Source organism: Hibiscus syriacus, unplaced genomic scaffold, assembly GCF_006381635.1.
Source record: "Hibiscus syriacus cultivar Baekdansim isolate YM2019G1 unplaced genomic scaffold, ASM638163v2 tig00110415_pilon, whole genome shotgun sequence".
Classification (NCBI taxonomy): domain Eukaryota; kingdom Viridiplantae; phylum Streptophyta; class Magnoliopsida; order Malvales; family Malvaceae; genus Hibiscus; species Hibiscus syriacus.
In genome coordinates, this window is record NW_024062729.1 from 611,140 (window position 1) to 836,624 (window position 225,485).

At 34.4% G+C, this 225,485-nt stretch overlaps 21 protein-coding genes, 3 long non-coding RNA genes and 5 pseudogenes across 27 annotated transcripts; 13 read left to right on the forward strand and 16 right to left on the reverse strand.

The window, feature by feature from the left end:
• The first annotated feature begins 4,104 nt into the window (after positions 1 to 4,104).
• LOC120124137 (protein arginine N-methyltransferase 1.1-like) lies at positions 4,105 to 6,980 on the forward strand. The gene is made up of 9 exons (XM_039142872.1): positions 4,105 to 4,475; positions 4,832 to 4,842; positions 5,075 to 5,230; positions 5,366 to 5,429; positions 5,519 to 5,661; positions 5,905 to 5,992; positions 6,150 to 6,265; positions 6,377 to 6,527; positions 6,665 to 6,980. Exons 1-9 carry the CDS (start codon positions 4,223 to 4,225, stop codon positions 6,868 to 6,870), a joined length of 1,188 nt encoding a protein of 395 aa, XP_038998803.1. The 5' UTR covers positions 4,105 to 4,222; the 3' UTR covers positions 6,871 to 6,980.
• Positions 6,981 to 10,160: 3,180 nt separating this feature from the next.
• On the reverse strand, positions 10,161 to 11,434 carry LOC120124170 (venom phosphodiesterase 2-like). The gene is made up of 2 exons (XM_039142896.1): positions 11,003 to 11,434; positions 10,161 to 10,242 (listed from the first exon to the last, which is right to left on the reverse strand). Exon 1 carries the CDS (start codon positions 11,399 to 11,401, stop codon positions 11,051 to 11,053), a length of 351 nt encoding a protein of 116 aa, XP_038998827.1. The 5' UTR covers positions 11,402 to 11,434; the 3' UTR covers positions 10,161 to 10,242; positions 11,003 to 11,050.
• LOC120124232 (ectonucleotide pyrophosphatase/phosphodiesterase family member 3-like) lies at positions 11,397 to 12,328 on the reverse strand. The gene has a single exon (XM_039142940.1). The coding sequence runs from the start codon at positions 12,326 to 12,328 to the stop codon at positions 11,495 to 11,497; it is 834 nt and encodes a 277-aa protein (XP_038998871.1). The 3' UTR covers positions 11,397 to 11,494.
• A 645-nt stretch (positions 12,329 to 12,973) lies between these two features.
• On the forward strand, positions 12,974 to 16,598 carry LOC120124169 (enhanced ethylene response protein 5-like). Its single transcript, XM_039142895.1, has 13 exons — positions 12,974 to 13,240; positions 13,326 to 13,462; positions 13,564 to 13,657; positions 13,749 to 13,838; positions 13,946 to 14,011; positions 14,311 to 14,400; positions 14,471 to 14,527; positions 14,779 to 14,840; positions 15,444 to 15,531; positions 15,751 to 15,827; positions 15,908 to 15,982; positions 16,075 to 16,180; positions 16,267 to 16,598. The coding sequence occupies exons 1-13, from the start codon at positions 13,073 to 13,075 to the stop codon at positions 16,396 to 16,398; spliced, it is 1,242 nt and encodes a 413-aa protein (XP_038998826.1). The 5' UTR covers positions 12,974 to 13,072; the 3' UTR covers positions 16,399 to 16,598.
• A 3,923-nt stretch (positions 16,599 to 20,521) lies between these two features.
• Positions 20,522 to 21,796, reverse strand: LOC120124155 (putative GATA transcription factor 22). Its single transcript, XM_039142887.1, has 3 exons — positions 21,439 to 21,796; positions 20,960 to 21,334; positions 20,522 to 20,882 (listed from the first exon to the last, which is right to left on the reverse strand). The coding sequence occupies exons 1-3, from the start codon at positions 21,655 to 21,657 to the stop codon at positions 20,541 to 20,543; spliced, it is 936 nt and encodes a 311-aa protein (XP_038998818.1). The 5' UTR covers positions 21,658 to 21,796; the 3' UTR covers positions 20,522 to 20,540.
• An 8,195-nt stretch (positions 21,797 to 29,991) lies between these two features.
• On the reverse strand, positions 29,992 to 30,670 carry LOC120124194. Its single transcript, XM_039142917.1, has one exon. It carries the CDS (start codon positions 30,544 to 30,546, stop codon positions 30,073 to 30,075), a length of 474 nt encoding a protein of 157 aa, XP_038998848.1. The 5' UTR covers positions 30,547 to 30,670; the 3' UTR covers positions 29,992 to 30,072.
• Positions 30,671 to 31,612: 942 nt separating this feature from the next.
• LOC120124127 (WD-40 repeat-containing protein MSI4-like) lies at positions 31,613 to 36,699 on the reverse strand. The gene is made up of 15 exons (XM_039142864.1): positions 36,374 to 36,699; positions 36,142 to 36,205; positions 35,792 to 35,878; positions 35,638 to 35,700; positions 35,263 to 35,328; positions 35,074 to 35,148; positions 34,869 to 34,944; positions 34,280 to 34,460; positions 33,998 to 34,079; positions 33,571 to 33,644; positions 33,320 to 33,431; positions 33,131 to 33,205; positions 32,601 to 32,677; positions 32,254 to 32,353; positions 31,613 to 31,863 (listed from the first exon to the last, which is right to left on the reverse strand). Exons 1-15 carry the CDS (start codon positions 36,601 to 36,603, stop codon positions 31,762 to 31,764), a joined length of 1,464 nt encoding a protein of 487 aa, XP_038998795.1. The 5' UTR covers positions 36,604 to 36,699; the 3' UTR covers positions 31,613 to 31,761.
• Positions 36,700 to 38,457: 1,758 nt separating this feature from the next.
• Positions 38,458 to 40,328, reverse strand: LOC120124167 (transmembrane protein 258-like). Its single transcript, XM_039142892.1, has 4 exons — positions 40,219 to 40,328; positions 40,020 to 40,123; positions 38,739 to 38,817; positions 38,458 to 38,643 (listed from the first exon to the last, which is right to left on the reverse strand). Exons 1-4 carry the CDS (start codon positions 40,219 to 40,221, stop codon positions 38,596 to 38,598), a joined length of 234 nt encoding a protein of 77 aa, XP_038998823.1. The 5' UTR covers positions 40,222 to 40,328; the 3' UTR covers positions 38,458 to 38,595.
• A 1,225-nt stretch (positions 40,329 to 41,553) lies between these two features.
• On the reverse strand, positions 41,554 to 43,897 carry LOC120124284. Its single transcript, XM_039142984.1, has 7 exons — positions 43,720 to 43,897; positions 43,496 to 43,614; positions 43,270 to 43,352; positions 42,817 to 42,938; positions 42,211 to 42,375; positions 41,918 to 42,011; positions 41,554 to 41,789 (listed from the first exon to the last, which is right to left on the reverse strand). Exons 1-7 carry the CDS (start codon positions 43,748 to 43,750, stop codon positions 41,609 to 41,611), a joined length of 795 nt encoding a protein of 264 aa, XP_038998915.1. The 5' UTR covers positions 43,751 to 43,897; the 3' UTR covers positions 41,554 to 41,608.
• Positions 43,898 to 62,112: 18,215 nt separating this feature from the next.
• LOC120124283 (zinc finger CCCH domain-containing protein 64-like) lies at positions 62,113 to 66,917 on the reverse strand. The gene is given in 12 exon segments (XM_039142983.1): positions 62,113 to 62,417; positions 62,761 to 62,906; positions 63,113 to 63,206; positions 63,532 to 63,652; positions 63,654 to 63,815; positions 63,976 to 64,182; positions 64,184 to 64,425; positions 64,862 to 64,979; positions 65,920 to 66,039; positions 66,134 to 66,263; positions 66,384 to 66,657; positions 66,763 to 66,917. Coding segments are annotated over 12 exon segments (1,818 nt in total). The 5' UTR covers positions 66,838 to 66,917; the 3' UTR covers positions 62,113 to 62,288.
• Positions 66,918 to 67,886: 969 nt separating this feature from the next.
• On the forward strand, positions 67,887 to 71,886 carry LOC120124282 (annotated as a pseudogene).
• Positions 71,887 to 78,824: 6,938 nt separating this feature from the next.
• On the forward strand, positions 78,825 to 79,526 carry LOC120124188 (triphosphate tunnel metalloenzyme 3-like). Its single transcript, XM_039142914.1, has one exon. The coding sequence runs from the start codon at positions 78,883 to 78,885 to the stop codon at positions 79,489 to 79,491; it is 609 nt and encodes a 202-aa protein (XP_038998845.1). The 5' UTR covers positions 78,825 to 78,882; the 3' UTR covers positions 79,492 to 79,526.
• A 1,669-nt stretch (positions 79,527 to 81,195) lies between these two features.
• LOC120124164 lies at positions 81,196 to 90,999 on the forward strand. The gene is made up of 3 exons (XR_005516258.1): positions 81,196 to 81,206; positions 85,990 to 85,992; positions 90,929 to 90,999. It is a non-coding gene; the product is annotated as an uncharacterized LOC120124164 (long non-coding RNA).
• On the forward strand, positions 83,673 to 90,991 carry LOC120124163 (triphosphate tunnel metalloenzyme 3-like). Its single transcript, XM_039142891.1, has 2 exons — positions 83,673 to 84,351; positions 90,849 to 90,991. The coding sequence occupies exon 1, from the start codon at positions 83,724 to 83,726 to the stop codon at positions 84,330 to 84,332; it is 609 nt and encodes a 202-aa protein (XP_038998822.1). The 5' UTR covers positions 83,673 to 83,723; the 3' UTR covers positions 84,333 to 84,351; positions 90,849 to 90,991.
• On the reverse strand, positions 87,274 to 88,632 carry LOC120124162 (coumaroyl-CoA:anthocyanidin 3-O-glucoside-6''-O-coumaroyltransferase 1-like). The gene has a single exon (XM_039142890.1). The coding sequence runs from the start codon at positions 88,630 to 88,632 to the stop codon at positions 87,274 to 87,276; it is 1,359 nt and encodes a 452-aa protein (XP_038998821.1).
• A 2,097-nt stretch (positions 91,000 to 93,096) lies between the features above and the next one.
• LOC120124178 (coumaroyl-CoA:anthocyanidin 3-O-glucoside-6''-O-coumaroyltransferase 1-like) lies at positions 93,097 to 94,498 on the reverse strand. Its single transcript, XM_039142904.1, has one exon. The coding sequence runs from the start codon at positions 94,469 to 94,471 to the stop codon at positions 93,176 to 93,178; it is 1,296 nt and encodes a 431-aa protein (XP_038998835.1). The 5' UTR covers positions 94,472 to 94,498; the 3' UTR covers positions 93,097 to 93,175.
• Positions 94,499 to 103,233: 8,735 nt separating this feature from the next.
• On the forward strand, positions 103,234 to 104,555 carry LOC120124132. 2 transcript variants are annotated; one of them, XR_005516253.1, is made up of 3 exons: positions 103,234 to 103,353; positions 103,718 to 103,786; positions 104,453 to 104,555. It is a non-coding gene; the product is annotated as an uncharacterized LOC120124132 (long non-coding RNA). The 2 variants fall into 2 exon arrangements; XR_005516252.1 differs by having other exon boundaries at positions 103,718 to 103,881; positions 104,453 to 104,510.
• A 19,565-nt stretch (positions 104,556 to 124,120) lies between these two features.
• Positions 124,121 to 125,565, forward strand: LOC120124131 (annotated as a pseudogene).
• Positions 125,566 to 136,564: 10,999 nt separating this feature from the next.
• On the reverse strand, positions 136,565 to 138,853 carry LOC120124234 (annotated as a pseudogene).
• A 2,293-nt stretch (positions 138,854 to 141,146) lies between these two features.
• Positions 141,147 to 142,217, forward strand: LOC120124176. Its single transcript, XM_039142902.1, has one exon. It carries the CDS (start codon positions 141,392 to 141,394, stop codon positions 142,088 to 142,090), a length of 699 nt encoding a protein of 232 aa, XP_038998833.1. The 5' UTR covers positions 141,147 to 141,391; the 3' UTR covers positions 142,091 to 142,217.
• A 6,648-nt stretch (positions 142,218 to 148,865) lies between these two features.
• On the reverse strand, positions 148,866 to 149,712 carry LOC120124189 (annotated as a pseudogene).
• Positions 149,713 to 161,223: 11,511 nt separating this feature from the next.
• Positions 161,224 to 162,130, reverse strand: LOC120124235. The gene is made up of 5 exons (XM_039142941.1): positions 162,031 to 162,130; positions 161,907 to 161,943; positions 161,754 to 161,825; positions 161,354 to 161,678; positions 161,224 to 161,274 (listed from the first exon to the last, which is right to left on the reverse strand). The coding sequence occupies exons 1-5, from the start codon at positions 162,056 to 162,058 to the stop codon at positions 161,224 to 161,226; spliced, it is 513 nt and encodes a 170-aa protein (XP_038998872.1). The 5' UTR covers positions 162,059 to 162,130.
• A 9,159-nt stretch (positions 162,131 to 171,289) lies between these two features.
• Positions 171,290 to 173,318, forward strand: LOC120124287 (putative glycerol-3-phosphate transporter 5). The gene is made up of 2 exons (XM_039142986.1): positions 171,290 to 172,369; positions 172,682 to 173,318. Exons 1-2 carry the CDS (start codon positions 171,409 to 171,411, stop codon positions 173,212 to 173,214), a joined length of 1,494 nt encoding a protein of 497 aa, XP_038998917.1. The 5' UTR covers positions 171,290 to 171,408; the 3' UTR covers positions 173,215 to 173,318.
• Positions 173,319 to 173,470: 152 nt separating this feature from the next.
• LOC120124288 (probable protein phosphatase 2C 27) lies at positions 173,471 to 176,590 on the reverse strand. Of its 2 annotated transcripts, none has more exons than XM_039142988.1 (5): positions 176,249 to 176,590; positions 175,326 to 175,526; positions 174,381 to 174,592; positions 173,693 to 174,258; positions 173,471 to 173,645 (listed from the first exon to the last, which is right to left on the reverse strand). In XM_039142988.1, the coding sequence occupies exons 1-4, from the start codon at positions 176,417 to 176,419 to the stop codon at positions 173,697 to 173,699; spliced, it is 1,146 nt and encodes a 381-aa protein (XP_038998919.1). In that variant the 5' UTR covers positions 176,420 to 176,590; the 3' UTR covers positions 173,471 to 173,645; positions 173,693 to 173,696. The 2 variants fall into 2 exon arrangements, with proteins under 2 accessions (XP_038998919.1, XP_038998918.1); XM_039142987.1 differs by having other exon boundaries at positions 173,564 to 173,649; positions 173,697 to 174,258; positions 176,249 to 176,589.
• Positions 176,591 to 179,542: 2,952 nt separating this feature from the next.
• LOC120124285 lies at positions 179,543 to 183,653 on the forward strand (annotated as a pseudogene).
• A 73-nt stretch (positions 183,654 to 183,726) lies between these two features.
• LOC120124286 lies at positions 183,727 to 185,925 on the reverse strand. The gene is made up of 4 exons (XM_039142985.1): positions 185,450 to 185,925; positions 184,478 to 185,358; positions 184,304 to 184,375; positions 183,727 to 184,205 (listed from the first exon to the last, which is right to left on the reverse strand). Exons 1-4 carry the CDS (start codon positions 185,771 to 185,773, stop codon positions 183,917 to 183,919), a joined length of 1,566 nt encoding a protein of 521 aa, XP_038998916.1. The 5' UTR covers positions 185,774 to 185,925; the 3' UTR covers positions 183,727 to 183,916.
• Positions 185,926 to 187,792: 1,867 nt separating this feature from the next.
• LOC120124289 lies at positions 187,793 to 189,173 on the reverse strand. Its single transcript, XM_039142990.1, has 3 exons — positions 188,929 to 189,173; positions 188,636 to 188,754; positions 187,793 to 187,896 (listed from the first exon to the last, which is right to left on the reverse strand). Exons 1-3 carry the CDS (start codon positions 189,085 to 189,087, stop codon positions 187,809 to 187,811), a joined length of 366 nt encoding a protein of 121 aa, XP_038998921.1. The 5' UTR covers positions 189,088 to 189,173; the 3' UTR covers positions 187,793 to 187,808.
• A 6,883-nt stretch (positions 189,174 to 196,056) lies between these two features.
• LOC120124290 lies at positions 196,057 to 201,189 on the forward strand. Of its 2 annotated transcripts, none has more exons than XM_039142992.1 (10): positions 196,057 to 197,195; positions 197,358 to 199,061; positions 199,157 to 199,347; positions 199,466 to 199,537; positions 199,630 to 199,782; positions 199,893 to 200,056; positions 200,165 to 200,312; positions 200,551 to 200,673; positions 200,784 to 200,893; positions 200,974 to 201,094. In XM_039142992.1, the coding sequence occupies exons 1-9, from the start codon at positions 196,223 to 196,225 to the stop codon at positions 200,889 to 200,891; spliced, it is 3,636 nt and encodes a 1,211-aa protein (XP_038998923.1). In that variant the 5' UTR covers positions 196,057 to 196,222; the 3' UTR covers positions 200,892 to 200,893; positions 200,974 to 201,094. The 2 variants fall into 2 exon arrangements, with proteins under 2 accessions (XP_038998923.1, XP_038998922.1); XM_039142991.1 differs by having other exon boundaries at positions 196,062 to 197,195; positions 200,784 to 200,871; positions 200,974 to 201,189.
• A 1,460-nt stretch (positions 201,190 to 202,649) lies between these two features.
• On the forward strand, positions 202,650 to 213,980 carry LOC120124203. The gene is made up of 3 exons (XR_005516262.1): positions 202,650 to 202,759; positions 206,859 to 206,865; positions 213,968 to 213,980. It is a non-coding gene; the product is annotated as an uncharacterized LOC120124203 (long non-coding RNA).
• The last annotated feature ends 11,505 nt before the right edge of the window (positions 213,981 to 225,485 follow it).

The window sequence follows — 225,485 nt, forward strand, 5'->3', positions numbered from 1 at the left end:
TGATTGGGATTTTAAAGATGATTGCGATTTTGATTGCCTTTTGCTTGACACCATATGAGCTTTTGATTTTGATGAGGATCCATATTTTGGTAGAGGAAAAGATGATTGTGATGGCACTGGTGATCCACATGTCAACCTTGTATGACCACTTTCCTTGCACCGACTACATGTCGATCTCTTCTTCTCTTCACCCTTAGACGGTATACGATCGTGACTTTTTGGTCGGCCAAAGTAGCCTTCTGTCCATGGCTGGTGGCAAAACTGTTTGTAAGTCATCTGGTATGTCCCACTCAGAAGGATGTAGAATAGGGTAGACAATCTCGCCATAAGTCTGTCGATATACTTCTGTAGTGTAGCAATCCATAGCGTATGCGCTTGAATCATCTTGGTTTAGATGAAGAGAAACTTTTATAACATGGCCACACAGATAACCAGATGTTTGCCATTTCATACAACTACGCGTCTTTGCATTTAGATCGACAAGCCCATTTAAGTTATTATCCAGTACTTCAAACAAAGTGTTTGAACATGGTTCAACTCTCCATGACGTTGACTTCACAACACGTTTTGTTATATTTTTTTCTGGCCATGGTGTAACACGATGTTCCAATGTTCCTGTAAATTTAAATAAATAATACTTAGTAAAATATATGATAAGTTACGAATTTAAAGAAATAATACCTGCATGGTTTCTTTTCTTGTAGTACCACTGTTGAATAGAGGCTCGAAAAAACTCCATTAACATAGTAATGGGTAATTTCCGGGAATGACGACTTAGAGCGTTGATTGATTCTGCACTATTAGACGTCATGAAACCATATCTTGCTCCAAGTTGATGTACTCTTGACCATATTTCAAACCCGACATCTTCTAGTGTTTGAGCACACTGAGGCAAAACACGTCTTAAACAGTTTATATGCTTATTAAAATTCACTTCCCGATAAGCTTTTACAGCCTTCCAGTATGTCCATTTGTGATTTTTTATACCAACAGACCTTGATTTTAGATTTCTATACAAATGAACACCACAAAGTCCATGAAAAACATCTGGGAAACACCTGCTAACAGCGTTGTCAATTGAGTTTGCCCTATCAGATATGATTGTCAGATTGTTAATAGGACCTATGCAATCCCTAAGATGCCCCACAAACCATGTCCATGAATCAGAGGTTTCAGATTTTCCAACCCCGTAAGCTATTGGCAGTATCCCATTGTTAGCATCCATGGCTACTGCTAATAAGTTTACTCCAAGGTATCGACCTTTTAAATGTGCTCCGTCAACTATAATAATTGGGCGCATGCAATTAATAAACGAATGAATCTACAAAATCATATACACAAGAAATATAATAATTTAAATGTGAAATGCATGTAACTAACAAAAATGAGTCAACAAAATTATATTGATTTACTAACCGCAACACCAATGGTGATAAACAGCAACTCAAAGCGTCCATCTCTATCTGTTTTGATATGAGTTACCGGCCCATGATTTTTCAGCTTTAAATTGTGACAATAAGCCGGCAGTTGGGCAGACGATGCTTCTGGCGACCCCCTCAACAATTCCAAGGCATAACATTTGGCTCTCCAAGCTTGAGAATATGAGATACTAATCTTGAACCGAGCATTCATGTCAGTCATAATTTCATGTCCCCGATATACCCTACCATTCAAAAACATTAACTCAGCCAGAAAACCACCCAACACCTTTTTGTTTGCCTATCTATGGTGAGGAAAAACTTGGGTTCTTGAACATGTATGTTTATTAATAAAAGTCCTAACTTGAAACATTTCGCAATCTTTTATCATCTTTGCAATCATACGCCACATACAGTTTTTGTCAATCATACACCTTGTTTCGAAACGATCTTTGTTTGATTTGTTAACTTTTAGTTGATAGCCATCTTCCACACATTTCGTATACAAAGCTATCTTCAAGTCTTCCTTTGTATCAAAACAATCATCTTTCTTGATACGAATAACTTTTGTGTGACAATCAACTGCTATCTTTACCAACTCTTCTTCCGGTATCTGAAGTAATTCTGGCATATTCTAGTTATACTCACGTGGCATTTTCTTCGGGGACTTTTCTTTGGGGATTTCTTCTTCTTCTTCTTCTTCTATGAATTACAGAATGGATGTTCAACATGTTCATTTACAGTCGTAACTTCCTCCTCATTATCATCAACAACATCTTCCTCGGCAACGGCTGTTTCATCATCAAAATTCGGGTATTGACCAATATCAAAATCATTACACGCAGGGTCTGTTTCTTCTTCTGAAAAATCATCAAAATCCGAGTATTGACCAAGATCAAAGTCCGGGTATTGACCAAGATCAAATTTCGAATACTGACTAGTACTCACAATTTTTTTTTGGCTCATCATCGTCTAACTGGTCAATACGAAAACCGGAATTTGGTGCTGAAAGTTGATTGGGATTTGGATTAGGGAAAGGTTGTGGGTTTTGAGATTGTGTTTGATATTGGAAATGTGGTGAAACAATATTTGCTTGGTGATGAAATTGTGGTGGAACCATTAAATTTTGAGCACCATAAACTGGGGTTGAAAAACTTAGTTGATTACTACCCGCTACTGACCCAACTTTACTACTTTTAGGTTCAACAACATACAATGTAACATCATCACTTGAAACACTAATGTAATCAATGAATCGTTCAACATCTTCATTGTCGATTAACAAATAAACTTTATCATTTCTCTGATAAGATAGCCTAAATCCACTTAGGGGCTCTAATTTCAATTTATTTGCAACACGTAACATTAGAGTTTCATAACAATTTTAATTGAAGATTCATGGGTAAAGGCATATATTGTAAAACACCATGAACATTCTCCCATGACCATCCAAAACACAAATCTATCCAAACATGATCAACATTAGATGATTTCATTATTGTAAATTAATTTACTAAACAAACGAGCTGCGAAACTAAAATCTGTTGCCGGATGGAGATGGAATGAGTTGCGATTTAGGGATTTAGGTTATGAGTTGCTGCTGCTGCGTAGTTATATACCCAAAATATTTGTGTTGCAAAATTAAAACCTGTTGCGAATTTGAAATTCAGTATTGCGATAGTCAGAATCTCGTTGCGATTTACTAAATCGCAATGCGAATTAGGTAAATCACAATGCAAATTAGGTAAATCGCAATGCGATTACGTAAATCGCAATGCGAATTAGGTAAATCGCAACGCGAATTAGGTAAATCGCAACGCGAATTTGAGAAATCGCAATGCGATAGTCAGAAGAATCGCGTTGCGATAGTCAGAATCGCGTTGCGAATCTGGAAACTGATTTGCGATACCGGAGATCGCGTTGCGAATTATCGATCGCATTGCGATTTAGTTGGTCATTTTGGCAAATCCAAAAAAAATTGGTTAAAATCGTATATTATAAGGCATTTTTGATCATTGAGGTTATTTTCTCTTTTAATTATCTTGTATTTGAACTTGTTTATTTTTGTTAGATTTGTGTTTTTAATTTTTTCTAATAAAAAATAATTTAAAAAAATCGGGTCGGGTTTCTCGTCTATGAACAGGGTCGGATTCATGTTTGATGAATTTTTTTCCTTTTGGGTCGGGTCGGGTGGGTCGAAAATCTGACCTAACCCGGCCATGCCCATCCCTAAACTAACATCCTTGAATTTTACTGATATTGATGTTTTTCTTTCGTGTATCAGGTCTGATTTGTTTGTATTAAACACACGTGGTTTTAAATTAATTGATAAATAAATGGAAGAATGTGGTTCATAGAATACTAATATTTTAAACAACTGATGCACAAAAATTTTAAAACTTAATTGATGAACACATGTATGATTTGAGTTGCATTGCCATTTAATGCTAGAACGAGTGCATAAGCAAATGGCATAACATAATTAATACAATAATATAATTATGAAAACTTGAAAGTAACAATATAAAACTTGAAGACCAATTTAAAATTTACATAATAGTTTGGAAATATTTGGTAAATTAATGCCCTTTTCTTTTGGAAAATCAACTACTTCCGTCCCTATGAAAAATCTACCGACCAGACGCCAACCAATAATAATATAATATTTTAAACTCAAAGCAAAGTTCGATGGGCTTGAGTGGACCCCACCTTTCTCGCCGATACAAAGCAGAAAAGCCCTCACAAAAACCCTAACCTTCGCCCACTGTCCTCCGCTAAACCCTAAATCACCGTCCCTAAGAAGGATGGGTCGCCGCAAAGGAAGCAACACGGCTCAGACCTCCACAAACTCTTCGAACCAATTCGAAGGAACCAAGATTCGATTCCAAGACGCCGAAGACGATGCAGTCGCTACCGACAGCTCCAATCTCGACGAATCAGTTCTCGCGGTTGATAAAGCTACTGAAGATGTCTCCATGGGAGAGCCCGAAGTCTCCTTGGTAGATAGTGATGATAAAACCAGTGCTGATTATTACTTCGACTCGTACTCTCATTTCGGTATGTTATTCCTCTTATTTTGTTTAAGATTCATTAATGCTTGGATGTTTGTCTTACGATTAGAAAACTAGGGGAAAGTGAGGATTTTTTTAGTGTTGGCATTAACTTTGCCTGTGAGGAAGCTTCGCATGAGGGAAGAAAGTTTCAATCTTCGCAAAAATTAGAGCTTGATCGGCTCCATAGTTTGGTTATATCTAAGCTATTGAAGCTCTAGTTATTCTTATTACATCTTATACGTTTAATAAATTAAGCGATTTAGCACGTGTATATTGACGCTTCATACTATTTTATGTTCAGCTAATACGTTCTTTGAAGCTTATTTTGATTTGTTTTCTTCATTTTTTTTTCATATGCAGGAATTCATGAAGTAAGTGTGCTGGACTTGGACAATTCAACGCCACGCATTGTCTTGCTTGGTTATTTTCAGTTATTGATAAAATAGTTTTGCTGTGGTACAATTGCCTTCTGATATATTGGATGTTGAACGTCTGTAAATGAAGACTCGGCTGTGTAATTGTTCAGTTTATTTGAACTGACCACGAAATAATATGTCATGCTGACTTTCTGGAAACAATGATCATTTTGTCCCTGTATTTCAGGAAATGCTGAAGGATGGAGTGCGAACTAAGACATATCAAAACGTTATTTATCAGAATAAATTTCTGTTCAAGAACAAAGTAGTTCTTGATGTGGGAGCTGGAACTGGAATTTTGTCCTTGTTTTGTGCGAAGGCAGGGGCTGCACATGTTTATGCAGTATGTGTTTCTGTGTTTTATATGTTTATGTATTTTCGTTTTATCTGTTGTTAATCTCTCTCTGGCGTGCATTTATTTCATTCTTAGTGTTCATCCCAAGTTTGCTTACTGTGGTTAATATTTTTCCATTCCTAGGTTGAGTGCTCTCAGATGGCTGACATGGCTAAACAAATTGTTGAAACAAATGGCTTGTCTGATGGTGGGGGTTTACTAAAATTCGTTGTGTCTTATCGTATTGATTCCTCTATTTCAGACTACTGTTTACACGATAATTATTTTATGTTACAGTTGTTACAGTTTTGAAGGGAAAGATTGAAGAGATTGAGCTTCCTGTTGCCAAAGTAGATATAATTATATCAGAGTGGATGGGTTACTTTTTGGTGTTTGAGAATATGTTGAATACAGTGTTATATGCTCGTGATAAATGGCTCGTAAGTTGCTGCTTCTATTGGTACTTCTAAAGTCTCCTATTTGATATGTTTTCATGGCTGCTGATATAGAGATGTACTTATGTGATTATTTTTTGTACTCAAAAGTCCCTTAATGATTCATTTATGAGGTGGCCGAGTGGACCTTAAGTTTATTGTTTTGCTCTTGAAAGCAAGATTTTGTTGATTCCCTATATGCTGCATTTGTTTTCTCATTCAGTTTTCTTATTCTGTTGCCTGTGCCAGGTCAACGATGGTGTTGTGCTACCTGATAAGGCTTCTCTATACCTGACAGCAATTGAGGATGCAGATTACAAAGATGACAAGATCGAATGTGAGCATTATAGACTAATCCTTTGATATTATTCTTTGTATTCGAGTTCATAAGTAGTTATGTGCTTTCAATCAGTTTTTCTATTGTGGTTCTTTGCAATTTAGTTATCATATTCTTATATTGCACATCTTCTCTCCATGACCTATCCTCGTTACAGTTTGGAATAATGTTTATGGGTTTGACATGAGTTGCATCAAAAAACAAGCTATGATGGAACCTCTTGTGGACACAGTTGACCAGAATCAAATTGTGACAAATAGCCACCTTCTCAAGGTGAGAATAAATAGCAGAAGTTTTTACCCATGTATAACCATATGTCATTGTATATATGCCTGCCTGAAATTCCCTGGCTTATTGTCTTTGGAACTCATCTGCTATGTTCAGACGATGGATATCTCCAAGATGGCTCCTGGTGATGCTTCTTTCACTGCATCTTTTAAGCTCGTTGCACAACGTGACGATTACATCCATGCTTTCGTTGCTTACTTCGATGTATCATTTACCAAGTGCCACAAGTTGATGGGCTTCTCCACAGGTTTATAACTCTTCTTTCTTCTGCATTTCCATTTCATTCTATGCATCACTTTTACCCCCAACATTACAACAACGCATCTGCTCAAATCTCATGTCCGTGTTTTCCATGTATGACTTGGAATAAAAAACAAAATACAGGGCCGAAATCGCGAGCTACACACTGGAAGCAAACAGTCCTTTACCTAGAGGATGTGCTAACCATTTGCGAAGGGGAGGCAATAGTTGGGAGCATGACTGTTGCACCAAACAAGAAGAACCCGAGAGACGTCGATATAATGGTGAAATATTCATTGAACGGTCGACGTTGTGTGGTTTCGAGAGTTCAGTCCTACAAGATGCGCTGATATTGTCGACAATAAGTAATCTCACGAGGAGCTGTATGGCATAGGCTGCTGGTGCTATTCTTAGTGCATTTGTATTCCAGATTTCCTCGACTGCTCAAGAACGAGACAATCATTTATTAGTTCTTTCACCTGGAATGTATTATTAGTTCATATCAACTTATTTTAAATTATTTATATGATTTTGGTTAATTTTTGTTATAATAAAATTTGTCAAGATTATCAAAAACTATATATTTATCGTCGATTTCATATTTGTTTAAGTTTGTTACCTTTCAATTATTGCTTAAAAATATTAAAAAATATTTATTTTGCGTAATCGATGGAATGCATCTCACAATTTACCTATACGTGAAGAAATAAAGATTTTATTTTTGAGTAATCGATGTTTGATTCAATACTATAATCGTACATGTAATTAATTGTTTTGCAGAATCTCTAGAAGTTATAACATGGTCACATGATTATTTATTATATTATAAATTTATTTTTTTTGTTAAAAAAATTACGGCAGTTTGAACTATACATCAATATGCTAATTAAGATATGATAAAATATGAACTCATAATTTCAAATGACTGTCATATCTTAGTCATCATGTTAACGTTCAGTTCAGCCGATTGTTAATTTTTTAATAGAATTAAGATTTTGAAACATAATAAATAGTCAGATGACTATTTTGTAACTTTTAATAGTCGAGAGACTCAACAAAACAACTCTCTATAATCGGAGAATCATTTTGTAACTTTTAATAGAGACTTAATTGAAAGGAAAAACATACATAGAGATGATATTATAACAACTATTCATAAATATAGAACCATAACATGTTAATATTAGTCGCATTATGAAATTACAGGCAAAGTGATCATAATGCATTGAATATTGTTACTCATTTATATTTATGTGTTGCATTGCCTTGAATGTTTCTATGATTGCATCATTTAGTGTATACTTAGCGGGTGATGATTTTTCACGCGTAAGTAAAAGAAAGCGAGAGGAGTAAGTAGCTAAGCTTTGCATCAATCAGCAAGGGATAATTTCAGGTAAAAGTGATGACATTCTATAGTGTTCTAAAGTTTCTAGCTGACATGCATACGAATAAGGAACGCTTGCAGACTATTAATATAATCAGTATCAAATATAATTTAGTATGTATAAATATTACGATAATAAACTATACTTTAATTATTACTTAAAATGAGATTTTAAACGAGACAATTTTATTTATTATATGAAATAGAGTAAAAACCTCGTTTACTGCCTGAAACTAGAATTGAAACAGAAGCTAAAATGTTATATTTTGATTTTCCCTGTTTACTTATTTTATAATAAATGCACAAATATGAAATTTGTGAAAGAAATCAAATTTTACCTATTTTGGGTTAAGAAATATTTTGATTATTTGATGTGACATCTATAACTCGTGTACATAGACGTATACATGAAATGAGTGTTACATTTTACCTATAATTATTGGTAGATTTAGGTTCGATCTAGTTGCAATATTAGTCATTCATGCATAATTTCATAGTTTCCTTCATCGTTAAGTTTGATATTACATTGTAGTTGATTTTGTGGAAAAGTTATTGCTTGTGTGTGTTAATTTGTACATGATAATGTTGACTGGATAAATTCACCTAATCTAAGTCAAACTCCACAAAACAAGAGATAAAGTCTAAAAGTTTGGATTTCCGCACAGAATTTAAAGATGAGAAGAAGTCTTGTTTAAGATAAACGAAAATTAATAGCTATTTTATTCCAATTAAAACTCTCATTCAACAAGAATTCAAGGGACCAAATCATCTCCTATAAGGAGAAATAAAGACGTAATGCAAGAAGGGGAGAGAGAGATTCTTTTCTTAGTCTAGACACGTTTTCTTTCTAATTTATGTTTAGATTTTTCTTCGTTATGTTTTTCTTAAACCTAGTCATGAACTAAATCTATTTGGTTAGGGTTGTTGAGATTTTGTGGTTATGGAAACTTTTTGGATTAATTTGAATTATTGATTGTTTTATTTAATTCAAAGTTTGTTCATTTTTGGTGCTTTAATTGATTTTGAGTGGATTGGGAGAGGATCTCGAGAGTTTATTTATTTATCTAATATCGGGAGAGTTAGATTAAAAAACGAATGAGCATGATCTTCATTTGGACGAACATTGATGAAGGTTAATCAATCTTAGGGATAAGATTCAGATTTCAACGACGAAAAGGAGCGCAAGATCGGTTGTTGTTCACCTTTCGTTAACACAACGATGTATCACCAAGACATACACAATTAACTAGTTATTCGGGTTAGGGATAACAAGAAAGCATTAAAGAAAGCTCTGTCGAGCTTTGAAGGGAGGAAACCAATTGCTACTGTAATTGAATTAATTTCAGATTCCACGGCAATCGGTTGCCTCGACAATCAATTACTTAGACTTTCCAGACGGTTGTCATACCACTCATCACAATAACCCGACCTGCTCTCTTATTCAATCTCAGTCTATACCTTTATTTACTTGTTCATTTATTTTAATTGCTAATTCACACTCCTACAATCACAAATTTAATTCTTTGTTTTACAGTGCAAGAAGTTAGAATTCAAAGTTTCACCAATCCCCGGGGAGATGATATCTTTTATATACTATAACTTGCGACGTGTACACTTGAACCAATTACGAATCACTTTAATCACACAACAATAACCAATTATATTTGACAATTAATCTATACTAATTAATCATATTTTACAATCCATAAAAGACATCCACTTATTTTATAATTTGTACCAATTAATCTATACTAATATGTATCGATCCAGTTCGCACACCTAGTTTTGATAGGTAAGTCTCACAGCGAGGATTTCCTGCATACACAAGGACTCGAACTTGAGACTTTACTTAAACGATATCAAACTACTTACGAGCTGAACCAACTGCGATTGGTACTAATTAATCATATTTGCAGTCCATAAAAACATCCACCTACCCTTGTCATAAACTGCCACGAACTGTGAAATGGGAGTTTATTAATGAATTTATTTATGGGATTTTAATTAAATTAGCTAATATTATTATCACATACATAAAAAGCAAGCAACTCTGGCATTTAACCAGAATAATTGATCATTATGAAGCCTGCAATAGTGCTAACTCATCATTCTACTCATGAATTGTGGTAAAAGTGATCAAGCAACTTGAGAAAAAAAACTGAAACTTTTAATGAGTTTTGTTTTCTTCATCTTAGAACACAACAATAAATCAATGGATCATTAAGAATGACCATGACAGATTATGCTAAGAGCTTCATGAACAAACATCAACTGGTCCAGATTTCACTAATATCCTTCTTCTGTGCGGTCTCGACATAGACGTATTCCCAGTTGTCGTCTGATCCACTTCTACTCTGTGTTGGTAATGCTCAATCTCACATAGTATTGGAAATATTATTGGGAATGGTATTTAAGGCTTGTCTTTCCCACTTCCTTGTTGAGTGATAGAGAACAAGGGGGACTCTCGCGCACCGTCGTCGCCGTCCGTCCGTCTGTCTATGCTCGGGTATGGTCGGGTCGTGGTCGTGGTTCATCTAGACGTTAATATCAGGAGTTACAGGAGTTATTTGATTTAATTCCATGGGTTACATGATATAATTTCGGGAGTTATAACAGCTGAACAATGATGCAATGAACATGTACTATTTTTGAGTCAGGTTCATCTAGACGTTTCAGCTGTTACAAAAGAAGAGATTTAATCCTGAAATTTTATAGACAATTTTAACCCTATTTCTAGCCTATAAATAGAGGGTTATATTCAGCTTCTCAACTCACTCTCAACATTCACAATTCACTTTCAAAGTGTTTTATGCAATTATTCTTTCTGTGCTTTCCGATAAGAAGAGTAATACCACCGGCAATCGACTCCGATTTCGGATGTACGGAATTCGGTGCAACCGTGTTAACCTCGGGAGACGGTCCGCCTACTGTAGCGATTACACACATCGGGGCGAATTCGTTTCTAAGGCAGTGGTTATACCACGACACGATTTACAAATCTGTTCCTTTTAATTACTGTTTATATTTTCAGTCAGTGCTAACGGTGTAGTTTTGCAGTTCATATATCCAACACTCTGCACTTCAGCAGCTAAGAACACTCTGAACATGCTTAGGAGATAAAATTGCTGACTAGGCAATAGAACAGACTAGGGAAATGCCGAAGAACCGTTCGGAGCACCCTTTAGTTTGAGAATTGAAGTTACCAAGTTATATATCTGAACATTCTCGAAAGATGGTACCTTCTTGCCCCTTGCAAATTGAGGACCATGACCGATAAAAATGGTCCTCATTGAGAACAATGCATTGTCGTACCCATGTGCTCCTCCGCACTCTTGTTGCTTTTTCTTCTCTACCATAAAACTCTCCTCAATCAGCCCTATTATGGGAGGAATACGGTCACTTGCCACATAATACAGTCGACTAGGTAGCTCCTCCTCAAGATAAAACTTCAGATACTTCCCATTCTCAACTCTCCCAGATTCCAATCCTTCATTCATCTTTGCAACAAAATCCGACGGTGAATAACTGGGAGGTGGACGAATCGCAAGTATCGGAACATGACGCTGAACCGAACCAGCAGGAATTTTAATTCAAGGAGCTAAATCATCAAGGAAAATCAGTTTTTTATCACATGTACCAACCATCCCATGGTCTCCAACCATAATTATGGTAACATCCTCAAAAACCCCTCTTTTTTCTAAACCATCAATCAACCTCCCAATCGAACTATCGATCCTAGCAACGGCCTCGGTGATCCGAGGATCATCGGGTCCAACCTGGTGACCCTGGTGATCAGGATCCTCAAAATACAATGTCATAAACACAGGAGCCTCACTGCTAGGCAAATCAATGTAGCTTAAAACAGTATCAACTCTATCCTCAAAAGGAACAGATTCATTATACAACATACAAAACTTTCTAGGACAATCCCAAGAGCCCTTTTTCACCTCACTTCCAGGCCAAAAATAGGTAGCAGCCTTTAACCCATTATTGACCACAGTCTCCCAAAGTGGTTCACCGAGCCACCACTTTGGCTCATGACTTGACGTAGTGAACGCATCACCAGTTTTAGGATACACAAACTGGTTGTTTACAATTCCATAATAAGCAGGATAAAGTCCAGTGACAATAGAGTAGTGATTAGGGAAAGTAAGTGTAGGGAAAACAGGAATCAAACCCAACTCAGCTTCAGTCCCATCAGCAATCAAACGGTGGATGTTTGGTGATGAGGTCTTGAATTGGTACCCAAACCGAAACCCATCACAGGAAATCAAAATGACCACAGGCTTTTCCAGTTTCTTCAAAGGTCGAGAAACGCTTTGATCTGTTGCTGAAAAGGCAGCCGAAAGAGCAATGCAGGTGAGGAATATGCAAGAAAGAAGAGCCCTTGAAGGGCTTGTAGGGTCTTCTTCTTGAGTACCCATAATTTCCTCCTTCTCCCTTCTACACAGTTTCTATGAAATCAAATTGGTGACAAGAGAAAAGCGAGATCAACAACACTTGATAGAATGCTAATAATCAGTAGACTGTAAAGAGTAGAATTAGAATACAAATTTAGCAAGTTGTACAGGGAAGTCTTTGCTTAAAAAGGTACAGTGGACCAATGGAGTCCAAATGAGGACTTAGCTTTTCTGCTTTATAGAAACCCTTCTTTATCGAAAATATTCCGGCCATTTTTTTAACTATCGGTATTTAATTTATTGATCGATTAATCCGGATCGAATATTATAGGACTATCCTCTCAATCCAATTTATTTCATTTATAATCGTCAATATTCGAATCTTTAACCTTACGTAAAAGATCTAGTGTCTTATCCCAATAAACACATTTTATGAGTATAATTAAGTTCACCATTTATCTTTAACAGCTCAAAATCATCTTAAAAAATTTATTTTTTAAATAGAATCTAATTTTACTTTAAATATAATTTTGAATATGGGTTCACGGGCGGGTTTCGGAGCTTTGAAAAGTTTGACAGATCAACATTGAAAACGTAGTCGTTTTTAATGCTGAAATTCCAAATCCTAGTCCGCCAAGGAGGGGAGGAAAATCTTTACTTTCTGTAAAAGAAAAAAAAATACAGCTGAAGTTGCAGAGAGCAGCGATTCAGAAAGAGGAAACTTTTTATACATATATTGGTTAATAAGCTTCGAAAGTTAGTGGAGAAATGGCGTACCCAAGCATGGGAGAAGCACATAGGAGAATCACAGATTACCTAAACAAGTTCTCCGAAGCCGTTTCATACCAAGATGTAGCTTCCCTTGCTCAGTTCTTTTCCTTCTCCTCCAACTCTCCTTCGCTCCTTTCCGTTGCTGATGCCCTCAACATTGTCCAGGTTTTTGTTATTGTATATCTATTGTTTTAAGGAATTAAAAGAAATTTGTCAAATTTTTATTTTTGTCCCTTTTTCTTTGTGATAGGATGCGAATAGATTCATAAAACAATCGGAGAAGTTTTCCCATTACGGTGAGATTTTGGCCCCGCTTTTTCGTTCTCTGCAAAGCTATAGAGTTGGGAACATGGTTGATGCCTACCATGCCTTCGAAAAATTTGCAAAGTAATGTACTTGTTTCCTTTTTAGGTTTTTCAAGATTTTGCTTTTTTCCTTCATTCCTTTTAATATGCAATGTGAGAATTGTGGGAATCTCGCTTTGTCAGTGCTTTCATTCAGGAGTTTCGGAATTGGGAACCAGCATGGGCATTGGAGGCGTTGTATGTTATTGCTTATGAAATTAGGATTCTTGCAGAGAGGGTATTGATGTGCAAAACCTTGTAGTTTTTAATTCTCCTAAAATAATTTTATTTTCGATGTCTGATTTGATTTGGGAATATTGTGATTGTAGGCTGATAGAGAGTTGGCTTCCAATGGGAAATCCCCGGAGAAATTGAAGGGAGCTGGATCATTCCTTATGAAAGTATTTGGTGTTCTCGCTGTAGGTTTTTTATCATCTAGAAATACTAGTTAACATTCTGTATAGACTTCGGTTGCAGAAATAATCACCATTGTTGCTAACCATTTGATGTGGCACATGGATACCAGGGAAAAGGCCCGAAACGTGTTGGAGCATTATATGTGACCTGCCAACTGTTTAAAATCTACTTCAAGGTGATATTTATGTTTCTTTTATCTTTGCTTTCTACTTTGTTGGAATCTTTTCGTGTGCTGTTCTATATTTATCATGGATTTGGCAAATGTATTGTACACTTAGATCCAAACATTTTGGAGGTTAAGATGCATTTAAAAGTTTTTTTTCAGCCCTCAGCCTTTGACATTGTGTTCTCTTCCTCCACCATGTTTACCAAAAGAAATTCAAATGATTTTTGGTTCCAACATATGTTAGGAGTATTTTTGATTTGGAGTTGAGAAGCGCACAAGATTGAAACTGCTCATATTTTATTTTGCAGCTTGGTACAGTACACCTCTGCCGAAGTGTAATAAGAAGTATTGAAACTGCTCGCATTTTCGATTTTGAGGAATTTCCTAGAAGAGACAAGGTATTTTTTTCCTTCCCCTGGAGGTTTCTGTGTATATGAACCGTTTGATGAGTGTTACCTCCTTTCTCAGGTCACTTATATGTATTATACTGGGCGTTTGGAAGTTTTCAATGAAAATTTTCCTGCTGTAAGTAATCTAAACCGTATAGAGAAAGCTATACTTCTTTCCTTTCGAGCTATAAATTTCATTTGTGATTGTGTTTCTTGTGTTTGCCTATCATGATTAATCATCATTTTGACTTTGGGACCTAGTTTGTAACTAGCATCCTAGCTTCTCACTGCTACTTTTATCTGGCTTCACATTGTCAAAGCGTTAGATTTAAAAATTCAATGTAACGGTGATTTGCTGCTCCTACTAAAACTGTTTTGATTTGGCAGGCTGACCAAAAATTATCATATGCCCTGACACATTGCAGCCCTCTCAGAGAATCAAATATAAGGTTTGTTTATATGTGCTTTTTGTAGATATATCTCACTTGCACGGTACAGAAGCCATATTAACTGATATAATCAAAATTGTCGCTGCATTGCTCATGTTGACATCTAATATGGCATTTGATAACTAGGTTAAAATTTTCCTTAAATATGTGCTCCCAAATTTTTTTAATTTAAACTGGTATTTCTAGTCTATTTTTGATGAGTTTTCATTTTGTCGTTAATGTCCTTATTTTATCTCTTATTTTATTATATTCGTGGAAGTATCAAAACTAGTCCAATCTAGTTTTTGATAAAGTTGAATTTTCTTTCATTATTAAAAAGTAATCCTTTCATAACTGTACAGGTTGACTTCTATCTTCAATGTGTTCCAAAATCGCCGTTTTGGAGTGGTAACACTTTGATGTTAGGGGTTGGAAAATGACACAAGATATACTATTCCGACATACCCATTATTCAAATTGACTGATTAAATATAAGTAAATACTAAACCGTCAAGCGAGTTGTTTCACATAATCTGACTTCTGCATTAAATTTTGACACGAGATAGTTGGGTCCAGTTTTTAGCATTTCTTGCTGATAATTCTTACTCGGTTTGATTATTGTAGGATGATATTAAAATACTTGATACCAGTGAAGCTTTCATTAGGCATCTTACCTGAAACTTCCCTCCTAGAGAAGTATAACCTCCTTGAGGTACAGGTTCTAGTTATTATATTTATTTCCTTTCTATGTGATTGTTATGTTGAAGTCGATGCTTTGTGCTCATGATTTTTAAGAAGTTACGTATTTATCATGTGATTTCCATATTAAAAGGAACAAAGGAATGAAAGGGAAAGTTGTGAATATTTTCTTTAATCTTTTGCTGTTGGTTCAACATATCGAATTAGTAATTATTAATGATTGTATTTGTAGTACAATAATGTTGTACAAGCTCTGAAAAGGGGTGATCTCCGACTTCTTCGGTATGCTCTCCAAGAGCATGAAGACCAGTAAGTTTATCTTCATGATTTTTGTTTATATTGAAATTAACTTGTCAAAAAACGATCCAACTGCTTCTCTCATCTATAAGGTTTTTAAGATCTGGCGTGTATCTTGTCCTGGAGAAGCTCGAGCTCCAAGTTTACCAAAGATTGGTTAAGAAAATGTAAGAGCTTTACACCAAATTACCCTTCATGATGTATTTTTATTCATTTCTTTTTGGTTCATAATATTGACCATAACATGCTCATCTTGTAGTTACTTCATCCAAAAACAAAAGGACCCAAGCAAAGCTCACCAGTTGAAGTTGGAAGTAATCGTCAAAGCTTTGAAATGGCTCGAGATGGACATGGATCTGGATGAGGTATGAATTTTCCGATTACTGTCTTCCCTGCAATTTGCGTTTTGCAATGAAAATTTACCGTTCTTTTTTCTTGTTCCATTTTGCAGGTCGAGTGTATAATGACCATTCTTATATACAAAAATCTTGTGAAAGGGTACTTTGCACACAAGAGCAAAGTAGTTGTTTTGAGCAAGCAAGACCCTTTCCCCAAATTAAATGGAAAGCCTCTAAACTCATGAACTCTATGAAATGGTAATGTAAAAGTCATTAAAAACTTTTGAGCCTTGATGAATGATGTGCAGGTTTGATTGTAAAATGATGAGTTCTATAGAGAAATGACTGGTCAAGCTGGATTTCTATGGACCTTTGCAGTGTATTAACCATTCTTTTTAGGCCTAGCTAATCTATCAATAAAGAGCATATTTGACCTTTTTGGTAATGCAACCCCTCCGTCCTTATTCGTGTTTCTGTTTAAATTTACATTGTTAATGCTTTGGCTTTTGGTTTAGGGTAAAGCTTTCTTCTCATAAAAAGAGATTCGGACGAAAAGTCTCCATTGGTGAAGTTCTTTCTAAAAATATTTAAATTCTCAAATATTTTTATATATTTTTTTATTTATAATATATTTTTGTTCTCTAAAGTTTTTATAAGTTCATCCCTTAATATAAATAGATACTTAAAACTTGGATGGTTCCATTTGAGAGAAAGCTTTTCTGTGAGGCTAGAAAACTAGAGAAGATTATATATAAGAGGCTAACCTGTGATTGAAATTAAAGCGTTTTAATTTTTTTTATTTATTCTTTTAATTATTTATTCGTTTAAATTTTACTATTTCATCAAACTTGAATTACATATTAGTCAATCATATGAATACATATGTACCTTTAATTTTTTTGGACAAAAGTTTTTTTTTTCAATTTAGTCCTTGAAATTTACATTTTTATTTAATTTAATTAAAATTGTAACCTTTTACAAAAAAAAAAATTGAGTTCTGATGTAACGGCGCAGTGTTGGTGTCAGCCTCCTAGTGGTTGGGTGAAAATTAATTCAGATGGTGCTCTCCATAGGGCGTTGGGTATGGTTTCATGAAGGGGTCTTATTCGGGATAGCGATGGCCGGTGGATTCTCTGTTTTGCCAAGTTCATCGGCATTTGTTGAGTGAGGCGGAACTTTAGGGTATGTTTAAGGGTCTTTGTTGTGCCAAGGATGGTGGATTCACCCAAGTCATTACGGAGGTTGACAGCTTAGAGGCGTCGAAGGAGGTGTTGGATTCAAAGGTGAATTTGAGTAGGTTATCGGTGGCTCACCATATCGCGAAGCTCTTGGAAGGAGAGTGGACTGTGCGGTTTAAACAGGTTCCTCGGCCTGGAAATAGAGTTGTTGATTGCTTGGCTAAGATGGTGGATTGGCGGCATTATGACTGCGTTGTTTTGTCGGAACCTCCCCTGGAAGTTCGACCTTTGTCGGATGATGATTTAGCTGCTCCTGTTTCGGCCTAACTTGTAGGTCTGCTTTGTCTTGTGTTACCGGAAAAAAAAAATCCTCATCAATCTCTTGACTTATATCCTCTTGTCAATATTTTATCTTCAAAATTTATTTTTTAATAAGTGGGGTAAATATATTATATAATTTTTAATAATTTTTAATTTATTAAATATTATTATAAAACTTATTTATAAACATAAAAAACAATATAGCTACATGTAAAAATGGGGGCATCATAGTTTTTAGGGTAAAGTATAGTAATGGTCACTAAACATTTCTGAAGTTTGCATTTAGGTCCCTCAACTTTTAAAACTTGCAATACAGTCCCCCAACATTTATTCCGTTTGTAATATGGTCCCCAACTTAAATCACTGTTAGAAAATTAGGGTAAATTATATAAACGGTCATTAAACTTTTCAGGCACTTGAATTTAGGTTCCCAACTTTTAAAACTTGCAAAACAGTCCCCCAATAATTTTATTTTCTTATTAAATATAGATGTATAGAAAATATAAATGATTCAATTTATATTTAAATGTATGAATCATTTATATTTTTGATATATTTTATTTTTCTTGTATAAACTAGTATTTAAAATATGTTTATATTTTAATCAAAATATTTCAATATACGAATAAAAATATATTTATATAAATGTATATTTATATTTAGATGTATAAATAAAAAAATATATTCATATATTAATGTATGAATCATTTATTTTTTGAATATTTTATTTTAATAAGAAATTAAAATTATTAATTATATTAAAAATACTCAACTTAAGATTATATATAATAATGAATTATAAATATGAAAAATATAATTATTAAATTTAGTTTAAAAATATATAAATCTTAAATTTATTCTTTTAAAATATTGTATCAACTAATATTTAAAAAATATATTAAATCTATCAAACAATTTATCAAATATAATATTTTATTGTAAAAAAATATAATATTTTCCCATCATTTATTGCTTTCAAATTTTTTGCCGAAGTTCAAATCTCATTATTTCCATTTTCCATTATATTCTTTTTTTCTGGCATTGGTCATACTATTAGTATATGTATTATTGTATATCTCTTAACACAAACGATGGTGTTAGCTTAGTGGCTCCACCCTGTATCTTTCATTTGCGTGACTCAGGTTTGAGTTTGCCCAAGACCCAAATTTTACGTCTTTGTAACTTAATTTTCTTCTAATTTGGTGGTGACATGTGTCACCAATAACATATATCATGATCATGTGTTAACACATGTCAGATCCTGGTTAAATGATTAATTTATTAAATTTTATTTAATTTATGACCAAATTGATAGCATATATAAATAATTAGGTGGTGACATGTGTCACCAATGACACGTGTCATGATCATGTGCTAACACATGTCAGATCCTAATTAAATGATTAATTTATTAAATTCTATTTAATTTAGGACCAAATTGATTATATAAATAATAAAGACTGAATGTATAATAATGTCAATTTCTTTTAACTGCCACTTCATCATTTGTATCAATTGGTAACGACTAGTGGCTTAGTTGAAACAGTTAAATAATTATGTTGTATGATTGATAAATTTAAAAGATCGATGACAAAAGTAAAAAGGGCTAGATAGTTAAGTTGTCAACCTAGTAGTTTACACTTTTATTTATACGTCAAAATAACATTTTATAAATTTAAAATTTGAATTATTTTAAACCTCTTCTATATCCTAACTACTTTTTTTAATTAAAAAATTTCTTCAACAGATAAGAATTATACTATTATATTTATATAAAAAATACGTATCACATGAAATAAGATGAAATTAAATAATAATAAATCTGACATAATTGAATTCAATTGAATTATTTTGGAATTTAGGGTTTAGAATGAAATTGAATTACTTTGGAAATTGGGGTTTAGAATGAAATTGAGGACTGTTTTGCAAGTTTTAAAAGTTGGAGGACCTAAATTCAAGTGTCTGAAAAGTTCAATAACCTTTTATATAATTTACCCTAATTTCTAACGGTGGTTTAAGTTGGGGACCATATTGCAAACGGAATAAATGTTAGGGGACTGTATTGCAAGTTTTAAAAGTAGGAGGACCTAAATGCAAGCTTCTGAAATGTTCAGTGACCATTACTATACTTTACCCTAGTTTTTAAGCAGTGGACATCTTCACCAGCTGTAGGAAGATCTCAGTCTCCAATACAAATTCCAGTTGTGTTTTTGTTATCTAATTATTTAAAGCTCTAAACATGTCTGATATGAATGAAGACAATGTGCATGACAAAACAAGTACTGCCTTGCAGACGACTTTTTAGATCGGAAATCAGCAACAAAACCCAAAGCCTGCAACCCTAGCTGTGTCTAGCCTGTCTGATTCATCACACCATCAACCAATAAAGTTCCTCTGCAACAACACCATTATCAATGAATAAGTTGCCATTATCACACCTCTATCCAACCCTGGTATAAGAGGAAACTCGTTCACGTGACTTCAAAAGTCGACTCCTTTATGGCCAAAACCTTGCTGAAAATTGCCAAGTGAATCTATACACAAGTCAACTTTGAACCCTAATCGGGTAAGGAACTTAATGTAAGTAAATTTGTGTGTTCATGTCTCGTAGATGAACCCTAATCCAATAGAGAGAGGAGGAGAGAGATGGAATAATGGAAATAAGATCTTGAAAAATAATTTGTTAAAGTTCATAACATAATATATATAAATAATGCAAAGATTCAAGCTCCAAACATCACTATTTTATGTTTGCCTCACACCAATTATCTTAATTTCCCCGATAATTCAAGCATAAAACTCGGTATTTTCAGAGAGTAATTGATGAACTAAGTCATTATTCAAAGCTAATTTAAGAATAAAACAACAATGAAAAAAAGCTAGTTAATTCAATCATGAACAAGCCCATACGATAAGGCCATCAGCAGGATCGCAGCTTCCTTCTCATCCTGTGGGAAAACTCGATGAAAAGCCGAGTTCTTGCTCAATATTACCCTCAAATCCTCGAAACAAAGCTTCTTTCTTCTACCTTGGGACTGGGAACTAAGCTTGCACATTTTAGTATTCTTTAACTTTGCCATACGACCGATACTTGTTCTCTTTGCCTTTGTTTTAACTTTACTACTCTTCGCACTTGTCGTTGTCTCAGCTCCAACAATGGTCCCATTCGCCGCCGCGGCCATTGCTCGTCTTGCTTTTCGTTGTCGAATTCCACAGGCGTTGCAGAGAGACTGCAGTTTATATGTTTAACTTAGATTTTAGGATAAGGGTGTTCATTAGAAAAAGACTAAAGTATATATGTATGTACCTTGGGACCTCTAGGACCACTCCTCCAGAGAGGAGTCTTAATTGTGTTGCAATCAGCACAAACCCTAATAGGACTGTTGTTGTTATTATTATTGTAAGAAGAGTTGCTGCTGTTATCCGGAGATGACGAGGGCTGATTGATCTGAACCTTCAGGTCTTCGAATTTCATAGCCGTCGAGCTTTTCGATAAATCGGACTGCTCCGACGTCATCATCTTCCTCAAAATCCTCATCTTTGAAGGCATCCACTTATAAGAACTGTCCTCATGGTGATGATCGTCACTCTCAATCCTTTCTTCTTTTTTCCAAATCGATAACTTGACCCCACTGTCACCACCACTCCACAATTGTCCATCTTGTGGAACATATATCTTAGCCTGACAATCAAGGAACTTAGATACTTAGACACACACACACACATATTATATATAGGAAATGACCATAATTTCATAACCCTAAGTGATCGCATCAAAATATATACCTGATCTTGTTGATCTAGGAATTCCTGGGATTCTCTTTGACAAGAGCCTGCTTGGTTTTGAACAGTGGGGTTGAAGAAAGTGGGACAAGTAAGAGAGGAGGAAGATGAAGAAGAAGGTTGAGATTTTAAGGTAAAAAGGTGGTGCTGTTGGTGTTGATCATCTTCGTTAAGGTCCAAAGGAAAAGGATAAAGGGAAGAATAGCAATTACTAGAAGTCATGAGGAATATTCAAGTGATGAACAGGAACAGCAGAGATATTGTTGGTATTGTCCAGTAAAGGTGGAGGATCGATGTCTTGAAGAAGAGATCGAGGAGAAAGAGAGAGGGATAAGAGGTTCACGTGATTTCACATACATGACACCATTTTCAAACAAGACAAAAGGGTGAAGAAGATGAGCATGGAATGCTATGCTACTGCTGCTCCATCCTACTCAGAAATATTTAAAGGAGGAAAAAAAAAACCTATCTGCAGCAATTTTCACTCTCCTTTTTGATGCCATTTCAGAAACAAAAAGATAGACTTCTTCGTTTCATGGTAGCCACACAAAATAATCATATAATATTTCACTAATTTAAACATATAAAAACAAAAAATTGATCCCCGTATTGATATTCGTGATAGCTAGTACTATATACATAAATTAAAAGGTCTGATATTAAAAAAAATTGTATTTTTACAAGTGACGAATCTAGAAATATATATTAAAATAGATACGTGTATATATATTAATAATATAATATTTTTAAATGAGACGGATATATATAATTTTAATGTAGATATTTTTTTATAAAATATGTAATTAATTGAAAAAAATAGATTTCATGATTGATACGAAAAACTTCAAGGTGAACACCGTCGATATGATAAATAATTAATCGAAAAAAATCTAAATTTTAGGGTAGATACTTGCATACCCTACCAAGCTACGACTCCGCGACTTATTCTTATAATATACACGCCCATGATGAAATTAATAGTAATTTTACCCTTTTGCAGTTCTTTATTAGTAACTCCCTTATATTTTAGAATTAAGGAATGAAACCGGTAGCATCTATGTGGAGTTTGCTAGTAATTAAGTACGACAGACATGGAAAGAATATTCGAGATTTTAATATCGTCATGTGTATTTTAAAATTATAGAATTCAGGGTTTAGGGTTTAGATTTAATGTTTAAGATAATCTAAATATATCAAATGATATTCGAAGAAATATGTTTATGAAAGAAGTTTTTATTTTTTGTCAGGTTCTAATATTATTATGTGTATTACTTAGGGTTAGAGTTATAGATTTCGAAGTTTAAGATTTAAGATAATTTAAATATGTCAAATGAAATTTAAATAAATATGCTTAAGGAATCCGAACAGATTTAATAAATGTGTCAAATGAAGTTTAAGGTTCTTTAACATGGATGGGCATGTGACCTGACCCGTTCGGGTCGTATTTGATGTTTGGGTCGATCGGGTTTAGGGTGAAAAATACCCGACCTGAAAAAATATATAATTTTACCTAATAGATTTAGGAATAATTACAATAATACCCATCTATATATTATTTTTTTCAATTAAGTCACTATTTTTATTGAATAAAAATATTTTTTTATTATTTCGGGTCGGATCGAATTTTTAAGTTATATATCGAGTCGGGTTTAGGTCGGGTCGGGTGGAACAAAAACCCGACTCAATCCGACCCATGTTCATCCCTATTCTTTAATTTTATACCGGGTTTAAGTAAATCCTCGTCCATATATATATATATATATAAAATAAGCATACATGTGATATACCTATCCAATGTTCACCACCTTAGTGTTGCCAAAAATATTGAATGCAGTGTGCAGGCAAGAGACAAATGCAGCACCCCACCGCTTAGCCAATTGCCATGGATCTTGCATCTTAGAGTTCTTACATCTTCTTTCACTACTGACTCTGTCACGTTTCACGTATAGGCTGCTCCTTACTTGTGTCACTGCATTTTCACGTCCTTTTTAACCTACAAATCTTCTTCTTTTTCATATATATATATATATATATATATATATATATATATATATATATATATATATATATATATATATATATATATATATGTGAGCAGACAGCAGCTGAACAGAATCATTTGAAGCTATACAATCACCATGGGGAATCCGAACAGGTTATATGTATATAAAGAAGAGCAGAGGCAAGAAAGGCACAACACACATTTTATATTTGTATAATCCCACCTTAAAATATGTACCTCAAATTTTGTTCAAAACAATCCTTATTTATAAATGGTTGTTAATCTTGACTCGTTTTTTGTACTCACCTATATTATTTTTTATTATTTTTTCAAATATTTATGCTATTTTCAGTTCAATGTTTTGCTCATGTTTTTCTTTTATCCAATATATTTTATTTGTTAAAACATAAAAATATTTTTAATATTTACATTATATGGGTATGACTCGTTGGCATAGTTTAAAATTTTTAAAATTTACACATTTTTTTAATCGTTTGATGAGTAAAAATATATTACTGAGATTAATAAAATGGAATGAGGAGATCTTTATCAAAGAAAGATGGATTATACACTATCTAAAATTTTCAATCTCAACCGTTAAACTTAGATAGTGGATCATAACGCTACATTATATAGCGTGCCATATATATATATATATCATTACGCTTCTATTTTATGTGATATATAAGATAAAATTCAATTACACCATTTTACATGAAATTGTACCCATTAAATAAACTAAATAGATGGTTGAAATTAAAAAATAAAACTATCAATTAATATTATATATATATATATATTTCTTTTCTATTTTTTTATAAAAATAAATATTTTTTTATTTATTCTTAACCATCTATTTAGATTCATCCAATAACAATATTTACGTATAAAATTAACAAATTTTCCACGTATGAGTGAGATTTATATAAATTATACAATACTTTTACCTCATTTTCAATTTACTCTTGCATTGATATTTTCAATATAAATGTTAGAAAATGGAATTGGAGATCGTACTACGGTCTCAGTGGAACTGCGGCGCTTTGATTTCAACTATCGACACGAATGGATAGCAACACCAGAAATAAACCGTATATTTTTATTATTATTTTTTAACATTTTCGATAAAAAAAATTATCTAAAATATTATTATTTATATCTAAAACATTAATGTTTTTAACATTTCTGGTAAAATGCTCAATAATAACAAAATTAATGGAAAAAATAATGTTTTAGGTAGCGTTTTATCGGTTTTACCGGATATGTTAACAAAACCGATAAAACGTCCAATAATAACAAAACCGATATAAATAATAATGTTTTAGGTAATTTTTTATTGAAAATATTAAAAAATAATAACAAAACTAATAGTGTCTTTCCTTATCTGTATATTAAGACTATCACACATGATAATTTCGTAAATTTTAGGTATGTTTTAGTTTTGGATTGGGGAGCTACACCGACCAAAACTTTTTGTTATCAAAAAAATATATATGAAATATTAAAAAAAGGTACATGATTTTATACGATGAAGAAGGCAGCTACGTAGGCAGGTTGTTAATCACATCTATAACAACTGGTTTTAGAGGTTAAAAGAGGAGGGGATGGCGACGCTCGTGGATTTGTCAGTGATGGGAAGGAATGTCCAAGCACCGGTTGTTTTCAGTCGACCTGCGGTGGCCTCATCCATCCACCGGGACCTTATAACGATTGTTTCACTCGCCTTTCACCCACATATATTAGCTGATATAAAAATATATTTTAGGATAGACACACTTGGACTAGTAACATAAATTTTAAATGGGTAATCATAATTAAAATTTTAAGATGGACACAAATAAAATATCAGAACGAACGTCATCGATAAAACAAAAAATTAATCAATGAAAATTTAGATTTTAAGGTGAGAGCGTAATGGTCTCAAATATACGTGGCTCTGCCACAGTCCCTATAAGTCCCCCATCATTTTCTCTACTTTGACCTATATACGATGCTAGCAAATCTTTCATGGGGTAAACAAAACCCTAGTTTGCATCTCCTCGGGGTGATGAAATTATACCTTCTTCGTATACGGAGATCGAAAGTATAATTTTTATTTCATAATACAAAGTAAAAAAAATTTAGTATTTATAAAAATTTAGGAAATCACAAAAATATATTTTTAATAAAAATATATAAAGAAAATATTTAAAATCTATAATAATTTGATATTTTTAGAAGGAACCCGCCTCCCTCAATTCATGCAGGGATGCTGAGGTTACGTTCGCACCCCTAGAAATTTTAAATTCAATTATATTTTAGGTTTTTTTCTTTGTATTTTTTATTAATAATCTAATTTTGCACATACTAAAATTTTATAATTTCACACCCTTAATATTTTTTATATAACTTCTTAAGTTCTTACCCCTTAACATAAATTCTCGTGTCCATCCGTCCATCCCTGTTCATATACAAGGAAGGCAGGATCAAATTGTAATAAGATTATGGTTTTATTTCCTAAAATTTTTAGTTTTTTAGATAATTTAATAATTTTCTTTATTTTTTTTTATTGATTATTTAATTTAATATTTTTTGAAATTTTATAACTTCATACCTTCTAAATTTATAATATTATTTTTTATGTTTGTATTTTCTGACATAAAATTCTACTGCTATATATATACATGTGTGTGTATATATATATATTTGTATTTGTATTTGTATTTGTATTGATTTCAATATATTTATGTTATATAGATATTGAGATACATATATATTAATCAAAATTAATAAATTATAAAATTAGAAATAATTTGAAATTAAGTATAGGGGCTAAAATTAAAATGTAAACATTGGTAGAAGGAGCAAAACCTTATTCGACCTGTATACATACTTTGAGTTCTCCAATCTCCACACCTTCGTTGGACTAATATCCAATGGGCAAAAGAGTCCACGAACTAGAGAATTGGCCCATTGTAGAGCTACACACACTATATCGTATGAATTTATTGGGCCATATTCAAGGTCAGCTCGGTTTTTTTTGACCCATTAGGCTTTGCGGAAAAATTAATTCGAAATTTATTTTGCAATCTATGGAAAATGCTACAGTGTAAGGAAAAATTGTTATGTCGACGTGACGAGTTTACCTAAATAATATTTTTTAGTCGACGTAACGAATTTCAATAAAATTTATTTTTTTATTAGAATTTATCACATGGGGTGAAAAGTTTGAATTAAAAAATGGTTTAATATTAAAATAAGTGTCGAAACTATACCGTTTTTCTCAAATAGGTGCCTAAACTAATTTTCTTCTCATTCAGGTGCCTAATGTTACAAACATTACCCATTTAGGTGACTGGGATGGTAGCGGTGTTAATTTTCCCATTAAATGACACATGTCACAACCTGATAATTTTAAATTTTTTATTTAAAATTAAAAATATATTTTTAAAAACAGAAAACACAAATTTTGAAATAAACCCAAAACCTTGAAAACCTTCATTTCAATCCCCAAACCCTCGCCGACCGCCGCCTTTTGCTGTTGATGAAGCTCTACCCAACCTCTCCTACTCTCTCCAACCAAAAGCCCTATAAAATCGTGATCGATCGGCGACGAATCAACGTTTTAAACCGCCCGAACCCTAGGATTAAAATTACAATCCCATACGATTCCTAAGACCAATCAACAGAAATTAAGACGGTGTATGAGTAGGAGGATGGCAAAGACTACGTCGGTGACGGTGGTCATGACTGGAAAGGGCGACGACGATGAATTAAGGTTTGGGATTGGGATTTGTGGCTGTTTTATAATATTAGAAAAGTTAGTGTTTTTTTATAAATATCGTAATATTTTTAATATTTTATTTTAAAAAATAAATTTCAAAATATCAAATTGTGACACGTGTCACTTAACAACATAAATTAATGTCGTTAACAGCCCGGACACCTAAATGGGTGATGTTTGTAACGTTATGCACCTAGATGAAACAAAAATTAGTTTAGGCACATATTTAGGAAAAGCAATATAGTTTGGGCACTTATTTTGGTATTAAGCCTAAAAATATATATATTTTATTAAACTTAATTTTTATATTTTTAGAATTTTATAATTACTTAATAATAGAGAGATATTTTAACCAAATTGCAAGGGGTTAAAAATAATAAGATTAGAGAATTTGAATTAAATCTATAAGTTACACGTAATATATGAATTGATAGTGAGATTCGACTTAGACTTTATAATTATTATGATACAAACATGTCGCACATTCAATCTGTAAGAGATTATAATTCTTCTGTTGATGAACTGTTGATGCTCCGGCACAAAAGCCGGGCTTTGCCGAACGACCGGACGAAATGGAAAGGAGAAAGGTAATAGATGATGAAAAACAGATGGAGAGTACTAGAGTTTTTACTAACTGTAAAAAATGGCTTACAATAGATGCACTTTAACCCATTATAATAGGAGGCTTATATAGTCCATTAAGCCTTGATAACAAACTAACCAAAGTGTAACTACCTAATAAAAAAAATAACAAATATTAATTAATTCTATCAACATTTTAACATTCACCCTACTTCTTCAACATTCTTGATGTAAAGATTAGCACTTGAGTTGGTTCTTGATGTGCTTACTCTTTATTTATCATTTTGTCATCGAGAATCAAAAGTGCTATGCCTCCTTTCGTTATGCTTGAACTGAAAGTGTGATGTCTTATTCCGTTCTAAATAATGTGTATTTTAAGTAGAACAGAAGGAATCATCACACTTTCGATTCAAGTAAAATGGAAGGAAGTATCGCACTTTCTGTTTAAGTGGAACGAAAGGAAGCATCGCACTTTCGATTCAAGTATTCATATTTTTTATATCAAGAAGGTCAAAGAAGTCGGGTCAATGTTAGATAAAACAAATAGTTGTTAGGTTGTTAAGATTTAGTCAGCTAAGTGGTTATCTTGGTGGTGTTGTGTTTTGTCATGTTAGAAGAAGATTGGAAGAAACGTGGAGAATATTATGATTTAAGCACATGTGTGTATGAGCAGTTTTAGTTAACTGTTGTTCTTCAGTTAAGTACGCAGTTAGAAAGTTGTTAAGTTGTTAGCTCTTACTAATCGTTCTATTATAAGGTTATAAAAGTAGTTTTCTTGTATGAGTTCAATGTTGTATTTGTTCAATGAAAAATGATTCATATTCTTTGTTTTATTATAATTTAAAGTAGCTCTGATACCATGATGAACTATTAATGTTCTGACATAAAGACCGTACATTTTTAAACGATAGTACGAAATGGAAAGGAAAAAGACAATAGATAATGAAAAAACAAATGGAGAGTTTATTTTTGTACTAATTGTAGAAAATAGTTTACAATAGATGCACTTTAATCCATTCTAATAAAAGACTTATATAGTTCATCAAGTTTTGCTAATAAACTAACCTAAGTGTAACTACCTAATAATAAATATTAACTAATTCTATTAATATACTAACATCGGTTAACGTTGGATTGTGCGAAAAAGTTCATACTAAAGACTCCTTGTAACATTAAATTTTTCCTATATAATAAAGATTATGATTATTATAAGAAGAAACTTTAGAATTTATGTAAGGATTCTTAGTTGCAAACCCTTATAAATTTTGATTGCAAAACATCATCTTGATTAATTCAGATCACTCTAAGTCAGACACTTAATTTTAATGAGTAAATATTTAATCGGAGATGTTTTACGTAAACAAAAACTCAAATTTGATAATTGTTTAAATAATATTAAATTAATTATCACTTAATCTAATCAGTTGGTACTTTTAATTTTGTTTGCTTTACTCATCGTTATATATAGGATTATAGTAATGAGATAAACAGATATTTTGACATTTGTGCAGTAGAAAAATGTGGAAGCACTGAATATGCAGGAAAATCAGAAAGCACACAGTCTGTCTCTTCCAATGAAGGGCAAAAAGATAAACTTTGTACAATTACTTTCAAAGTCTCTGATGTATTACCAGCTTCATGATCTCCATGAATGGGTTACCCAAGCTAGGGTAAGCTAACTGGTATACTATCATCTACCGCCAGAAATGACCAGAGATTTGGCAGTGACAGCCGTTGATGAAGGCATCAATCATGCAAGCAGGAGAATGTTGACTGTTGACCATTTTCCTCCTTTATTGAAAATTTAACCATGGATAATAACATAAACACGTCAAGCTTTGTTCTTTTAACCTTGCTTTGGTTAGTGTAGAAATGTCCAGATTTACAATCCAGCGATAAAGACAAGGACCAATCTTGAATTAATCAATCACATTTTACTTAAAGATCACGTAACTCGTGCCTTTAGCAAATCAATAATGGCCTTTTTCGGACCGTATTAACTTGACTGAATCATCTCATTCTTATCTTATCCTATCATAGACTAATATATCTGGCACCAGACTTTGATATCCTTAATTCCTTAAACCCTGTTTTTTTTATATAAATAATTTAGAGTAATTAACACCGAAATTAAAAAAACATATTTTTTTTTTCTAATTTAATCTTTTTTTAAAGCTCGATATATCTTGATTCACGGATAGCAGACATATCTTAATAATATATTTATATTAAAAGGAGCTTTGCACTATTAACAAAGTTACTGTTCACGTATACTCAGATTTCAAGTACACTAGGCGGCTAGAAACTTCGCCAGCTGCTCTTCGTACCATTCCCATTCCGACCCACGCACCTGTCCCTCGCACGCGCCGCCGTCCTCCGCTTCCAGCCACTCTCGAATCCCGTCCAAGGCACACCCAGGTTTAGCATTAGCGTTCGAAATCCCACCCATGTCGACGCTCGCCATCACGCTGGACTCCGATTCCGAGAACGACGACCCGCAGCTCTCTTCGTTGCCGTTGATGGTTATGTACGAAGACGACGACTGAAAGATCAACGCCGACGAGTACGGGTTGTCGCTGAACTTAACCCTGGTCCCGTACGACGTGGGGGTAAAAGTGTATGAAGTAGCCGAGACGGTCGCTTCCGCTGAGTCGTCCAGGAGCTTCAACAACTCGCTCATCGACTCGGTCTCGCACTCGCTGCTTTCGTCGTTCAGCTCAGTAGTCTCCGCCTCTCTCCGCCGTTTCAGCGCCGGAGTCTCCATGGAAATATTAGTTCTGTTCAAAGAGAAGAGGAAAGATGAAAAGAGAGAAGACCTTACGGTATTTTAAGCAACGACGTACAGAGGAAGGCTATGGAAATTTGATTTTGATGTAATGACAGATGCATTTAATGCCAGACGTTGATTCGATGTTTAAGAAAAAAGTGTCTTACTTAAAAGACACGGCGGAGCATCTTTTGAACTCCATGTGCCAAAAAGGAAGCGCCACGTGGAAGTTTCCGCTTACGTGGCAACAGTGGCTTTGCAGAAAATGGCGGGAAATCAGCGAGGGGACGGATGAAACACTTGTCATTACTTTTGGTCGCTCAACAGCATGGATTTTTATGATTCGAAAAGGTTTAATTTTTCTTACAGTCCTCCTACTCTTTGGTTTTTTTTAATTTAATGCCTTCACCTTTAGTCCCGAGGTTTGGCGACTTTAGTCCCTTCAATTGTTTGATTTAAAATGTAGAATTCTATTGACACTTTTCTTTATAACTATCATTATTTGATCTATTCAAATAATATAGACCTTTATTTTAAAGACACCATGAAAAACCAATAAACAAAGCTTAATACCCGAACATGTTTTTTTTTATAAATAAAAGAACAAATTACTGTAAATTAAAGTAGAAAGATTAAATCGATAATCTCGATATAGAAGGGACCAAAACTAAAATAAGACCATTTTCTTTTAGATGTGTAAAACGTGGGAGCATGGGCCTTCGCAGAGCAACAAAAGAACAAACGCTGATGATAAACATGAGTTGAATTTTTTGGTTAACGCTTTCACTTTTTTTTTTTCATTTCTCCTTTTCATGATATAATAAGGCCAAAACACATAATCCATGTCCAATGCTTTAATTTCAAAACATTAAAAGGAAAAGGAGAGAAAAAGCAAAATACAAGAATTATTGGCATCATAATTCATGACAGTGACTTGCAATGCAGCCCATGGTGGAATGGGAACAATGAAAAATAGAGTTTTCATGGGATTCAATGGTTCTTTGAGTTCAACAGTGTTATGATCAGTGTCCAGCTGCACCAATAACAATGTTACAACCATTTGTCTAAATGCATCTATGCCTGAAAATCTACAAATCACCAACATGGCACCTACAAGAGCTAATCAACCCCATTTCTGCATCCTGCTACGGAGATTTGTTAGAGTTGATATGGAAAGATTCGGGCCTTCGTCCTTCTGGTCGACCCTGTCACTCATGGTTTGCCGGCGCATGAAATGACATGGGACTTGAATTTCTCTAGCTCTGCCAAAACCTCTTCCTCTGGTCTGTAGATCAGATCACTCATGCGCCATATCTGCATATTATCATGGAGATTATTGATAATTGTAATCTTATGCATTTGCTTCAGCTTTATTGAGACAAAACAAACAGTTTTAAGGAGAGAAGATAATCCATGGGGAAATCAGGGTGTGGAAGCCAATATGTGAATGAAAGCTGTTCTAAAAGATGAGTTGCAACAACCCGGAGTAACTTAATAACCAAAAGTGAAGGAATGTCATTACAAGCATGCACTTGCAATACCCTTTGATTATGTAAGTAAAATGTTTTGCAATCTATAATATGCAAAGTAAAGGCTCTTGCACATTGCTCTAGACTTGCAATACCTTCACTCTTACAGTGTTCATTTAAATCGTCTTTAGAAAAAACAGTTCACAAAACCTAGACTGGAAACTGGTAGTTATACCTGTAATGTCCCTCCTCCACCGGTGGTGTCACAGTCATCAGAAACACTAACAATGGTCCACGGATCAGATGCATTCCAATGGAAGTCAACAATTTTGTCCCTGTAAAGAAGTCGAGAGATTGAGAAGGTTTGCAAACAAATCAGGTACTATGGAACACAAGCATCATTGAGGAAACCAGTTTAATGGTGCGAGTTTTAAATGGATAGAGATAGCACAAGAAGAAGAAAACAAAGAGGAAAAGAAAACAGATGAAAGAATGTGAAATGCGTATATAGATGAAGCATAGATCGTGAACTTCACAAAAGAGTCCAAATTCATGATATGTATACTGGAAACAGTTGCAAACCTGTGGCCAGCATGCTGGAAAAAGAGTCCCCCAGGAGTAATAGGAGATTTTGAAGGCCGATCCACCTTTTTGCCAACCTGCAATAGAGATGAGCAAGTAAAATCGACCCCAATATCAAGTAGTGTCAAGTATATGGCTATTACAAATCCGATAAGCAATATATCCAAACCAGCTCTTGGAGGCAATGTCTTTATCCATGTTTTACATAAAATATAAAAAACAAAAGTAAAACATGAGGGAAAAAGAAGAAAAGGATGCTGAAGATGGAGAAATTGGCAATCTTAGAAAGATATAAACCACAATTATCAATTCATGCAAACCGCATGAGAGTTCAGTTTCCTAAATTGACTATGGAAATCTAAAAACATTTCCATGCAGAAATTATTCATGCGAATTGTAAAAATGGGCAGGCAGCACTAAATTACTACAGAGTTCAACATAACTGTATGGTCATGTGTGTTCAGTGTTAAGCATACAAACATATCACGTATAAAAAAGCAATTAACTGAAGAATGTTCAAGCAGTCACACCTTGTCAGTGTCCCAAATGTTTAAGAGACCATCCTCGGCAGAACTACCAAATACAGATGACTTGTCTGGAGACCACTGGACCATGAGAATTATAAATTTTGGTAAGAACGAATACGTGATTAAACACTAATAATCACATTTGTAGTAAAAAGGAAGTAAAGCATAAGAAATTACTGTGTTCTTTCAGACCTGAACACATAGAACAGCAGCTTTATGACCCTCAAACTTATAAATTGGTGATCCAACTCCATTAGAAGTGAGATTTCTTCGATCGAACAAACGAACAGTATTATCAGCAGACCTGAGAGATAAAAAAAGAAGAAGGCAAATGATGTTTCATCATTTACCATCAATAACATTGCAAAACATGCTCATCGTGTGTCAGACTTCAATGCCAAAAAGAAAGTGCAAAACTTAAGGAAACATGGATGGAGATATACCCAGTTAGGATAAGATTATCATCATGGCGGTTCCAATCAACACAATGAAGATCAGCATCATGTGCCTTTTCAACCTGCCAACAAGAAGCCAATAATCTACCTTATTATCCATATTCAAAATTACATTCATTGTTTGTGTAAAGGAGATATAACTAGAATAAGAACAGCAACCAAACTTTCAACTAGTTTGTGTAAAGGAGAAGCCGCATCGCTTTCCAGCTCCGACGACGTAAAAGAGAAAAAAAATGCAGGTACAATAACGATGCTACCTAGTTGACTGGTTCATATCACACCATCCTATGCACTATAAACTATAAACCATTTTACAAATGTTGATCAAAAGCCTAGATGGAGCTACATTACTCTGCCCCCCCGGGGGAGGATCTGCAGCAGTTACTATTATTAAATATAAACTAATAAGAATTACCTTGACAGAGGGGCTAGTGCCAACTCGTGCATCCCATAATATGAGGCAGGAATCATCACCTACACTACAAAACTCCTGTGCACTACAGCATAAATAAAAAATGTGAGAAATTAGATACCATAGGACATAGAAAGTAACAATTAGAAAGCAATTACTACTGTCGAAACGAAACCGATGATAAAGCCAATTGAGTGTTTGTGTGAAAATTTCAAGAATTGAACTCGAGACGAAATAAATAAAGAATTAAGTCCATATATATTTTATTAAAGAGAAAGCAGCTACCTGGATGGAGAGAACGCAACATCTTCAACTGTATCTTCATGCCCACAGAAGATACCACGAGGACCTACAGAAGGCCCATCAGCTGCTTTATCATTACCTTCCCCAGGCTTGTTCTGTTTGATGATTGATCCACCAGATATGTGGTCCTGGATGCTCCACAAAACCACTAATTTGTCCTTCCCTGTCATAAAAGTCCTCCGATTACGAAGAAAAAAACTCATCATATGCATGAATTCAGTTCTGTTGGCCTACTTTTAAAAATGAAAAAGTAATCCCCTTAGGACTTGGAACAAGTATCTGCAATGTCAAAGTAAAGTTAAGCACTAGAACAGAGTAAAACATAGAGTCCAATCTGCCACTTCTAAATGAGATGAAGCGATATCATACATACCATATATTATACATGGAAAAAAGACATTCAATTCCCAAGTTGAAAATTTTAACATGATTAACACTCTTTAATGGGAAGAAAATGAAGTCACAATGTCTCATTTGATCATACCAAAGAGAAGATCATCATTTCCAAGTGGGTTTCAGTACAAAATATCAATAAAACCATACGGTTAATGTAACTATGAAATTTCCCAACCTCCAGAGATAACATAGGGTTCACTGGGACACATTGCAAGGGCAAATTCAGCATTATCTTGATGTCCAGTCAAAATCTGTCAAAAAGGGAAAAAAGGTCATCAACAAAAAATGGTTCCTCCACCACCCCCCTCCTCAGAGAACACATACATACACATTAGAACAGAAATAGCTTTTACGATTACAATACATATAAATAAACATACCAAGTCCGGGCGAGAATGTGTAGCTCCAAGGACAGCATGACGGTTGGGTTGAGCTTCAACATCCCAAATAAGAACCTAGATTTAAGCAAGTCAAATACCAGGTGCACTTGTAACATCTTTACAGAAAGAAAATGTGATAGGAATATTGATTTCACATAATTAAAAAAACAGAAATAACAAGAGTCTTACATCTGGACTATCAGTGTGTGTAGCAATAATCTTAGAGTTCTGTGGAAGTTCTCTGATTCTGTTCACCTGCAAGATAGTATTTGGCAGTCACAATATATAAACTACCAAATGAAAAACAAAGAGGAAATGATAAATCGATAATAATTAAATTATATTGCTATATAAGCAAAATATCTATTTCCGAAGATGTCATTCGACAGAAGCAAAGACTATATTTCGATTTCCATCTCGAAACTATCAACTGTCAAATCAAAATATCATTTATTTTACATGATTGAGTTCCAAAAAAAACTGTTAATGGATAAGTCAACCAACAGGCAACAACTTTACCAAAAAGTCAAAACACATTTTTGTAAGAATGTGCAAGATTCATACCTCTCCGGGATGTATGAGGGTCTTGTACTTCTTCACAAATGGTGAGCGTGCTTCTTCATTAAACTGAAAAACATGAAGCAATAAGAAATCTGCATGCATCAGTATTGAATTGCACAAAGGAAAGAAGATCCAATGAAAATGTGTTACCACAAACCTGAGATATGTGCTCGGCAGCAGCAACCCTAGGTTTGACAACTTCACAATTCGCAATCACAAGAGTATTCGGAACACTACCATCTGTCTGGTGTCATATTATAAAACAATAACCCAGAGAAAAGATGTAAAACATATTTTTCCACAAAAGAATAATGTCAAGTAAAATGAAACATCGTGATTCATGCATGAATTTGGATTCCAGAAGAGAGATTTTGTTATGTAAAACTGAAACATCAAGCAACCAACACAAAAATGAAACAAGGAGGTTCTTCTACTCGGTTTGCAATTTATACCCAGGCCCTGTTAAAGCTCACAAAAAAAAAACTCCCTAAGAGGGAAATAACTTGCCTGCTCAGAGAGGTAGAGACGCTGTCTATTCTTGTAATTAGCTTGCTCAAGCTGTGGACCCCAGCTGCTCAAAACCAAATTAAACTACCATCAAGAATTTTACATAACACAATTAAACCCTAAAAGCTAAAGGAATGTATTTTCAGCAACAGAAACAAAAAAAACAAGCTTTTTTTGCAACAATAACAAAAAAAAAAACCCAGAAATCTGAAAAAGGGCAACCAAGATATACCGGCAAGAAAGAGAAGGCCAAACGAGATTGTGATTAGCGAGCCAGTCGTAGAGAACAGGGACCAAAGACTTCCATTGAGTGTACTTCTCATCAACGCTTGGTTGCTGGGATTTCTTTCCTTCTTTCGTTTTACCCGCACTTTGTTGCTGCTGTTCTTTCTCGTCCTTTGGCTTTGGCTTTCGGCCTCTCTTCTTGGGTCCTTGTTGCTGTTGGGGCTGGGGAGACTCCATTTTTGAGACGGTGAGTGTGTGCTGGTGCTTTCAAATCAAAATGAGAAGAGAAAAACAAACACTGGTATCCGGGCACCCGAAACCGGACGTCGGACCTTACTGAGACTGTATTAGAGTTTGGAAAACAGAATGGGGGAAATACGGTAAAACTGGTGGTTTGTTTTTTTCGCGGATGGGCTACGCTCTTTAAAAGTGGAGTGATGTACACGCGGCAAGTTCGAAGAGGCTCTGTCAATGACGTTGAGTTATTTATGTATTTGAGTAAAATCGAACGCATACGAATGAAGGTATGTTCATGTTCGTTCATTTAATAAATAAACGAACATAAACGAACGTGAACATAAATGAACAAAAAATTTTTTTGTTTATGTTTATTCATTAAGGAATATAGTTTGTTCATGTTGGTTCATTTAAATAATAAACGGGCACGAACGAGCGAACATAAACGAACAATACAAACACAAAAAAAACTTATTCGAACACAACAAACGAATGTAAAAAAAGTAAACAACAAAAATAACAACTTAAAATTCATTAATATAACATGCAACTTTAGAGTCAATTTGTTCGAATACGACAAAAACATACATAAATCATAAATAAACTATATGAACATAATAAAGTCTTAAAGTTAATTTTTTCAACAAAACAATCTTCTTGAAATCCATACACAAATCATAAATAAACTATATGAATATATAAAGTCTTAAAGTTAATTTGTTCAACAAAACAATCTTCTTAAAATCCAAACAACTTCAATAATCTTCGTAACATATTCAACTTGCCCCTGTTCGAACATAAATGAACGAACATCAACGAACATATAATCGAACGTTCACGAACGTAAATGAACAAACGAGCCCTTTGTTCATGTTCGTTCATTTAATTAAACGAACGCAAAATCTTATTCATGTTCGTTCCTTTAATAAATAAACGAACATAAACAAACTTCTCGCCGCACAGTTCATAAATGGTTCGTTTATAGTCTATATTTGAGTGATGATTTACGTAGGGACGTAAACTAGATCTTTATATTTGTATTTTGATTTAAATTTCTATAAAATAAATTAAATTTTGATAATTATCAAGTCCAGTTATTAAACTTGTATAATATTCGATTCAAATGATTTTTGAGTTTAATCGAACATTTTAAAAAATAATAATAATTAGATTCATATAAAATTTTGTACCAATATTCACCACTCTAAATAAATTTAATCAAGTTTAAGCACATATAAATCAATTACTCCTCAAATTTAAACGTAAAAGTTGGTGTTCGGTCAAGCTCATCTAATATAAGACTCAGACTCAAATTCGAACTTCTTATATAGACATCAAATATCATGGCTATGAATGTTCTATCTTGTTTGTTGAATTTGATAGAGAAGTATTTAGGGCTTGTTGGTCGTAGCAAAATTCAGTCATTTTTTTTCATTGATGAAAAGGGATACGCATTTAAGGCTTTGTTGGTCATAGCAAAGTTTGCAGTTTGAATCCGTTTTTAGCAGTTGAATGGGGGCTTTAGGCTCTTAGCTCAAGTCTGTTTTTGTTGGTTTTTATGGGTCTATTTGTAGGTGTAGGTTGTTTGTAAAGTTTATTTTGGTATGTGATCTGATTAAAATTATTTAAATGTGAAATCTATGCTTCTCTATATTCCCCCAAGAGGATATCGAACATCACGGTTCGATGTCTTAAATTTTCTATCGAGTCTTGGTTCGGTCGACACCGCTGTTCTTGAATTGCACTTATTGTTTCGAAACTGATATCATTCTTCCGGTCCACCGGAGAGATAAAGATGGATCTTTCACATTGAACTACATTGTGATAACATCATGTAATAAGAACACTCACGGGTGATATCAAAATGTTATCAAAGAAGCTGTCCTCATCTGATAAATAACGTCTAAAAATGACAATGTCAAATCCATGATCCATAACATGACATGATTCCGGCTCGGGAAATCGTTTTACAACGGTCAAGTAATACAATAATCAGACATAAACGCCAGCCGAGAGTAGCAGAAACAATGATCCAAAACCCTGTGAGGATATTAAGAAGCAAGCATCAATAATGCACAAATAACTAAGGTATATGGAAGAGAGAGATCCGGCCAAAAGGATACAGAAAGCTATACCAGGAAGACGGATGCCACTCCCCCAGTGGTGAGCTCCTTGGCAAGACTGCGGTTTCGCTTGGAAGAAGTTGCTTCATAACTGCATATTTTGGGTAATATCAAACAGTATAGCAAACACGAAAACTTAATTTGACAAACATCAGTAACAAATGCGTAATTAAAGAATCTCAGGAAAACATATCAAGCAGAAAGGACTTTGAAGAGGAACCATTGCAGTACTGTTAAGAGATTTCAAAGTTCTAATTACAATATCCAACCGACTCGGAACTCTTCAGCCAAAAGATGCATGTGTAATTTAACCGGTGAGCATCAGTACCAATGAAATGAGAAATGACCTACAAGTTATTACAAATGAGATCCCACACATGCAAAGAGATTAACTCTTCAGCCAAAAGATGCATGTGTAATTTAACCGGTGAGCATCAGCACCGATGAAATGAGGAATGACCTACAAGTTATTACAATGAGATCCCACGCATGCAAAGAGATTGATTACTTTCAAGGAAGCAAACACAGGTAGACTAAAAGGACAGTGGAACAAAAAAGAACTCTCAAGTTCTAACCGTAAGGTTGATCTGAAAACAATGCGCTAACTGCTAAAACAGCAAAATCAGCAAAACAAGATGCATGAAGAATGATGAGAAACTAGAGGGGATAAGATAGAACTTTACACAAGCTAAAAGTTCATCTATCTCTTTTGAAATTCAGCTTAATGCCTTATGCAATGTTATGGAATTAATAGATTAAATAAAAGTTCAAAGTCGAAAAAAACAGAAACTGTAAACCAGAAAAAGACTGAGATACTCTATGAAAGTAGAAATAAACCCAAAAGGAACCAAAGCAGACACCTCGGCTGCAACCGACGATTCAAATTAGCTACCCACCAAAACGCAAAGGGCAATGGAGATCATCCACTTCAAATCCACACTGTATTCTATTCTCACCAAATATAAAAGAATAAACTGTAGCCTACCAACTGCCTAGCAAATAAGATATATCTTCTAAACGTATCAACAAATCTACAGAAGGAACATTTTAAATTACACAAACTGAGTTTCAATTTTGGCTAATTTTTTCCCCTGTTGCATAGACAATTATCAAGTACAAACCACACAAGAATAACCATATCTATTTATACAAAATTTCAAGTATACAAGTGCAAAAAACAAAAGCCGCATCCTAAACCGAATCAATAAGAACAAAAAAAGAAAAAGGAGAAAGAAGATCATTATAGCAAAATAGGAAGAAACGTCGTGGAGGAGATAAGATCAAGGTGATTACATGAAGAATGAAGCGGTGAGGACAAGGCCAACGGCGAGCATCAAGACGGCTAGGGTTGGGTACCACGCATCTGGAACTGGACTCGTTATTGCTTTTGCAGAAGCCTGGAACAAAAAACCCATGAATCAGAACAAAATCACAAAGAAAATTAAGCAAAAAGAACACAAGGGAGATCCGATCTGAATGGAGACAGATTTACCATCGATCTTTGAGTGGATGAAACGCGCGACTGGATCAGCTAAAAGCCTAAAAGAGGTGTTCGAGTTTTATGAGACCGACCTCCCAAATCCCAAGCCTTGGTTTGTTTTGGAACCAAGGATTCACTACACCCAAGCGTATGAAAATATTTGTGTCTTCGCGTGTTTGGATGGTTGACATGACGATACGTACGTTTACGTAGTTGATTGATTATATTTGTAGGTTCTGTTTTAGTGATGCTGACGTGTTTTTATTAATTGTTTTTAATATTAACGTGACATTTTTGTTACTTTATATTTTAATTAATTTCATTAAAGTTGTAACGTAATGACGTAACAATACGGTAATATATGTCTTAACCTTATTGAAATTAAACATAAAAAAATTATAAAGCTCAAAACTATGTTTTTTTAGGACGGAGTTCAAATTAAATATTGACAGAAATCGAAATATTATATTATTTAAAAAAAGTATAAAGATTTATTAGGTATTTAAACTTGAAATTAAACATAAACTAAGCGACCTTAGTGATTAAGAGATTGTTGTTATCCTTGAGGTCCCGAGTTCAAGCACGTATGTAGGGGTATGAGCGTTCATTGTCAAATAGTTAAAATTTTTTGTACATATATTATCTTGTATTCACCCTAAATTAAAAAAAAACTCAAAATTCAAAAGACAACTTCTAATTTGTCTAATATTTAAACTTACAATGACTTAAATTGCAATTAGACCAAAAATTTGAAAATACAGACTTATCATTCTTTAGTTTGACCCTTACTTGATTAAATATTTAATAAATATTTATATTTATATTTTAAATTTTACTATTTATTTTTACATGAACCAAAATACTATTAAACTAAAATTATATCGAATGTATAAATTTTAACAGTAGTCGATCCCCCGTTGGACTCTAAAGGAGCTATGTTCCTGCATACAATGTTAGTTTACTAAATATTCTACTTGTAACAATAAAAAGGATAAATTTGGTCATATAATAGGTTGTGAAATTGATTTTCTTATATATATAGGGATTACTTTCTCATTTAAGGTGAATGATACAGTATTTCACATAAGACGTTCAGAAAAGGTGACAGAAAATGTGACAATTTACGAAAGATGTTCAGAAGACACGATGTCTTCAATGTCTTATGAGAAAAAACAATTTCACGAACATAAACGAAGCATAAAATAAAACATTGTATGTTCTAAGTGTCTTTCAAAAGTCGTTATGTGTTCCGGAATACAATACTTAAAAGCTCGAACTCATAAATTCTCTATTATTGTAATAGTAATAATGTAGACAGAAAATTATAAGTGTTCTATATCATAGTAGAATCGAATATCATCCATGGTTCACATAAAACAACTTATTTTAGGACAATCTTATCTTACTCTAAGGTCGGATTTATAAATTTAACAACAGCCGATGTCAACTCGATCTGATGCGAGGTGTAAAAATGATCGGCACCTTTTATAATGAATAATCGGTGATTAATTATGATTTTGGCAAACTTCAGTGCATCCTCGACCGGGTTTATGTCATCATCGGATCCATGAACGGTTAAAACCCTGCATACGGGATAGACGTAAAATTTTATGTTAAAGGATGCGAACGTATAAAAATTTAAGGGTGAGTAACTTATAAAATTTAAGAGACGAAATAATGATTTTAAACATATTATAGATTCGAGTCTTACCGACATTCTTTATCGATCTTAAGACAAGCTTTAGGAATGTCGGTTCTCAAGATATCCATCAAATCTTCCTCGGTCAAGCGGTATTCAACGCATCCTAAATGTGTAAATGTCATTAAACTTGAAATGCTCTCCAATCAAACATATAATTCTATCGATAATTTATTTTCGTCTTAAAAATTTTAAAAATTTATCTTTAGACATAAAATTCAGCGTTAGTCGTTCAACACGTAGATACATAAAGAAAATAAATTCGGGAAACCATACACATCTAGTAAATTAAATCAACAAATTACCTGTCTTGTTCTTGATATCGATGTATCCATCCTTCTTAATTCTTTGCATATAGTCCGCTCCCAAGGCTTCTGCAAGGCCTCTCTTCACGTCGTAGCAGCCGGAAACATTTACGACTATTCCGATATCTCGATACTTAGAAGCATAAAGGAGCACCACACTTCCTCCTGCATTACATTATCTCCGGTCACCGGATTACGTAAATCGAAATCACGGTAGAAACAAGCACATGGGTTTTTCTGACAACAGCATGTAAAGGTTACAGCATATTAAAGAAGCTTTATCACGGGCACTTGTGGGTCAATGGCGGCAACAACAAATTGGTGATTTGGCAGCAGCTTAGAATTGGTTTACCAATGTAGAGATGTCTTTAGGCGTTTTATTTTGCCTTTACTTATAATATGTGTAGTCGACATATATGCAATGCATGTGTGTGTAATACATGTATGTGTGTAAGGAAAAAAATAGAGAGCTTAGCATAGTGAAGTTTGTAAATTAATTGAAATTAGTGTCAGGTTAAGGTCGCTATATCGTGTTTTGTTCGTATTAAAACATCGTACGAGTTATAAAAATTATGAGTGCTCGCTAACACTTCTAACGGTACTCACCTTTACTATGCCCGAGAATTGCACTTACGACACGATTTTCCCCGGAGAAGTGCTGAACTACAGTGCGTATATCGTCAGCTTCTCGATAAAAGCCACCAAACTGTGGCGGACCTTCACTTTCGCTGAAAATGTATCGTGAAACAAGTTAAATTCCAACCAAGTACTGTGTTATGAATAGGGCTGTAGAGCTCGAGTATTGTTAAATTTGACTCGATTCGAAAATTTTAAAGTTAATTCAACTCGAAAACTTGTGTGATTAAAATTTTTTAAGTACGACTCGAATTCAAAATAAAAAATTTGAGTTTGACTCGAGTTCGAAAAAACTCAAACTTGAACTTGAAGTATTATCAAACTTAGCTCAACTGTGTTTTCTTCGAAGCAGTGATGCACATGATACTTTAGTATGGATATGCATTACTTGTATTCGAATAACATTATTTTAATCGTGCTCACCCGTTTCCTGAAAAATCGAAACGGAAGACACTGATTCCTTCTTTCTCTAAAGCAGCAGCAAGGTTCACCAGAATAATGTCATCCTGAAGTGGAACTAACCCAAGTGAGCTATTTCCATGAAATATTACAAATTTACAATTCACCCAATAAACAGATATGAGCTAGTAAAAAGAGCAGAAAATGATCCAAATTTGAGAAAAGGAAGAAGAAGAAAAAAAGTACCAACCTTGCTGCGGTTGAAACCATGACACAAGACTACGATCTCTTTAGACTGAGTTTCATGCAAGATTCCCACCAGTTTTTCTCCATGCTTGTTCGTAATAATCACTCTCCGCTGCTCGGTCACTACAATTTCAGATAGGGTCATTTTTCTTCTCTTTCAAAGTAGATTAAAAAAGAATCTGGAATCGTGATAACATTGTAGAAGAAGAAGAAGAAGGAGAAGAAAACCTGGGTTTTGTGCAGAATGAGAGTGAGCCATTGTCAAGGTTGTGGAGTTTGCTTTGGAGATATGAATCCGATCAGCTGATAGATTAATAATATGAGCTTAAGAAAAATATAAAATGAACTAAAATCTCAATAAGTCTTGTTTAGGATAAAAATGTTTTAGATATCTTGCATTCACTAATCAATGTATTGGTTTCAAACTTTATATCCTTCCAAAGTATCATTTTCTCTTAATAATATTTACAAATAGTATACTTTAAACATCGATTTTTCATTTACCGTTTAATCATTTTGAACATATAATACACTGTTTTAAAGGTCTAATTGAATAGAATATAAATTCATAATTTACTATTTAAACTTCTTCAAAATTTTAAAATGTCCATAATTTTTGAATAAATCAATCATTGATGCTAATTAGAAGAAAAAAAAATCAATCGTTACTCATCGAACAATGCAATCATTAGTGTGGCACGGTGGTCCAAATCAGAGAGTTGTTCGAATGCATGTGAAACAAGTACTTTCCGAATTTAGACGATGGTTGTCAAGATGAAAAAGAAAGCCTTTACCTCCTGGGATTCTGTCCAAATCCTGAAAGTTGATTCAATAATGCAAGTGCTGGTCTTGAAAACTGATCGACTGCAAGTCAATGATCGTGCTGACTATAACGTGATGCTGACGTGTTTTTATTAATTGTTTTTTAATATTAACGTGACATTTTTGTTACTTTATATTTTAATTAATTTCATTAAAGTTATAACGTAATGACGTAACAATACGGTAATATATGTCTTCACCTTATTGAAATTAAATATAAAAAAATTATAAAGCTCAAAACTATGGTTCTTTAGGTGGAATGAGACAACCTTTATTCATACCGTCAGTATAGAGCCAAAATTAAATATTGGTTGGGCCGAAATATTAGATTATTTAAGAAAAATATAAAGGCTTATTAGGTATTTAAACTCGAAATTCAACATGAAACAAGCGATCTTAGTGATTAAGAGATTATTGTTATCCTTGAGGTCTCGAGTTCAAGCACGTAGGGATATGAACGTTCATTGTCAAATAGTTAAAAGTCTTTATATAGATATTACCTTGTATTCACCTTAAATTAAAAAAAAAAACTCAAAAGACAACTTCTAATTTGTCTAATATTTAAACTTACAGTGACTTAAATTATAATTAGACCAAAAATTTGAGAACACAAACTTATCATTCTTTAGTTCGACCCTACTTGATTAAATATTTAATAAATTTTAATATTTTTTTAAATTTAAATATTTATTTTTACATGAACCGAAATTATATTGAATATATAAATTTTAACAATGATCGGGCCCCTTAGGCCCTAAGGGAGCTCCGTCCCTGCATACAGTGTTAATTTTACTAAATATTCTACTTGTAACAATAAAAAGGATAAATTTGGTCATATAATACTTTGCAAAATTGATTTTCTTATATATATGGGGATTATTTTCTCATTTAAGGTGAATGATACAGTATTTCATAGAAGACATTCAGAAGAGGTGAGACACGGTGTCTTCAATGTTTTATGAGAAAACACAATTTCACGAACATAAATGAAGCATAAAAAAACAGTGTATGTTCTAAATATCTTTCAAAAGTCGGTATGTGTTCCGGAATACAATACTTAAAAGCTCAAACCCATAAATTCTCTATTATTGTAATAGTAATAATGTAGACAGAAAATTATAAGTGTTCTATATCATAGTAGAATCGAATATCATCCATGGTTCACATAAAACAACTTATTTTAGGACAATCTTATCTTACTCTAAGGTCGGATTTATAAATTTAACAACAGCCGACCTCCACTCCATCTGATGCGAGGTGTAAAAATGATCGGCACCTTTTATAATGAATAATCGGTGATTAAATATGATTTTGACAAACTTCAGTGCATCCTCGGCCGGATTTATTTTAAAATCAGATCCATGAATAGTTAAGATCATGCATACAAGATAAACGTAAAATTTTATATTAAAAGATACAAACGTATGAAAATTTAAAGTTGACGAACTTATAAAATTTAAAAGATGAAATAATGATTTTAAACAGATTATAGATTCGAGTCTTACCGATATTCTTTATCGATCTTAAGACAAGCTTTAGGAATGTCGGTTCTCAAGATATCCATCAAATCTTCCTCGGTCTGGCGGTATTCAACGCATCCTAAATGTGTAAATGTCATTAAACCTGATATGCTCTCCAATCAATCATATAATTTGGTTATATATATATATTTATTAATAATTTATTTTCGTCTTAGAAATTTTAAAATTTTATCTTTTGACATAAAAATTAGTTGACTCTTTTTTCTCATTGATAAGGGGAGGTATGATAGTAGGCTGTCTCAACGTCAGGTTGAGAGTAGTTTTCTTGGAGACCTCCGAATTATGAAATGATTTCCGTGGGACTCGATCCCACGACCACAAGATTAAGAGCCTTGTGCTCTACCAACTGAGCTGGACGGACTATCTTTAGACATAAAATTATGCGTTATTCGTTCATCACACGCAGATGCTTAAAGAAAATAAATTCGTCTTGTTCTTGATATCGATGTATCCATCCTTCTTAATTCTTAGCATATAGTCCTCTCCCAAGGTTTCTGCAAGGCCTTTCTTCACGTCGTAGCAGTCGGAAACATTTACGACTACTCCGATATCTCGATACTTAGAAGCATAAAGGAGCACCACACTTGCTCCTGCAGTACATTATCTCCGGTCACCGGATTACGTAAATCGAAATCACGGTAGAAAAACGCCGATGGAGAGACTTGATAACGATATCTTGTTGCTTAACTAGTTCATAAAATTTCATGTCGGCAAACTTTGACGTCGGCAAAGATAGAACCAGTGATGGATTTAAAAATTAAAAAATAGGAGTTCCAAAAATTTTAATATTCTAATTTTTAAAAAATTTGGGTATGAAAATTTCTTTATTTTTTCTCTTTAATATATTAAATTAAATTTAGTAATTTTTCCAAAATAACGTGCATGCAGTTTCTCCTTATAAAAGCTACATACATCCGCCACCGAATAGAACCACGTAGAAACAAGCACATGGGAAATGGTTTTTCTGACAACGGCATGGAAAGGTGGCTGCATATTAAAGAAGCTTTATCACGGACACTTGTGGGTCAATGGCGGCAACAACAAATTGGTGATTTTGCAGCAGCTTAGAAAAGGTTTATCAATTAAGAAGATGAGGCTTGGAAAATAAACAAGAAAACGCAATAGAGATAAGAAGAAGAATGTAGACATATATGCAATGCATGTGTGTGTAATACATGTATGAGTGTATGAAAAAAAATAGATATCTTAGCATAGTGAAGTTTGTAAATTAATTGAAATTAGTGTCAGGTTAAGGTCGCTATATCGTATTTTGTTTGTATTAATAACATCGTACGAGTTATAAAAATTACGAGTGTTCCCTAACACTTCCAACGGTACCTCACCTTTACTATGCCCGAGAATTGCACTTACGACACGATTTTCCCCGGAGAAGTGCTGAACTACAGTGCGTATATCATCAGCTTCTCGATAAAAGGCACCAAACTGTAGCGGACCTTCACTTTCGCTGAAAATATATCGTGAAACAAGTTAAATTACAACCAAGTACTGTGTTATGAATAGGGCTGTAGAGCTCGAGTATTGTTAAATTTGACTCAATTCGAAAATTTTAAAGTTAATTCAACTCGAAAATTTGTGTGATTAAATTTTTTTAAGTACGATTCAAATTCAAAAGAAAAAATTGAAGTTTGACTCGAGTTCGAAAAAACTCAAACTTGAACTTGACGTATTATCAAACTTAGCTCAACTGTGTGTCACTACAATTTCAGATAGGGTCATTTTTCTTCTCTTTCAAAGTAGATTAAAAAAGAATCTGGAATCGGGATAACATTGTAGAAGAAGAAGAAGAAGGAGAAGAAGAAAACCTGGGTTTTGTGCAGAATGAGAGTGAGCCATTGTCAAGGTTGTGGAGTTTGCTTTGGAGATATGAATCCGATCAGCTGATAGATTAATAATATGAGCTTAAGAAAAATATAAAATGAACTAAAATCTCAATAAGTATTGTTTAGGATAAATCTATTTTAGATATCTTGCATTTTGGGGTGTGAAAAAAACCGATCTGATCGATCTGATCTGTTGATTCGATCCGAAAATTCAGATATTCGATCTGTTTTTCAATTTTCGGATAGTTCAGATCGGGTATCCGATATTTTTTTTCCAGATTTTCGGATCAAATACGGATCGATAAAAATCTAATTTCGGATTATCCAAAAATCTAAAAAAATTAAGCTATATTAGTAGGTTTCAAACCCAGAGCTATTTGGGCTATATGGATTCTTTCAAACCGGGTATTACTTATTACTTTAGTGCCAAAGTTAATTTCCCCTAGTGCGAAAGTTCATTTGTGCCAGAGAGCTGTTTAACTGGCAATCACCCAACTTAAACTCTTTGTCTGCTCCAGTTAGGGTTGAGCAACGAAATCGAGAAAATCGACACGAATCGAGTAAAATGGTTCGGTTTGATCTTATATGGTTCGGTTTTCAGGTTGGTTTAAAGTCTCAATTCTATTGATTCGGTTCGGTTTTTCCATATGGAATCCATTTGTTCCAAATTGATATGAATAGACAATTTTTTAAATTTTTTTATAGTTTCAAGTGAATTTTTCATTAAAAAACCGAACCGAATACACCTGTAGTAACTATTCGGTTTCGGTTTAAATTCTAAAAATCCATTTATTTTGATTTGGTTCAATTTTTAGTAGAAAATCGAACCGAATACACCCGTAGTAACTAGGGGTGATTATTTATGTACTTGTACCGTATTTTAATGTAATATTGCCCTCATGGATATCTTGGAAGATTCTTAGTCCAAGTGGGAAGTGCTGGTTTCAATTTTCTGTAATAAAATATATAAAACAATCTAGGAAAATATGTTTGTTTACTTTATAAATGTTTAAACTAATGTAGGTGCTAAGTAACTTTAACGAAAGAAAGTTTAATTATTATTAATTATTTGGTCAAATAATTTTAACTAAAACGACAAAAGAAAGGGAACTTTAATCATTTGTTCTTTTTTTCTTTTTTTTGGTTGTTGTTCTAACAAAAATCGGATTTAGATCCAGATATTTGGATATCCGATCTGAAATTTCGGATATCCAATTTTTTCGGATCGGATACGATTCATTACTTTATGTATCCGAAATTTTTGAATATCTAAAAATTCGAATCGAATAATATTCAATATCCGATAATACACACCCCTACTTGCATTCACAATGTATTGGTTTCAAACTTTATATCCTTCCAAAATATCATTTTCTCTTAATAATATTTACAAGAGAAAATAACCTCAGTGACAAAAAATGCCTTATAATATACGATTTTAACCAACTTTTTTTGGATTTGCCAAAATGACCAAAAAAATCGCAATGCGAAATAAAAATCGCAACGCGATCTCCAGAATCGCAAATCAGTTCCCATAATCGCAACGCGATTATGAAGAATCGCAATGCGATAGTACAAATTCGCATTGCGATTTTCCAGAATCGCAACGCGAATATGAAAATCGCAACGCGAACATATAAATCGCAACGCGATTTTGACTATCGCAACGAGTATCCGTAAAATCGCAACGCGTATCCGTAAATCGCAACGACAATACGTAAAATCGCAACGCGTATCCGTAAATCGCAACGAGAATACGTAAATCGCAACGAGAATACGTAAATCGCAATGCGTATCCGTAAATCGCAATGCGTATCCGTAAATCGCAATGCGAATACGTAAATCGTAATGCGAATACATAAATCGCAATGCGAATCTGTAAATCGCAACGAGATTCTGACTATCGCAATACTGAATTTCAAATTCGCAACTCGATTTCTGAATTCGCAACAAGTTTTAATTTCGCAACACAAATGTTTTGGGTATATAACTACGCAGCAGCAGCAAATCATAACCTAAATCCCTAAATTGCAACTCATTACATCTCCTTCTATTACTCTCTCCGGCGACATCCGTTCCTATATCCAACGACATCCTTCCCCATCCGGCAACATGTTTTAGTTTCGCAGCTCGTTTGTTTAGTAAATTAATTTACAATAATGAAATCATCTAATGTTGATCATGTTTGGATAGATTTGTGTTTTGGAGGGTCATGGGAGAATGCTCATGGTGTTTTACAATATATGCCTTTACCCATGAATCTTCAACTAAAACTGTCATTAAAAAAGTTAACTTATGAAACTCTAATGTTACGTGTTGCAAATAAATTGAATTTAGAGCCCTTAAGTGGATTTAGGCTATCTTATCAGAGAAATGGTAAAGTTTATTTGTTAACCGAAAATGAAGATGTTGAACGATTCATTGCTTACATTAGTGTTTCAAGTGATGATGTTACATTGTATGTTGTTGAACCTAGAAGTAGTGAAGTTGGGTCAGTAGCGGGTAGTAATAACTAAGTTTTTCAACCCCAGTTTATGATGCTCAAAATTTAATGGTTCCACCACAATTTCATCACCAAGCAAATATTGTTTCACCACATTTCCAATACCAAACACAATCTCAAAACCCACAACCTTTTCCTAATCCAAATCCCAATAAACTTTCAGCACCAAATTCCGGTTTTCGTATTGATCAGTTAGACGACGATGAGCCAACAGAAAAAATTGTGAGTACTAGTCAGTATTCAAAATTTGATCTTGGTCAATACCCGGACTTTGATCTTGGTCAATACTCGAATTTTGATGATTTTTCAGAAGAAGAAACAGACCTTGCGTGTAATGATTTTGATATTGGTCAATACCCGAATTTTGATGATGAAACAGCCGTTGCCGAGGAAGATGTTGTTGATGATAATGAGGAGGAAGTTACGACTGTAAATGAACATGTTGAACATCCATTCTGTAATTCATATAACACTGAAGAAGAAAAAGAAGAAGAAGAAATCCCCAAAGAAAAGTCCCTGAAGAAAATGCCACGGGAGTATAACTGGAATATGCCAGAATTACTTCAGATACCGGAAGAAGAGTTGGTAAAGATAGCAGTTGATTGTTACACAAAAATTATTCGTATCAAGAAAGATGATTGTTTTGATACAAAGGAAGACTTGAAGATAGCTTTGTATACGAAATGTGTGGAAGATGGCTATCAACTAAAAGTTAACAAATCAAGCAAAGATCGTTTCGAAACAAGGTGTATGATTGACAAAAACTGTATGTGTCGTATGATTGCAAAGAGGATAAAAATATTGCAAAATGTTTCAAGTTAGGACTTTTATTGATAAACATACATGTTCAAGAACCCAAGTTTTTCCTCACCATAGACAGGCAAACAAAAAGGTGTTGGGTGGTTTTCTGGCTGAGTTAATATTTTTGAATGATAGGGTATATCGGGGACATGAAATTATGACTGACATGAATGCTCGGTTCAAGATTAGTATCTCATATTCTCAAGCTTGGAGAGCCAAATATTATGCCTTGGAATTGTTGAGGGGGTCGCCAGAAGCATCGTTTGCCCAACTTCCGACTTATTGTCACAATTTAAAGCTGAAAAATCCTGGGTCGGTAACTCATATCAAAACAGATAGAGATGTACGCTTTGAGTTGCTGTTTATCGCCATTGGTGCTGCGGTTAGTAAATCATTATAATTTTGTTGACTCATTTTTGTTAGTTACATGTATTTCACATTTAAATGATTATATTTCTCGTGTATATGATTTTGTAGATTTGTTCGTTTATTAATTGCATGCACCCAGTTATTATAGTTGACGGAGCACATTTAAAAGGTCGATACCTTGGAGTAAACTTATTAGCAGTAGCCATGGATACTAACAATGGGATACTGCCAATAGCTTACGGGGTTGGCAAATCTGAAACCTCTGATTCATGGACATGGTTTATGGGGTATCTTAGGGATTGCATAGGTCCTATTAGCAATCTGACAATCATATCCGATAGGGCAAACTCAATTGACAACGCTGTTAGAAGGTATTTCCCAGATGCTTTTCATGGACTTTGTGGTGTTCATTTGTATAGAAATCTAAAATCAAGGTCTGCTGATATAAAAAATCACAAATGGACATACTGGAATGCTGTAAAAGCTTATCGGGAAGTGGATTTTAATAAGCATATAAACTGTTTAAGACGTGTTTTGCCTCAGTGTGCTCAAACACTAGAAGATGTCGGGTTTGAAAGATGGTCAAGAGTACATCAACTTAGAGCAAGGTATGGTTTCATGACGTCTAATAGTGTAGAATCAATCAACGCTCTAAGTCGTCATTCCTGGAAATTACCCATTACTATGTTAATGGTGTTTTTTCGAGCCTCTATTCAACAGTGGTACTACAAGAAAAGAAACCATGCATGTATTATTTCTTTAAATTCGTAACTTATCATATATTTTACTAAGTATTATTTATTTAAATTTACAGGAACATTGGAACATCGTGTTACACCATGGACAGAAAAAAAGATAACGAAACGTGTTGTGAAGTCAACGTCATGGAGAGTTGAACCATGTTCAAACACTTTGTTTGAAGTACTGGATAATAACTTAAATGGGCTTGTCGATCTAAATGCAAAGATGTGTAGTTGTATGAAATGGAAAACATCTGGTTATCCGTGTGGCCATGTTATAAAAGTTTCTCTTTATCTAAACCAAGATGATTCAAGCGCATACGCTATGGATTGCTACACTACAGAAGTATATCGACAGACTTATGGCGAGATTGTCTACCCTATTCCACATCCTTCCGAGTGGGACATACCAGATGACTTACAAACAATTTTGCCACCAACCATGGACAGAAGGCTACCTGGCCGACCAAAAAGTCACGATTGTATACCGTCTAAGGGTGAAGAGAAGAAGAGATCGACATGTAGTCGGTGCAAGGAAAGTGGTCATACAAGGTTGACATGTGGATCACCAGTGCCATCACAATCATATTTTCCTCTACCAAAATATGGATCCTCATCAAAATCCAAAGCTCGTATGGTGTCAAGCAAAAGGCAATCAAAATCGCAATCATATTTAAAATCCCAATCACAACCGGCTTCACCTTTTGGGACTGTTAACTTAGGTGATTTTTAAATGCAAACGTTGTATTATGTGGATTTTATGTGTGAACTTTTAACATTTTAAGTTAGGCATGTATTAGTAACTTGAGTTTGAAAATTGCTATGATATATTCAGTTGTTATCACTTATTAGGCATTCATTTGACAATCGCAACACGGAAATGACGTTCGCAATCATCTTAATGTCTATCGCAACGCGGAAATTACTATCGCAACGAGAGAATCGCAATGCGAAATGAAAATCGTAACGTGAAAATCGCAACGCGGAAATGACTATCGCAATGCGAAATGAAAATCGCAACGAGAGAATCGCAATGCGAAATGAAAATCGCAATGAGGGAATCGCAATACGAAATGAAAATCGCAACGCGAATTTAGTTTCCCGTTGCGATTTTAGTTTCGCGTTGCGATTTTGTCGTTGCGATTTTAATTTCGTATTGTGATTCACTCGTTGCAATTTTCATTTCGCATTGCGATAGTCATTTTTGCCTTCAACATAATGCAGATTGAAATCAACAAAATCAACCATTACATTTCAATCAATTAAACAAACACAAATAATAATTATGTTCACATCAATTAAACAAACAAACTTTTACAAATCATCTTTTACAAATCAATTAAACAATCAAAAAATAAGCAATAATTCTTATTTCCTCATATACTATTGAATCAACTTTTGCAGCCATACATCATTTTCACGCAGCTCACTTATGAGATTAACCTGCAGAAACCAAACATTTGCTCAAACAACACTTTCTACACATCTAAAACCTACAAACAACAAATTATTGAATTATAGGTACTTAACCAAACATTTTCAAACCAAAAGCCTATAAACTTACCAATTGTTTATGGACACTTTCATAACGCGGATGCAGGTAGGCAGCGTCTCGCATATATCGCTCTAGCCATAAAATGCCGAAACCACAAGCCTACTGCACCTCTATCTCTATCGGTGGGAGGTAGAAAATGTGTACTTCCTGTCGTCAAACGCTCCAAGCACATACATACGAGAGGACCACAATCCCCTCTGGCTTCCTTCGTTTGTTGTGGTGCGGTCTTGTCTCTGCTAACTGTAATATTGAGCTTCTTGTTTCCAGAACGAGTCCAATAATTTATCGCATCCAAGAATTTAGCCAAATGAGAGCTCCATCCCTTAATAATATCTCTTAAATCAGCCAATGATATGTAATTTATCATGTTGTCATATACTATTGCCTTAAGGGATTGGAGCTGAAGCTCGACGATAAGCCAATGTTTACTTTCCAAAACAGGGATAAACACCTGCAATCATAAGTAATAATTCATTCATTTGCGCACTTATTTATGAATACCTTTAAACTCAATCTAAAATAAATACTAACCTTATCGACCTCCCACCATGCATGATAAAGTTTAGCTTGTCCATTGCCCAACGCAAATGATTCATCTCGTTGATTCTTCAAGTGAACGGCGTTAAAAGACGTCGGCATAATTATATATCGTGTATTTCTTTTATTTTTCTTAAGTTTCCTAATTATTAGAAGACGTGACACCCACGCATCGATATGCTGTTTTACAAAAAAGACATATATTAGTGACTTACATAAATTTAAAAAAATAATCAAATTGAAATATAAGAAAAATATAAGACTTACCCCTCCATCGAAATAGCCATTGTCTTCGACCCCTAATAATACACCCCACCAAGACCGATCAAGCTTGCATATGTCGGTGAAATACCCCTGGCTCCGCTCATGTAGATAAAAATCAACTGCGGTCTTAGCCCAAAGGGTGTTATCCAGAATTGTGTCCGGTAGTTGTCTCCTCTCCACTTCAGATACCGGAATGGTACTGGCCGGTAACTCATACGAGAGCCAACTCTCATCCATCATGTCCGACATGTCAGAGGGTTTATGAAGAATCTTACATATGACGCCATGTGAATCGGGCTCTTGAATGGTGGGAGGGACCTCTTCAACGATGACAGTGGCCTCTTGAACGGTGGGAGAGGACTCTCGAGGAACGAAGGGGCTCTTCAACAATAGGAGTGGACTCTTGAGGGATGACAGGCGAGTCGGGCTTCTTCTTGCGGTGTCTTCGCACTATTGGGGTGTACAGAGACTTAATAGCACGTGCACGCCGTCTGATACGTGAACTCCGTCGTGCAAGAAAAACCCGACGTAAAGCATCCACCTTATCGGGCCGCTAAATAATTAAATACAAAAATCAGTAAATAAACAGACATGATATTTAAACAGTGAAAACAAAGACAAATACTAATTTCAGTGTTAAAGAATAAACAGTTTAGCAGTATTGGCAGCAACCGAATAAATTTACTAAGCAATCTAAGTGAAATGGTTAATCTAAGTGAAATTACGAGTAAATTTATCATCAAGTTAAATATGGAAAATCTTAAACTTACCTCGTTGCGTAGAGTATGAACCTCATTCTGCAACGATACTACCATATCACGTAGAGCGGCAACCTCACTACGTAAAGTAGACACCTCCACACGCCATGCACCATCGTTATCGCGTAGAGTACCGATCTCCTCACACAAGGCATTGACCTCATCACGTAACTCCTTTGACTCATCCCGTGGAGGTGGAGGTGGAGAACAGGGAGATAGAAGTCGTGGCATCTTTGCCGGTCGCCTATCATGAGTTGATGGTGGAGAAGAGGCTCGATGATGTGACGGGATAGATGATGGCTCTTATTGTAGAGGTGTATAATCGGGTCGATCAGGTGATGGCTCTGGGTGAGGTGATGGCTCTCGAAGTGGAGGCTGCTCATCATTCGTGCCATCAAAAAAACGCTGACTAGCTTGCCACCAATCAGTGGCAAGCTCAGCCTACGTGGGTGTCAGTCTCTGTAATGGAGTGTTGGCCTTCTAAAAATATAAAAACTCAAACAAAGTTAAACGTCTACTATTAATAACTTGTTTATAAATGATAGTATTTGTGTTAACTTACATTATTTATTGTCGCATATGGTATTAAGTCTTCCCAATCCAACAGACGTTTCATCTTCCAGGAAATAGCCCTAGAAATATCATTTGAAGTTTTTAATGCATATGTCCGCATGCTGGGGAAAGCCTCGAATATCCAAATATACAAACAATATAATAACAAACATTAGTAATTGTTAAATAATTAATTATAATTTTGAAAACATTATATAGAAATTCTTACCTTAAAGGCCTAAACAAAACCTGACAAAGTGTATTTCGACCCATCGCCACGCAAACTTTTGCGGTCATCAAAGGCAGACGACAACTTAGTCCAAGTAGCTTTCCATATATACGAACCCCACGAAAACAGATTCCATGCATTTAGGTCCTCTACCAATAATATTAGCTCCTGAGGAATAGGTTGTCTGGCCTCTCTGCCTAAAAAGCCAGCATACAAAAGTAATAGAAGGCATACTCGGACAACATCGACGTCATTCATCCGAGTAAAACCATCTTTCTTATTAAACAATTTCTTCAGGTCTTCGACGTGTAAGTTCGGCTTCTCTATTGACTCATCAGGAAAAACCCGGGATAACCATGATGGGCGGGTGATATGACGAGTGTACCGGCCTACATCATCGTGTCTGAATCGTAGACCAGTGATTAAGCAGAACTCCTTCCGCCCAAAACAAGTATACGCCGGTGGAAAATGAAACCATATCTCTTCCTCACCACGTTGTATTCTGTAGGGTAGATCGCTAGTCATGGTCTGAAGCCACAAATGGGTCAAATTAACATCTCCACCCGGATGCTGTACTCTCAGCCATGGCCCGAAGCAGGTTTCCTCAAACAATTTTCTTTGTGCAGGTGAAAGCTTCGAAGCAATTGTAGTGGCTAGGCTAACTTTATTCCTTAATGTCAATGAAGCCGAAAAAAAATTCTACAAAAACAATAAACATACCAAGTTATATATACAAAAAACTACACTGTGAAGATATACCAAAAACAATAAACATAAAGAGTAGTAGTTTATTCTTGAAACTAAAATTTGCAACACTGTTTTGTCTTTTGGTTGAAATGAAAATCGCAACGAGAGAATGAAAATCGCAACGCGGAAATGACTATCGCAACGAGAGAATCGCAACGCGAAATGAAAATCGCAACGAGAGAATCACAATGCGAAATGAAAATCGCAATGCGATTTTGGTTTCGCGTTGCGATTATCTCGTTGCGATTTTCATTTCGCGTTGCGATTCTCTCGTTGCGATAGTCATTTCCGCGTTGCGATTTTCATTCTCTCGTTGTGATTTTCATTTTCATGTTGCGATTTTAAGTTTAGAAACTATTCTTCTTCTGCAAATTGAAACTTTAATGGATTGCATTACTTCAACCAAAAAGACAAAACAAAGACAAATACTAACTTCACAGAGTTAAAGACTAAACAGTTTAGCAGTATTGGCAGCAATCGAATGAATTTAATAAGAAATCTAAGTGAAATGGTTAATCTATTATTGAAATTACCAGTAAACTTATCATCAATTTCAATATGAAAAACCTAAAATAATGCAAAATTTTCAAAATAAAAATAATTCAAAAAAACTAACCTTCGGAGGTTGATTTTCCATTTCTGAATGATTGTGAGGGATTTTTGACCGTGAATGGTTGTGAGGGATTTCGCCGGAGATGGGGACGGAAATTTTCGGAGATGAGGACGGATTTCGCCGTAGAGAGTGAGAGATGGAGATGGGACTGAGTTGTGATTTTTTTTAGGTTTTAGGTTATGAGTTGCGATTACGGGATATACTGTGGACGGTTCAGTGTTCCGATAATTAATATTCGTGTTTGGAATTTAAAAATAAAATACGCGTAGCGATTATAATGGCGCTTTAAAAATCGCGTTGCGATTTTACGTATTGTCGTTGCGATTTACGGATACGCTTTGAGATTTACGTATTCTCGTTGCGATTTACAGATACGCGTTGCGATTTACGTATTCTCGTTGCGATTTACGGATACTCGTTGCGATAGTCAGAATCGCGTTGCGATTTATATATTCGCGTTGCGATTTTCATATTCGCGTTGCGATTATGGAAAATCGCAATGCGAATTTGTACTATCGCATTGCGATTCTTCATAATCGCGTTGCGATTCTGGGAACTGATTTGCGATTCTGGAGATCGTGTTGCGATTTTTATTTCGCATTGCGATTTTGTTGGTCATTTTGGCAAATCCAAAAAAAGTTGATTAAAATCGTATATTATAAGACATTTTTTGTCACTGAGGTTATTTTCTCTATTTACAAATAGTTTATTTTGAACATCGATTTTTCATTGACCGCTTAATCATTCTGAACATATAATATACCGTTTTCAAGTTCTAATTGAATGGAATATAAATTCATAATTTAGTGCTTGAACTTTTTCAAAATTTTAAAATGTCCATAATTTTTCAATAAATCAATCATTGATGCTAATTAGAGAAAAAATTCAATCATTGACCATCGAACAATGAAATCCATTAGTGTTACACGGTGGTCCAAATCAGAGAGTTGTTTGAATGCATGTGGAACAAGTACTTTCCGAGTTTAGACGATGGTTGTCAAGCTGAAAAAAGAAAGCCTTTACCTCCGGGGATTCTGTCCAAATCCTGAAAGTTGATCCAATAATGCTGTCGGAACCGTCCTTCAGTTGGACCCGGAATTGGGCTACGACGTAAATGAATTGGGTTAGAGTCGCCACCGACCACTTTAAAACGATATTAGGTGGGTCGGACACCATCTTACCTGATCTGCATTGTACCAGAAACACGTTGGGTTTGAGAGTCAGTTACGGTCAAGGAAGGATTAGTACCCTTGAACCGCCCTTTCGGTACCAATTAATTTATAGGTTGTCTTTTATTGCAAAAATTTAAAAATTTAAATTAAAATTTAAAATATTCGATTCGAGTTACTTACCTTTGATCGGTTGGAGTTACTACTGGAAAATCAAAAATGTTAGATGGTAAATATAAAAAATATCGGGTAAAATTAATTAAAAAATAAAAAATGAAAAGAATATTAAATTTTAAAAGGGAAAATTGTTGAAAAAATGACAAAATAAAAGGAGAAAATACCATATATATATATATATATATAGTAATGGGAATGACAATACCAATAAAAAATATAAACAAGGTTGAGTTGTGAAAGGAAAAAAATGTTAGGAAAATAAAATAAGAAAAAAACAAAAAAAAGTAAATAAGTAAATAGATAAAGGGGTCAAAATGAATTGAATTGGACTTTGTGGACCGAAATTGATACTAAAGACCAAACTGGAAAAAAAAAATTTGAGGCTTAATTTGCAAAGAATAGATAGTGACTAAATTAAATGAATTGAGAATCCATAGGTGAAATTACGAACGATGATCAGATTGTAATGCGACTCAAAGCAACAAGGACTGCGAAGAGAATTTAAGAATCTCCTATTTACAAATTGGTCCTCGATATATAAATACCAAAAAAAAGCCCCATTTCACTAATTTGTAACATTTTCTCTCAAATTCCTTCTCTCAGCTGAGAGAATGCTCTCAATCCTCTCCCTTGGGCGATTTCCGACCACCCGCCGCCACCGTCCACTGTCGCCGAACGCCGTTACGGTCGCCGCTCGCGGCGGCCGAGAAAATCTAAACTCCCACAAAACACTCTCCTCTACCCCCCAAACACAGATTCGAAGCTCGTTTCCCCTAAAACTACGCTTAAAGCTTGGATCTTTTTACCTTTAAACCGACACCTTTCGTTTTCCGATGGCTTCTCCGAGGCCTTTGGCTTTATTTTGCTTGGCTCTTGGGTTGGCTTTTCGTGTATTGTGGTTTACTGTTGTGCTTGCTTGTGATTCGTTTTCTTTTTGTTTTGCTCCGATATTTGGCTATGGGTGTTGAGGTTCGATATAGATGGTTATGTTGGTTTGTGGTATGTTTCTCGTTCGATGATTTACTGTGTTGACCGATATTGTGGTCTCGATTTTTGACTCTCTGTTTCTGTCGTTGGTACTGTGGTTCTATGGTTTCGTTCGTTCTGTGTTGATGGCTTTCTGATCTTGGGTTCGTAGCTCTCTATGTTGGTTGGTCTGTATAGATGATAGTTGTGGGTTCTATGATGGTTCCCCCCCTCTGGCAGTGTTCTGGTTGGTATTTATAGGCCTTCATCGGCCGTTGTGGTCTCGAAATAGGGGCGCTCGTGACCGGTCACCCCGGGATGGGTCAGTCCCGGGGATCTCGGCCGTCGTTGGCACTGTTGCCCGTCTGTTTCGCGTAGCTCTTGGTTGCCCGGGTCGTGCGGCGCCTTGGTTGAAACTGGATATGAAACCTAACATGTTGCTGGGCTGGTTCAGGCCCAATCTTCGTTTTTGGACCCTGACAAAAATAATAATAATAAATTAAATTAAATTAATAAAATGAAATAAAATAAATATTAATATAGATTATATAATATATGTTTCAAAAAAATATTTTTTAAACTATATATTATATTTAAAAACGTTTTCAAAAATATATATTATATAGTTTTCAAAAATGATTTTAAAAATATTATATAAATTTTTCAAAATGTTTTGTTAAAACTATATAGGCCTGTAAACGAACCGAACGCACACGAACGGAGGTATGTTCATGTTCGTTCATTTAATAAATAGACGAACATAAACGAACACGAACATAAACGAACAAAAAATTTTTTGTTCATGTTCGTTTATTAAGGAATATAATATGTTCATGTTCGTTCATTTAATAAATAAACGAACATAAACGAACACGAACATAAACGAACACGAACATAAATGAACACGAACATAAACGAACATAAACGTTGGAGACCCTACCTTCCATTGTTCTTTCATGAAAAATAGTCGACAATGCAAATAACCAAATCTACAGTGATAAATAGCGTAAGAGTTTATTAGCGGTGATGAAATGTTTGAAGATATCAAATATTTTGATCGATCTTTTAAAGATATTAAATTATTCACACAACTTTAATTTAACACTATAACATTAATCTTAGTGGTCCATGATTACATATGAACAATCATTTTTCGCTATTACACTCTTTTCAGAAATTGCATAGAAACATTTGTTTTGTTTTCTGGCAAATTCTATATATTTTTCTCTTTATTGATGCTCATATACTTCCTATTGTTACCTTTATCTTCCCATCTATTTCTAGAAAGAAGTATGATGTTTTCTTGAGTTTTAGATGTGAAGATACCTACAATAACTTTACATATCAACTATTAAGCCAAATAAAACAGAGAAAGAGATGAAAACAGGCCTGTAAAACTTCATATTGCACTATAATATAACTTGTTTTGAAGCTTTCAGCGATCGTCTCCACTCTCTAGTGAACACTAGGGTTTGGGGAAAAAAGGGGAAATGAATATAGGTGCGATGTGCCTCACATGTTAACATATTGGATTTAATCTCCAAATAAAATTGGGTTAATTATGGAGTTGGTCATCAGAATATCAGATTAATTAATATTTTTAAGATACTTACAAATTGGTCACCAAAATTGATTTAAGAAGATTGAGTTAAACATAAATGAATGAACATAAACGAACATAATCGAACGAACATAAACAAACATAACCGAACGAACATAATCGAACGTTCACGAACGTAAATGAACGAACGAGACCTATGTTCATGTTCGTTCATTTAATTAAACGAACAAAAAATATTGTTCATGTTCGTTCATTTAATAAATAAACGCACATAAACGAACTTTCCGCCGCACGGTTCACGAACGGTTCGCTGAACGTTCAGTTCATTTACAGGCCTAAAACTATATATTATATAAATTTTCCAAAAATGTTTTTAAAAAATTATATATTATATTTTTAAAACTATATACTATATAATTTTCAAAATGTTTTAAAACTTATATATTGTACATAAGTTTTTAAAAACTATATAATATATATTTCAAAAATGTATTTTTTAAAAACATTTTCAAAAATTATACTATATTATTATAATAAAAATAAATAAATTAAAAGCTCAAATTCGGACGAAAATAAGTGTCTACAAATGCAAGTGCTGGTCTTGAAAACTGATCGACTGCAGGTCAATGATCGTGCTGATTATGAAATCCATATTTTTTTATGTTGATTGTATATGTCATTTTAAATTTTATTTGGGCTCATCCCATACGAAAAATTTATTATTAATATACATGTACCCGTCCTCAAATATTTATGGATCCACTGCTGCTAATAGAGGTTGAAGTTGGAATGTTAAATTCAGTGTATAGCAGAATGTCTACCTAGTTTAGGACGAGTTTTAGTGCTTCTTGAAATGAAAAGGGCAAATTATACAGATGAGGCAATTAGAAAGGCAGTTCTTCCATAGATAACGGGATCAAGTTTCTAAACACTGAATTAAGGACATCGCATCAAACTAAAAGAAAACCTGGGGAGGAGCCTCCGCAGTTTACAGTCCTACACATGAGCATAGCCGGAGATTCCGCACGGGTTCGACTTATCTTTTTGAAATTTCATTGGTTCGGATCAAATACCTGAAACCGTTTTTTGAAATTTTCTGTCAGCTTGGTCTCCTCTTCTTTGCTGATGGTACAATTCCTCCAATCAGCCCTATCAGCCATGTTCAATAGGCCAGCCACAACCTGAACAAAATTTAACACCCATCACTTCCTTTGCTAAAAGATCATCCCATAAGCATTAGCTATAGGTATTAAAGTATGTTACTGACATCATAATTACTACCCTAAAACACCTTTCTGGAAAACAATGTTAAGCCTATGGTGCGAGTTCGAAGATATAACACGCATCCCCACTTCCTAAATGAATGTCAATTGAAGCATGAATGCTAATAGCCAGTACATTGACAAGAACAGCTCCCTATATAACAAAAATGAATTTTCTTTTTTCCCAAATAACAATAGAAAACGTCTCATATCTACTTTTTTTATTCAATGTTACAATTGACATATTTCATAAGAATCTTACCTCACGTCCAAATTGGGCAGGAAACTTCTCATTTTCTTCAACCAAATGTAATAGGATTGAACCGTCGGGGAGCTCTACATAGAAGCAGCTAACATTCTTCTCAAATTGTGTCCTCAACCATTTTCTGCACTCAGAATTATTGTTGACTGCACGAGAAATACGAGCAAAAAGATTCAGAGGAACATAAAGGGAGTAGGGAGATAATTTTGAGGATTAGAACTGAAACTATATTCAGTATCCCTTAGGGACACTGGCACAGACACCATAAAGAAACCCATATAGATGATAATTTTGAAGGCAATGCTATCAACATATATGCACCGAACTCGCTGAAATGTAACATATAACTTACATTTTTTGCTAACAAAATCAAAACCCAATTTTTCAGCTGCCAACGTAAAAATGTCTTTAAGAACAGCTGCTTTGGATGATGGAACAGGAACAGCCTACACAAAAAGGACCGGAACATACAATTAGATGCCAAGATAACTAGTTAACTGTAAAAGAAGCTGCAATATTAAGGAAGCAATCATAGAGAGAAACTGCGTAACCTAATGCTTTATGTGTAATTATAATTTACTCTTGAATAACTGAAAAAAGGATGAAGGCAATTGCTTATTTATTTTGGGAGCCATAACAATTCTGCATCTGCAAGTGTACTTAAGATGAAAGACTCGATAAGCAGATAAAGCTGCACTGAACACTTTACCACTTGTTAGACATTGTAAAGTGTACCTCCATGACAATGTTCAGAAGAGAAATCTCTTTTACCTGAAGGTTGGCATGGGTGCCACGTTTGGATATCCACTCAAAGAACACTGCTTCTTTTCCCTGGTTTTTATAATACATCCTCAGACTGTTCTGGAGTTTGCCGAGTTCAATTTCACTATCTGCTGGTAAGAAATGTATTTGGCAAATGCTCAACTGGAATTATCAGAACATGATCTGGGACAAGTGGGCCTTTCGCCAGTGCACAGTAGAAATTCTCTCCTATACTTGTTACCAGATGTGACTCGACATTCGGGCTTGATAAACAAAACCAGCACTCTTTTGATCTGTATTCAAGTAAAAAAAAAATAAATACAGTGGTTTATATATCTTACAATCTGCAGTCTGAAGTATCAATGTGTTGGCTAATCAAATTTTCTGCTAAAATTTGACTAGATTAACAATAATCTGCACTAGCGACGAAAAATAAAGGCAGTAAAAACTAACCTGTTAGCGTTACTAATGCTAGATACAGGTTTCTTACGAGAATAACTCTCACCATCATCCTGTAAACTGTGCTTAAAATTGCAATCAGGACCTTTTTCACACTTTCCTTTGATAATAAAATCAAGACAAACGCCTCTCAAAAATTGTTCCCTTGCATCAACATCATGTGGAAAGTTGCACTGTTCTCCCCTTGGACAAGTTCCAGAAGATATAATTTAAAACAAACTTATTAGCATCGCCACTCCCACGCTTTTGTCGTTTGTTGGACACATCGTATCTCCAGTATTGTGAATCAAGTTCATTATCACTAGCTCTCTTTGTGGCTTCTTTAGGATGATCTACTTGGTCAACTACTGTATAAGGTGATAAGGTAGTATTTGGTGGATTTGCACTGATCTCAGCAGCTGACATGACTGACGATGGAGTTGGAGAAAGTGCATGAAGAAATTTCTGAGGAGCAGATGCAGGAATCATCAATCACGGAAAAGTTAACAGCTAGATCTAGCAACGCAAAATCATGATATAGTGCAAATAGTTTGATCATGCAAAAATTCTTCAAGAGGAAAATATAATGGTTTTGAATCTTCTTTCCCTGTTTCTCTCCTCTGGTATTTTCTTTGCAGGGACATATGAACTCTCTAAAAAGGAGGAAAATGCAAAGCAGAGCCAAGAAATACTCAAGTAGACAAGAACAACAGCCTTTTCAAGATGGTCCAGTGAAGGTGAACTATCAATTTACATGTTCCTCAACTTAGATATTGATATTATAAAATTGAATATTAATGCCTAATTAATAGAGGTTTAAAGGTAAAAGTCTTGCTGAATACAATAATATTCAGTCTATACTGAGTAGAAAAAAGAAAGAGTCGAAATAAGGAAGTCAAACCATTTTCTCTTTATTCCCAACAGAAGCAAGACCTAAGAACCGAGTTACATGTGCAGCATCAACGTTAGAATAAGGTTCACGAGCATAAAATACACCCTTAGTACCTGCAATGTGATAGCTAACAGGGAAAACAACCATTAGCAAAAGAAAAGAAATAACTTTTAAGTTACAGTAAATTAAACAAAGAAGCACAATTACAATAAACAATAGGGTTGTAATGTCAGTACTATTGCATCTAGGACATTATAGTCTTTCACCACAAAAACTTCTCTGAAAAAGGCCACATCTAAATGTCTCAGTTGACTGGCACACAACTGTTGATTTTCCAGTTAATAGAAAATGCTGGTAACTATCGATTTCTCCCTAAAATATTTCCTTCCAGCGATAACATTCTTTGCACTTGGAAAGGAACCATTAATGCATATGCCATAGTTTTAGATATTTCACGAAAAATGAAAGTCAATTCCTAAAAGTGGCTAAAACTACGAGGCGGTACCTGACATGGATATGCACACTACACACGCAAAAATGTATACGTATGTGTATACAACAAACTGTATATGAGAATGAAATTGTTGTTCTGAAAGGGTATGATAGGATTGGAGATATTTTAAAGAGGAGTTTGTGTCAAGCTTGTGTCTTTTACAAGATCAAGATGACTAGCAGTTTTCAGGTAATCTTTCATTTGATAGTAAAACACCGATTCCTTGCCAACAGAACAAGACAGAGATGTGAAAAAAGAAGAATATCAGTTCAAAGTATCAGATGTATCTTTCATTTCTAACATCTCACTTAGATTATGGCCTTATACCATGATAAATATAAGGATTAATGTACCTTACTCAATCATTTGCTTTTAACATTAAGTTGGGTTCAGTCAGAGTAACTTGAAATCTATGTGAGATAAGAATCATCAATAAATGCTAATTTGAACAAGAACCAGCAAATAAACACTCATGGTTATGAAAACAGCATCATAAATCTGATAAGAAGAACAAAACAGTGTATTTTGAGGATTGCATGCACCACGTATTGCAAAGCCTTCAAACATTACGAACCGTGGTTTGATCTCCGTGACTAATTGGGCGACAGTAGAGTCACTGCCAGAAGAATCAGAGATTCCTGCTGGAATATCTGATGCAGTAGCTCTATTTGTGACTCCACTTGGCCATTCATTAGTAAAAACTAATTAAGGAATTCAAGATGAACAACCTAAAAAGGAATACAAATTAGAAATTGAAAAAATTATGCGCCTAGCAAAGCAAAGGATATCTTAGAAAGAAATCAACTATTCCAGGTTCCTCGGCGAATGCTCGCAGTGTGTCAATGTCATCTTGACTATATGTTCCAAACTGTTGGCCATTAGACGACTGCCTACCAGATAAGGAAGCCACAGACAAACCTAAATATAAGCACAAGAAAATCAGATATGAAAGAAAATTTGCACATTCACTTTCTATCCTAATTTCGTCTACTTTCTCGGTATCCAAACAGAAACTGCTTCAAAGTAGTTAAAAAATACCATGGAGAGTGAACTTCCCGCCGCCTCTCAACCAATACAAATTGTCGCAAACCTTGAAACCGTCCATTTTGAAACCTTGATTAGCTGAGTTCCTCGATACAGCTGACAAAACCTTGGGCGCGCCAACTCCGTAATCGCCGATGAAGTAAGTTGGAAGAGGAATTTGGGACCGGCCTTCAACGTAGCTCATCAATTCATCGAGCCGATCTGGTTCGTCGGGGAAGAACTGTCCCACGCAAAAAAGAGCATCGAAGGGACCCGCTGATTTGTTCACCTGAAAAAAATATAATCATCTTTTCAGCTGCCAACAGCTCAAAAAGAAAAACAACAAGCTTAACAGAAATTCGGATTTAAAAAAAATGAAACCAGAGAAAATTACCGAGTTGACTCGCTTGAAGAGCTGATTGAGACGGCCTAAAACGTCTCCGCATAGTAGAATTCTCGGAGGAGCCATTGGAGAGGCAAAGTGCGACCGTGGAGAGTGAGAAGCTATATGCGCCGTGAGTGGTGATGCTCTGAAACGTAGTTGAAGCCAGGGGGAAATGGGCTTATGACAACGGCTCAAATTGCCCAAAGTAGCATGGGTCTGTTTCTTTAACTAAAAATATTTTTTTCTTCTCATTTTTCAAAATTAATTCATTAATGTAAAATATTTTTTTGGTCAATAATTTTTTTTATATTTTTTAAAAAGTGACTTACCTAATTTTTCGTAAGTTATTTTTTAAAATTTTCAATTCAAATAATAAATATTCAAAATAATTTTATTTTATGAATTTAAAATTAATAAAATATTTTAATGTCATTTTAATCAAAATATTAAGTATTAAAATATTAAACAATATATTAATTAATATTTATAATAATAAAATACTCAATTATATTATAATAATATAAGATATTATATTTTTATTATAATAATATATAATAAATTATTAATGATAAATAATAATATTTATGTATTTAATATTAATATAATAATCTATTAATATTTTAATAAAAATATTTAAAATATATTAAGTAATACTTTTTTAAATTTAATATAATATTACTACTTTAATAAATAATTAATATAATTTATAATATTTTTATTTCAATAAAATGTATTAATCATAATATTTTTATTAATAAAAATATAGAAATAACATTTTAATAATAAGTAAATAAATTATTTTAATATTTTAAAAATAATAATATTAAGTTTTCTTATTCATTGTATTTAACATATGAAATAAATAATTTTTTAAAAATTTCCAACTAATGAAAAATGATTTACACAATCTCTTTCAAATAGCATAAAATATTTAAAAAATATATTTTTTAAAATATATAATTTATTTTACGAAAAATATTTTTAAGCTAAAACGAACGGACCCTATATTCAATCTCTATTTTATCTCCAAAAAATAAACAAATTCTATTTGTTTGGGCCTAAGAGGGACATTCATTGCATCCTTGTTTGGGCTCAAAGTTCTTCACTCTCTGGGCTATGTTCTTTGTAGATCATTCACATATTTGAGATGACGATGATGCTTGATGGCTGGATTTCGTTCTTGTTCACTGCTATGACATGAAAAGAAAAGCTTTCATTGTTTTATCTTTAGCGAGGTTTAGCCATGGCGCTCTCGCCTTTCCCAGTAGCAACTCATCAAATTTTCTCAACATATTCACACTCTCTTTACTATTCCGTTTTTCAACAGAAGTGCAGTTCCAGAGCACTCAAGTTCAAACCTTGTTGTTTTTCTCATCAAACAATTAAGGTTGTTGTTGACACGAGGAAGAAGAGGAAGCCTAAGCCAAGTTTTTTGGATCAAGTTAATCAAAAATGGTCTCAAAAACCCATCATTTCGACTAGAGAAAAGTTCCCATGGCAAGAAGAAAAGGAACTTGAAGAGGAAGAAGAAGAAGTTGAAAAAGAGCAGTCTTTCGAGGCGACCACATCCGAGTCAGAAAGTGATAAGTACCCACGAGTTGAAGTGAGGGACCCAGTGAGTTTCCCTTTGCCGAGTCGGGTAATCGCTGCTCCTTGGTCTCATGGAAGTGAATTTAATAAACCCCGTTTTAATTTTGTTCCTGGAAGTCCACAATTTGAACCTCAAATAGATAGTAGTTTTAGTGAGAAACCAATTAATTTTCCAGTAGCTGAAATTAACTTCAATAAGCAAAAGACTGGATTATCAGTAGGCAAAGAAATTACAATTGTTGAGGGCTTAAATGAGGTGGATTCTTCCGGGGAGAATTTAGAGGTTTCTACTAGTGGTAACGATGGTGGTTCAATTGGAGGAGAAGACAAGAGAAATAAAAAGAACAACACAAAGATGGCAGAGAGAACGATACCTGAGCATGAATTGCGGAGGCTAAGGAATGTTGCACTGAGGATGGTGGAAAGGACGAATGTCGGAGCTGCCGGGATCACACAGGCGTTAGTCGAGCTCATTCAGGAGCGATGGAAGTCTGATGAGGTGGTCAAATTGAAGTTTGAAGAGCCTCTTTCTCTTAACATGAAAAGAACACATGAGGTTTTGGAGGTTAGTTAGTTTCTACATTATTTCGATTCGTTTTATTACTGTGGTTGATTGCATATGTTTTAATGATCCTATTGCTAGTGTCTTTGTTGGTATACTTCTCGTTGATGAACTTATCTGACAGTATTATTGAACTAAACCCGAATCTTAGAGTAAACTTTGTTTGGAATTGAGTAGCAATCTTATTTGAATAATGTCTTTTGTATGTCAGAAAAGGACTGGAGGATTGGTTATATGGAGATCGGGTGGTTCAGTGGTGTTGTACAGGGGCATGGCCTACAAGCTTCAATGTGTTCAATCGTATTCCAGGGAGGATCAGGCAAATAAAAATGCATCGGATGTTGTAGCTAGTAACACCGAGAATATTGTAGTTAAGGAATCTGTTAGGACCATGGAGTTCATCCCTTCTTCGGAATATGTAAAGGATCTATCTAAAGAAGAGCTCATGGACTTGTGTGAACTCAACCATTTGTTAGATGAGTTAGGTCCACGATATAAAGATTGGTCAGGTCGTGAACTGTTGCCTGTTGATGCAGACTTGCTTCCACCTATTGTTCCTGGATATCAGCCCCCATTGAGACGCCTTCCTTATGGGGTGAGACATTGTTTGAAGGACAGTGAAACGACTACATTCCGTAGACTTGCGAGGAGAACGCCTCCACATTTTGCCTTAGGTAAATGAATGTACGAGCTTTTCTTTGTATCACCGAATCTTTTTCTCTTGATGTATTCGGTTTCTTTATTGTTATAGGAAGAAATAGGGAAGTGCAAGGTCTGGCGCAAGCTATGGTTAAGTTATGGGAAAGAAGTGCTATTGCTAAGATAGCCATCAAACGAGGCGTACAAAATACGCGCAATGAAAGAATGGCTGAAGAGCTAAAGGTGAGAGGTTACGGATATTGTTGCATCGTGATATGTAAATCTAATTATCTATATGATGACTTAGTTAACTTTGGACTACCATCTTTCGTTACTATCTATTATATCAAACTTTTCAAGACTTATTTTTGTAGATGGTGCCTCGTTAGATACCTGTTGCTAATTGCATATGCATTATGTATGTGTAGCATTTAACAGGGGGACATTGCTTTCCAGAAACAAGGAATTTATTGTATTTTACAGGGGCAATGATTTCGTGCCACCTGTTGTTACGGAGACATTGAAAGAAATGCAGAAAACCAGAAATCTTCGACAAGAGGAGGAAGAGGAAGCACGAGGAAGGGCCCTGGCGTTGGTTGGATCTAATGTTAAAGCTTCTACACTTCCTTTGGTTGCTGGAACCCTTGCGGAAACCACTGCTGCAACCTCTCGCTGGGGGCACCAACCGAGCCCCGATGAAGTGGAGGAAATGAAGAGAAATTCAGCTTTGAGTCAACAGGCCTCACTTGTCAGACATCTCGAGAAGAAACTAGCTCAAGTAAGTTACGGATAAGTTACAGATGCTGAGATGCAAGAAGACACGATAAAAGAATTCCCGGACATTTTAAAACTATGACATATTTTCTGATTAGTTCTGTCTTTATAACTTTCTGTGGTCCTAGGCTAAAGGGAAGTTGAGAAAGGCCAATAAAGCTTAGCCAAAGTGCAGGAGCATTTGGACCCTGCAGATCTCCCAACGGACCTGGAAACTTTAAGTGAAGAGGAAAGAATGTTATTTCGAAAGATTGGTCTGAGTATGAAGCCCTACTTGCTCTTGGGGAAACGAGGAGTTTACGATGGTACAATAGAAAACATGCACCTCCATTGGAAATTCCGAGAGTTGGTAAAGATACTGGTGAAAAGAGAAAGCTTGGCCCAAGTGAAGCATATCGCGATATCACTGGAGGCCGAGAGTGGTGGGGTGCTAGTATCTCTTGATAAAACTACTACAGGCTATGTTATTATTATCTATCGAGGGAAAAACTACTCGCGTCCTCAAGAATTGAGACCGGAGAATTTATTGACAAAAAGACAGGCACTGGCTCGGTCAGTTGAACTTCAGAGATGTGAGGTAATATCATATTGAACTCTTGATGATTTATACGAGTCTTCTCCCACCAATTATTTGTTATTCCGACTTCCATCTTGATCTAATTCTCTTCCTGCATTTTCTAGGCACTGAAGTATCATATCTCAGACTTGCAGGAAAAATCGAGTCAATGAAATCGGAACTGGTATTCATTTTATATATATATTAAATCACATAATGATGATGAACAAGATGACTTTCTGAAGATTAATGTCATAATAATATGTTGTTTTGATCCAGGGTGAAATGAAAGCGGGGAAGGGGGTTGATCCAGTAAAAACTCCATACTTGTGTTTGAACGAAGCTCTGCTTTCAGACGAGGATATTGAAGAGGTAAATAACCCGACAAACTTCATGTTCATGTCCGAATATGTATTAAACATGGGTATTTTAGGATAAATGAAAAACTCAAGTCACATAGCTTGATTCCAGCTATTACAAGGTTAAATATCAGTTCAACTCACCTAGCTTGACATGGCATGCTTGCCTGAACCCTGCATTGATTCTTATAGCGAATATGTTTGCGTTTGAACCAGGAAGATTGGAAGGATGAATATTTAGTATCATACGGCAGTGACGACGATGAAGGTTATGAGCAAACGGAGCCAGATACACCGTTTTAGTAGCTGCTAGACCTTATCGGAGCATGGAATATCAGCTACTGCAGATTGTTTTAATAAAGGCAAATGCTTTAACATGCCAGCCAGGTAGCCCGGGAAAGATCATATGTATAGCCATAGCAATGGAGATATTGGAAGCCGAATTCACATTGTGGCTTTTCAGTGTATCAGAGAGCAATCACAATGGCAGGGGTTCTCATTGCTGGAATAATCCGGCAGTCAAAGGCAGAAAGAATATCAAACTGAAACCGAGTCTTATCCTATCATTCACGTAAAACTACCTATTTTGAAGCAACCTTGTTTGTACTGTAATACTGAAGTAGAATTACTCCCTAGTGAGCTTTTTCCATGAATTTTTACTATTAAACCATGAACAGACAACTCCGATCAACACATCCGCTACCGTAAACAAGGTAAACGCGTTGAAACTCCGATCAACACATCCGCTGCTCGATCACTAGAACTCCGAAAAAGGATCCTTTTTTCTCTAAAAAATTCTTTACATTACAAAAGAAAGTATAATCATAATAAAGTTAAAAAGGAAAATAAAACTCCTAATTTGGGCAGGATGAGAATGAGCCATCCAAGTTTTTTTCTTTTTTGAACAATTTCTACTCCTAATGGTATCGAACCTACAACATAAAGGAGAAAAGAGGTTTTTAATCGTTTGTTCTAAAGATTATCGACATCCTTAGAAATTAATATGCCGCTAAAATAAGAAGCCACGTGTAGCAGGTCTATTAGCCAAGTTAAGATTGTGTTAAAATCTAAGGAATAAACAACAACATTCATATCAAACGTAGCATGAGATTATGAGCAGGGTATCAAATAGCATTCCGAAAACGTGATAACAGTTGTGATATTGTGGTCACGTCACCGTCCGAAACCGGTTTTCATGATTTTTGTGGTGGGTCACGGATTCGCACCAATCTCGGTCGATTGCACCCGCAATTTAACAGGAAACAGACGATTGTGTCGATAACGGGACGCAACAACCGTTATCCAACCGTGATTCTAAAACAAAAACATTGGTGATAGTTTTTTACAATAATGGGGGCAGGAGGAAGGGGAAGGAGGAAGGCCAGAATCATTTTTGTTTCAGACAATTATGGGGGGAGGGGGAAGGAGCCAGAACCAGAAAGGTGGGGAAGGGGAGGCAGAAAGTCGGGGAGGGGAAGGGGAGGGGTGATTTATTATTATTATTTTTAATAATTTTTAAAATATAATTTTAAAGGATATATTAATTTGAGATCCCTTTCACTTTTAGAATTTATAATTTAATCCCTAGTTTAAAATGTAAACTTTAATTTTTATTTAGTTTAGTCTTAATTTCAGTAATCTAAATTTATGCAATTTAAATTGTAAAATTTATTTTAATTATATTTAATTTAGTCATTTTAGGGTAAGTTGTGCGAAATTTAAAAAATTCACGACTGCGATACTCGTAATGATATCCGTTATATCTGCAACCGTGATAAACGCGACGCGACCGAAAATGTGACCGCGAACGCTATGTAAAGCCCTGATTATGAGAACATTCATATCAGCCATGTATTTAATTCCCATAAAGTAAAATTACCTTTAACAACACTATATTATAATTTTTTTATGTAATATTTTTTTCTTATATTCATTTTCCAAGCCTTATAAGTGGTCGGAATCCACTCAAAAGGGTACTATTGACATGTCGACTTACTATTGAGGTGCCGAATTTTTTCGAGAGAAGAATTCCAAATATTCAACCTCAGGTTTGAGTTCCTAAACGAGCAATCTTGTCCTGTTCTAAGGCCGACTTCGTAAATTGAACGACAGTCGATGTCAACTCGGTTCGATGTGAAGTATATCGATGATCAGGTCCTCCTATAATATGTAATTGGTGGTTACATACAATCTTGTCAAATCCAATGCATCGTTAAGAGGATTTATCTTATCGGCTGATCCGTGGATCGTCAGAATCCTATATTTAATAATATGTTCGAGTAACTGTGTCTAAAAAGTACGTGTTTAATAAGTTAGGAAAAGTTCATACGACATAAAATAAATAATCAATAGTACAAGTTACATTTCTTATTCTTAACATCAATGTATCCATCCTCCTTAATCCTTCCCATATAGTCTTTTCCGAAGGTTTGGGCAATGCCTCTCTTCAAGTCGTATCGGCCGGAAACTTTACAACTATACGAACATCATGATACTTCAAAGCAGCAGCAAGGCTCACCAAAATAGTGTCATCCTGAAGTGGAATTAACCCAAGTGAGTTTTTGATGAATCTCACCCGTTTCCGGGAAAATCGAAACGGAAGACACTGATTCCTTCTTTCTCCAAAGCAGCAGCAAGGCTCACCAAAATAGTGTCATCCTGAAGTGGAATTAACCCAAGTGAGTTTTTGTCCATAAATCATTACAATTCGCTAGTAAAAGACGAAAATGATCCAATTTTGAGAAGAAGAAAAAAGCAAGTACCAACCTTGCTGGATCTGAAACCATGGCATAAGACTACAATCCCTTTAGACTGAGTTTTATGCAGTATTCCCACCAGTTTTTCTCCATGTTTGTTCCTGATTATTACCCTCCGCTGCCCAGTCACTAAAATTTCAAAAAAGGGTCACTTCCTTTCTGTCAAAGTTGGTTACCATAAAAAGAAATTGGAATCTTGATGAAGTTCTAAAAGAAGAAACAAAACCTGGGTTTTGTCACTAAAATAATAACAAAACCGGTAATGCATTTTTTAGCTGTATATTAAGGCTGTCGTACCATAGAACTTCTCCCTTGAATTTAGGAGAAGATGTCGTATTTTTCAGGAAGTCGTTGTATATTTTAGGCGTATTTAATAGAGTATTATAACATTCGTTTTAAATAAAAACATAATATTTTAACATTTTATATGACAAAATTATTTTTCTTGGAATGTTGTCGACTAATTTTGTTATAATAATATGATTCTTTTTGAATATTTTGAGATAATTATAAGGGAATCTTTATTCCAAATACTAATAGCCGAGCATACTAAAGTGAGGTCACCCTCTCACTAGGTGCTATCTCGTTCGTTCTTTATCTAGAACATTATACAAGGATTTATTAGTTGGTTAATGCTGTTAGTTTTTAAGCTGTATTATTTTGTTCGTTCGATACTTAAGGGCATTTTAGTCATTTTCTACCTCTAAGGAAGTATCTACGTGTTTTATGATTCTACGACGATCTATGTAATTGTTGTTCACTGGGTTGTACTATTCGCTAGCTCGATACTTAACTCGAGTTCAAATCTGAGTAACGATACTCTAATCGTTCTTACTACGTTTTCCTTCAATTCACCCTCGAATTAGAGGGACAACTATACGTCCACCATTCATTGACATTCCTACAGTTCACGACTCCATTATCTTGTAATCTAATAAATTTGTCATACTGTTTGTCGGTACATTCTCAGCAATGATCATTTATTCTTATATACTCGCTATGTACTCGACTGAAGAAACTTGAACGTGTTATGCCTATTATGGTTACTTCGGTTGTAACCCTCTCCTACAAGTGTATTTAGGCCCTTTTGGTCATTTACGTCCCTCACGGACTAAGGTCTACCATTACGGATCATCATTCGCTCTTACGGGCCTTAAAGAGGTCAAATCTAACCATCCAATGTGGGTAGTATCGATACTATACTTGCAGTATCGATACCTTAGGGTCAAGTATCGATACGCCTATGAGTATCGATACCAAAAATGCATTTTGTTGCTAAAATTTAGGCACAATATCAATACTGTATTATTGTTACCCTAAGTCAAAGAACAAAGGGGAAGAAGAAATTATTTAGACTGAATCAACGATTTAACAACAAAAATTCTAAAAAAAATGGAATTAACCATTTAGAAAAGAAATAAAAAAAAGAAAAAGAGAGAACTTTACCTTCGGGTTTTTAAAAAGGGCAGCTCCAATGGTGAGACGATAAATCCAAACGGGTGAGGAGTGGCACTGTGACGGGGGACCAACTTACGTCCATTTGAGCTATATCCAACGACGGTCGATGGAGATAAGAGAGTGGGAAACCAAATGGTTTTGGAATTGATTCGTTAACATCATAGTATTTTTCGACGAAACTAAGGGTGGATTCATGCTCAGGAGCTCAACAAAAGTTTGGACTAAGGGTGGATTCATGCTCAACGGTGACATATCATATAAAAATAATAAAATAATCTCTGTCATCGGTGAGTGATAAAAATCAATGTATAAATTCAGTGAGTAAATTAGAAAAAAAATTAAAAGTATAGTGAATAAAATATAAGAAAGAGTAAAGTTCAATTAACAATGATATAATTTACCCTTTTTAATTATACAAAATCAGTTTCGTAACAAGACTGAGAAGGAGAGTGATACTGAGATAATTAATTAATAATTAATGTAATCAGGATGAATCAAGAGGTGTTAGTAGGGGTGTTCAAAAGGGTAATTCGGTTAATCGATCGAACCAAATTTCCCAAATTTTATTAATTAATTTTTTTCCATTAACTGTTAATTGAATCAATTTTTTTTAAAATTTTTTAATTGAACTGAACTAAGTTCGGTTAATTGATCGGTTAACCAAATTAACCGAATTAAACAAAATTTATAAATAATATATATTATATATTAAATATTAAATAATTTTTGGTTTATTCAGTTAATTTGGTCAGTTAATTCGGTAAAAATCGAGTTCAAACACCCCTAAAACTAAATTATATATATAATATTAAATATTTAATAATTTTGATTAATTCGGTAAATTCGGTTAATTAACTGAAACCAAAATTTGAAAAAAACATTATCTGTTAACCAACCGAACGAAAATTAACCTATCGATCAACCGATTGAAATTTCAATTCGATCGATTAATTCGGTTTTAACCAAACAGTGAACACCGTAGGTGTTAGCATGCGATCACACCTTCAAGTTTTTGAAGTTTTATATAATGGGTAAGTTATACCATTTGTCACTAAATTTTACTCTCTCTCCTCTTTCACTTGTTATGTTTTCAATTTTTTTAATTTACTTATAACTTTTGAATTGCTCCTATTTTAGTCACTACACATTATTTTATTATTATTAGTCTATGACATGGCATTTCTATATATTACTAAATATAAAAATAATTTAAAAATAATAATAAAATAAATTTTATTATTATTATTATTAAATTATTTTTAAAATGATTTAAAATAATCACCATCCCTTCTCATCATCTTCGATCATGATCTATGTTTAATTTTATATTTTAAATTATTTTTATATTAAATAATAATAAAAAGTTTCTTGTCGTATCAAAATAATAATAAAATAATTCAGAATGGCCAAAACAATATCAATTCAAAAGTTCAATGAGTAAATTGAAAAAATGAAAGCACAATGATTGAAATATGAGAGAGTACAATTCAGTGATAAATGGTGTAGTTTACACTTATACAATTTAAGGGTTCATTTCATTTTCAGTTTCTTAGAAAATAAGAAAAATAATGAAAATAAAAAATATTTTTAGTATTTTCATTAAAATTATTTTTGTAAATTTAAAAAAAAGAAGAAAAAAAATACATGATATAGATTTTCAACTTAATTTGCATAAATTCAAATCATTTTTACAATAATATGTTGACTTAATAATATCTAAAACCGTCAAATTTTTACAACAAAAATCAATATGTTCCATAAACGTTTTACACTCAATTTGGTCCTAAAATTGTTTTTTAATTATTTAATTTTTAGTATTTTTACATTTAATATATTAAATATCTTAATAATTTCTTATATGTTATATGTTATATTTTAAATTTAAATAATTTAATTATATTTAAAAAAAAAATGAAGTCCTTAAACTTTCTAAAAGAATCAATTAGGCCACCAAACTTAGCCAAAAATTCAATTAAGGGTCCGTTTGTTTCACTGAAAATATTTTCCAGAAAACATTTTATGTAAAATGAATTACATCTTCTGGAAAATATTTTCTGAAAAATGTTTTATGGTGTTTGGAAGATGTTGTGTAAACCATTTTCACTAGTTGATAAATTTTTTAGAAATTATTTATTGCAAATATAAAATATAAAACATAATAAATAATATTATTTATTATTTAATATAAAAACTTAATATTATTATTTTAAAAATATTAGAATAATTTATTTAATACTATTTATGCCATATTATTATTAAAATATTATTTCTATAATTTTATAAATAAAATATTAACTCTAGTATATTCTATTAAAATAAAAATATGATAATTATATTGAATATCTATAAAATAAAAATATTATATTATATTTTAAATTATTAATAAATATATTTTAAGGATTTTTATAATATTATTAGACTATTATATTAATATTAAATACATAAATAAAAGTATTCACTATTAATAATTCAATAATATTTTTTTAAGAAATTAAGAAATATAAATTTTATTAATATTTATATAGTATTAAATAAGAATATAATAGTATCATATATTATTATAATATAATTGAGTATATTATTGTTATAATAATATTATTATATTATATTATTAAAAATATTAATAAATATATTTTAAACATGTTAATAATTAATATTTTTTATTAAAATGATACTAAAATATCATATTACTATTAAATTTATAAAATAATATTATTTTGAGTATTTATGATTTGAAGTGAAAATTTTGAAAAATGACTTACGGAAAATTAAACCGTAAGTCATTTTCCAGAAAATGCAAAGAAGATTCTGTTGACTAGGAAAATATTTTACATTGACCAATCTGTTTTCCTCCAACCAAACACTGAAAAGTGAGGAAAACATTTTCCTGAAAATATTTTACGTTAAACAAACGGACCCTAAGTTCATCTGCCACGTCATCATCCATCATGTACTATCACAATAATATCGTGAATTATCACATCAATATTATATATTATCATGTAAGTTTTATGAACTAACATGTAAGCAATATGCATTAACATTATATTATAGCAATAGTTTAATAAAACCAATATACATGTGATTATATATTATTGATGAGGCATGTCGAAGGAGACCCAAAAAAACGACGGATTTTGTACGATAGGACGAGGCATATCGAAGGAGACCCTAAAAAACGACGGATTTTGTACGATAGGACGAGGCATATCGAAGGAGACCCTAAAAAACGACGGATTTTGTACGATAGGATGAGGCATATCGAAGGACACCCAATAAACGAAGGATTTTGTTCGATAGGAATGGATTGAGAATGTGTGGATGAATGAAATGCTCTAGCCTTCTTTCTTATACTATTTCTCTCTGTTCTTCTTAGTTTGTTACTACATTTCCTTTAGCTTTTACGTTCAAATTTAAGCATCGGCCTTTCCCCCGATGGACGTCGAAGTCAAGTTCCGCCTCCAGGACGCCGCCGTCCACCGTCGATTAACCACCATCCTTTCTCCTTTCCGCGCCGGAACCCTCCATCAACAGAACTTCTTCTTCGACACCCCAACAAATACCCTTTCCTCCCGACTTTCCCTTCTTCGCATCAGCTTCCACGAGGAGGAAGCCCGCTGCATCATTTCCCTCAAATCCAAACCTACCCTGGTAGACGGTGTTTGCCGCGTGGAGAAAGATAAGGAGGAATTCGATCCGTGTATTGGACGCGCTTGCGTAGAGGACCCTGCGAGGTTGGCGAGGATCGAGTCCAGTATTATGAAGAGGATTAGGGATGAGTTCGGGGTCGGGGAAGGGGTGAGTTTCGTTTGTTTGGGTGGGTTTGAGAATAAAAAAACGGATTTTCATTGGAAAAATCTGAGGGTGGAAGTGGATGAGACTAGGTATGAATTCGGAACGTACTACGAGATCGAATGTGAAAGTGAGGATCCTGATGGCGTCAAGAAATTGCTCGAGGATTTCTTGAAGGAAAATGGGATTCCTTATTCGTACTCTAAGATGACAAAGTTCGATATTTACAAGTCTGGTGAGCTACCCAAGTGAAGTGATTTCCAGCGCTGAGGTTAGTTGAAAGATAGTTGCAGGCAAGGGTGGTTAACGAGTGTAGCAGCTTGTGAGCAGTTTAAATTCGATTCGATTAAAGTTTGGTAAATATTTTATTCTAGTTGACTAGATTTGAACTCGAGCTCGACTCGAGATTTCAACATTTTAGGTCGAATAAAGCCCAACTCGATTCGATAAATTCATGAGCATTTCGTTAATTTTTTCCATATAATCTTTTGGTAGTACCCTTAGAAAATCATTTCATTCAAAAAATTACTAATTTACTAATAAATAATAAAAATGATAATAAATTAATAATATATTAATTTTCTAATAAATAACAAAAAAATACTAAATTATTATTATTTTACTACACTAAAAAATAAATCATATTTACTATTTTAATGTATTTGCCTATAGTTAATTTAGAGTTTAGATTTTGAAATTACTTCATACACTATTTTGATAATTTTTAGTTAAATTTATTAATTTAGGTTTATATTAATCTCTTCATAGAATCAATAGATTTTATATATAGTTAAGAAAACACGGCAAAAATTTCGGTGAACTTAACAAGCAACGAGTTGAGCAACATGCTTTGTTAACATGCAATGAGTCGAGTCAAGCAACAAACTTTTTTAACGAGCACGAGTCGAGCATTTCCCAACTCGCGATCGACTCACTCGATAACCACCCTTATTTGCAAAGATATTTGATTATTTGTGGGAAAAATCCATAAGAGGTCTCTATACTTTCGGAGAAAAATGACCAACATTTTTCATCAATGACCGTTACGGTGTTGATGTGGCAGTTCGCTGTACTGACTTGACGGTCCATGGTACTGACATAGTAGTCAACGGTGGTTGATAACGTGACGGATGACATGACATATGGACTAAATTGGTAACTCAAGCATGACAGATAGACTGTCATGCCAACACCGTGGACCGTCATGTCAGCATTGTGAACAACCACGCCAGTACCGTAACGGTCATCTACGGAAAAACATTAGTTGAAGGACTACATTGAGTTTGTTTTCTAAGTTAGAGAGTCATAATTAAAAGAAAAAATAATATGAGGGTCATATTAATTTTTTTTTTTTTTTTTTGCTTTCAAAATTGCATGGACCTGACTTTTACATGTAAGTTTCTGAGTTAGAGTCATAATTAAGAGAAGCAAGGTTGATCATCTTCCATACAAAAATAAATTTTTGTTATCTAGTAATTCGATTCGAAGACCTTGTATAGTCGGCAATGGACTGAGAGTTAATTTGACAAGTATTGTCTCTGCTTTTGGTGGTGTTTTATATGAATTTCTTTTTATTATGTTCCGGAATTTTGTCTGTGCTATGTCTCAGTGACGGATCCAAAATTTAAGAATAGAGACTAAAATTTTAATTTTTTTAAAAAAATAATGGATATGTAAGTTTTTTTTATTTAATTTTTCCGTAACATATTCAACTAAATTTCATATTATTTCCGAATGCACTTATCCCATAGGGGCTTAGTGCATCCGCCCCAGCTGTGTCTTTTATCTCCTATTTTGCCAGTTTTTCTGGCTATTTATATGATATGTATAATGTAATAATTATATATATATATAAAGTAATTTTATACAACAAAATACATGTAGAATACAAATTATTAATTGTAAACTCCGAATTCAACATTGAATTTAAAGAGTGTTAATATTTGGCTGGGAAGTCAAAGTTTGAAGTCATAAATAAGTTACGTATTCAACTCTTCGTTGTTCATGCAAACAATTATATATAAAAAATATAGTATTGTCCATTTCCAGCTCATCTTATCTAAGCAAATGCTGCAAATCCACAAATCAATAATTATTCAAAGGGTTAAATACACAAAATATCACTAAAGTTTGAGTAAATTTTTCTTTTCCCTACTGAACTTTCAAAAGTTACAAAGTAGTCACTAATGTTATTGATTTCTGCCGTAGGAGCAGCAACCGTCACCATTAATTATATTTCCTCTGCAGCTGCTCTCTATCTATGAAGCTCAGACTTTGAAAATTTATATTGCTTCTATATAGCTTGCAGCTTGTCCAAGTCCAAATAATTTAGTAACTAAGCTGCAACTTCACCGACCGTATGGTATAAACAAAACCATGAACGATAAAAACAAATAGGACAAAACTAAATATAATTGCCAATAGGAGAGAGAGTTTACTCTTATACAATTTAAGGGTTCGTTTCATTTTCAGTTTCTTAGAAAATAAGAAAAATAATGAAAATAAAAAATATTTTTAGTATTTTCATTAAAATTATTTTCGTAAATTTAAAAAAAAAGAAGAAAAAAATACATGATATAGATTTTTAACTTAATTTGCATAAATTCAAATCATTTTTACAATAATATGTTGACTTAATAATATCTAAACCCTCAAATTTTACAACAAAATCAATATGTTCCATAAACGTTTTACACTCAATTTGGTCCTAAAATTGTTTTTTAATTATTTAATTTTTAGTATTTTTACATTTAATATATTAAATATCTTAATAATTACTTATATGTTATATTTTAAATTTAAATAATTTAATTATATTTTAAAAAAAATAATGAAGTTCTTAAACTTTCTAAAAGAATCAATTAGGCCACCAAACTTAGCCAAAAATTCAATTAAGGGTCCATTTGTTTCACTGAAAACATTTTCCAGAAAACATTTTATGTAAAATGAATTACATCTTCTAGAAAATATTTTCTGGAAAATGTTTTATGGTGTTTGGAAGATGTTGTGTAAACCATTTTCACTAGTTGATAAATTTTTTAGAAATTATTTATTGCAAATATAAAATATAAAACATAATAAATAATATTATTTATTATTTATTATAAAAACTTAATATTATTATTTTAAAAATATTAGAATAATTTATTTAATACTATTTATGCCAATATTATTATTAAAATATTTTTCTATAATTTTATAATAAAAATATTAACTCTAGTATATTCTATTAAAATAAAATATGATAAATTATATTGAATATCTATAAAAATAAAAATATTATATTATATTTTAAAATTATTAATAAATATATTTTAAGGATTTTTTATAATATTATTAGACTATTATATTAATATTAAATACATAAATAAAAGTATTCATTATTAATAATTCAATAATATTATTTTTAAGAAATTAAGAAATAATATAAATTTTATTAATAATTTATTATATAGTATTAAAATAAGAATATAATAGTATCATATATTATTATAATATAATTGAGTATATTATTGTTATAATATTATTATTATTATATTATTAAAAATATTAATAAATATATTTAAACATGTTAATAATTAATATTTTTTATTAAAATGATACTAAAATATCATATTACTATTAAATTTATAAAATTATATTATTTTGAGTATTTATGCTTTGAAGTGAAAAGTTTAGAAAATGACTTACGAAAAATTAAATCGTAAGTCATTTTCCAGAAAATGCAAAGGAAATTCTGTTGACTAGGAAAATGTTTTACATTGACCAATCTGTTTTCCTCCAATCAAACACTGAAAAGTGATGAAACGTTTTCATGAAAATATTTTACGTGAAACAAACGAACCCTAAGTTCGTTTATCACATCATCATCCATCATGTACTACCACAACAACATCGTGAACTATCACATCAATATTGTATATTGTCATGTAAGTTTTGTGAACTAACATGTAAGCATCGTGACGATCAACGTTTGATTCCGTTAGTCAAAGAGTTAGATTAATTTTTTTTCTCAATTTAATGGTCACATTAAGTGTAAAAAAATTTAAGGGCTACACTAGTTTTTTTCCAAAAGTTTGAGGGTTCTAAATACCAATAAAGATATTTTTATTTCAATGATAATTTTATGTGCTCCTGTTTATAAAAATATTTTTTAATTTAATTGATGTATAATACGCATTAACATTGTATTCTAGCAATAATTGATTAAAACCAACATACATGTGATTATATATTATTGATGAATAAGACCAACATACATGTGATTATATATTATTGATGAAGCATCTCGAAGGAGACCCAAAAATGAAAAAAACGACGAATTTTGTTCGATAGGATGAGGCATATCGAAGGACACCCAATAAACGAAGGATTTTGTTCGATAGGAATGGGTTGAGTTATCCTATTTCTCTTTCTTATTAGTTTGTTACTACATTTCCTTTAGCTTTTACGTTCATATTTCAACGCATCGGCCTTTCCCCCCTATGGACGTCGAAGTCAAGTTCCGCCTCAAGGACGCCGCCGTCCACCGTCGATTAACCTCCATCCTTTCTCCTTTCCGCGCCGGAACCCTCCATCAACGGAACTTCTTCTTCGACACCCCAACAAATACCCTTTCCTCCCGACTTTCCCTTCTTCGCATCAGCTTCCACGAGGAGGAAGCCCGCTGCATCATTTCCCTCAAAGCCAAACCTACCCTGGTTGACGGTGTTTGCCGCGTGGAGAAAGATAAGGAGGAATTCGATCCGTGTATTGGGCGCGCTTGCGTAGAGGACCCTGCGAGGTTGGCGAGGATCGAGTCCAGGATTATGAAGAGGATTAGGGATGAGTTCGGGGTCGGGGAAGGGGTGGGTTTCGTTTGTTTGGGTGGGTTTGAGAATAAAAAAACGGATTTTCATTGGAAAAATCTGAGGGTGGAAGTGGATGAGACTAGGTATGAATTCGGAACGTACTACGAGATCGAATGTGAAAGTGAGGATCCTGATGGCGTCAAGAAACTGCTCGAGGATTTCTTGAAGAAAAATGGGATTCCTTATTCGTACTCTAAGATGACAAAGTTCGATATTTACAAGTCTGCTGAGCTCCCCAAGTGAAGCGATTTCCAGCACTGAGGTTAGTTCAAAGATAGTTGCAGACAAGGGTGGTTAACGAGTGCAGCAGCTCGTGAGCTGTTCAATTCCATTAAAGTTTGGTAAATATTTTATTCTAGTTGAACTCAGATTTCAACGTATTGGATCGAACAAAGCCTAACTCGACTCGATAAATTTACGAGTAGTTCATTAATTTTTTTTCATATAATCTTTTGGTAGTAATCTTAAAAAATCATTTCATTAAAAAAATTATTAATTTACTAATAAATAATAAAAAATGAGATAAATTAATAATCTATTAATTTTCTAATAAATAACAACAAAATACTAAATTGTTATTATTTTACTACACTAAAAAATAAATCATATTTACTATTTTAATGTATTTGTCTATTGTTAATTTGGAGTTTATATTTTAAATTACTTCATACACTATTTTGATAATTTTTAGTTAGATTTATTAATTTAGGTTTATATTATTCTCTTCATAGAATCAGTAGATTTTATATATAGTTAAGAAAACAATGCAAAAATTTCGGTGAACTTAACGAGCAACGAGCTGAGCAACATGTTTTGTTAACGTGCAATGAGTCGAGTCGAGCAACAAACTTTTTTAACGAGCACGAGTCGAGCATTGCCCAACTCGCGATCGATTCACTCGATAACCACCCTTATTTACAAAGATATTTGATTATTTGTGGGGAAAATCCATAAGAGGTCCCTATACTTTTGGGGGGGGGGAAATGACCAACATTTTTCGTCAATGACCGTTACGGTGTTGATGTGGCAGCTCGCTGTACTGACTTGACGGTCCATGGTACTGACATAATAGTCCACGATAGTTGATAGCGTGACGAATAACATGACATATGGACTAAATTGGTAACTCAAACATGGCAGATGGACTGTCACGCCAACACCGTGGACCGTCATGATAGCATTGTGAACAACCACGCCAGTACCGTAACGGTTATCGACGGAAAAACATTAGTTGAAGGGCTACATTGAATTTGTTTTCTAAGTTAGAGAGTCACAATTAAGAGAAAAAAAATAATATGAGGGTCATATTAGTTTTTTTTTTTTTTTTTTTTGCTTTCAAAATTGCATGGACCTGACTTTTACATGTAAGTTTCTGAGTTAGAGAGTCATAATTAAGAGAAGCAAGGTTGATCATCTTCCATGCAAAAATAAATTTTTGTTATCTAGTAATTCGATTCGAAGACCTTGTATCGTCGGCAATGGACTGAGAGTTAATTTGACAATTATTGTCTCTGCTTTTGTGGGGTGTTTTCTATGAATTTCTTTTTATTATGTTCCGGAATTTTGCATGTGCTATGTTTCAGTGACAGATCCAAAATTTAAGAATAAAAACTAATTTTTTTTTAATAAAAATAATGGGTATGCAAGTTTTTTTTATTTAATTTTTCCTTAACATATTCATCTAAATTTCATATTATTTTCGAATGCACTTGACCCATAGGGGTTTAGTGCATCCACCCCAGCTGTGTGTTTTATCTCCCATTTTGCCAGTTTTTCTGGCTATTTATATGATATATATAATTTAATAATTATATATATATATATATATAAATGGTATAAACAAAACCATGAACGATAAAAACAAATGGTGTAGGACAAAACTAAATATAATTGTCAATAGTAGGTGTGCACAAATGTCCAAATACAATCTCTTATAGTTTGGAAAACTCTCAATGAAATTCTTTTAAGGGTAAACTGCATATTTGGTCAGTTACATATTATTTAATTTTAATTCTTTTGTCACTCAATTATTATTTTTTTAAAAATTAGAAATAACGTTCCGTTTTAGTGACGTGATGTTAAAAAAATTAACTTTGATTTTGATATGTCATCATAAGAGAATGTCATATCAATATTAAAAAATAAAAAGATAACACATTTGTATCACCGTTTATTTTTTAACGACAAGTAATTAAAGCAAAATCAAAATGTAACATTAAGTATAAAATTTAAAAAGTAATAATTGAGTGATGAAAACAAAAATTAAGCGATTACCCTATTTTTTTAATTAGTAAAACAAATTTCACCATTCTTTTTTTAATTGGCTTAAGTATACAAAATGTATCGATCCAATCTATGCTCTTTTTTTAGTTTAGTGTCTAACGTTTATTTCGTTCTATTTTGGTGCCTAACGTTTCATTCTATTACTCAAAATAAGGTTTAGTTTTTCATTTTAATTAATTTCTTATTTTTAGAAATCATTTTTTAATATTAAAAAACATTTCAAGGGGTATTTTTAATGGATTAACGACCAAACTTAATGGTCCGTCATGCTTGGCCCTTTTTAAATAACAAAATAAAATGTTAAATACCAAACTGAAACGAAATAAATGTTAGACACTAAATTAAAAAAGACATAGATTGACTTTTGCAGCCTTTTTAATTATACAGAATCAGTTTTGTAACAAGACTGAGAATGAGAGTAATATTGAGATAATTAAGTAATATATAATTGTTATATTTAGGAAGAACCGAGAGATGTTAGGTCCTTAGGATGCCATCACACCTTCAAATTTTCAAAATTTTGTAAAATTTAAGTATTTTATTTATATTAATTCTGAACCACCCTGCATAAAATTTAAGATAAATTACATGTTTAATATCTAAATTATCAGTTTTAGTCTGTTCTAATACTTTAACTTTTAATATTTTCAAAACCATACCTAACATTTAGTTTTTGCTTCATTTTACTACCCATTCAAAATTTAACGATAAGTTTTGAAAAAAATAAAGTTTAGGTACTAAAACGGACCAAAACTAATAGTTTAAAGCACATTAAGTTTTTAATGTTGGGGTACTAAAATGAAACAAAAACCAACTGTTAGGTATGAATTTTAAAAAAATGAAAATTTATGTGTTAAAACGAATCAAAACGGATAGTTTAAGTACTAAAAACGATTTGCAACTACTCTAGTAACCCGCTATCAAAAATAGCATTGAAGCTACCCAGTTCATGGGGAGCAAGAGCTAAGCCAAATTCAATACCATCTTCTTCTTCCCTGCCCTCTGCAATAGAAAACATAAAAAGAGCTCCCAATGACCCAAGGCTGGCCACCTCGGTCTTTCTAGGCCTTCCCCACCCAAAGTCAACCCCGTACAATCTGAATTTCGGCGATGCTGAAACCATAATAGGAGGATGTTCTGTTCTGAATATATCCGGTGACGTTTCCGCCCCTTTCAGTGGCCCTTTGTCAATTTCCATAACTTCTCTTCCAATGGCCTTTGCCGCCGCCAGAAACCCATCTTCTCCGATTAGCTCACTTCTCTTAGATGCTACAGTGCGTGCTATAGTACAGTTCCCGAAGTATGTTGAAGGTAATTTGAGGTGGCGTCTACAGTCTACTGCGAAAAGGAAATGAGAAAGCTCATCGGATAAGTCGTCGGCCGGTGAAGCTTGTAATTTGATTAAACTAACCCACATGTAGGCACATGTCACTACGAACGTTGATATCCTTATCGCCTCCATTTCCGTCTCTGATATACAACTTTTTTTGACCCGATCCTTCAAGAACTCAACCTGTGACCGTTTGATGTTGTAAGTGACCTGAAACTTTTCGATGGGGTTGTTTGATAAATCCTCGAAACTCCACTTCTGGTTCAAGAAAATCGATGCCAGTCCTAAAGGATCTTCGATCGAACCCCTGCTGTCGAAATCCGGTAACGGTTCGTCGAAATCCACTTGAGACCGATGGAGGGATGCCCATGATTTCATGAAATGAGCAAGCGTTCGTCCGTCACCCGCGACATGGATAAAGCTGACGCCTATGGAAACGCCCTGGTCGGGGAACAGGGTGACTTGAACCGCCATGAGCGGCTTCTTCTGCATGCCATCGAGCGGCGGAACCGCAGGCGGTAGTTTCGGGAGAAGAGGTTGGAATTCATGAAAATGTCGCGGGTGATGGCCTACGAGATGGCTGAAATCGGCGGTGGATTCATTGACGAAAAACGGAACGGAATCACCGTCGGTGTAGAGAATATAAGGGATTTGAGGAGGCGGAGGGAACACGAGGTTGCCGGCGTACGGAAAGAAACGTTGCAGGGCGAGGGAGAGAGATGATTTTAGAGAGGGAAGAGTGGTTTGCATGAAATAGGAAGAAGGGTGTGGGAATTCATAGAAGAAGAGGCGCTGGAAAGGAGAAGAACCGAGGAACTGTAAGTCGAAGAAGGCGAGAGAAAGAGAGGTAGTGGGAACGGAGCCTGGCGGAGGAGATACATGGCTTACATCTTCAACCACTTTCATACTACTCTCTGCTATAATTGCCATTAATTGGTGTTGCCGAAAAAAAAAAAGGTTTCCCCTTTCATTCAAATGAGATACTTCTCATATATATATATTTATACACTTATATACTAGTTAGGATCCATTTATCCGATCTTTTAGCCTAATAGGACACTTAGAAATAATTATTTGCCCTAATAAGACACTTCAAAAATTACTTTAGGATTTATAACATTCTTTGTAGTGTAGGAGAACTTGTCACCTCGAAGTGAAGAGATTCATGATATATTATTTTTTATTTCATGTCTCATATTTTAATATTTCTTGTGAAATTCGTTACTTCGAAGTGACGAGTTTCATTAAAAAATATTTTTAAAATTTTTAATATGAATTTAGTTTTTAATGAAAAAAATTGGAACTCCTAACCTTTGTAACAATACCTATGTAAAAATATAAAATTTTTGTATTGGGTAAACTACATATTTAATATATAAACTATTATTTTTGTTTTCTTTTGGTATCTAAATTTTTATTTATTTTAAAATTATATTTAAAGTTTACTTTTTATTTCATTTTGGTACATCGCTGTTAAAATTAAATTTAAAAGTTAAAGTGATTAAATTAAGAACAATTTGAAAGTTATTAAATTTTATTGTTTTATTTTAATTATATATTAATAAATTAATAATAAAAATATGATGTCACAAACTTAAAAAAATAAACTCCATTGACCAAAATATGAGTGAGAAAATAGTTGAGTGATAAATGATATAATTTATCTATAAAAATATCATGCTTGTTCTGCTAAACTTTTAACAGTGGAGAATAAAACTGAAATAAAAAATTAAACTTTAGTTATAATTTTAAAATAAATAAAAATTTAAGTATTAAAAGAGAATAAAAATGATATTTATATATTAAACATGTAGTTTACCAATACCAAGGACAGTTTATAATGTTATAAAAAAAACTAGTCACTTTAAAACGATATATATATATATATCACACGGCCAGCCTACATGTACGACTTTTTTGTTATTATTTGGAATGTTAAAAGTTGACAAGTTGTTATCACTTATTGGGATGGATAGCTACACTGACAGAAGGTTTCGTTATTTTTAATTTTTTATTAAAATATTATTTTTATTCTTTTATAAATTTTATAAATATGATATCTCTTGATTTTATAAATTTATATTCTTAATGTATAATCTTAGGTTTATTCCTACCGGTAACGGATCCATAAATATAAAAAATAGAGAAAATAACTTCAGTGACTAAAAATGTCTTATAATATACGATTTTAACCAATTTTTTTTTGGATTTGCCAAAATGACCAACTAAATCGTAATGCGATCGATAATTCGCAACGCGATCTTCGGTATCGCAAATCAGTTTCCAGATTCGCAACGCGATTCTGACTATCGCATTGCGATTTCCCAAATTCGCGTTGCGATTTTCCTAATTCGCTATGTGAATACGTAAATCGCAACGCGAATTTGGAAAATCGCAATACGATTACGTAAATCGCAATGCGAATACGTAAATCGCAATGCGAATCTGACTATCGCAATGCGATTTACATATCGCCATTCGTATTAACGCATATTTTTTTTCAAATTCCAAACACGAATATATTAATATATCGGAACACTGAACCGTCCACAGTATATCCCGTAATCGCAACTCATAACCTAAAACCCTAAATCACAACTCAGTCTCATCTCCATCTCTCACTCTCTAAGGCGACATCCGTCCCCATCTCCGACGAAATCAGTCCCCACGACGATAACAGTCTCCATCTCCGACGAAATCATTCACGGTCAGAAATGGAAAATCAACCAAATCAACCACCGAGGGTTAGTTTTTTTAATTATTTTTATTTTGAAATTTTTGCATTATTATTAGGTTTTTTATATTAAAATTGATGATAAGTTTACTGGTGTTTTCAATAATAGATTAACCATTTCACTTAGATTGCTTATTATATTAATTCGATTGCTGCCAATACTGCTAAACTGTTTAGTCTTTAACCCTGTGAAGTTAGTATTTGTCTTTGTTTTGTCTTTTGGTTGAAGCAATGCAATCAATTCAAGTTTCTTTCAATTTTAGTATTTGAAACCCAGAATGTCTATTGCAACGAAGTGAATCGCAACACGAAAATGACTATCGCAACGCGAATTTGACTGTTGCGATTTTCATTTTCGTGTTGCGATAGTCATTTTCGTGTTGCGATTTAATGTGGTATTCCATTTTTGTAGGATGTCATGCAGTCTACCATACAAGCAATGGTTATGTAATTCGATTCGAAGACCTTGTATCGTCGGCAATGGACTGGGAGTTAATTTGACAAGTATTGTCTCTGCCTTTGTGGGTGTTTTCTATGAATTTCTTTTTATTTTCTATGAATTTCTTTTTATTTTGTTCCGTAATTTTGTCTGTCTTATGTGACGGATCTAAAAATTTAAGAATAGAATCTAAATTTTAATATTTTTTCAAAAAATAATAGGCATGCAAGTTTTTTTTTTTCATTTTTCCGTAATATATTCAACTAAATTTCATATTTTTTCCCCTAAAAAGTAGGGATGCACTTGGCCCATAGGAGCTTAATGAATCCGCCCCAGCAATGTCTTTTTCTCTCCCAATTTGCCAATTTTTCTTGCTATTTATATGATACATATGATGTAATAATTATATATATAAAAAAGTAATTTTATACAACAAAATACATGTAGAATGCAAATTATTAATTGTAAACTCCGAATTCAACATTGAATTTAAAGTGTTAATATTTGGCTGGGAAGTCAGGGTTTGAAGTCATAAATAAGTAACGTATTCAATTCTTCGTTGTTCATGCAAACAATTATATAAAAAAAATGTACTATTGTCCATTTCCAGCTTGTCTTATCTAAGCAAACGCTGCAAATCCACAAACCAATAATTATTCAAAGGGTCAAATACACAAAATATCACTAAAGTTTGAGTAAACTTTTCTTTTCCCTATTGAACTTTCAAAAGTTACAGAGTAGTCACTAACGTTATTGATTTCTCCCGTAGGAGCAGCAGCCGCAGGCTGGTCCGAAAGGATTCTAATAAGAAAAAGAGATGATGGGTTTGTTGCAGGTTTTAGGGGGGGGGGGGGGGGAACGTGAGGATAAAGATAAGATATAATTGGTATAAACAAAGCTGCAACTTCACCGACCGTATGGTATAAACAAACCATGAACAATAAAAACAATGGTATAGGACAAAACTAAATATAATTGTCAATAGTAGGCGTGCACAAATGTCCAAATACAATCTCTTATAGTTTGGAAAACTCTCAATGAAATTCTTTTAAGAGTAAGCCCACATATTATTTAATTTTAATTCTTGTCACTCAATTAACGTTTCGTTTTAGTGACATACTGTTAAAAAATTAACTGTAATTTTGATATGTCATCATAAGAGAATGTCACATCACATTAAAAAAATAATAAAAATAACACGTTTGTAAAGTTATTTATTTTTAACGACAAGTAACTAAAACAAAATCAAAATGTAACATTAATATAAAATTTAAAAAGTAATAATTGAGTGATGAAAACAAAAATTAAGTGATAACCCTATTTTTTAATTAGTAAAACAAATTTCACCATTCTTTTTTTTAATTGGCTTAAGTATACAAAAGGCATCGATCCAATCTATGCCCTTTTTTTTAGTTTAGTGCTTAACGTTTATTATGTTTTATTTTGGTGCCTAACGTTTCATTTCGTTACACAAAATAAGGTTTAGTTTTTCATTTTAATTAATTTCTTATTTTTAGAAATCATTTTTTAATATTAAAAAACATGTCAAGGGGCATTTTTAATGGGTTAATGACCAAATTTAATGGTCCGTCATGCTTGACCCTTTTTGAGTAACAGAATGAAACGTTAAACACCAAACTGAAACGAAATAAATGATTTATTAGACACTAAACTAAAAAAAAAAGGCATAGATTGAACACCTTTAGCATACTTAAGCCTTTTTAATTATACAGAATCAGTTTTGTAACAAGACTGAGAATGAGAGTAATATTGAGATAATTAACTAATATATCATTGTTATATTTAGGAAGAACCGAGAAATGTTAGGTCCTTAGGATGCCATCACACCTTTAAATTTTCAAAATTTTGTAAATTTTATTTATATTAATTCTTAACCACCTGGAATAAAATTTAAGATAAATTACACGTTTAATATCTAAATTATAAGTTTTAATCTATTTTAATACTTTAACTTTCAATATTTTCAAAATCATACCTAACATTTAGTTTTTGCTTCATTTTATTACCCGTTCAAAATTTAACGATAAGTTTTGAAAAAATTTAAAGTTTAAGTACTAAAACGGAACAAAACTAATAGTTTAAAGCACGATAAGTTTGTAATGTTGGGATACTAAATGAAATAAAAACTAACTGTTAGGTTTAATTTTTAAAAAAATAAAAATTTAGGTAATAAAACGGATTAAAATGGATAATTTAAGTTCTTAATGCGATTTACAACTACTGTAGTAACCCGCTATCAAAAATAGCATTGAAGCTACTCAGTTCATGGGGAGCAAGAGCTAAGCCAAATTCAATACCACCTTCTTCTTCCCTGCCCTCTGCAATAGAAAACAAAAAAGTGATCCCAATGACCCAAGGCTGGCTACCTCGGTCTTTCTAGGCCTTCCCCAACCAAAGTCAACCCCGTACAATCTGAATTTCGGCGATGCTGAAACCATAATAGGAGGATGTTCTGTTCTGAATATATCTGGTGACGTCTCCGCCCCTTTCAGTGGCCCTTTGTCAATTTCCATAACTTCTCTTCCAATGGCCTTTGCCGCCGCCAGAAACCCATCTTCTCCGATTAGCTCACTTCTCTTAGCTGCTACAGTGCGTGCTATAGTACAGTTCCCGAAGTACGTTGCAGGTAATTTGAGGTGGCGTCTACAATCTACTGCGAAGAGGAAATGAGAAAGCTCATCGGATAAGTCGTCGGCCGGTGAAGCTTGTAATTTGATTAAACTAACCCACATGTAGGCACATGTCACTACGAACGTTGATATCCTTATCGCCTCCATTTCCGTCTCTGATATACAACTTTTTTTGACCTGATCCTTCAAGAACTCAACTTGTGACCGTTTGATGTTGTAAGTGACCTGAAACTTGTCGATGGGGTTGTTTGATAAATCCTCGAAACTCCACTTCTGGTTCAAGAAAAACGATGCCAGTCCTAAAGGGTCTTCGATCGAACCCCTGCTGTCGAAATCCGGTAACGGTTCGTCGAAATCCACTTGAGACCGATGGAGGGATGCCCATGATTTCATGAAATGAGCAAGCGTTCGTCCGTCACCCGCGACATGGATAAAGCTGACGCCTATGGAAACGCCCTGGTTGGGGAACAGGGTGACTTGAACCGCCATGAGAGGCTTCTTCTGCATGCCATCGAGCGGCGGAACCGCAGGCGGTAGTTTCGGGAGAAGAGGTTGGAATTCATGAAAATGTCGCGGGTGATGGCCTACGAGATGGCTGAAATCGGCGGCGGATTCATTGACGAAAAACAGCACGGAATCACCGTCGGTGTAGAGAATATAAGGGATTTGAGGAGGCGGAGGGAACACGAGGTTGCCGGCGTACGGAAAGAAACGTTTCAGGGCGAGGGAGAGAGATGATTTTAGAGAGGGAATTGTGGTTTGCATGAAATAGGAAGAAGGTGTGTGGAATTCATAGAAGAAGAGGCGCTGGAAAGGAGAAGAACCGAGGAACTGTAAGTCGAAGAAGGCGAGAGAAAGAGAGGTAGTGGGAACGGAGCCTGGCGGAGGAGATACATGGCTTACATCTTCAACCACTTTCATACTACTCTCTGCTATAATTGCCATTAATTGGTGTTGCCGGAAAAAAAAAAGGTTTCCCCTTTCATTCAAATGAGATACTTCTCATATATATATTTATACACTTATATACTAGTTAGGATCCATTTATCCGATCTTTCGGCCTAATAGGACACTTAGAAATAATTATTTGCCCTAATAAGACACTTCAAAAATTACTTTAGGATTTATAACATTCTTTGTAGTGTAGGAGAATTTGTCACCTCGAAGTGAAGAGATTCATGATATATTATTTTTTATTTCATGTCTTATATTTTAATATTTCTTGTGAAATTCGTTACTTCGAAGTGATGAGTTTCATTAAAAAATATTTTTAAAATTTTTAATATGAATTTAGTTTTTAATGAAAAAAATGGAACTCCTAACCTTTGTAACAATACGTAAAAATATAAAATTTTTGTATTGGGTAAACTACATATTTAATATATAAACTATTATTTTTGTTTTCTTTTGGTACCTAAATTTTTATTTATTTTAAAATTATATTTAAAGTTTACTTTTTATTTCATTTTGGTACATCGCTGTTAAAATTAAATTTAAAAGTTAGAGTGATTAAATTAGGAGCAATTTGAAAGTTATTAAATTTAATTTTTTTATTTTAATTATATATTAATAAATTAATAATAAAAATATGATGTCACAAACTTAAAAAAATAAACTCCATTGACCAAAATATGAGTGAGAAAATAGTTGAGTGATAAATGATATAATTTACCTATAAAAATATCATGCTTGTTCTGCTAAACTTTTAACAGCGGAGAACAAAACTAAAATAAAAAATTAAACTTTAGATATAATTTTAAAATAAATAAAAATTTAAGTACTAAAAGAAAATAAAAATAATGTTTATATATTAAACATGTAGTTTACCAATACCAAGGACAGTTTATTAAAAATATAATAAGTTTATAATGTTATAAAAAAAACTAGTCACTTTAAAACGATGAATATATATATATATCACATGGCCAGCCTACATGTACGACTTTTTTGTTATTATTTTGAATGTTAAAAGTTGACAAGTTGTTATCACTTATTGGGATGGATAGCTACACTGACAGAAGGTTTCGTTATTTTTAATTTTTTTATTAAAAGATTATTTTTATTCTTTTAAAAATTTTATAAATATGATATCTCTTGATTTTATAAATTTATATTCTTAATGTATAATCTTAGGTTTATTCCTATCGGTAACGGATCTATAAATATAAAAATAAGTTTAAAGTTTTAATATTCTTTTCTTAATATTAATGGATATGCAATTTTTTAGTTTTTCTTAACATATTATATTAAATTTAAATTATTTTTTAAATGATAGGATGAACATAGTGACGGATCCAGAAATAATCTTTTGGGTGGGTACACATATGTTAACAACATAAAATTTTTAATTGGTATGATTACAATTAAAATTTTAGAGTAGACACCGTACGTAAAATAAATAATTAATCGAAGAAAATTCAAATTTCAATATAAACACACAAAATTTCAAGATAAACACCGTTAAATTTCAGTATTTACCAAACTGATGCACAATCTAAAAGAATTAATGCATCGGTCCCCTCTACTATCTTTATGGGCTACACTAAATATAAACATCATTGCTTATGTCATATCTTTCATATGAATTTATTTAGTTATTTATATTTCTCTATGAAGTACATGTTATGATGATTTTTTATATAATTATTCATATCTCAGGCATGAAAAAATTATTTTATATTAAATATTATTAATTTTTAGTATAAATATAATTCTTTTTTTTTATCAAACTTTATTATAAATATAATTATTTTTATCAAACCTGCATTAGTTATACTATAAAATTTAATTTTTTTAAAATAACATCTTATTTCATTAAATTAATAGATAATTTTTTTTTTCTATTTCTGCGATAAACAACAATGGTTACAAAAGTAGATTTTGTCAGGCAGTGTTAGTCAAACTTTGTTCTCAAATTATAGATTCGTTGGGTAGTGTTAGCCTAAACTTTGCTTTCAAATTATAGATTTGTATTTGAAAACTAATAAGTTGTACGATAAACATATATTACTCTCTAAAATAATAAATATAAGTGATATCATGGATAAAAAAAATTCAATCTGACCAACAGGGTTGGTTCAAGTATAAAGCAGCTTGATTCCGCTTAAGCAAGGTCTCAGGTTAGAGTACTTGTGTATGCATAAAATCCCTATTGAGAGACTCACTCACAAAAGTCAGGTGTATGACTCGGATCGATCCAGATTAGTCAAGATGAAAATTTGAAATTGAGAGGACAACCTCAAAAAAAATCAATCTATATAATTAAATGAATAAATTTTAAAATATAATAAATAAATAAAAGAGTAAAATTTAGTGGGAGATGATGTAATTTATCTTTGAATTTACCTTTAACCATCATCAGAATAGCTCCGGTAACTGATGATGATTTGCTCCGGTTGCATTAAACGACGGTGGATGAGCAAATGGGCAACGAGGATGTTAGGAAATAGGTATAAGAGAAGATCGAGATTTGAGTGAGGAATTTTGAGATCTTATGTTAGGTCAAGCTAATGGGATTTTTAATTGTTATTTTTTTAAAATTATTTTGAATCGTGATTAATTTGATAAGACACATAAGTCTTGAGGATTAAAATTTATATTATACTACAATATTATCTTCGTTAAAACCACTGTTAAATTTAGGTTAAATACCCATTCATATATATAAAGTATACCGAATTTTTAATTTTGTATATATTATTTAAATTTTTTTTGATTTTATATATATATATATATATATATATATATATATATATATATATATATATATATATATATATATATGATGTTTTCTGTTATTAATGGGTTTACTCGCTTCTATCACGAAATATGACATGGAATTCTTTAATAAAATGACACGTGAAATTTTAAAAAGAAATCAATTTTTTTGAAAAACAAATAAAATCCATCTTCTACATCCACCACTTTCGCCTCATCGTTCCGATGCACATTCATCCGAGGAAGAACAATACTCTTCCACATCATCTTCAGATTCTTCATACCCTTCATCGGAAACTACCAGAATAAACGGGGCTATTGGCAGCTAGAGCAGCCGATCTGGAAGCCGGGAATTAAGGTCGATGTAGAGTCATAGAAGACCCAAACACAGAAGTTGATTCCATCTTCAACGCTGGAGAAGGCCAATTCCATTAGAATAAAAAACCAAATGAAGAAGAAGAAAAAAGCCAGCAAACTACAAGTTGTTTGGAACAAAAGATTTACCTTTGACCTTGAAGGAAAGGGAGAACAAACGAAGTAAGATTTCTAGTTTCCCAAATCACTAACCTAAAAAAGGAAAATTAAAAGCTTAATTTGGGTTGAGATTGGGAGTAAAGTCGATGCTGGAGAAGGAAGGGTTGAGACTGGGTTGATCGGATTAGCGATATCAAGGTAGTCACGTGCCTAGTGACCCGGACTTCCACATTTGAAGCAACCTTTTGCGGCGGAATTTGGATTCTCCGATCCGACCCTTCTGGATTGCGTTGGTCCGATTTGGGGGCATCGAGGCAATCATGAACTAGTGGTTTGTCCTTCCACATTTGTAGCAACCTGTTGGCGTGGATTTAAAAACAAAACAGTTTTATTTTAAAAATTAAAAAAATAATTTTTTTTGAAGTGTTTTATTTTGTTAAAGTCACGGGATTTTACGTCATTTTTTTTTACAGAAAAAGGTGAATCCGTTAATAGTAAAAAAATATTATGTATGCAATCGAAAATTTTTAAACGTTATATATGAAACTGAGAATTTGATGTAGTTGCAATGCCCCGAATTTTGAATCGGTAGTTCAGGTCAACCTGAAACCCATAAATCGAACCCAATAGACCTTCTAAATTAGTTTGGACCAATTCAAAGGGGTATTAGGTTTAAGTTGGCCTAAGAGTTAGGGAGAGATGATGATTTTAAAAGTAAGTTAATAAGAGAGGGACTAAAATTATAATTTATCCATAGCTAGATTAAAAAGGATAAAAACCCCTTATTATATAAGTTTTCCATGTGAACCATCAAAACAACCCAAAATTATCTTCCTCTCTAGACTCTTATTCTCCATTCTTTCTCCTTAGTCAAGATCAAACTTTAAGAGATTCCAAGCTTATTTTGAAGAAACCAAGGCAAGAGTTTTAATCTCCTTTCCTTAAGTTTTATTTTTAACCCATAAACTTAAGTTTTGAGCTTGACTTTAGAAAATGGGTTTTTATGATTCTTAAGAAATCAAGTGATTTAAGCTATTTTAGGAAATGATTTGAGTTATAGGGAGTGTATTTAAATTTTGTCTAGCATCTAGTTGAGTAAATAACTCATTCTTATACCTTGTTTAGATAAAAAGGTTAAAGAGAGTTCAAAAATCACGGGTAAAGAAAAAGTAGATTCCTAGTTGATTGGGAGAGGTTATAGCTTCCAAAGAATTCAGGTAACACACTCATAACTCCCTTATACCCTTAATGGATCAATAGAAATGCAAGATAGCTTATGTGATGTGATTTAAGCACGTTGAGTTATTTTCATGGCAATTTATATGTTTTAGGGTTATTATATATTTTAGAGCCTTATTTATGATCCTTATAACTTACATAAGACACTAATAACAAATGGGAACCTCATAATAGTAATGTGGGTAAGTTTAGGTGTAATTTCGAGCCTAAATAAGGCTATTTCGAGTAGGGGTATCGGTACTATAAGAACAATACTGATAATGTTCTTCAAGAAGAGTATAAATAAGCTTAGTTAAAGAGGGAGTATCGATACTCCTTCAAGTGGTATCGATACTGAGGAATTTTTGAAAAATCGAAGCTAAAATTTATATCGGTACTCATGGGAATATCGACACCCAAGGGTAGAAGTATCGATACTCCCCATAGGAGTATCGATACCGAGATTATTTTCAAAGCATCGAATCTAATTTTGGTATCGGTACCCGGGTTAGTATCGGTACCCTAGCTCAGTGATATCAATACTAAAAGGTGGGTATCGATACTATCCATTTTCAAAGCATGAGAGAATAGAGTGAAGTATCGATACTTAAGGTAAAGTATCGATACCCAAGGGGTCAATACCGATACTGAAAGGTCATTATCGATACCATCGTACATTTTCTGATAAGGATTTTCAAGGGGTTTGAAATAGGGAAATTAGGTTCCCAAGAACTCTATAATTACTTATAAATAAGACTGCAAGTGAAACCAATAATAATGCTTAGTCAAACATAGAAACATAATAAATAGGGATTAACAAGACTAGCCTTGTTTGATGCTCGGGAAATAATTTGGACACCCGTTTTTCTTTAGATGCTAGTGTAGTCGAAAGTATAGATGCAGTCCGGATATATCCTTAGGGAGGGTGCGAAGCCCTTAAAACTGACTAACTAGGGTGCGAGGTCTGAACACCCGTGAGGGGTGGGTTAGTCGGGGGGTATGGTGTCCGATGCAGAGATTTCGAGGGTCATATCTTCGGTAGACTAGAGGGGTGTGTGAGCTCCAAGATACAGAGATCCCTCAACCGCATCATGATGTTTACCATTAGTGTAGAGAGTGAATAACATGAGGATATTTACTAATGATTGAGATGTGATAGCTTGATGTATTTCAATGATGAACCTTTAGTATGACCTAGTTGTTAGTGTGGCAGTGAGCTAGTTAGCTCAACCTTCGGATGTTTCCGTTGGCAGGTTAGTAGATTGAATAGTCAAGGAGCTTTAGAAAGAGACTGAGGTCTAGACCAGAGCAAAGCATAGTACGTCTTAACATTTTGAAGGGCATGCATATTTATAAACCCTGATGTAAAGTTGAGTCATAAATTGTATTTTCAGTTGGTGTGTTTATTTTTTTGAATTGTATATGTATTTATTTTGGGAGCTTCTGATATTAAAGTGTTTGTTATGTTTTATTATCTTATGTGAATGGTTATTATAAATTAAGAAGTAAAGTCATTAAAAAGTTGGTCAACCACTTTAGTAATTTCGTGTAGCACCTGAATCGGTCGACGATGTGTCATACAGGTTTAGGATGTTACATTTAATTTTATCAGAGCGAAGGTTTAGGCGTTCCTAGGACCCGTAAATCAATGTCGATCAATATTGGTAAAGAGTTTAAGAGTACTATGTATCTACGTATGTAATAGTAATTTCATTGTTTTTATCTTAATTTCATATTTTAGAGATGAATAGAAGCCCATACCACAGTAGAGAGGGTAGGCAATAGAATAAAGATTCCCTAACTGATGATTTAGGAGATGAGTTCATCCCAGACTCCGAGCATGGGGAGCCTAGAGACTCAAAGATAGTTAAAGCGATGTTCTTTAGGAATTTGACATCTACTTTAGAACTTATAGTGAGAGCCATTCCCCAGACGTCTGCTACTCCATCTGTTTAGTCAGTCGAGTCAGTTCCTCCCATTGTAGCACCTTAGGAAACCCAATAGATAGGCTCTGGAGGTACTAAACTATTGATTTCTTTGGTTCATGAAATGATGATTCCGTTGTAATTGATCAGTGGCTAAGAGAAACCCTTAGGACCCTTCGCCAATTGCATCTCACCCCCGAGAGTATGTTAGAGTGCGTCATCTCCCTACTGAAAGGTGACGCGATAGATTGGTGGGAGATGTCACTAGATCCTGAGAAACCCAACTGGGATCAATTTTTGGAGGAGTTCCGCCAAAAGTATATCGGAGAGGCCCACATGGATGCAATGAGGGACATGTTTACTCAGTTAACCCAAGGGAATATGTCAGTATTCGAGTACGAGGTAGAGTTCCTTTGGTTGAGTAGATACGCCCCAAAGTTGGTTCCGTAAGAATATCATCACTGTAGGTTCAGAGAGGGTATTCGATTAGATATTCTGACTCATTTAGCTACCAATCCACCATGAGTATTCACAGAATTGGTTCGTCAGGAAAAGGCAGTACAGAGAGTTGCAGAAAGGGGAGCAACAGAAGACGGTGTCACTTTAGATTAGGATAAAAAGGTGGCCGAGTCAGCAGAACTAGCCCAAACATCCAATAGGTCAACATAATTTCAAGAACCTGGGAGAACCCCGTCAAGCCAATCTAGCCGACCAACGCAGAGTGCGAACGGAGGAGAGGGTAGAACCAGTCAACATATAAGGCCGTTACCCACAACTTCAATAGCGAGTTCTGGAGGTGCAAAGAGGGTGTATTCTCAGCCAAATTACTCTACGTACGGCAAGAGGCATTTGGGAGTTTGCCGACAAGGGACTCAGTGTTGTTACTGATGTGGATCTTTGAATCATTTTATCCGAGATTATCTAGAGGCTCGTAATGTAGCTTCAGAGTCGACTCAGCAATCAGCTCCGACAGTTCAGAAGGGCAGAGGATCTCAGAGAAGAGGGATTTTTTATGGTAAGACCGGTAGGGATGTATTTTTAAGCATATGAAGTTGGCTGATATATGTAAGGACATCATTTATATGTATTTTTAGGCACATGAGAACTCATCAATGTATGGTTTCCGTAAGACAGTGATCATGTTGTTATCATGAGGCTTCAAGAAGATGTGTTTTTGAGATGCATATTAGTTAACTTTATATATGTTGCCGGAGATTATTTTACTCCCTTATTCTCCTATTTGTCTGGGACTTCAAGGACTGCCTCAAGGCTCAAAGCATATTTCATGTTGTCTTTCTTGTTTGCTCTGGCTTTGTATCGTATTAAGTCCCCATTATATTTTCCCACGTGAATTGCCTGTCCAGCTCAGTCGGTAGAGCACAAGGCTCTTAACTTTGTGGTTGTGGGATCGAGTCCCACGGTAGACAATTCATAATTTTGATTGCCAGAGATCTTCTACAGAAGCTGCTCTCAACCTGGCGTTAGGGGCAACCTATTACCTTACCTCTCTCTCATCCCATTACATATGGGAATAGGGTTAGTTAATTTTTATATTTTCCCACGTCTTTTCCCCCTAATTTTTTTCTGCTATCATCTAAACCCCATGCAAATTTATAAGTTGTTCCGCTGCTGTTGCTGATGAACTTACTTATTTTATCTTCTTTTTTCCTTTTTGAAAATTAATTTATCTAGAAGTCTAGAAAATGAAGTTGGGCTTCTATTTCTTAATTTAATGCTCAAACTTCATGTTTTTTGTTCTTTACAATTTAATTATGGGGTAATAACTAAATGGATATATTTCTTGCTTTTATTTCGACCTCCAGATGGATGCATACTTAGTTTTGTAATTTGATGCAGATAACACATGTTGCTGCCCAATATGATCAGACTTCTTTTCTCTATCATGTTGTTTCAAAATGGAATGCTGACCCTGATACTCCCGATAATGATGGGCGGAGCCCTTTACACTGGTACTTGGGGATTTCTGCATGCACCTTACCCTTATTAACTTGATGGTCTAGGATAAGGCACTATGGTGCTGCTAATTTCTTTTGTATCTAATATGTGCATTTTTTTTGTCATATTTGATAGGGTTGATTATTTTCCTCTTCTGGCGTTACCATCGCTTTGTTATCTTCCTTTGATTACTTTGCTATTTCAGTTTTCTTTTTATCAATAATGAACCTTTTTTTGGTACTGAATAAATTATTGTTTGATCTATTTGCTGGTCCGTAAGAGTTCTTTTAAAACACCTGGTTTGTGTGTGTATGTGAACGCTTATTTATTTATTTATCATATAAAAATTATAAAACAGTTTCCAATTTTGTGATTTTAGGTTGCCTAGTGAACCTTCTTCTATTTCTTGATGCGCATAGAGGGCGTCAGGACAAGGAAGGTAATTTTTTGTATCTCAGGTTTAAAGTGCCATTTGTAGGGAATTTCATTCGGTTAATCTAGTATTCTGCTCTTTTAATTATTTGATCTTTGCATCAGGTTGCACTCCTCTCCATTGGGCAGCTATTAGGGGTAATCTAGAAGCTTGCACAGTCCTAGTAAAGGCGGGTAAGATGGAGGACTTGTTGGTCACTGATAGTAGTGGCCCTACACCTGAACAGCTTGCTTCTGATCAAAATCACAGACAAGTTGTTTTTCTCCTTGTAGGTGCCTTAACATATTTACTTTGGTAATAATTATTCTTCTGATATTTATTTGTTTTTGTTTTCAATCTTGCACTGTTCCAGCTCTTTCTTTTTAGTGATGACTGATAAACGCCCTGTGCAGGACTGTGCCATTTGTAGGGAATTTCATTCGGTTAATCTAGTATTCTGCTCTTTTAATTATTTGATCTTTGCACCAGGTTGCACTCCTCTCCATTGGGCAGCTATTAGGGGTAATCTAGAAGCTTGCACAGTCCTAGTAAAGGCGGGTAAGATGGAGGACTTGTTGGTCACTGATAGTAGTGGCCTTACACCTGAACAGCTTGCTTCTGATCAAAATCACAGACAAGTTGTTTTTCTCCTTGTAGGTGCCTTAACATATTTACTTTGGTAATAATTATTCTTCTGATATTTATTTGTTTTTGTTTTCAATCTTGCACTGTTCCAGCTCTTTCTTTTTAGTGATGACTGATAAACGCCCTGTGCAGAATGAAAGACATTTCTGACTTCTTCTGCGCACGTGTATTCATATAAATTTCTGGGAAGTGGGAACATCTTGAAATGATTGATTCCTTGAGCATTTGGCGAACTCAAAGCGTTTCCCTTACCTTTGTGCCTCATTAAGGTTTATGAAGCCGGGTTTCTCAAGTAATAGTAGTTTTGTTCTTAAATAGTGGAACCTTTACCCTTCCTTGTATAGGTGCAACATGGGAGCAGGATTTGAAAATTTTGTGGCTTCATTATGGAAATATTAGGGTTCCATTACTATTGATATTGATGGATATTTCTAGTTGTTTCAATTAATGCTGTAAAATTACTTTTTAAGTGGCTTTAATTTGTCTCCTAGCTGTTCTGTATCATTAGGGTTATGTGCTCATGAAATCAGCTGAATTATACCCACCTATTTATGTTCCTTTTACGTACAGATTCTGCAGGGAAATGCTAGAAGGCTGCTTGAAAAACAATGTGACGGGAACAGCCGTGTTGGACGATTTACAAGATTAAGACTTGCACCACTTGTGATCGTTGTGTTGAACAATTTGACCATCACTGCCCTTGGGTATCAAACTGTGTCGGCAAGGTGCTTTATGTCGGGTTTAATGTTTTTCCCCTTCTATAAATGTTAAGGGACTTGAAAGCTCTTATCAAACTGTGTCGGGTTTTATGTCGAGTTTAATGTTTTTCCCTCTTCTTTGGTGTGGCTGCGTTGACCGTTGAACAGCCTTCTCAGGTATGACATGAGCTTAGAGAGCAAATACATGATTTGTTCTCTCTTTGGGGACTCATTTTATACTTTTCTATATACAGATAGCTCGCAATATAACAACGAATGAAACGGCAAATGTCACGCGCTATAGCTACCTAAGGCGTACCGGCGGTCGATTTAGAAACCCATACGACCAGGGATGCCGGAAGAACTGCTTGGATTTCCTGATCGAAGGTTACAAAGAAGACATACAGGCCGGTGAAGATTCTGAAGGTATTGGGATGGTCCAAACGGGTGGGGATAATGGTGATTTGCGTGGTATTGCCATAAATGTGAATTCTAGCAACAAAAATGCACTTCATGGGCATGTTCATTCTTCCCAGTGCAGCCATGGCAACCATAGCAAGTCGGAGGAGACAGAGATCGGGACGTCGGGATCTGGTATTGGTAGTGACCGGAGTAGTGTATTTTCAGTATGAAATCGAACTGATTTGCATTGTATTATAAGCGTGCATTCATTCAATTTCAGATTTTGCTTTGCTTCTTTCTCCTTGTGGAATATATATATATATAATTTGCAGCAATGACATAAAATTCAACATCCATCCTTATATATAAATAAAATGTTGTTCTATCAAATTAGTAATGCATACAGTCAAATAATGAAGGCTTTCAAATTCATCAAAACTTATCCAACTTCTTCAACTTGCCAATGTATTCAATTCTGTCCTCATCAATCGCATTCTCTCTATGTCAACCCAACTAAACAAAATCTTACTGTATTCTCTTACAAGTGGTCGGGAATGTCTATAGGAGTGTTTCTGGCCTAAAACTTCGTTCGAAATGCAGAAATATTCTCGAATAACTCATTTTCAACCAAATATTTATGTTTGGAAAGTGATTAAACAAAAAAAAAACCCCGAAAACACGGTATCTTCACGTCGAAGAAAATTTGGAGAACCATTCTTAAACGAAGCAATATTTTCAACCATGGAGGCCTTCATCTTGTTTTTTTTAATCTTACTCGTCTTTTAAACAAACACGTTAAATGGAAATTCAAAATCTCATAATATTTTCAACGATGAGTGTTGAAGAAACATAGAAGATGGAAGGCACTACTACTAAACAATATTATCATCAGCCGTAAAATACTAAACAATGTTGTCTAATGAAGTAACACGCTATATTAATTAACTAAGATACGTCCAATATTAGACATACATCAGCCCTATAAAAAAACTATAAAAATAGAAGAATCAAACTGATCGTATATAACATTTATCATCCTTAAAAGTATAAATTATTGATGTCATACCAATAATTATATTATCTTCTTGACTATAGAGTATAATTGTTATTTTTATAAATTTTGAATTTGAACCCATCATGTATTAAAGATGTTTGAGCGGATCGAATAATAAAAATTCTTTTTGAATATGTAATATTTTATAAATATTTAATCTTATTCGAAAAGTGATTTTTTTTTCAATTTCCCAAAATTGATTTAGCTTTTAGAGTAGGTATGTGTCACTTGAACAACATCCCACATAATCTTCAAAACCTACATTATTTAATAAAAAGACTTACATTCATCTTCTAAATATTACGAGCGTAAATTTTGGCAATTTGATATTAAAAACGCCCAAATAAATAATTATTTAAAAAAAAAACCCTCCAGCTATTATTTGGAAGAATAACTCTTAAATCGTTCACATCGGACGACCTCGCGATCTGTAAACCGCGTATTAAATCATCGCACTCTCCAACACGCGATATACATCTATGGGCACACTTTCTAGGTAAGACAATAAAATAATTGGATAAAATGACATCGCGCATTGCAAAGCGTGAGGCAATCTTTATAATCCAAAATATCGTGAGATTTATGAAGGACCTCGCGACCTGCAAAGTGCGAGGACAATATATTCCCTACCCTCCCTTCAGTGTCTATAGCCTTGTTCGGATACTATTTCGGGTGAGAAACTATTTTTTTAATTTTTTTTAATTATAAACGTGTAATGTTGCAATTTATCTTTAAGGTGACTATAATATCAACATATATAAGACATTTTAAGCGGATTAAAAATGACGTTGAAAATGGTTAGAAACCATGGTTTTGTGAAGGAAGAAAAAAAAAATGATTTGATAGACATATTGGAATGTTATTTCTAGCTTATAAATATGAGTAATATGTGTTATTAATTAAAAAAGAAATAATGCAAAAAAACACATTTAATTGATACATGGGCCTGAGAGATTGGGACATTTGTTCTTCGTGTGTCCGGGATTCATACATATAGAACATAATTTTGGTTGTCCGATTCTTTCTTGATGTTCGAACAAATCCTTATCACAAAAAATTCGGGATGATCGTGGACGACCGATTTTTTTTCGTCGTAGTGCATAATCTGGCCGTATTGTAGGTTCATCATCAACTTTATCCGGATCTCATTTATTTCTAATGGGAGGGAACTTGTATTCATAAAGCTTGAATATAGTTTCAAGTAAGTAAACACGATCAACGAATCTCATGTAGGGTATCCGAATAGAAGAAACAATAGCAATAGTGTGCGCACACCGGTATTTGAAAGTTTGGAATAATCCGCACTCGCATGTTTTTTTCTCGTAAATTAACCACATATGCATTGTGTTGTATGCCTTCCAATGGCCTCACAAATTCTGATACACAGAATAATGACATTTCGCGGGAGAAGCATATATCACTCATCGCGTTAGAATGATGCTGGAATGTTTGCAATTTTCTGAGGAATTCTGGGTGGATTTGGTGGCCACGTGCCATCCAGTCAACTGCTTTCCTTTCCAAGGTTGTAGAAAGGGTTGTCAATCGATAATATATTGATTTGACAACAAACATAATAGGCAAACGACACACTCTCTTTGGTGATGAATTTATTGCCTCATTCAAGTTCGTTGTCATGTAACCATACCGTCTACAATTGTCAAATGATCCAAGTCATTTCTTCTTTGGGATTATAGCAAGGTAGTTGAAGCCCTCAAAATTCATGTGTCTCAGTTTATTCGTCAGGTTCTCAAACTCACATACGGACTGTGTGTAACCTATCAATAAAAAGTGGAACAATTAATTTGAAATAATTTTTGTAAAGATATGGTAAACCGAAAAGGGTAAAATATGTACCCATTCAAAGCACCATTAGACGCTCATCTTGATTCTTGAACTTCTGCAAATAGTTTGCGGCAATATGTCGTAAACATTATCGGTGATAAGTATTGGGAGGTTGGCAAGACGAGCACATACGTTGGAGTGCGTGTTTGATACCAAAGCCTCTGTAAGAAATAAGACAAATCCCATCATCTCTATTCTGCATCACATGTGATAGACCATATGTTTGTAAGTTCGTAAGGAATAATTCTCAAGAGTTGATATATTCCTTTTCGAAAATTGCGAAGGCAATGGAAATAGTTTTTCTGTTGTCGTCTTGTGCAACTGTCAATAACATTATTTGAGTGTATCGATGATATAACTAAGTACCATCAATTTGAACAACTGGCTTGCAATGTTGAAATGCATTAATACATTGCGGAAAAGTCCAAAAGCGCCGATAGAATTGGCAGACACCTTGTACAACACAATTATTTTCGTATGTTGGAACTGTTTCCAGTTTCACAATTGTTCCTAGAATATGTTTTTGCATCAGTTTAAGCCATGACCACAATTTATTGTATGATTCCTCTTATTGGCCGAACAATTTTTGTTGGGTCGATACCTTGCATACCATGCATTGTGGTAGTCAACTGTGTACCCATATAACAATGTAACTGAAGCAATACATGTCACAACCATAACACGTGGATTTGATTTGAGCAGCGGAATGAAGGCTTCAGAAAGCACGTGTACATCAAAGTTACGATGATCTTGATTCAGGATGTTGGCGGTGCATGTATGTGGTTGGATGTATTTTGTGAGTTTCCAAAGGTTGTTTATCATATTCAACCGTGATACACAAACCCTCCAATTATATCCCTACTTCTTGTGGAGACATTAAATGATGTACTTATTTGCATAAGTTTTTTCACAGTTGATGTGACGGAGTAACGTATTGTTGAAAACATTTTGATATTTCGATATAACAAATTAAGTTAAATGAATTTTAAGATTTCCCAAAAAGATTTTCTAAGTATATTCGATATAATTATTCGAATATCAAAATATTACTCCAAATCTTTCAAATGTTATTTTTAATCCTTACTCAAGTGTAAAATTAAGTTTTAATCTTAAAATAATTTCAAAACGATTTTACAAAATATTTCGAACCATTTCAAAGCCAAAAATTCCAGATTGCTTAGAGGGAACCAATTCTCCCCCAAGGGGGTACCGATTCCCCCTGAATGGTTTGACTCCGAGAATTCCAGTATGCTCGGAGGGAACCGATTCCCCCCACTGTTCAACAGTCGAAATATTTGAATTTTACACTTAGGGAACCGATTCCCCCTATGGGTACCGATTTCCCCACGCTCCAAGCTATTTTATTAATTGATTTCACACTAAAACGGCTATATTATCTTCATTAATGATCCCCAACGTTCAGAAGTGATTCAAGGTGTATTTAAGCAAGCTTAGAAGCCATTGATCATGTACAAGAAACATCAAGCAACTAGAATCAAGAGAGAATCAAAGAGAAAGCATCAAACCTCAAGTTTGAGCATTTCAAGCCTATTTTTCATTCAATATTCATTTTGCTTTCAAGAACACTTATTGTGCTCAATTGTATTCATTCTTGAGTGTTCTTTTCTTTGTTCTAGAATTGTGCAAACAATCTATCTTGTGAGGATTTCCTTGTAAGTTTGCAAATTTGTATTGTTCTCTTTGGGAGAGAGTGTTCTCAAGAATTTGGGGTATAATTCTTGAGGGTTTGTAAGGTTACTCTTTGTCCTCAAAAGAAAGACAAATTAGTGAATTTGTGGAAAATCATTAGTGTGGATAGCTAAGGTAGTGGACGTAGACTTTGATTGAGAAAGTCGAACCACTCTAAATCGCTGTGCAATTTCTTTCAATTTTCTGCAAAAGCTTCCACCAAAATTTTTATTGCCAATTCACCCTCCTCTTGGCCGATTCTGTCAATAGATTAACTCAACAATTGGTATCAGTGCCTAACTCATTTGAAGGTTTAATCGCCTCTTGAGTCGATTCGGGAAGAGTTAAATCGATAAAGATGGCGTATACTTCTGGTTCATTCTCCATGGAAGAATCCAGACCTATTGACGTGCCTCCACACTTCAATGGAACAAATTATCGTCATTGGAAGAGGTGTATAATGATATTCATCAAAGCATTTGATATGGAAGCTTGGATGATAATCAAGAAAGGATATTACTCTCCTACTAAGAAGGCAAAGAAGTGGAGTGTTCAAGAGCGGAAGTAAGCTCAACAAAACTCAAAGGCTATGCACATGTTGTGTTGTGCAATTGATCCTAATGTATATAAAGGAGTTTCTTCTTGTTCAAGTGCCAAGGAAATGTGGGATAAGCTTTAGGAGATCTATAGAGACAAGGAAGAAGAAGAACTAATAAAAGTGATGTCTCTATTAGCTCTCACATAGCCAAAGGTATCTTCTAACTCAAATATATCAAATTCAAAATCTTTTAATGAGTTACAAGATGCTTATGATAAATTATTTTCGGAGTTTGAGACCATGAACTCCAAATACAATAAATTGATTTCTAAATTTATTGCTAAAAATGATCTTCTTTTGAAAGCTAAAACAGACTTGGAAAATCAAAATGAAATGTTGAGAAAGGAGTTAGAGCTTTCAAAAATAAAATATGAAAACTTTGAAAAAGAAATTTTCAAATTAAACAAACTTCTTCTAGAAATGAAAATGGATTTTGAAAATCAAAATGAAATCTTGAAGAAGGATTTAGAACTCTCAAAAATGAAATTTGAAAGTATTGAAAAAGAAAATTTCAATTTGAAAGATAAGCTTGAATGTTTAACAAGAGAAAAAGATATAATTCTAAATAATTCATCTAGTTCAATAATGAAAATATGTTCACATTGTCATTATCATGGTCATAAGGAACATATTTGTCCTTTAAAGAAAGGAAAACGATTTAAAATTAGACAAGTATGGCCAAAAGGAACAAGAGGCATTGAAACTATTGTTCAAGGATCCAAAGCAATTTGGATACCAAAATCTACTTAAATGTCTCTTGTAGGTGTGTGAGAGCAATGGTGATAAAGATGATATTCAAGATGCTCTAGCCACATATAAAAAGGGAATGGGTAACTTCTAAACTTAATGTTTTTATTATTTAGTTACTCATTTAGTTTATACATGCATGATGTTTTAAAATGTTGAATTATGTTTATCTCATGTATGTTAAAAAAAATAATATTGTATGATGAACATGGTAATTTTTGGTAATGTTTTATAAACTCTAATTCATCATATTATTTTTTGGTTAAAATTGTTTTTAAAATGTAATTGATATCTCTTTAACAATTGATATCGATTTTTCAAGAACTTTGGTTTTGCAAAATTTTGACCTGAAATTTTTCTTAATGTTTATGCATATATTTTTGTTTAAATATTATAAAGTTTTAATGCATAACATTTTCAAAAACTTTATGCATGTACTCTTAATCTCTATAATCAACATTGCATAATGTTTTATATGTGAATGGGTTAAAAGCATAATCTTTTGAAAAATAAATTTGATAAAAGATACAATGTTTTATTTTAAAAAATTGATTGACATTGCATCTATTTTCGATTATGCTTGTTGGTCATAAAATAGGAAACATATACATGGTGCATTTAGACTCTATAGAAATGACTAATTTATGCCTAGTTGCAAAGGATGAGCATGATAGTTGGTTATGGCATAGGAGACTAGGACATGCTAGCATGAGTGTTTTGCAACGGTTAGTTCAAGGAGAATTGGTTCGAGGGCTGCCTAAACTAAAATTTGATAATGATAAAATCTGTGATGCTTGTGCTAAAGGAAAACAAAAGCGAGTTTCTTTTAAATCCATTAATGATGTGTCAATTAGTAGAGTATTACAATTGATCCATATAGATCTTTTTGGGCCAACTAGGACTACTAGCTTGGGTGGAAAATAATATGCATTTGTCTTGGTAGATGACTATTTTAGATATACTTGGGTTCTATTCTTAAGTACTAAAGATGAGGCATTAGAAAATTTTATCACATTTTCAAAAGTAATCCAAAACGAAAAAGGTTACTCTATCACTAGTGTTAGAAGTGATCATGGCACTGAATTTGAAAATCTTGGATTTAATGAGTTTTGTAATTCTAATGGTATTAGCTATAATTTTTTCAGCACCTAGAACCCCTCAACAAAATGGAGTTGTTGAGAGGAAAAATTGAACTTTAGAAGAAATGGCTAGAACCATGCTTTGTGAAAATAATTTGCCAAAATATTTTTGGGCGGAAGCCACAAATACCGCTTGTTATGTTGTAAATCGAGTAATGATTAGGCCAATTTTAAAGAAAACTCCATATGAAATTTTCAAAAATAAAAAGTCCAACATTAGCTATTTTCATCCTTTTGGATGTAAATGTTTTGTTTTAAACAACGGTAAAGAAAACCTTGGCAAATTTGATGCTAAAAGTGATGAAGAAATTTTTCTAGGTTATTCCTTAAATTCTAAAGCTTATCGAGTATTTAATAAAAGAACTTTGGTTGTAGAAGAATCTATACATGTTGTTTTCGATGATACTCTCCTTCCGAGGAAGGATTCTTGTTTGAATGATGATGTAGGTATTATTAATACAAATGACGTTAGACATGACATTGGAGAATCATCATCAAAAGAAGAAACGAAAGATGAGGAAACTCATGATCCTCTTGAGAATCCAACCATTGAAGAAAGGGAAGCATCTTACCCAAGAGAGTACAACTATGTCAAGGATGGTGAAATCATAGGTGATCCATCCAAAGGGGTAACAACTCGATCTTCTCTTAGAAATATTTGTAATTATGTTGCATTTATCTCATGCATAGAGCATAAGAATATTAAAGAAGCATTAAATGATGAACATTGGATTATGGCTATGCAAGAAGAGTTAAATCAATTTGAGAGAAGTAAAGTATGTACATTAGTTGAAAGACCTAGTAATAAATCTACTGTAGGTACTAGATGGGTATTTAGGAATAAGCTTGATGAAAGTGATAATATAGTGAGAAACAAGGCTAGACTTGTTGCTCAAGGGTATACTCAAGAAGAGGGCATAGATTATGATGAAACATATGCTCCCATAGCTAGGATAAAAGCAATTAAAATGTTATTAGCATTTGCATGTTTTCATGAATTTAAACTATATCAAATAGATGTTAAAAGTGCATTTTTAAATGGTTTTATAAAGGAAGAAGTGTATGTGGAACAACCTCCAGGTTTTGAAGATTCAAAATTTCTGGATCATGTTCTTAGATTGAAAAAAGCGCTTTATGGTTTAAAACAAGCTCCTAGAGCTTGATATGAAAGATTGCCAAATTTTTTTAATTGAAAAAGGTTTTTCAAAACGGAAGGTTGACACTATATTGTTTTTAAAGCATAAAGGTAAAGATTTATTAGTAGTTCAAATTTATGTTGATGATATAATATTTGGTTCTACTAATGATGTTCTTTGCCAAGAATTTTCTAAGCTAATGCAAAATGAATTCGAAATGAGCATGATAGGGGAGCTCTCATTTTTCTTGGGACTCCAAATCAAGCAAAGAAAAGATGGCATCTTCATCAATCAAGCTAAGTACGTCAAAGATATGCTCAAGAAGTTTGGACTGGAAAATGGAAAACCTCATGACACTCCAATGAGCTCTTCTACAAAGCTTGACTTGGATGAAGGAGGTAAATGTGTGGATGTTAAATTATATAGGTCAATGATTGGTTCTTTGCTCTATCTAACTGCAAGTAGACCAGACATTATGTTTAGTGTTTGCTTATGTGCTAGATTTCAATCATGTCCTAAGGAATCACATTTACTAACTGTTAAGAGAATCTTTAGATACCTTAAGGACACTCCTAGTTTAGGACTTTGGTATCCTAGAGACTCTAGCTTTAGCTTGCATGCCTTTTCTGATGCGGATTATGGAGGATGCAAATTAGATAGGAAAAGCACCTCCGGTACTTGCCAATTCCTTGGAAATATGTTGATTTCTTGGTTTTCAAAGAAACAAAATTATGTTGCATTATCTACCACTGAAGCCAAATACATTTCAGTCGGTAGTTGTTGTGCACAAGTTTTATGGATGAAACAACAACTTTTTGGTTATGAAATTGAAGTAGGTACCATTCCTATCAAGTGTGACAATACTAGTGCTATTTGTCTCACTAAAAATCCCATCCAACACTCTAGAACTAAGCATATTGAAATAAGACATCACTTCATTAGAGACCATGTCACTAAGGAAGATGTAGTTCTAGAATTTTTTGATACTTTGCATCAATTAGCGGATATCTTTACAAAACCTTTAGACAAGGAACGTTTTTGGACACTTAAGAGAGAATTAGGTTTAACTGACCTATCTTCACTCAGTGTTTAAAATAATTTTAGTACTTTTAAGACTAAATGAAAAATGCTTATAATAGTAATTTCTGATTACATTCATTGTTATTAGTTAGGGGGAGTTTATGATTCTTGATGAAAAATTAACTTTATGTTCAAATGTAGTTTAAGGATTAATTTGATTGATTGAACATAATTAATTTTTGATATATGAGTTGCCAATACCACTAGAAAAGATTAATTTAGCATTTTGAGTGTTTAAAATACAGATTTTTGAATAATAAGGAAGAGGGAATTGATACCCCCTTGAAGGGGAACCGATTCCCCCTTTGTAGGGGAACCGATACCCCCATGGGGTTCTGGTTTTTACAGGCAGAACACCCTATTTTTCTCAAACGTCTCTTCTTTCTTAAACGTCGTTCATCCTCTCTTTCTCTCTAAATCTCCATTTTTGCCAAAATCATCAAATACAGGTCGGAATTAGATCGTTCTTCAACTTCTAATCCTTGCAAACAACATCACATTCTCATAAAATCCAAATTTTAAGGGTAATATTTCAAAATCCTCAATTTCATTGATTTTTGAACTTAGGACTAGTTTTGATTAGTTCTAAGATGAACATTACATCAGGCATTGGTTATATGATGATTTTACAACCAATTTCATCAAAAACACTCAATTTTTCAAAACTATCTTTAAATTTTGAAATAAAAAATCGAAAATTGTTGTTTTAATTGATTCAATTATGTTTTCATAAAAATTATACGTATTATGATTTTCAAACATTATTTTCCAAATAGTTTTTCAAAACATTGCCCTTTAGGATTCGGTTTGGAGAACCTTGAAATATTGGGGACTCATTTGAGTTTTGGGTTTGATTATATTGCATACATGTGTTTAAATTTGCAGGTTACATATTCTATTTTGATTCTTAAACGATGTCAAATCCTAAACAACCTAGGACATTGTCTAGTACTCAAGTCAAAATCGACCTCTTATACCTCCACATCCAAATAACCCAAATATGATCATTATGAGCTCTTGTTTCAACGTACTTGGTTGTGGACAATATCTATACCATATGTACCATACTTGTTTTGAGTCATACAAAATCTGGGAAGAGCGTATTCCTTCGATCCAAGCTATAGAAGATATGGACTTCCAATATCTTCCTACTCTTAAATCTTAGAAGTTTGATAAACTCTTTAAACTCAAACCTTTGGTTTATCATCAATTAGTCTGCATTCTTCTATTCCAATGTGGTATGTGTCCAAAACGAGCGTCGATCTGAAACTATAGGAATTCGATCCTATCTTTTAGGACAATTCATTTTTATTGACTCCGGCACAATCGCTACCCATTTTGGACTAGATAACTCAGGTTTAATGAAAAAGAGAATGTGGATTCACCCTATAAGTCTAAGGATAGTGAGAGTACCCTAAGAACTCATCGTGATAGATTCCTTCATTATTTTATCTCTTGGTGGTTTAGACCATCCGGAGGTAGGTACTCCTCCCTTAGGAACATAGATATATGGTGGATATATTGTATCCAATATAAAAAGAAGATTAATCTGCCACATATCATCTTTAGTGAGTTTCCATAAACATTGTTCCTTCCAAGAATATAGAAACCTTGATTTATGGTTGTCTCCTTAGTAATTTGTTTATCAAACTCGGCCTTTGGGTCAATGGGTTTATCGTTCCGAACTCATAACTTTTAATTGTGAAACATTTTGATGTTCATGGATTGTTTTATTTTGGGTGTTTGAATTTGTTGGATAATTGGATATTTGAACTTGCATGCTTATATATTTGGTTTGATTTTCACTTTCATTTTGAGCTTAATGTTTATTTTTGCATCATTTACATATTAGTTGCATTATGACCAATTTTTCCATATCACATTGTTTATGAATATTGATTATGAAACTAATGGCTAACGTTTCTCTTTATTGTGATCTTAGCAGCTTAAACTACAATCAAATTGGCTAAATGATTTCAAAAACCTTGTTTAAAATCTTTTACGAGTCTTTTTGATTTAACAAAAAGGGGGAGAAGTGTTAAATGTTTTAAATGGGAGAAGTGTTAAAGTAAGGGGGGAGTAATTTTTCAAAAACGTCGTTTTTGATTTCAAAATCTTAAAATTACTAAAATGTTTTGTTATATCAAAAAGGGGATATTGTTGAAAACATTTTGATATTTCGATATAACAAATTAAGTTAAATGAATTTTAAGATTTTCCAAAAAGATTTTCTAAGTATATTCGATATAATTATTCGAATATCAAAATATTACTCCAAATCTTTCAAATGTCATTTTTAATCCTTAATCAAGTGTAAAATTAAGTTTTAATCTTAAAATAATTTCAAAACAATTTTACAAAATATTTCGAACCATTTCAAAGCCAAAAATTCCAGATTGCTCAGAGGGAACCGATTCCCCCCCAAGGGGGTACCGATTCCCCCTTGAATGGTTTGGCTCCGAGAATTCCAGTATGCTCGGAGGGAACCGATTCCCCCCAGGGGGTATCAATTCCCCCCACTGCTCAACGGTCGAAATATTTGAATTTTACACTTAGGGAATCGATTCCCCCTATGGGGTACCGATTCCCCCACGCTCCAAGCTATTTTATTAATTGATTTCACACTAAAACGGCTATATTATCTTCATTAATGATCCCCAACGTTCAGAAGTGATTCAAGGTGTATTTAAGCAAGCTTAGAAGCCATTGATCATGTACAAGAAACATCAAGCAACTAGAATCAAGAGAGAATCAAAGAGAAAGCATCAAACCTCAAGTTTGAGCATTTCAAGCCTATTTTTCATTCAATATTCATTTTGCTTTCAAGAACACTTATTGTGCTCAATTGTATTCATTCTTGAGTGTTCTTTTCTTTGTTCTAGAATTGTGCAAACAATCTACCTTGTGAGGATTTCCTTGTAAGTTTGCAAATTTGTATTGTTCTCTTTGGGAGATAGTGTTCTCAAGAATTTGGGGTATAATTTTTGAGGGTTTGTAAGGTTACTCTTTGTCCTCAAAAGAAAGACAAATTAGTGAATTTGTGGAAAATCCTTAGTGTGGATAGCTAAGGTAGTGGACGTAGACTTTGATTGAGAAAGTCGAACCACTCTAAATCGCTGTGCAATTTCTTTCAATTTTCTGCAAAAGCTTCCACCAAAATTTTTATTGCCAATTCAACCCCTCTAGGCCGATTTCGTCAATCGATTAACTCAACACATATGTTGTATTTCTTAATTTCAGTCACATCTTGTTCTTTTTTCCTAAAACTCATTCGTAAAAAAAGTAAATAAAATTGTCAACTTACCAATAAACAAATCAAAATAAATAATGAAAAATTAAAACATTATATTAACTAGAAAACCATTCCAACATAGAGATCACTATCACTATGTTGATTGAATTGCTCAATGTGTGGGAATTGGGAAAATTTCAGAGCATTGAATGCTTCCATATCAATTTTTGTAAAATGTGATGGTGGCTGGTAATAAGAAATAGACATTACAACATGTGGAATCATTGTAATTGCGCCGTATTCTTTGTTTTCTTCTACTTCTGGTGGCATGTCAAGGTCTTCTGGTTCTTCATAGAAGGGGCCTAACTCATCATCATCGGGGTCAGGCTCCCTTATTGGTTCTTCATCAGAATGATCCTCCTCAAAGTGGAATAGTTCAGCCTCGTTTAAATCAAAGTTAGCTACTGTTACATGTGTTTTTCGATCACAAGACCGCTCATAATCGATTCTCCAAGATCAACGCCACACACACCAATAAAAGAATGTATCCCTATATGTGTTAAGACGTTATCCACAGAAGGGATATATGTTGAATATCATCCAGATGAGAAATCATCGAACGATTTAAACATGGATTGTTGCGTTGGTGGCATGTTCAAGTTAAACTCGAATCTAGTAACAAAAGAATGCTTTGGTATCAAAGACGATGATACACCCAATGATACACCCAAATTGTTATGTGTACCATGTGTGCTTAACAAATTGAAGTCATTTTTCAAATTTGCCATCGAATTGTCAACAGTTGGATCAAAGACAAACTCCACTTGTCTCTAACTTGGCACACTGATACCATCATCGGAGAATAATGCATACAACTTCATTGGCCCTCTAAATAAATATTACAAGTGAGCGTCGACCATAATATGCACATCACCATTGTCCTCAACGGTGTATATCGTGTACGTTAATGGTTCTAACAACGTCGATAGTCAAACCTTCAAGTGTAACAATTTTGTACCACGAGCATATGAGACATTTTCTTCACTTCCTTCATCAACTTGTTATACATTAACTTCGTTGGTAGTGTTATTATATCAAAGTAATATAATACTGAGAGAAGCATAAACAATCATTTTGCCATCGTAATATATCAAAGTAGTAAGCCTTTCTCTCCTCGACATTTTAAGTGAGTGGTTGCCCGATTATACTGAATTGTGGTTTTTTATTGTTCAAGAACCTTGCGGGTTGCAAGACGTGATATCAAATAATGCGTGTTGCAGGGTGCGAGATCCTGGTATCTCGTATTTTGCAAGATGCGTGATTCTGCTAACGTACTATAGATATCACATTGTGCAAGGTGCAATTTTCACTGAAACCTATTTTTTAGGAAAATAACTCCCAAGATGAATCGACTAATGGAATATAGTTCGCATAATTAAAAATTGTTCGATAAACTGCAATTGCTCAATTAACTCAAAATAAAATAGTTTAGTACAAAATAATAAAATATTTCCCATAACATAATTTTTTTGATTAATTCAAAATAAAGTAGTTTAGTACAAATATTTTAGTTTTGAAGAACAAAATAAATAACAACTAATAATGTCTATGTCCACTAGTTCCACATCGTGGTGGACGACGAGTCTGACACAGACGTAATTGTGGTTCCTCTTATTCTTCAGGAACATCATCATCATCAGGACCGACAGTTGTATATGAAATCGATCAACCACTAACACTAGAACCGAGACCAATGTAGAATATACTCTGCAATGGCGTCTGCTCAATAATATCGGATCCCGCTAATTATGTCGGTGGTGAATTCAACTGGTCAAAGACATCGGTGAGGAAACCTTCTGAGAACTTCCTCATTTGCTGAAATACTGATTGAGTCAAGTGGGTGAAGATAGGGTTAGGGTGTGTCCGCGGTGTATAAGGAGGTTATTGTGTTATTTCCGATGTGGAGAATGCACCTTGTTGTCTTCTTCTTCTCTGCCTTAACTCCCCCACGTTGCCTCCCCGTCCGCGGGTGACTCTGTGGAGGATCATATAATTTTCGCAGTTGCTCCTCATCGATTAATAGATGTGGCATCTCATATTCTTGGTACCATCGCATATAATCGTATGTCACACTATGGTCGAAGATGGGTTGAGTCATGGGTGTCTTCTCGAATCTTTGGACTGACTCATTCAAATACACCGCATTATGGTCCGCCCAATTAATTTTCATCTTCATTTGTCACGTCAATTGATGCAACTCATCCAGGCAAGGTGGATATGGCGAAATTTATTTGACATAATTAAATTGTCAAATGATGCTCTGGGTAGGATGCCACTTGACTATCTCAAACAAGATCAATGAGACTGACACGATGTATACCGACGCATTAATCACCAGAATCTCATGCAATATATAGTCGGCAATAGCAACATCGCAGTAAGGTGTCCACATGAACTATAAAACTAAAATTACATAACTTTGTTAGCTAAAAACCTCAAATAAATTAAATTACTCTAAAATTATAAGATAAAATTTGAAGGAAAATATTTTATTACCTGATGTTCAAACTTATCGATCAAGAGTCTGAAGTCTCTTTGATGTGTTGGTAAGTGGGCGTGAGAGGTTTCATCAGTCCACCTATCATTAATACAATAGAATTGTATTATTTGTTAATAATATTATAAAATTTTGATAAAAATTATTTTTACCTCTTAAGTAACGGAAATTCATATGATACATGTGTTTTCAGGCATAAAAATGGCATTCGGATCCAGGCCCATGACTACAATAACAATAAACACTCCCTAATGACATTTTTTGTCGGGTCTACAACTCTACAAAGTTGTTGGAACAAAAATGCCAAAACTATCGACCCCCAACTTATATTTCTTGAATCACTCAAATTTTGTAAATGATTCAACCAGATCAGATGACCTTATTTCGAGATTTGTCTGGCATTAAAACCCCAATAACTCGTAGTATATGCGCACGAGCAAATCGCTTCAAAAAATTAATAAAATAATATAACTACTTAATTTTCAAAATAAATAAATTGAAATATTAATAAATATTCATAGGTAAAAACATTTATATTTATCTCCTTCACTTCATGCTCCGTATTCTGGGGTAGGTTCATAAAATTATCATCCAAAAATTTAATTTTTATTTTTTCACCACCGTATTCATCATCAGTCGGATCAATTTTGAACAATATCTCACATATGTTTCTAGGGGCGCTAGAAACACCAATAATAACTACTCTAGGCAATCCCAAATGAAATGCAACATGTTGCAAGGTAATAGTTGTCTCCCTACATAGTAAATGAAACGTGTGCGTCTTCGGTTTCCATCTTTCGACCAATGCATTTATAAGTGGAGGATAAAACTTCACACCATCACCACTTATACTATTGATATATTTGAAACCCACTAAATGTAAATAGTCAATAATATATGCATCGGACGGTGTCACACGATTTATATGACACTCTAATACATGTTCATATCCCTACAAAATATAAATATTAAAAAATTATTTAAATACCAAAACAAATAGACTAAATAAATAAATAGTAAAAAAACTAAATAATATTAATTAATTTACCTCATCATTTCGATTTCAATAATCGAATACGTGACTTCGATCATGTATTAATAAACTCGCCGCCATGATATGAAATCTTTTATTCTTTGAATATATGAAAGAGATGTGTGTGGTGGTGAATATGAGTAGAGGGCCTTATTTATAGCATTTCTCGCACTCGAAGAAGAGCAGTTTTAAATGCAACTCGCATCCTGCAAGACGCGAGTTACAAAATTTATTTCATACTCATTGCCTTGTGGTTTGTAAAACGCGAGATTACTTTATCTTTTAAATTTTAAAATATATTATAATTATAATATTATTAATTATTTATTATATTTAATATTTTACACATATAATTTTTCTTTATTTCAAAATTTACAAAATATATTATAATTATTTTTTTATAAAATATCTATTTTAATTACTATATTTATATATTTATATGTTTTAATTATTTTATTATATTTAATAAGTAATATTATTATATTTATTTATTATATTCATTTAATTTCAACGTTTCAATGGAATTTGAAAGAACATTGCGGTTTACAGTCCGCGAGGTCCTTCATAAATTTCGCGATATTTTGGATCATAAAGGTTACCTCGCGCTTCATAATGCGGGATATCATTTTATCTAATTGTTGTATTGTCTTACTTGGAAAATGCGCCCACGTCGGATGCATCTTACGTGTTGGAGGGTGCGATGATTTAACACACGATTTGTAGGACGCGGGGTCGTCCTATGTGGACGATTTAAGGATTATTCTTCCAAATAATGTCTAGAGGACCCTATTTTTTAAATAATTATTTATTCAAGGTTTTTAATATAAAATTATCAGAAATTTTGACTATGCAAAAAATCTTATTTTGATTTAAAAAAAGGAAAAAATAGCTTGTGAGAAAAGACGTTCATTCTTATTTTATTTTAATATAAAATTAAACTTGTTAAATATAAAATAATGATTTAATTACTTCAAATAGTTTATAGTTTATATTGGAATTTTTTTTACTTTTTACAATAAAAAATAAAAAGAAAAATGAACAAAATTTTATTAATAAATAAAAAGGTACCATTTATAATAAATTTCGAGTGTCGATAGAATAATGATTTGAAAATTATTTAATATATTTTTTTAATTTAGAATATTTTAAAAATATATCACAATTGAAGAAAATATTTAATTTGCAATGTGAAAAATGTTTGCATGCCCTAAAAGACTCAACCGATCGAAACAGCAGTGTTGCCCACATCATACTGACACCAGTGAGTTTGATGACCTTGGATTTGCACCCCTTGGCACCTACATGGCTACATACAAGGCATTAGATAATTATTAAGTTGATTAATATATATAAATCATTCACATGCTTGTTATCCCAATATGGGATACGAGTTTTTTCATTTTCTTTACATAACACAATTTATATATACTTTATTTTGAGTTTCTCATTCATCACTCAATCGTTTTAAACAAATGAGATACCGTTGTAAAGATCTCACGGAATAAAATTTAAAACAATGTATTCATTTTTATCTTCTCCATCTTTACCCTTAAAAAGTATACCTCAAAAATTTTTATTTATCACAATTTTTTCCAAACAATTATGTCATTATAATTTTAATTGGATTTGATTTGAATTATCACTAAAATATCTAATTTTTGTATGGTTATTATCTTCAATCTTATCCAAAAAGCTACGACTTTGACTAATTAACTACTTAAATAATTGGTATGGAAATGGTCAAATTTGGATAGCAACCTCGTGAACTTTTAAGGATTTTTAGCTTTTTTTTCATTCATATAGAAATAGAACAAATAATGGCACTGTCCCTTAAAAAATGTTACTTTGTAAATAAGGATAGCAATGGATCGGGTAGGGTCGGGTTTTTGGGCCATCCGACCTGATCCGATGAAATTAAGGTTTCACCCGATCCGAATATACGACTTAGAAACTCTACCCGAAATAAAAAAAATATTTTTATTCAATAAAAACAGTGACTTAATTGAAAAAAAATTATATTTAGAGGGATATTATTGTAATTATTATTAAATATGTAGGATAAAATTATATATATTTTTAGGGTCGGGTCGGATTTTTTCCACCCTAAACCCGACCCGAACAGTGTATAAAAAAACCTGACACGACCCGACCCGATTTAAAAAAAAACCCGACCCGATCAGGCCGGGTCGGGTTGAGTCGCCATCCCTACTTTGTAATCCTTAAAAAACACTGTAATTATTTATAGATACCTAATTTTGTAATTTTGATTACTGGTATATTATCTTTTCTTAGGGATGAATAAAATCCTTAATTTTCTTTGAAGTCCTTTAAATTCTTAAATTCTCAATAAAAAAAAATATAAATCTCTACATTTATAATCCCTAATCATTACTGTCCATTCCTTCTATCATTCGACACTCATTGATCATTTATCTCTCATTATTGTCACACAAAATTCTTAAAATTTTAAATTAATTGATTGATTTAAATTTTTAGGATTTAAGGTATCTTGAAAATTTAGAATTTTTCTAAATCATGTCAATGTATTTTTTAATTGAGGAGTGTAGATTCCTAAACCATCAATCAAAAAATATTGATTTAACACGCCTTGTCACATAAGATAAAGTAAATGTCAATTAGAATAACTTTTGATAAGGCACAACAATTAAACACTCTTATCCTATCCGTTAAAAAGTATTTTTTTTAATATGAACTAAGTGATTTCAGTAGTTAAAAGGATCGTTATTATTTTTATAAGTCGTGTGTTCGAGTATCAATGATTATATAATATTTAAAACGATATTTAAAATGATTATATAATATTTAAAATCACCAAACTTTTTGAAATTTAGATACTATTTTTATAATTTTGTTTGAAATTAGTATTATCCATATGAATTAGCAGACTATTGCTATGTTAATTAACAGTACCAAGTAAAAATGAAAAGTAGAGGTTTTATTCGTTACTGGGCGGTGAATCCGTGATTTCATTGTCTACATATGAGGCGCTACACGCATCTTCTTTAGATATCAGATAATTTGGAGAGAGAGAGAGAGAGAGAGAAAGTCCATACTCAAAAGCCATGGCTACGAAATCAGAGTTGGCAAAGCTAGGAGCCTCTCTCTTGGTGCCTAGTGTCCAAGAATTGGCAAAGGAGCCATTGACAAAACTCCCACCTCGATACGTACGCACTGATGAAGACCCTCCGGTCGCCTCCCACACAAATCTATTGCCACAAGTTCCCGTTATCGATATGCAAAAGTTGTCTTCACAGGAAGAAAGGGATCTGTTGCATCATGCATGCAAAGACTGGGGATTCTTCCAGGTAATTGTTTTCTCCTTTGCTCAAAATATAGACCGAGATTTTGGGGTTTAATATTAGAAGATCATGGAGTTTTGCTCAAAATATAGACTGAGATTTTGGGGTTTGAGATTAAAAGATGGGACTGTGTTGTAGTTAATCAACCATGGGGTGAGCACTTCACTGTTGGAAAAGATGAAGATGGAGGTCCAACAGTTCTTCAATCTCCCAATGGAAGAGAAGAAGAAGCTTTGGCAAAGACCAGATGAGATTGAGGGATTCGGGCAGGCTTTCGTTGTATCGGAGGAACAGAAACTGAACTGGGGAGACATGTTCTACATGATCACCCTTCCAACTTATTTGAGGAAGCCTCACTTGTTCCCTAATCTCCCACTCACCCTCAGGTTCTTCCTTTCTGCATCTCTCAATCATTTCACGGTAAAATATACTATACCTAATGAAATTGTTATATTGAAATGATTGCATTCAGAGAAACCTTGGAAGCTTATTCTGTAGAATTGAAAGATCTTGCCAAGAAACTGTTGGATGTTATGGGAAAAGCTCTAGGGATGGACCCGAACGACATGAACTTCCTGTTTGAAGAAGGGCTTCAAGCGATGAGGATGAACTATTACCCCCCCGTGTCCTGAGCCGGAGCTTGCAATTGGTCTAAGCGCACATTCTGATCCGGTTGGCCTCACCATTCTACTGCAGATCAGCGAGATGGAAGGTCTTCAAGTAAAGAAAGATGGTGGTTGGGTCCCCATTAAACCCCTTGAAAATGCTTTTATCGTCAACATTGGAGACATCATGGAGGTGATGATTAGTAATGCATGTTCAATCAGCCTATAAATTTATGAATGAAACGGTAAATAGTGTTCTTGTTTTACTGTGTTTGCAGATTGTATCCAATGGGATTTACCCTAGCATTGAGCACCGTGCGGCCGTGAACAAGGTTAAAGAAAGGCTTTCAATTGTCACGATTTACAGCCCGAGATTGGATGGAGATCTGGGACCAGCACCGAGCCTCATTTCTCCTCAAAATCCACCACTCTTCAGGAGAATTGGTGTTGCTGATTTCTTCAAAAATTTGTACACCCGCGAGCTCCTTGGAAAAGCTTATTTAGATTTCTTGAGAGTTCACTCTGAAGAAGTCAGTAAAAACTAAACCTTATATATCATTTTGAAAAAAATAAAAATTTAAATATTATAATAAATTAAAATTAATAATTTAAATAATAAACGTATAATTAAGAAGTTTGGTTTTCGTTTTTTGTAATGTGTTTTAGGATGTGTAATTATGTAGGAGTATTTCGTCGGTAGATTGCTCCCGGTTTTGTTTTGTCATTCTATTTTATTTGTAGGTTGTAATATGTGGGAGGTTTTTTTCTTACCGGGTTGCATGTACTCTTTTCCTTCATTTAAGTTTAAGTATGTTTTTAACGAGACATACAACTTGATTAATTCAATAATTAATAATATTTTATTACTGAACAAACTGTCAAAACAGACAATAGTCGATTTACAAAATTTTTTGAAGATAGATATACATATAGTGATAATATAAAATTCTGTATATCTAAATATATACGATAAAATTTTAGGATTGGCACGATAAAATTTTAATGTAAGCCTACATATATTAAGACAAGGTGCATTTATTAAATAAAAAAGAAACTTTCTTGTTGTGTTAAACATAAAGGGTAGTTTACCTAAAATAATACTCCTATTATTTATGTAATTAATTAAAGTACATAAATTTAAAAATTATTTATAGAGATGGTATATATTTTTTATAGAAGCAACTAATTTTATTTAAAATAAGAAATATCTCAAATTACAGTAAAGATTTACAATCACAATCGTAAAATAAGCACATAATTAGGAAATTTTCCTATAATAATTAAAACAAAACTAGTAAATAAAGATCACATAAGGACCATACAAGGAAAGATTAAATCTAACCAAGAAACTTGAATAAAGATAGATACAAACAGATCTGATCACACTGACAAACGAATCACAAAAGGAGGCATATCTTATATTTATTTTATTCACATAAAATATGTGTGATTTATTAATAATATTTATGAAAGACACGTTTTATTGAAAGTATGATTATCATATGATAGTTCAAATGAAAGACAATATTAATTAGATATATTATTTATTATTTTTATCTCAAAATTAAATTTTAACTCTTAAATTACTTAAGATTTATAAAAGTAGTTTTAGAGTTAGGATTTGTTGAAAAGGATTAGGGTTTCATAAATAACGTGTTAAAAATAATTTAGAAGTTATTTTATGATTTTGAGTTTTAAGGGTTATTATTGTACTATATTAATTTGTGTTTTTCAATATATATATACGATAAAAAGATTTAAATTGATAATATTTATATTAATAAAAGATATTTTATATAAGTAATTAATTTTATTCAAAACATAAAATATCTCAAATTACTATAAATATTTACAATCATAATAGTAAATTAAGCAGATAATTAGGAAATTTTTATGTGACAATTGAAATAAAACTAGCAACTTAATATTATATAAGGATTATACAAAGAAAGATTAAATCTAACCAAGAAACTCGAACAAAGATAGATACAAACAGATCTGATCGTATCGGTAAACGAATCACAAAAAGAGATTAAGCTATTGAAAGACCACCGACAAACCTGCAAATCAAACTCGAGCGACGTGAAAAGCTATCCACGAATGCAAATTGGGTATCCAAATCCAATCCGATGGTTCAAAGTCGGGAAGATCAACAATATAACAAATAATCGTCATCTTGATAAGTAATGGAGAAGTCAAATCAACCATTCAAAAAAATAAATGAAAAACGGTAAAAAAATCAAAAAACATGCCAAAAAATATAAAAAAAAACTTACTATAAAGATAGATAAAAACGTACAACATAGACAGACTTATTGAAAACTCAAAATCATCTTGATTAACAGAGTTCATTAGTTAATTTATAACTTATATGTTTTCAATCATGATATTTAATTATAGATAACAAGAATAAATTATCTTCGCATTTAGCTCTCGACATGTGTCTCTAAGAATTCGATCTTTAGGTGCATCCATATACAGCAGGTTTTGTTTTTCACTGTGATGTCGTATTTTAGTTTTATTTTATTTCACTAATACATTCAACTTCGCTTAAATAAAAATACAATTACTAATGTTTATAATTTATTAAGAGAAAATAACCTCAATGACCAAAAATGCCTTATAATATATAAATTTAACCAATTTTTTTGGATTTGCCAAAATGACCAACAAATTCGCAACGCGAATTCCAATTTCGCAACCCAGTTTCCAATTTCGCAACGCGAATATGTAAATCGCAACTGAATTTCAAATTCGCAACAGGTTTTAGTTTCGCAACACAAATGTTTTGGGTATATAGCAACGCAGCAGCAACAACTCATAACCTAAATCCCTAAATCGTAACTCATTCCATCTCCATCCGTTCATATATCCAACGACATACGTTCCTATATCCAACGACATCCTTCTCCATCTCTATTTTTTTTACATAATTTTATTTCTATATAATTTTTCAATGATTTATCTCCCAAATTATCAACTATCAACTTAATAAAGGTATATTTTTCTCTAAGTTAGTGATGATGTCTAGTTTATAGCTCGTTTGTTAGTAAATTAATTTACAATTTTTAGAATGAAATCATCTAATGTTGATCATGTTTGGATATATTTGTGTTTTGGAGGGTCATGGGAGAATGTTCATGGTGTTTTACAATATGTGTCTTTACCCATGAATCTTCAACTAAAACTGTCATTAAAAAAGTTAACTTATGAAACTCTAATGTTACGTGTTGCAAAGAAATTGAATTTAGAGCCTCTAAGTGGATTTAGGCTATCTTATATGAGAAAAGGTAAAGTTTATTTGTTAACCGATAATGAAGATGTTGAACGATTCATTGCTTACATTAGTGTTTTTGCAAGAAGAATATGTTACATTGTATGTTGTTGAACCTAGAAGTAGTGAAGTTGGGTCAGTAGCGGGTAGTAATCAACTAAGTTCTTCAACCTAAAATTTAATGGTTCCACCACAATTTCATCACCAAGCAAATTTTGTTTCACCACATTTCCAATACCAAACACAATATCAAACACAATCTCAAAACCCACAACCTTTTCCTAATCCAAATCCCAATCAACTTTCAGCACCAAATTCCGGTTTTCGTATTGACCAGTTAGACGATTATGAGCCAACAGAAAAAATTATGAGTACTAGTTAGTATTCAAAATTTGATATTGGTCAATACCCCGACTTTGATCTTGGTCAATACTCGGATTTTGATGATGTGATGGAAGAAGAAACAGACCCTGCATGTAATGATTTTGATATTGGTCAATACCCGAATTTTGATGATGAAACAGCCGCTGCCGAGGAAGATGTTGTTGATGATAATGAGGAGGAAGTTACGAATGTGAATGAACATGTTGAACATCCATTCTGTAATTCATATAACCCTGAAGAAGGAAAAGAAGAAGAAGTCCCCGAAGAAAGGAAAAAGAGAAGAAAATGCCACGGGAGTATAACTGGAATATGCCAGAATTACTTCAGATACCGGAAGAAGAGTTGGTAAAGATATCAGTTGATTGTTACACAAAAGTTATTCGTATCAAGAAAGATGATTGTTTTGATACAAAGGAAGACTTGAAGATAACTTTGTATATGAAATGTGTGGAAGATGGCTATCAACTAAGAGTTAACAAATCAAGCAAAGATCGTTTCGAAACAAGGTGTATGATTGACAAAAACTGTACGTGGCGTATGATTGCAAAGAGGATAAAAGATTGCGAAATGTTTCAAGTTAGGACTTTTATTGATAAACATACATGTTCAAGAACCCAAGTTTTTCCTTACCATAGACAGACAAACAAAAATGTATTGGGTGGTTTTCTGGCTGAGTTAATGTTTTTGAATGGAAGGGTATATCGGGGACATGAAATTATGACTGACATGAATGCTCGGTTCAAGATTAGTATCTCATATTCTCAAGCTTGGAGAGCCAAATGTTATGCCTTGGAATTGTTGAGGGGGTCGCCAGAAGCATCGTTTGCCCAACTTCCGGCTTATTGTCACAATTTAAAGCTGAAAAATCCTGGGTCGGTAACTCATATCAAAACAGATAGAGATGGACGCTTTGAGTTGCTGTTTATCGCCATTGGTGTTGCGGTTAGTAAATAATTATAATTTTGTTGACTCATTTTTGTTAGTTGCATGCATTTCACATTTAAATGATTATATTTCTTGTGTATATGATTTTGTAGATTCGTTCGTTTATTACTTGCATGCGCCCAATTATTATAGTTGATGGAGCACATTTGAAATGTCGATACCTTGGAGTAAACTTATTAGCAGTAGCCATGGATGTTAACATTGGGATACTGCCAATAGTTTACGGGGTTGGCAAATCTTAAACCTCTAATTCATGGATATGGTTTATGGGGCATCTTAGGGATTGCATAGGTCCTATTAGCAATCTGAAAATCATATCCGATAGGGCAAACTCAATTGACAACGCTATTAGAAGGTGTTTCCTAGATGCTTTTCATGGACTTTGTGATGTTCATTTGTACAGAAATCTAAAATCAAGGTCTGCTGGTATAAAAAATCACAAATGGACATACTGGAAGGCTGTAAAAGTTTATTAGGAAGTGGATTTTAATAAGCATATAAATTGTTTAAGACATGTTTTGCCTCAATGTGCTCAAACACTAGAAGTTGTCGGGTTTGAAATATGGTCAATAGTACATCAACTTGGAGCAAGATATGGTTTCATGACGTCTAATAGTGCAGAATCAATCAACGCTCTAAGTCGTCATTCCCGGAAATTACCCATTACTATGTTAATGGAGTTTTTTCGAGCCTCTATTCAATAGTGGTACTACAAGAAAAGAAACCATGCAGGTATTATTTCTTTAAATTCGTAACTTATCATATATTTTACTAAGTATTATTTATTTAAATTTACAGGAACATTGGAACGTCGTGTTACACCATGGACTGAAAAAAAAATAACGAAACGTGTTGTGAAGTCAACATCATGGAGAGTTGAACCATGTTCAAACACTTTGTTTGAAGTATTGGATAATAAGTTAAATGGGCTTGTCGATCTAAATGCAAAGACGTGTAGTTGTAAGAAATGACAAACATCTGGTTATCCATGTGGCCATGTTATAAAAGTTGCTCTTCATCTAAACCAAGATGATTCAAGCGCATACGCTATGGATTGCTACACTACAGAAGTATATCGACAGACTTATGCCGAGATTGTCTACCCATGTCCACATCCTTCTGAATGGGACATACCAGATGACTTACAAACAGTATTGCCACCAGTCATGGATAGCAGGCTACCTGGCCGACCAAAAAATCATGATCGTATACCATCTAAGGGTGAAGAGAATAGGATATCGACATGTAGTCGGTGCAAGAAAAGTGGTCATACAAGGTTGACCTGTGGATCACCAGTGTCATCTTTTCCTCTACCAAAAAATGGATCTTCATCAAAATCCAAAGCTCATATGGTGCCAAGCAAAAGGAAATCAAAATTGCAATCAAAATCAAAATCCCAATCACAACCGGCTTCACATTTTGGGACTTATTAACTTAGGTGATTTTTAAATGCAAACGTTGTATTATGTGTATTTTATGTGTGAATGCATACATTTTCAGTTAGACATTCATTAGTAACTTGAGTTTGAACATTGCTATGATCTGTTCAGTTGTTATCATGTTGAGATTTTCTCTTGTGTTTGATTGCTTGGATAGTTGTTCTCTTGCTTCTTCAAGTGTCCTTAGCTTGTATTTATAGCTTGGAATGTGTTTGATGTTGTATATACCTTGATGTTGTATGTTGCGAGCAACGCGATAGTCAAATTCGCAACGCGAAAGTCAAATTCGCAACGCTTATTTCGCGTTGCGAATTTGACTTTCGCGTTGCGAATTTACCTTCAACAGGTCTTTTTTACCTTCAACATAATGCAGATTGAAAATTAAACAACAAATCAATTAAACATTGTTGTGGGTACATTATTTGAACATTGTTATGAGTACATTATTTGGAAAAATAATGTTCCGGACTTCGTTAGAAATAACCCTTTTTCATCGGATTAATTTCATTTTTGTGGGTACATTATTTGAACATTGTTATGTATAAATTTGTTGTGTATATATGTTTTGGTTTGATTATATTGTATGTATATTTTCATTCAGATGAGATGGGTTGTGTATAACAAAACAATCTATCTCTTCCATGTGAGTACTTTATTCTAACCATGTGACAAGTGTGATAAAACCCATCAACTCACAACTCAGCTTTGAACTCAATCAATATTGTCTTTTAGCTTGATGGTTCATAAAGCATGTTACTTGAACAGTATGAATCAATTATGCAATTTCCATGTTCAATTTAACACTGCATTTCAAATTCATTTCATATGTAATTGGATTATGAATTTAAATTTCAATTTGAGTTTGAATTTCAATATCAATTTAACCTTGATGTTGTATGTTGCGATCAACGCGAAAGTAAAATTCGCAACGCGAAAGTCAAATTCGCAAATCAAAAATCGCGTTGCGAATTTGACTTTCGCGTAACTTTCGCGTTGCGAATTTGTACCTTCAACAGGTCTTTTTTGCCTTCAACCATAATGCATATTGAATTTTTTAGAAACAACAAATCAACTTTTACAAATCAATTAAACAAGCAAAAAAATAATTCTTATTTACAAATCAAATTAAACAAATCAACTTTTACAAATCAATTAATCAAAAAATAAATCTTATTTTTCTCATCAATTAAACAAATCAACTTTCAATGTAAAATTCAATTAAACAAAGAAAAAAAAGTGTACCCCGGACTGTTGTTTATGCACAAATACATTTCACGCAGCTCACTTCAGGATTAACCTACATAAACCAAACATTTGCTCAAACAACACTTTCTACACATCTAAAACCAACAAACAGCAAATTACTGAATTCTAGGTACTTAACCAAATATTTTTAAACCAATTAAAGAGTATATATGTTAACAACACTTGCTCAAACTTACCAATTGTTTATGTACAACTTTCAGCACGCGGATGCAGGTAGGCAACATCTCGTATATATCGATCTGACCATATAATGCCGAAACCACAAGCCTACTACAGCTCTATCTCTATCTGTGGGAGGTAGATATTTTATACTTCCTGTCGTCAAACGTTCCAAGCACAAGCATACGAGAGGACCACAATCCCCTCTGGCTCCCTGCGTTTGTTGTGGCGCAGTCTCGTCTCTGATCATTGTAATTTTGAACTTCTTTGGCTTCTTGTTTCCAGATTTTGTCCAATAATCAATCGCATTCAAGTATTTAGCCAAATGATCGCTCCATCTCTTTGTAATAATATCTCTCAAATCAGACAATGGTATGTAATTCAACATGCTATCATAAACACCTACAATCATAAATAATTGCACACATCAAATAAAATTTATGAAAACCTTTAAAATATTCAAAAAATAAATACTAACCTTATCGACCTCCCACCACGCAGGATAAAGTTTAGTTTTTCCAATAGCCAACTTATATGAAGCATCTCTCTGATCCTTCAAGTGAGCTGCGTGAAAAGACGTCGGCATAATAGTCCATCGAGTACCTCTTTTCTTCAATTTCCTTATTATTAGAAGACGTGACACCCATGCATCAATATGTTGTTTTATAAAAATAAATATATTAGTGAATTTATTAATAATTTAAAAAAATTAATCAAAATGCAATATAAGGAGAATATAATACTTACCCCCTTCGAGGTAGCCATTATCTTCAACCCCTAATAAAGTACCCCACCAAGACCGATCAAGAAACAAATGAATAGCATTGTCGATTTGGCATAGGTCAGAATAACACCCCTTGCTCCGCTCATGTAGATAAAAATCAACTGCGGTCTTAGCCCAAAGGGTATTATCCGTAATTTTGTCCGGTAGTGTTTCCATCTCCTGCTGAGGAATGGTACTGGCCGATAACTCATACGAAAGCCAACACACATCTATTATATCGGGCACAGGAGGGGGTTTATCAATATGTCGATATATGACGCCAAATGAATCGGGCTCTTGAACGGCGGGCGGGACCACTTGAACGATGATAGGTGCCTCTTGAACGGTGGGAGGGGCTTCTTCGATGATGAGAGGGGCCTCTTGAACGATACAAGGCGCCTCTTGAATGATTATAGGTGCATCGGGCTTATTCTTACGGAGTCTTGGCACTAGTGGGGTGAACGGAGACATAATGGCACGTGCATGACGTCTGATGCGTGAACCCCGTCGTGCAAGATAAACCCGACGTAAAGCATCTACCTTATCGGGCCGCTGAAAATAAATTAATACATAAATCAGTAAATAAATAAATAATGCCGAAAAAAAGGTTATTTGCATTGTATTAAACAAATTTACCTCATTGCGTAGAGTATGAACCTTATTCTGCAACGATGAAACAATCTCGCGTAGAGCGGCCACCTCGTCACGTAAAGTATATACCTCACCAGGAAGCGCATTGTCATCGCGTAAAAAATCCACCTCACCACGTAAAGAATGAATCTCGTCATGCCATGCACTATTGTCTTCACGTAAAGTATCGACCTCATGACGCAAAGCACCGACCTCATCACGTAACTCTTCTAACTTATCCCGTGGAGGTGGAGAACATGGAGATGGAGATAGACAGAGCCTCTTTGTCGGCCGCCTATCATGAAGTGATGGTGGAGAAGAGGCTCGATGATGTGATGGAATAGGTGATGGTGGAGGTGGAGAAGAGGCTCGACCAGGTGATGGCTCCGGGTGTCGAGCTATAGAATCGGCCTGATGGGGTGATGGCTCTCGAAGTGGGGGGTGCTCATCATCTGTCCCATCAAAAAACCGCTTACTAGCCAATCAGTGGCAAGCTCAGCATCTGAGGGTGTCAGCCTCTGTAATGGGTAGTTGGCCTCCTAACAATATAAAAGCTCAAACAAAGTTAAACGTGTACTAGTAATAACTTGTTTATATATGGTAGTATTTGTGTGTTAACTTACATCATTAATCGCCGTATATGGGAGTAAGTCTTCCCAATCCAACATGCGGATCCTCTTCTAGGTAATAGCCCTAGGAATATCATTTGATCTTTTTATCGCATATGTCTGCATGCTGGGGAAAGCCTCAAATATCCAAATCTACAAACAATATAATAAACAAACATTAGTAATTGTTAAATAATTAATTATAATTTTGGAAACATTATATAGAAATTCTTACCTTAAAGGCCCATGTAAAGCCTGTCAAAGTGTATTTAGAACCATCGCCCCGTAAACTTTTTCGGTCCTCGAAGGCAGACGACAATTTCTTCCAGGTAGCTTTCCATATATATGAACCCCACGGAAACATGTTCCATGCATTTAGGTCCTCTACCAATAATATTAGGTCCTCAGAGATTGATTGTCTGCCCTCTTTTCCTAAAAAGTCAGCATGAAAAAGTAGTAAATGGCATACTCGGAGAACATCAAGGCCATCCATCCGAGTAAAACCATATTTATCAAATAATCTCTTCAAGTCATCAACATGTATACTCGGCTTCGACTTTGCCAACTTAGGAAAACCCCGATATAACCATGATGGACGAGCGATATGACTAGTGTACCGACCTACATCATCGTTTCCGAAGCGTAGACCGGTGATTAAGCAAAACTCCTCCCGTCCAAAACAAGTATATGCCGGTGCCGAAGGAAAATGAAATCATATCTCCTCATCACCACGTTGTACCCCCTCGGGTAGATCGTTAGTCGTGGTCTGAAGAAACAAATGTGTCAACATAGCATCTACACCCGTATGTTGCACTTTCAGCCACGGCCCGAAGCAAGTATCCTCAAACAATTTTCTTTGTAGAGGTGTAAGCGTCTACGCAATTTTAGTGGCTAGGCTCAATTTATTCCTTAAGGTCAATGCAGCCGAAAAAAATTCTACAAAAACAATAAACATACCAAGTTAGATATACCAAAAACTACAAATTATACACTATAAATAGACATGATATTAAACAGTGAAAACAAAGACATATATGTTTCAAACTAGCACGGTATTCACCCAAGTCATTATTTCATCATAGTTCACAAAATGCATCAGATAACATTCCATAAGTAAGCACTTATATAAACATTTAAAAGGACAACATATAGGTTTAGTGCAGGTTCAAGAATAACATAAAGAGTAGTAGTTTATTCTTGAAACTTAAATTAGCAATACTGTGAAGTTAGTATTTGTCTTTGTTTTTTTGTTGAAGCAATATAATTCATTCAAGTTTCAATTTGCAGAATAAAAGAAGTTTCTGAAACTTAAATTCGCAACGCGATTTTAGTTTCGCGTTGCGATTTTCATTTTACGAATTTGGTATTGTGATTTAGGGTTTCTTCAACAAAAAGACAAAACAAAGATAAATACTAACTTCACATGGTTAAAGACTAAACAGTTTAGCAGTATTGGCAACAACCGAATGAATTTAGCAATCTCAGTGAAATAGTTAATCTAATAATAATACAAAAATTTCAAAATAAAAAATAAGAGATTAAAAAAACTAACCATCGGTGGTTGATTTTTCATTTCTGACCGTGAATGGTTGCGAGGGTTGATCTGAGAGATGGAGATAGACGGATTTCGTCGGAAATGGGGACGGATTTCATCGGAGATAGGGACGGATATCGCCGTAGAGAGTGAGAGATGGAGATGAGACTGAGTTGTGCTTTAGGGTTTTAAGTTAGAGATGATTTGCTATAATATTGTTTACATTTGTGTTGCGAAATTAATATTGTGTTTCGCGTAAAAACATTTGACTTTCGCGTAGCGAATTTGACTATCGCGTTGCGAATTTGACTATCGCGTTGCGAATTTGACTTCTGTGTTACGATTTACATATTCGCGTTGCGAAATTAAAAACTGAGTTGCAAAATTAGAATTCGCGTTGCGAATTTGAAATCGTGTTGCGAATTTGTTGGTCATTTTGACAAATCTAAAAAAATTGATTAAATTCGTATATAATAAGGTATTTTTTTTGTTAGTGTGGTTATTTTCTCATTTATTAATCTTAGAATATATTTTTTAAAACATCTGAACCTTTACAACTACTGGTTCGAAGGTAGCCGTAAGGTATCCAAATAGGATTTTCCATGGAGCTCCCGGGATAAAAAAACCTATCAAGTAATCTGCAACGCCTATTCTCTTGAACAGCGGCGGAGTTTGTGGAGAAATCAGGCTTGGTGCTGGTCCCATTTCTCCTTCCAATTTTGGGCTGTAGAACGTAGCCACCGATATCCTTTCCTTAACCGAGTTCGCCGTCGCACGGTGCTCAACGCTTCCGTAAATCCCGTTGGATACTATCTGCAAATTCAGAACACCGAATACCATTCATCTGCTGACCATATGGAGCAGAAAAATGGTGGAACTAAATCAATAATTGTTACCTCCATAGTTTCCCCGATGTTGATGACAAAAGCATTTGGAAGTGGTTTGATCGGAACCCAAACCCCATATTTCCTTATCTGCAGACCTTCCGTCTCGTTGATCTGGAGTAGAATTGTGAGGCCACCGGAATCAGAATAGGGTTTAGACCAATTTCAAGCTCTGGTTCTGGACATGGGGGATAATAGTTGATCCTCATCCCCTGCTGCCCTTCTTCAAACAAAACCTCCATGTCATTAGGATCCATCCCTAAAGCTTTTGCCATCAGGTCCAACAGTTTCTAGGCAAGATGTTTCAGTTCTACACAATAAGCTTCCAAGGTTTCTCTGGAATCAATCATTTAAGAAAATAGAATAACAATAAGTTTATCCCATCAATATAAAGGATACAGATGGAGATCAAAAGAACCCGAAGGCGGTTGGGAGATAAGGGAACAAGTGAGGTTTTCTCAAATAAATTGGAAGGGTGACCATGAAGAACATATCTCCCCAGTCAAGCTTCTGATCTTCAGAGAAAATAAAGACCTGCCCGAATCCCTCTACGTCGTCTGGTTTTTCCCAAAGCTTCTTCTTCTCTTCCATTGGAAGATTGAAAAACTGTTGGGTCTACGTCTTCATCTTCTCCACCAGTGAAGGGCTCACCCCATGGTTGATTAACTGCAACACAATTCCATTTTCTTTTTGTTATAATTTCACTTATTATTAACTATTTGAGATCTTGATATTTAAAATATCTAAACGTTCAAAGCTACTGGTTCGAAGGCAGCCTTAAGGTATCCAAAATAGGATTTTCGATGGAGCTTGCGCGAAAGAAAACCTTTGAAGTAATCAGTAATGCCTAGTCTCTTGAACAGTGGTGGAGTTTGTGGAGAAATCAGGCTCGGTGCTGGTCCCATTTCTCCTTCCAATTTTGGGCTACAGAATGTAGCCACCGATATCCTTTCTTTAACCGAGTTCACCGTCGCACGGTGCTCAACGCTTCGGTAAAACCCGTTGGATAGTGGATACTATCTGCAGACTCAGACACCAAATACTATTCATCTGCTGACAATTTAGATCAGAAAAATGGTGCAACTATGTCAATAATAATTACCTCCATAATGTCTCCTATATTGATCACAAAAGCATTGGGAAGTGGTTTGATCGGAACCCAAACCCCATCTTTCCTTATCTGCAGACCTTCAGTCTCGTTGATCTGGAGTGGAACGGTGGGGCCGGAAATATCAGAATGAGAGTTGAGACCGATTGCGAGCTCTGGTTCTGGACATGGGGGATAATAGTTCATCCATCAGGTCCAACAGTGTCATGGCAAGATTTCTGAGTTCTGCAGATTAAGATTCCAAGGTTTCTCTGCAATCAGTTGTTTAAGGAAATAGATTACTCCATCAATATAAAGGATACGGGATTGTTTAACAAATGGAGATAAGAAGAACCTCAAGGCCGGTGGGAGAATAGGGAACAAGTGAGGTTTTCTCAAATAAGGTGGAAGGGTGATCATGTAGAACATATCTGCCCATTTAAGCTTCTGATCTTCGGAGAAAACAAAGGCCTGCCCGAATCCCTCTACCTCGTCTGGTTTTTGCCAAAGCAGCAGCTTCTCTTACATTGGAAGATTGAAAAACTTTTGGGTCTCCATCTTCATCTTCTCCACCAATGAAGAGCTCACCCCATGGTTGATTAACTGCACCAGGGCTCCATCTTTTAAATTAAAACCCCAAAATCTCATACAATACCGAGTAATCTCGGTCGATAGTTTTGAAAAGCGGAAGTATAAAGCAACATATAGGTAGGAGAAAACAAGTACCTGGAAGAAACCCCATTCCTTGCATGCATGATGCAACTAATCCAACTCCTCTTCAGAAGATAACTTTTGCATATCTATCACCGGAACTTGTGGCGGCTGATTTGTGTGAGATACGATGGGAGAGTCTTCATCGGTACATACGTATCGAGTTGGAAGTTTAGTCCTTTAAATTACTGTTACTATTATTTAGTCCTTTTAAGTACGCTTAGCTTCCCTTGTTTGCATTCTGTTTTTTTAAATGATTCCATGTTTCCATTTTGTCTTTAATTCATATATACATGTTTGTACATAAATGTGTGCTATATTATATATTATGATTTTACATGCAATAAATGTATTTATTTACTATATTGCATACACGTGTTTTTGCCATTTACACTCGTATATATACCTAGCATATACATATATACACGTATATATTCATTTATGTTATATATTTGATACTTATGTATTCATGTATATATCTTGCTCTTCTTGAAATTGTTTTATGTGTTAGTATCATAAATTTATTTTTATTCGAATATTTTTCAAGAATATATATTTATAGAATAGACATGAGAAGTACTCCTTGATCGAAGCTGTGCGATTTGATATGACATTCTAACAAAAAATGAACTTGAAATAAGGTGAGTATTTATAAAAAATGATAATTAATTTGTTCTTATTCAAATTGTGCAATGCATGTTTCTTCAAATAGTAAGGTATTTTATGTAAATGATGATATTTAATTTATATTCGATTTGCGTTTTTTTATAAGTCGAAGAGGAAATATTCTTTTTAGACAAGAAATATAAGAGATAGTCTTATTGTTTCTAACCAACCACACACATTGAAAAGACGTAGATATTTATACTCGGATCATTAGAGCAAACAATAATTTTTTTATCACGAAAAATAGTTTAAACTCAATTCAACCAAACAAAAGATGGGTAAGTTGCTTATCCGGGTTCCGGGGTGGGTGAGCTTGATGCTGGCTCGCCTGATAAGTCTTTCGAGCTGGAGATAGGTGCCGGATTGTCGTCCCGTGTTAATTTTGATTCCATTCACATGGAAGGTGTTCAAACAGAAAATCGTGAGATCAAAGATGGTTCGAGTGCTGAGGATGGACCGTGGCTTTCAGTAGCAACTGCGCACGTTATGGAATCTGATTCCCAGGCAGCCCGTTATGGGGCAAATGCGCACGTTGCTTTGTGCCAGAGGAGCAGCATTTATAATGCGGTGGAGGGAATTTTATTATCGCACGAGGACCCTTTAGTGGAGTTAAGTTCTGCTGTTGTTGGGATTAATTTAGAGTTGGCTTTGTCGCCTTATGAAATGCGCGTGAACAATGTGGCGTATGAGGAATCTTGTCAAAGGAGTGGAAATTTGAAATTGGTGGAGGATTTTAATAATTCGTTGGTGGGTTTTGCAATGGAATTAGCTAATGCTCACGTGGAAAATGCTTTAGATGGCCCTTCTTCGCCTTTGGATAGGATGTTGATCAATGGTTGTGTCGATAGTCCGATTGTAGAGTTAGGTTCTTTTCGAAAAGGGGATGAAGGATCTTTATCTCAGCCTCCTGTCGGGTGTGATTTTGAGGAGGCGTCGTCTCTGCCTGTCCGGTCCTTTATCAAAAATTTGAAGTTGAAGAAATTTGGATCTATGCTGGATATTCAGGGAAAAGTCCTATCCAAAGCTGAGAGGAGAAGAAGATATCTTGCGCTGAAGAAATTCAATTTGAAGAAATCAGATCTTTTATTATCCGAATTATCAGGTACATCTATTTCAGATTTTGTTTTAAAACAAAGGTGGGATGGAACTTTTATTGAAGCGTAGGAGGCAGCGTATTTAAGTAGACAACTTGGACTTGAGGTTGGTAGTCCTGAAAATGTGGTTCTTTAGAAGCTTTCGTCGTTAGTTATGCGTTGATGTTAGTTACAGTTTTTTTCGGTTCTTTGAGAACCACTCTGAGCGTGCTTTTTGTCAGATGTGTTGCGGGGGTCTGGTCCGTTTTTCTTAAGTGTGTATTTTGATTTGATTATAGATTGTAATGAAGTGAGTCTAGGTTTATATACGGTTCTTCTTGATGCGAGGGCGAAGGGAGTGCTATTTGGATGGTCCTTGGTGTTATGATCTTGGGTTCTTAGGCGTTTTGGTGGTTTCAACGGTAGTGGATTTGTTGAGTTCTACTCTGGTGCCTTTCCGCAGGAGTTTATGTGGTCAGTTGTATTGCAGCTCTTCATTTTGTGTTTTTCTCGGCTGGTTTATGTCTCTGTTTGTAGTTGTTTTCATGACAGCGGGTTAGACATTTCTTTGTTGTCAACTGCAGTTTCTCATGAGCTCGATTACGACTTCTTTTTTTTCCACCTCATGGTTCACTCTTTTTCCTCCAATAGGTTTAGGGAGATTTTTTAATGAGGTTCATGGGTGGTGTACCTTGTATACTAATCAATACAAAGTATCCATTTTTTTTATAAAAAAAATATGGGTAAGTTCCCTAAACTCATATTAATGAAATTCGTTCTGCGTCCCTCTCCATTTCAATTAAAGATGACAGAAAAGATAAACCTTACACACCCACCACATTTACTTGATTCTTTTAAAGCACTACTCGGGACACTTATTGGAGCGCTCACATGCATGCAACCATCTTATAACACCCGCCAGTTCTGTAACCATCCTATGGCATAATCCAACCACCGGAAGCCATGGACTGGTACTCCTGGTTATCCAAAACTGGCCTCGAGATCTCACTTGTCTATAAGTACGCCCTTGCCTTTTCTGGCAACGAGCTCCAAAGAGAGGATTTACCATACTTCAACCATGAGTTCCTTCAGAGCATGGGCATCTCCGTTGCCAAACACAGGCTGGTGATCCTCAAGCTCGCTAGGAAAGAAGTTAGGGAGGCCCCTAATGGCTTGTCAAAGCTCATATTAGCAATCGTCAAAAGTAGAAAGTGCTTCAACAGGTACGTTAACAAGTTGGTTCACCACGAGACAGCAAAGGCGCTGCCGCTGCCGGCACCGGAGCCGGTTTCGTATAAAGATAAGTGGAGAGAAGCATTGTCGAAGAGGAACAAGGAGATGAAGATTGAGCATCATCCACTGCAGAAAACCAGGACGATAGCGAAATCGGGTCCCTTGGATTATAGAGGACAGGAGAAGTTGCTGGTGACTCCTAGGAGCTTGAAATTATCAGGGCCACTGGACAGGAAATTGCAGGAGAGGTTGGTGTTCAGCTATAAGAGCCCGATCATATCTGGTTCCGTTGATGTTGCAATGGCGCATGAGAGGTTGATGGTGGCAAATAGGAGCCCGTGCCCCAAGGTCCATGGTGATCACAACAACAAGGACTTGGTTGAACATACATTTTGGGAAACACTGTTTCAGGACATGAAACCTACTTGATTTACACACATGTATATTTTCCTGTGTGTTTTGGTGTTTGCAAAGGTGAGAGATTTGGTAATACACAAGGTTCTTCTACAGTTTTCCTACCATCAATAAGCATGTCATTGCCCATTGTTTGATAATACACAAGTTTTTTTTTTATATAATTACATAAAGTTTGAAGATTTATGGTTTGCTTGACATGTAATCATCCTTCAAATGGGCAATTTTCTGTCTTTCATACCTTGTTTGGTGTATACATCATTTGTGTTGAATGAATAAGAGAAAGTGGAAGAGAAAATACCTAAATTGTTTACCAAATTTGAGTTTGCAATTGCTTCGGACCTCGTCTCCTTCGGTCAGGATGGACGAACTGGTTGAAGTCCGTCACCTCTCTAAAAATTTCAAATCATTACATATTTTAGATATTTTTTATTGATTTTTTTCTGCACTCAAAGAATTTTATAAAATACCGTTTCTAACATAAAATTTTACGATTATGTCCAGCTGACAAAGGAAGTACTAAATTAAGGTTTAATTAGTACTAAATTTGAGTTTGCATTTTGCGTATGGAGCGTAACCATTCAATGCATATATGTATACAAGCAATCAAAGGAGAAGACATGATCAATAACTAGTTAGTCTAGTGGATGAGGCATTAGATCTCTTAAGTAAAGTTAGGTATTTGATTTTCCGGCCCATTTCCCAACCCGGATTTTGTGGGTACCCGTAATTCGGGTAATCTGATAGCCAGATTTTTATCATTTTCAAATTATTAATTTTTTTAAAAAAAATATAACTTATTTTGTCAAAAAAAATATTATATTAATAATTAAACATACAACTATTGGGTGTGTGGGATTTTTTTTTTTATTAGTTTAATTTAACATATAAAATTATTAATAATTAAATATGTAATATTATAATATATATAAAAATAAATGTAACCGGGTATTCGGGTACCCGGCCCTGTTGAGTATTTTTTAAGAAAAATACTTGGTTTTTCATTGTAGGTCGGCGGGTCGAATCAACCGGGTCGGGTATTTTTTAAGACTCCTACTTACTTCTGCAGTACTCTATTCGGATTAGTTGAACAATAAATCGAATACCGGTAATTATACAAAAAAAAAAAAGAAAAAGAAAAAAGAGAAGTCATAGGTGCATGTGCATTGCAATTGAAAGAACGTTATGACTGCCTTCAATTCCAGCTTGCACATTGTAACAGCACCATAGTCACCATATATATTCAACTTGCAAAATCATTTATAAGCAGTAATAGGTCTGATATACAAATTTATTATTATTTTTGGCTAAATATATAAAGTTATCAATTAATTATCAATGTAGTTCTAGATAGATTATATAACTAACAAATATAAGGGTCGTAAAATTTTTAAATTGTATAAATCATCGAGTGATTTTAATGATGAAAGAGAAATTATTTCTAAAAGTTTTGAGTTTAAACAATTATGTTTGTAAACTGCGTGCGGGTCGTTAATAACTCATAAAGATTCACTAAACTTATGGTATGAGTAGTGTTTTTTATTTACTACATCTTTATTTTTATTTTAAAAAATAAAAACATAAGATATGTTTTCCAAACTTCCATTCCTATAATCTCATTTATTAGAAGTTTGGGCTTACCTATCTTCTTAATTAGAGTATTTTTAGTGCAACAGGACAGATGAGTAAATTATTTTAAAAAATAGGGTAAGTAGAAGTTTATTTTGAGATCTATGGTATTTTTTATAATGTTCATGGAACTATCATCTAAACATGATGAGTTCCAATAAAAAATGTTTAAATAAAAATTATTTTTTATTGAAACGCGTCATCTCGAAGTGACGAGTTTCAAATCACTATAACAAATGTCATATATCTTAAAATAAACTTTCACATGTCCTATTCGACTAATTTCTTTTTTGGTTTTGAAGCATTGGTAAAATAAACCCTTAATTAGTTTGTATCTATAATAAATTTGATCAAATCAAGTACTAGATTGGATCATTGTGGATTCGGGTTTATATTAAACTGATTAATTTTTTAGTTTGACTAATCTCCTAATCTTCAAATCATCTCGAATTGAGTTGGATATAAATCCAATCGAGTAAGTATAAAATTATAAATTTTATAAATTTTCTTTATCGATGGTATATAAATTGTTTGACTAACGAACAACTTATCCCAATGGTTAAAAGAATCGTTATTATTCTTAGAGGTCACATGTTCGAACACCAGAGCCTACAACAAACTGATTAAACGTTCATTATTAAATAGTGAGAATATTTAGAGTTTATACTATTTTATAATTATCTTAGCTTAATGAAAAATAAATTGTTTAAACTCCAAACGCCTACCATACCAATCTCCATACGCAAATAACTTTGCCGCCTCCTCGAACCAAGACTCACTGAAACGACGAGAAATACACAAATTCGGACAAAGAGACCCAACGTGGCAAGTAAAAACAGCCATCCCTTTTCCATAAGATTAGGCAGACTTTATCCATTGGCAATAATAGCACCCTATATCCCTTGCCGTTTCTAAAGAAATAACCCTAATCTCTCCATGAAAACTGTTCTCAACCTGGTATTAGAGACAGTCTACTATCCTACCTCCCTCTTATCACATTACATATGAGAATAGGGTTTTATTATTGTTATTGTCGTCTCCACAAAGAGACAAACACATTGACTCGACGTTGCCAACTCACGAGGCACTATTGTTTTATTATCAAGTGTGCAACAAGAAGAGGCGGGGAGAATTCTATAACTGATAAAAAGAGAGTCAAAACTCCAATATAGTCTTCATTGAAGTTGTCTCCAACAAGACACACACATGATTTTATGTTACACGATCAACCTCAAACTTTTAAAATTTCAATAGGTAATCTCGAACTTATAAAATTTCAACGGGACAAAAATATATTTTTAATAAAAATACATAAAAAAATTAAAAATATATACTAATTTTTAGAGTTTGAACAAAAATTTAAAAATATTTTCAGACCCTGAACCAAAATTCAAAAATAAGTCACTATAATATAAATATATATTTTCTTATTTTGAACAAATAATTTAATATTTCATTAACAAAATACAGAAAAATAATTAAACTTATCAAACAATATTTTCATTATTTGGTTAAGAAAACACATTAAATCTAATTAAGAGAGAATAAATTAAAAAAATTAAATCTGAATATGGTATAAAACTTGGTTCTGAACCATAAACTAAAAATGAAAAATGATGCATTATTTTAACGTTAGATTAGAGAGACTAAGAATTAAAGAATATTTGATAAATTAAAGAAATAGAATTAAAAAAGAAAAATATAATTAAATTTTAATTTAAAATTAAATAAATGAATAAGATAGAATAGGTTAGAAAATTGAAAATTTTACTGAATTGAAAAGAATTAAAGACCCTCATTAAAAAAGATAGAAAGTGGGGGGCATAAGCCATTGCTACATTTTGGTGACACTAATAAATGTATCGTTAATCTAATGAGATTTTAACATAGTTGGTAAGATCAAGCCTTGGGTCACTTGATGTCCCGAATTTGAATTCCATCGCACGGGCGTACATAGATAGTTTAATTGCATTAGTTGTTAACTACAACAAATTAAAATATAGCAAAATATAGCAAAATGCATTAATTGCATTTGTGGGTGGGGGAGAGGATGAGAGATAGGGATGGGCATGGGTTGGGTTGTATTTTCGACCCACCCGATTCGACTCGAAACCCGACTTGACCCAAAAGTAAAAAATTTTACCTGACCTCGACCTTGACCCGATTCATAGATATGATACTCGATCCGACCCGATTTTTTTTTAATTATTTTTATTCGAAAAAAATAAATAAAATTTAAAAAACACAAATCTAACAAACAAATTGTGATGGGCATGGGTCAGGTTGGGTCGGGTTTTTGGTCCACCTAACCTGACCCGAGAACAATGAGTCCTCCACCCGAGACCCGACCCAACCCAACCAAAACAAGTTTTCACCCGACCCGACCCAAAATTATAAAAAAATATTTTTATTCAATAAAAAACAGTGACTTAATTGAAAAAATATATATAGAGAGGAGTATTATTGTAATTATTCCTAAATATATAAGGTAAAATTATATTTTTGAGGTCGGATTGGGTATTTTTCACCCTAATCCCGAACACAAACCCGACCCGAACATCACATTAAAAAATCTGACCCGACCCAAACCCGATTTTTTTATTAAAAAAAATCAAACCCGATCGAATCGAGTCGAATTCGAGTCCCATGTCCATCCTTAATTGTAACCGCCCCCATTCCAATATTTCATACTTAATTAATTTATTCCTAATTGTACTATGTTAATCATTAACAACAACAAAAAATGAGTAAAACCCTAAAGTAGTTACTATTTTTTTTTTTTTGAAACTTAATTTGTCTCAAGAGTTTCATTTATTTAACTTTTCTTCCCACAATCGGTGCTTTGTAAAAGTGAAGAATCTCAATACTTTTGTTATGGTAAATATTTTTTTTTCTCTTTTAGATTTTGATTTTCATTCTTAATTAAGATATGAGTTTTAGTGGGTGATGAATTGATGAATTAAAACTCTAAAGAGTGAAATATTTTTGCACGAAAATGAAAAAAATCCAAACTTACCATTCGCGAGTTCTCTGCACAGAAAGAAGGGAGAGTAACGAGTAAAGAGTAAACTAAAGAAAGAGTAAAGAGTGAAGTGGGGAATGGAAGGGTAGGGTATTTGGGTTATTTTAACCTTAAATTCGACTTCAACCCAAACCTATTTTAAATAAAACTTGATCTGAATTCGATTTTTTGAAAAAATCGACCCGGTTAGATCGAACCAAGTCGAAATCGTCATATTTGAATCTTATGCCCATCTCTAATAAGATGAGAGGTTGACATAGAATAGTTTACTTTAGATTTAATTAGAGATCATGATATGATTCCATAAACTTTTAATATGGGTGCAATGAGCTTTGGTTGTCACTTCTGTTTTGAAAATCGGATCGGATCGGTCGGTTCAACCAGGAACCGTTGCTTAGTCCGATTTAATCTAAACCGGTTGAACCGCTATTAGTGAACATGCCAGAACCGCTGAACCGTTCGAACCGAACCGGCTGAAAACCAAGAAAAACCAAGATTTTTGTTTTTTTTTAAAAAAAAATTAAACCAAACAACGTCGTTTGTTAAACGAGCCAAGTCGAACTCGAGTATTACTAAGCTCGACTCGAACTTGAAAACTTTAAAAGTAAGTTCAACTCAACTCAAACTCACAAGCTAAAAATTATCAAGTTCAACTCAAACTCGAAATATAATATTGAAACTTGAACTCAAAAAGGCTTGAACTAAAAAAAAATTAGAAGCTCGATTGAAGCTTAAAATTCGAGCTTGATTGAAGTGAAAGAATAGTTCACTCAATGCTCACCAAAAGGCTCCATGATTTTGAATGCCAAATTACCTCTATTATTTATAGAAGTTAGTTGTGATGCGCTTCTATGTTTCTTAGCAATGTGAGATTGTTTTGTTCTCATATTTTTACTCTTTAGACTTTTGGGATGTTCTTCTATGTTTCTTAGCCATGTGGGATTGTTTTTTAAAAAAATTAAACCAAACAATATCATTTTGTTATGATTTTTTTAATTCCAAATTTATTTTTTAATTATAGTTATATAATTATATTTATTATTTAATATGTTTTACCTTAAATATTATGTTGTAGTTAATTTGAATCATTTTGTTTCACTTGATTTTATGGTTTTTAACTTATATATGTTATGACTTGCTTTGAATATAACTTTTGATATAAAAATTTATTTTTTATTAAATATTTTTAATATTTTTATTTAATTTTTTAAATAATTATGACGTCGTCCGGTTCTTTCGACCGGTCAGACCGATTCGACCGGTTGAACCAGAAAACCGATAGCATGACATGTTCATTAACCGATCCGATTCGTTAACCGGTCCGATTCTGAAAACTATGGTTGTCACTTAGTTTGCGTCCCTTCGTTTAATTAAACTAAATAATTGTGCCACTTGTGACCTTAAAAAATTTGGAGGGCACGACCGAACATTAGTTGTCACTTTAAATATATAATTGGTTCTTTTTTTTTTTTGTTACAATATATGATTAGTTCTTCAATCCGTGAGATCATGTCCATCCTTGACATTAAAGCAATAAATCAATCAATCTTGACCCAATAAATGTTTATAAATAAATATAAATGTTTTTTTTATATTTTAATTTCATTTTAATAAATTGTTCAAATATAGAAAGTTCGGGGTCTAATAAATGCATTTCATTTTCATGTCTCCCTCGCGTGCGTCCAACTAAAACCTGGCTATATAAATCCCGACCACGTTTGGGACTTGTCCAATTCCGATACCTGCAAAACAATCAGAAAAAAAAGTAAATTAAATATGATCCTATTAATGGAGATTGAAAAAATTAAAAAAAAAATAAGGAAAAGGGGAAAGACACAAGATGATGAAATGGAAAAAGGGAAACGGTGAACGGAAAACGTTAAAACCAAACGGATCACGAGAAGAAAAGTGCGATGGAATGGTGTTTAATGGCCAAAATCAATTAATCTGGCCTGGGAATTTCAGATTAGAGTTTGATTAGATCAGAATTAGATTAGATTTTAAGGGAATTTAGGTTCTTTGTTGTTGTTTTTGTCCTCAAATTTGCCATTACCTGCAATATATGTATTTACACCAACAAACTATATGATAACTCGTTCCTCGGATTTTTACGGTTTCGGTCAGCCGGAGTACACTAAAATTCATGCCCGTTCCGAATCGTTCGTCTAGATCTCCATCCTCTTCGCTGGAATCCGACTTCAACGCTACCACCTAGCGTTTCTCCGAAGCTCGATCTCCGGTCACCGGAAAATTACACTTACCGCTAAAGGAATCCTTATAAATCCCCCGCCCTAGTCATCACGGAGAGCCGGCTAGGCCTCGGCTGGAACGCTGCTCGGCGACGCTGCTGGTGAGACGAGGGTCTTATTAAAGCCGACAACGCTCTTTTAACCAGGTCTCCTTCGACTCCTCCGATTCTCACCAGCGAGTTCGTCATCGCAGATCTACGCGCATTAAGCCGATTACTTGGCGCGTAACCGGTCACCGAGTTCGAATTATTGAAACTCCTGTGAAGACTGCAACGGAAGGAACCGGGATGATTGGTTGGGGAACACATACAGGTCCTCTTCTGCGGCTGCCTCCCTAAATTCCTCACCACCTCGGTGTTTCTGCGAACAGTGGTAACCGAACGGTTCGGCGAGATCGGACGGCTATCAAGAGTGAATCGGACGGACGGCGCAGAGTGGGAGTGATTGTAGATATTGATACGTGGGGGAGAGATGGATCTGTGTTGATTAAAGAAAGTTGAGGAGCGTGAAGAAAAGCTAGAACTCGAGAAAGCAAAACCTGAGGAATAAGAAGAAGAAGACGACTGTGAAGCATAGTGGGAGCAGAACCGGCCGGATGGGGAGAGGACCGGAGAACCGGACCACTGTTTCGTCTAGAAGATGTCGCCATTATTTCAGGTATTGCAGATGAGAAGTAAGAAAGAGTGATGGTCAACAAAAACAAGTCTTTTTCTCCTTTCTAAAAAGCCGTGTTTGGCTGTAAAATGGGGCAAACCTAACCATCCTCGAGCCACGTATTATATGGTGAGGGGGTCCTGAAATTTCTCGATATTTTCAAAGTAGGGTTACTAATTCTCGGGTTTTGCATTTGTACACCTGAATTTTATATTATTTATTTTCAATGACGTTGTCATTACTCTTCGCCGTAATAGGCGATTTTTTTCAAAAATCACCGGTGATCGGTATATTTATTGATCTAACACCAGTCAGATTATATTTCCCGATCTAACACTCATAGCAGTAAAGCGCGCCCCCTGAACCGCGCTATATGCTGATTTGGCGTCACGTGGAGTATAGCGCGCCCCTATACCGCGCTATACGCTGACTGGGTTACACATGGGGTATAGCGTGCCCCCTGCTCCGCGCTATGGGTATACCGCGGATCAGAGGCCGCACTATACGTCGTACCAAAATTATATTTAACGCGGTCCTTGATCCACGCTATATAATTACATATAACGCGGGGTCGGTACCGCGCCTTATATGTTTATAAGGTAATTTTGTTAAAAAAAATTTAATTATACTTATTGTTTATTATCATTATTTGAAAAAATATTATACTATTTATTTTCAATTAATTTTTATGTTTGTAAATTTGAAAAGCGAGAGCATACGTCGAAATAGTTTTACGGTACAGGTAATAATATAAAATTATATTATTTAAATTATTTACGTTGATGTGTAAAAAAATTTTGTGTTATATTTTCGTTTATATATAATTTATTTAATTAGATTTTTAAGTTATTTTTTTGCAGATATAATATTGCCTCACTTTTAAACTCAAAGAATGGCGTGACTTTCAGCTATTGTTTATTATGATGGTGAAATTCGAGAAGATGAAACCGGCGTTGTTTTCATATCAAATGAGCGTGTTAAAATATCATTTAAGAGAAACACAACTCTTGAGGAGCTGATAACGAAGATTTCGAGGAAGATTCATGTTGGAAGTAATAGAAGAATGTCGTCGTTGCAGTACAGATTTCCAACATCATTGTTGTCATTAACTTATACAGCGTTCGAACTTTCGAACAATGATGATGTTCAAATGATGGTTGAAGCTCAAAGTAATTATTCAGACGCCGCTATTGAGATGTATGCACATTTGTTCAGTGCGTGTTGTTCGGGGTTAATCTTTAAGCTCACATTATGGGCTGGCTGAACAAGTTGATCAAGTTGGCAGCCCGACTACAGTAATGTGTAATGATTTTAATGGCATAATGGGAGACATTCATCTGCAACTCCTTACGATATGTACGAGGTGGGTCCACGAACAATTCGTATGGCAACACCGCGTCCAGTTCAAGGGGAAGGCATTTTTATCTGCAAATTTATTTGATCATATGGAGATGTCATCGACTCAACCATCTGTGCAGTTTCCATTTGACACGATGACTTCAAGCTCCAGGGGGAGGCATTCGACTACGAGCTTTTTCGATCTCAATGTCGATATGCCTTCCAGTTCAAGGGGAAGGCGTGCAAGTAGTAGATTCTTCGACCTAAATGTGGAGAGCATGGAGGAACCATCATCTCCACCAGAAGAACCGCTTCGTGAGCCTGGTGCGGATGGTGCTGAGACTGGACTATTCATTCACCCAGAATCACCGCAATTCAACTCCGATGATGATGAAGTTCCAGGAAATATGGCACAAGCTGACCCTCCTGTACACATGTATGAAGCTGATTATGGTGCAATGTACGGGCCAGAATTTGCAGATATGCCTCATCTCGGTGACTATGGATATTACTCATCAATAAATAATAGTGAGTTATCTTTAGGCATGGAGTTTTCAAGCAAAGAAGAAGCGATGATGGCTATCAAAAATTACAATATCCATAATTTTGTTCAGTCCAGAGTCAACCGATCGACGACCAAAAAATATGTATGCTACTGTGCACGACGCAAAAACGGATGCAATTGGATGGTTCGCGTATCGAAAATGAAGAGGAAAAACAACATATGGGAACTAACAATATACAACGGTCCTCACACATATTGTGCTGGAGGGGTCAACCAAGATCATCCCAACTTGGACTCTGAAGTGATATGTCAGTCATCATGCACATAGTAAAAGCAAGTTCTCATATAGTTGTTGCAGTGTTGATTTCAACTATACAATCGCAGTATGTGTACACCGTCTCCTATAAAAAAGCTTGGTTGGCAAAACAAAATGCCATTGTCAAACTTCATGGCGAATGGGATGCATCTTACAACGAACTTCCAGGTTGGTTTAGGCTGGTGCGGACATTGAATCCTGGGACAATTATGGACTTCAAAACCTCCTATGCATACCATATGATCGAGTTCTTCGCGATCGATGCAAATTCTACCGGGTTTTTGGAGTTACCCACAGTGCGTTAATGCTGCCAAATATTGCAAGCCTGTGGTCCAGATCGACGAGACTTTCTTGTATGGAAAATACAAGCAAGTTTTATTATTGGCAGTTGTCCAATATGGCAATCGCAACATTCTTCCAGTTGCTTTTGCTCTTGTCGAAGGAGAAGATACAGATTATTGGGCTTTTTTCCTCTTAAATTTAAGTGTACATGTTATCACGAGGGAAACAAATTGTGTCATTTCAGATCGCGGAGATGGGATCAAAGCAGCAATGGAGTCTTTGGGTCCAACGTGGCAACCACCCTTTGTCCAACATTGGTATTGTCTCCGACACATTGCCGCGAACTATCATGGAAGGTACAAGAAGAATGATGAGCGTCAATTAATTGTGCGCATGGGTAAGTGAAGCAAGTTAGTAAGTTATACATTTTTTGATCATTTTAATTTTGCAAGAAAGCAAGTTAGTAAGTTATACATTTTTTGATCAGGTTACGAACTACTTCCTCGAACGTTTGAATCAATGCTTCAAGATTTGCAGGTGAAGAACGAGGAAGGATACGATTACATCAGCCTCATCGATAAAGAAATGTGGACGAACGCATATGATGGTGGATATCGATATGGACATATGACGACCAACTTGGCTGAGGCGATCAATTCAACCTTAAAGGGTGCACGTCACTCACCTGTAGCGGCTTTGGTAAAAAACTACATATTTTTGTTTGGGGGCGCTTTTTGCGAAGCTCGGGGGACAAGCACAAACCTGGATGCAAGGCGGTCATGTCTATTACCCTAGATTAGTTGCAGATCTACAGAAAAAAATTGCTGCATTAAATGGAATGTCTGTAACAAGCTTCTCTAGAAGGTATGAAATGTTTCGTGTCACAGAGTTGTCGCGCCCTCTTCAAAGGATTGAAGCTGTGTCAGTAAGAGTAAATCTAAGGGACAGAACGTGCGACTGCAGGTTTTTTCAAGCTCTGAAGTATCCATGCTCTCATGTGATAGCAGTTTGCTCGCATACACGTTAAGACTATAACCATTTTGTGGATCTCGTATACCTAATATCTGAAGTTTTAAGGTATACGAATTTGAGTTTCCCCCATATGTAATGACAAAGACCCTGATGAGGTTCAAGATTGGCTTCCGATTGTACCAAATCTGAGTTTATTGAGGGAGAGTGGTCGTCCAAAATCCAATCGAATTCATTGCGATATGGATATTCGAGAAAGATCTAGATAAGATAGAAGATGTGGCAATTGTAGAAACCTATGACACACTAGAAAAATTTGTCCACTTCTATTGTCATCAAGTAACAATTGATGAGGAAATGATGTATTTGTTTATCAAATAATAATTCTTGTATTTTAATTTGCATTTACTTCAAGTTAATGTCATTCGATAATCGCTGATGAAGATTAAAAAAGCGAACACAATCATTAAATTTTATCAAACTAATAACAATTTGGTATTTAAATACGACAAACTTACAATAAGAATTAAATAGTAAATGATAACCAAATTACATAACTGATATTAAATGGTAATAAACAAAATTAACTGAAATATATTAAAAAAAGTCCAACAAATTTAACAAAATAAAGTAAGTATTAAATGAGAATAATAAAAAATTACAATTAAACAAAAATAAAGTAAATACAAATATAATAAAAAAATTCTATCGATGCCTGCGTCGCGAATGTGTTCCGCAGGGCGGTGGTTGTCGGTCTCGATGAGGATTTCTTCGTATCACTGGTTCTGACTCCTTGCTATCATCGTCGTCCTGAGCAGGTACATTAGGTTGATGAGGAGTTGATGACGATGAAGCACCTCCATAGAATAAAGACCCTAGAGGTGTATGACTGACTATCCCACCGGCCTGCGAAAACTGAGAAAACCCAGACATCGTTGAGTGTGAAAACTGTACAGGAAGTGTCTGTGATGCGGCCATGAGTGATGAGGTTGAACCCGCCAAATATCCAGCATATGAACCCGAAGTCGGATCAGCAAACATAGACCCATAATAGCCTCCAGGAGGGGTCATCTGTGACGGTGGCGGTGGCGGGGTCATAAAACCAGGTGAAGGCGGCGGCAGCGACATCTGGTAATGGAAAGGCGATGACGGCATCATATATGGCTGCGACATCATATATGGCTGTGGTGGCTGCTGGGAAGGTCCTGCTGGTGCAGCTGAGGATGAACCGGAAGCACCCGCTCTCCGTCCACGAGTCGGGGGACGATGGTGCTGTGTCGGTGAACGTCTCTATCGACGTCGTGGAAAGGTCTGCCCTCGTGCATCCTCGGGAAGTAGAAACAGTTTCTCGTTACTGTTGAACCACTCATAATAATCCTCAGCATACATCAAGAGGTCATCAAAAATGGGCTCTCTAGGGGAATGCGCCGATGTCGATCCTCCCACAACACGACCCACCCATGATGCCTCACCAGCCAATCTATATTGTCTTGCCGCTTCTATCTAAGCTATGCAACTCGTCCATATTTCGAGGTGCTTCCGGAATTGGTTGAAAACAACCAAACTGCCGGAGCACGCGATCAGTGGAGTGCCACTCGACGGTCGCATAACAGATCAGAGGGACCATTGCCATCCAAACATCTGATAGACCCCTCAACTCAGGTGGGATCACCGCCCTCACATCATCAGTAGAATATGACACCCATTCAAACTAAAACAAATAATATATAATTTTATCAAAATAATAATCTAATTATAATTATAATCTAAAATCGATTTTTAAACATTAAAATTCATACATGTATGCCAGCCTTCTGATCGATTAGCACCCTAATTTTTTCTAAATCATCAGGTAGCTCCTGATGATTTTTCCTATCAGTAGACCACCTATTCAAGGAAAAAAATTTGTTATACGCTGTATAAAATTATTAATATACAAAATCAGTTTTATAATTACCTCAGAAGTAGTGGAAATACGAATGAGTTCTTCACAACGGGACATAAAAAGGGCAATCGATACCATGCCCAAGACTGCAGCAGCAGGAGACATCCGCCGATAGCATTACGCCTGTAGTCAGTGGCTCTATACATCTCCCTGTACAGCAAAGCCAAAACTGCTGAGCCCCAACTGAATGATCCGACGAGACAAAAGTCGCTAAGATGTCGCAACCACATGCAGTGAACTAGGTTGCGCGATTTGTCCGGCATCAACAACCCTCCTATCAGTTGTAGTATGCATGCCTATGCATACATCTTAACCTCATCCTCAGAGGCGTCTACGCTCAACTCCCGAAAATTGGCATCTAACCAATTTAACGGTATCCTACCTCCGATAAATTTTCCGGGACACGTCCTAGACTATCCCGACACAAAATAGTCCAAGAACCGAAAGTTATCCCCGATATCACATCTCCATCCACCGGAAGCCCCAGGTGCATAGAAACATCCTCAAGCGTGATCGTGCACTCTCCGCACGGAAGATGGAATGTGTGGGTCTCCGGCCTCCACCGCTCTACTAAGGCAGAAATCAGGTCTGGCTCTATCTTACAGTGACCCTGATATTTACTTATGTAACCGAATCCAACCTCTACTAAATACGGCAAGACACGGCTGGGTATCACTAACTTAAGATTCCTAATAAAAGGATCTAATACACATCTTTCTCCTAAAAATAAATAATTACAAAAATTAATTCTTAATCTAATAATCATGCATTAAATAAATCAACTAATTATTACTAATAATTTAAATTAAATTAAAACGTTAAAATGTTACCGTATCAGCAAAGTGTCGAGATATTTAATTCTTAATCTAATATCATGCATTAAATAAATCAACTAATTATTACTAATAATTTAAATTAAATTAAACGTTAAAATGTTACCGTATCAGTAAAATGTCGAGATATTTAATTATTAATCTAATAATCATGCATTAAATAAATCAACTAAATATTACTAATAATTTAAATTAAATTTAAACGTTAAAATGTTACCGTATCAGCAAAGTGTATAGATATATGATTTCCATCCGAGCGAAGTATATTGCCTTCCATTATATATCTGCAAAAGAATTATATTAGTAAAATATTAAATAAAGTAAATACATAATAGTAAAAATATATAAATATATCTTAAAAAGAGAGTATTTGAGAGAAATTAGAGAATTTGAGAGAATTTGGTGTGATAAAAGTATTGAGGATGGGGGTATTTATAGGGAGGATTGGGATGTGAGGGGCTGGGTATTTAGGGTATAGCGCGCCCCCTGCACCGCGCTATACTCTACGTGTCAGATACGCAGGTATAGCGCGGATCAGGGGGTGCACTATACCCACGTGGCGCCAAATCACCGTATGTCGCGGGGAAAGGGGCGCGCTATACCCACGTGGTGCCAAATCAGCGTATAGCGCGGTTCAGGGGGCTCGCTTTACTGCTACGGGTGTTAGATCGGGAAATATAATCTGACCGGTGTTAGATCGATAAATATATCGATCACCGGTGATTTATTGGGAAAATTGCCGCTGTAGTATCATTGCTATTAAAAATAAAAACAAATTATATAGGCAGTCATTAGGCTTTTAAAATAGTGATTGTATTAGAAGTGTTTTTTAATTATAGATATTACTTTTAATTAGTTTGGAGGATTATAAGATAATATTCTTTTAAGGGCAAATTATAAGAATAATCACTAAAGTTTGAATAAGTTTTTGTTTTTAATAGTGAACGCTCGAGGGAAGCTACCAACGGACCATGTAAGTATTTAACAGTCCAAATCAGTTTTCTATCACTGAGATTAATGGCCTCAATGTCTGGTTATTATTTTGTAATAAATCGATAATGTTAGTGACTAATTTATAATTTTTGAAAGTTCAGTGGGGAAAACAAAAATTTAATCAAACCTAACTGACCATTTGTGTAGTATACCCTTTTTTTTAATAATTATTGGAAAAGCATTGAAACAAAATTATTTTAATAGGTTTTACAAAGAAGATGTCTAAGATACGACACCAAGATACACCTAAGATATCCTATCGAAAATGTTGATATTTTTTAATATTTATGATAAAATGTTATCTAAAATATTATTTTTTTGTCGAAAATATTAATATTAGACGCTACCTAAAATGCTTAACTTTTTCGGTAAAGTGCTATATAAAATATTATTTTTTACCAAAAATATTAATATTGAGCACTACTTAAAATGTTATTTTTCTACTGAAAATTAGATAACAAAATTAATATTTCTGTTAAAAATAATATTTTATATAATACTTTACTAAAAATATTAAAAAATTATCAATATTTCCGATAAAAAAATTTATTAACGGTATACTAAAACTATCTTACAATAGAATTATCCTTTACAAAGCGGGGAAAAAGAGGGGCCTAGTCGGAGTGGTATGAAGTAGAAGGGACGGTGGAAAGGCAGATTTATGTCCAAGAAATTAGGTGCAGCATCCATTTCTTAACGTCAAGAGGGACAATTATTAGGCTCAGGTTCTCTGTATGTTACAGTAAAACTTGTCTCCCTCTTACAATGACTCGTCATGTTTTGATTACTAATCTTGCTTCCCAAGCCACACTCATTTTTACATATTTATACCGTCAAATGACCTATAAAAAGACACCCGAATGTGAATGGGTTTATTAGTGATGTTATAGGACCTTTCCCTATTGAGTCAGAGGGAGGGAAGATTTTATATCGGAAAGAATGAAGTTATAAAATTTTAAATGAGAAATAAATTTATAAAATTTTAAGTGAGAAATAAATTTATAAAATTTTAAGTGAGAAATAAATTTAAAAAATTTTAAGATAGTAAAAAATTAATAAAAAATATATAAATTGTATCTAAAATGTATAAAAATTTAACAATTTTAAGGGATTACCGCCCTCCTCTCGGTCTATCCATATTTACAAGTATCTTTTGTATCTAGTTTATATATTTATATTTAAAATTTAAAATTACTTTTTAATATATTATTTTTACTATTTCACTAGAAGTTGTATTGTTAAATAAATATTATATTTTTAATATTTAGGGTAAAATAAATATTTAGTACTTAAACTATCAGTTTTGATTTGTTTTATTACCTAAATTTTTATTTTTTTCAAAATACACAAAGTTTAGTTTTTTATCTTATTTTAGTTCCCCGCCATTAAAAACTTTAATTTTTGATTCATTTTAACGTTAAGTTTTGAAAATAAGAATAAGAAAGTTTAGGTACTAAAACGGGCCAAAACTGATAGTTTAGGTGCTAAGCGCATTAAGTTTTTAATGACAAGATATTAAAATGAAATAAAAACTAAATGTTAGGTATGATTTTAAAAAATTAAAAGTTTAGATACTAAAACGAGCCAAAACTTATTGTTTAAGTACTAAATTTGTAGTTTACCCTACATTTTACTATTGCACCAAAAACTTATTACTAACATAATTAATGTGTTTCAGGTTTATTTAGTTGTACTAAAACATAACAGTGAAGTAAAACATTCAGTTCCAGCAGCCTCCAGGAAGACTATAGCAGACACTTATAGTAAGTCTCATGTTCAAATCATTGTGCAGAAAATTTTCATTGAAATACTAACTCATCATGTTAGGTGTACGATCCGGGTCGGTCCAGATTAATTAAACCGAATCTTTAGAACTGGAGGGAAAAATAAAAAAATTCTTCTCCAACAAGACATCCTCAAGCCATACATGTAAACACATCAGCCACCGAATTCGCCAACATTCTTATTAGAATAAGACCAACCTCCCAACTTTGCTCAAAATTTGTTGTAATATAATTAAGGCATGACGTTAAAAGTAACCTATAACGTTTATCAAAATGGTTATATTTTTTCTTATATTAGTTTTTTGGGACATTTTAGCCCATAACATTTCAGATTAAAAAAGCCCCTAATAATTTGTAAAATAATCACTTGGTCATTTATTCTTTCTTTTAGGGTATTTTAGCCCTCAAAGTTTTCGTTTTAGATTAAAAAGCTCTTATATTAGATTGTTAATCATGTGATAACTAATGATTTTCATCTATTTAGTGAGCTTTCTGCCCCCAAAGTGAAATGTTGGACCAAAATATTCCAAAAAATGAATAGGGGGCAAAACAATCATTATGATAAATATTAAAGGCTATTTTTGACATTTATGCATATAATAAACAAGGGCAATTCCTTATCTATTGTAATTTATGTTTAATTATATTCTGATTATTAATTTATTTATATATTACTAATTATAAATTTATTTGTATATTACATTTATTAAGTTTGATTTTGATTATACGATTTATGCATATAATAAACAAGGGCAATTCCTTATCTATTGTAATTTATGTTTAATTATATTCTGATTATTAATTTATTTATATACTACTAATTATAAATTTATTTGTATATTACATTTATTAAGTTTGATTTTGATTATACGATATATTTTTTCTAATAGTCTTCAGTGATGATAATGTAATATATGTTTACGATCTTTTTTAACTATTGACAACGTACACACTCTACAAACACATCTATTCAAACACAAAACCTCAAGAGAAAATAATATTCTTTTTAGCTATCGATAGTTGAAGCCACTCAATAAGGTAATCACAATTATATCGAAAGAAATATGAAAGGTCATTTGCGTATGCAGAAAATCCTCGCTAGAAGATTCACTCACTAAAATTAGATGTGCGACCAAAGGCGGATCAAGATATATTTTTTAGGGTGGACACACATACACCAGTTACAAAATTTTTGAAGAGGTAGGCACAATTAAAATTTCAGAGTTGACACCATCAATAAAATAAGGAACTTAACTATACGTGACGTTGCCACTGTATGCGACGTGAATCCATCTAGATTAATCGTGACGAAACCCTGAAACTTGGAGATAAAAAAAATATGAAAAGGGCATTCTTCTCCAAGACACTACTCAATTAACATTCTAAATTCTAATATCTTTCAACGCTCTCCAAAAGCCAACTAAAATTCAGGTGGGTTAACCATTTCAAACTCACCTTCACCCTCAAGTAATTTAATTTCCTTCCCCTCTACAAATAATATAATTTATTGTCCACTAAATTTAACTTATTAGGATAACATATAAAGACATGTAAGATCAATTAATTCAAACTTCAAGTTGTAAATAATATTAACTCTATGTATTAGTTAATTAAGTTCGATGGTGTTGATGATTATGATGGCTTTTATATAACAACTGTATGTATATTTGTTTTTGATAAAGACAACCCTTTTATTATCTTTTTGTCACATCATTGTTTTATTTTTTTAATTTTATTGTTTAATTTCCCTAAAGTGAATCCTGTTTCCCCTTGGTGCTTTCATCACTTGGTAGAAAAACCTACTCGCACATGAATAAACTATGATCTTGTGGTCAAATAGGGAGACAATCAATCATGGGCGACTTCCGTCAAACCATAATTTCTCTTAAATTACATAAAAAAAACCCCAAAATCCTAACTCTAACCTACCTTAGTAGTTCTTTCTGGCCATGACCACTGCCATCGATGTAATACTTGTCATCATCTTAGTCATACGCCGCCGTAGTTGCTGTCGATTGACCGTTATTATTGCGTGTGATCACGATTTTCATCCTAGGGTTCACGGGGTATAAAACGTAGATTCGTCGTCGATCTGTCACAATTTCGTAGGGGGTTTGGTCACCGGGGGAGGTGAAGTATGGTGGAGCTTCGTCGACGACAAAGGGTGGCGGTTAGCGTGGGTTTGGGGGTTGAAATGAATGTTTTCAAAGTTTTGAGGTTATTTCAAAATTTTGTTTTTTATAAAAAATATAATTTTTTTTTTAAATAAAAGTTTCAAAATTATTAAATTATGACCCGGGTCACTTAACGAAGGAAATTACCGCCGTTGACGATCCGAATACATAAAGTAGTACCATTTCAAACTTTATATGCCAAGATCGTTCAAAAATCATGAAAAATACTATAGTTTAGACCCTTATTTTATAATTAAGTCTCACTATAAAATAAGATAAAATATCTCATCCAATGGAGCAATCGTTGAAGGGTTACTTCTATCCGTTTCATTTTTACGAAAAGATAATGCATTGCAGTTGAATGGGTCACACCCCTTATCTCGTAAACCCCACATAAAAGTTGACACGTAGTGGAATTTATCATACTCAAAATCCCGTAATTGGACTGACCCTAATCACACTGACAAAATGGATGCAGAGACGTTACAGATATATTTCTTCCAAACCTGTTCAAAATGGATACAGGCAGAGTCATGAGTCACTCAATTTACGTACAGAAAAGTCATCGTCCCTGTCTTCGGTTACCTCCGAGGAATTGAACAAGCTAACTTCACCGGTTGTACACATACGCTCCGTGAGATCGGAATGAAACGGATTGAAGAGGATCGGCACCATCGGACCGGACTGATTGTAATATAATGGTGCCAATTCTGGAGGCAAATCACGGTTGGCAGCATCATTGATGATGCCATTCACTACATTTACAAGTTGGTGACTGACATTCTTGGTTTGCAATAAGGTCTCTTGAGCTGTTGCATTGTCCACGCAAGGCAGAATGTCGTTGAGCGCCGTATGTGCCGTTGGATGCTGAACCCATTCATCCATAGCAACACATGCATCTCCGGTGACACTGTGAAGCAAAAGAGACGATTCTAGTCAGTAGAATACACCGTCGAATACATCGTCGGATTCGAGTACAGCGTACTTGTGGAGGAGATTAAATACACCGCATAGGATAAATGTGCCAGCAACAAGAATCCATCCAAAGATCACCTGGCTGCATTGGTTAAGTAACGCATACTCCGAAGCATACAACGGAGAAAACGATACCGGTGTCGGTAGTCGGTAATTCACTTACGTGTAGACCAGACACTGCAATCCGAGAACCAAGAGCACTGCAACAATTCATCGGAATAACAGCATAAACAAAACACAAAATACTAGAAACATAGGACGAATAACCAAAGCAACATTGAACTAACAGAATCCAAGGAATGCCAAAAAGAGCATCACAGCAGCAACGATGATAAAGCTCCAATCTCCTGCAACATTTTGCTCGAAAATCAGTTCGATGATCGATCGACATTACTTTCAAGACCCTACAAGCTTCAACTTACGTGCCGTCTAATCCATGTTGAATCCTGTCTTTGTTATCGGCTGCTTTAGTCGAAAGAGTCGAAGCAGAAGAGCTGATCTTGTTCTCGACATCAGCGATGCTTTTTTGCATATCAGGAGATAGAATCGTTGAATCTACACTAATCTTTTTAGCTGCAGAAAGATAATCCGACGCGTTCCTGAGGTTTTCGGCAGTAACATCTGCCTTATGAACGACATAATTCAGTGTGTTGGTCGTGCGGGCATGGAATTCTCCCTGGCCGATGTCAGAACAACACTCCCGACACTGTGATACGTGGCCAACATTTAAGCGAGTAATATTACGGTTCTTTAAACACGCGTAAAGAGAGTTGCATTGCAGCAATGGTGAAGAATAAAAGGAAGATAAGAGAGTGCATAAGCTGTCCGAGAGTAGCCATAAGAATCTAGTCGACAACAGCAATGGCGGATACATAGGACGAATAAGCATAACGCGAATAAGATGAACCAGGCTGCAGCAACGGCAAAGAAAGGAGCCGCTGTAAATCCCACAGACTGCAATTTAAGCAAAGAAATCGATGTGAAAATCAATGGATCTCAAAAGGTGAAGATGAAGAAGAAGAAGAAACAGACAGCCAAATAGTGTTGATTGCTGATGTCCTAGCCGCCAGTGTACTTAAAATCATTAAGAGGGTCTTTCCTATGAGTCCTCCTCTCAGCCAAAATCAAAGACGAGTTGTTGTTGTTGTCGTCTCCTTCATCTCCCTCCCCAAGGTTCCTCCTTTCTATCTTCCTCCATGCCAGCACCTCACAGTGCTCTCTCTTCCCAAAGACAAACCTTTTAAGGTACCCTATCAAAAAAAATTAAAAAGGAAAAGTTAAAAACAAAAAATCCCATAAATAAAAACCAAAGCTTTCCTTGAAAGAACATGAAAATGAGAATGGTACCTGGGATGTGTGAAGTTTGGACATGTGAGGCTTGAGAAACAACTTCAGGTCTGAAAAGAAACAGAGAGAAAAAAGAAAGAAGAAACAATGTCTGAGGATTTGGTCTGAAACACAACATTTTATTTTTAATATTGCAGTTTTCACAGTTTCTCTGTTCCTCAGAATTCAGATATTTCTCTTAGAAAGTGGAAGAGTGCTTGGAGGAGATTCATAGAAGCAAGTTTCAGCTGCAGCCGGTACTACCAGCTGTATGCTCGTTGAAAAGTTCCCTTAGGTCGTGCGTTTCACCTGCAAAGACTTCTTCATTTCTTCGCTTCCAAACGTGCCAGAGGATTGACATGAAGAGGAGGTTCCAAGGGATGTGAAACACGGTCAGATGGAAGAATCTTTCAAGTTAGAAACGAGCCAAGAACCAATATCAGATGAAAAGAAGTCTGTCGAACTTGTGGAATGAAGAGTACTCTCCTAAAATGAATTCACCTCGGAACAATCACGAAGAAGATGTAGAGCAGTTTCATCAGCGGCGCGACAGGCATAACAAAAGGCATCAAGAGTGAGATTCCGTCTAGCCTGCTCGCTGTTTGAATAGGAGCCAAATAAATAGGCGAATGAGCTGGGGGGCAGAAAGAGACTAGACAAATTTCCAAAGAGCGTTGGTGTTGTTCCAAATCCCTTCAAGAATGTGGGTATAAGCTGATTTGGTAGTGAATGTGGAACCATGGGAAAGCAAACCCGAGAGGAGTAATGCCCTTGAATCTCATAATCTTTAGCAAACAAATTTTTGTAGAAAGCGACTGCTTCCTCTTTGAGGTCATCCTTATCATGACACCATTCCCCAGATGAGAGTTTAAGAGCCAAGATTTTGTTACGGCGATTGCGTTGCATCGTCTTTCGATGAAAATATTTAGTATTACGATCTCCTTGGGAAATCCATTAGACTCGAGAGCATTCTAAAGGCTTTCTTCAAGATCAAGGAGGGGTGTTCAAGATCGGCCATGAGGTCAGTTTCTAAATGGAGCAAATAACTAGACTGGCGTCATTCTAAGGCTTTTTGCACTCCCTGGAGACGCGCCATAACGATCTTTTTGTTGTGTCCAATGTAACCAAAGGCGGTTTTGTTCCAAGAGTCATCTTCTTTTGCAAAATTATCAATGGCATCGGCGATGGGAGTTGAAGAATTCCAATTAGCCAAGACCATTCTAGGGAAGTCTTCACGGGTGAGTCAACCGGTGAAGTACCAAAAATGATTAAGACCAGAGCGAGTAGGCGTGGCGCCCACAGAGAGGAGTAAAGGCCGATGATCAGACCGCATCCGAAGAAGATGGAGAATAGCAGCATAGGGGAATTGCTCGTCCCATTTGTTATTACAGATTACCCTGTCTAAGCGAGCCGAGACAAGACCAAGGGACCAAGTATACCGGGGCCCCTGAAATCCCATGTCTCTTAAGCCAAAGTTAAAAAGAAGATTCTGAAAGTCAAGACTCGGACGAGAAGAGCTAGCATTGCCACACCTGTCAGAGTGGTTGAGAGTTGCATTGAAATCCCCCAAGATAATTCAGGGAACATTAATAGAAGAAGCAAGGTGACGGAGCCAGGCCCATAGACATTTACACTTCAAAGCATTAGGACTAGCGTAAACAAAAGTGGCCAGAAAATATTCATTAGTAACAGTGTGACACGGGTGTGAATGAATCAAAGATGGTTGGTATAAACTTCTACAGATACTGAGTCGTACCAACAGAGCCATAATCCACCTGAGAACCCAACGACTTCAATACGATGGGAGTTCGGAAAGTCGATAGAATAAATGATAGTCAGTCTTACTACTACTTACACGCAACTCAACAAACGCAACAATAATGAAAGGAGAGAAGTTACACGTGCATAGCTTCGACGTGGCCATCAGCTTGGTCATCGGTCGTGGCCGTTTGTGAGTCTTCTATGTTACCAGGATCTGGTCCTGCATCAATTCAGTCAGGGGGCCTGGCTCAAACGGGTGGCCACCAATAACAACAGGGAGGGTCGGACAAACACGTTTAAGATTAATGGTGTTTCCTCCTTGCGCCTGCATTGGCATGCAGTTCGGGTCGAGATTTTTCGTGATCGACAGAGCTGAATGCTTTGTTTTATCCAAGATCACTTTTCCATGTGCAGATGCGGAAGTATACTTAAAGTTGCTGGTCTGACCCATGTGGAGATTCTAGGCCGATTGGGTCGGCTGATGGAGGTGTGCGCAGATAAGGGCTTACGGATGCCTAGGGGAGATTTCCCTTTAGTTGCTCGTGAGTCTTTGACACCTTTGGAAGGAGCAGCAGGAATTGTCACATTCACATTGGTTTCAAGTACAACAGCAGCCATGGGGGCCACGGCTTGAGCAGGTGGAGGCGGGTCAACGGTCACAGAGGCTTCGGATATGGGAGCAAATCGGGACCCAGGACTTTGGGTGTTCTACCAACATCCATGGTCCAAACAAGGGATTCGAGTTGTTTTCTTGGATATTCGGGGTGTCCGCACGGTTGCATGGAGAAGAATTATCAGGTACTGTGGGGGCGAAAGTTGGACAAATATCTTTCACGTGTCCATAACGACAGCAGTTGAAACATAAGAGACTCATATTCCACAGTTTGTACAGATCCATCAACAATCAACTTCGACACCAGGGGCTTGTTGAGATCGATCGTGATGGCCATTCGGGCAAATCGCCCTCGGCGGCCGTTTTGTGTGTGATAATCAATTTTGAGAACAGGACCAATGCACTTACCAATATCAGTGATGACGTTCCTCTTGTAGAGGGTGACGGGAAATCATGGGAGTCTGATCCAGGCAACGATCTTGCTAGGATAAGGCTGCGTCGTTGAGAATTCCGGCGACCATGGTTCCACTGTAAGATAATTCCCATAGATGGTCCAGGGTCCTTCCGAGAGGGCTTTGAGATAGTCCGACCGAGTGCGGAGGGAGACAAGATAAGAGTCGTTCTCAATATCCATAAGCTTGAATGGTTGAGAAGGTTTCCAGAGATCATACAGGCGGTTACGAAGGGCTGTGTAGCCAATTTTCCTTCCAAGAAGTTTGACAACAACGGTCTGGCTGAAATTTCTATTGGCAAGGTCTTGCACCCAATCAGAAAAGTCGATAGAAATCAATCCGTTAATCACCCCTCTTGTAACATCACTGTCGAGGACTTCAATATCTTCATAATCGAATATTTACTCGTCCATGGGAACAAAGGGTTCACCACTTATTAGGGTATCTTTATAGAAGCGGCGGCGGACGGTTAGCAGAGTCAGAATTCGAGGAGAGCGAAGAGGACGGGGTCCACCAAATATTGTATACATGCGAGATGGGGTAAGAGTAATATAAAGTGTAGTTACCATGAGTGCATTTTAATATTTGATAATTTTAAATATTATATAATAAAAATACAATGCAAAAATATGTTATACAATGAATTATTAAAATATCCCAATTATATAAATGTATAACATTACCATGAAAAGGTAGAACCTCACGTGAAGGGGATCCAAAGGAGAGGCGAAGGGTGTGTTCCATGTCCCATGTCCTCAACCTTGTTGAGTGACTCGTTACCACTTTGTTGCCTGTCAGAACAAAGAACAGGGTAAACTATGCAATTGACCATTTAACTATTTTATCATTTTATTTTCACCATCGATCTTTCAATTTTATTAATCTGACCGTCTAACTATTTAATTATAATATTCAGTCAATCCACTAGCCGTTAATATTTGAAGGAGATACGGACGTGATGGATTAATAAAATTAGCTTAATTATATATTTAGTCTTCAATACTTATATGTTATATCAATTTAGTCCAATTTGAATTTAATTTAATAAATTAAGCAATCAATCAGGATGTGATATATGTAAACAAATGGTCATGACGCGTGTTCATCACCTGATTTGATATTTTTCATTGATTTTATTTTGTTTAATTAAATAAATTTTTATCCAATCAAATGGTGACTCGTGTCATCTCTGCTTAGAAAGAAAATAGGCTAGAATTAAAATGCATTTGCGGGGGTTTGATATTAAGACCCCATTTGCCATAATCTTTACATAAACATTTATTTATTTCTTAACTTTATGAATGATAGAGAAACAAAGAAATAAAAACATTCAAACGATATTAATTAAATTAAATTCAAATTAGGACTAAATTGATAAAATGTATAAGTATTGAAAATTAAATGAATAATTATGTCAATTTTATTAACTGCCACGCTGCATCTCCGACTTGATTGGATACTATTAAATAATTAGGTATTATGATTGACAAAATCAAAAGATAATAAAAGTAAAAAGGCTAAATAGTTAAATGGACAATGGTATAATTTGCCCAAAAAAACTAACCTTTTGAACCTCCACACTGTTGAAGAGTTTCGACAGATCATTAACTTGAGAGAGAAGTACTTGAAGGCAGATGATTTGGGATGAAGAAAATATGATGGAAGAAGCCATTGTTATACAATCCGATACGAAAATAAAATAAAAGTAAAAGATCGAATTTTTATTAATAAAGTAGAAGAAATAATTTAGAATAAAGAATTCGAATAATTACAAAATATCGAACTTGAAACTGGTTGAGGTCTGCGATTACACAGTTTCTTTAAGACAGATTTTCGATATATGACATACTTCTCATCTTTTCATCTGCATTTTATGTCTACATTTTAGATATCAAAACGTCAGCACTGGACCAAATGAACTTTTTTATTAATCTAGGTGAGTAGTATCTGTATAATTGTTTTAGTTAAGCTGAACCAAGTGATTTCAGTGGTTAAGGGATTGTTGTTAATCTTTGAGATCCTGAGTTCGAGCACTGTATATGTAGGAGTATGAGCCTTAATTGTCAAATAGTCGAAAGTCTTTGAATATATACTACTTTACATTCACTGTATTTAAAAAATCCGGTTTTTAATCCGGTCATCTAATTTTTTAAACCCCAGACCGGATTTTTTTTTGGGATAAAAAACCGCTTTTTTCAAATCGGTAAAAAATCCGGTCATCTAATTTTTTCCCAAACCGGTTATACTATCCGGTTTTAAAATATCCGATCCGGTTTAAAAAAATCGGTTTTTCCCAAATCCGGTTTCGGATATTTTTTACGCAAAATCATATATTCGGATTTTTTGTACACCTCTATGTAGGAGTATAAGTCTTAATTGTCAAATAGTCGAAAGTCTTTGAATATATACTACTTTGCATTCATCGTATTTATGTAAAAAAAAATCTTAATTAATTGACAATGAACATACACCTTCCATAACACAATACTCGAATTTAAAATCTCTAATAAAATTAACACTCTTTTCTCCATTACTAAAATCGCTTAATAAATTTAACTCGAATGACCTCTTAAACGGTAACCTACCCTACACAGTACACACATCATGCCATCCTTCCTCAATTGTAAATCGAATGCCTTTAATTAAAGCCCAGGTTCCATGCATGGCCCACAACCACCAAACGATATATCCATATTATTATAATCATCTATATATTCACGACTAAAATTAATTATTATAAAATATAAACAGACCAACTGAAAGCTGAACCTAATTTTTTTTGGGTGAATGGAGAAATAGTTTTATTAAAAAAATATTTGAAATTACGATGAATATTTATAATCATAAATGTAAATTAAATATAATTAAGATATTTTTATAATTATTAACAAAATAAATTAATTATTTGAGATTATAAAAGGATCATATAACAAAAGGTTAAAAATGCAATAAAAAATTCTCGAACCAAGATATATACGAATAGATTTGACTGTATTGATAAACAAACCACAGAAGGAGATAAAATTACTAACAGACCACCGACAAACCACATATCAGAGTCAAGCGATGTAAGAAACTATCCACGAACACAACCACAATCACGTATCTCAATCTAATACAAGGTTCCAAAACAGAGAATATTATCAAGATAATAAATTAGTACTATCTTTATCAATAGAGACATCGTCAAATTCAACCCTAAAAAAATTTAAGCCAAAGTATATGTATAGGTAATGGTCGGGTCCTAGCAGACAGTATTAAAAACCTTCGTGATCGTAAAATATATTATTATACCTTTCGCCAAATGCTGAAAACAAAGAATTTTTTTTATGTTTATTTAAAATGAACGAACACAGAGTACGCTCTAGTTTGTTTATATTCACGGAATAAATTTATTTATTAGATAATTTATCAACAGTTTATCTAATTCTCCTTTTATTTTTATTTTTTACATTTTAAATATTGATAGAGGTAGAGATTAAATTGAACATATGATAAACATCGGAGTTCAAACTGTGAAAGAGTTTAAGGAAAGTGGCATAATTTCATCATATTTTTGGATTTTAAATAATAAAAAAAGTAAAAAGAGAGTGTTGGTTGTCGATGGACTCGAAACACATAAATAAGTATGGTTTGTGAACTCTAAACAAATATGTACGTGAATGCAAAACAAACATATCGGCGAATATATAAATGAACATGTTCGTTAACGTTAAACAAATGTGTTTGTGAATGCTAAACGAATCGAACCCGAACACAAAAAATAAACAAACGAACATGAACATAAAATTAAAAATTTTAAAGTATACGAACCGAACAAAAACAACTTCAAAAGTAAATATACAATCACAATCTTATTTGTTGATGTCCGGTTGATTTACACCCTACTATTAGATATATATCAGTTGACAATTTCTAAGCACTTGACAAAGTGTAACCTCATTTTCTGCAAATGAAGCCTTCCCTGTATTTGGCATTCTCTCTTCTGGTGTTGATCATTTTCTTTCCCAGTACTAATCAAGGTAAGCCGACACTTGTTTCTTACTAACAAGTAACAACAACGCCTCCTGTTTCTGCAATTTCCATTACATAATCATTAAAATCCGACATTCAAATGCATGTTTCATTCTTCTTGTATTGCACCGAATCCAATAGATACATATCTCTATCTAAAGCAGATATCTTTTGGCATTCATTTTTGCAGGAAAGGTACGTAGGAAACTTTTTACTGCAACTACTCCTCCATCTACCACCACTTCAAAGGTTGGTTTATAGTAAACATTTAATATCTATATTTTATTTCCATAGCCAGGGTTTAGATCTTCCCTTACATGAACTAATTCGTGTATACAGAGAGAAGAGATCAATGGAGAAAACAAAGCTTACAATAAACCTACTTCAAGACTCAAACCAGCTTCCAAGGAAGGAAGTGATGGGAAGCAAGAGGAACTCCATGACCGATATGCCGACATTGTGGAAATGGACTACTCTCCTGCCAGGAGAAAACCTCCAATTCACAACTAAGAGTAGGGGGACAAAAAAGAAGCAAAAGTTTTGCTGGGAATTGGGGACAGTCTTCAAGGAATTACTGAAGATTTTTTAGGATTATGAAATGATCTTGGTTTGCACATAACACTAATTCTTTTAGGTTTTGTGATCTTACATACTATAGAATCGAAGTTTTGTAGATTTTGGTTTCTTTGATAGCATAACTAACTAATGATTCAATATCTCTCAAGACATGTATTGCTTGGATGAATGTGCAGAATTGAAGTAGATATTGATGATTGAACATTGTGTGTGCTCTTTTTACTGTTAAGTGACCCACCATGTTTCACTTATTGAGGATTTTGGGCTACACCTACCATGTTATCATTTATTCTAATGGTCAGGGCTACACCTATGCTGTGGTGTGGCCATTTCTGTACGGACCCTGCAATTCAAGAACCAATGCGTCTTCTAGCTATGTGTATGGTTTGTTTGCTGCAACAAAGGGATGGCGTTGAACTGGAATCTACCTTCACTTGAGATTCCCTGTATTTTTGTACCTCCAAATTGCATTAAAGTAGCAGGTCTGTTTCATAATACCTGTACTTGTCATACTCCATTATTCATTCAGATGTGGTTCAACTTGTTTTTCCTATAATTTTCTTGCTCTTTCCCTAGGTGAATATGTTTTAATTAAATAAAAACGAAAATAATATTATCTAAGTGATCTTTGTGTAGTTAAGAGTGGAGTGATGTTGAAAAGTCAACTAAGAGTTCAATTACAATGGGAGAGACTGAAAGTTTTGACCTTTGACGTGAACAACCTCTCCAGTTTTCTTCATCTCTAATCAAAACCCCTCTTTTTTTAAAAAAAAATATATATTCTTGCATTTTTGTTAACTTCTACCATCTAATCCTTCCCATGGTTCATACCCAGATCACATATTCATCTTTGTTTCAATTCACGTGAAAGATTCCATTTTTCAAAGAGTTTTGTATCTCGAAGATCACGATATCCTTTTGCAATGCAATCCAAAACTCCAAGCCTAGCCCCTGGATTCACCCTTTTCCCAAACCTAAAGCCCCCACACAAAACCCTCTTCTTCCATCAAATCTTCGTCTTGATTCTCACCTTCTTAGCCTACGCCTCGTTCCACGCTTCTCGGAAACCCCCCAGCATTGTGAAAAGCGTCTTGGAACCAACGGTTCAATCAAATTCTACCTCAACTGACACCGGATGGGCACCGTTCAATGGTCCGGAAGGAACCCATCGGCTCGGTGAGCTTGATCTTGCATTTTTAGCATCATATGCCATAGGGATGTATTTCGCAGGACATGTAGGCGATAGGATCGATTTGAGGCTATTCCTTGTGTTTGGAATGATGGGTAGTGGCCTTTTGACCATAATCTTCGGGTTCGGATATTGGTTTGATGTCCATTTGTTGGGTTATTTCATTGGAGTTCAAGTCTTTTGTGGGGTTTTTCAATCCATAGGGTGGCCTTGTGTGGTTGCTGTTGTTGGGAATTGGTTTGGGAAAGAGAAGAGAGGATTGATTATGGGGGTTTGGACTTCACATACATCTGTTGGGAACATTATTGGGTCTGTTGTGGCTTCTGGTGTATTGGAATTTGGTTGGGGTTGGTCTTTTTTGGTGCCTGGGTTACTGGTTATTGTAGTTGGAGTTTTGGTATTTTGTTTCTTAGTGGTTAGTCCCGATGATTTGGGGTTCGAGATTATGTCGAGTGAGAAGGAGATTGAGATGAATGTGGAAGGAGAAAGCTCGGGGAATCTAGAAAAAGTGGAGTCTGAGGAAGCAGTGCTGCTCGAGAACAAGGATTCCGATGATTCGGATTCTTCGGCTGCTATCGGATTCTTGGAGGCATGGAAGTTGCCTGGTGTGGCACCATTTGCTTTCTGCCTCTTCTTCTCCAAGTTAGTGGCTTATACGTTTTTGTATTGGTTGCCCTTCTACATAAGACATACAGGTACTTGTTATCACTTGATGCCATTATTATTTCAAGAGTAAACTTGAGCTTTTTTAGGATTATCCAGTAGGAAAATTCAGTAGAGATGCATTCTCAATTATATGACCATGGCAATAAACCATCGGTATTTTTCGTATACTAGTAAAACCAGTCCTAGTATGGCGACATTATTAGCCTATCACAGATGGTTATCTTCAAAGTTATTTGTTTGCAGCTTGAGCACATTCTTCATGTTTGAATCTGTTCTTGATATTTGATTAGCTAAACCAGTGGATGTTTATTTCTAATTGCAAATTTGTGTTTGATTCCTAGCTGTTGCTGGAGTGCATTTGTCCCATAAAACTGCTGGGATTCTCTCTACAATATTCGATATCGGAGGAGTATTTGGTGGGGTGCTAGCAGGTTTTGTTTCGGATATCATTGATGCTCGTGCAGTTACTTCAGTTATTTTCTTATTACTATCGATTCCGTCACTGATTTTGTACCGGGTTTATGGAAGTGTCTCTATGGTTACCAACCTTTCATTGATGTTTCTGTCTGGCTTGCTAGTGAATGGCCCTTACTCACTAATTACAACAGCTGTTGCTGCAGATCTTGGTACCCAGGAATTGATTAAAGGAAACTCCCGTGCATTAGCTACTGTGTCCGCAATCATAGATGGCACCGGCTCTATCGGGGCTGCTCTTGGACCACTTTTGGCCGGATATATATCTACTAGGGGTTGGAATAGTGTATTTTTCATGCTAATTTTTGCTATATTCTTGGCCAGTTTATTCTTGATTCGTGTTGCGAAAACTGAGATTAGAAGGATGGTAAATGGCTTCAGAGTAGTGACTGCAAGTTGATGCGGTTTCTCGAGGCCTCGGAGGCTCGGACTGTTTAGAGAAGCATCTCATTAGGATACAGCTTATGCTGTTAAAAGTTTTCTTTTCCTTGTACCACAATCTCTATCGTATTTCATTCTTTTATACACACAAAACATCTTCAGTTCACATGTACAAGAATCTTTGTATCAGAATAAACTTCATTACTCGTTTGACCTGTAGCAGATCAAAGTTTGTGCTAAAAAATTGTTCAATAACAGAGATTTATTTCCGTTTACAATCAATTGTGTTCCTCAAATAATCCTAAGCTTCATTAGAAGCTGATAAGAGTGATCAGGAAATAGAATCTAGAGTCTTCTTAATTCGATTCTTTCGAGTTTTCTTTTGTTCAATTGGTGATAGTGTGTACACAGGAAGATCCTACCAGAACAGCCAAGTATTAGCCAGTAGCTAGTTCTCTCCAATGTGTACGATGCATTGTGTGTAAAAAATGTAACAGAGTTTTATCCTTCTAAGAGGCGTTTGAGACTCTGAAGCCCCTCAGCAGATATACTCCTCCTGACTCTTCCCCTTTGTCTGATGCAAGGCCGAGGTGGCTCCAAGTGAAAACTCACCACGACGACAGTCAGATTGTCTGTTGCTCCTCTTTTTATTGCTTCTTCAACTATTTCTTTGCAGCATAACTTGACATCGTTGTGCTCCTGGAGTCTCCGCCTCGTAAAATCTATGGCATTTTGGCTGGTAAAAACATCCCATATTCCATCGCTACCGATGATCAAAAACTCGTCTTCCTTGGTCAGTGTTATTAGTTTGAGTTCTGGTTCAGCACTTAGCGGGCCGATTCTCTCGCCTGTTTCCTTCATGCCTTCAAGGTGCCAATCACCTAATGCACGAGTGACCCCTAGTAAGCCGTTCAGATAACCATCGTCAATGAACCCACCCAAAGACTCGATTCGTCTCCTCTCTTTCACGCAACAGGGTCTATGATCCTTCGACATCTCTATAGCTGTTCCACGCCATGACAGTACCGCCCTAGAATCCCCAGCATTCGCCACAATTAAAGACCTGTGAGATATAAGATATCCCTTTCAGGCAAAGCAAAAAACCATAAAAGTTCATTCAGACATAAACGCTAAATAGTCGTTTCACTTCGTGCACTTGCCCAGAAAAACTTTGGAAGCGCTTACCTCCCATATATCATTGCAGTGAGAACAGTAGTGCCAGACGCCAATGAGGACTCGAGAGAGCACGACTTTACAAATGCAGCATCAGTCTCCATGAATGACCTGGTGACCGCTTTCTCTAGTTCTAGGGGAAAATCAACATCCTCAACAATAACTCTGGGCAAATGATCACGGACGAAATGAGAAGCATCCTTTCCTCCGTGCCCGTCAAAAACCTGATCCTTTTATGTCAATAAACAGAATGCTTATGTAATTCCTAGGAGCTAATCTGTCTCTTATGTTTTGTTCAATGTTATTCCAGAGCATTAGTTTTGGCTGCAAAACTGAGTTTCTAATCTATTAGGTAGCTACTCAGTTAAAAGTCATTTTAAATGGAAAATAAGTAAACGAGGTCTTCATCAAGAGCATTAAATACCACTAATGTTTCTGCAACAAATTCATCATGCATCACTATTATTTTACATCCATGCTTTACATAAACCATACAGCTAAAGAACTTAGCCCGAAAAAAGAAGACGATACCACTAATGTTTGATGGCTTCGAAGATGAACCGAGTGTTGTCATAACTCATATTGGCGTTCAGAAAGGCTAGAATTTAGAAATTTATCACTTCCGGGTTCACTTTACTGCGACTTCAAGATGGTTAATGTTAAGAACAGAAGCTGCAGTAACTTTCAAGTTTCGGTCATTTGTTAATGATGGGGAAGACAAGACGGATCTAGCGATGACAAGAGCACATTTATCTTTCCAATTAAGTTGGTTACGTGAAAGTAACTCGTCTGAATTATTGCAAGATGACCGAACACGTAACGGTTCTTTCCTAGATCAAAGAGTAGTAGGAGAACAATGTATCTCAATATTCTAGGACATTAGTATTAGAGGCAAGGGTGTTGGAAAGTCCAACATGCCAATATATAGGGAAAAAAGAGGATAGTTTACGAACTTACACCGTAGAAGGAAATGGCTTCTTCACTCACTAAATCACAACCAAAATTCTTGGCCAAGTCTGCAATGCATATATGAGTATCCTCCATATAGGGACGACCCCCGATGTCAGACCACTCCCCTGACCGGAGAGTGGGGATAAAATTTGTCAGCAGGTCATTTTTTCTTTCCATGGCAACTGAATCCTCGGAAATACTTTCTAGCTGTAGGAAACACAAATGAGGAGGAGGCTATCAGAAAATTACCATAAAAGAAACCCGAAGAAGCATTGTCAAGGAAGAGAGAACTATAATTTACAAATGAACTTAATCCTTCCCGGATACAACTGTATAAGATAGCAAAGTCGTATATACTTCCGAAAACGATTGCAGTGGCGGTCGACAACACAGGTGAGGTTAGAAGATAAAGAAACCTTAAACATATAACATTAGTGAAAAAGCATTCTTACCAATTCCATTGACTAAAGACAACACACTCTATGTATTTCCAAGTCATGGGTAGATTGAAAACCCTAAATCAAGCTAAATTCCAGACATGCTTCAATAATTCATCAAAAGAGAAATTGTTACTAATGAGTGATGATCAAAGTGCATACACAGGGAAGAGTGTTGCGTGCCTAATTGCAATCTGTTCATATCAATTAATATCAGAACCATCAACTATCATATATTTCTTTATGAGATATATCAATAAAACAAAATTCTCACCTTAAAGCACAAAAGCACCAAAAATACAAGTACCCAGAATAGAATTAAATAACACACTGTCATCAAATCAAGATTCTTCCCAGAAACCAAGAACACATATACCATCCAAACAACAAATTTCTCAACTTCCCAAAAAAAATGTCATCAAAAGCAACTTTTTTCTTCTTTTTCAGAAAACAAAAATGATAACAGGAAATGAAGTTTGGGGGATACTAAACTCTATTGCTGCCACTGACAAATTCCAAAGGAGGGTCATTTTGAGCCCAATTCTCCATCTGTGCACACAAGAAATCACCCCAAGAAAGCAAAGACCAAGACTTTTTGTTGGTATAATTGTCATTAAGGTCCTCCATTTCTAGGCTGACCTGCTCTTTATCTTTAACAAGCATGATGGTGATAAGAAAAAAGCAGGGAAAAGAAATGGAAATTTCTGACTTCCCCCCCCCCTTTTTTCTTCTTTGAGCTTCTCAGCAAGTTGTTGAGCGCTTGCAGAGTAAGAAGAGCCAAGAAAAATAACAAAAACAAATAAACAAGTGAGAGAATCTGCGGGGAAATAATGGAGTGGAGAGAAATTCTTGAGAATATATTGATATTATATATTTGTTCTTGTACTGTATTTCATATTATATGTTTTATAAAGGATTATAATATTGATGAGCTGAGAATTCCAAATTCTCTGTACCAAAACGTGGCTGAAAATCACTCTGTTCGGTTGGTATGGTTAGGTTCCTTTCAAATATCTTTTCTTTTTGCATAGGCTTAGGATTCCCAACTTTCGAAGAAAAATATGCCAAGTCCTTGAATTTTTTCACTCAAATTCAAAAATTAATTGATGTCATCTTCTAATTAATGAGAATAGTCATTGACAGTTAATTTCTTACACTGTTGATTTGATGGTTTATATGGATAATCATTTTATCCAGATTCCACAAATTTCAATTCCATCTAATTGGATAGATTTCTTTCTATATATGTTACTATTAATTTACCAAATAAATTGTCGTATATAAATTAGTTAAATGTTTCTTTCAAGTTATTTAATTAGAACAATTACTTTAAACAGATAAATTATCGTCCTTTAAAGGACCATAAGAGTAATGTGATAAAAGCTGCATTTTCCTAATGCAAAATCCTACTTCTAGTGATATAGTAATGGAAGAATGAATAGACTGACCGGAAAGGTATAAATTAGGCATATAAACTTCATCAACAAAACACCATCTACATCCTATCAATTAGGGTAGAATGAGAGAATACTGAAAGTTCAAACATTGAAGTAACTTCTGCAGTTGAAGTACATGGGGTATCTCCAAAATTCCAGTCTTTTGTAATTTGACAAGATCCGAGCAGTAAAAATAAAAACATACGAAAACCGAAACAAAACAATCTAGCAGTCGAAGGTTCAGTTCGGGAATTTTGATGTATTATCCATTTGTTCATACAACCTCGGACTACTGCATGGAAATGCTTGCACCTTACATTCCGGTGAAAGCTTTCTTTCCTCCACCGGAAGATCCAGCGGGAATCACTTTCAGAACATTGAACCTCACAGTCTTTGACAACGGCCTGAAATTAGAAAGCGATGAATGCGAATTACCAAACAAGCTACCTGCGAGAATGATTAGATTCATAGACAATAGACGTATAGGATCGTTCTGTTTAGGAGTTTAACCTGCATTGCCCGATAATTACGTGATCCCCTTCCTTCACACGGAAGCATGGGGAAATATGAGCAGGTATGTTTGAATGTCTCTTCTCATACCTACGCTTAATTAATCAACGTCAACATCAACTGTATTAGCAACATGTGAAGTCAAATCTCTTAGAGCAACTCCATCGCTATGATGGAGTGGATTTCAATCTCCACTTTAAAGACTCCAATCTATCGTCACTTACAATCTTACTTTGAAGTGGTTACAGTTGTATACTACATCTGGCGAGCAACTATAACTGCGCTATATTTTTTTGTTAATTTTGTTATTTTTTTGTTATTTTTGTTATTTTTTTGCTTTTGTTTTTTTTACTTTCTTTTGTTATTTTGATATTTATTAGAAACATATATGTTTTATTTTATATTTGTAAAATCAATATTATAATAGTTAAATATTATGAATAAAGTAGAGTTGGTGGAAATGTAGAGATAGTGCTGGAGATGAATTATTATTTCATCTTTAGAGTAAAGATAGAGATGTTGTAAAGTAGATATGAGGGCTGGAGATGGCCTAACTCATATTATCACGCAGCATCCTTGTTCCGGTGGCCGATGGCCATCAGGACGTGGTGATGAGGAGGACCTGGAGCTTATGGTGCATATGCGGGTACCGAAGGTGGTGGTTGACCTTGGTGATGTTGGTGGTAATAGTGAGGATACTCGGGACTCGTCAGTACATGCGGCGGCCCAAGGTGCGAGTGGTGTGGTACATGCAGAGGCAAAGGCCCGAGGTATGGTTGAGGAGGTCCAGGCGACGGTCCTGGATGTGGATGGTGCGCATGGTGGATTGGTGGCGACGGTAGGGATGGCATTGGACTCGAACCCGACGGTTTCAACCCGATCGGGTCATTTTTTTAAAATTCGGTTTGGGTCAGGTCGAGTCTCGGGTGAGAATCCTTTGTTCTCAGATCAAATCAGGTAGACCAAAAACCCTACATGACCCATGACCCATGCCCATCGCTAAGTGGCGGAGGGTAGCCCATCTCCCCTGCTATGTTAGCTACTATATGCACATCAAATTGTTCAAGCCGACTATTATTGGTACTCATATTAATAATAAAGTTAAATTATTAATTGATTTATTATTCTTTAATCAATAAATATATTCCAAATAATATAAAAAAATATTCGTGGCTGAAAAAGGATAAGGCAACCAACAAGTCACTGTCAATTTAGAATTCCCATCACCGAATGCCTGTGTTTGGTCAATTTTACATGTGTTCTCCCAATTGGTTCCACTTTTTGTTGTTGTTTTTTTATCACACGCAATAAATATACATATAATTATAAATGCAACAATGACCCATACAATACTTTAAAATTTTTATTTTGACCATTAATTATAATAAATTTTAAAAATCTAATGATTAAATTTGCCATTGAACATAATTTATTTACTTTTGATATACTTTTTAATTAAGCTAAGTGACGGTAAAGAGTCATATCTGTTTATTTATACTCTTAATCGTTTAGCAATAAATTAATTGATTCGTGTGATATACTCAAGTTTTAACATAATACTAAACTAATAAATTCTTATACAAATCATTATCACCCCTTAATAAATTTGTATAAATATAAATTTTAGTATAAAATATTTTCATTTAAGATCATTATCAGCTAATCTAATAAAATAAAAAAAGGGCTATTATAGTGAATTGAAATCCATGGTGTAAAAACAAAGAGTCCAAAACACAGAAGGCTCCTCTGTCTCTCAAACGTTTTCTCCCATTTATTCTTTCCCATTCATACGTAAGCCTGCACATGTAATTAATTTCCAAAGACTTTCCCTTCAAAAACTAAAGATTTTCCAAAGTCTTCTCCTTCTATCTTCATTTATTGACTTTCACTTCGAGGGAGGGATAAAAAAAAAAGCTTCTTTTCCCCCTCAAAAGCTTTTGAAGGAGGAGGCTTGGAAAGAAGGGGTTGAGATGGGGTTATGTGGCAGCCGGTTGGGGTCGAACCCATCGCGGGGGAGACTCAACCGCCGTCCCAAACGGCGTTCCAGAATCTCCTCGTTTTTCATCTGTGGTGGCTCTTCGTCTCATGCTCCTCTTGATGTAATTTGTCATCAAAAGTTTGGTCCTTTTTTTAATTTCCATTGGCTTATTTGGTTGATGAATTATATTGGATTCATATTGATTCTGGACCTCTTAATCATGAAGTCAATGCCCCATTTCTTGTCTTTTCTTAATTTTCTGTGTCCAGTAAACATTTTTGCATTCTGGGTTAGGCTTAATTTATATGGGGAAAAAAATCAAAATTAACTTCTTTCAGGTAATTATTATAGAAAACTATTTCTTCTTCTTTCTGGGCTTTTAATTCAAGCTTGAGGTTGCATGGTTGCTCAATTAATAAGCCAGGGGTTCCTTCATTGATTTTCCCCCCCTTTGATCATTTCTATTATTATTTTGTCTGAAATTTGCTAGCGTTCTGTCCAAGGATTTCAACTTTTAGTGGTTGCTTCATTTTAAATAGTGCTTTAATTGATGTTGTATTGATCATTCTGAAAGACAATAAATTTTCTTTCTGTATTACTGGTCTGGAATAAGGTCTTGTACATAGAAGTTTGAATGATGCAAAATTTGAGAGGGCCAGCCTTTCTTTTATGATATTTGAGCCTGGTTTTCTCCTGCAGTAGGTTCAATAATGTATTCACCGATAACTTCATAATGGAAAATGATCTTAAGGAAATATGAAGAACCTGGTTCCTTGCAGGATTTGATTCTCATGCTGTATTAGACTTTAGTTTTGATTAGAGAATATTTACTGGTTCTTGCAGCCCCCTTGTCCCAAAGAATAAGCTTGTCTGGTTGCTGTCCCATGGAATGTGCACATTCAACCGTTCCCTTCGCATGTAGACCCTTAAGAAGAGAAAAATAAAACAAAGCTTCCCGTGCTTGCAAATTTTGAAGTCAGTGCAATGTGTCCATAAGCTATTTGTGGTCTGCTTAAATTTCTGTAGTATATTTTTCTCTGAGTAAAAGAGAAATTTCATATTCGGATATATTTGCTTGGTCAGTTTTAGTGTATAATTTATTTGAAGGGAAAAACCAAAAAAGAAGTGTGTTGTTCTTTTGTATTGTATCACGTTGAATGGTTGGTAGGCTTGTAAAGTAAGAGCACTCTAGCTTAAATTAGCAAGACAAATTATTGGAGGCGGACATTAGTTTAGCAAGTTTTCTTGGTCAGATGCTTAGATTGTTTTTCAGATGATTTTGGTTCCTTTTCTTTTTTATTTAAAATAAACTATATGACTTCGAATTTTGAATATGTTCGTGTTAAGTTAAAATTTTGATTTAGCTTAACTTTTTAGCTTTCCTCTCGGTTCCAAGATGTAGACAGGAGGCAGCACAGAAGCTTCTTCGTGGCAGTGGTTGAGCATTTCTTAATCGTTGCTCCTAACCTGGGTCACCAAGAGAGTTCTATGAAGTCTTCAGGGTACAAGAGTCTAGAGTTCTAATTCTGTTAGCACCAGCAGATGTCTATTGGATTACATGTTCATGAACAAGTTTATGTCTTGGAAGTTATTGTCTTTTCTCTGTATTTAGAATGTAACCCTATTATTTTACGTGGAAGCTCTAGAATATCAAACAGGGAATAATACAATAGATTAATTTGATGTAGAGGGAAGCTTATCCAACTGGAATCCTAGTGAAGTCAGCAGAAAACTGTGACCCAGTTACCAACATCGTCCGAAGTCCATTGGAGGAATCTGCTCTGATTTGCAGTATGGGAACAAGATTTAGCAGCATAGACACTGAAACTGGACTTCCAGCTGAAAGCAGTACTGCAGTCAGTGAGGATTCATCTGTTGAAGGTGACTCTAGAGATGTAGAAACAAGTAACTGTGGGAAATGCTTGACTGAAAATACAGAGCTAGTTGCTCCTCATGTAAGTGCTGATTATAGTCGTGGTGAATCTCGTAGGGATGGTAGTACCTCACCTAGCATTCCCTTATTAGAACAACAGTCTTCGAACTTTGACTCAGTAAATCTTTCAAGTAATGAGGATGCAGTCAGATCTGAAGCAAACAATGCAGGATATCAGATGCATCCCGAGTCAGGTATTTTATCTCCTCAAGGGCTTGAAGACTCACATTCACTTAGGATATGTGTTGGGAATCAGTTGGGTGAAGTAACAACAGTCCATGACTCTGGTTCTACTTCTGCTTCTGCTTCTCATGCCTCGGAACCGGAGACTTCTCACTTATTAGGCGGTGAATCCATTCTAGAGGCAATACCTTCAGGTTTAGGATTTATCGTATCCAATAGGGAAAGGGGCCAGGGAGATGGAAGTGTTCTTCATGTTGATCTTGTGAGTCTCTCTTCCAATATTTTATCTGGTGCAAGTGCTGAAACTAGCAATCGTGAAGCCAGGAGGAACAACAGAAGATTGTTCTCGGATGCTTTTTCGAGACGTAGTTTTAGAAGAAGTGATAATTCCTCATCCATTTTTCTTTCGATGGATGATGATAATGATACAGGGTTTGATAACAGATGGCTCTTTGATTTCAATGGTGATTTCCTTTATGATGGAGCTCAAGGTGATTATGGTTACCTCAGAAGTAGAATTCATAGATTGAATGAACGACGACGACGACGCTCGAGATTAGAGGTAATTAATTGTGAAGCACTTTGAATTTAGATGTTTATCAAACTTGCTTTTGGTAAATTGAGATATATAGTCTCCTGTCCTTTTTTTGTTAAAGCATCTTTTGGATCTGTTTATGCATCTGTGAAGGCATTTAATCATTCTAATCATTTCACAACATTTATCAAATTCTCTTTAGCATTTGGGCATTGAATTATCTCCGCTCCAATGCAATGCCTAGTTTCCTTGGGTAACTTGTACTCATGAATTATCTCCTTTGACTATTTTCAGATCTGGGAAAGGCTGCGTGGTGGAAATGATGAAAATAGTCGGCCAACTACATTCTGTCCTTCTGGAATCCACCCTGATGGCACTTGCTCCTGTGATTCTTACTTGAGGACTGATGAGCCAGGTGCTCGTGTAAGCATATCACGAATAGTAATGCTTGCCGAGGCTCTATTTGATGTACTTTTCCTTTAGCAACTTCAATGTTCTACCTGTCTAATGTCGAACCACATTGTTTCTGTCATTATGTCTACTGTCCTTGCTGCATGAGATGTTGATATTCTTTTCGAAATTGTAATTTGTAGGTTTTGCATCGTCAACCAGTAGCACTTTCCCTATCTATGGTATCACCGCCAGCTCCTGAATCTGTAGTTGATTCTTTCCCTCTCAGAGTCACACAAAATTGGATGCAGCCGAATGCGGGGATGCTGTTGAACAGTAAGTTCTTTCTTAGGACTTGTAGATTGAAGGTGCATGTCAAATTGCTCCTGAAAGATTATAGGAAAAGTTGTGGTTATATTCGGTTTCGCCTTACTTTTAATAGTTATGTGTCTTTGCTTATCATATGTAGGATATTATTAATGTTTTCATTGCTTCTGATCGTAGGTGTCATATATGCTTGGCTGAATACGAGGAAGGGGACAAAATAAGAGTCCTGCCTTGCCAGCACGAGTTTCACATGGCGTGCGTGGATAAATGGCTCAAAGAGATACACGGGTACACTTACTACTAACCCTATGCTTCCCCTACACCGCACATTCTTTTTTCTCCTCCTCTTTCGGGAACTTACTTTTCTCTCTCTTTTACTCTGGTTTACAGGGTGTGCCCGCTTTGCAGAGGCAATGTTCGCAATGGTGGGGAGTCGTCTGCGTTAAACCCTGAGATTCCATCTCTTTGATCAAACTGTACACGTTAATATAGTGATGGATTCTTGTAGAAATCTATACCATGTTGTAGCATCTTATCTCCTCATAGATGTGACGTATATGGAATTAGGAAATGGGATATTTCTGGCCTTGCACTATATTCACAAATTGAGCATGTATCTGGTTTTATGTTCTATTCGATTGGTCATCGTACGATGTTGGCATTATCAAATCAGGATTCAGGAATGCATGAAGATCTGCAGTTAGATACATAAACACTACAGATTACAAAGAAGAACAGAGTTCTTCTATAACAGTTCATGCATTGGTACATCTTAAAAACTTTAGAAATGGTTGCAAATGTCTAAATAGTAAAACAAGATAATGCAAATAAATGGTATAACACGGCACTTGCTCGGTTGGTTTTTCACCTAATCCAGCAAAGGGCCATGCCTTTGGTTCCAAAAGGCTTTCTGATCTTGGAAGAAATCTGATTCTGGATAATTTTTAAAGCCCTTGGTGGTGCCACCACTAGTGTTACTGTCAAAGAGATTCGGGTGACAGTTCTCATTATCATCATCAAAAGTTGTCCATCGCATTGAGTTGTTCTTCTGCTTCTGTCTGGTAACATTTCTCATATTCTCCATCTCCCCTACATGCTCCTTGAATTCTTTCTTCACAACATCCAGTACAACTTCTCCATATCTATCACACCATGACCTTGAATATCGAAAATTGACAAATAAAGACTAAAAGAAATAGATAATGGCTAACTCTTATGTAAGCTAATGGAAACGACGGATTTTCAGCATCCTTACTTGGGGAAGAACTTTTTTAGGTCAGTCTTGTCCACAGGAAGAGTTGTGGAAATTGCTTCAATTTGATCATTCCTAGTTGAATTACATCAAGCGAACAACAAAATTAAGCAAATCTGCAAAATAAGAGTTATCAAATTACCACCAGTGAAGGTCTGATGGAATGAAATTGCTTACGAAAACTTAAGATTCGGGTTGGTTGTGGAGAGCTCTGCTTGAATCCGTGATAGTTCCTTCTTTATTTTGTCTCCCAAGACTTTATCAATGAAGAAATCTGATGGAGCTCCATCTGCAAGCAACTTCCTCTTTATCTGTTTTGTGTCCGGCCCCTCTCCGATCGGAGATGAAACAAGATGACATGATCCCGTGAAAGCTTCACTATCCGATCTTTCGTTCAGAGGCAAAGGAGCAGTCTCGTCCTCCGAATCATTTCTCCTCCATTTCTTGAATCCATCTAAACCCCATTGTTTCTTTGCTGATTTTGATGGTTTCTCCTCTGAACCATAGCCATTATCACCACCTCCACCACCATGCCCCTCTCTTTGCTCCCTATGAAAGAGGGTTTTAAATGGCATTCTCTTTGCCTTATCAGTTCCACTACCATTTCCCTTCATTGGTTCCATTGGGAATGTTTCTTCTTGCATTAGAATTGATTTTGTTTCGCTATCCTTACCCTTCAAATGACCATCCCAAAAAGGGTTTTCCATAGAACTCACCATAAAGGCAGATGGTTTCGAACCAGTCACATCGAATATGCTCTTCTCTGATCTGCTTTTACATGGCTTCTGAGACGATCCCAACCCGAAAACCGAGGCTGCTCCTTTGATCTTCGATTTATTCTTGGAATGCAATACACCGCCACTGTTACCACTGCAATTCTCGTCCTTCAAGTCGATAACAGACCACTCTTCTTCTCGATCCTCTCTCGAATCTTTCGGATTTGAGACGATTACATCTCTGGACTCAATCTCACCCCCTTGTACAGCTAACCGCTGCAACAAAGGCCTTTTCGAAGAATGGTACTCCTCCTCCGATATGCATTTCGCATAAAGCAGTTCCTAGACAACAACCCCAAATCAAATTTGAAGAACGACAATAATCTAATCATAAGAATTGAAAAGATAAAACAAAGTGGCTTTTAAATTATACCTGTAAGAAGAGCAATTTATCTCGCAATATAACTGGCTGTTCGAGTTCTGTCGGAGAAGCGATAAGGGTCTCGAGCAAATGAGTTCTAAAAGCAGTAACTTCAGCTTCACCCAAAATCCCTTCTTTATGCAGTCCCATGAGGTTCAATATCTGGTGAAACGATTCCTGCTGCCATTTTAGATTATCAGATTGAAGCTTGGAAAGCCTGAGTTCAGCAGCTGGTAACCTCTTCTTCTTGAAAGAAAAAGGGAGGATCTGTTTGCAGATAGAGGTGATGGAATCGTGGAGAGTGGAGTAGTATGTTGGGGTGTAACTGTACACCATTTTTGACCTTCTGGCTTGCTGGAAAGAGCTCGAAAATGGGTTGAATCTGGATTTTCGATTGATGATTTTGGTTTCCAGAGCTTTTATTTTTTTCGAATGAAAATTTTTGGAAGGTGCTGGTGTTGTTTATGGGGATTTTTGAATCTTTAGGGAGAACTTAAAACGGTCACTTGAAACTAGCCGTTGAGACTGGAAAGAGGAAGAAATGCAACCCCAATTATTTGTTCCCGAACGCTGTCGTTTCCTACGTTTATCCTCCCCCCCCCCCCAATTTATAACTGGGCCTCGGCCGATTCAAAAGGTAATTAAACATTTTAAAAATCTTTTTTTTTCAAAATAATATATATATATATATTAGAATTGGAATTATATTTTTCTTTCATCGTAAAATTAGTTTTATACATACAATATCTCGTATGATATTTATTTTTAATATGAATTTATTTAATTATTTCATTGAAATTAAAAGAGAGAGAGAGAAAATATTTTATTGACAATATTATAAAGATGATACCATATTTTTCTCATGTTACAAGTGAGATGAAGATATTAAAAATCATTTATGATATTGCAAAGCTAATAAATGATTCTAGAAGTGTTACAACATTATATAATATTTAACGAATAAAATTTAGATATAAAATCAATTTCATCTTTGAATATGTTTTTTATTTTTTTAGAGAAAAATAAATAATTTTTTTAACAATGAGAACCGGATTTTATTAATAATGGAATGAATCAAAATTACAGCGCGTCAAAATATAGAGAGAAATTTGGAGACTATAGTCACCAAAATACTCGTACAAAAAATAAAATATTAAATTTAAAGAAGAAAAATAAAAACTTCCATTGAGAATGACAGCAAACATCAAAACCAAATAACTTTCATAAAAACTCCTTGTCTCTATCGAATGAGCCGCTTTACGAAGTTAAAAAGGAGTAGAGAAGGAACCAAACAATCTGGCAAGCTGTTTCGTTACACAATTCTGATTACATCGGCATACAACTTTTTACCAAAAGAGGGGATCTGACTATACGTGATCACTAACAAACCAATCAGAAAATAAATGTCGTAATAGTTTTTGTGTGAGTGCCAAACCGACAGCAAATGTATGCGAAAAACGTACCAAAAACCATAAGGATCGTGCCATAAGAGCAGAGAAAATGCATGCCACAAGAGTAGAGAAAAACATGTCACAATGACAAAGATTCTAATTTAAAAGACTCAAAAAAAGTCGTAATATAAAAAAAACAAGTGAACTAATATTCGCCAGTATTGGGAAACCAACATTAAAATTAGTGTTGCAACAAACTAAACAAAAAATAAAGAAAAAGAAAAAGACGATACAAAAATATTAAAAAAATTAGGTTAAAAAAAGAGGCGCTTAGGGTTTTAAGATAAATAAATTCCTATTATAATCTAAAAGTATTATATATATATATATATATATATATATATAGAAACCACTAGTTTTATTAAAAATATTTCAAGTGACAATGGAAATTTACAATCATAATCGTAAATTAAATACATAATTCAGATATTTTCTTAAAATTATTGATACAAAATTAGCAATTTAAGGCAAATAAAACCATACAAAAAATATTAAAAATTTTAACCAAAACTCGAATAAAGGCAGATGCAAACAAATATGATTGTATCGATAAACAAATTGCGAAACAACTTGATATCTTCAAAGAAGTAGATAACCGAGTGAAAAAAGAGAGTTGATAATATGGCATGGGAGCGAAGCAGCAATCCTTCACATGAAATAATGAAGATCATATCTATGCTTAGTTACCATGATTTGAAAATCTATATTCAAAGAATACGAAATCTTTAAAAGTTCCGATAAATAGAAGGACTTATCAGAGAATTTAACCTGAACAAATTTTTAGAAATTATTTTTCGAAAGTATAACAAAAACAATAAATAGTATTAGTTATATTAACAATTTATTATATATTATTAAAAATAAGAATACAATAGTATATATGTTATTATATGATAATTTACACAGTGTGAGCGTAATTTCTACTTGGCCCACCTAACTCTCTTCTTCTTTGGTTCAAACCCTTGTGAATCCAAGCCCCCTCTCTCCAAATTCTCTTTGTTATTTTTCCTGATGAATTTCAATGGCCAAATGCACGGACATGACAAGTTCGAAAGGAAAAAGCTAAAAATAACTAATTACATTAAGCATAACATAAAGCATATATAAAATAAGTGGATTAATTTGCAAATACACATATTTATTGTATGAACAATTTAAATCCGATATGCTGTAAATTATGGTTTAAGGTCCAATTAACTCTTAAAACGTTTTTCGGTTAACACTTTTGCTAACGTGAGCTTTACGGTAAATTATATTGTTCTTCATTGAACTTTATTCTCTATCCCTTGTTTTATTCACCGTACTTTCAAATCTTCTAATTCGCTTGTTGAACTTTACGGATTGAATCATTTTGTTCACTCTGTCGTTAATTTTTTAATAGTGTTATGAAATGGAACAAGCATCAACACGACATCATTTTGAAAAACTCATATATACGTCGAAACGACGTCGTTTTATTTTATAGTTGAGTGAGCAAAATAAGAAAGATAGTGAAGTTCAATGAAGAGCGATATAATTTACCCTTTATATTTTCTATTATTTTATATTAAATAATAATAAAAAATAACACATCATCAAAACGTTAGAAAGATAAAAATAGAGTGAGCAAAATGATTCAATCTGTAAAGTTCAGTAAGTAAATTAAAAAAATATATATAATAAATAAAATATGAGAGAAAGTTAAATTCAGTGAAAAAGGATGTAATTTACTATGATCTTTAATATAAATATTCAGCCATTTTTTTACCTCTTAGGATGTGAGTTTCTTTGTGATCTCAACCTCTCATCTAATCTTCTCTTAGCTTCTCTTGCTGTTCCTCCCAGCTTCTCATCTTCACAGGCCTCGACTAATATGCTCCTTTGCTTCTATATTTTTCATTTTTTTTCCCAAAAAGAAAAACCTAATCAATCTCAATTACAATCAAATTAGTGCGATTATTATCGCAAATCAACTGCTGTGAAAATTGATTGCAATTCATGTCCCATCAGCCGAAAATTAAGGGGGGATCCTTGAAATAGATTTAAATATTGAAGAAATACCTGTAAACAAAAATGAGATTCGTGTTTGGTTGCATACAGACAAAAACAGGATTTCCTTGTGGAGCCAATTGCAGCGACGATTGGTGAATCGGATGAGCTTCCGTTCGGGCGGGTCCGTCTCCTTCTAGCACATTCAACACCGGGAAGCATACCGGCCATTGAAACAGATTGAAGCTATCTAGGAGGCGATTACGAAGAGAAGACTATCAGAAAAGAAACTGATATTAAAATGAAAAAGAGAACAGGGGAATCTGATTGAAAAGTGCTTGAACATCGAAGGCAATGTTTTGCTGGAACTATTAAGGGACGAGGAAAGAGGGAATGAAGTTTCATGGTAGCCGCTCACCGGGAATTCCGCAATTGCGTACCATACACAGCCACTAAATATATTGTAGGGTAAACTATGCATTTAATACCTAAACTATTAATTTTGATTTATTTTAGTACCTAATCTTTTAATATTTTTCAAAATCATACATAGCGTTTATTTTTTGTTTCACTTTAGTACCTACTGTTAAAAACTTAATGTGTTTAGTACCTAAACTATCAGTTTTGAATCGATTTAGTGTCTAAACTTTCAATTTAAAAAAAAACTTAACGTTAAATTTTGAACGGAGTACTAAAATGAATCAAAAGCTAAACTTTAGGTATAGTTTTGAAAAAAATGAAATTTTAGGTACTAAAACTGACCCAAACTGATAATTTAGATACTAAATGCCTAATTTACCCTATATTATATATTCTAAATATTTGATCCGATTTTAATTTCACTTATTAATCGAATATTAATTTAGATAAAAAAGTATTATATTACTATATTATATATTATCCTAATGCATTTTTGCATTCTATTCTTTTATATTTTTTTAAGATTAACGTATTTTTTGTACTCTAATTCTTCTTTTTGGTATAATTTGATCTATGACATTGATTTTGATCTATAATTTAATCTCAAACATTTTTAATATATATTTATATTTAATTCAATATTTGAACATATATTAAATTAAAATTTAAGTCTTAACCCTTCATGTATTTTTTTAAATAATAGAAATTTTAATTATCATTTTAAAATTGTAAAAAAATATAGTTAATGGTCCAATTGCATATCATAATCAAATTCAGAGATTAAATTGCACAGAAAGAGTTAGGCGCCAAATTACAAATCCAAGCCAAAGTTAGGACAAACTTACAGTTCAAACTCAAATGTAGGGATGGTCAAAATACCCGAACCCGATAGGTTCCGACCCAATAGGGGGCGTTTTTTTAATTTTTGTGGATTGGGGTGGGCTATGTAGTGAAAAAATTCAGAGCGGGACGAGGTTGGGTTTAAGGTGAAAAATCACTGACCTGACCTGGTTATTTTTATAAATATATATATATATATTATAATTAATTTTTTAAGAATTTTTTTATATTATTAAAATATATTATTTAATTATTAAAATATAAAAATATTATAAAATACATTAATTTAACAGTTTAAATATAATAAATAATTTTAAATATATTATTCTAAAATATATTATTTTAATTATTTTTAAATATTAATATATTCGGATCGGTATTTTAGCCTAAAAATCGGGACGAGTTTAGGATGGGGCGGGATCGGATTTTACATATATGTTTTCGAGTCAAGGTTGAGACGGCCAAAAACCTTGGCCCGACCCGGCCCGGCCCGTGCCCGGTCCTAGTCAAATGTCAAGTTGCACGAAATGAGAGATCAAATTGCATACTAATTTTAAAAATAGTGTTGAAAAAGTACACTAACTCTGTTTTCTATATATATATATATATATATATATATATATATAATGCGGTTGATTGAATTGATGTCATTGATTATTCGATACACGCTATACAAATGTAATTGTTTGAAGCTAAATTATTTTAAAAAAATATTATTTTTTATCACTAGACCGCTAAATAAGTTCAATTAATAACTAATTAATAGAGATAAGTGTTAAAAACTCAGCAAAACAATTAAAATATATCATAGATACAAACAAACACCATGGTTGACAGTGAGTAATAAATTTCATTAATAGTACTAACTACTAATGTAAAAAAATATAAAAAATGATGATTTGTTTTATTACAATTCAACCATTGACTTATCTTCAATAATTACGATTGCTTATTAATATATAGCTTAACGAATTAAGGTAATTAATAAAATAATTAAATAAAATTTCAAAAGTTATAAACTTTTGCCTTATCAAAACCCTAGCCGCTCCCCTTTTCCTTGGTTGTTCTCTCCATCCTTTGTGTTCCTTTTTTTCCCTTTTTTTTTAACTTTGTATAGTTTTTTTATAGATCATATCAATTTTTTCTTCTTTATTTTTCTTTAATCGACGATGATATCGGTTTTGATGTTGTTTGTCAACCGTTGGTTCCCTATTCTCTTTATTTTTTAATAAGAATAATTCGTCAAGTGTTGCACATTTATCTTTGTCTGTATTGCACGTTTATCTCTTCTTTTGTGGCACATTTATCTTTGTCTTTGTGACACATTTTTCGATTTTTTTCTCGGTCGTTTGTCCGTTCTTTTATTTATATTTTCTCAGGGTTGGATTTGACGACGCAACGACCGATCAAGATGGCGCTTATTCGAAATCTTATTGATCTTTCCTGCTATGGACATTTGGATTGAATTTGGATACGTGATTTTGTGTTTGTGAATAGTTTCTCACGATGCCTGACTCTGATCTGCAGTTCTCAGTGGTCTTTCAATAGCTTAATTCCCTTTTGTGGTTCGTTTGTCGATGCAATCAGAATTATTCGTATCTATTTTAGTCTCTTGGTTGAGTTTTTAATATTTTTCATGTATGGTCCTTATATGATCTAAAGTGATTAGTTTCAATGTTATAGGAAAAGTCCAAATTATATATTTTGTTTACGATGATATTTGTAAACTCTTATTGTAATTTCGGATATTTTCACTTTTTTAATAATACTAGTGGCTCTATTCAAAAAAATAATTAAATAAATATTGAATATAAAAAAGATATGACTTAATTAGAAAATAAGTACCCAAACTATATCGTTTTTCTCAAACAGGTACCCATATTTTTTTCGTTTAATCCAAGTGTCTAACGTTACAAACGTTATCAACTGGTGCCCTAAAATATAATGTCTATTAAAAAACTCCTTTAAGTGACATGTGTCGCGTTTTTGGTAATTTTGAGAATTTTATTTTTTAAAAAAAATAAAATATTATTATATTAAAAAATAACCATTATTTTTGTTAAATTACAAAAAAGTCTCAAATCCTTGAAAATCCTACATCTCTATCCCTAACCCATCGACGTTGTCCTTGTCTCCCACGACCACAGTTGTCAATGTCGTCATTGTCATCTTCCTAGTCAGACGTTGTCATCCTTGCCGCTAATTGGCCTTCGGGATCACATGGGGTCGCCATTTGCAGCATCGAGATTCGTCGGAATACACACGTCAATTGGCTGTTATTCCGATGGATTTTCATGGGGTTATCGCTCGTTGGATGAAGGTGAGGTCAGGTGGAGGTTCATCGACGACAAAGGGCGACAACATACATGGTTTTTAGGGGTTGAATTATGGTTTTTAAAGTTTTGGGTTTTTAAGTTTATTTTATTTTATTTTTTATTTTTTTATAAATATAATGATATATTTATTTTTTTATTTTTAAATAAGAATTGAAAATTGCCAACATGACGTGTTCTTTAACGGTATAATTTAATAGTCCTTACGGCCGAGGCACCTAAAGTAGTAACGTTTGTAATGTTAGGCACCTGGATGAATAAAAAAAGTTTGGGTACCTATTAGAAAAAAGGGTACAGTTTGGACACTTATTTTTTTAATTAAGCCAAAATATATTTAAACCAACTATGAAAAAATATATACAAGAAGATATAAAGAAAATAAGAAGAGGAGGATAAGGAAATCAGCCATACAAGCCCAAATAATTATATTTAAGAGTGATGATTAGGGATAAATGGGTTAATGAATTAGGGCTTTTGGGGGGGGGGGGTCCAATATGAAGCAAAGCTTTGAAGCCGTAAGAGGTTTTGACTTTAGAGCCAACATTTTTTTGGTCCTTTACTTAATATTTATTTGGAATAATATCAAAAAATATACTTAATGTTTTAGTAAATAGTTATTCAGTCCTTGTTCCTTTTTGAGTATTTTGCCCTTAATGTTTCATTTTAAGATAAAAAGACCCACAACATTTGACTAAATAACCATTTGACTCATTTTTTTTTAAAACTTCGGTCCTAATGTTTCATTTTAAGACAAAAAAATCCCTATTTTAAAATATTAATCATTATTGATTAACGACTTTTATCTAAGAAAAGTTCTTTTTGCCACAAAATAAAATGTTGGAATGCAAAATGCTCCAAAAAAATGAATATAGACCAATGCGACTATCAAATCGAATGTTACATACTTTTTTTTAGCATTACACCTATTTATTTTACGTGAAAGTTATAAATTTATACTATATATTTTAATTTGTTCATTTTTAGTCCTAATGCTTTCTTAAAATTAAAAATTTCAATCAATGGAGTATACACATACAATTAGTGAGTACGTAGCCACTATGAAAAGTGAACTTCGATTAGTAATTTACTTTATTAGTTATACCCATTCTAAAATTTTATTTGTATTCGTCGTATAAAAATATATATTATCAATGTATATTCCCTTTAGAAAACATTAATGATTATACTAATAAATTAAAATATATATTGTTCTACGTGTTGTAATGGAAGTCTTTGATAAAAAGTAAAATTTAAAATATTGGATAAGTTGAAGTCTTTTTACCAAAAAGAGTCAAGCAACCTCATCTTATTGGAAGGATTGTAATAAATTAATTATTGCTTTTTTTTTTCTGATTTAAACCAAATAAAACCAACGCGGGTAGTTATGAGATTTAATATACGGTTAAGGAAAAATTTATTGAATATATTAATATTTTTTAAATATTTTCTGTAAAGTGTTATCTGAAATATTTTTTTTACCAAAAATGTTAATTTCGCTACTTAAAGAAAAAAAATAATATTTTAGGTAGGGTCCAATATTAATATTTTCGGTAAAAAAATAATATTTTATGTAACATTTTACCTAAAATGTTGAATATTTTAGGTAGCGTCCAATATTAATATTTCTAATAAAAATAAATAAAATTTTAAATAACGTTTTACCTAAAATATTAAAAAAAAATTAACATTTTCTATAACATTTTTCATTAACTATATATTAAAGTTGGCGCACTTTAAAAGTCCCTATCCAACGCGGTTTCACCACGGAAAAGAAGCTTTTAGGTTTGAATTTTCCCGACAATTCTTTAAGGGACATTCCACTCCACTCTTGTTTATGTCGGCACTACATTTTTAATTCCCACTTGCCACTATTTTATTTTTATTTAATTATTTAATATTTTGATAATATTAAATCGATCCAAAGAAATTATTTTATAGATTTTTTAATTAATATAAGGTAAGTATAAGATAATATCTGTTTAAAAATAACTCTCAATCATTTGATATTGAACACTTTGATATTCTTAGTACTGGAACTCGAAATCTAAAAAATAACAGCAATTACGTTATCACTAATAAATATATTTTTTACTAATATTATCTATAATTATATTATCAATAATTATATTTTTTATTTACTAATATATTATTTATAGATATTCTTTTTGGTAAAGATCTCCCACTAGCAACCGTCCACCATGATACATATGTAACTGCCCATACCTTAATTAACGGTTTTATTATTATAGAACAGTTGGCCTTCTTGAATCACACCACATCTCCTCCTCTATTGCTGTTGAATTGACTAGAGCTGGTTCTTTTCCCCCTTTTTCTTTTATTGAATTGACTAGAGCATGCACTTAAATTTTTAACACTTTTAAAATAATATTAATGTTTAGTTTTTATTTTATTTTATTTTAATACTCGATCGTTAAAAATTTATATTTAGTATCTAAATTATCAGTTTTGATTCGTTTTAGTATTTAAACTCTTAATTTTCATCGATATCCGATCTATTGATCGACTAATCCGGATCGGATACTGCAGAGACAATGACGACCCTTTTCAACCCAATTTACTCTATTCGTAATCGTCAGGATTCGAACCCTTAACCTTACTTAAAAAATATAACATCTCATCCTACTAAATCAATTGGTCATTGATAGATCAGCTAATTAGTGATAAAATCAACCTTTATTTGTGAGATAAAGAAGCAAGTTTATTATTACTTTTTCTCGACCATAATATTTTTTTATTAGACTCTGGAAATAGATTGAAAATTAAGATTTATTATAATTTTTTTGATTAATTGAATCAATGAATATTAATTTATTAAATGATTTTTATTTATTCATGATTTTATTCAATTTATAAATAAAATTAAAAAAATATACATCCAAATCAAATTTATGTACGACAAGATCTGTAAATACTTTAATTGCTACTACACTTGTTATCTTTGTTGAATAATTATTTTTAAAATACTTTTTTTATGAAATATCCTTTTTTTTGTTAATTTATTATTATTATTTTTTAATCACTATATAGGTTTATTAATTCATTTTAGATATTCCAAGAATTTTCTGTGAGTAATTACAAACATTTATTTATTATTAAACTTTAAAATAGGAAGGATTTTCATATTTTATAATTGTTTAAATCGGACGACGGAGAGAGAAGGAATTTGGATGGAGAGCCCACTTGTCACTGTTCTGTAATTACAATTAAAATTTAAAAAAATACTTAAAATGTTACTTTACGAAATTCTTATGAAATCAAAATCAAATAATCCAAAAAAGAACAAAAAGAAAAGAAAAGCAAACACATATTGATTTTGACTGAAATATTGCATGAAACCGTCCACGTGCCGTCGTCTGTCATCTTCCTCGTTTCGTCTTTTGACCCTTACTTTCTTCCTTGCAGCCTAAGAAAAAAAAAACTTAATATAGACTTCACTGCCATTTTCAATCCATCATCACATAGAAAAAGGAGAAAAGAAATTTTCCAAAGACAAAGTCCCGAGAGAGACAGACAGACAGACAAGATATTCATTGAATCCCAATTGAAAACCATGAATCCCCGTGTCTCTGTCGCTTCTTCGTCTGTCTTTGTTATCTGAATCGTTTTTAGCTCTGCTTATTGCCTTTGGAATATACCCTTTTAGAGAGAGTAGGTGAAAAGTCATATTTCAAGTAAAGAAGCAAAATCCCTTAGCTTTTTATCTCCTAGACTTGATTTAGACTATAATTTAGCTGAACTGTTTATTAAAGATTATGGCATTCGATCAAAGCTCGTTACAGAAAGATCTAAGTTCACTGAATGTAGCTGGAAAGCCTGGAATTGTAACCGAAGAGCCTCAAATTGCGGATGCGGTGGCAGCTACTACTAATGCCCGTGGCAGAAACATTGAAGGGTTTTGTCCCAACCCTTCCGGACCTGGTGTCTCTGCACGGAGGCCACACATGCCTGTGCCTGTGCCGGTGCCGGTTGACGGGTTCTATTATAACCTGAATTCGAGCAATATGGTGGTTGGTAATGCCATGGATCAGGTAAGTCATGGTTATAGTCCTAGTTTGGGCAATAGGAATAGTGGGAATGGAAGTGATCAATTGAGTAATGATAGGGTGCCTATAGGTTTTGCACATAGTTCCAATATAGGAAACAGGGGTAGTGGTAACATAAGTGATCAATCAATCAGTGACGTTAAACCGAATTTAGGATTAGGAAGTAACGGTAATGGTGCCGATCAGGTTAGTGATGAGGGTGGGGATGATTCTGTGTCAAGGAAGAAGGTTAAGTTGTTGTGTAGCTTTGGGGGGAAGATATTGCCTAGACCGGGAGATGGGATGTTGAGATATGTAGGGGGGCAGACAAGGATTATTAGTGTTAGGAGGGATGTGAGATTCGATGAGTTCGAGCGTAAAATGGTCGATGCTTATGGACAATCTGTGGTTATAAAGTATCAGCTTCCTGATGAGGACCTTGATGCATTGGTTTCCATTTCGTGCTCGGATGATCTTGATAATATGATGGATGAGTGTGAGAGAGTGGTTGAAAGGTCTTCAGATGGGTCTGCTAAATTAAGGGTATTTTTGTTTTCGGCTTTGGAACTTGATCCTTCCTGTATGGTTCAGTTTGGGGATTTGCAGGACAATGTGCAGAAATATGTTGAGGCAGTTAATGGGATTTTGGATGGAGCTGCAGGTGGCATCACGAGGAAGGCGAGCGTAGCAAGTGCTGGTTCAACACAGAACTCTGATATTAGTGGGCTCGAGGCAGTCAATAGCATAGGTGCTGGTCAAGGGGATGTTGGTGGGTCTCCATCAACAAAAATGTTGTCACCTAGAGGGAATTCAGGTACTCCACATGATCGTAAATCAGCTGCAAGTGCTGGTTCAACACAGAACTCTGATATTAGTGGGCTCGAGGCAGTCGATAGCATAGGTGCTGGTCAAGGGGATGTTGGTGGGTCTCCACCAACAAAAATGTTGTCACCTAGAGGGAATTCAGGTACTCCACATGATTGTAAATCAGCTGTTCATTTAGGAAGTCCCGTGGTTAAGCCTGATCATCCTCAAACATTGTTGTCTCAATTTGAGGTTGAGTCAGGGCGGACGGTGCCCTTTACTTCGACTTCGCAGCAAATGGGATATGATTTGCATCAACATTATGCATCTACATATATTGATCCTTGCCATGGTGTTATGAACCATACTGTGCATATCGCTCCTCAAATGGGGTTCTCGACTCCTGAGTTGATGGGAAATACTGGTTCTGTATTCAGCCAACAGGAGCTTAGTGATGCTGCTGTTCCTTATCAGTACATTCCTGCTTTTAATATGACTATGGCTCCCTTAAACTCCCATGTTGGTATTAGACCAGCCATGGTGCAACCACTGATGCAACACCAACAAACTCCGTTCGAGAGTTACCCTGGTGAAAAAGCATTCGGAACAAGGGTAATTCAGCATCCTGTTGATATGAGCCACAATGTTTATCAGAACCAAATTCCATCAGCAATGGTTGCAACAGGTTATAATTTCCACCATATTCCCCAAACTGAGAATGTTGTCGTCTTCGACGGGTCACTGCCTAGGAATGAAGTATCTACTCCTCAAAAGATACCAAGGATAGAGGACTGCTTCATGTGTCAGAAGTCATTGACTCATGAACATTCTGATCCCTCGGCACAGGACCAAAGAGATGGAGGTGTAACACCTTTGGTAAATACAGATTCTATTTATCATAGTCTGTATCCTGAAGACTCGATGGGAATTTCATTGGTAAACAAAGTCGTGGTGACTGGAAACAACGGCGTTGCCGAGCAACAATCTGGGATTCGACATATTGGCCACGTTGATAATCAGGTTGGAGGACTTCAGTCTGCAGCTGTTGGATCTTCTCAAGATCTTGATGATGCACAAAATGGAGATGAAAGAAATATTTCGCCAAGAACAGATAATTCTAATCATTGTAGGAGTCCAGCAAGCCAAGATTTGATGGATTTGGCAGGTGAATTGCAATCACCATATGTTCTGCCGACGCAATACCAGTTTCAAATGGAGGTTCCAAATTCTGGGGCAGTTGGCATTCAAGCTTCAGAGCAGCCAGTGCATGAAGCATCAAATGTTCAGGCTGTCTTTAAAGAAGATCGCATAGACCCTAACCATCTGATCAAAATTGATGTGGTGACAGAGACTCTACAGATGAAAAATGAGCAGACTAGTTTTCCTGTTGATTCAGCACATACATTAGGATTGGATGATGTTTCTTGGATGCAACAGAAGATTCCACAAAGCAATACAGAAGCTGCTCCATCAAATGCTATCAGCCAAGGTTACTTTTCGCCATCCAATAAAGGTGGAGATGTTTTGGATTCTTCCAACTCACTTTTTAGCAATCAAGATCCTTGGACTTTACATCAAGATACTTACTTCCCTCCTCTTACACCTAACAAAATTCAAACAAAGAGAGAAGGATTAGCTACCGGAGACCCTTTTGGAGAGAACCAGGCAGTAATTGGTGGGGAATCAAATATCGAATCGGCGGATGAAGTTCACCAACCTTTAAGTCAGTTAAACAAGAATTCAGACCAGATACAGTCTACTAAAGGTGAGATATTTGAGTTTTGGTTTGCTATATAATGTTGGAATTTATCATTTAATGTTTGGACTAAATGTTTCTCATTGTTACATTCACTGCCAAAGGCTCCTCCGAGGATCTCGTCAAGAAAGAACTACAAGCTGTTGCCGAGGGAGTAGCTGCGTCTATTTTCCAGTCGTCTTCGCATTCCAATCCCCATATATCGACAGAGACCAATGCATCTGGTTATGAAGGAAATCAAGACAACAATGTTTTACCTAGTGACATTAAAATGCAACATAAAGCTAAATTGGAGGTGTGGAATATAAGATCTCTTTGTTCTCCACCTTATGCTCATTGTCCTATTTTATTTATGGCTGCCTTCTCTAGATGCGTTTATCGAACCGTCTTTCATACTATTTTTCTTGTCTTAGGAAATCAAGACTAAACAGCTAGGTAAAACAAATTTTGGTATTCGAATTTCTGACGGCATCGGTCGCTTGCAGGTTGAACTTTTAAGTACTGTTTTTATGTTTTGTTTGTGCTTCTGCATTTAACTTTTGTTAGCCATTAATTTAGCTATAAATTCATTTGGCAGATTATAAAAGACAGCGACCTTGAAGAGCTGAGGGAGATTGGTTCTGGCACCTTTGGTACTGTTTATCATGGGAAGTGGCGAGGTACTGATGTTGCAATTAAACGAATCAATGATAGATGTTTTGCCGGAAAATCCTCTGAACAAGAACGCATGGTTTGGCTCCTCCTTTTCTTGTTGCAATCTCCTAATGTGTTTCAAATTGGTTCCATTTTTTGTAATTTCACACACTAACCACTTGTACTGCGGTGAATGCGCATGCTTAGATCGATGATTTTTGGAATGAAGCTATTAAGCTTGCTGATTTGCATCATCCAAACGTCGTGGCTTTCTACGGTGTCGTGCTTGATGGTCCCAGTGGTTCTGTGGCAACAGTGACAGAATATATGGTTAACGGTTCTTTAAGAAATGCTTTGCAGAAGACCGAGAGGTACTAGCAGTTCCGTTTGCTACGCTAAACAACAGCCTTCTCGTAATTGTGTTTCGACTATAAATCTATTTCGATATGAATAACTGTTGGACAAATTGTTGCTGTTAGGAATCTTGATAAGCGTAAACGGATTTTGGTTGCCATGGATGTGGCCTTCGGAATGGAGTATTTGCATGGGAAGAACATAGTGCACTTTGATTTGAAGAGTGATAATTTACTTGTCAATCTCCGAGACGCTCATCGCCCGATATGCAAGGTTCGTAAATTATGTTTGGTTCGAGAACAACAGACACCAATAACATAGGAACAGAGCAAGGTCTTGTTTCATGCATGTAACCATTTAAATAAAGCAACGTTTGCTTGCACTTTTACATAATTGTAAAATGTTGTTAGTCCTTCGATCATCGGTCGACACGAGGAGCAAGCCAAGTTATTTCGATTCATTCGAAACTCATTCAATTGGTTTAGTTCTCATCCATAGTTTTTGCTACCAGGTTGGTGATTTGGGCCTATCCAAGGTGAAATGTCAAACTTTGATATCAGGCGGCTTACGTGGAACACTTCCGTGGATGGCACCGGAACTTCTGAATGGCAGCAGCAGTCGCGTCTCGGAGAAGGTTTGTGATTGCCATATAGTCTAGTGCCCTCTCATGAAAATGCTTTCTTTTCTCTCCCCCTGCATATATTTAATTGCATAATCTTTGTTTCGGAATCGTCTCTGATTTAGGTCGATGTATTCTCGTTCGGTATCGTGATGTGGGAGCTTCTCACAAGAGAAGAGCCATATGCAGACTTGCACTATGGCACTATCATTGGTAAATTGCCTTATCTATAAATGTAATCATGAATTCCATTCTCCGTGCTTCGATGGATCACACGGTTAATCGCCAACGATCGTTCGCCTCGAATTCTTTCAGGTGGCATTGTGAGCAATACACTCCGTCCACCGGTCCCGGAATCATGCGATCCGGAATGGAGATCGTTGATGGAGAGATGCTGGTCAGCAGAGCCATCAGAGAGACCGAACCTCACCGAGATCGTGAACGAGTTACGCTCGATGGCGGCGAGAATTTCACCCAAAGGACAGAACCCACAGTGAAGTTAACAACCCCGAGTCTCAAAACGAATTCGAACAATCATCTCCTATTTCATTTTGCTTGGTTTCAATATGTGCTTTGCCATGGAATGTATACAGTGGTTTCTATAGACGGTTTCATACTTTATTTTTGTAAATTAAGACGAAATCTTACATCACTTTTCAGGCGAACAGTGGAGAAATATAATTGTTTGTATTTCCAATGTCATATACTTTATTAAGTTATCAAAACTTCTTTGGAGTTTATGAAATTAAATACAATAAGTCTTTTGAGAAATATAATGTTTTGGTTAAAAGATTTGAATAATAATAAAAATATTATTCTAAGAAAATAAATAATATATTTCAAAATAAACGATTTTAAGATGTTAGATTTTATATTATTTTTATCAATTTAAAGTGATGAATGTTTTGATAAAAGTCTTGCTATTAATGACGGTCTGTAACACCCATATTAAATCCCAATTTTGAACCCGGAAAATGGGGATTTGTATCTTAAATTTCTAAATCAATTTCAGTAACCTAATTGAAAAATTAGGAAGTATGGAGCCTATTTCATGAACACTAGAAAGTTAGAAGACCAACCTCGTAATTAACCTATTTTTTTAAAACATACCCCTTTCCCTCCTCAACTATATCTCTGTGCGCGGCCTTCTTTTTAATTTATTTCAAACCCTAGCAGCAGCCATTCTCCCATTAATGCCGCCACCCCTTGCTCGTTTCGTCGCCGTTCATCGTTCAGGTAAGGTCGCCGGACGTTCCTTATGACCCCAGCCGCAACCCAGTTTGCTGCCGTTGCCTCGGGGCAGCGCTTGTGTAAAAATCGCGAGTATTGGCCGTGAAACCCATTCTCGTTGATTCTATTTGGTTGTTGTCGCCACCGTCGTGTGGTGGTCGATCGTTTAAGGTCACGGCGAGTACAACTGTTAGTTCGTTGACTCTTGTCAAATCGAGGATGAGTTTAGGGAAGATTGTACTTATATGTTTTTGGGTCTGGGTCGAGGGGCCAAAAACCCAGCCTGCCTCAACCGTGCTCATCCTTAGGTCGAATGAATGCATTAAACTTCCTATGTCAGAATCTAAATCAATATGACATAATTACCTGATATGATTTGAATATTACATATTTTCAGCTAAATATTTATTCTGATTACATACATATATTCTGAATCTGACAAATCACCCAAAAATTCAAATATTTCAAATGTATAATATCCATTAAAATCCGACAAGCCAACATGGAATATACATTCATCTTTCAAATCAATTTCAACCAATCAAATAAATAATAAGCAATCAAACAAAATAATGTAGCACCAATTAAAAAGAAGGAGATGCTTGCAGCTATGCGCTCAACTTCGATGATGCTGATGATGATCAAGAAGGAGATGATTTGCTTCGTAATTTCTCTTCCAGGTTTGCTGCTCCGTTTGAGGATGACCGGCAACGAGTCCGGTCAGGGATGTAACCGATCATACTGTGTTCTTAGTCATTCGCATTTCGTTTTATAGATATTCTCTTGGAATCCATGTTTCGAGTGCATTAATATTCTTTTGTTCCTTGCAATCCTTGGGTTTGATTGATGCAAATTTGGTTTCAAGGAATGAGTAAATATTTAACTAATTTTGTTTTACCCTTCATTGAAAACATCTAACATGGGAATGAGATAGAAATTTAATACAAATTCAACGGGTTTTAACCTTGTCTATTTTATAGGGTTGGATTTTTAAAAAAAAAATTGAGTTCGGTTGGGGTTTTTAAGGTAGTGAGGTCGGTCGGTTGGAGGATGAAAAAACTCCAACCCGACTCAATCGATGGATAATAATATAAAAATATTATTATTTTTAATTAAATTCTTATTTTATACCTGTAAACATTAATTTTTTCATTTCATTTTACTTTTATTATTATTATTATTATTATTATTATTATTATAAATATTATTATATATATATATATATATTATATTATTATTAAATAAAAATATACAATCCCAAATAAATTCAATCCCGGAGCCCATTTACAACCAGGCCCAACTCTGACCCAACAGTGACCAAACAAGGTGGCCCAGTTCCAAAAGCCTAGATGATAACCCTAAACCCTTCTAGGGTTACAATATATTCTCCAGCCGCCATCCACCATTAGTCGTTGGATCTATCAAGATCCAACGGTCCAGAGATATCCAACAAGAAGCCCTAGGATTATGATACCCTAGGGACTACAGCCGCCGCTTCTGCTGCCAAATGCTCCAACCAGTCATTGCCAACGGCCAGCCGCCCCACGTCAACACCTTCTGCCGCCCCGACGAAACCTCCAGAAGGCCAGTTGCCCCTCTACGTCGCTTGCTCTATGGTGAGTCACCACTATAGCTATGGTGACTCACCGAGGCTCAACCCTTGTGACCGGTCCGAGGCCATCGCCGGTAATGGCTATAAAACCCATCGACTAACCTACAAAAAGGAGAGGAGGAACCAACGAGCAAAGACAGAGAAACAAAGAGCAAGAACCCAAGAGCAAAACAACACCAACAACACAACAGAAACGACGAACGGAGAGCAAGACAGAGAATACCGAGAAAAAACAATAACCACACAACAAACGAAAAAAAGGGAGATTGAGAGAACTTACCCTCGTTGAAGCTTCCCTACGCCGTTGAAAAGCCGAAATACCGAAGGTAATAAGTTTATATCTAGGCCGATTTAAGAGTCTTTTGGCTAAACGGTCCTTGATTTTGGTTTTAAGGTAAAACAAAGGTTGTTTTGGGAGAGGGAAGCTAGAGAGAAGGGAGAGGGCTCTCTCTCTTAGAGAGAGAACCAAAGAGAAGAAATGAAGCTAATAGCCCTTGGGGGCCGGTTTAAAGATGTTGAAAACATTTTGATGTTTCGATATAACAAATTAAGTTAAATGAATTTTAAGATTTTACAAAAGATTTTCTAAGTATATTCGATGTAATTATTCGAATATCAAAATATTACTCCAAGTCTTTCAAAGTTCATTTTAATTCTTACTAAAGTGTAAAATTGTGTTTTATACTTAAACTATTTTAAAACAATTTTACAAAGTATTTCGAGCCTTAATCGAGCCAAAAATATTCTCTTTTTAAAGGGTTTCAAGAAAAATCAGATTGTCCAGGGGGTACAGATTCCCCCCAGGGGGTATCGATTCCCCAGGAACAGATTCCCTCCCCAGGGGTACAGATTCCCCCTGTATGGTTTGGCTCCAAGAAATAACAGATTACTCGAAGGGAACCGATTCCCCCCTTGAGGGTACCGATTCCCTCACTGTTTATCAGCCCAACAGTCATAATATTTGAATATTATGAAGGGGTATCGATTCCTTATGAAGGGGTACCGATTCCCCCCATTCTGGGTAGCCTATTTTTGCAGAAAAATCATTCCCAAACGGCTCCAAAACATCCCCAACGGCTAGATATGACTTCAAACACATTCCAAGCTATAAATACAAGCTAAGGACACTTGAAGAAGTAAGAGAACAACTATCCAAGATATCAAACACAAGAGAAGAGTTTTTCATTCTTATTTCATCTTTCTCTTGTAAATATTTTGTTCTTGTGAGCTCAATCTTGTAAACACCTACCTTAGAGAGGTTTTCTTGTTTACATCTTTTATCCTATTGTAAAGTGGAAATGTTCTAGCTTATCCCGTGTAAAAGCTAGGGAAAGATTCTAGTTTAGCCCGGGAAAACTAGGGAGTTGTAAGGTTATCTCTTTGTCCTCAAAAGAAAGAACAAATTAGTGAATTTGTGGAAAATCCTTGGTGAGGAGATAAGGTAGTGGATGTAGACTTTGGTTGAGAAATTCGAACCACTCTAAATCGTTGTGCAATTTTCTATCTTTCAATCTCCTTACTCCCTAAACACAAAACAGTTCTGACCCCTCTTTGCAAACCGTTCCGGTTGTCGATTCGAGCTTTCAAAAATCCTAACAATTGGCATCAGAGACTAACTCGTTAAGAAGGTTTAACCACCTTGAGATGATCCTAGAAGAAGCTCTACCAATTCCCTACACAACCGAGAAGATAGCTTCCACCTCTGGCTCGTTCCACATGGAATACTCCCTACCAACCGACAAACCTCCATACTTCAATAGAGTCAACTATCATCATTAGAAGAAATCAATGAAGGTATTCATCCAATCCAATGATCTTGATATATGGGAGATAATCGAGAATGGCTACTCTTCTCCAAAGAAGAAGGAGAAGAAGTGGAGTGACACAGAACGGAAGAAAACTCAACTTAATGCCAAGGCCATGCACATGTTGTTTTGTGCATTTGGTTCTGAAATCTATGAAGGGGTTTCTTCATGTTCAAGTGCCAAGGAGCTTTGGAATAAGCTCGAGGAAATCCATGGAAACAAGAAAGAAGAACCAACAAAGGTGGTGTCTCTAATGGCTTATGAAGAGCCTGAGGTATCTTCTAACTCAAATGAATTTGATTCATATACGTTTGATGAGTTACAAGATGCTTTTAATAGGTTATATTCGGAGTTTGAGATCATGAACTCCAAATATAAGAAAATGATTTCAAAATTTAAAATTGAAAACGATTTTCTTTTGTAAACAAAAATAGATTTTGAAAGCCAAAATGAAATTTTGAAAAAGGATTTAGAGCTTTCAAAAATAAAAATTGATAGTTTTGAAAAACAAAATTTTGATTTAAAAGTTAAGCTTGAATGCTTAACAAAAGAAAAAGAAATCATTTTAAATAATTCATTTAGTTCAATAATGACAATATGCTCACATTGTCATTATCATGGTCATTTGGAACATACTTGTCCTTTGAAGAAAGGATAACATTTTAAAATTAGGCAAGTATGGGTTCCGAAAGGAACAAGGGGCATTGAAACTAACGTCCAATGATCCAAAGCAATTTGGATACCAAAATCTACTTAAATGTCTCTTGTAGGTGTGTGGGAGCAATGATGATGAGAGTGATGATATTCAAGATGCTCTAGCCAAACATGAATAAGGAATGTGTAACCTCTAAGCTTAATGCTTTTAATTTTGGTTATTTGGTTGCTCATTTGATTTTAAGCATGCATGAGTTTTGTTTTTAAATGATTATGCATCATTGTTTTAATATCATGTATGTTGAAAAGATGATTATGATGAACATTTTAAAGTTACATTAATTTTTAAGAATTTTTAGTTCATCATAATAAAATTTTGGTCAAAATTGGTTTTAATGCAATTGATATCTCTCTAACAATTGATATCAATTTTTCAAATACTTTGATTTTACAAACTTTAAAATTTTTGACCTAAATTTGAATGTTTATGCATGTGGTTTAAATGAAAATGATATCTCTCTAACAATTGATATCAAAATTTTCAAATGCATAACATTTTTTGAAAACTTTATGCATATGCACTTAATTTTAACAATTGGTATTGATATCAAATTTCAACAATTGGTATTGCATAAAGTATTTTAGTCTTGGATATATTGAATTTCATGTGCTACTAACACGTTTGTTATTCTTTGTTGAAATTCAATTTTGTTTAAGTTTCTTGTTCTTAAAGCTAAATTTTATTTGGAATGCATTTATTGAGGGGGAGCTTTTATTTTTTCAAATGATTTTTAAAATTTCAAATTTACTACTTACTCTCCAAAGTTATTTTGAACTTTAAAAGATTAGAGTCTTTTTGATTTAACAAAAAGAGGGAGAAGTATTAAAGTGTTTTAAAGGGGATAAGTGTTAAAGTAAGGGGGAGTAATTTCAAACTTTATTTCAAAATCTTAAAATTACTCAAATGTTTTGTTATATCAAAAAGGGGGAGATTGTTGAAAACATTTTGATGTTTCGATATAACAAATTAAGTTAAATGAATTTTATGATTTTACAAAAGATTTTCTAAGTATATTCGATGTAATTATTCGAATATCAAAATATTACTCCAAGTCTTTCAAAGTTCATTTTAATCCTTACTAAAATGTAAAATTGTGTTTTATACTTAAACTATTTTAAAACAATTTTACAAAGTATTTCGAGCCTTAATCGAGCCAAAAATATTCTCTTTTTAAAGGGTTTCAAGAAAAATCAGATTGTTCAGGGGGTACAGATTCCCCCCAGGGGGTATCGATTCCCCGGGAACAGATTCCCCCCAAGGGGTACAGATTCCCCCTGTATGGTTTGGCTCCGAGAAATAACAGATTACTCGAAGGGAACTGATTCCCCCCTTGAGGGTACCGATTCCCTCACTGTTCATCAGCCCAACAGTCATAATATTTGAATATTATGAAGGGGTATCGATTCCCTATGAAGGGGTACCGATTCCCCCCATTCTGGGTAGCCTATTTTTGCAGAAAAATCATTCCCAAACGGCTCCAAAACATCACCAACGGCTAGATATGACTTCAAACACATTCCAAGCTATAAATACAAGCTAAGGACACTTGAAGAATTAAGAGAACAACTATCCAAGCAATCAAACACAAGAGAAGAGTTTTTCATTCTTATTTCATCTTTCTCTTGTAAATATTTTGTTATTGTGAGCTCAATCTTGTAAACACCTACCTTAGAGAGGTTTTCTTGTTTAAATCTTTTATCCTATTGTAAAGGGGAAAGGTTCTAGCTTATCCCGTGTAAAAGCTAGGGAAATGTTCTAGTTTAGCCCGGAAAAACTAGGGAGTTGTAAGGTTATCTCTTTGTCCTCAAAAGAAAGAACAAATTAGTGAATTTGTGGAAAATCCTTGGTAAGGAGATAAGGTAGTGGATGTAGACTTTGGTTGAGAAAGTCGAACCACTCTAAATCGCTGTGCAATTTTCTATCTTTCAATCTCCTTACTCCCTAAACACAAAACCGTTCCGACCCCTCTTTGCAAACCGTTCCGATTGTCGATTCGAGCTTCCGAAAATCCTAACAAAAGAGGTATAAATACCCTCACTAAAATGACGTCGTTTTAGTGAGGGGTGCCTGTGTAATTTCCCACGTGGGAAAATTGTTTCCGTAACACTCATACTTTTGTAACTTTGCAATTTAGTCACTAAAAGCAATTTTTGATCATTTAAATTCGGCCTTTTAATTTTATATACTTTATAATTTGGTCATTATCAGTTCATATATATATTTAGGATAAATACAACATTTAGTCCCTCATATTTTTATATTTAATATTTTAATCCCGAAATAATTAATTAAGGCTAAATTCGAATTAGGTCTGTGAATTTTAATATTTTACATTTAAATTATATTGTTTTAATTATGTTTATTTTAGTCACTAAAGTAATAATAAGGTAAAATAGCATGTTTAGCCCCTATAATTTTAAATAATTAACTATGAATTAGGTATTTAATTTTAATATGTTCTAATTTAATCACTATTTTTTAATACTTTCATTTTTAACTACAAGTTTTATTACTTTTTATATTTTAATCCTATTGTTTTAATTTTAATTATTTTAGTCACCAATATTTTGTTTCTTTTCATTTTTTTTCAATATTTTGCAATTTAAAATTATTGCTTTTAATTTCTTTTATTTTAATCATTATTTATTTGCAATATTATTTTGTTATTACTTTTATATTTTAATTATTGCTTTAATTATTATTTTTTTATCTTAGTCTTATAAATATATATATATATATATATATATTTGTTTAAATAATAATATTTATTTATTTATTTTTAAAATCAAAGAAAATGACAGTCTTAAAGCAACTAGATGTCCTATTCTGGTATTTTAATAAATAAATATCTTACTTATAAAAACCAGAAAATACGTATTGTTTTATTTAAATTATTTTCTTAGAAAAATAATCATATTTTAATATTTATATATTTTTTAATATTAAGAAATGGGCTGTCTTAAAGCACCTAGAATTCATTTTCTGATATTTTTAAATAAATAAATATCCTATTTTTATAAATTATATATACTAATTTTAATTATTTTTATAAAAATGTTTTATTAATATTTATTCATTTTTTAATATTAAGAAATGTGATGTCTTAAAGCGCCTAGAAGTCATTTTCTGATATTTCTAAGTAAATAAATATCTTATTAATATATTTTCTTAAAATTATATTAATAAATTTGAAATAACAGGATTATGAATTAAATATATTTTTAAATTTTTAAATTTCCAATAATAGAGACAATTTATAATTAATGAGTACCAATTTTGGGCGTTGTGGGGGTGCTAATCATTCTCCAAACGTAATCGAGCACGAATCCCTTTTTATTATTAAAATTTAAAAAGAACAATTTTTTTGTTAAAACGCAGACTAGTTTATCTTTTAATTGATGTTTTCTTAAAAACTCTTTTAAAAGATAATTTTTAGGTTTTCAGCCTACCTGATCCAAAAAGGTCGATGGCAACTCCCAAAACATTTTTTAAATTAAAATCATTTTTTATCCAAATTATTTTTCCTGCCACGTAAAATTTCGTGCCCGGACGAAAACCGGTTACGACAGCTTGGCGACTCTGCTGGGGACCTAGTCAAGCTTTAAAATCAATTATAAATTGTCTCTATTAATTAGAAATTAAAAATTCATATATTTAATTTATATTTCTTTCTTTTCAAATTTTTTATATATACTTATTATTTTCATAATATATATATATATATATTATTAATGTTTTATTTTATTTTCAAGTATTAAATTTCATTATTTATTTGTTTGTCAGAGGTTTGAACATTTCTCCTCACACACAACACGTGTGTTGCATAACATAAGCTTTATAATCAAGCTTGTCCCTTTTAAGTGGGAGTGAAAGTGACGTCTTCGTGAGAATTTATTCTCTGTGTCAGACCTAACAAGTAACTTTTGGGGTTCGTATGCTCTATGTCTTCGTGAGAATTTATTCTCTGTGTCAGGCATAGAGAAATGTGTCCCCTCGAATTGAACTCGGTCCGCTTACGTCTATGATGGACTAGGATTGAGGGTTTGGCAGCCTAAGGGGGAACCAACAAGGATAGTTCGAGTACCTTTACTCTTAGAACTGAAACCCTGAATATAATAAACCCTATAAACTCTTCATATCTAAGACAATACTGAAACCCTATCCATAGGTATACACAAAAGAGAAATAAGTTCTAATTTTTGTTTTTTAATTTATTTCATTTTTTCCTAAATAAATGCATGTGAACTAGAAATAATGCAGTTAGGTTAATTTTTCCAAACAAAGCATGGAACTATAAAACATGAGGTTAGGATATATTATATACCATGATAGGTAGAATCTTTTATTTCCATTAATTGGTACTAACCAATTTATTTTTTTCTTTCTCATTTTTTTCATACATTTTGTTTTGCCTTAACTTTTTATATTGATTTCTTTTGTTTGCATTGCATGATCATGGCATAACCAAAAGGTGTTGACTTGAAAGAATGTTCATCAAATTGGAAATACTTCATAAATGGCATCCCGAGGAAACTCCGAGGATAGAAGAGAGCTATCCACCCAAAGATCGTATGCCCATTGAAGAGAAAAAGGAGATACGAGAAATAAGAGAGCAGATGTCTAAGATGATGGGTACAATATCTGTTTTGGCCAAAGGAAAAGAGACTCCTACACAAAAAGAGAGAGAACTCAATGAACATAACATATCAATCTCATATATACAAGGAACTTCGGATCTTAACCAATTTGAGAAATTACATACAGTCATCATTTGTATTCACAAATTGTCTGGAGATACCAAAGAAATGGTGAAAAATGTAAAAGCTTCCAGAGATGAGAAGAAATCATGTAATCTGAAACCGTCGAAGTTTAGTTTGCTCCCGACGCCTAAAACTCAGGTTCAATCCAAGACAAAAGGTGGTTCTCATTTTGATGCTATCACGATATCATATAAAGAATTGTATGAGAAGCTACTTGAAGCACGAGAAGTGGCTCCGTACTACATAAAACCATTCCAACCTCCGTATCCGAATTGGTATGACATCAATGTTTATTGTGAATATCATGCCGGACCTTAAGGACATACCATCGAGAATTATCTTGCCTTCAAACGTCGAGTCCAAAGTCTTTTGGATCATGGAACCTTACAATTTATGATAAATGATCGACCTAATGTGGTAACTGAAAGTCCTGCTAGATTAATACCAAAAGTCTTCAAAGGTAATAATATCAGTAGGGGCGCCCAGAAAGAAGAAGATTTGCTGAGGTCTGAGGCTCAAATACATCATTTAAAGATTGAAAACGATAAATTGAGCACCAAAATGAAAACCATGCATGAAGATTTCCAGAAGATTAATCAAGCCTTTCAAAATACTGGCATAGGAAACACCCCAGAAGAGTGGATAACTGGGGTCACCAAACTGAAAAAGAACTACAGCATATATGAAGATCTTGTCCAAGAACTTTTTGAACACAAAGGTTCTCTTACAAGGGAAAATGAGCAATTCCAAGAATTAACACAGGAGATGAAGGAACACCAGAATATCATGGAAGAAGCTGTAGTCTAGACAAGCAATATGGCCCATAAGCTGATAGACAAACTTGGCTTTAGAGAAGAAAATGGGAATATTGTCACCTATATGTAAAGTTTTGTTGAAGTTAGGACTGAAAAGATGTCCCCTACATGTAAAAGTTTTGTTTGATGCACAAAAACTTTTGTGTTCAATGAAATCTGTTCTAAGATTATCACTCTTGAGTAACACCTTTTCATACAAGCATTTGCATTTCACATCTTTGCATTTTCATTTTTGTATTCATACTTTTATGTTTGTTTTTGCATTACACAGTTTACATTCTTATTTTTTCATTTATGCATTTTCATATTTACATTACATTTGTTATTTTAAGTATTGTTATATACATTAATTATAAAAACATATAAATAATTCTTGAAAGGTTTTGTAACAGTAAAACCAATATCATTCATTCATTTTACTTTACCATCATCATGAAAACAATAGAGCAATCTTATGAGGGACTACAAGATCAGTGGTCAGAATAATTGACAAGGTTACCTCAGGATTCAAGTAAAGAAGTACCAGATGGATCAAATCAAATTTTTCAGGGGATGTCATCTGATAAAGAAGAGATAACGGATAAAGAGCAACCATACTGTCAGATTGAAGAGTCGAGAATGATAACATACCCTGGGACATCCCAATCGAACCCAAAGAATAGCCTCGTTAATTATTCACAATATGAGGAAAGATTCAATAAGGCAGATGAAGTAATCAGAAATATGAAAGGTGTTAATATTTCCCACAAAGAACTAGAAGCATGAGAGCTCAGCTTGGTTCCAGATTTGGTTATTCCCCATGAATTCAAAATGCCTGATTTTGAGAAATATGAGGGCACCAGTTGTCCCCCAATCCACCTAAGAATGTTTTACAGAAAAATAGAAGGATATTTAAGTTTTGATGATCTGTTAATTCACTCTTTCCATGATAACCTCATTGGCCCAGCAGTAGTATGGTACAATCATTTGACCCAAGAACAGATCAAGAGATGGGTTGATCTAGCTGATGTTATTTTGGGACAATATCGGTATACTAAAGGCTTAGCTCCAACACGTATGGATCTTCAAAGAGTAAGAAAGAAATCCAATGAAAGGTTTCAAGAGTATGTCTTAAGATAGAGAGGAGTGGCAGCACAAGTTCAACCTCCCATGTTAGAAGAAGAGATATCACATATGTTTCGGGATTCCATTCCTGCTCATTTCTTTCAGTTAATGTCGGTAAATCCTACGAAGGAATTCGAGAATCTTGTGACAAGTGGAGAATTAATTGAAAATGTAATCAATGAAAGAAACTCAAAAGTCACATCCAAGATCCCGACAGATCAAAAAGAGAAAGCTGATGATGTGAATGAATGTCGCATCCAGAGTCTCCGCAATTGTAAAAGAAAAGGAGCAAATAGTTGTTCGGATCGACCAAATAAAGTCATGCGATCAAGAAAAACTTTAGAGGTGTTCCAAACTTCCATTTCAGACTTGCACCCTCATTTAGTTAAAGGTCGATACATCACACCAAGACCAACGAAAGGGCCACCAAACCCTTCTGCCCATTGTTATGATCAAAATAGCTTCTGTAATTTTCACTTGGGGGTGAAGGGGCATTCAACAGGGAGTTGTTGGCCACTGTTAAAAGAAATAGAGACCTTCTTGACAAGGGGTCTTGACACAAGAAACGATCAAGAAATGGGGGGCAAATGAGGACAATGACCCTGATCTTATTACACACCCAACATTAGAGGAGTAATGATGCATAAACAAGTGGAAGTTGTTATCTAACACTATAGTACCTTTCTATTTTCAACATCTTGTTTGAACATGTTTTTGTTCCTTTCTCTGTCTTAGTGTGCAATAAATAAACTTGTTTGAGCCTTTTTATCCATTTCTTTCATAACCATGAGCCTTAGCCTACGTTACGTACCTGAAAAGTCCATTCTAATCATACATAGATTTCTATGTGAAAGCGACTATCTTCAGATTTCATTCCGCCTCTCAGGATTGATTTTTTATTTGCAAAAATTAGTTTTTCTAATTCTTTAATGCATGATATGAAAAAAGATAAAGGGGGGGGTTCAAGATGTAATCATTCCTTCAAGATTGTGGAAGCGAAAAAAAGACATATATGCTTGACCAACCTGAGAGACCTTACTTTACCAGAATCAACCTACACCTTAAATCAGTCAATAATTTCAACATTTGCCATATGACTATGATTTTTTGATTTAAAAGTGTAGTTGATTTATTTGATATTCATTAAACTCATGTTTTATGATTTGATTATATTGTGAACCTGTAAGGGGTAATATTTTACAAAATTCTTTCATTCATCGATAATGAAAGGAGGAAAAACATTTTCAAACAGGACAGTCTCAAATGAGAAAGGTCAATGAAGCAAGTTGTCGCCTATTCTACCTCTATTGAAGAAAAAGAATGAACGAGGCCAGAATGATGAAGCATTTCACTTTCTTGAAGGCAAATAATATGAAAAGCCAGAAAACAAGAAGAATTGAACTTGTGATGCTCTCCTATGACATCATTAGCTATTCATCAAGAAAAATTATCATTTATCTCACGCTGAGGGAAATAAGCATCACCAAACAAATTATTTTCCCCAACCATTAATCCATGTTCTATAGAAGATTACATCACAGAGCTATAAATTCCATTAAGGTGTATTATTGTAACACCCCCAACCCGTATCCGACCCGGATACGAGTCCGAAGTGTCACATTAACTTTTCAAACATTTATTCGTATAAAATAGTGAGTAATTTAAAAACTTTGATAACATTTAACTTATTCAAAATGTTTACAAAATATATCAGAGTTCATACAATTTATATCTTTAGACTACATGCCAACTACACTCTATAAACAGTATATATATTTTTCTGATCTGACATTTGGTAAGGAGAACTGACCTGTCTTGCTCCGCATTACTCTTTACTCTTCTCGAAACCTACGTGTGAAACAATCACACGCTAAGTCGAAGACTTAGTGAGGCATAAAAACTTATAATGCACTTTATAACATATATTAATACATGCATGTTCTGTTCTATCATGTTATACCAAATTACATGCTTTCTTCGTATCATATAAAATCATATCAGATTAATTACAGTAAATACATACATACACATAACTCATCATTAACAGTTTATCAATGTAATCACATACTTTTATGCTTAACCTTTTCAATCAAACACTATACACACACAACATCATATCATTTCTATAACATTTATCATACCACTAACATATATTTGTTCATATCTCTGGATTAGCCCATGTACATATGTGAGAACTAGAGATATGTGAGTTTATGGAGGTTGTGCACTAATGCTGTCACCACATCTCATATAAATGCACCGAAGTGCCACATAGAATTGCACCGTAGTGCCGCGTAGAATTGCACCGTAGTGCCATATAATAATGTCCATAAGGACCACATATCATTCATTAAGAATCATATACATATACTAGGGATCAAGTATGCGTCTCACCAGACTTCACACATGTTCCAAAGAATACATATATGTCCCGAAGGACCACAATGTCCCGAAGGACCACATATCATTCCTTAAGAATCATATACATATGCCAAGGATCAAGTATGTGTCTCACCAGACTTCACACATGTTCCAAAGAATACATATATGTCCCGAAGGACCACAATGTCCCGAAGGACCACATATCATTCCTTAAGAATTATATACATATGCCAAGGATTAAGTATGTGTCTCACCAGACTTCACACATGTTCCAAAGAATACATATATATCCCGAAGGACCACAATGTCCCGAAGGACCACATATCATTCCTTAAGAATTATATATATATATACTAGGGATCAAGTATGTGTCTCACCAGACTTCACACATGTTCCAAATAATACATATATGTCCTGAAGGACCACAATATCCCGAAGGACCACATATCATTCCTTAAGAATCATATACATATGCCAAGGATCAAGTATGTGTCTCACCAGACTTCACACATGTTCCAAAGAATACATATATGTCCCGAAGGACCACAATGTCCCGAAGGACCACATATCATTCCTTAAGAATCATATATATATACTAGGGATCAAGTATATGTCTCACATGTTCCAAAGAATACATATATGTCCCGAAGGACCACATAGACCCTCGACTCTTGGCATGCCAACTATACCCCTAGCTCTCATGACACATAACATGGGCATTGTCATTTAACAGTTCACATTACTTGTCATTTCTCTTCTGTCACATACCATATGTATGTGTAACCATGTATTCCATATCATATCACATGTTCATATAATCTCATAGCTTCTTTCACATATACATGTAATCACTTAGTCTATTTTCATGTAATTCTTTTCACTTCTCATATGATTTTATATTCATATCTCACATATTTCATATAGTCACTTGGCTTATTTCATTTCACATTGGGCATGTCTCATAGCATATATCACACATGCATATAATCATGTAACATATATAATAACCTATATCCATTTCATGTATCCATGCACATATCAAAATCATAAATCAAATAACATTGTATTATTACATACTTTGTTCCATAGCCATATATTTACATATCTTATACTTACCTAGTTTACTCTATTTCACACATAGTCACATAATCACGTAATATACTTACGCATAGATCATTTTCATACCTAAATCATATAACACCCAATTCTTCCTCATAAAGTTATATATTATATTCATATAATATCATATTATCCTATAAGTAAATATTTATCTTATGGTTTGGTATCATCATTTATACTCAATTCCCTTCACTAATATATTATTCTCATATTACTCTATAGTCTAATCTTATTTAACTCATCACCTTTCTCCTGTAGTCATATAAATCTATTATATAAATTCTTATAATTGATCACTTATACTATTAATATGTATGGCCACTTATCATATAACCTATTTCACATTACCATGCAATCATATGGACCATTCATATTAATTCCTATACTTATCACAATACATGTATTCACACAATCATTTAACACATTGTAATATATATCACATATACCCAAATCAAACATATGCCTATGATCATAAATTAATGCATTATAATATAGGAAATAGACTCGTCGCAAGTCTTATTTCCATTAAACATCATAAACTAACTTGTATGCACTCACCTGGCCTCACTAGTCCATTCCAATCTCTTATCTTCCCTTTTTATTGATCTTACTTGTCAATGATTCCGAAACTCGTTTAGGCTCTGAATCTACATAATTATACATTTTAAGACAATTATTAGATACCTACACCTTGTAATTTGATACTAGCAACTTAAACGAACTTATTAAACCAATATTTACAATTTTCCTTTAGGGGGAATCGGTTCCCTCCTGTGGGGGTATCGGTTCCCCCATGACATTCTGGAAATTTTATTCGCTTGAAGGGGTATCGGTTCCCCTTGAATGGGTACCGATTCCCCTAGCCCAGAATTATATTTTTGAACTTGAAAATCCCTTCATTTTCAGCTCCATACCTCATACTTCACTTCCATTAATATTCCTAACTTTCATACACATAATTAAACTAGTTTCTACTCCATAATCCCTTCCTTAAACTCAAAATCCTATCTTTTACATGATATTCAAGAATCATACTCAAATACCAACATGTTCTAACTTTAATTCTATCACCTTATACTTCTTAATTATCTTGATAACAAGTCAAATCCAACTTCAAATTCTTATTATGACCTCTAATCCAATATTTTATTCAATGGCTTCTAACCTTTAATCTCCCTTAACTTACAATTCTTTGAGTTTCTACAACTCTTTTTCCTTCTATAATCTTTCTTAAGGCTTCCATAATTAAAACCATGCTTGAATTTGAAAGATTAATCAAGAGAAATTAAACTCACCTTAGCTTGGGCTCTTCACGTTGAAGAAGAAAGAAGAATCAAGAGTTATCTGGAAACTCTTGTTTCTTTCACTTGGATATTATAATACCCATTATCTATTATTTAATTATTACCTTTGCTCAATGACCCTTTTACCCTTTTAGTTCTCATTCACTTAATAATTCATCCTACCCAACATCTTTAATTAATTCCTTCACTTTTCGATTAATTGAATTTGATCACTGACATTTTAAAATCTTACACTTTAATCACTAACCCGGTATGGAGGATGTTACAAATTATGGGAATGAACAAGTCACTACCTGCATTCTGGCTATACCGTGATACTGGCTCAAGTGTTAACACGTCATTGCTACTTCTTCCATGCCGATCATTTTCCTTGTCAGGATTATATCCATTATATCCTTCAGAATATTGTTGAACTTGAAATTAAGAACTTATAGGCACAGAATAAGACATTGGAACAAATTCTACACTTGTATGCATGTCATATTGGGTAATCTTGGTTACAGGATTCTCCAAGTAAAGATAACCAGTTTTACTATTAACTAAACCTTTCCATGGTTCGAGAAGAGTGGGATATGTAGGTGTGTATCTTGAAGAAGTAGAAGAGACAGTCATTGTAGCAGTCATTGCAAGGAAATGCACCAACAAAAATCTTCTAGTTCATCATGATGATGTTTATTTCTTTCGGTAAGGTTGTTACACTGGATGCCACTAACAACAAGGTCGAATTTGACAAATCTACTCATCAATTGCTCCAATCGATCATCATTCAGTTCTTGCACATCTGCTTTCAAAGGTATGCCAAGACAGTAGAAGGCAACCTCTACATCACCGATCCCAGAAAAAGAGACAGGACATTGATACCACCGGGGAACATATCTCTAGCATATCATTCTCCTCGTGTATGATTTTTAGGGAAATCTAGAAGCATTTCCACCTCCTCAGGTTCAAGTGGAACAACTTTATTCCTTCCAACCCATACCAGATTCCATTTTTGGCACTCATCAAGAACATGCTTCTGAACACTCGAGGGTGGCTCATCGTCATAAGCTTCAAGAGCCTTACAGATCCTTTCTGTCAATATGGCACTTCTTGTACATGTTTGTAAATAGTTCAACTTTGTTCTTGGATTCCAGGAAGACCACCATTTGTTTTTTTCAATTGAAAAACATTATGTATGATGCAGGGAGGAAGCGAAATAAGAGGAAATCTATTCTCAATTGGCAGATTATGAATATAGCCCCTTTTCCGTCCAGCAATACAAAAATACTTTGAATCTACAAATTCTGGCTCTACATCGTATAAGTATTGTGACGTTTTGGTCCAAACACCAACTGGAGCAAGTGCCACGTTCTCGTAATAGAAATAAGGAGACACAATAACATCTCTTGGAAGTGTTCTTTGAGTTATCTGATCTGGTTCGGTAGTAACCCCAAAACCAATCATTGGTTTTGGAAGATGAACTGCATGATCGTCTTCATTAAGAAGCTTCTTTTCAAGCTTCCTCTGCTTCTTCCTTTTCAAAGATCATAGCCCGAGTTTTATCTTTTCTTGTAATTAGGGTCATTGTATAATGGTTTCCTACCTTCTACCGGAGGAAGTGCGTCAACAACCTTATCCATTTGAGCAGCACATATAAAATCTGTCAACTCAGAAATTGATGAATCCATACCACATATATCCATGGCTATTGAAGCCTTAGCCTCTGAGTACCCCATTTTTGTCAAGTATAACAATTTATTCTCTTTATCAGAATCAGAATTCAGGATTTCATTGGTATAAGAAGAACTATCAATATTTGTGAAATCATTTTGAAAAATTACTTCATAATCAAATGAGTAGTTATCAGAATCAACATGTTACATGGAAAAGTATATTCCAGAAATAGCCTTCACTAAAAACAAGGTTCATTGTATCAGCCTGGAATGAATTACCAAGCGATGTATACCACTCTGTCCGACTAGATCCCTCCAGATCTAAAAAATGGGCACCTCATTTAGAAGAGGCACATATCTCAGACATTTCTGTCTAAATGATTGCTTACTTCTTAAGTTTGTGACAACATGAAGAGAATTCCTCAAGCTACTTGATAATTGCTGTTTAGTGACACCAGAATGAAAGTATTCAAGATAAACATATTTGGGGCATGAATAAAGCCGCAAGTACCCACAACAGTGCATTGTCAAAATTGGACCTCGTGGGGATCATGATATTCAAATCAAACGGACGTTGAAAGTGAACCAGAAATAGAATATTGGGGCATCTTGAAAGCTCATTTCAGACAAAAAATTATCCATGTGGGGCATTTTGAAAGCCCACGTCAGTATGAATATTTGGGCATTTTGAAAGCTCACATCAACAATAAACAAATGCTGAGGCATGCTGAAAGCCCATTTCAATCATAATCAGGAATATTGACGTATTTTGAATGTTTGTATCAGCAAATGCTGGGGCATGCTGAAAGCCCATTTCAATCAGAATGAGGGATGTTGGAGCATTTTGAACGCTTGTATCGGCAAATGTTGGGGCATGCTGAAGGCCTATATCATTTTGCAGAAAGATCATTGCTTTGAGCAAATATTTCTAATAAACAGAAAGGAATGAAGAATGAAAACAGTGAAATAGTGACAGTGGAACTGACTATACATAATTGCTTCGTTTATCAGGCAGTTGCATTGGGGTCCTGTTGTTGAACAAATATACACTCAGCAAGAATGGTTTCAAATACTCAATCTTCTTAAGATATGTCACATGACAGCGTGTTCTTTGTTAAGCTACATCACGGTTGCATGGATAAAGATGGTCCCCATGCAGACCATTCGATCCATGGTTTAGTATCTCAAGATCTCGATTTCGAGCTTGGTATTTTATGTATCGATGATGATTGGAAATATTTCTTTGAGATGCCTGGAAGTTAGTTTCAACCATACTATTGAGGTTACGAAGTTGTTTTTCACATCAGTTTTTGTTTACTTGATGACATTGAATAAAGAGGCTCAGCTTACGTATATTACCCTTTCCTGTTGTTACTGGGGTTATCATTGCCAGCCAGGGTGAACTGAGTTTTCATCTATTTGGTTTATCATGTGCGTTTCATCTACAGTAACAAGAATTCCATGAACCTCATTCAATACATGGATCCTATAGCTGATCTATTTCTATTTCCTACAATGCTAATTACGGAAGAAAACGTGATCGGTATCACACTTGCCTTGCCCAAGATGATATCAAGATCAATTAGTGTCTCTTATTCAATTTAACACTACCATATTTTAAATAAACAAATTGGGTTGCGACTGAGGTCATAAGGGACGACCGACGACCTTACCTGAATGATGAACAACGATAAGACGAGCAATGGGTGGCATCGTTGATGGGAGAATGACTACGGCTAGGGTTTGAAATAAAATAAAAAGAAGAAGAAAGCTATGCACAAATATATAGTCAGGCAGGAAAGAGGGTTTTTTTTAAAGAGAAATAGGTTAATTACGAATTTGGTCATATAACTTTCTAGGGTTTATGAAATAGACTCCAAACTTTCATGAGGAAGATGGGTTGATATTTCCATAGACTCCAAACTAATTTTGTTTTACCCTTCATTGAAAACATCTAACATGGGTATAAGATAGAAATTTAACTTAAATTCAACGGGTTTTCACCTTGTCTATTTTATAGGGTTGGATTTTTTTAAAAAAAAATTGAGTTCGGTTGGGGTTTTTAAGGTAGTGAGGTCGGTCGGTTGGAGGATGAAAAAACTCCAACCTGACTCAATTGATGGATAATAATGTAAAAATATTATTATTTTTAATTAAATTCTTATTTTATACCTGTAAACATTAATTTTTTCATTTCGTTTTACTTTTATTATTATTAAAATTAAAATTATTATTATTATAAATATTATTATATTATATATATTATATTATTATTAAATAAAAATATACAATCCCAAATAAATTCATTCACGGAGCCCATTTACAACCAGACCCAACTCTGACCCAACAATGACCAAACACGGTGGCCCAGTTCCAAAAGCCCAAATGATAACCCTAAACCCTTCTAGGATTACAACATATTCTCCAGCCGCCATCCACATTAGCAGTTGGATCTATCAAGATCCAACGGTCCAGCGATATCCAGCAAGAAGCCCTAGGGTTATGATACCCTAAGAACTACAGCCGTCGCTTCTGCTGCCAAATGCTCCAACCAGCCATTGCCGACAGCCAGCCACCCCACGTCAACACCTTCTGCCACCCCGACGAAACCTCCAGAAGGCCAGCTGCCCCTCCACGTCGCTTGCTTTATGGTGAGTCACCACCATAGCTATGGTGACTCACCGAGGCTCAACCCTTGTGACCAGTCCAAGCCCATCGCCAGTAATGGCTATAAAAGCCATCGACTAACCTGCAGAAAGGAGAAGAGGAACCAACAAGCAAAGACAGAGAAACAGAGAGCAAGAACCCAAGAGCAAAATAACACCAACAACACAACAGAAACGATGAACGGAGAGCAAGACAGAGAATATCGAGAAAAACAATAACCAAACAAAAAACAAAAACAAGGGAAGATTGAGAGAACTTACCCTCGTCGGAGCCTCCCTACGCCGTTGAAAAGTCGAAATACCGAAGGTAATAAGTTTAGATCTAGGCCGATTTAAGAGTCTTTAGGCTAAACGGTCCTTGATTTTGGTTTTAAGGTAAAATGAAGGTTGTTTTGGGGTCAATTTGTAATTTCCAGCCACTGTGAACGGTGGTCGGCGGTGGCGGTCGGTGACCGGAACTCCCTCAGGTGAGGGAAACTAGAGAGAAGGGAGAGGGTTCTCTCTCTAAGAGAGAACCAAAGAGAATAAATGAAGCTAATGGCCTTTGGGGGCCAGTTTAAAGAGTTATAAATACCCTCACTAAAACGACATTGTTTTAGTGAGGGGCGCCTGTGTAATTTCCCACGTGGGAAAATTGTTTTCGTAACACTCATACTTTTGTAACTTTGCAATTTAGTCACTAAAAGGAATTTTTGATCATTTAAATTCGGTCTTTTAATTTTATATACTTTATAATTTGGTCATTATCAATTCATATATATATATTTAGGATAAATACAACATTTAGTCCCTCATATTTTTATATTTAATATTTTAATCCCGAAATAATTAATTAAGGCTAAATTCGAATTAGGTCTGTGAATTTAATATTTTACATTTAAATTATATTGTTTTAATTATGTTTATTTTAGTCACTAAAGTAATAATAAGGTAAAATAGCATGTTTAGCCCCTATAATTTTATATAATTAATTATGAATTAGGTATTTAATTTTAATATGTTATAATTTAATCACTATTTTTTAATACTTTCATTTTTAACTACAAGTTTTATTACTTTTTATATTTTAATCCTATTGTTTTAATTTTAATTATTTTAGTCACCAATATTTTGTTTCTTTTCATTTTTTTTTCAATATTTTGCAATTTAAAATTATTACTTTTAATTTCTTTTATTTTAATCATTATTTATTTACAATATTATTTTGTTATTACTTTTATATTTTAATTATTGCTTTAATTATTTTTTTTATCTTAGTCTTATAAATATATATATATATATATATATATATATTTGTTTAAATAATAATATTTATTTATTTATTTTTAAAATCAAAGAAAATGGTAGTCTTAAAGCAACTAGATGTCATATTCTGGTATTTTAAATAAATAAATATCTTACTTATAAAAATCAGAAAATACATATTGTTTTATTTAAATTATTTTCTTAAAAAAATAATCATATTTTAATATTTATATATTTTTTAATATTAAGAAATGGGTTGTCTTAAAGCACCTAGAAGTCATTTTCTGATATTCTTAAATAAATAAATATCATATTTTTATAAATTATATATACTAATTTTAATTATTTTTATAGAAATGTTTTATTAATATTTATTCATTTTTTAATATTAAGAAATAGGCTGTCTTAAAGCGTCTAGAAGTCATTTTTTGATATTTCTAAGTAAATAAATATCTTATTAATATATTTTCTTAAAATTCTATTAATAAATTTGAAATAATAGGATTATGAATTAAATATATTTTTAAATTTTTAAATTTGCAATAATAGAGATAATTTATAATTAATGAGTACCAATTTTGGGCGTTGTGGGGTGCTAATCCTTCACCAAACGTAATCGACCACGAATCACTTTTTGTTATTAAAAAGAACAATTTTTTGGTTAAACACATACCAATTTATCTTTTAACTGGTGTTTTCTTAAAAACTCTTTTAAAAGAAAATTTTTAGGTATTCGACCTACCTGATCCAAAAAGGTCGATGGCGACTTCCAAAACATTTTCTAAATTAAAATCATTTTTTATCCAAATTATTTTTCCTGCCAAGTATCGTGCCCGGACGAAAACCGGTTACGACAATACCGGATTGGGTTAGATCGGGTCGAAGTCGAGCGAAAGATATATATTTATCGAGTCGGATCGGATGAGGTTATATAATTTTCGGGTCGAATCAAATTCGGGTGAAAGATACATGTTTTCGGGTCGAGTCGGGTTGGGTCGACCAAAAACTTGACCCTAGCCCCACCCGTTACCATCCCTAAATGTGCATTAGACCCGAGTTAGACAAGTTCTGATCTGATCTAATATGACTATCAATTTTAGTTTGTAAAATTTTCAAGTTTGATTCGAATTAAATTTTTTAAAGAATGAGATTATATCCGACTCGGATTGGGTGAAAAAACTCGACCCGAGTTCACTAGAAATGATCGCCTATAATTCACCAAAAATAAACAAAAAGAACTTCTAAGTTAAGCAAATATGAATTGTAGTTTATAACGCGTAGTGAACTGGGGCAAGACAAAAAAGGAAGACAAACCGATAAGTTCCAGATCGAAATTCTTGCAATAACAAGATCAAGCCTCGGCGATCTCCGACCATCGGAACGGCGGTGCAGTTGTTTGCCCCAAGCCTCGGCGAATTCGGGTCAGGCAGTTGCATCTGTATCAAGCCGAGGTAAGCGATTCGAAAGCTGGTGCGGAGATTCTTGATGCTATAGCCTCATCATCACCTCCGTTCTTTTGTGGATTGCCTCCGAGCAGGGCGGAGAATCCACTTGTGCAAGATGCTCGGTTCAGCAAGGGCTTTCGACACTGCAAATTCCATGTCCGTCGTCATCGTCACTTGCAATTAAAGCCGGGTCTATTGGGATGAGATTTGGCCTTGAACCGGCCGCAGTTAGAGTTGAAGGATGTGACTGACTTAGCAGGGATCGCCAAAATTCCAGAGTCCCTGCCATGGCTTAGAAATCAAATTAAAATCTGTATTTAATAGTGTAAATATGGATTACCATGGTTTAAGTTACTCTGTAAATTTCCTTTTTACCATAACCATGCAATTGCATAGAGTTTTTCATTACAGATTGTTCACAAAGAACAATGAATCCAATTGCAATCACAGACAAGTATACCTCACAAGAATCTTGATCTAATCCCTCTAAACAATTTCAGTATCTCAAGGAATGAATATAATGGACCAACTAGAAAAGAATCGAGATGGGAGGACCAAAAATGAAACAATCAACTCTCCATATCTCCAAACCTACGTTCACATGACTGTACTAATACCATTCAAAACTCTGCTATATTCTCACCATCCATGAAAGGAACCCCCGCCAACGTCTCCTATTCCATGCTTTTAACCGAAGCTTCGACGACCGGAGAAGATCGAGAAGAGAACTGCAAAATCGCCGCCGATAGGGAACAATCATTCCTCCATGTCTTCTTCTTGGAAAAAGATACACGAGAACAACCCGAAGTGCAGGTGCCCTTTAAGTTGTGCAATGCACAACTGCAGTTCTTATGATACGGCCGCCGCTCGACCTCCATCTCTCGCATCACTAGGCTTCCGGCGAGGACACACCGGAGCATCGTCTTGGCTGCTGCTGCTCCTGTGGCCATTTTTCTCTCCTCTCTTCTCCTTT

What these genes read in the sequence shown, in the direction of transcription:
- LOC120124137 (XM_039142872.1), top strand. Translation starts at nt 4,223, where the DNA reads ATGGGTCGCCGCAAAGGAAGCAACACGGCTCAGACCTCCACAAACTCT. An exon ending in AACAAATGGCTTGTCTGATG is followed by an intron (nt 5,430 to 5,518) that starts GTGGGGGTTTAC and finishes TTTATGTTACAG; the next exon opens with TTGTTACAGTTTTGAAGGGA. An exon ending in ATGCTCGTGATAAATGGCTC is followed by an intron (nt 5,662 to 5,904) that starts GTAAGTTGCTGC and finishes TGCCTGTGCCAG; the next exon opens with GTCAACGATGGTGTTGTGCT.
- LOC120124170 (XM_039142896.1), bottom strand. Translation starts at nt 11,401, where the DNA reads ATGAATGAAGGATTGGAATCTGGGAGAGTTGAGAATGGGAAGTATCTG.
- LOC120124232 (XM_039142940.1), bottom strand. Translation starts at nt 12,328, where the DNA reads ATGGGTACTCAAGAAGAAGACCCTACAAGCCCTTCAAGGGCTCTTCTT.
- LOC120124169 (XM_039142895.1), top strand. Translation starts at nt 13,073, where the DNA reads ATGGCGTACCCAAGCATGGGAGAAGCACATAGGAGAATCACAGATTAC. An exon ending in TCAATGAAAATTTTCCTGCT is followed by an intron (nt 14,528 to 14,778) that starts GTAAGTAATCTA and finishes TTGATTTGGCAG; the next exon opens with GCTGACCAAAAATTATCATA. An exon ending in AGAAGTATAACCTCCTTGAG is followed by an intron (nt 15,532 to 15,750) that starts GTACAGGTTCTA and finishes TTGTATTTGTAG; the next exon opens with TACAATAATGTTGTACAAGC.
- LOC120124155 (XM_039142887.1), bottom strand. Translation starts at nt 21,657, where the DNA reads ATGACTTCTAGTAATTGCTATTCTTCCCTTTATCCTTTTCCTTTGGAC. An exon ending in TCCTAGATCAACAAGATCAG is followed by an intron (nt 21,335 to 21,438) that starts GTATATATTTTG and finishes CTTGATTGTCAG; the next exon opens with GCTAAGATATATGTTCCACA. An exon ending in GTGGTCCTAGAGGTCCCAAG is followed by an intron (nt 20,883 to 20,959) that starts GTACATACATAT and finishes TATAAACTGCAG; the next exon opens with TCTCTCTGCAACGCCTGTGG.
- LOC120124194 (XM_039142917.1), bottom strand. Translation starts at nt 30,546, where the DNA reads ATGGAGACTCCGGCGCTGAAACGGCGGAGAGAGGCGGAGACTACTGAG.
- LOC120124127 (XM_039142864.1), bottom strand. Translation starts at nt 36,603, where the DNA reads ATGGAGTCTCCCCAGCCCCAACAGCAACAAGGACCCAAGAAGAGAGGC. An exon ending in TGGCCTTCTCTTTCTTGCCG is followed by an intron (nt 36,206 to 36,373) that starts GTATATCTTGGT and finishes GGTTTTGAGCAG; the next exon opens with CTGGGGTCCACAGCTTGAGC. An exon ending in GTTGCGTTCTCTCCATCCAG is followed by an intron (nt 34,080 to 34,279) that starts GTAGCTGCTTTC and finishes TTTATGCTGTAG; the next exon opens with TGCACAGGAGTTTTGTAGTG.
- LOC120124167 (XM_039142892.1), bottom strand. An exon ending in CTCACCGCTTCATTCTTCAT is followed by an intron (nt 38,818 to 40,019) that starts GTAATCACCTTG and finishes CAAAATATGCAG; the next exon opens with TTATGAAGCAACTTCTTCCA. An exon ending in GAGTGGCATCCGTCTTCCTG is followed by an intron (nt 38,644 to 38,738) that starts GTATAGCTTTCT and finishes ATATCCTCACAG; the next exon opens with GGTTTTGGATCATTGTTTCT.
- LOC120124284 (XM_039142984.1), bottom strand. Translation starts at nt 43,750, where the DNA reads ATGGCTCACTCTCATTCTGCACAAAACCCAG. An exon ending in TCATTCTGCACAAAACCCAG is followed by an intron (nt 43,615 to 43,719) that starts GTTTTCTTCTCC and finishes CTGAAATTGTAG; the next exon opens with TGACCGAGCAGCGGAGAGTG. An exon ending in ATGGTTTCAACCGCAGCAAG is followed by an intron (nt 43,353 to 43,495) that starts GTTGGTACTTTT and finishes GTTCCACTTCAG; the next exon opens with GATGACATTATTCTGGTGAA.
- LOC120124188 (XM_039142914.1), top strand. Translation starts at nt 78,883, where the DNA reads ATGGACGTCGAAGTCAAGTTCCGCCTCCAGGACGCCGCCGTCCACCGT.
- LOC120124163 (XM_039142891.1), top strand. Translation starts at nt 83,724, where the DNA reads ATGGACGTCGAAGTCAAGTTCCGCCTCAAGGACGCCGCCGTCCACCGT.
- LOC120124162 (XM_039142890.1), bottom strand. Translation starts at nt 88,632, where the DNA reads ATGGCAATTATAGCAGAGAGTAGTATGAAAGTGGTTGAAGATGTAAGC.
- LOC120124178 (XM_039142904.1), bottom strand. Translation starts at nt 94,471, where the DNA reads ATGGCAATTATAGCAGAGAGTAGTATGAAAGTGGTTGAAGATGTAAGC.
- LOC120124176 (XM_039142902.1), top strand. Translation starts at nt 141,392, where the DNA reads ATGGACTGGTACTCCTGGTTATCCAAAACTGGCCTCGAGATCTCACTT.
- LOC120124235 (XM_039142941.1), bottom strand. Translation starts at nt 162,058, where the DNA reads ATGCTCTTTTTGGCATTCCTTGGATTCT. An exon ending in TTTGGCATTCCTTGGATTCT is followed by an intron (nt 161,944 to 162,030) that starts GTTAGTTCAATG and finishes GAATTGTTGCAG; the next exon opens with TGCTCTTGGTTCTCGGATTG. An exon ending in TTGCAGTGTCTGGTCTACAC is followed by an intron (nt 161,826 to 161,906) that starts GTAAGTGAATTA and finishes TAACCAATGCAG; the next exon opens with CCAGGTGATCTTTGGATGGA.
- LOC120124287 (XM_039142986.1), top strand. Translation starts at nt 171,409, where the DNA reads ATGCAATCCAAAACTCCAAGCCTAGCCCCTGGATTCACCCTTTTCCCA. An exon ending in CTTCTACATAAGACATACAG is followed by an intron (nt 172,370 to 172,681) that starts GTACTTGTTATC and finishes TTTGATTCCTAG; the next exon opens with CTGTTGCTGGAGTGCATTTG.
- LOC120124288 (XM_039142988.1), bottom strand. Translation starts at nt 176,419, where the DNA reads ATGCTTGTTAAAGATAAAGAGCAGGTCAGCCTAGAAATGGAGGACCTT. An exon ending in TTGTCAGTGGCAGCAATAGA is followed by an intron (nt 175,527 to 176,248) that starts GTTTAGTATCCC and finishes TGTTTCCTACAG; the next exon opens with CTAGAAAGTATTTCCGAGGA. An exon ending in AAGCCATTTCCTTCTACGGT is followed by an intron (nt 174,593 to 175,325) that starts GTAAGTTCGTAA and finishes TAAAAGGATCAG; the next exon opens with GTTTTTGACGGGCACGGAGG.
- LOC120124286 (XM_039142985.1), bottom strand. Translation starts at nt 185,773, where the DNA reads ATGGTGTACAGTTACACCCCAACATACTACTCCACTCTCCACGATTCC. An exon ending in ATAAATTGCTCTTCTTACAG is followed by an intron (nt 185,359 to 185,449) that starts GTATAATTTAAA and finishes GTTGTTGTCTAG; the next exon opens with GAACTGCTTTATGCGAAATG. An exon ending in CTAAAAAAGTTCTTCCCCAA is followed by an intron (nt 184,206 to 184,303) that starts GTAAGGATGCTG and finishes TCGATATTCAAG; the next exon opens with GTCATGGTGTGATAGATATG.
- LOC120124289 (XM_039142990.1), bottom strand. Translation starts at nt 189,087, where the DNA reads ATGGCCGGTATGCTTCCCGGTGTTGAATGTGCTAGAAGGAGACGGACC. An exon ending in AATCTCATTTTTGTTTACAG is followed by an intron (nt 188,755 to 188,928) that starts GTATTTCTTCAA and finishes TGAAAAATATAG; the next exon opens with AAGCAAAGGAGCATATTAGT. An exon ending in AGAAACTCACATCCTAAGAG is followed by an intron (nt 187,897 to 188,635) that starts GTAAAAAAATGG and finishes GAAATTCATCAG; the next exon opens with GAAAAATAACAAAGAGAATT.
- LOC120124290 (XM_039142991.1), top strand. Translation starts at nt 196,223, where the DNA reads ATGGCATTCGATCAAAGCTCGTTACAGAAAGATCTAAGTTCACTGAAT. An exon ending in GCTTTGCAGAAGACCGAGAG is followed by an intron (nt 200,057 to 200,164) that starts GTACTAGCAGTT and finishes TGTTGCTGTTAG; the next exon opens with GAATCTTGATAAGCGTAAAC. An exon ending in CTCATCGCCCGATATGCAAG is followed by an intron (nt 200,313 to 200,550) that starts GTTCGTAAATTA and finishes TTTTGCTACCAG; the next exon opens with GTTGGTGATTTGGGCCTATC.